General features: G+C 32.6%; 2 protein-coding genes and 1 pseudogene across 2 annotated transcripts; 1 reads left to right on the top strand and 2 right to left on the bottom strand.

The window, feature by feature from the left end:
- Positions 1 to 120,728: 120,728 nt before the first annotated feature.
- LOC114330803 (protein kintoun) lies at positions 120,729 to 222,831 on the bottom strand. Its single transcript, XM_028280209.2, has 4 exons — positions 222,137 to 222,831; positions 171,808 to 173,071; positions 151,789 to 152,134; positions 120,729 to 146,589 (listed from the first exon to the last, which is right to left on the bottom strand). Exons 1-4 carry the CDS (start codon positions 222,539 to 222,541, stop codon positions 146,406 to 146,408), a joined length of 2,199 nt encoding a protein of 732 aa, XP_028136010.2. The 5' UTR covers positions 222,542 to 222,831; the 3' UTR covers positions 120,729 to 146,405.
- LOC114330798 (spectrin beta chain-like) lies at positions 140,424 to 145,990 on the top strand (annotated as a pseudogene).
- Positions 222,832 to 223,247: 416 nt separating the features above from the next.
- Positions 223,248 to 226,601, bottom strand: LOC126882358 (uncharacterized). The gene is made up of 2 exons (XM_050647250.1): positions 226,433 to 226,601; positions 223,248 to 225,747 (listed from the first exon to the last, which is right to left on the bottom strand). The coding sequence occupies exon 2, from the start codon at positions 225,726 to 225,728 to the stop codon at positions 223,335 to 223,337; it is 2,394 nt and encodes a 797-aa protein (XP_050503207.1). The 5' UTR covers positions 225,729 to 225,747; positions 226,433 to 226,601; the 3' UTR covers positions 223,248 to 223,334.
- Between the last annotated feature and the right edge of the window lie 61,757 nt (positions 226,602 to 288,358).

Here is a 288,358-nt window from a genome sequence, read left to right as displayed (position 1 = left end):
TTTCCCTTTTTTTTTCAAATCAATGGAAAACAGTGAAACTTAAGGTTTTCTTAGTACACATATCTTTGAGATTATGGAAAAAGCTTTAGAATGACGTATTACAAAGTTCGATATACTCATTTATTGTTAATATAATTGCGAAAAAAGGTCGGAATTGCAAAAAAAAATTATTTTCGCAATAACTGTTGTAAAAATTACTGTACAGGTTTGAAATTTTTGTTAAATGAGGGTTCTTTGGTGCTTAATATATGATAAAAATTTCAAAGCGATTCATTCCATTGTTTAAATTTTATTCGAATTGTTTATCTCAGAGAGCATTTTTTTGCAATAACATAAGTCAGAAAAAAAATGACGGTAGAACCATTCCATAGGTGTCAAATGGAAGAACATGAGCTATATTTTCAACTTGGTTTAAAAAAAGCAAATAAAAAATGCATTTATTAGTAATAAATAATTATGCAAAAGTATCGTAAATCTTTCCTTATAAACTTTTTGGATAACTTTTTCCAAAAAAATTAACTTTTTTACCCTGTTTTAAGTGCACAACTACCAAGTAATGTTATTTATATCATAACTGATAAAAAATTGTAATAAATATAAATCATTTCTTATATAACAAAATAAAAAGTTTATAAGGAAAGATTTATGATACTTTTGCATAATTATTTATTACTAATAAATACATTTTTTATTCGCTTATTTTAAACCAAGTTGAAAATATAGCTCATGCTCTTTCATTTGACACCTGTGGAATGGTTCTAAAGTCATTTTTTTCTGACTTATGTTATTGCGAAAAAAATGCTCTCTGGGAAAAACAATTTGAATAAAATTTAAACAATTGAATGAATCGCTTTGAAATTTTTATCACATATTAAGCACCAAAGAACCCTTATATGACAAGAATTTCAAATATGTACGCTAATTTTTACAATAGATATTGCGAAATTAATTTTTTTTGCAATTCCGACCTTTTTCCGCAATTATATTTACAATAAATGAGTATATCAAACTTTGCAATACGTCATTTTAAAGCTTTTTCCATAATCTCAAAGATATTTGTACTAAGAAAACCATAAGTATCACTGTTTTCCATTGATTTGAAAAAAGAGAGAAAAATGCCATTTTTTGATACTTAATTGTTTATAAATAAAAATGGCCGCCAGATCCTACTCAGGAAATAGTTACAATTTGTTCTTATAGGTATTACCTGTCGAAAAAACGCTTCAGTACCCTGGCTGCTCGAGTGACATGGGAAAAACCTTATTACCCTGGATTAATAGACTCCCAATGTCTCTGCATTCATCGATCTTTTTCCTTGCAAATTTTAGAAGAGTAGGGAAAAGGTATAAGAGAGAATTTGTTTCCTACTTAAGAAATCCATAGATTTTATTTTTAAATATTTATTTGTTTAAAGATGGAGTCGCTTGGGTTTCGCCTTTCCGGAAAAATAATAATTTTTAATAACACGACAATGATTCGTTGTTAAAACTACTGCACAATGGGTAAAAAAAGGGGGTATGTGAGATTCTCTAAAATTCTGAGTTGCTTAGTGAATAAAGGTGATATGTGAAGTATCTATCATATTATGAAACTCACAATGTACCTCTAACAACATTGTTATTGAACTTTTTAGAGGCACAGTGTAAGTTTCATATGATAGAAAAGTTATATATCGCCTTCATTTACTAGGCAACACAAAATATTTGAGAATATCACATATCTCCTTCTTCCACTTAGGTTTTCAATTATGTTATAAGAAATAATCAGGGTTTTTATTTATAAAGTAATAATTGTAGCTCAATTATAAAAATGACTTTAAATTACTGCAATAGTATATTACGCAACCAGCATTTTGATGGTCATTATGAAGCGAGTATGAGGGATACAAAACGAGCCACCTAGCGGCGAGTTTCATATAGAGTACGAGTTTTATAATGATAATTAAATTCAAGTTGTATACACGATTTTTTCTATGATCATTCACAACAAAAAATTTCAAATTTATTAATTTTGTAACGCAAACAAATTAAGTAGTTTGTCAGTTTGACAGTTTGTTTAACCTACATATATGAGAACTGGCAAAGCGTATGTATTTCACACGCCATTGCTCACTGCGCGTGTGCCACCTTTATCGCGAATGCCATATCGCGATTCTATTGGCGAAAAATCTGTATCGTAATGAAAATCTATATCATAATGAAATTCATTATGGTACAGGTAGTGACATCATAACTGATATATTATAGTATGAGAATGGAAAATAGTTATTTTTCTACGACCGTTAATAATATGCTCATTATTCGATATTTTTTAATAGATAATAGCACACATTACTCTTACCCGTGAGTAACAGTTCATTACTCACGGGCTGAAGTATACACGGATCAGTACTCACGGGCTGAAGTTAGAGTCAAGCGCATGCCACTTTTAATAATATGTATTAAATAATCGTATATAAACTGCAAATAAAATTACTTAAGCTTGTTTTTTTAATACAATAATAAATATTGTAATTTTATGTCAATAATTAAATTCGAAAAACTTTTAAAGGAATTTTAACTGTAACAATGTCAGTATATTTTTTACGTTTAGGTAGTATATATCTTGTTTACTAAAAATTTTGACGGTTATCATTTATTTTAGTGACAGTGACATTAGTGCATTTTGTTTGTGTAAATTGAAATTTATAACTAATTGCTAATATTGTGTTTATTTTTTAAGTTATATTGTGGTAAATGTGTTATAACAATTATTTCATATAGTTATATTACTATAGGTATATAGTTAAATGTAAATGTACATTATAATTTTATGAAATACGTCCACCGATAATAGCCACCTCCGATTTTTATTAGATTCATTGACAGTAGGTACAAATTTATGCTTATAATTTTTCGGAAAGGAACTTGAATTGACTATTTCTCGTTGTATTTTTACAAAATGTAAGAATGTGGTAATAGTAGGCAACCAATTATTATAAGTACTAGGGGTAAACAGCATTTAGGTATTTTTGTAAATTATTATAATTTAAACCTCGAGTAGTTGATAATAATATTTTGCTACTAATTAAAATAAAAAAAGGTCGTAGAAAAAGTATAGTATTCTACTCGCATGTAATGACTATTACTCACTCTGATGAATTACGACACTAGCCTACGGCTCGTGTCGCAAACTTCACCATCGTGAGTAATAGCCATCATTACATGCTCGTTGAATAATATACTATTATGAAACAGTTCGTAAAGTATACTTTTTGCGAACGCACGCGATGTTTAGAGCACGAGTGACAGCGGTGCGAGTGCTTACATCGCGTAAGTTCGCAAAAAGTACTTCACGCACAGTTTCATACAATATTTTATCTACGATAAACAAATAAAAAAACTGTAACTCTTGACATCTAAAAATTTTAACTTGACTTAATATAATGACGACGCGAAAGGATATTTGATTATATAAGAGTGTGCCAAAAAACAGTGCGAAAAATTAAATCCCATTTAAAATACATTGTTACTTCACGCACACTTTAAATCCTTCACGCACTGCTATCTATAGTAACAGTTTTCACAAACTAAAAACTTACACACAATATGAGATAGAGTAGATAATAGTTATTTATGAAACAGTTAGTGAAGTATGCTTTTGCGTACGCACTATACATCGCGTAAGTTCGCAAAAAGTACTTCACGCACAGTTTCATACAATATTTTATCTACGGTAAACAAATAAAATAACTGTAACTCTTCGTCACTGGAATTATGTAATTTCTATTTTACAATTTTTAGAACTATAATATTTAAAAATTCTAACTTCTTTCAAACCACAAAACTGTCAAAACTTTTGTAGTAATTTATTGCTCATATATGTCATCACCATGACAACGCGAAAATTAAGAATATTTGATTGTATGAAAGTGTGCCAAAAAATAGTGCAAAAAAATAAAGCCCATTTAAAATACATTGTTACTTCACGCATCGCCATCTATAATGACAGTTTTCACGAACTAAAAACTTAGACATAATATGAGATAGACTAAATAAAATTACTTTTAAAACGTCGAATTCTTATCTAAAAAAATTAAAAAATTATAAGACACCTTAATACTCCATAAAGTGAAATAAAATATTAAGTAAGTAAAGTAAAACCCAGAATATAGTTTCTGAAGTACACCGAGATTGGTGCCGATTTTGTAAAATCCTTTTTATCTGAAGAATAACTGATGTTTATAACATCACATTTGCCTTTGTCAACATCTGAAATAGGTACTTATGTATAGTCAAATTATCTCCAATGTTGGCTGATAGATGAGACTTGTTAGAAGTCGCTTTCATTTTGTTAGCCTGTTTCACACGATTTACTGTTATTACACTACTTCTATATTATTGAATGTCATTGTTCGCTAAAGAAACTTCTTCTTGGTTACTAACTCCTTCAATAATTTAACTAAACCTATTTTAGGTGTTGACAAAGGCAGAGGTGATCCAGAAACAGCATTGGAGTTATTCTCCTGCCAAAAAGGACTTCACAAAGTTGGCACCAATCTTCAGGTACTTGAGGATACTATATTTTGTGTTTCATTTTTTCTTACTTAATAATTTATCTATCTTTTTGGGGTATTAAGTCTGTAATATGTTTTTAATTTTTCTCAGATCAGAATTCGACATATTTGCCATAAACCTTTTTAGAGATAGCAGATATATACTAAGGCTCTAACATACTGTTAAGAGTGAGATATTTAGTTGGATCAGAACCAGGTTTTGTCAAATCCAGCTGCAACAAAAACCATTCCACAAACAGATGCAAGTGCAAGAAGGCAATGGTACTTCGCAGTTTTAAGTGCCTATGGAAAGCCATGGAATAATAAATAATAGTTTTTATGATTGAGGTATAATTATTGCTTTTGTTTTCACCCAATTTTGAAAAAATGTGAACACTTTGAATTATGCACGTCTATCTGTCCGTCCGTCTGTCTGTCTGTCTGTGAACACAACTCCTCCGTCATTATATCAGCTAGAATGACAAATGAGGTGTTAAATGAAAGCTTACAATCCAAGAATGGAACTAAAGGTGAGAAATTTGACCTAGACTGTCGACAACGAATATAACTCCTCCGTAATTATACCAGGTAGAATAACAAATAAGGTGTCAAATGAAAGCTTGTAATCCAAGGATGGTACTAAAGGTGAGAAATTTGAGTTAGGATGTCTGTCAGTCTGTCAGCCCGACCGTGAATATAACTAATACGTCATTATACCAGGTAGAATAACAAATGAAGTGTCAAATGAAAGCTTATAATCCCAGGATAGTAACAAAGGTAAGAAATTTGACCTAGGCTGTCTGTCCGTCCGACCGCGAATATAACTCCTCCGTTATTATACCAGGTAGAATGACAAATGAGGTGTCAAATGAAAGCTTATAATCCAAGGATGGTATATAATACTTATAATACAAGGTACTTATAATACAAGGTGATAAATTTGGCCTAGGTTGTCTGTCCGTCCGATTGCGAGTATCACTCCTCCGTCATTATAGCAGGTAGAATGACAAATTAGGTGTCAAATGAAAAGGTATAATTTAAGGATCGTAATAAAGGTCAGAAATTTGGCCTAGGCTGTCTGTCCGTCTGTCCGTCCGACCGAGAATATAAGTCCTTCGTGACTATACAAGGTAGAGTGACAATTGAGGTGTCGAATGAAAGCTTATAATCCAAGGATGGTACCTACTAAACGTGAGATATTTAACCTAGGACTTACGGTTTTAGAAACGTGACCTGAAGTACCGTTTTAAAGTCACTGGAATATTACAAGCGATATATTATTCGACGCGCCTTCGCAAGACGAGAACAAATACATACTTCCGGTTTTATGACTAGCTGTCCGTCTGTCTTATCGATCGCGAATACAACTCTTCCGTTATTAATACAGATAGAATTACAAATATGTGGTGTCGAATGAAAGCTAACCCAAGGATGGTATTAAAGATAAGAAATTTGCCATCTGATTTCCGGTTTTATAGTTGCAACCGTAAGTACTATTTGAAACTCATCGAAATAGTATAAGCGATATATCATTCGACGTGCCTTAGCAATATGAGAACAAATGTAAAATTTTGGTTTTTATATCATTCCCGGTTAACAAGTTCTAACCAGAAGTGCCATTATAGTCGCAGAAATAGTACATGTAACACATCAATCGAAGTGTATTGAAAAGTTGGGTTTGAATCTTTAGTTCCGGTTTTGAAGTCATTTCTGTTTAAACAAAATTAGTAAAATCGTATATCAATGGACACAAAATTACACGAAAATTTCAAATATCGACTTCCAGTTTTACTTCCAATCGTGTTGGAAAACATAGGACTTAGGAAGTCCAATTACTTGTTATAAAATACACTTATAGACCTGGATCCAACGTAACAAAATAAAGTTGATTAATAGCAAGCTGAAAATTTGTTAATAGCTTAAGAGGATCGGTACGTATTTTCGGCTGCAATGCTATTCAAATGGGGATTCATTTTTTTCGAATCCTGAGAAAACTAACAAGTATTTTTGAAAAATTTAAACGCAGAATGAAAGATTACGTTATTAGCGAGGGCCGAAAGTCCCTGAGAACTGCTATAATGTTTATTTTAATAAGTTACAGGGGTGAAAATCTAAGAGAAAATTTAGTGTGATTTTTAATTTCAAATATATCATTCAAAATAAAATTTTTATTTATTCTAAGGGACTTTCTGCCCTCGGTAATAATTTAATCTTTCATTCTGCCTTTAAATTTTTCAAAAATATTTATTGGTTTTTTCAGGATTCGAAAAAAATGAACACAATGCCGTGGTAATATTTTCCAAATCTATCTTTGTCTTACAACCCACTCAGCCGAATATAATATTGTCAGCATATATTGTCAGTCAGACACTGACAATCAGTGACAATTTTTGTTTGTAATACACAACATTTGTATTTGTTGACAACATTTGTAATATGTTGAGTTATTGATTAAATATTATTGATATATCGTGTATTTGATAAATAATTGATTTAAGACGTGAACTTAATAAAAAGTTATTTATTGTGTATTATTTGTAAAAGATCCAAGCAGAGAATACATCAGGATAATATATTCTGTGATCAAAGTATTTTGTTGTTAAAGATGTTCAAAATTGTAAGCGTTCCATAACAATATATTATTAAAAAATCACTTTAACACTTTTCCTCTTTTCTTGATTGAGTATTAGTCTTTGTTGTACAAATAAATTATTACAATCACTGAATACATAGTTAGTGAAAAAAAGATCACATTTATTAACTGAATTAATAATTTGCAATTATAAAAATAACAGTTATACAAGAACATTCAAAACCCATCTCTTTAAGTTAATGATGACATTTTCATGTAGAATGACATTCTAGTAATGTTTACATATCCATACCGGTGTGAATTTTACTACACGTAATTTGCCGTGTAAAGACAGAAAAAGTAGGGATACACGTAAAATATTTGCGAATTATGTACCCATAGCCTTTGGAACGTCATACTACGAAAACGTTCTATGTATTTTGTTGTACAGAACTTCCAATTGATTTGTTACCATTTCATTAAACTCTCATGCAAATATCAGACTTATGTTTATCACCAACTGGACATTTTAATAAGTGGAACACGAAGAACATGTCAAATGACAGGAATCATGTTGGTTAGTAATAGCAGTTTGATTTTTACATGAGAGTTTAATGAAAGTGTAACAAATCAATTGGATGTTCTGTCCGACAAAATACATGGGACGTTTCCGTAATCTGACTTTCCAAATTTTAAAACTGTTCCACAATTAAATCTTCCCCTGTTCCAGTTTTCCCATACATCAAAGTTTGTCCGACTAGACACCTTTAACCTATTAACAAATTTTCAGCTTGGTATTAATCAACTTTTTTTGGTAAGCGGGATCCAGGCCTATTATAATAATATGCTTGTATTACCAATTGTCAATTAGTTTTAACGACGCATCATTGCAGCTTTAATAAAAATTATTATTTTTCAAATTAAAAAGTATTTTATTTAGTTTATCTAGTAATAAACGGTATTAAGAGTAAACAGTAGCGATCAACAGGTAGCAACAAAACATAACTTCGGGAGATAGTATCATAAACTTTGGCAACAGTTGTAATCTTTGACATTATTTAAGATTAATATTTTGACAATATCATAGTCGCGCTAAATGGAAGTATTATAAAACGATTGTATTATTAATAAATAGATATTTATAAAAAATAAACCAAAATGAGAGAAAATTTTATGTTAAGGTAGGTATTTAGAAAGGTATTTGCATGAAATATCTAATAATAAAAAAATAATAAATAACCATTTTTTGTTGTGAAGCGAAACAAATTTCGATTTTCGCATGATTTTGGCAAGGTTTTTAATGGATTTTTCTTGGAAGATTTCACTTTATTTTCGTTTGATTTACTTTTTCCATTTTGTTAAACTATTGATAATATTTTTAGAATAAAAAACCTCCTAAAACTATATATACTCGCATTAGAATTCGAAATATTTTTACGTAAAATATACTTACCTACCTACATATAAGTAAAACTCACAATTAACAACAATCTATTCTTTCAAAGAGGCCAACAACTTATACAACAACAACAAATATATAATAAATTAACTATCAATAAACACTACTTTCCTATGAAACAACAAAAACGAATTCTTAAATTAACACACTACTGCACTGAACAGATATCGATAAAGATGACAGAACAGATTAGAAAAAATCTGACGCAGGTTTGTCAAAATGACAGTGATTATTTCATTCATAGGAGATTCTGACCAATAGAAGCTACAGAAATCTGAATTAAATCGATAATTTTTGATAATCTCCCGTCGTTAAGTATACTACGTCAGATGCCCTTCGTTGCTACGAAAAAATACATTCAGTGACATTAATGACAATTAATGTTTTAAAAATTATAAAAGTGATGACTTTCAATCGTCAAATATTTATAAAAACTGTGTGTTTAATGGTACTTACATAAATAAATTACAATAAAATTTTGGTTTTGAACAGTTTTATTCATAAAATAATCGCAACAAATTGCACTCGACCTCTGAAATGAATAAAGAATTTTTGCTCTCGTGACACTTTGACATAATTTCACTCGCTTTCGGCTCGTGAAATTAAAACTGTCAAAGTGTCACTCGGGAAAAATTCAATAATTTCAGAGCTCTTGTGCAATTACTACTGATAATTTCTCTATGTTGCCTAATTAGTTATTTAATTATAATATGTTCGATTTCTTGTTAGAAATAAAAAATTTTAATAGTTCCAAGATTACACAAAATCTAGGCATGGGATAAAAAAGTTTATTTGAAGAAAGTTTGTTTTGTTTTTCTTCTTAATGGCGATGCAGACTTCTTTTTTCAATATTTTATTTAGTTATAGAGTAATTTTCACGTACTAACATATTTCTGAAATTGGGTTTTGTACCTCCATTCTTTATTATATTACGAATATGTGTGCCAAATATCTCGACAAAATATTTAAAATTAGAGCCGCAATCTTGGAACGCGTTTGCTGCTACCTGTTGATCGCTATTGTAGCCTCTTAAAAAAGGATTAACGATCAAATTAAAAATTTGACAGAAAAACTATATGAGTCGTGTCATGTCAAAATTAACAATCTCCAATTTTTAATAAAATTGAGATTTTCGTTCTCCCTTGCACTCTAGCTATTTCTTTATAGGATAAGTCGGAGTATTTTTGTCAAAGTAGACAAAATCCCTGACAAATTTATATAATAAAACTGGCATTTGCTGCAAAGTTAACAATCTCCTTGGGGTATTCACAGCATAGTTGACAATATCCAATTCAACCAATGAACATCAAGATATCCATCACGTGACTTAACCACACTTCATGTTAATAATGTCATTTTAGTGTGCTTGTAAACATACAAATGGTGGTTGTTTCGTGAAAATCACAATTAGAAAATTTGGTTTATTACAAAAAGTATTCAGTTTTGAGGAGTGGTATAATGTATTTTTAATTATGGAACAATATCCTACTGAACCAAATTAAGAAAATTCCAGACAAAGACCTTCAAATTTGAAGAATTGGAAAAGAACATTGAAGAAAGAATCAAGGTATGTAGCCTACAATTTTGTTGTATATCTACACTATACAATATGTCGTTTAAGTTTAATTCCTAAATAATTTGTTTACTTTAAATAACAATAAATTATAATTTAAGTTGAATGTTAATCATTAATCCCCATCTTCACTCATAAACGAATATTTTAAATTATCTGGTGCATAGTCAACAATCGCCATATGCTATCACAACAAAATAAACAATCTCCAACGGTTCTTATCAAAGTCAGCAATATCCATTATATTAATGCGATTTTCTTTTATATTAATGAGACTATAAGTTACTTACTCTTTTTATTATAGTTATGAATGTAACAACTTTGTACCTGTAGAAATAAATGTTTTAAAATTTCAGATTTTTATGTCTAAATCGTTTTTATAAATTTGCTCAGAATGGTCTAGGTGGGAGATTATCACTTTTGATATGATACGCCTCATATATGACTTACCTGTGTGGTAAATTTTGTTAGGATCGGTTTAATAGATCTTGCACAATTTTGCAAATTCAGTGTATGTAAAAAAACAGCAAATTTACAAAATTATACTGGGCCCCCAATAAGTATGTACTTAAGTAGTCGAAAACAGCATAGGGATTTTTTTTAATTTATGGTGGTAACGGTGGCCCCACCGCGCGCCCAGCAAAAAGTGAAACAGTTTGTCGCGCCGCGCCGTGGGTTTACCCCCACCACCACAACTTTAAATATGTCCCTAGGCTCTCCTAGTTAACCGATTTTAATTTTTAAAATGAGTTTGAAAGCTTGACGTAAAACACATAAAAAATGTTGACTGTTTAAATTGCTTACTTGGGTCCCTGAATAATTTAGCCAATTTAAAATTTTTTGCGGACCCTGGATTATAAAATTATTATGCAAAAACTATTCAACCGATCCTAAAGAAATTTAGTACGCGTTTCTGTCGTACTAGATAGTTTTTCTAGGCGTAATGTAAAGAATGTAAATTATGTTTAAAGGGTCGGAATAATTTAAAGGAGATAATCAATTTTTGCACTTTTTCCACAATTGTTATATTTTTTAAACTTCTTTTTTTAAACAATAAGCATTAAAGGTTTACTTTCTAGATAATCAAATTATAATGTAAAATTCAAAAACCAAACTTTTATCGTCTATCATTTGTTTTTTTTTTGCAATATTTCTCGAGTTGTAGGCGTAAATAGGCGGGCAAAAAGCAAAAAAATTTCAATTTTCTTCAGATATAGGGCTTTTCATTCGCAGTCATTTGTTTCGAGCTTCTGTCATTTGTTGTATAATCCGTATATATTAATATTATACACAGATTATACAACATATGACTGAAGCTCGAAACAAATGACAATCGATGAAAAGTCCTATTCTTAAAACAAGGTTTGCAACTGACGCATATGGTGATTATAAGGAATATAACATACACTAAAAGGAAAGTCAAAGTTTTCAACCTAATAAAAATATTGAAAAATATTAAAATTATTCCTGAAAGATATTTAATTGAAAACTTATTGGATCATTTTCTTGGTAACACCTCCATGGCTTCTAAAAATTGCAAGCCTGATGGATGCTATGTTACTCAAAGGAGTAAAACTAATATAAAATAAAATTAAAAAAGAATGTGTGTGTACTTTGTACGCACGTAAGAAGTTATACTTCTATTATTATGATTTCAACGAAATCAATATACTTAACCGGTTATTTGTATTTTATTTCAATATTAAACTAACTTTCTTTACCTACCACTTCTAAAAAATTTTTATTATCACGATACCAGAAATATTAAAAAAGAGAACATGTATCGTCCGGGATTTGAACCCGGGACCTCTTAATCTCCGGTCACACGCTGTACCACTGAGCTATATCCTTTTGCTTTGACAGGTTACAAGATTTCTCATACATACTGACAAATTTAATAGACCAAGTGGTATACAAAAATACTTTAAATATACTTACTATTATTAGACAAATCCACAAACACAAAAATTATAATAAATAATACATTTACCAAGAACACTAATATATCCTTTTATATGATATAATATGACTTATTTGCGCTGACAGCGCTAATACATACATATCTTGAAAGATTAGCAACTAAATACATACTGTATGTGTGCGCAAGCGCCCGGTATTATAAAATTTCACTCTCGATCGTAAAGAAGTATAACTTCAAAAACAGTAAAAATATTATACATTTTTATTTTATAACATACACTGTGTATTCTGAAGTGATTCCTGAGAAAAAATAGACTCCTATGGAAATTGTCCAATTAAAAAAAGGTGTTCAAAAAGTAACGTAATGTCACTTGAACTATAACATCTTATATAAACATTTATAGGTCTGGATCTCGCCTACCAAAAAAAAGTTGATTAATAGCAAGCTGAAAATTTGTTAATATCTTAACGGTGTCTAGTCGGACAAACTTTGATGTACGGGAAGACTGGAACAGGGGAAGTTTTAATTATGAAAGAGTTTAAAAATTTAGAACGTCAGATTACGAAAACGCCCCATGTATTTTGTCGGACAGAACTTCCAATTGATTTGTTACCGTTTCATTAAACTCTCATGCAAAAATCAGACTGCTATTTATCACCAATATAATTCCTGTCATTTGACATGTTCTTCGTGTTCCACTCATTAAAATGCCCAGTTGGTGATAAACACCAGTCTGATTTTTGCATGAGAGTTTGATGAATTGGTAACAAATTAATTGGAAATTCTGTCCGACAAAATACATGGAACGTTTTCGTAGTCTGATGTTCCAAATTTTTAACCTGTTCCACAATTAAAGCTTCCACTGTTCCAGTGTTCCCATACATCAAAGTTTGTCCGACTAGACACCGTTAAGCTATCAACAAATTTTCAGCTTGCTATTAATCAAGTTTTTTTGGTACGCGGGATCCAGGTCTATTATTATCTAAATCTAAAATAACTTACATTATTCTTAGTTTTTATCTACACGGTATTGCATAAACCAATACAATTTTGTTCAAATATCAATTTTCATCAATTTATTCGCGTGTAAAGAAATTTTAATTAAATTGGCATTGAAAAGTAGAATATCTATTGATGTAAACCTCAAAATCCCGAAAAATGGCTTTCAGACCTAAATATCAGGACCATTGAAGCGTGCTTATCGCACCTATGACGTTAGCAACTTCGGTCTGGATCATGATTCATTTGTATAGTACGCAGCAAAAATCAAAAAAAATAAAAGTGGTTGTAGCGATGAAAAGCTTTATAAAGATAATATATTTTTATCAGATATGTTTTTTAAATCCCACAATTTGTACAAAAAATATATCTTTTATTATTCTTTATTTAATGTTGCCAACCATTGAATTTTTTCCGTTTTCATAAGAAGATGGGTATTTACGTAATTTCTGCTCCAATGCTATTCAAGTGGGATTCTTTTTTTTGGAATTCTGAGAAAACTAATAAGTATTTTTGAAAAGTTTAAACGCAGAATGAAAGATTACGTTATTAGCGAGGGCCGAGAGTCCCTAAAAACTTCTATGATGTTTATTTTAATAAGTTGCAGGGGTGAAAACTAAGAGAAAATTTGGTGTGATTTTTAATTTCAAATAGCTCATTCAAAATAAACTTTTTATTTATTCTAAGGGACTTTCGGCTCTCGATAATAATTTAGTCTTTCATTATGCGTTTAAATTGTTCAAAAATATTTATTGGTTTTTTCATGATTCGAAGAAAATGAACACAATGTCCATGGTAATATTTTCCAAATCTATCTTTGTCATACAACACACTCGGTCGAATAGAATATTAGCATATGTATTGATACTATTGATAGTCAGACAGTGACAATCAGTGACAATTTTAAATATTTGACATGACATCGGGAATATTTTGAGTTGTTGATTTAGACAAGCCGAAAACGGCGGGTCTGTTGGGAAAAATATTCCCATGAGATTTTTTTGCATGATCACATTCGTGAGTCATCCCAGAATAAGGTTCAAGAAGTCGCCAACGTGAAAAGTGGTTCAATGTTTTTTTAACAATTCAATTTTTTTTAATCAAATTGCAAAAATCAATATTTTTTGGCTCGGATATTTTTTTGTAGGTTTTTGGACCATTCTGGATAAAAAAGGTCTCGTATAATTTTTCTCTAATGTTGATCGTTTTCGAGTTAAAAGCAATTGAAAATGAAAAAAAACGAAAAATGGCTATTTTCAAGGCTTAATAACTCGGTTAAAAGTTATTATGATGAAAGTCAGAAAGTGACTAAATTAAAATTTAATGCCCCCTCTACAAGATCCTGAAGAAATTTTTGTCATTATTTTATTACTAAGCTGTTATTTTTAAGTAACAATAATGAGCGCCATGCACGAGGTAGGCGGCCGTAAATGTTAGTGCAAGTAAGATGCACAATTGGACTGCCGGAGTGGCATCTCTCTCGCACTCAGCGTTTACGGCCGGCTACCACGTGCACGGCGCTCAATATTATTACTTAAAAATAACAGCTTAGTAATAAAATAATGAACATTTCTTCAGGATCTTGTAGGGGGGGCATTAAGCTTTGATTTAATCACTTTCTGACTTTCATAGTAATAACTTTTAACCGAGTTATTAAGCCTTGAAAATCGCCATTTTTCGTTTTTTTCAATTTTAAATTGCTTATAACTCGAAAACAATCAACTTTAGAGAAAAAGTATAAGAGACCTTTTTTATCCAGAATGGTCCAGAAAACCTATAAAAAAATTGTGCGGGCCAAAAATATTGATTTTTGCAACTTGATTAAAAAAAATTATTAAAAAAAATTTGGCCCACTTTTCAGGTGGGCGACTTCTTGAACCTTATTCTGGGATGTCTCACGAATGTAATTATGCAAAAAAAGCTCATGGGATTATTTTTCCCAACGAACCCGCCGTTTTCGCCTTGTCTAATTAAACTGACATTTCTCCATTTTACTACATAACGTCAAATAAGACTTATTTTATTTTATAAATACTTACTCTTCGAGTAAATTGCCAAGTTAATCTGGCTGCAAATATTTTTAGAAGAAAGTAAATTCGCGTGTTTAACTTTAAATTATCAAAATTATATTGAAACGAAATATAGACTTAAACGTCTAATAAATTTCATTCGACGCAAAAATAGATTTATTCATTAATTTATTCGTTGTTGGTGAAACTGGAACTTACTCAACTATTTTCAATGGAAATAAGCCACAATTTTATAATTGTGGATTGATAATAAAGAATTGAAAATAGTTGATTAAAAAATGCCACAAGGAAATAGCTTCAGAACAACATGAATTGATTTAAGACGTGAACTTAATAAAAAGTTATTTATTGTTTATTATTTATGGAAGATCCAAAGCAGAGAATACACCAGGATATATTCAGTGATCCAAGTATTTTGTTGTTAAAGATGTTCAAAATTGTAAGCGTTTCATGGTAACAATATATTATTAAAAAGTCACTTTACCACTTTTCCTCTTTTCTCGATTATTAGTTTTTGTTGTACAGTAGATACATTATTACAATCACTGAATACTCAGTTAGTGAAAAAATATCAGTAGTAATTGCACAAGAGCTCTAAAATTCTATATTAATTTTAGAGATCGAGTGCAATTTGTTGCGATTATTTCATGAATAAAACTGTTCAAAACCAAAGTTTTATTGCAATTTATTTATGTAAGTACAAATTAGTACAATTAAACACACAGTTGTTATAAATATTTGACGGTTGAAAGTCATCACTTTTATAATTTTGAAAACATTAATTGTCATTAATGTCACTGAATGTATTTTTTCATAGCAACGAAGGGCATCTGACGTAATATACTTGACGACGAGAAATTATCAAAAATTATCGGGTATAATATCACAAGAGAGTGAGAATAAATTGAAAATAATGCGACAGTTTTTCGAAAATTTGTTGTCTGGCAATAGACACGAGAGCCGGCAGGGCTCGAGTGGCTATTGCCAATGACAACAAATTTGAGTAAAAATGAAGCATTATTTTCTTATTTATTTTTACTGCCTTGTGATATTCGTAAGATTATTTTTTACTGCGCATATTATGGATTTTTTTTTAAATGTGACAGTTGTCAAAACTAGGAAACCGGTTGCCATTAAACAGAAACACTCTACTTAAAAAAATTCTATCGGTAATTTTCTACAGTAGATAATTCTCAGTATAATTTTAATCTCATTGGACAGAATTAAACACGTGATCAAATATCTTACTATACGATTGGAAGTTAAAATCATTACAAAATAATCAGTTTAATAGAAATTTTCTCAAAAATTAGAAGAAATTTTCTCAAAACCAATTAATACTTTTAGTTTAACAATTTTCTCAAAACAAATTAAAACTAATTAGAAGAAATTTTCTCAAAACAAATTAATACTTTTTTATGGATATTAATTTAAATCCAGCCGTTTTTCAATCATTTATACTTCATAAATGGCCACATTATCAGTTTTACTATACAGATGGATCCAAAGTACAAAACAAAGTGGATTTAAGAAATTATTCAAATTGCCTTGTGAATCATCGATACACACCGCTGAAGCGATACTTTTTGCTTTAAGACACATATTTAGTAACGTACCCTATAGCTGCATAATATTTACAGACAGTAAGAGTGTCGTTGATAGACTAACTAACGTACATAAGTCCCAACAACTCAATCATATAGAACTGGAAATTATGACTCTTTATAATAAAATTGCAAATTTAGGAAAAAACATCATTATATCATGGATAAAGGGACACGCAGGCATTAGGGGTAACGAAATAGTAGACGGGCTAGCCAAATCCGCCCTAGAAATAGGCGAAGAACTTCTCATGAACTTACTACCCATTTCGGATATTGATATTAATAGTAGACGACACCAAAAAGAAAATTGGCAAAGGTATTATCGAAACACGAGAACTGGTAGTAATTACAAACAGCTGCCTGAAATTCCCATTAAAACATGGTTTCATTCTGTATCAAATCGCCATTTCATAAGAGTTATAAATAGATTGAGATGTAATCATGCTCTCACCCCCCTTCATATGTACACTTTGGGTCTCACAGAGTCAGCTAACTGTGAGTGTGGAAAAGAAGGTGATCTACTACATATTCTCCTCGAATGTTCACATCAATCAGTAAATATAAACAAATTTTATGATAATCTTAATATATTAAAAATTCCACTTCCCGTCTACCTGAACAATTTGATATTTTCTGAAGATATTAATATATTAAAAACAATTTACGAACATATCAAAAATTGTAAATATAGATTGTAGCAATAAAATTTACCCTGTATTTAAGACAAAGCAGGCATGTTTGTTAAAACAAAACAAACATGTTTGTTTTGTTCTTATTTTTTTTAAACCCTGTAGATTTAAGTAATTATTGTATATTATAATTGAAAAAAGAAAAGAACAAAAAAAAAAGAGAAAAAAAAGCAAAAAAAAAGAAAAAAAAAGCAAAAAAGCAAAAAAAAAACTAAGAAGATGTAATCCTCCGCGAGGTTGAATCGAGTTTACGTCTTAGCGTAGTAAAAAAAACAATTTATAAAAAATAACAATAAAAAAAACAAAAAAAAACAAATTAACAATATAAAAAAAATACAACAAAAATACAAAAAAATAAAAATTTACAAAAAAAATTAACAACCAAAACAGAGTATTATTTAGATAATAATTGTAGATAATAACGTTAGTTTGTTATATATTTAGAATTAGAAATACAGAAAAAATTCCTCTGATTGAAAAATCAAATTTGTTTGTTTTTAAAATAACAAAATGTCTGGCTAATTGGCTCGGCCAAGGCCATCAAATTCACACAAAAAAAACTATAATCCTTCTGTTATGAGATTTTAGTTTATACACAGGGTGGCTGGAAGAAAGTGAAAGTAAGACAATATAAGGAACTAAGATATTATTTAAGAAAAACCCAGCGACATGTCAATTTTTTATTAAATGGGACACATATGTTCGGTATTTTCGATTATTTTATTTTGACCCCCAAGGCAAGTAAAGGCAAGAATTACTCCAGCGTTATTTAATGGCAATGGGAATTCATTAAAATATCTTTTTAAAGCCCTTGCAATTCCCTGTACATCAGATTTTAAATTTTTAAATTTGGTTCAGTACGTTATTTTATATTTAAAAAAATTTAAATTGTATTTACCTGCTTACTTAGTTGATTTGGTACGCCAATGGCCAATGGCTTATATTCTAATTTCTTTTTTCGCTCAACTTCTATTTTTTTTTTCTGTTTTTGTGAAGCTAAGAATGTAGGTTTGAAAAAAGAGAAACTGAGGGGCATGCAATTAATGAACCTAGTGAAGTTACGGTAATGGGACGTGTTTACCAAGTAGCAGCTGTATCTGGAATCAACCGAACTAACGTAAAAGCCATTTTAAAGCAAACGCAAAAAGTTAAATGTATGGGCTAGTATCATATTTTTGGTAATTAAATGGTGTGACCATCATTTGACTTTTCAACAGTACGTTGCTCTTCCGCATTAGGTTTTACTTATTTGTCAATATTTAGACCAAAATTTTCCACAATATTGGATTGGAAGGTGAAGCAGCATATAATGACGTCCTGGATTGCCAGATTTGTCTTCTCTGGATTTTTTTGGGGACACCTAAAAAGTAAAATCTATAAAGTACCACCCGTATCGTTAGAAGATTTGCATCAACAAATTGTCAACGAATGCCCAAGAATCACTCCACAAATGGTTCTGAATGTAGAAGAACTTTTCGAGCAAACCTTTATCATTTTACGGAGCTGGAAGTGATCAGTTTCAACATTTGATCAACTAAGAAATAAGACACCAGCTTAAAAAATTAGTTTTAAAAGGTGCTTTTTTGTAATAATTTAAATAAAGTATTGGACCTATTTCCAAAATTTAAAGACTTATGTATAGGGAATTTCAACGACTGTCAAAATATATCTTATTTTATCCACATTGCCATTAAAAAATATATTCTGGCTTACCTTGGCATAGGTGTGGAAGTAAAATAATGTAAAATTCGGAAACATGTGTCCCCCTTTGATCAAAAATTGACCTCTCGCTGGGTTTTTCAAAAATGTCCTATTTTCTGCTAATGCCTCTTAGTAGGGGAGGAAAGTGTGCTAAATTTGCAGTTACTCGAGCGTTATGGCGACCTATTGGATTGTGAAGATTATAGGCGAGCGGCACACTCCTAATTTGAGGCTTAGAAATCGAAAAAGCGACCATGATAGGTAAATGGAAAATTTTGGTCATTCTTTATATTTTGACCTCGGTGAATCCGAATATGAAGTTTATTTTTATCTAGAATTGGTGGAACATGTTCAAAAATCAAATTTTATGCAAAAAGGCGAAAAATCATTTTTGGTGATTTTTCATATTTACCACGCTGTATCTTTGGTCGCTGTAAATATTTCCTTTTGAAAATTTTACTGTGTCATGTACTGTGTCAATTTTACTGAGTGTTTAAACAAATTAAAAGAGAAGTTGTTAATTTTTAAACAATTTGTCGTCAGACTTCGTTAGTTTCATGTTTATTTAGAAAACTTGGGTGACAAACTTTTTAGTTTATAATTTTAATCAACACAGCATTAAAACATGTCATGAAGAAGTTTTCTGGAACATTTCAAGTCAAAATATGCAATAGGAAAAAAGTTATGACTTTATAGACTTCCCCAAAAAAATGCTTATATCTCGAGATACTGACTACGGTGTGGTGAATGGTTAATTTTGATCATACTTTATGTTTTTGATGGTGCCGAAACGAAAATGAGGTTTATTTTGAATTTTAGATGGGGGAACATGGTCAAAATCTCAATTTTACCCTAAAGATAAAAAAAATAAAATCACATTTTTCTTAAAATTAAAAGTTGCACCATTTTTTTTTTCTATGAAACATGTTGTTCTTCGTACTCTATATTTTAACGCAAACTTGATTAAAAAGCTACATTTTAAATTTTGTCACTCAACTTTTGCGATTAAACTTTTCAATTCAAGAATCTGCATCTTTTACTTTAGACAATTCATAACTTTTATTTTAATACGATAGAAAGAATGAAACTGTTCCCATTATCTTGATAAAGGTAAGACATATATACTATAAAAATTTCAGAAAAAAAAATATTAAAATGGAACAGAGTTGTAGCGGGTTAAACGCAAAAAAACGTGACTTCGTTTTTTTTTTATTTTTCGTTTAAAATAAACTAATTTTCGTTTTAAGTACCATCAAAAACATAAAGTATAATAAAATTAGCCATTCACCACACCGTGGTCAGTATCTCGAGAAATAAACGATTTTTGGAATGTGCCGCTCGTCTATAAAGTCACATACCTTTTTTCGTATTGCATATTTTGACTTAAAATTTTCCAGAAAACTTCTTTATGAACCATGTTTTATTGCAGTATTAGTTAAAATTATAAACTAAGACGCTTGTCACTCAATTTTTTTAAGTAAACAGGAAACTAACGAAATCTGACGACAAAATGTTTAAAAATTAAAAACTCCTCTTTTAATTTGTCTAGACATTTTGGGAAAATCTCATTGTTATCTAAATACTTCAAAGATAACACAGTAAAATTTTCAAAAGTAAATATTTACAGAGACCAAAGATATAGTAAGGTAAAATTTAAAAATCATCAAAATTGATTTTTTGCATTTTTGCATAAAATTTTATTTTTGAACATGTTCCACCAATAATACTAGATAAAAATAAACTTTATATTTGGATTCAGCTACCTCAAAGACATACAGAATGGCTAACATTGGTTATTCACTTTAAAGTTAATTTTCGTGGTCGGTATAACGTAATTTTAAGGGTTGCTGCCTCTCGCATATTAGGCCCTAAAACCAAAAAAAGTTAAAGAAAGTTTTCCAGTGGGGACTTTTTATTTTTTAATTTAATATTCCATTTTCAACAAATGTTTTTTCCTATTATAGCGCCATCTATCCATAATTCGAAAAAATGTCTCAGATAAAAGTTACTTGTTGAATACGTGTATTTTGTAGTTTTTCGATATTATGTTCATTTAGCGAAATATTGCGGGGTTCCCATTTAAAATTTTAAATTGGCCTCCCACCCCTCTCCGTGGGGATCGTGTTTGGTATCATATGATATCATATTTTTTAGTTTTTCGATCTGACGTTTTTTTCTCGAAATATTCGCTCTTTTCTTCGGAAAATTTTGACTAACCCATTTCCTTACACCCCGCTCAAACCGTCAGATTTTTGAAATATACATTGTTTTGCGTGTACTTAACTTACCTTATCTTAATGTGACGATTTCGAGTTTTTCTAGTGATAGAATTTTTTTCGGACCACCCTTAACGAACTCCCCTGTATTAAGATCCAATATATGGAAGGGGTACATTTACAGGGTACAAGGTCTCTCCCCATGTTATTTTCTGACGCGCTCGAGTAACTGCAAAAATCCCCGCTTGGGCTCCCCTTCCATCGGTTTCGTTTTCGGTCAGCCACCCTGTATAATGAATTTTGCGACTAGAAGTTCGTTTATGATGTGTATATTTGGAAAAGTGTTAAGGATTTTATGGGTAGATAGAGTCAGACTAATTAGTCTCATGAGCGACTCTCTCAAGCTACTTCTTAAGATAATTCTTAATAGAATCAAGCAGAAATGTGAAGAGACAATGGGAAACAAACAATTCGGTTTCAGAGAAGGATTGGGAACAAGGGAAGCTTTGTTGTCAATGTTAACATTACTTCAACGATCATGGGAAGTACAGAAACCAATTTACGCCTGCTTTAGAAATTATAGAAGGCTTTTGATAGAGTTTAACATGATAGGTTGTTTGAATATCTAGAAATGATTAGGCTAGATGATACAGATCTGAAACTTTTACAACATCTATATCGGAATCAAAAAGCTTCTATTCTGGTGAACGGCAAAGAAACAGACAAAATTTGCATTCAAAAAGGTATCACACAGGGTTGTGTGTTATCTCCAACTTTGTTTAACGTATACTCAGCAATAATTTTTAATAAAGCCTTGGAAGGACAATGTGGAGTTCGAATCGGGGGAGAAACTATTAACAACATCAGATATGCAGACGACACCGCAATCATGGCTGAAAATATCGAAGATCTTCAATTCCTTATAGATCGAGTTACTAGAGAATGCTCCAATAACGGACTTAATATAAATGCAACAAAGGCAAAGTTACTTGTGGTTAGTAAACAAGACGTCGGCCCTATGCAACTAATTGTCAGTGATAAACCAATAACAAAAACTAACCATTTTAAATACCTAGGATGTTGGATAAACGAGACACTAAATCCGGATCAAGAAATGAAAGCTCGTATAGAAATTGCAAGAGGAGCATTTATGAAACTTTGATCTATTCTGAGCAACTCTCAGCTAAACTTACAACTAAGAATAAAGTTCCTAAAATGTTATGTGTATCTTGTATTACTACATATAGGGATGTGAAACCTGGATCATTAAGGTTAACATGATGAACAAATTAGAAGCCTTTGAGATGTGGTCGTATCGTAGAATGCTCAGAATATCTTGGGTTCAACGCATTTCAAACAGAGAAGTCTTAAACAAAGTAGGTCAAGGAGAAGGTGTTTTAAGCAAGATGATAAAAAAGAGAAAACTTGAATAACTGGGGCATATAATGAGAGCTAGCAGATACAGGGTGCTGCAGTTAATACTCAATGGAAAGATTGACTGAAAAAGTGGAATTGGTCGGAAGAAATATTCATGGCTCCGAAACCTTCGTCAATGGACTGGCTTATCATCAGATCAATTGTTACATGCCGCACAAGATCGAGAACCATATCGGCAAATTGGGCACGGTACTTAAAAAAGAAGAAGAGTCACGAATATAGTGTTATACTTGTGTTAACAAGTGTTACGGAGAATCGGAAGAGAGAAGGAAATAAAAAACACAATAAAAGAAAAAAAATTACAATATCTCGGATATGTGATGACATGCAATATATACAACATCTTAAGACTCGTAATTCAAGGAAAAATAGAAGGTAGGAGAAGCGTAGCAAGGCTATTCGTTTCCTGGTTGAAGAACCTGAGAGAATGATTTGGTTGCAGCTTAAGGCAACTGTTTAGAGCAGTTGCCTCGAAGGTCAGAATAGCCATGATGATTGCCAACCTTCCTCGCGGAAATGGCACTTAAAGAAAAAAAATAAGTTCGTTAAAAAATAAATTTTTATTGGGAGAATTAATTTATTGGACACAATTAGGTAATATATTTGATCAATTCCTAATATGTACTATTATACTCATATTATAAGTCCTTTTCATGAGCATTTTTTAGTGCGTAACAAATGATAGGAAAAAGGGTAAGTCCGTGATAATACACATTTATGACATTTATTCTAACATGACATTTTAGTTAAATCTGACAGTTGTCACATTTTATTTTCGATTTGGAATAAAAACAAATCAAATGTGTGTCTTGCATTTATAAAATGGTATTTTCTTTGATTTGTATAGTCTTATAAATTGTACAGATTATAGTCGTATATATAATATGCCCCAAAATAAAGTATACCGAACTGAAAACTATTGATCACAGTTGCCATGGAGAGATTAAAGTATAAATTATACAGATTATATTTGTAATATTATTATCTAATTAAAATGAAATTATTTTTTTATTATGGCGCCATCTATCGACAACTAGAATAACTAGAATAAAAGTTATAAAAATGTCACCGACGAAATGTAATCACCGATGTGTCTTTTTTTCTGTCACATACAATTTAATGCGTTAGAAAGAAATCGAAAAACTGTGACGCACTGAAAGATGATCATGAGAAATACTGTACATATGTATTGACTTGAAATTAGCATAATAGGGCTTTTCATTCACAGTCATTTGTTTCGAGCTTCTGTCATGTGTCATATAATATTAACATATCTACGACATACGTATTGGTATATACATTAATACAAACGAAAGACGTATGACGTAGATATATTAATATTATGTGACACATGACAGAAGCTCGAAACAAATGACAATCGATGAAAAGCCCTATAAGGGCTTTTCATTCACAGTCATTTGTTTCGAGCTTCTGTCATGTGTCACATAATATTAATATATCTACGACATAAGGGAAAGTGGGGGAATGGTGCGCGGCGGGTAATCGTGCGCTGCATTGTATTTCAAATTCCGTGGAAGATTTTACGAACTCAATCAGTCCTACACTTTTCAACCGATCTCATGAACGGTTTACGCCATTATCTTCAGTCGACCATTGCACGTGGACTAAGTCAGATCCGATTATTGAAAATTGCAAGAATTCTTCTAGTCTTTCTGCTCCAAAAAATAGGAAGGTAAATCCTTAGGCTTTATTCAATTGCTTTGGACTTATTATTGATTTAAATCATGTTGTTTAACGTGTATTTTGGTACATCTGTTGGTTGATATGGTTCAGTAGTTTTTCGTTTGTGATGATGATTATTATTTAGGGCACAAAGAGGTAATATTGCGCAGGAGTGCGCACGATTACCCCACAAACAATGAAATGGTAAATATAAAAATTACCATTTTTATTGCCAGATGCCACGAACCTACTCTAGAAAATCTACGATTCTTAAAAATATATTGACGAAGATTTAAAAATGAATGTAATCAGAAATGATGGCAGAAAATACAAGAAACAAAAGGGGTTTCAATATTCCCGAATCGATTTAAAAAAGATTAACAGGTTTGCACACGCCACCCCGTTTAGGCCGCACAGCTGTACAGCTGTGTTTCAGGTGAAGTAGAAAAATAATCAAGAGAATGTTGTGTTAACGCTTGCTAAATTATTCTATGGCTTAACATAAAGAACTTAGATGATTGGTATTCAGGTATGCTGAAGAAAATAATATGCTAAATAATTTTAATAAAGAGAAGAAGTTGGCTAGCAAAGATTCGCTTTATGGGTTTACACAAAGGAGTCATGATACATATAACATTAATACAACAATTACAAGCACACCAATGAAGACAAAATTGGAGGAAGCCCATGAAAAGAGATGATTAATGGACGAGAATCTTAAGAGAAAGGAGGAACAGAAAGCAGCAAGAAAGGCAACTGCTGAAGATGTTTTGATAAAGAATCGCCAGATATCTCGCCAGACAGAGAAAAGAAAAAAACAAAAAAAGGGCAAACAAAAAAGAAGACAGTGCAGAAAGAGCTAACACCTGAGTCGTCTGATGTAACAGACGGATATTTGTCAGATATTATTGATGAAGTCCATTAGAAAAACCAGCTGTACGTAACGAGACATGCTCTATTTGTGGGGAGAGAGGGAAAAAAAGGATTATGATATACATGTATGTTACGTGCCTCTGGGAATCACGCAGAATATACAGCTGTAAATACCCCAGAAAATTATAAATGCAACTTTTGTTTACGTTAAAAATATGACATTTAAGTTTACCATACAATTCTTATTTCTTCATAATATTTTTATACTTTTGAAAGAAGTGTTTTTATTACATTAATTTTAAATTAATGTTTTTTTTTCTAACAATAATTTAGTGCGCACCATTTCCCAATCTGTGCGCATGATTACCCTCATGGGTGGGCAATCGTGCGCAAAGGCACTTCTTTTGTTTTTTTAATATTATGCTTTTGTATTTCTCTAAAACTTATTTTACATATGCAAAGTAGAATAGTTAAGGTTTACTCTAACGTACTGGATGTTATGATAGGTTGAAAGAATTTACAACAGAATCGATTTCTGCTTAAGTGCGCACCATTCCCCCACTTTCCCTTACGTATTGGTATATACATTAATACAAACGAAAGACGTATGACGTAGATATATTAATATTATGTGACACATGACAGAAGCTCGAAACAAATGACAATCGATGAAAAGCCCTATAGACAACTAACGAATAGTACTGGATTATTAATCAGTTGTGGAATGTATCATCCTGACTAGTTAATGATTGCGAAAACTAGCAGATTGTTTTTAAGATGATTCTATATAGGCGAGCGGCAGCAACTTCTAAAATTACGTTATACCGACCTCAAAAATCAAATTTAATAAGGTGAATGACCAATTTTGGTGGTTCTTTATGTTTTCGAGGTCGCTGAATCTGAATATGAAGTTTATTTTTACCTAGAATTGGTGAAACATGTTCAAAAAGAAAATTTTATGGAAAAATGCGAAAAATCAATTTTGATGATTTTTCAACTTTACCTCGCTGTATCTTTGACAGCTGTAAACATTTCCTCTTGAAGATTTTACTGTATTATCTTTGAAGTATTTAGATAACAACGAGCTTTAAACAAAATGTTTATACAAATTAAAAGAGGAGTTGTTAATTTTTAAACATTTTGTTGTCAGATTTCGTTAGTTTCATGTTTACTGAAAAAAGTTAAGTGACAAACTTTTTTCCTAATAATTTTAACCAACACATCAATAAAACATAATTGATGAAGACGTTTTCTGGAAAATTTTAAGGCAGCATATAAAATAGAAAAAAAGTTATGTGTATATTATGTAGACGAGCGGCACACCACAGAAAACGCTTATTTCTCAAGATAATGTGTGATGTGATGACCACGGTGTGGTGCATGGCTAATTTTGGTCATACTTTATGTTTTTGATGGGGCTGAAAACGAAAATTAGGTTTATTTTGAATTTTACGTGGGGGAACATTGGCAAAATCGCCATTTTACAATAAAAATAAAAAAAATGAAATCACATATTTTCTTACCGTTCTGAAGACAATGGTACCTGTTTCAATCTTTCTGTCTCATTATAATAAAAGTTATGAATTGTTTAAAGTGAAAGGTGAAGATTCCTGAATTTCAAAGTTTAATCGCAAAAGTTGAGTGACAAAATTTGAAATTTAAATTTTAATCAAATTTCTGTTCAAAAAGAGGATACAAGGAATAAAATGTTTTATGGAAAGAAATAATGCAACTTTTAATTTTAAGAAAAACGTGATTTCATTTTTTTTTATTTTTATGGTAAAATTGTGATTTTGACAATGTTCCTCCATCTAAAATTCAAAATAAACATCATTTTTGTTCTCAGTGCCATCAAAAACATAAAGTAAGACCAAAATTAGCCATTCACCACACCAGTCAGTATCTCGAGAATTAAACGTTTTTTTGGAAGAGTGTCACTGGTGTATAAAGTCAGATAACGTTTTTCTTATTGTATATTTTGACTTGATATTTTCCAGAATACTTCTTCATGAATTATATTTTATTGCTGTGTTGGTTAAAATTATACACTAGAAATTTTGTCACTCCACTTTTTTAAGTAAACATGAAACTAACGAAATCTGACGACAAAATGTTTAAAAATTAACAACTCATCTTTTAATTTGTTTAAACATTTTGGACAAATCTAGTTGTCATTTAAATACTAAAAAGATGATACAGTAAAATTTTCAAAAGGAAATATGTAAAGCGACCAAAGATACAGTGAGGTAAATATGAAAAATCTAATAAATCATTTTTGCATAAAATTTAATTTTTAAACATATTCCACCAATTCTAGATGAAAATTAACTTCATATTCGGATTCAACAACGACCTCGATAATATAAAGAATGACCAAAATTTGCCACTCACTTGTCATGGTCGCTTTTTCGATTTCTAAGCCTCAAATTAGGGGTGTGCCGCTCGCCTAATAGCAAACTTTATATGAAAAAAATGTTTGGCAGACAGATATGTTGGGCATTTTAAGTCCGACACCTAGAACATGTCAAATGCCAGGGATTATGTTGGTGGTAAATAATAGCAGTCTGATTCTTGCATGAGAGTTCAATTTAACGGTAACAAATCAATTGGAAGTTCTGTCCGACAAAATACATGGGACGTTTTCGTAGTCGGACGTTCGAAAGCTGTAACCTGTTCCACAATTAAAACTCCCCCTGTTCCAGTGTTCCCGTACATCAAAGTTTGTCCGATTAGACACCGCTAAGCTATGAATAAATTTTTAGCTTGCTATTAATAAACTTTTTTTGGTACGCGGGATCCAGGCCTATATCCCACAATATATAAATCATATATGTCACTTGCTTTCCTGGGTGGACAACCTCAAAGGACATAACTTATTTGTTTGACGGATAGTTGTTTATTTATCTTGCGCTGAAATTATAACTAGGAGAGTACATGTACACACTTACTGTGTTTATGCAGATTCTGTTTAAAATCAATAATTCCCTAGAGAGTAGCTCAAAACCAATCGTATGTTCATTTATACATGTTATACCTTGGAAATTAATTCACTGAACAGTAGCTGAAAGTCAGAATTGAAGAGGTCTTTTGCAAGTAATAGTGGAGAGTGCATCGATCGGATATTGGTGCTTTTTGATGTATTTCCTGGTAAATTTATTCATACAGCATGTAAAGTTAATAAAGATGCTAAAAATATAGGAACATATGAGAAATATATTCGCGTCATTAAAAATTTGTACTGTAATCAAACTTCTATCGTAAAAAATTGGAGATAACTTCTTCTTGTGCTGCTTTCTCCTTTAGTGGAGGTTAGCGACTACACTGGCAAATCTGTCTCTGTCCAATGCAGCTCTAAACAAAGATGTTGAATCAAGGCCCGTCCAGTCTCTGATATTTCTAAGCCATGAAATCTGGCGCCTACCGGGAGCCCGTTTTCCTTCAATGTTACCCTGGATGACCACCTATAAATTTTTATAAAAATCAACTATTTCACTAAGTACATTTTGTTTAAAAATTATTTTTAAATTTAATTTTGTTATGTGATGTTAATAAGATACAATAATTATAATATATTTAATAATAAACAGCAATAAACTATTTGAAAATATTACATATTTATATAGGGTGAGGCAGATAAAGGGCCTATTAGAAATATCTCGAGAACTAAAGTAAAGAAAATTATGAAAATTGGAATATGGGGGTTTTGAGGTGTGAACTATTTAATGAAAATATTTTGGTCTCTTTGCTACTTCCGGTTATACCGGAAGTTGATTGTAACTTTGTTTTTTTAAATAGGACACCCTATATATTTTTACGTTTTTGGATTCTCCTCGATTTCTTATTTCCTAAAATATAAGGTTTTGTTATATTATACGGGGTAGATTAAAAGATAATTACGTTTTTTTATTAATTTCATAGCAAAATTCACACCCTGTAGAACTGTAGTAGTTTTACATCAAAATCCCTTTATATGTTCAAATGATTTTTAATATGGTCTACTATTGTTACCAATTATTAGTATAGCTAAATTTTGAATTTTAGTACACATGGTGGGTCGAAACTCGAAATGTGTATTTTCTGAGTTTTCTTAAATGGAACACACTATATTTTAGTATTGTAATGAAATGGTATTTTATGGTGCTTTTTAATTTCTTAAGCAGTCCCTATACCCAACTGCTTTAATTTGTGCTTAATTGTTAATCGCACCAACAATCTTAACCACGTAGATATTTTGATAGCTCAACCATTATTGGCAATTTTAAGTATCAGTCTCGATTAGTATGTATTTATTTCCGAAAAATTATTTGTGATTGAATATTTTACGGCCAACCTAATAAAATTTCAGGTATTTTGTGTTGCAATTAATGTTTGGCTTGAATCACCAGTAACTCACAAATTGAAGCAGTTAGGTATAGGGATTGCTTAAGAAATTAAAAAGTATCCTAAAATAACATTTCATTACAATACTAAAATACAGGGTGTTCCATTTAAGAAAACTCAGAAAATACTCATTCTCAGTTTCGACCAACCCTGTATACAAAAAAGGAAAAATTTAACTATACCAATAATTCTTAACATAGTAGACTATATTTAAAATCATTTGAACATAAACAGAGTTTATTATGTCAAACTACTACAATTCTACAGGGTGTGAATTTTGCTACGAAATTAATAAAAAAAACGTAATTATCTTTTAACCTACCCTGTATAATATTACAAAAACTTATATTTTAAGAAAAAAGAAATCAAGGAGAATCAAAAAATGTAAAAATATACAGGGTGTCCCATTTAAGAAAACGAAGTTACAACCAACTTCCAGTATACCCGGAAGTAGCAAAGGGACCAAAGTATTTTCATTAAATAGTTCACACCTCAAAACCCCTGTATTCCGATTTCCATAATTTTCTTAGTTTGAGTTCTCGAGATATTTCTAATAGGCCCTTTATCTGCCTCACCCTGTATATTTTTGAATATTTTATTGAATTCCTGACCTTAATTCCATAGAAAATATTTGGGAGCTTTTAAAATGAGAAATTTCCAGTGAAAAGGTCACCAACAAATTTGTTTTGATTAAACAACTAATAATTATTAGAACCACAATGAAAAAGTGTAGCAAAGTAAATTTAACTGCATTTAAAGTATACCAAGACGCGTACTAGCGGTAATCATAGTTAGAGGAGGCTTAACAAAATATTAACAAACTATAAATATGTGATATTTTCAAAAGTTTTATTGCTGTTTTTTATTAAATATATTATGTATAACAATAAAAGATTTGAAAATTCAACATGTTTATATATTTTTTTAAATTTTGTTGAGCCCCCTTTAACTTTGACTACCGCTAGTTAGTACCGGTCTGGCATGTTTCGAATGCAGTTAAATTCACTTTGCTTCAATTTGTCATTGTGGTTCCAATTAATTATTAGTTCTTCAATCAAAACAATTTTAGTTGTGATCTTTTCACTTCAAATTTCTGGTTTTAAAAGCTCCCAAATTTTTTTATGTGATTAAGGTCAGGAATTTAACAAAATATTAAAAAATTTATAAATATGTAACATTTTCAAATATATTATTGCTGTTTATTATTAATAGTTATTTATGATAGTGTTAAAACTACACGTTTAAGGTACGCATGTGAAAGTTTGCAGAATGAGCGAAAGCGAGTTCTGCAATTCACATGAGTGCCTTAAAAATGTACTTTTTAACACGCATATCATACAATATTTTTTCTACAAACGTAATTACAGACAGGACAATATCTACAAAAACTTTTACTTGAACTTGACTGACATTCCAATTTTTATTTTTTTGACATTACATCAAAATTGCATATACGGTCAATACGAACTGCAGTGCCTTAAAAAAAATTTAAAGCACTAGTGCCTTAAAGTAGCATTTTTAACGCTCGTATAGAGTGCTAAAAATTGCATTTTTAACACGGTTGTAGAAAAATATATATTACAGTTAATGTATAACATTATTATTACATAACAATATTAAATTTAAAAATAATTTTTAAAAATGTATTTAGTGAAATAGTTGATTTTTATAAAAATTCATAGGTGGTCATAATAATATGGAGGGGGACTGTATGTGTCCTAGGTAACTAACTTTTCTGACTTTAATGATTTTTAGCAGTTCCCTATCTGTACCTATTCTCCTCAGAACATCTTCGTTGGTGGTGTGGGTTGTCCAAGGTATTTTCAAGATTCTTCTATAAAGCCAAAGTTCAAAGGCTTCTAACTTGTTCATCAGTGTTGTGTTGAGTGTCCAGGCCTCCGTTCCATGCAAAAGTATTGACCACACATAGCAATGCAGAAAACGACATCTAAGGCTGATATTAATGCTACTGTTACAAAATAACATTTTCATTTTGGTAAACCCCTGTCGGGCTACCTCTATTCTCGCTCTTACTTCTTGTTTATAATCAAGTTGATTGCTGAACTAGCAAGCAAGTTATTTGTATTGGCTTACGTATTCAAGTTGTTGGTGTTTCATATATATTGGAAGAGGTAAATTTTTGTTCCTTGATATTTTCATAACTTTGGTTTTCGCAGTATTGATCTTCATCCCCATATTTTCACAACTCTCAGTAACCCTACCAACAGTATCTGCAGACTATGGTCCGAATCAGTCTTTAATACCGTGTCATCTGCATAGCGGATGTTATTTACTCTCTGGACGTTTATCCTGATTCCTTCTAAAGAGTAGATACGATAAAGCGTTCGCAAATATTACCTCAGAGTAGACGTTAAACAGTATGGGTGATAGCACACAACCCTGTCTAACACCTCGTTGTATTTTAATTGGCCTTGATGTGTTACCATTGGTCTTTATGATTGCTGTCTGATTCCAATAAATAGACTCTATAATTTTAGAATCTCTTTTGTCGACTCCGATGTCGTTCAGTCTTTCTATCAAGGTCTTGTGCTTCACCGTATCGAACGCTTTCTCAAAATCTATAAAACAGACAAAAATGTCTGCTTGCTGATCTTTGCATCTTTGTGCCAGAGTTTGAAGACAGAATATTGCTTCTCGTGTCCCCATACCTTTCCTGAAGCCAAATTGTTATTGACCAGTGACCTCGTCACATCTTTTATATATTCTGTTCTGTATGATTCGCAAGAAAAGCTTCAGAATGTTATTTAATAGACTTATAAGGCGAAAGTCCTGGCATAATTTGGCGTTCTTCTTTTTAGGCAGCGGTATGAAGACGGATTCAAGCCATGTTTTAGGGATCGCCCCTGTATTGTAAACATTATTAAATAGTCCAAGAAGAAGGTCTAAGTTTTCCTCGTTGATTAACTTCAATAGCTCAGCTGGTATTTTATCTTTTCCTACAGATTTGTTGTTTTTTAGTTGATGTAGAGCATACTCCAGTTCGGACTTCAGTATTGGAGGACCTTCGTCGTTTTCTTTATTTAATATAGGAGGTTCTCTGATGTCATAGAAGAGTTCCTTTATATAGTCTTCCCACATGTTTATTTGTTCTTCAGGGCTTGAAATCAGTTTGCCTTCTGCGTTGATTAGATTATTTGGTCCTTGTGAGTATGTCGTGCTTGTGAATTCCTTGAGTTTCTTATGAAGATGGTAGTCATCACGTTTGTTATATAAGTTTTCGATCTCTTCACATTGTTTTGTTATCCATTTTTCTTTTGCAATTTTTATTTTTTATTTAATGGTTCTATTTATTGCTTTGTACATTGCTTTGTGCTGTTTGCATTTTCTTCTTTCATCAATTAAATCCAATATTTCTTCTGTTATTCATATTTGCTTCCGTGGTTGTTGTTCTGTGATCATTTCGGTTGCCGTTGCAAGGGCGTGTCTGATTTCCTCCCAGTTTTGTTCTATATCTTGTGCTCTGTCTTCTTTGTTGGTAATTTCTTTAAGTTTGATGTTCAGCTGCTCTTCTGTTTCTTTTTGGTTTTTCATTTTTGAGTTGTTCGGATATGCGTCTAATAGTTTTCTTTTGTGGTGGTTTACATATTTTTAATCGCACTTTCATCTGTGCGTCGATAACTACTTCGACGAAATCTCCATATAACGAGGAATCGAACAAGGTTGAATTTTGTTTCCAACATTGTTTAATGTTTACTCGTACCAGTTATTGTAAAAGGCACTTGAGAGACAGCCATGTGGAATGAAAAGAGGGTTGGTATCCGCCTTTCAAAGGAAGTTTGGTCGAGTTGCAGAACTTCAATGCCAACTGCTAGCTCCAGGCAAAGCTTTGAAACTCCAAAACGGATCACATACCTTTTCTATTTGCCAACAAAAGACACTGCCCATGACCAACCAACCTACCAAGATGTATGGGAAGCATTAATTCAGTTGAGAGAGTCCGACGTGCAAAAGTTAGCCATGCCAAATTTAGAATGAGGCCAATTAGATCGGATGGTTGTCTGAAATATGGTGGAAGAAATATTTACAACGCCGAGTTCCAGGTATTAATCTGTTGCAATCTCCGTGCCGAACGAAAACCGTCCTTTGCTCTTATACAACTGGGAGTTGTAAAAGTAGGAGACAGAACTGTCATGGAATGAGTTTAGTTGTAATTTTGAAGTCGTCGTAATTCGATGTTCAGGGGCAGAATGTAAAATAACTAATACTTAGATAATTAGATAAATTATTATGTGTTAGATTTTAGAAAAGAAATATGCTTTATTGTCACTGAAAATTTTTATGGACAAAGCTTACATAGAGTCAAAAAATATCAATAACAAAAATAACAAATACAATTTACTAAAATTAGATAAATCGTCAATAATCAGTATATAAGATAATTAAAGTAAAGCAAAAACAAACACAGTTTATTGCAAAATTTATATAAATTGCCAATTGAACATACAACAAATAAAATACAACATTAGGAACTAATAAGTTTAAGCTGCTGCTGCTTATAAAAAAAGTAGCACACTATCTGCGGACTTTGCATACCTATATTATTAATATATACAATCATAAGATTCGATTCCAGCAATAAAATTGCTGGTACTAAATAACTTTTCCTTGTATTTTGCTAATTAGCCCAGAGTATAATGCTAATAAATTAGTAGGTGTTTGTGATATATTCACGTGCAGCGAATGTGAACTTAAAAATCAATCACGGGCACATATTTTAAATGTGTGAAAGTAAGTTATGAACCTATGTATTTTATTTTTTTTCTTTATTTTAGTATTTTTGAAGTTCTTTACAATCAAGAGTGAAATTTTATAATACCGGGCGCATGCGCACACAGACAGTATGTAGTTCGTTGCTAATCTTTCAAGATATGATTGTATCAGCGCTGTCAGCGCAAATAAGTCATTAAACGGATATATTAGTGTTTTTAGTAAATGTATTATTTATTATAATTTTTGTGTCTTTGGATTTGTCTTCCTCGGAAATAAGATATTTTGTAATAATAGTAAGTACCTAGATTTAAAGTATTTTTGTTTACTTCACTTGGTCTATTAAATTTGTCAGTATGTATGAGAAATCTTGTAACCTGTCAAAGCGAAGGGAATATAGCTCAGTGATAGAGCGTGTGACCGGAGATCGAGAGGTCCTGGGTTCAAATCCCGGACGATTCATATTCTTTTTTTTTAATTTTTGGTATCGTTTTAATAAAAAAAATTTAAAAGTGGTAGGTAAGAAAGTTAGTTTAATATTAAAATAAAATACAAATAACCTGTTAAGTAGGTATATTTATTTCTTTGAAATTATATAATAGGAGTATAACTTCTTACGTGCGTAAAAAGTATACACACATTCTTTTTTTTACTTTATCGTACTACATACGCAGTATGAGCATAATAGATAAAGTTATAGCATCGTGCAAAAAATTTTTTTTCAGATTTCACTTTTTTTCGACGTTTTGAGTCCCCTGAGTCTAAAAAGCAAATAAAAAAACATGTCGGAAGTATGTACGTATGTACGTACGTATGTACGTGCGTATGTCGCCACCGCCCAGCAAAAACTACTGGACCGATTTCGATGAAATTCGGTATGAGTAAGTTTAAGAGAATTTGGGGCCCATTAATGGTATGGGGGTTATTTGGGGCCCATTTTTGCAAATTTTGACCGAAACGAATGAAATTTAACTTAAAGTTAGCTCATCGATAGGTAAATAGAAATACGGAATTTGACATTTCCAAATCCAAAATGGCGGCCGGCATGGCCGACCGCCCACCCGATACATTTCCCTACCAATCTAAAAACTTGTTTAAGATAAATTTAATTTGAAAAAACATTTATATAGCCTAAAGATGGGGCTATAACAAGAATATTATCGTTTTTCAGAAAAATTTATGGGTTGCCTATATTTAAGGGTCAAAATTTGACATAAATTTGAACTAAATTTTCTCAAAAATGACTTCAAGGAATTTGTTTATTTTTTAATATACTTTTGATATCCTATCGGTAAATTGAATAACATTGGTCAGATTTCTTAACTCCTCATAGGAGGGGAGTTATGAATTTTTTATAAAAAAATATTCGAGTGCCCGTAACTACCTCTGTAATAGAAACTAAAATTTGAAATTTGGCAGACATATATAGTACTTTGTTATCTATTAGCACAATAAATTTTACCCACAATATGGCTTCCGGTTTAACCAGAAATGAAAAAAAAATTTTAATTTTTTACATACGCCCTATATACTTTTACATATTTTGAAAGAATGTAAAAATTATCTTTCCAATGACATAAAACTCGTTGCTGTAGCTCAAAAACTCGAAAAGTTACAGAAAATTGAAATTTTGCTAGAATCTTGTGTGTGTCCCCTCTCACGCGATCATAGCAGAGCATTATTATAGGGCAGTCAATGAGGGTATTTGGCTCCGAATTCCATCCTACTACATCGATGTACTTGATATTTTCACAGTAAGTAGGGAATAGCTCAAGAAACAAAATCTACCCTATATACTATGGAGCTTTTATCTTGGGGTAATTCCCACCCCTTCAAGGGGGTGGAAAATTTATTAGTCAAAATAAGCATGGAAGTGGCTAGAGAACCTATTTTTAAGCAAAAACTGATCTATACTTTTTTTTTTGAGAACTCAATATTTTTGAGTTATGCGTAGTTGAAAATTGGCCATTTTCATTTAAAAATGACACGTTTTCGGACGGTTTTTGTGAATACCTTAAATACTATGCATCAAACTAAAAACACTATATAAAATTTTTTTTAAATTATAAATAACAAAGAGATTCGTTCCTTCGTAAATTTTCTATTTATAATACAAAAAGAGATATGGTAGGTAAAAAGAGTTTGTTTTTTGGTGCATGCTCAAAGTGCTCATGCTTTTGTAGTGTTTGAAAAGGCCTTTAAAACGAGCACCGTTAAATGTCGGTTACATTCAAACTAAGCGAGATATTGTGCAAAAAAATATATGACTAATGTACTTTAAGGAAAAATGAGAAGTACATACATTTAACCCCTCATTAACCAGAATTTAAATGTATTGTTTTTCTTTTGCAATACCTCTTAATATAGTGTTATTTCTACTTTCAAAAAGTTGGACGGGTGAAAAAAATAATATCAAATTATAGAGCGCATTTTTAAATTTTCTTAAAATTCTTCCTTTTGCTCCATGCAATTCGAAAATAAAAATGTTCTATCCTCGAGAAGTGGTGAGAACCGCCCCCATGATACAAGCGCCATAGTATATAGGATAGACTTTGAATTAGGAGATTGGGCTTTGGGCTACTCCCAAAATTTCATTACAATCCATGCAGTAAAATACAAATATTGTAAACTATTAATTTCTCAGAAAAATGGACTAATTTGAAATGAAAGTATGACTAATATTCTATTGATTTATGCAATAATCTATAGTGTGTCCCCGAACATTTTCTCAAATGCGGGAATTAATGATGCGTAGAACCATAAAATATTTTCAAGTATACAAGGTGTTTCTAAAATATCAATATAACGAGTAACTTTGTTACTCGTTTTTATAGAATGCCAGTATCTAGTACGATAATGATAATAGATCGGTACGATAAAGTTCTCGGGCGGCCCTTCCGTCCAGCGTTTTTTATTTTTCTTTACATTAGTATCTTTATTCGTATGTGCTATTATAAAAATCATTCTAAAATTTGCTCTGTAGCTGTTGGGCAATAAACGCTATTATTATTATTACTAATTAATTATTAAGAGGATGGGTACGTATTTTCGGCTGCAATGCTATTCAAATGGGGATTTATTTTTTTCGAATCCTAAGAAAACTAATAAGTATTTTTGAAAAATTTAAACGCAGAATGAAAGATTACGTTATTGGCGAGGGCCAAAAGTCCCTGAGAACTTCTATATTTCTATAATGTTTATTTTAATAAGTTAAGAGGTGAAAAACTAAGAGAAAATTTAGTGTGATATTTAATTTAAAATATCTCATTCAAAATAAACTTTTTATGTATTCTAAGGGACTTTCGGCCCTCGGTAATAATATAGACTTTCATTCTGCGTTTAAATTTTTCAAAAATATTTATTGGCTTTTTCAGGATTCGAAAAAAATGAACACAATGTCCGTGGTAATATTTCGAAATCTATCTTTGTCATACAACGCACTCAGTCGAATAGAATATTGTCAGCATACTGTCAGTCAGACAGTGACAATCAGAGACAATTTTAAACATTTGACATGGCATCGGGAATATTTTGAGTTGTTGATTAAATAATATTGACATATTATAGTGTATTTGATAAATAATTGATTTAAGACGTGAACTTAATAAAAAGTTATTTATTGTGTATTATTTGTGGAAGATCCAAGCAGAGAATACATCAGGATAATATATTCTGTGATCCAAGTATTTTGTTGTTAAAGATGTTCAAAATTGTAAGCGTTTCATAACAATATATTATTAAAAAATCACTTTTCCTCTTTTCTAGATTGCGTAGAGTGTACATATAAATTGTGAGTGTATACCCTTAAAATATTTGCGAATTATGTACCGGTGGCCTTAATAGAAATAACTAAAGTTTTCAAAACAACATAAAAAGTGCGTCCATGTGTCATGCAAAATGTGTGGAATATTTACCTTTCAGGCACAGATAATATATTCTAGCATCTTCTGTTTAAAGCAACAAAATAATGGAAGAAGAAATTACATAATAGCTACATTCGCCACGTTTCTTTTCATAGCATTTCTCAAAATTCGGTTGTTGCTTTTGTGTAAAGGTAAAGCTCATACATTTTCCGAAGTTGGATGAAGCCGATAATGGACTTTTTAAGCATTTTTTGTCAAACGCAACTCCCTTGCTTTTGTTTTCCTAAATAATAAAGGCTTTACGTTGGCAAATTGAATAAAAATACTACTAAATGTTGAGAAACGAACAAAAAGTTGTTAAAAGAAAACGGGGGAAGCGTCATTAAAACTTCTTGTATGCGAAAAGAGTAGAATGAAATACGACGGACTTTTTGGAGCTTCTTAAATCGATAACCATTTAACTGGCGTTCACCATAAAAGAAATACAAAAGCTTTTGTAGCATTATCGAATAAATTATTAAATAACCTTTTAAGTTTATTTCATTATAAATATTTAATATGGTATTAAGGGATTTAATAAGGAATTACAATTAATTGTAATGAATTGAAGAGTCTCCTTGTTAGTTTAGGGTAGCTATCGGCAAGTTTAGCTTTATCTTGAAGAATAAATATATACCACAACGTAGAGTTTATGACAAATGTATCTTGCCTGTAACTACATATAGTCTGGGCTGATTATCGGAGAATAGGCCATTTTTGGGAAAAGTTATTTACCAGCAATTTTATTGCTGGAATCGAAGTTTATGATTATATATATTAATAATATACGTATGCAAAGTCCGCAGATAGTGTCCTACTTTTTTTATTAACAAAATGGCGCCACCAAATCGTGTTTTTTTTTTCAATTTTTGCTCCATAACTCCTAACATTTTAACTTTACACCAAAAGCACCATAATAAAAATTCACCGAAATTAAATTCTGCATAAAGACGTGTTCTTCCCGATTTGCTCCGACGAAAATTTTCCTCGGAAAATGCGGGTTTTCCCAACAAAATCATTAAATTTCAAATAAAGTTTTAGATAAGTAATTATCTACCAATAATTAAATAACTCGATGACATAAAAGCTTTCTTGGCTTAGATTATAGTTTCAGAAGCCGGTGAAAATTAAACGAATATTTTAGCAACAATTCAATTGTTAATTAATAATTTACGGTCGTAATAATAACCAAAATAATTATGATACACAGATCAAACTTTGAAATCTTATAAAGATGAGATGCCCATTTAATATTTTGTCGACAAAATATAAATTTTTAATTTTTTTGAATAATCTTTAAATGTTTAAAAAAATAGTTATAAACAAATTAACGTTTCTCAGAAAGTTTTTACTATATTCTAATTTTAAAAAATATGTAAAATGCGTATTTCAAAGATCTTTAAAATGAATGCTTTAGAACTTTTTACAGCCATTTGCAAAAAAGTTATGAAAAAGCAAAGTAAACATACGATACTACGTTGTTTATAATTTTTAATTCTTTCAAAGCGTAAAAGTGAGTTTAAAGTACAAGCTAATTACTTACAAAAAATATTGATTATTAGTTTAATGGTTATATTTGAATTAAAGGTTATAAATATATTTTTTTTGTATATACAGTAATATTTTGTATTTTGACAACGGCACCCGATTTGGGCGTCGAAACGTTAATAAAATTATTTTTTTCATTTTAATTGTGGCTTATTTCCCATATAAATAATTAATTATTTTTTTGTAATTTACACGCGCGAAAGTAGACTAATACAGTACCGTAGGTACCCGTCCACATACACAACTCGCGCGCGTTTAAAGCGTGTCAGTCGCTTCGAGTGAACATTTTATCTCCGGCTCTGTATCAAGTCTACTTTCGAGCTAAAAATTACAAAAAAAAACATTTTTAATCTTTGATTATATTATAACCATTGAACTAATATTTGATATTTTTTGAGGGTAATTAGTTTGTACCATAAACTCACTTTTAAGCTTTGAAACAATTAAAACAAATTATAAACAACGGAATAATCGTATGTTTACTTTGCTGTTTCATAACTTTTTTGCAAATAGTTAGAAAAAAATTTTAAAGCATTCATTTTCAAGACCTTTGAAATGTGCATTTTAAGTATTTTTTAAAATTATAATATAATAAACAATTTCTGATCAATGTTAATTTGTTTATAACTATCTTTTTAACATTTAAAGATTATGCAAAAAAATGAAAAATGTATATTTTGTCCACAAAATGTTAAATAGGCGTAACATCTTTATAATCTTTCTAAGTTTGATCAATGTCTCATGATTATTTTGGTTGTTATTGCGACTTTAAATTGTTAATTAACAATTGAATTGTTGCTAAAATATTTGTTTAATTTTCACCGGCTTCTCAAGTTATAATCTATACCAAGAAAGCTTTTATTTCACCGAGTTATTTAGTTATTGATAAATAATTACTTGCCCAAAAAATGTATTTGAAAATTAAAGATTTTGTTGGGAAAACCCGCATTTTGCGAGGAAAATTTTCATCGGAGCAAATTGGGAAAGACATGCCTCTATGTAGAATTAAATTCGGGAGAATTTATATGTGAGTGTTTTTGGTGTAAAGTTAAAATCTTCGGAGTTATAGACCAATAATTGAAAAAAAACACCATTTGGGGGCGCCATTTTGTTAATAAAAAAAGTAGCACATTATCTGCGGACTTTGCATACCTATGTTATTAATATATAGGATCATAATATTCGATTCCAGCAATAAAATTGCTGGTAAATAACCTTTCTTTGTACTTTACTAATTAGACCAGCGTATTGTAACTATTTTTTTTCACAATTTAAATATAGTGCAAAAAAACGAAAAATTTTTATGTTGTCGATAAAATATTAAATAAGCATCTCATGTTCATAATCTTTATAAGTTTGATCAATGTATCATGATTATTTTGGTTATTATTGCGATCGTAAATTGTTAATTAACAATTGAATTGTTGCTAAAATATTCGTTTAATTTTCACCGGCTTCTGGAATTACAATCTATACCAAGAAAGCTTTGATGTCACTAAGTTATTTAATTATTGATTAATAATTACTTACCTAAAACTTTATTTGAAAATTAGAGATTTTGTTGGGAAAACCCGCATTTTCCGAGGAAAATTATCGTCGGAGCAAACCGGAAAAACATATCTCTATGCAGAATTTAATTGCGGTGAATTTTTATTTGGGTGTTTTTGTTGTAAAGTTAAAATCTTCGGAGTTATAGAGCAATAATTGAAAAAAATACGATTTGTCGGCGCCATTTTGTTTATAAAAAAGTAGCACACTATCTGCGGACTTTGCGTACCTATATTATTAATATATAGGATCTTATAATTCGATTCCAGCAATAAAATTGCTGGTAAATAACTTTTCCATGAATTTTGCTAATTAGCCCAGATTAATATGGACTGACATTAGAGCAGCTCAGTACAACCCAAAGAGCGACGGAGAGGGCCATGCTAGGGATTAGTTTGAGAGACAGACTTCGAAATATCGACATTCTTGAAAGAACAAAGATTACTGATGTCGCAGAACGTATAGCAGGACTCAAGTGGCAATGGGTCGGACATGTTGCCCGAGATAATCCCGAAAAATGGACACAGAGACTAACAAACTGGAGACCAAGAGAGAACAGGCGAGGGGTAGGCAGACCGCAGAAGAGGTGGCAGATGATATCAAACAAGTCGCGGGCAAGCAGTGGATGAGAATTGCCAAAAGTAGAAAACGATAGAAGCAAATGGAAGAGGCCTCTGTCCAGCAGCGGACGAACACAGGCTGAAGAAGAAGAAAAATTGTAATGAATATTACATTCTTAATTGTTTCTTTGACGTTTCGGTTTCCACTACGGAAATCGTTTTTAAAAAGATTATTTCAAAAAATAGGTGTGTTTTGTGTTATGTTTTTTTTCAAACTTTATGGGAGTCTTACTTTGGCCTCGATCTTGTAGGCCAGAGGTTCTCAAAGTGGGTGACGTGGCACCCTGGGGTGCCTCAAGCATTTGCCAAGGGTGACGTGGAACATTTAAGAAAAGTCGAACAACCTTCCACTGCGCCACTGTCCAATCGAAACATGTTGATTATTTGTACTTGTGTATTTTCGATGGCGACCAAGAAACACACAGCCGAATTCGACCGACGCGACTGCTACCTGAATTAATTCCACAGTTTAATTCTTGCAGCCGATAAGTGAGTTTTGTAAAAATTAGAGTTATATTTCAAAGTGGAAGTTTTAGATATAACTGCAGAAGAAAAGTGATGACGTAAGTAATTATATTCATTGGAAGTAATATGTATAATATTATGTACTTTTTTGCACGACTGATCATTTTTGACTGTTTACCGTGACAGATTTTACGTCAGTAGGTGACATTTACTAGCAACTCGACGGTAAGTAATCCAACTCGACGGTAAGTACTCCAACTCGACGGTAAGTAAGTCACTTACCGTCGAGTTAAAAAATCTCTTAATTTTAATTTATTTTTTGAAAGAATAAAGAAAACTAACGAATTATGTATTAATATTGAAACTAATGGTACAATTTGTTAAATTATTTAATGAAATCCCACTTGTTTGGGCTGTGGTTTCACTTCTAACAGAAACTCCTGCAGAATCGCATACATTAGTAGTATCCAACATTTTTTCTCTTCAAACTCGCGATCAAAGTTAAAAACTTGGAAATATCAATGCCATCATAAAGAAAAACGGTGGATTTAATCATTGAATATTCTGCCCAGATGCTTCCAGGAGCTTTCAACTGCATATGTCTTTGAACGAAATATGCCAATAGAGTCTTTTCTTCGATTCTTAAATTCTTGCCTTCGCACCATTTTTTAAAACTTTGGTAGGTATTTTGATAACGGATTTTGGATTTTTCGGGAATAATTGCGGAACACCCTTCTTCCCAAGCCCGTTCAATTTCTTCAAATTCACTTTCGCTCATATTTTAATTTATAATAATCAAAATTGTACTTAAAATTATTGACAACTAAATAAAAACTCAATTCTCCACTGTTGTTATGCACCCTATTTACTACCTAACAACCAAAGTATCTATGTTGATAAAATGAATGAAACTAGTCAATATGACGAAAATGTTTAATTTTATAATTTATAATGGTATCAATCGTGCAAAAAACGTTATAAGCATGTCGAACGAATTATGAATGTTCTTTGGAAAAACACTTTTTTAAAAAACTAAACTTCACAATTAAAACTTTTATTTCGACAAACAAAGATTTTAGATACAACTCAATAATTTAAAATCAGACTTTACTTTAACATTTAATTTAGACTTTTATTTAGAGATTTTAATCAGACTGAAGAATATTGATTTTTACATGGTGTTTTATAATTTTATAATTGCTGATCTTGCTATCCAATACGTCGCAATTAGGTCCAGAATGTTCAACGCTGCGACGCGGCGTAGCCTCGTGTTGATTCCACGTGGTAGAATATACTGGATGGTAGCGGTCGTTGTACTATAACTACTCCATCCCCTGAAGAAGTTTTGTAAGGGATGAACAAAACTTTTGGATTGGCATCTCTTGGAATTTCGTTGCTAGAATTTGTTTTTTGTATCTGTAACATATTACAAGGCAAATAATTTTAATAAAAATCTATACAGGAGTTAACCAAAAAATGGCTATGGCTATGGTTCCATAATTTTGGGTTATTTTTTCTGGATGTTCTTCTTCCTTCGGAGAGTTTATGGAATTTTTCTAAAGGGATGTGGTCTATCATGAATGGTTGAATTTCTGTAGTCCTAATTTTTGGGAAGTATTCGAGATTTATCTGGAACGTTTGCTCTTGAATTTAATAACACTGGGATTTATCTGGAACGTTTGCTCTTGAATTTAATAACACTGGATATTTTGAAAAGTTAAATTTATTTTTTTCTTTATCATTTTTTTTTTGTCTGTTAGTAATCTAAATCCTTGCTTGTCCCAGGTTGAGGGGAATTATTTCTGGTTTGTTTTTCAGTTTCTTTATCCTTAATTTCTTTCCTATCGTCTGGCTGATCTTGTGGGGAAGGTTCCGAATTAGTTTTTGATTTAGGTTGATGTTTTATGTTCTTCTTATGTACTGTAGCTTTTGATGTTTTTACAGTAACTTCGTTATTTTTCTTTATAAGTTTTGCAGAATATCGTGGAAGTAATTTATTCCTAGTGACTGTTTTTCGGGTATAAATTTTTGTACTTGGTTTATACGTGATAGGGTCTTGTCTCGATTTGTTTCTATTTTCGATGACTTTATTTTTATTTTCTTGTATATGCTGATTTACTTCCTTGTATAATTCCTTTGTTATCTCTCTATGATTTTGAATATAATTATTCAGTATTACTTTCTGTATGTCAACGTCAAAGGGATCTTTTGCGTCGATGTGGCCGTTTAATATGTCAATGGGTCGTAACTTCGTTGCGGAATGTATGGAATTATTGTACCCAATTATAACGTATAGCATTTGTTCTTTTATCGGGAGCTTTGCCTTGGTGTTCCTTAGGATTCGAAGATGTTCGATTAATGTAGAATGAAATCTCTCAATCATCCCGTTGGATTGCGGATTCTCTGGTGTCGTATAGTGGATTGAGATTTTATGAGAGTCTACAAATTCTTGTATTATTCCATTTTTGAATTCTGTACCATTATCAGCTACTATCATTGTTGGGAGTCCATGATGGGTTATAAAAATTAGTAGGGCGTTGAGTACATTGATTGCGTTTCCTCCATTTATTGGATAGGCTTGTCCATACTTCGAAAATGCGTCTATTATGGTTAAAAACTTCTGTCCATCAGCCTGGAATAAATCGATGTGAACTATTTCCAGTGGTTTAGTGGGAGTTGGTGTAACCATAAATTTTGGTTTGGGAGGAAGTCTGTCATATTTATTTTCTTGACATATATCGCAGAAGTTTATGATATCTTCTATGTCTTTCTTCATATTAGGCCAGTAATATTTTCTTCTTATTTGGCTTTCTGTTTCAGCTATTCCTCTATGGTTCGTTTTACCTTCATGATAGTTTTTTATAATTTCCTTTTGTTGTTCTTCTAGATTAACATCTTCCAATAAAAGATTACATTTTACTAAGTCATATGCGTTGTTTTTGAAAGTTTTTCTGATAATTTCGCAAATTTCTGCAAAAATTTCTTCTTCTGCTTCAAATAAAATTGCATACTTCTTTTTCGGGTTGAGGTGTTCCTTAAAAATCTTTATGGTATCAGCTTTTAACTGATCTTTCGATAGCTGGATATGATAACGTCTTTTGTTCGGAAAGGTTTGTATAATTGCTGGAGGTCGTGGATTGTAGTTGACGATTTTGACTATAATTTGGTTATTGTAGAAGTTAAGTGGTTTTTCCGAAATAGGTATACCAAGAATTGGGTTTTCTACTGCTGTATGTATTGTTTCATTTCCGTCTTCATCCATGTTTTGATCTTCGTTTTCAACATTGTCTTCTTGGATGTTTTGATCTTCGTTTTCAACAGTGTCTTCTGGGATGTTTTTTTGGATTAATTCTGTTGCTTTTTCTTCTACAATCTCGTCGATTATTCGATCTGCATCTGGATTATTAGTCGTTGACCATCCATCGTCTTCCATGTCTACTAAGTCGTCAAAGACTTCCTTAATTTGTGAATCGATGTCCTTAGTTTCCTTTGTGTGAATTTCGATTCGAGACAGTGCGTCGGCATTGGTATTAGCTTTTCCTTTTTTGTAAATTACCTCGTAGTCAAATTCTTCTAATTTTAATCTCCAACGTACTAGTTTGGAGTTGGGTTCCTTTAGGGAAAATAGATATTGCAAGGGACGGTGGTCTGAAAGTATTTTAAATTTCCTTCCAAATAGGTAGGGTCGGAAATACTTAGTTGCCCACACCATTGCTAGCATTTCCTTTTCTATTGTTGAGTATTTGGTCTCAGTTTCATTTAGTGTCCTGGAAGCGAAGGCAATTGGTTTATCACTGCCAACTGGTCCTTGAGAAAGTACTGCTCCGATAGCAAAATTGCTGGTATCTGTTGTGAGGTTAAACGGTTTGGAAAAATCTGGATATTGCAATAAAGGCTCATTCATTAATAATTTCCTGCATGTTTCAAAGCATTCTACGAATTCGGGTGTATGTTCGATCTTTGCGTCCTTTTTCAAGCATCTTGTTAGAGGTTTTGTGATTTTTGCGAAGTCTCGAATAAACTTTCTGTAATATCCCAAGAGTCCAAGGAATCCTCTAATTTCTTTTGCTGTTTTCGGTATTGGATATTTTTCTATTGCTTCAATTTTCGCTGGATTCGGTTTTATTCCTTGTTGTGTGACTACGTGTCCCAGAAAATTAACTTGCTTTTTTAAAAATTCGCATTTGTCAACTTGGATTTTTAGTCGGGCTTCTCTTAATCGTTGGAATACTTTTGTGAGATTTACTATATGTTCCTGTAGTGATGTTGAGTATACTATTACGTCATCCATATAGACGAGACATATTTCTCCTTGAAGTCCCTTCAATACGTTGTCCATCATACGTTGGAACGTGGACGGAGCGTTCTTAAGTCCAAATGGCATTCTTAAATATTCATAGTGTCCATTTTCCACATTAAATGCTGTTTTGGGAATGTCTTCTTCAGCCATCTCGATTTGATGAAATCCGCTCGCTAAGTCGAGGGTCGTAAAATATTGACATCTTCCCAATTTGTCCAAAATATCGCTAATGTGAGGAATTCTGTATCGGTCGTCAATTGTCTTCTCGTTGACCTTTCTATAATCTACCACTATCCTCCACTTTATTTTACCGGATGAATCTGGTTTCTTTGCCACAATCCAAATGGGCGAGGACCATGGCGATTGGCTTGGTCGAATGATCCCTTGCTCTAACATTGAAGAGATTTGTTTCTTTACTTCTTCTTTGTGCACATACGGATACCGGTATGATTTCGTATATACAGGCTCTTCATCCTTGGTTTTGATGTGGTGTTTAACTTCGTTAGTAAAGCTGAGAGGAGTGTCTGGTTGATGAAATATATCGGAGAATTTTCGGCATAGTTGACGAACTTGATCCTCTTCTTCTTCGTTAAGATGTTCGGTTTTAATTAAGTCGTCGATATCTTGTCTGTAGTCTGGTCCGGAGGTTGTTTCCATGGAATATATATGGAAATCCTGAATGTCTATTTCCTGGCTTTCGAGTGGTTCCATAAGAGAAAGGTGAATGGGTTCTGGCGTGAAGTTGGCAATTTCGGTCCAGGCGAGGTGGTTCTCGGCGTTAGTAAGGGCTTCTCGTACTACGACGCCTTTTTGAGTTGGAATAATGATGGTTCCTTTTTCTTCTTTGACTGGAATTTTGACTTGGCTAATTGAATTTGGTTCCAAATGGATGGAATAAAATTGTGTTTTGTTTGTTTCATAATATTTGATAGGGATTGTAGAATCTTTTGTAACTAGAAGTGATTTAGGAAAGTTTAATTGGGCTTCGAAGAGTTTTAGATTATCGAGGCCAATAAGACCATCGAAAGTTTTGTGAAACTTGAAGAGATAAAATTTCATTTTGCTGTCAGAATTAAATTCTGAAAATGAAGGAATTTCAGCACAATATTTTTGGGAATAATTTTGAAAAATTGATGTGACGACGAAGGGCTCGTGTTTTATATAATTTGGAAAATATGAAGAAGCTATTTCTGGATTAAGAAATGACTTTGTGGATCCTGTATCGATTAAAAGTCGTAAAGAAGGCTCAGAAATTTCAATGTAAGGTAGCTCCTTCTTGTCGGGAAATGAATGAAGTTCAATTACGTTTCGGCTGCTTCTGGTGGGTCCTCTCGAAAATTTACGTTTTCTTCGTATTCGGTTGGTTGATTTTCGTATGTATCTTGTAGAAAATTGTCGTATTTGGGTTCATAGTAATCATTGTAGTCGGCATTCTCTTCTTGCTCATCTCCGTAGCATTGTATATTGTAAAGTTCTTCTACGGTGAATTTTGGTTGTGCTCGGTAATTTGGTGTAAATTTTTGACGGCCTCCGGTTGTGGTTTCTGATATTCCACTCATAGGTGTTGGTCTAGGCTGCTTTGGCTGTCCGGGTTTGGGTGCCCATACATTTGACTGGTTCTGGGCCCTGAATGCTGGAGGGTTTGAATTTTGTCTAAATTGGTTGAAGTTTTGTTGTCGATGTGGTTGTTGAAACTGATTCTGTGGGTAGAATTGCCTGATTGGTTGCTGCCATTGCGGAGGTGCAAAATTTTGCTGTTGATAAAATGGTTTTTGGGCAGGTAAAGGCATTTGCTGTCTCTGAGGTCGGCGTTCTTGATAATTTTCGCTTCTTCCTGATGTTGAAGGTTGACTTATTTGATTTTTTTGAAGATATCTAACATTATTTTCTTCCTGTACGTATTGTATCGCCGTAGCTAAACTTCCTGGTCTCATTGCTCTGATAACAGAGCCCATTGGTTCTCGTAGGCCTGCTAAAAATGTTGTAAGAGCTTGTTGACGGAAAAATTCCTGTTTGCTTCTTTTAATGTCGGCATTTACAGTATGTAATTCTAAGTAATTGTTGATACAGCTTAAAAGTCCCATTATTTTTTCGTAAAAATGCATGATAGATTCTGTTGCTCCTTGTCTTAAATTTACTAAGTCTCTTGTAAGCGAATTTTCGTCTCTTTGGTCTCCAAAATTTTGAATTAATGCATTTTTTATTTCGTCAAAAGTTTCGCATCCATATACAGATATAACTTCTTTGGCTCTACCTGTTAATTTACTTATAATACCATGAAGCAAAAATTTATTTTGGATATTAGCTGCATTTAGTCTATCATAATAATGGTTTAGAAGTATTGTAGAAACTTTAATAAATTCATGTAATTCATTTGGGTTTCCGTCGAAATTTGGAAGAATGCATAAATTTTTCACGTCAAATTGTGGAACTGCCATATTTAAACAAAATTTCAATATATATATATATATATAGTCAATAGTCAAATACGTATAGTAATTTCAAATATATCAATCTTAAACTGCTTATTATTTATCTATTAATCTCTAGTGTTTATTAATATGTAGTATTTATTAAGCTATTCAAATTTTTCTTTAAATAAATTTCTAAATCTGGCTCTAAAGTCAATCTAAGGACTTAGAGGAGATATTTCTAAATTATTTTAATCTTTCTATTAATTTATTCAAATCTTTGTTTTTATCTTCTTAATCTAGCTCTGATTCAATCTAAGGACTCAGAGGAGTCTGATTTAATAATATCTCTTTCAAAAAATTTAATCTTCTTAATTCTAAGTAATAATAAAAATCGCTTACAGGATAAAGACGATGCCGATGTGCATTCCTTTGCTCCTGAAGGCTCCTAACTTCTATTTCTAACTGCTAATTCCCTTGGGTGAACTCTGCAACGGTTTCCCTGGGGCTGGTTCTTGGAACAGTGGACAAACACTTAAAAGTGACGAGGATCTGTAAAGACTCTTCCACTTCCGTACTGACTCTGCGCCAATTATGAATGTTCTTTGGAAAAACACTTTTTTAAAAAACTAAACTTCACAATTAAAACTTTTATTTCGACAAACAAAGATTTTAGATACAACTCAATAATTTAAAATCAGACTTTACTTTAACATTTAATTTAGACTTTTATTTAGAGATTTTAATCAGACTGAAGAATATTGATTTTTACATGGTATTTTATAATTTTATAATTGCTGATCTTGCTATCCAATACGTCGCAATTAGGTCCAGAATGTTCAACGCTGCGACGCGGCGTAGCCTCGTGTTGATTCCACGTGGTAGAATATACTGGATGGTAGCGGTCGTTGTACTATAACTAACGTTAAGGGTAACCGATCTCAGACAATAATTGGACCGTAAACAATTGTCTTCGATCGGTATAAAACCCTTACCGTTCTCCATACTTAATATACTATTGTTGCTATTTTTGCCATAAAATATGTCTTGCACTATTACGGTTGGAAAATACCGTTAATTGTTGAAGCATCTAAATCAACTGATTCAGTGACAACTAGCAGAGATAGAGAAGATGCAAATGTCCACGAGATCCATTCGAGTCCAGCTCATCCAAGCTGTTCTCCCTTAATTCGTTGAAATGAGGTTCCTTACCAAAAAGAAATTCGGGGAAAAATAAATAGGTATGATCCTAGGTATATGGCTTTATTCAAGTTGGCAACGAACAGGCACCAGAAGGCCAATGCGTTAATTGTCACAAAATTTTTGCTAATGGGTGCTTGGTTCCATATAAATTTTAAAGAAATTTGGACAGTAATCATCCTGGTTTAGCCGATTAGGCCGAAGAAACCTTAAAACGTCGTGCTTCATCTCTTCAGGCAGGGTCATGCATGATGGAAAGAGTCTGCAAAAATGAAAACGAAAACGCCACTGAAGCATCATTTATTGTTGGTTTGCACATTGCAAAAGCTGGAATACCCCATACCATTGCCGAGGAACTGATTAAACCTTGCGTGAAGGATGTCGTACAATGCATGTTAGGTCCAGATATGACGAATAAGATTGATAATGTTCAGATGTCAAACAGCACTATAAGCAAGAGAATTCACACTATTTCAGACTTTGTAGAGAGAGATCTTATAAGTAGATTAAAAACTTGTGAATTCTTCAGTTTACAGCTTGATGACAGTACCGACGTTGCTGGACTTGCTGTTCTGCTTGTGAGGTTTCCATTCGGGATGAAAATAGAAGAACTCCTTATGTGAGAAAAGCTTAAAATTTATGCCACTGGTGAAGAAATTTTCAAGGCTATCCACGACTATGTAAGAAAAAATGATATAAAGTGGAATAAATGTGTGGATATTTGCAGTGATGGAGCGGCTGCAATGGTTGGTAAAATTAGAGGGGCGGTATCTAGAATAAAGGTGTAGTGGCAGAAAACGCCTCCAGCAGTCATATCTTACATCGCCATTCTTTGGCAACTAAAAAGATGTGTTTTCGGAACTCGAGGAAGAAACAATCAGTCTGGGCCTGCAATTAAATGAAGAGAAGACGAAATGCATGCTAGTAACCAAAAATCCTACACTAAAGGTTAGGAGAGCATAACTATTAATGACCACAACTTCGGAGTGATAAAAGAGTTTAAATATCTGGGGGCAGTAATCACAGACGACAACCACATGGAGAAAGAGGGAGGTCTTAGCAAGGATAGCTGCAGGGAATAGAGCATTATACTCCTTATCGTCATTATTAAAATCTAAGTTACTGAAAATAAAATCTAAACTAAAACTGCACATGTCAATTATTCGCCCCGTTATTAAGCGAAACAGGGCTTTACATCAGCGGGAAATCAATAGGTTGCTGGTATTTGAAAGGAAGGTTCTCAGAATGATATTTGGCCCTCAAATGGATAAAGTGATAGAAGAGTGGAGAAGCCACCGTAATGCTGAATTGGTGACTCTGAATGGTACTGAAAACATTGTCAGACATATAAAAGCTAACCGGATAAGATGGGCATGTGGTAAAATCAGAGAAAGACTGAGTGTCTTGATCTGAGAGACTGATCTGATGGAGGAGTATTTTTAAATAAACAGTTTTAAAAATGCAATGAAAAATAGTTTATTGAAACTTCCTCCAAATACAATATTTACAGAAAATGACCCTTAAATAATATTTACTGAAACCTTACATGGCCCTTCTTTTTCTTTCGGTGCTGAATTAGGCCCCATTGACGTTATTAATTACATTGGCGATATGTTCTCAGTCTTCAGCTACTTACTTACTTTCCGTGCCCGGAAGAACAATAGCTTTAAATTCTATATTTCCAATGGTTGGCCACATAGATGGCCCTGTTATTTGCTAAAACTAAGTGTTCTTCTGTTCAGGTATCTCTGTGCATGATAGTAGATGCTGGCTGGTCTGAACCGCGCCACAGTCGCAGGTATCGTCCTCCTGGTATCCCCATTTTTTCGGGTTACTAGCACAACGAGAAACGCCGGTTCTTAATATGTTTAGCGCTTTCTGACGTGACCTTCCTCCTGATAGGTGGTGGAGCAATCCCAGCTATGGGGTATACCTCTTCGATAGGTGTCAGTTTCAGGCAACCCGATATTATACGAGATCGTTTCATTTAAACCCACGTCGAAGTTTTTGCGTGAGCAGAGTTTGCCCATACTGGTGCTCCAAACTCCGCGGCCGGAGAGCATAATGCTAAGGCCGAAGTGCGGAGAGTGTGTGGTTGAGCTCCCCATTTTGTATTAGTTAGCTTGCAGATGATATTATTTCTGGCACTTACTTATTTCTTGACATTTTGACAGTGGTATCGGTAAGACAGAGTTCTATCCAGACGTATGCCGAGGTATTTTGGCGTCTCGTTGTGTTCCAGCATCTGACCACGCCATTTCACCTCCAGCGGTCTTCGAGCATGATTGTTTCTATGGTGGAAACCACATACCTGGGTTTTTGTGGGATTGGGTTTCAGATGGTTTTCATCGTAGTATAAAGCGAAGTCCCCCAGGGCATCTGTCAGTTTCACTTCGACTTCTTTGACGGTTCTTCCCTGAGCTGCCACAGCTGTATCATCAGCGTAAATAAATTGCCTTGTTTGTTGGTGTATGGGTTGATCGTTTGTGTATATGTTGTATAGAATCAACGCGAGGACACTTCCCTGTGGGAGCTTATTTTTTGGTCCCTCCACCGACTGTTCTTGGACCGGAGCGTTACGTAGAAGCGTCTATTCTGGAGGAGACATTTCACTAACTCAGTTAGTCGGAAATCCTTTGTAGTTTCGTAGAGTTTTGCGAGTAGCCGTTGATGGTTAACTGTGTCATAGGCGGCAGTTAGGTCTATGACCGCTACTCCTGTTATTTCTCTCCGCTCAAAATCATCTTCAATATGTTGGTTGAGATTAAGAATTTGACTGCAGCAGCAATTTCCTGCTCTGAATCCTGCTTGTTCTGGAATAATTTTAGTTTCCACAGATTCAGCAATCCGGTTCAGTATCATTCTTTCAAATGCCTTGAAAAGGTGGCACAAAAGAGGGACAGGTCTAAAACTCTTTGTATCCGCCGGACCCTTCCCTGGTTTTAAGAGGGCAACCACTCTAGCTTTCCTCCAGATTTTCAAGATTTGTAATGTACAGATGCAGCAATTCATCATTTCTACGAGCCACTCTACGGTTTTTAGTCCAAAGTTCTTTATTTGTTCTGTTCGTGTATCGTCCAGACCATCCGCTTTATTATCTTTCATTTGGTGGATTGCGTCTCTCATCTCCTCTAGACAAAAAGAGGTACATAGAACATCTCTTTCTTCGTCGATATTCCGTTGATCTCTCACTTTGTTCTTTCTTGATGTGTCTTACCGTTCATTAGAAGATGATGGGCTATCTGATCGGGTGTGACTTCTGTCAGGTTGACTGCCGGGGCAGCGGGACTGTTGCCAAGAATCCGGATCAGCTTCCAGGCACGTCTGCGGTTTTGTTTCATATCCAGACTCATGACCAGCTTGTACGACATTTCCGTTGTGTTGGCTGATATCGCATGTAATATTTCCTCCCCAGCCTGTATTGTTGCATACAACGTATAATATATCTTTTAAGTAGGGGTTTAGATTCTTCATTGAGCCCCGCTATGTACTCAGTTCGACAACCTCTAGGGCAGTGGTTCTCAACCGGTGTTCCGCGGAACACTAGTGTTCCGCGAATTCCTTCCAAGTGTTCCGCGAAATACTCGCAGTCCTACATACCATTTTGCTCAATTACTCTTTTCAAATTTTAAAATAGCCACTTACGTACATTTTAATTTAATAAAATTCTGCAGCGTAAATGTTCATTTGCCGAACGTGACAACACCGCGTCGGCACAGTGCACATGTTGCATTTTATAAGCGCCGAGCGCCGAGTGAGCTCCGCACTGGCCACAGCCAATCTGAATCACCCACGACGGTATGCCTCGTATGCCTATTGAACATTGAACGATGCGCGATGGTTTTGGCTCTAAAGACGCGCGCAACCCAATAAGCATACCGTGTATTTGTGTATCGTGGAATCACCTAACAGTCTGCAACTGAATGTTAAATTTGTTACATCGCACAAACGTAATACGTGAAAATCGCTGTGTGAGTTTTTTTATGGTAACGTGTACGTACGGCTTATCTATCAAAGGTAAGTAATTGCATATTTTATACAAAATGTGAAGCATTCATCCGCATTATTTTGTTTAGAGACGAATAAATTAAAATGGATAAGTTCCTCAAACTTAAAAGAAAAACTACTGTGGAACAACTCATAATTAATGATGATGAAGCGAGCACCAGCGGAGATACTTGAACTTTCCGAAGTGGGGTTGATGACAAATCGAAGCGCAGCAAAAAAATGTTGAACCGGCAATATTTGGATGAATATTTGGATTATGGCTTCATTTGGACTGGGGAAGAAGACTGTCCAATTCCAAAGTGTATTGTTTGTGGGCAGACACTCGCTAATAGCGCAATGGCTCCGGCTAAATTAAAACGCCATTTTACTACCAAACACGCTAGTGCAGCTTCAAAAAATAAAGATTACTTCAAGCGACTTTTAGAGACACAAGCTAAACAAGCGAAACAATTTGAAAGGTCGCTAACAATTTCCGACAAAGCACAAATAGCTTCATATAAGGTCGCCGAATTAATTGCTTTGAAACAGAAACCACACACTGTTGCAGAATCTCTTATATTACCAGCATGTTGTGAGATGGTCAAAATTATGTTTGGCAACGATGCACAAAACGAAATACGGAAAATTCCTATGTCGGATGATACAATAAGAAGGAGGATTGTTGATTTATCTGCAGATATTGAGGAAAAAGTTACAAATAAACTTTACAAAAAAAACTTCACGTTGCAGGTGGACGAATCCACTGATATTAGTGGCAAAGCTCATTTATTAGGATTTATTCGATTTGTCGACGAAGGTGAAATAGTCAATCAGTTTTTATGCTGCAGAGAACTTACAGCACGTACAACAGATCAGGATGTATTTGATTCCATAACGTCATATTTAGAGAAAAAAAATATATCATGGGACTTTTGCGTAGGAATTTGTACGGATGGTGCACCTTCCATGGTAGGCTCCATAAAAGGTTTGTTTTTGTACCCTTGCAAAAAAGCGAAATGAAAATATCATATCTACGCACTGTTTCTTGCATAGAGAATCTCTAATTTCAAAAACGCTACCAGCTCCTTTGAAATCTGTATTAGACCAAGTGGTTAATGTCGTGAATTACATCAAATCAAAACCACTAAAAACCCGTCTTTTTAAACAACTCTGCATCTCAATGGAATCAAAGTATGAATGTTTGTTGCTGCACACCGAAGTTAGATGGTTGTCAATGGGCAAAGTATTATGTCGAATTTATGAACTTAAAACGTAGCTGTTAATTTTTTCCAAGAAGAAGGTAATGACACATTTACCACATATTTTGAAAATGATGCATGGTGCACTAAAGTGGCATATTTGGCCGATATTTTTAATTATTTAAATGGCGTTAACTCAAGTATGCAAGGCAAAAATGAAAATATTTTAACATCCACGGACAAGCTGTCAGCTTTCCAGAAAAAATTGTCATTTTGGAGAAGCGCATTTTAGAGACAAATACAATGGATATGTTTCCATTGCTTCAGATTGACGGTGATGAAGATAAAGAACAAGAAATCACGCATATAGTTGCAGAACACTTATCACTATTAGAGGAGACAATTGCCAGGTATTTTCCATCTCTGAACGTAGAAAAATATGACTGGATAAGAAGTCCTTTTAGCACAGGTAATACAGCCAATTTCCAGTTTTCTCTGAACCAAGAAGAAGAATTTATTTCGTTGTCATCTGATCGTACTCTGAAAATTAAGTTTTCAGAAGTGAATGTTCAGGAATTTTGGATCTTGGTCCAAGAGGAATATCCACTTCTTGCCAAAAAAGCGATTAGTATTTTAATACAGTTTTCAACGTCCTATTTATGTGAATTTGGGTTCTCATCTTTAACAAACATTAAAAATAAGAAACGATAAAGGCTGCTAAACTTAGAACAAGAAATGAGAGTAGCTCTTCCCCACATCAGGCCTGATATTGAGCAAATTTGCAAACGACACCAGGCACAAGTGTCTCACTAATTTGAAGTATTTACTCATATGATGTATTTTGAGAATTACGCTTTTGTTAATTTTAAAAATGTTTTTTGTTTTCATATTTTAAGTAAAATTTTACAAATTTGAGTACGTATAACGAAGTTTATTACAGAATTTATGTGCTAATCCTAATCTGTTTATCAATATATGCATGTTATTGCTTTGGTGTTCCGCAATTTCTTTCGGTAATTAAAAGTGTTCCGTCGCCACAAAAAGGTTGAGAACCACTGCTCTAGGGATATGTTTCCGTGATACTTGCTTTACGATTTCTACAATTTTATCGTATGAATCAGGGCAAGGTTCTAGCTGGGAAACTTCTTGATCCAATGATTCAGAGAATTTTTCCCATTTTGCTTTAGTAAAGTTGAACCTTCTTTTGAAAGGAACAATTTCGTATCTGATTGCCGCGTTGGAAAGACAAATTATTGGTCTGTGCTGTGTCTTTGGGAGGGCGCTTCCAACGATTTTTGTCACCTGGCCTCCAATTCTGTCGCTGACAAATATATTGTCTGGTCTTCAGCTAATTTGAATAGTTATTCAGCACTACGTATTCCTATCCAACCGTGAATGTGCTTGAGCCATGACCTCTGCTTCCCTCCAACTCCTGTGGGGTCCTTGATTATACCTTTCATGATAAGCTGAAGGATCCTGTACCGGTCTCCTCTAATAACGTGCACTAAGTATGAAATTTTTCTTATTTTACCTTAAAAATGAAGCCTCGAAATGAAGAAAAAATAATCGATTGCAATTTACAGAATACCTCTAGGGTGACTGGGCAAGTATAGTTTTTTAAAGAATCACTTTCAAAGATAAATAAATTGAATAGAACTAAGTGGTCAATCTGTTTAAGGTATAGCATACTTAAGTAACTTATAAGCTGCATTTTTGAGTAGTTATATTACATGTCGTATCAAAAATAACCCAGTAACAGAACGGAAAATACGGCGATACCGTGTAATTTTCAGGCTCAACTCCGAATTGCATGAAAATTTGGATTTAGGTTCTACTTACCCTCCACTTCAAAGTTGAACTTGTGCGTTGGTTGCTTTTACTTGGGGGGGACACTCACTCCTTCTCGGTGGCGACAAAACATACGTTCAAGATAAGCCCGAAAATGAATAAATTTACTAATTCTAACCAACTTTCGTTCTTTAGGGTTTTTTAAGTAAGTCAATACTTTTCGAGTTACCTATTTGCAATTGAAAATGTTTAATTTTCGGGCGGTTTTTCGCAAATAACTCAAAAACTAAGTATTTTATCGAAAAAAATAGGGTTAACAAAAATATAGCATAGAAATAAACGAAAAATTTAGTGTATTTGTGAAGTCTATAGACTCAGCCAAAATAAAGTTGTAGCTCATGGAAAATACGTGCTTATTCGTCAAATTCCAAATAGAATATTTCTACGTGAAATGACCAAAAAATAAGCACTTTCCGGGAAAACCCATTAAAACTTTTTTAAAGTGTATAAAAAAAGCTTTATATTTATTTTTAAAAAAGGTACTAGCGTTAAAACTAAGCGAGTTAAACTCAAAATAAAGTTGGCCCCGGTTTTTTGTAAAAAAATCGTCTCTTCGTGTTTAGCACCCCAAATGAAATTAATCGTTACCGCTTTACAAACAATTTACTTTACTTATGTATTTTTTATAATGATCTGTAAGTTTCACCGATTTAAAATATTTATTTTTGAAAGGGTTATAGTTGATATGACCTACTTCGGATCATACTTCAAGGTAAAGTGCATGGGAGAATAGGTCCAGAACGAAGAAGAATATCCTGGCTGCACAACCTGCGAAAATGGTTTAACTTAACCACTACTGGACTTTTCAGGGCAGCAGTCAACAAAGTCAGAATAGCCATGTCAGTGTCCAACATCCGTAACGGATAGGCACCATAAGAAGAGAAGATAGTTGAAAGGGGTTGAACGAGTCATTAATCACGAGTGTATGCAAACTTTGAACAGCCATATCTTAATCAATTATTGTCTTACAGAAAAACGAAATGAAATTGGGATATTTATAAAATCAAAACCTACATGTTTTACTGTTTGAGATTTTTCGTATCACTAATACTTTTTAAGTTATTTTTAAAAAATAGCATTTTTCCAAAATGTTAAGAAATTTTTTTACTATGAAACCAAATTATTTTAAAAATAAGCACTTCGAACCGGTCAAACTTACAGACCGTATAAACAATAAACATGCATATAAAGTAAATGGTAAAGCGATAACGACTAATTTCATTTAGGGTGCTAAATTGGGGGAGATTTTAGCGATTTTTTTTACTCAAAGAAAAGTGGCCAACTTTATTTTGAGCGTAACTCGTTTAGTTTTGATAATAGAAACTTTTATAGAAATAAAGTAAAGCTTTTTTTAAACACTTTAAAAACTTTTTCCCGAAAATTGCTTCAGTTTGTGGTTATTTCACGTTGAAATGTTCGATTTGGAATTTGACAAATAAGAACGTATTTTTATTTCGTTTTTTTATAAGCCACTGTTTTGCTAAGACTATTTTTTTCAATAAAATATCTACTTTTTGAGTTATTTGCGAAAAACCGCCTCAAAACGTGTTTTTTTGTCGAAAAATAAACATTTGCAATCGTAAATAACTCGAAAATTATTGACTTAGGTATTAAAAAACTCTATAGAACGAAAGTTGCTTGAAATGTGGTGCTATAGAAGAAATTTAAAAGTTTTCTGGGTGTAGAAGATTCGAAACTCCACAATACTAGAACGTCTCAGCAAGAGTACTGAGATTATAAAAAGCATCAAGCAGAGAATGCTGGAGTATTTCGGACATGTATGTAATGTCCAAAATTGCTACAAAATATTATGCAAGGAGAAATAGCGGACAAACGCAGTTCAGGACGGAGAAGCACCTCATGGTTGAAGAACTTGCGAGATTGGTATGGTTTTAATACAAGCATCCTATGCTTCTGAAATGACATGGTACATAAAGAAGCAGAAGATCCATTTCTGGACTTAATTTACATAAACCCGGGATTTTTCACCCCCCAAGTAAAAGCAATCAACGGCACAAGTTCAACTTTGAAGTGAAGGATAAGTAGAACCGAAATCCAAATTTTCATGCAATTCGGAGTTGACCCAGAAAATTTCACTCCAAACGGTCATTTACTGGGCTAAAATATATTTTTCACTTTTTAAGATGGTTTAAAAAACAACATCAGCTGTACGTCTTCTCGGATTTTTTATTAGCTACCACTCATATACCTTTTGGAAACTTCAAATATTTGTACAGTGGAACCCCGATAAGTCGGCCTCCGATAACCGGGAAGTCCGGCTAACCCGGACTGATTTTCATCAGACAAAACAAACATTTTTTCAGTTTGACCAAGAAATTTTGTACCAATTTTGTACCAAAAAATGAACAATACTGTATACAACTGTACGTAATTTAGATGCACTGTGCATATGTATTTCATGTTTTTCAACTATAATGGAGTTTATCTGTAAGTATACCCTATTTTATTAATTTTTACCATATTCTCCGGCTAATCCGGATTTTCGATAACCCGAATCGGCCTCCGTCCCGATTAATCCGACTTATCGAGGTTCCACTGTATAAGGTTTTTCCGTCTAATAATCTAAAATCTTATCAACAGGTTGAGGATCTTTAAACGACTCCCTATTAGGTAGTATTCAGTAATAAAATTTGTGTTTTAAACTACAAACATAAATAAAAAAATATTAAATTGATATGGTTTTTAAGTATCCATTAAACTTTTCTTGACAGCAGTATTTATAAAAAAAACTAATGAAAACTGTGTAAACATAACACTATAACACTGAATAGGTAATACAGTTTTATTTATAAAGTTAGATGAGTACATTTCATAAAGGTGCTTATTCCATGTAATGCATAACGATGTTAAATTTCTTAATTACACTATAACTAAGTGCACTTTATGAGTTCGTTTATTACGGTACAGTGGAAGTGGTTGTAATTTGTAAATGTTTATTAAAAAACAACAAACACGCAAAACAGACAAAAGCTTGGAATAAATTATGATGGTAAAGTATTCACGATTTGTAATTTAACTCAAACTCTAACCGTTTGTAATTCAACTCTAAACGTAAATTTTTATAAAATAAGTTTTACCAGAGAACGGCAGTTCTCGTCAGTGGCGCACAATTCCCCTTACATGCGACACTATATATACACGAAATTTTCGATTTTCTAAATCTGACTGAATTGAAAATTGGGCCAAATCCCATTTTAAAGTTTAGGAAAAGACTCGCCCATCCATATGTCAACTCTCCATTTTGGTCCAACGGTGTGGATTTTACGGCCCTTTCCATTTAGGGTCTGTTTTTGGTTCTCGTCCCCAAACTCCCAAAACTTTCAAAAATTTAAGTCCGACTTTGCGGGTTCTGATAGTACTGATCATTAGCTTTTCAACGAATGTCTAATTTTGAAAATCGGTTATACCATTAAAAAGTTAGCGAGCTCAGAAGTATGACTCAATTTTTATTTAAAAAGGGAAAAATATTTGTGGATATGTATGTATGTATGTATGTATGTGTGTGGAAAAGTTATACCGATCTGAATTTTTTTCTGTGTTTCAAGAGGGGGTTAGGGCCGATTCAGAACCGGTGTAGTTTGTGACTTTTGACCACACATAAGCCAGCTATAGGGCTTGGTTTATACAAAATGGCATATTTTTTGGGCGTATATATCTTAGGTTTAAGGAGAGACAGGAAAACCGCAAATACACCTAATCAATAGCGTTGAGTTAAGCTTTCAAACGGTGCCTAAGCGGTCAAGATTATACCTACACACGGCTCGGTATAGCCAAAAAACTGAAAAATTAAACTTTGAAAATTTTGGTTTTTCGACAATTACTCAAAATTTCAACCTACGAATTGAGCCAATAACTGAGCGTTTGTAGGAGTGTATATCTCATATCTGGGAAAATTAGAATTTTTAAGTTATAGGCTGCATAAGTATGATCAAATCTATTTCTTATGGGGAAAACGGATTTTCAAACTCAGTAATTCCTGTAATACCTTTAGTTATCATACTTGACCTTGGATGCATGAGATACTACTTGTCAGTACGTTTCAAACTCATGTTTAATGATCAAAATCGGTTAAGCCGTTCAGAAGATATCGAGCTCAAAAAGTATAATATATTTAGCAATTAACGCCGAAATGGTTTATGTAGTTGTAGTGGCTACGACGTGACGCTAAGATTGATCGTGCAATCCGAGTTTATTTGTCGGTCATAATTATTAGGATGGCTGGGATATGAACTCGGATTGTCTTATCACAAGTCTGGTGTCGTAACTACTAGATTATTTAAGAGAGAATGCGACCATTTACAACGCTTAACGTGTAATCGAGAAGCATTACATTCAACTTCATACATTTAATTTATAAAAACCTTTAAAAAACTCTTGATACAAGAATAAAAAAACCGCTAAACGCCGTAAAAATGAGTGGCGCATACAATATTTCAGCTACAAAAGAGCTGATATGAATATTACGTGGCGCGAAACTGTATTTTCGTTTGGATGGAAAATAAAATTCTAGTGTTATTTTGAAAGATTTTTTCCATAATATTTGCTAAATTTGAAGTAAAACGCACCACAAAAAAGCCTCAAAATGCAAATTGTATCAAAGTTGCTCTTTTGTGGCGCGTTTTATTTCAAATTTAGCAAATATTATGTAAAAATCTTTCAACATAAAACTAGAATTTTATTTTCCATCAAAATAAAAATACATTTTTTTTATTTAGCTAATGCCTCGACAACTAATGGTCATTGGCATGGTAGGTACGGTAAATTTTTACAGTTAGGTACCTAGTGTAATGTGTAGTGTGTGTGTTGAGTAAGTGTCTTGTTACTTTGCAAAGTGAAAATACATTTTTGCGCCACGTAATATTCATTAAAATATACAAAAATAAATAAGTATATCATTTTTGGAATCTTTAACTACATTTATTTTCTATGTAGGGTAGGTAATATGTGCTCACATCAGCAACCATTTCAATATATTTATTTTCATTTTATCAATTTAAAAATGACATTCTTTTTAATAATATCTTGTGTCTTCTAATATATTTCCAAATTAAATATTATTACCGTTAACAAAAAATTGAATAGAGAGGATTAGATGCTAAGGGGAACAAGTGACAAATTATTGTAAAATGAGTTAAGTGCACAAAATAATACTAGCTAGTACTAAAAATTTAGCGGCAAGTGGCAAAGAGATACAGATGAATTAAACTACTGTTGGCCATATATCACAATAGAGTTTGACTAGGTACTTACATAATATTTAAAAAGAGTTTGCGGCAAATAGGTTTAACTGCACTTGTATCCCTTTGCTTGTAAGGTATTGGATACAATTATCAGTAAATCCTTTAGCATCTTTGCAAATCGAGTTATTAAAAAATTATTCAAAATGAGAGGGAAATAATAACACAAAATATACAAAGAAAGTAACAACATTTTAAATGATTTCTTGGTAAACAAAATGGATGTAAATAATTTTAAAAGTATAGCTCTCTTAACCGAGATAACGAATGACAAAGTGGAGGACTTATGAAGAATGCAATGGTTTCATTTTGAAAAGCAGACACCTTGCTCATTGTTTTATAAGGATACATTGACAGAAAAGTTTCCTTTGGCACTATTGAAACACTATTGATTTAAGAAAAAACGAGTGGGACGACCAGCAAAAACTCCATCGGTCTTGTAATTAGTTTTTCTTTAATAACTCCAGAACGCTTTTATTTAGAAAAATCAAAATTGGTACGCATATTTACCTTCTAGAGATAGATTGATTACATTTATTGTGAATTTCTAGTACCGGTCATAGGCATCCGTTTTGAGTAGGGCAACGGTTATTTTATTGCATAACTTTTATGTCTTTAAGTTTCAAGCATTTTTGACACTTGATTATTAAATTATGAGGTATGCTAGTACTAACAGCTACTCTTGCTTTTTAAGTCGGTAGAACACAACGTTTTCTAGAAAAATCGATTTAAAATTTTTTCGTTTACTGAATTTCCAAAAAAAAAATAAAAAAAAACATTTAGAAAAACGAAAACTGGCACGTTTATTTATATGCCAGAGATGAATCGATTTAATTAATTGCTGATTTCTAGTACTGGTCATATGCGTCCGTTTTGGACGAGAATTTTTGACTTTAGATATTATGAGGGATTCTAGTACTAAAAATTATTCTTGCTATAAGTTGGTTAAATACACCGTTTATTTTTTTAATTTTTCAATTTTTTTTAAATTCAAAAAACGAAAAATTTTCAAATCGATTTTTCTAGAAAACGGTGTGTCCAACCGACTTAAATCAAGAGTACTTTTTAGTACTAGAATATATCACAATATAATAATCAAATAATTTCAAAAAGGCTGAAAAGTTAAAGACAAAAAAGTTATGCGATAAAATAACCGTTGCCCTACCCAAAACGGACGCCTATGACCGGTACTAGAAATTCACAATGGATGAAATCCACGCATATTTATCTCTGGAAAATAAATATGCGTACCAATTTTTGTTTTTCTAAATAGAAGCGTTCTGGAGGTATTCAAGAAAAACTAATTACAAGACGCCATCTTCAAAGAGCTCTAACTTCCTTAGGAAGCATTTTCGGACTACATGAATTGAGTTAAAATATCTTAAAATTATATGAGGAATCTCCTGTCTTCGTTTGTCGGTAGAGTTTCTGGACACCCTGTATAATAAAGAAATGAAAGAAATTCCCAAGAATTGCCCTGGAATTCCCACTGAACTGGACCTGGCCTGAATAAATGTTTTTTTAAGAATAAAATGTTTTAACGTAATTTTTCTTTTATTTTACTTTAAGAAATTCGTAAGGTACTTAAATGATAAAGAGAAACAAATGCAATATTTGAAGCAGATGGGTACAAGTGCAAACTTCTTTTCAAAATTTCAAATATTTTGAATGATAATGAATACTAACTTGAAGACTTTCACAATTAAATACATGAAATGAATTAAGTTAATTCAAAATAAGTCCATAAGTGCTTAATCTGCTGTAGAATTTACTATATAAAATTAAAGGTAGACGAAGTGGAAATAGTTGTTTTGTTCTATGTTCTTGTCGAAGTTTTTCCATATTTTCCATCTCTACAATAGCGCCTTTTGGCTTATTTCAGATGCCCCTGATGATGCTCTGTGAGCGAATGCACTTTTAGTCCGGGAGGCACCGTCAAATTTGACCGGAGCATTTTCGCATGGCTGTTTATATACAGGGTGTTTGGTAAATAATGGGCCATAGCTTAACTTTAGATTCCTGTGGTTAAAATAGGTCGATTTAAGCTAACCCACTTTAGTACGAAAGTTGATAATAACTGAAATATAAGGTGTCAAAATTAAACTCTTATTTTATTTATTCTTAAATACCGGGTGTCCACTTATATTTTCCCCCATTTTAACTGCCTATAACTTCTAAACGGCTCAAGATAGAAATATGCGGTTTTCGCTGAAATGTTTTATTTTAGTAAAAGTTTTGTCTGAATGGATTGAACTTTTTATATCGCTTTCAAATACGAAAACAAAAAGGGCGGATTTTTGAAAAAAACTTTGTTGATTTTTTTTTAATGGAACACCCAGTATATTTTTTTGTAAATTGAAAGAAAGGTCCTTCACCTATCCAGCGATATAAAGTTTTTCAAAATCGGTTGTCAAATCACTGAGTAATTAATTTTTAAAATGAGAGGTGCAACATGGATATCACATAACATAATATCAATTTATGTGATTTCCACATTGCATTTCTCATTTTAAAAATTAATTGCTCAGTCATTTGACAACCGATTTTAAAAAATTTTATATCGCTGGATAGGTAAATAAACGTTTTTTCAAGTTTTTAGGTAAATAGCCATTTTTTTATAACGCTTTTAAATAAAAAATGGCGGATTTTTGAAAAAAAAACGTTGTTGACTTTTTTTATTAAAACACCCAGTATACTTTTTGTAACTTGAAAAAATGGTCATTTACCTATCCAGCGATATAAAAAAATTTAAAATCGGTTGTCAAATGACTGAGCAATTAATTTTTAAAATGAGAGATGCAATGTGGAAATCACATAACATAATATCAATTTGCTTAGTCATGTTATTTAGGTATGTGATATCCACGTTGCACCTCTCATTTTAAGAATTAATTACTCAGTGAGTTGACAACCGATTTTGAAAAACTTTATATCGCTGGATAGGTGAATGACCTTTCTTTCAATTTACAGAAAAATATACTGGGTGTTCCATTAAAAAAAATCAACAAAGTTTTTTTTCAAAAATCCGCCATTTTTGTTTTCGTATTTGAAAGCGATATAAAAAGTTCAATCCATTCAGACAAAACTTTTACAAAAACTTTTACATAAAACATTTCAGCGAAAACCGCATATTTCTATCTTGAGCCGTTTAGAAGTTATAGGCAGTTAAAATGGGGAAAAATATAAGTGGACACCCGGTATTTCCTGACAGGCATGGGATAATAACACGAAATTTTGGAAACGGGGGATTTTGCGACGAGAAATCTAAGTTCGCCACCAAAAATGATGTATTATCCAGAGGACGCCACATACGCCTTTCAGCGCTTATGTAATATGTTCAATTTTTTTTATTTTCCACTCTACAAATTTTTTGAATCAAAACTTTTATTCTATTAATATTTTTACTTAAAAAAGGTATACTACATTCATCTCGCTAAACTTAACCGTTTTCGAAATAAACGCATTTTAAATCTGCGAGGTAACACAATTTTTTGCATATTATTGTAGTTACGCCCTAAAAATAACTTTTTCTATTCTCATACTATTACTATAATATATCAATTATGTATCATAATGAACTTCATTATGATACAGATTTTCATTAAGATACAGATTTTTAACCAATAGAATCGCGTTATGGCATTCGCGATAAAGGTGGTACACGCGCAGTGACCAATGGCGAGTCAAATACATACGCTTTGACAGTTCTCAATATATAAACAAACCGTCAAACTGACAAACTACTGAATTTATTTGTGTTACAAAATTAATAAATTTGAATATATATTTTGTTGTGAATGATCATAGAAAAACTAGTGTATAGAACTTGCATTTAATTATCATTATGAAGCTCGTACTCTATAGGAAACTCGCCGCATACGGCTCATTTCGTAACCCTCATACTCGCTTCATAATGACCATCATTAAATGCTCGTTGCATAATATACTATTTTCTACAACCGTGTTAAAAATGCAATTTTTAGCACTCCATACGGGCGTTAAAAATTCTACTTTAAGGCACTAGTGCTTTAAAAATTTTATGGCACTGCAATTTGTATTGACCGAATAGGCAATTTTGATGTAATGTCAAAAAAATATAAAAATCGAATGTCAGTCAAGTTCAAGTAAAAGTTTTTGTAGATATTGTCCTGTAATTACGTTTGTAGAAAAAATATTGTATGATATGCGTGTTAAAAAGTACATTTTAAGGCACTCATGTGAATTGCAGAACTCGCTGTCGCTCATTCTGCAAACTTTCACATGCGTGCCTTAAACGTGTGCTTTTAACACTTATATCATAAATAAATATTTTCTATTCTCCTACTAAAATATATCAATTATGATGTCACTACCTGTATCATAATGAACTTCATTATGATACAGATTTTCATTAAGATACAGATTTTTAGCCAATATAATCGCGATATGGCATTCGCGATAAAGGTGGTACACACGCAGTGACCAATGGTGAGTCAAATAGGGCTTTTCATTCACAGTCATTTGTTTCGAGCTTCTGTCATGTGTCACATAATATTAATATATCTACGTCATACGTTATTGGCATATACCAATGATAGAAACCAAAGACGTATGTCGTAGATGTATTAATATTATGTGACACATGACAGAAGCTCGAAACAAATGACAATCGATGAAAAGCCCTATACACGGTTCTTAGACATTACTACGGTTGCCTAAATCGACTAACCAATGGACATTAAGGGTGAGATTACGTCACGAGAGTTTACTGTCATTTGAATCGTAATATGATTTTTTTCGAATCCTGAGAAAACCAAGTATTTTAGAAAAATTTAAACGCAGAATTCAAGATTACATTATTACCGAGGGCGGAAAGCCCCTTAGAATAAATAAAAAGTTTCTTTTGAATGAAATATTTGAAATTAAATATCACACTTCTCTTTTATTTTCAGCCCTGTAACTTATTAAAATAAACATTATAGAAGTTTTCAGGGACTTTCAGCCCTCGGTAATAATGTAGTCTTTCATTCTGAGTTTAAATGTTTTAAAAATATTTATTAGTTTTCTCAGGATTCGAAAAAAATGAATAAAATTAAAACACATTGAGAATTTTGACATGCGTCAAAATTTTGCATTAACTCAATGTAAAATTCTGAACTGTTGAATTCCAGCTTCCCTAATAATTATTGTACATCAAAAGACATTAGAAACTATTTGTAGAGGATTGAAATCTGTATTGGAAATAACTGTTAAAATTGGTCTACTTAATTAAACATATTCCAAAATTTTGTTAAAATGTAATACATTTTAGTTTTCAGCCCAAATTTAGGCCACACACAATGCAATAATGTTCACATTTTTGAACTGTCAATATTTTTATTTTATCATCTATTGTTTAAAAACAATACAGTTGATAAGATACCCTCAGTTGCGGAGAAAGAATTAATAACAAAGATTTTTTTATTCAGTCAATGGTGTGAGCACTGTCAGTTAAATAGTAACGTGTGGCCTTACTTTTACACGCATACCTATTGTGGCAAATGTATCATATTTTTCAAAATTTTGGAATGCATTTAAATCGTAGAACAATTTTAACTTTTGATTTTAATACAGATTTTAATTCTCTACAAGTATCCTCTCATGACTTTTTATGTAAAATAATTAGGGAAGCAGGAATTCAACAATTCAGAATGTTACATTGAGTTTCCTATGGCCCTTTTTACGATTCACCACCCGGTATAAGATAAAATGTGTACTATTTGTCTAATTATTTCATAATATCACAAATAATACACATATATACACAATAACACACATTCAATGATTCAAAATCATTTAAAAATATGGGAATGTAAACTCTTGTGACGTAAAGTCAAAAATATAAGTCTCCCCACCACCGTCGGACAAGACAACCGTAATAAAGTCTAATAACCGTGAGTCAAATACATACACTTTGACAGTTCTCAATATGTTAACCAACCGTCAAACTGTCAAACTAATGAATGTATTTTTGTTACAAAATTAATAAATTTGAATATATTTTTGTTGTGAATGATCATGGAAAAAATAGTGTATACAACTTGCATTTAATTATCATTATGAATCTCGTATTCTATACTCGAAACTCGCCGCATACGGCTCGTTTCGTAACCCTCATACGCGCTTCATAATGACTAATGACCATCATTAAATGCTCGTTGCATAATATACTAATAAAACCATAAAAATTTCCAAAAATGTATCGCAAATTTCTTCAAATGGAATTTGCGATGCAATGACATAAATATGAGAACTGGCACAATTATTATGGTTCTAAGTTATTTTTCAGGTGTAACTACAATAATATTATGCAAAAAAATATGTTGTATCGCAGACTTAAAATGCGTTTATCTCGAAAACAGTTGAGTTTAGCGAGATGAATGTAGTATAAGTAAAAAAATTAAGAAAATAAAAGTTTTGATTGAAAAGGTATGTAGAGTGGGGGATAAAAAAATTGAACGTATTAAATGGGCGCTGAAATACGTATGTGACGCCCTCTGGGTAATACATCATGGCGAATTTAAATTTCTCGTCCCAAAAAACTCCAGCTTACCAAATTTCGTGTTGTTATCCCATGCCGGTCAGGATATATTCAAAAATAAATAAAAAAAAAGTTTAACTTTGACACACTGTTTACCAAAATTAACTAAGGTTAAGCTATGGCCCATTGTTTACCAAACACCCTGTATATAATCAGTTGTTCCAAAGCATATTAACAAATGATGTGTCAGCTGGCCCAAATCCGGGGCATAAATTGAAAAACAAGAGGAAAGTTAATAATAAAAAAATTACATTTTTATAAAAAAGACCTTTTTATAATACCACATTTTTATTATTTATATGACACAATATTAAAAAGTATTATAAAAATAATTATTTTTCAAATCAAAATCTCAATTTTAAAAACAAAAAGGATTCCCGATGCGGGGAATCGAACCCGAGCCTCCTGGGTGAAAGCCAGGTGTCCTAGCCACTTGACACTAGCACTACACCATATGCCAGGAAGAGGCCTGTAGGGCATGGAAATAAATATTTGATATATAAGTTTTAGGGTTTTTCCATCTACTTTTATATTATTTCTTCTTACCTAAAAGTCCAGGAGTCGCGGCAGCTGACAGTCATTTTCGTTATCAAACAAGTACTAACCACCAAAATAAATTCGTAGAATCTGTGTCAAAATCATCGTAAAAATTTGACACTACCTCCCAGACTATTGGCAAGATTTAATCAATAACTGTGTCCGATATCTACCTTTTAATTGTAATATTCTTATTGTTTATGGGTGTCTTACCTATCTGAAAATATATTTGTCTTCTTCTTCTTCTTCTTCTTCTTCTTCTTCTTCTTCTTCTTCTTCTTCTTCGGGTATCCTATCTGCTGCAAACTTTGGCTATAAGATGACAATTCTGATCTTGATTATGTCACTTCTGAATAGTTCGACCGATGTGAACCAAAATACTTTGGAACCACGAGGTTCTTCTCCTGCTTGGCCCACCGTTTGTTATTTTATTTTTAAAGTAGACGATACTTCCCATTTGAAACCCATTATGTGAGGTTGTATCCTCTGGACATTGCAACCAGTGTGGGGAGAGTCGTGTGATGCCTGAAGTTAACTCCAGGAATATTTTAAACATCACATAACTTTTAACAACATTGTAACGTTACAAACGTCGCATCTTTGCTATTTTATTTTTAAATAATTATTTTCTTTAATATTTCATTAGTAATAATCTTCTTCTATTTGTTTTACCTGTTTTCTCCGTTAAAAACTCTTTTGTTACCCTTTATTAACTATATCTCTTTTGTTATCCTTTATTTACTATATCTCTTTTCATCTAACATCTAAGTCATCATACTGAACATACGTCATATATCTTCTTACTCTGTAAGTATCTGTCTTAATACGGAACATGCCTGCCATCTCCTACGTTGCGCTGTCATGACAGTGACACTTCATCCCCGCTCGCTGACACAAACTGAAAGTGGAAGGGAAGACTTATTCCTTAAAAAGGCATGAAATTCGAATATTAGCTTTATTTTATTCCATAACTTCACTTCTCTTGGGGTAAGAATATATATTGTATTTTCTGGTGTTCATTATTGTCCGTTACATATAACAGTTTTTATAATATTTTTTTCTCTAATCTTCAAATGTCCAACCATGTGCTTGGTTTCTATATTTTATTTCACCTATTAATATGCATGTAGTGATCAAATAGTTTAACTATTAATAATTCCATTAAATTTATTTTTGTCATCTGCTACTTATTCTGACTATTTCTTAAAAGAATGGCAGACTTAAGCCACTTTGGTTTCCCTACTTCTTAATTTCTGATATGTATTTTATCTTCTAGTTTTTGGATAAAAATCGCTTATCTCCCTTCGGGAGCCACCAGCTTCCATCAGTGGTGATGCCAATTTAAAGCCAAGACAACAGGATGCATCAAACAGACAGCAGCACCCAACATCTCTAGTTGCAGCGACCTAGGACCACAACATCTGCCTAGGTATACAAGTCTCCAGCTGTACCATCCGACATCAAGAAGATCTACCATTAAATACCACAAGCCATACATAAGTATAATCTATGAATTGTTAGTTTTTGGCAAGAATTTGAATATATTTGTTAACGCATTTAAAAATTCATATTTTTATTATATACCTTTATTGAACAATAAACATGATTAGTTAAAGTATTGTTTTGTTTGGTTCCATTCTGAATTTTCATAGTTCATATTTACTAGGGCAGTCCGATAAGTACTTAGCCTCTCCGCCCGATGGCGCCACTAACGCAAATGAAGTGTACTGTCATTTAATGCGTTCTCGTAGACGGCTAATGTCAAAATTTCAACCAAATTAAAATTATAGTATTGTTGTGATTGCATGTGAAAGTCAGCGTGTCCGCGGATTTTAATAAAATGGAAAAAGAGCAATATCGGTCGGTGACTCGATTCTTGTTTTTGGAAGGGAAATCACGCAGCGAAATCAAAGAGCGCTTGGATGCTGTGTACGGTGACTCTTCTACTTCGATGGCATTTGTCAAAAATTGGTTTAATGAGTTTCAACGTGGACGAACGTAGGTTTTTGATGAGCCACGAGTAGGTGCCCCGAAAATGGCTACCACAGAGAATAACGTGACAAAACTCCACGATCTTGTATTGGCAGACCGCCGACTGAAGGTGCGCGAGATAGCTGACACAGTAGGCAACTCAAAAGACCGGATAGGTCATATCCTGCATGAAATTTTGGGCATGAGAAAGCTGTCGGCGCGATGGGTGCCGCGTTTGCTCACTTCAGACAATAAGCGCAACCGTGAGACCACTTCAGAGCAGTGTTTGACGCTATTTAAGCGTGATCCAAAGGACTTTTTACGTCGTTTCATCACCGTCGACGAAACGTGGATTCACTGGTATACACCAGAAACCAAGGAGAAGTCGAAAGAGTAGACAGCACCCGACGAACGTGCTCCGAAGAAGGCGAAGACTGTCCAATCGGCCGGATAGGTGATGGCACTGATGGCCAGCATTTTCTGGGATTCACAAGGTGTGATCTACATCGACTACTTAGAGAAGGGAAAAACGATCACAGGGCCCTATTATGCCGAATTATTGGGCCGACTCGACGCCGAATTGAAGAAAAAACGACCCCATTTGGCAAATAAAAAAGTGCTCTTCCACCATGACAACGCACCGGCTCACACATCCGCCGTCGCCATGGTCAAATTGGCCGAATTGGGCTACGAACTGTTGCCCCATCCACCGTATTCTCCAGATTTGGCCCCGTGTGACTACTATTTGTTTCTAAACTTGAAAAAGACACACGGTGGGCAGAAATTTAAGTCGAATGACGAGGTCATCGCCGCCACGGAAACCTATTTTGTAGACCTCGAGAAAAGCTATTTTTCAGACGGGTTAAAGAAGTTGGAGCATCGCTGGGTCAAGTGTATCGAGCTAAAAGGAGACTATGTAGAAAAATAAATTGCCACTTTTCGAAAATTTTCCTTTTTCTTTTGTAGGCTAAGTACTTATCGGACTGCCCACGTAAGATTAGGACAACGCGAACACACACCTTGGGAGACTGAGCTAGGCCAGGGTGAACGGTAGCTATCGTAGTTGGTTGAAGTATTATTTTTTGATATAATTTCCATTATCTGGGGTAGTTTGTCGTTTTTCGTTTCAACATAATGTAAACAATTTAAAACTTTATAACATTTAACCCTACGTTAGGCGCGTGGTTATTGCTGATAAGCTTAGTCGCGTGGTCTACGATTGTAGACCAATAGTTTTTTGTTGTAAAATACCGGATTTTGACAAAATTAACAAATTAATAATTAATAACATGTTTATTTATGTCAGTACTTTAATATTAGATATGTTTTGTTCCTTGTCTTTTCTCATTTTGATAGTGGTAAAATTAAAAACGAGGTCATGATTTTTTGGGTCTTTATTCGCAAGTAAATAAAAATGGTCACAAAAATAAACTCAATTTAGTAAAAAACACAAATATTTTTTATCTTTGAACTTATAGAATGGCCAATAGGGATGAATAATAAAGAATAGAACTAAAAAGTAAAAAAAGAATAAAACTATTAAATGGTCAAAGTGGCACAATTTTAGTCCGTCAAACATTCAGTGCAAATATCCCCAAAGTGATCCTTGAATGCAAATTTGTCACATCTTTGCATGGCATACATGGCATGGCATTAGCATACAACATCGTCCTACGTAATTTGTTGGAATATTAGGGGGAGGGGGTACGACTTCTTGAACTCCGAGCAGTACGCGAGCTCGTCGTCTAAGTTCTCTTAACATGGAAGGTATAGTTGATCCATATTCAATTTGCGGTTTGATTAGTTCCCATCCTAAGTTTTCAATGAAGTCGCTTCTTGAAACTTTTTCATTTATGTTATTAGCTTTATATACACAGCAGGCTACATATTAGCTTTACATATACAACTAAAAACTGGAACGCGCTTAGTCGCGCGGTCTACGGTTGTAGACCAGTGCCAGAATAATGGTAAAAAAATAAAGCAAGCAGATCGGCGGCGATTAGCAAACTGAAGAGTAAGTTGGAAGTATTAGTGACAGCTACTAAGCGGGATGGGGCGTATGTGCAGTTTTCTGCAATTGGCGACCACTTAAAGGAGAGTGGTCTACGATTGTAGACCGCGCGACTAACGGAGGGTTAAAGGGTTTTTACCCAAATATCTTGGTAGTATAAGAATCTAGGAAGTCCGTAGACCAACCGGAGTGGAAGATATTATCGATGGAATTACAAAGCAAAAATGGAACATGTTACAAGAATGAAAGACGGCAGATGGACAAAATAATTGTGACCAATTAGATAGCAAGAGGCACAGAACAAAGGAAAATGGAAATATCTGGAGGACGCACATGTTTAACAATGGACAAATCAGGGCTAATTGATGATCTTGGTGGCTTAAGCATTTACTTTTACCTGTAGTAGGCAATCATGATGGAATCATACGTTCTGTGATATAGCCCTTTTGGGGGATTTTTTATAAGTATATCTTTTAAAAAGGATGTTGTTCTGAAGCTATTTCCTTGTGGCATTTTTATAATTAACTATTTAGATGGGAAATAAGCCACAATTAAATTGAAAAAAATATAATTTTATTAACGTTTCGACGCCCAAATCGGGTGTCGCTGTCAAAATACAAAATACTACTAAATTAAACAAAAATGTTGTTGCTTAGTAAAAAATTCTTCTAATAATTTATTTAATCTGACTTAATTTATATCGACAATTCAGACATATACACGGTGAGGCAGATAAAGGGCCTATTAGAAATATCTCGAGAACTAAAGACAACAGAATCATGAAAATTGGCATGAAGGGGTTTTGAAGAGTGATCTATTTAATAAAAATATTTTCATCTATTTGCTACATCCGGTTATACCGGAAGTTACTTATAACTTCGTTTTTTTAAATAGGACACCCTGTATATTTTTACATTTTTGGATTCTCCTCGATGTCTTCTTTCTTAAAATATGAGGTTTTATATTGTTGTACAGGGTAGCTTAAAAGATAATTACGTTTTTTTTATTAATTTCGTAGCAACTTTCCCACCCTGTAGAATTGTCGTAGTTTGACATCAAAAATTCTATTTATATTCAAATGAATTTTAGTATAGTCTAATATTGTTAAAAATTATTAGTAAAGCTAAATGTTGAATTTTAGTATACAGGATGGGTCAAAACTCGGAATGAGTATTTTCTGAGTTTTCTTAAATGGAACACCCTATATTTTAGTATTGTAATGAAATTATATTTTATGTTATTTTTTTATTTCTTAAGCATTCCCTATACCTAACTGTTTTAGTTTGTGCTTAATTGTTAATAACACCAATAATCTTAACTACGTATCCATTTTGATAGCTCAACCATTATTGGTAATTTTAAGGATCAGTCTAGATTAATATGTATTTATTTCCGAAAAATTATTTGTGATTGAATATTTTCACGACCAACCTAATTAAATTTCACGTATTTTTTGTCGCAATTATTGTTTGGCTTTAATCACCAATAACTCACAAATTAAAGCAGTTAGGTATAGGGAACGCTTAAGAAATAACAAAGTACCATAAAATATTGTTTCAATACAATACTAAAATATAGGGTGTTCCATTTAAGAAAACTCAGAAAATACTCATTCCGAGTTTTGGCCCACCCTGTATACTAAAATTCAACATTTTGCTTTACTAATAATGTTTAACAATAGTAGACTATACTAAAATTTATTTAAACACAAACAGAGTTTTTCGTGTCAAACTACTACAATTCTACAGGGTGGGAAATTTGCTACGAAATTATTAAAAAAACGTAATTATCTTTTAAATGTCCCTGTATAACAATACAAAACCTTATATTTTAAGAAATAAGACATCGAGAAGAATTCAAAAATGTAAAAATATATAGGGTGTCCCATTAAAAAAAACGAAGTTATAAGAAACTTCCGGTATAACCGGAAGTAGCAAATAGATGAAAATATTTTCATTAAATAGATCGCTCTTCAAAACCAATTCATGCCAATTTTCGTGATTCTGTTACCTCTAGTTCTGGAGATATTTCTAATAGGCCCTTTATCTGCCTCACCCTATATACAGGGTGTCCACTTATATTTTCCCCCATTTTAACTGCTTATAACTTCTAAACGGCTCAAGATAGAAATATGCGTTTTTCGCTTAAATGTTTTATTTTAGTAAAAGTTTTGTCTGAATGGACTGAATTTTTTATATCGCTTTCAAATACGAAAAGAAAAATGGCGGATTTTTGAAAAAAACGTTGTTGACTTTTTTTTAATGGAACACCCAGTATATTTTTTTATAAATTGAAAGAAAGGTCATTCACCTATCCAGCGGTATAAAGTTTTTCAAAATCGGCTGTCAAATCACTGAGTAATTAATTTTTAAAATGAGAGGTGCAACGTGGATATCACATACCTAAATAACATAATATGTGATTTCCACATTGCATCTCTCATTTTAAAAATTAATTGCTCAGTCATTTGACCACCGATTTTAAAAAATTTTATATCGTTGGATAGGGAAATGACCGTTTTTTAAGTTTTTCGGTAAGTGACCATTTTTTATGTCGTTTTTAAATAAAAAATGGCGGATTTTTAGAAAAAAAAAGTACGTTGTTGACTTTTTTTATTGAAACACCCAGTATATTTTATATATATATAGATCTCACTCACTTCATTAACCGTTTCCATTATCTGTTGATGGAAAGGGTTATATCTATGCTACTGGCAAGGATAACCGTGTCGTTGGTATATCTGATATTATACAGGGTGATTGATTAGTAGGGTAAAGCTCAATAGCTCCGCTATAGTAATAGATAGCAACAAAAGTTAATAACATAAATATTTTAGCCACCTTTGAGCTTCACATTACAAAATTAGTTAGAATGTTACAGGGTGTTCGATAACAGAGTGGCAGACCTAACTTATGTTTTTTTTAAATGGAACACCCTATATTTTATTTTATATTCGAAATCCTGTTAACTTCGCCATCACAAAAATATAAAGGTTTGTAATGTTATACAGGGTATTTACAAAGTTATAACCAATTTTGTATGAAAATCGTAACAAGTTCAACTCCCTGTATAAATAAAAATAAGCACAACAGCAATCGTTTATTAATGCCATATTTTTTTATTTATTTTCAAAATTTTTAAGAATTATTGATATTGCTAATTTTCTTTATATCAAATACAGGGTGAGTCAAAACGCAAGTACATTATTTTCTCAGTAATGTTAAATGGAACACCCTGTATTTTATATCATTATTGAGAAGTAACATTAACGTACTTTAATTTTTATATAACATTCCCTATGCCCAAATTTATTAGTTTTCGAGATATTTTCATTTTTCAGAGCAAATTATTTTAGGTGTTTAAATTTATCTAAATTTTAAGTAAGCCATGACTGAATTGACAATTGAAGATTACCGATTATCAATCCGGTAATCAATATAACACTGTAGCAGATAAAGAAATAAAAATAATTTATTAGTAATACATTTTACAAACAAAAACACAACCACTACATGCAACATCTTTGAAACAATTAAAAACTATCTTTTTATATAAATGCAACAAATAAACACAGAAACATAATTTATCAGTAATACATTTTGCAAAACAACATGTTTGAAAATATTAGAAGCTACTTTTAATAAAATATTTTTAATATTTAATTACATAAGGTGTTCAAAATTATCTCCTAACACATTTATGTACGCCTAAACGATCATTGAATGAGCTACTTACTCTACGGAGCATTTGTAAATTAACACATCGAAATACACTTTGTATTCTATTTTTCATCTCATCCCTTGTTGTTGGAGGTATTTTATAAACTTCATTATTAACGTAACCCCAAAAAAATCAGTCCAGTTTATTAAATTCTGCTGATTTGGGTGGTCACGCTACTGGTCCATTGAAAAATGAAAATATCTCGAAAACTAATAAATTTAGACATAGGGAATGTCATCTAAAAATTAAAGAACGATAATGGTACTTTTCAATAGTGATATAAAATACAGGGTGTTCCATTTAAAATTACTGAGAAAATAATGTATTTGCGTTTTAACTCACCCTGTATTTGATATAAAGAAAATTAGCAACATCGACCATTCTTGAAAATTTTGACAATATGTTAAAAAATATGGCATTAATAAACCATTGTTGTTTTGCTTATTTTTATTTATACAGGGAGTTGAACTTGTTACGATTTTGATATAAAATTGGTTATACCTTTGTAAATACCCTGTATAACATAACAAACCTTTATATTTTTGTGATGGAGAAGTTAACAGGATTTCGAATTTAAAAAAAATATAGGGTGTTCCATTTAAAAAAACATAAGTTTGGTCTGCCACTGTGTTATCGAACATCCTGTAACATTCTAACTAATTTTGTAATGTGAAGCTCAAAGGTGGCTAAAATTTTTGTTATTAACTTTTATTGCTATCTATTACTATAGCGGAGCTATTGAGCTTTACCCTACTAATCAATCACCCTGTAGAAGTCGGGATATGATGCATCCCTGTCTGGTACCTTTTTTATCTTCAGTCGTTTAGTCAGTTCATTGGTTATTTTTACTCTTGCTGTTTGACTCCAGCATAAGATTGCACCAGTCCGAATAGTCTTGTCGTCAATACCTGTTTTTCGTAGAATATACAGGGTGTAACAAAAATGCAGGTTATAAATTAAATCACATATTCTGGGATCAAAAATAGTTCGATTGGACCTAACTTACCTTCGTACAAATGTGCAGATAAAAAAAGTTACAGTCCTTTGAAGTTACAAAAAGAAAATCGATTTTTTTCAATATATCGAAAACTATTAGAGATTTTTTATTGAAAATGGATATATGGCATTCTTATGGCAGAAACATCTTAAAAAAAAATAACAGTGAAATTTGTACACCCCATAAAAATTTTATGCGGTTTTGTTCCCTTAACCCCCCCCCAAACTTTTGTGTAAGTTCCAATTATATTATTATTGTGGACCATTAGTTAAACACAATATTTTTAAAACTTTTTTGCCTCTTAGTATTTTTTCGATAAGCCAGTTTTTATCGAGATACGGCTTCTTTTTTAATATGTTTACATAAAAATTTTATGGGGGTTTTGTTCCTTTAAACCTGCCAATGTTTGTGTACGTTCCAATTAAACTATTATTGTGGTACCATTAGTTACACTCAGTGTTTTTAAAACTTTTTTGCCTCCTAGTATTTTTTCAGTAAACCACCTTTTATTTAAAATAAATAAATTTTCAGAGTAATAATGTCTCTATAATCGTAAACCATATATAAATATGTGGTGGATTCGACAAATATTCAAAATATCTTGATAAACAGTGGCTTATCAAAAAACTACGAGGAGGCAAAAACGTTTTAAAAACATTGTGTTAATGGTACCACAATAATAATTTAATTAAAACATACACAAAAGTTTGGGAGGTTTAAGAGAACAAAACCCCCAAAAAAATTTTATGGGGTGCACACACGCGGTGCACAAATTTCACTATAATTTATTTTTAAGATAATTCTGCTATAAGAATGCCACATGTCCATTTTCAATAAAAAATCTTTAATAATTTTCGATATATTGGAAACAATCGATTTTCATTTTGTAATTTCAAAGGGCTGTAACTTTTTTTGTGTGCACATTTGTACTAAGGTAAGTTAGGTTCAATCGAACTATTTTTGGTCCCAGAATATATGATTTAATTTATAACCTGCATTTTTGTTACACCCTGTATATTAGTTGTTTATAATTTTGATTGTCAAATGCTTTTCTAAAATCCATAAAGCATAAATCCACATTCTTGTTAACCTGATTTAAGGATATGATATCCTGTTTCTCCTTCTTCATATAGTAATCATCAGTCCTGTCAGATGCAAATATTTTTTCTGCAAATAAATACAAATAGATTTGTTTTCTACGTAGCAGTAGTAAAAAACATACTAAAACGATTTTAGTGATAAAGGGCTAAACTCATGTACCTATACTGTCTCATTTAAATACTATTTTCTACTTTTCGATAATAGCTTACAAGTTTTGTCGACTTTTATACCAAAAAATATCCAACTGCTCCAAAACCTATTAAATTGATATTAAAGTAGGTCTTATTACACGAAAAGTTTGTACCACAACAATGCTAAAAAGTTGAAAACCAAATACAATAATCCACTTACGAATTTAATAAAATTTTTAGAGTTTCGACAATACGACCGGCAATACGACCAGCAGAAGTGGATTTAATTCCTTTAAAGCGAGATCTAAAAACAAAAATAAATAAAAGCTTTTGAAAAATAAGTAGAAATCTTATTTATCCATGACTGATTTAAAATAAACCCATTTAGTACGTTCGTTGACAGTAAAATAAAGCAAAACCTCTAAAGTTTAAAGAACAGCTTGGATTGACATGAAATTTGGCATACTCATAGCTAACAAGTCAAAGAAATAAAAAAAAGATATTGTGCCGATGTGTGCTTTTGCCCTGGGGATGAGTTTCACCCCTTCTTGGGGGTGAAAAAATATACGTCCAAAATAAGTCCGGAAATGGATAACCTGACTAATTTTAAGCAACTTTTGTTCTATAGAGTTTTTTCACCAAGTGAACACTTTTCGAGTTATTTGCGAGTGAATATGTTCATCTTTCAACAAAATAACCACGTTTTTCGACGGTTTTTCACCGTAAGTATTTTGTGGAAAAAATATTCAAAAATATAGCCTGTAAAAAAGTGAAAAAAATGGTGTATATACCTAGTATCTCTAAGATCTCTAAACCTAGTAGAAGCAGAGTTATAGCTAATGAAAAAGAGGTTCATATTCGTCAAATTCCAAATCGAATATTGTAACGTAAAATAACCAAAAAATGAAGCACTTTTTGGGTAAAACTCATTACAACTTATTTAAAGTGTTTAAGTTTAAAAGAAGCTTTATTTTTGGGATATAAAAAAAATCTAGCATCAAAAGTGCACAAGTTACGCTCAATATAAAGTTGGTCCCTGTTTTTTTGGTGAAAAAATCGGGAAAATCACCCACTAATTAGCATCTCAAATGAACTTAATTGTTACCACTTCACAAGTTGTTTTGCTGGTGTATGTATTGTTTATATTATGATCTGTCAGTTACATCGGTTCAACGTCCTTATTTTTGAAAGGGCTCTAGTTGAAAGGGTTTCAATGAGTCACTAATCACGAGTATATGCAAACTTAAAAACACCAAATCTTAACTAATCTTTGTCTTACAGAAAAACAAAAAAATACAAGATACTCAGAAAAGCAAAACCGTTATTTTTTACTGTTTGGGGCTTTTGGTACCTCTAATAATTTTTAAGTTATTTTAAAAAAAAAAGCATTTTTTTCAAAAATAAAATTTTTAAAAATTTTTCTTTAAATTCAAATTTTTTCAAAAATAAGCACGTTGAATCGATTAAACTTACAGATCATATAAACACAACATAAGTAAAGCAACTTGTGAAGCGGTAACGATTAATTTCATTTAAGTTGCTAATTAGGGGGTGATTTTCCCGTATTATTATTTTTGTCAAAATAAAAGGGACCGACTGTATTTTGACCGTAACTTGCTTACATTTGATGCTACAATATTTTTTATATAATAAAATAAATAAAAAAAGAATGTGTGTGTACTTTGTACGCACGTAAGAAGTTATATATATACTTCCATTATATGATTTAAACGAAATTAATATACTTTTTAGTTATATTTTGTTTAAATATTAAACTAATTTATACTTACTACTTCTCAAACATTTTTATTAGAACAGTGCCAAAAATTAAAATAATAAAAGAATAAAACACACACAAACACATTAAACAAGCCACAAATGATGTCTGAACATTAATTGTCGAAAATTTTTTAACTAAATACGTATTTTCTGAAAATACAATTATATAATAAATATACTTACAATCATAAAATGTATTAAAAAAAACAAAAAAGAAAGTTTCTATTGGAACTCGAACCAGCGCTGATAAGAGCGGTTGGTATTGGAATTCATTCGCCTTCTCCGCTTAGCCACGGACACTATGTGTCATTATTTACGAAGATCGACTAACTAAACGGATTAAACTTGTGATATTTTGATATTTTGAAAATTGATCAAATTATTTTAATTTTGAATTGAAATGATTTAGAATTGAAAAAATACAACAAAACATAGAATAAAAAAACAATATATTAGGTGAATATTGATAGAAATTTTGATGGTAATCAAATTATATAAATAAAAGTATTACATACTATGTATTTTGGCAGATCAAATAGGTAGGTTTATACCCATGATACATTAACAATTATTACGTACCTGTTGCTTTTAAAAACTATTTAAAAGTCACTACAATATTATAAACTTTTTTGTTTCTGTCCTCACAACAATAAAACTAATATATTATACATTTGTTTACCTTTACCTTTACCTTTACCTCCAAACCACAGCTGCCATATCGGATAATTTTTGACATGTCATTTGAACATCCAATCAGAACAAAGTTATAATGCGCATGCGCCGGGCTGATAGGTTTTAACATATAAAAAAATCACCCTCTATCGCCGGTAAAGAAGTATAACTTCAAAAAAAATTGTTAAGATTAGATGTTTCTAGCATATACTCGTGATTAGTGACTCATTCAAACCCTTTCAACTAGAAGCCCTTCAAAAATAAGAACTTTGAACCGATGAAACTTACAGATCACATAAACAATACATACACCAGTAAAGCAACTTGTGAAGTGGTAACGATTAAGTTCATTTGAGATGCTAATTAGGGGGTGATTTTCCCGATTTTTTACCAAAAAAAAGGTACCAACTTTATTTTTAGCGTAATTTGTTTTCTTTTGATGCTAGAAATTTTTTTATATAACAAAAATAAACTTCTTTTAAACAGTTTAAAAAAGTTGTTATGAGTATTGTCTAAAAAGTGCTTCATTTTTTGGTTATTTCACGTTGAAATATTCTATTTGGAATTTGGCGAATATGAACCTATTTAGAACTCTGCTTCTACTACGTCTAGGTACTTCATACACACATCTTTTTTTTTACTTTTTCACATGCTATATTTTTTCTAAGCATGTGTTTTTCGATAAAATACTTATTTTTTGAATTATTTGCGAAAAATCGTCTAAAAACGTGTTTTTTTTTTTGTTGAAAAATAAACATATTCAATCGAAAATAACTTGAAAAGTATCGACTTAGTAAAAAAACTCTATAGAATAAAAGTTGCTTAGAATTAGTCAGTTTATCGAATTCCTGACTTATTTTGAACGTATGTTTTTCACCCCTAAGAAGGGGTGAAAATCACCCCCAGGGCAAAAGCACACATCGGCACAATATCATTTTTTTTCTTTGACATGTTAGCTATGTGCATGCCAAAATTCATGTCAATCCAAGAGGTTCTTTAAAATTTACAGCAAAAACCGTCAAAGAATGTACTAATTTTGAATTCGTTTTGCAATAATTAAAATAATACCTATTATAATGCCATTATCTTATGAATTATGAATAATCATTATCCACCACATTTTAATCAGACGATAAATCCGAAATCGATTGAAGAATTACTTGCTTAAAAATCGGGTTTTGGGTGGTGTTTAGATGTGAAATAGAGTAAGGCTCCACTAGTGTTGAAGACGCCAAACTATCTGGTTAACCAAGAATTAGTGATGACAAAAAAATTGAGATATCTGCAGAAATTGTAGTTTACCCTACTTCTTCTACAGCCCAAGTTGCGTCTATCTGTGAAATCAGTCAAAAGACAGTACACCGAGTGTTGGCTAAAAACAAATCCCATCCATACAAATTAAAAATTGTGCACCAACTTTTAGATGATGATCCCTACCGAAGACTAGAATTCTATGGAAATATGCCCAATCAAATTAACCAACAGCAAGACCAGTGGCGTAGCGTGAGTGTCGGCCGCCCGGGGCGGAAGACAATTTTTCCGCCCTATTATTTAGGTATTTTAATTTATTGTATACTATACATTACATACATTAATTATAGAGAACTTTTCGGCGAGAACAGTCATCATTATTTTGCATTATACAGGTTGGAATAAATAAAAAAGTTTATCTAAGTTTTACAATCACGTTTATTAATACAAAAAATCTTTTACTTTAACCAATTAGATACATTGATATAACTTAGGTACCTATTACTTAAGATTAGGTATAACTTGACGATCGACAAAATTAAATAAAATCAATTTTTAATTAGAACTAGAACGATACTATAATGTTATATTTTTATTTTTATTGAAAAGTAATATGAGTATTTGTTAGAATTAAAAACAAAACTTCCGTCTTAAATTAAAAATTTATACGTCTACTTTTTTTAAGAGCAAATAAGTCTTTTATTGCACCGTCAATGTCTATCGCATCACACACCTCTTCCTCAATAGACAAAATAGCCAAATTAGTTAGTCTTATAGTAAATTAGTTTTATTGTCGATCTTAAATAATTTTTAATCAAATTCAATTTTGAAAAACTCATCTCAGAGCTGGCATTGCTTATAGCGACTGTGAAAAATATTCGGAACATTATTAAAATATTGGGCCGGGCATCTTCCAACATGGATTTAACAATAAATTTAAATAATTCAAGTGAGTCTGCATTAATCAATTTCGTTGCCTGTAGCAGCAACGAAAGTCCGCAGTCGCAGTCGAAGTTTTTCCAGCTGGAAACCCTGCTGGTCAATTTCGTCAGATGCGTAGTCTAGCTCTAGGTTACATTCAGTGTTGTCTGGATCTAATAATATAGCCGGCGTTAGATAAACAAACTTATCCGTTGAATTATGTAGCTGTTGAGAACGCTCACGGATTGCTACAATAACTCTATCTAACGAAGAAAACAGCTTTCGTCTCAACTCATTTTCACAAGACAAGTTAGCACCTCCAGTTCCGTCATCAAAAATATGCTTTCTTGTTATGCGCCTCCGAAGTTTTATGGAAATTCCAAGTTCTTCACACATATTTTTGCATAACCTACAGCGCCATTTGCTCATTCCTCTGTTTTCTCTGTCAGTATCATCTGCAAAGCATTTACTGTCTTAGCGCACAATCTTATGAAGTCCCCTTGTTTGTAATTATTTTTGTGCATCATTCACTTCATGTAGCACAGGTTGCCACAGGCCCAAAAAACAAAGAAAGAAAAATGACTGCATCGAAACTAGTAAAGCACCTGCATCTGTCCTAGTGTTTAAGCTTTTACCTGCCTCTCTCAGTTTTTCCAAAGTGACGAGAATGTCTTTGTAATGATGCTATGTCACATTCACAGCATCGCCTCTTGCACTCCACCGTGTGTCTTGAATCCTTATTTTGCCTGTAGCTGCTATCAGAACTTCCCAACGATGTGTCGATGAGGAAAAAAAGAATAGCAACGTTCTAAAGTGCCGAAAAGAGTTGTCTGATTGTTAGTCAAAAACGAGGAATTTCCACAAGTCAGTATAGACGTTGTTGCCAGTCGCTACAAAATATCAATCAAAGAAAAGGAAATCCCAGAATTCGTCACAAAATAAGTAATGAAAAATTCCGTGCTCCTTTCAATCGGTCCGAATTTGTAGAAGCGATAAAAATATAAAATGTTTCAAATATTTGCAAATTATTTTTATTATTTATTGTTAAATTTTGCCGCCCCCTAAAAAGTGCCGCCCCTACTACGCTACGCCACTGAGCAAGACTACATACAAACAATTTGTTTTAGTGACCAAAGCACTTTTTTCCTGAATGAAAATGTTAACACAAACAATATCAAGGTTAATAGATTAGGGCATAGGTTGTCTCGTAGCTGTAGAACAATTAAATGCTCGCTTTTTAAAGCCGGGAATACGTTATCCGTACGACAACTTTAAAATTGTCATAAGTTTCAATGCTAATAAAAGGTTCAAAACTTAGGTTTTGCAATATATTTTGGGATTTTCTTAGGTATTAGTAGGTATATTAAGTGGTTCTTATATTGGTAATTATAGCGAAGAACTGGAGTGGAAGACATCATAAAACGCATTACGAAGTTGAAGTGGAAATGGTCAGGACACGTCGCAAGACAGAGAGACAACAGATGGACAAAGAAGATTCTAGAGAGGCGGCCAAGGGCAGACAAGAGAAGTCGTGGAAGACTACCTACCAGATGGACCGACGACATTAAAAGAATAGCGACAAACTGGATTGCAGCTGCGCAGGACAGAGAAGGGTGGATACATCTTGAGGAGGCCTATGTCCGACAGTGGACAAATTTGGCTGTGTGATGATGATGATGATGATATTGGTAATTGTATCAATTTTTCCCTTAAAAATCATTTATTGTAGGAAACAAAGGTTGAACCTTGCAAAATGGACACAAGTCCGGTTTTATTTTTTTTTTCTGGTATATCAAGGGGTGCTTATTATAAGACAAACTTTTTCTGAAAAAATTTCGCCCCTAAACCCCCCTTTTTACCCCATTAAAGGGGGTAATTTGTGGTTTTTGCGGAACGTAGCCCTTCCTGTACCTTTTACAAAAAATTTCTTTTATAGAAATATAAAGAGGACTATATTTTCTACGATTTATTTCCCGACAGCATCTGTCTATCATCCACCGTTTAGTGGGAGTGGCGCCCCAAAGTTGACAAGTTTTTAAAAAAGATGTTTTTAAAAAATATATATTTTTCCCTAAATTGATGCCAAAATGAGAGAGCATAGGTTAAGATGGTTTGGTCATGTTCAACGTCGAGACGTTAACCACCCAATACGAAGAATAGCTGAAGTGCAGATTCCTGGAAGGAGTAGGAGAGGAAGACCAAAGAAGAGCTGGGGGGAGACGATAAGGCAGGACATGTTGGTAAAGGGGATTAACATTGATATGGCCCAAGATAGAATTGTGTGGAGAAATGCAATTAGGGAAGCCGACCCCGCATAGGGATAAGGCAAAGAGAATGATGATGATGATATATTTTTCCCTAACTGTAACGGAAATTAAGAAGAAATCTTGCGGCAATTATTCACAAATAATTGATTGATTTTTTGATATTAGCTTCACTTAAGGGTAATTGCTCTTTTTTTAATTACAGGGTGTTACATTTTAAAAAACCCCTTTTTATACCATCTGAACCGTTTATGCTAGAGTAGAAAGACTTTCAGCGATTACCCATGTACTGGTGCTATTTACAAATTTGTATAATGAACCCCCATTTTTTCCCCGGAACCACCCCAAAAAAAAGAAGAATTAATAAATAAAGTGATTTTCTTGGAATCCTTCACACACAATGCCCTTTATTATTATGAGTCATATATCATTTTGTGCAAGTTATTATTACCCATGCATGGACACCAAAAGCGATTTCCTAGTGTAACCCCTGTAGCCAAAAAAAATAAATAAAATGGGATGGTTAAATTTGTTTTTTGTTTTTTGCTTTTTGATTCATATGGGCATATGCTTCATCCACAGTGCTTTTTAAAAATATATATGGTTATTGCAACATCCCTGCGGAAACCACCCCTATCCTTGAAAATATACTACAGAAACTACCCCTATCCCTTGGCGAGCATGTTTTTACGACTTTCTCATTACCTATATCTTTTTAAACAAAACTTATACAAGGTTAAAGACCACTATTTACTCTAAAACTTAGGTCCTATTCATTTTTTTCGTTTAAGCAACCGTTACGGCACAGTGGCGCCGTAAACCTCATATATGCTTTGGCGGGCTCCAGTTTTATTGATAAAGTATTTATGTAAAATAAGACAACACAGTGTAACCTACAAATTATGACTTATGCACATTTTACAATCTTTGCGCCCCAAAGCCACAGTGGTGGCCGAAAATCAATTTTTGCTTATTTTCGCCACCTACACGCATTTTATTGCATTGATGCTACTTTAACAGCACAATATTTACCCTTAGGTGGTCGCTAAGCAGTGGTGGATCCAGGGAGGGGTGATGGGGGTGATCACCTCCCTCCCCCCCTCTCAAACCGAGTGATATTATATTCAAAGATAATAACAATATTCATTTATTTTTATAGAAATACTTATATTATATTATTATTTTTATAAGAATGACGTACTTTTTATGCTTTACCGACAGTGGAGGATTAAGCATCGTTAAGAGGGGGGTGCCAATTGGCTAAATTTCTATAAAAATAAAAGAATATTTTTATAATCTTTGAATATAATATCACTTGGTTTGAGAAGGGGGGAGGTGATCACCCCATCACCCCTCCCTGGATCCGCCACTGCTTAGCGACCAACTAAGGGTAAATATTGTGCTATTAAGGTAGCATTAATGCAATAAAATGCGTGTAGGTGGCGAAAATGTGCAAAAATTGATTTTGGGCCACCACCGTGGCTTTGGGGCGCAAAGATTGTAACATGTGCATAAGTCATAATTTGTAGGTTACACTGTGTTGTTTTATTTTACATAAGTACTTTATCGATAAAACGAACAGATGACGAAAAAAAAACAAAAACTGGAGCCCGCCAAAGCATATATGAGGTTTACGGCGCCACTGTGCCGTAACGGTTGCTTATACGAAAAAAATGGATAGGACCTAATTTTTAGAGTAAATAGTGGTCTTTAACCTTGTATAAGTTTTGTTTAAAAAGAATGCATAGGTAATGAGAAAATCGTAAAAACATGCTCGCCAAGGGATAGGGGTAGTTTCTGCAGTATATTTTCAAGGATAGGGGTGGTTTCCGCAGGGATGTTGCAATAACCATATATATTTTTGAAAAGCACTATTGATGAAGCATATGCCCACATGGATCAAAAAGCAAAAAACAAAAAAAAAATTTGAACCCCCCATTTTATTTACTGTTTTTGGCTACAGGGGTTGCACTAGGAAATCGCTTTTGGTGTCCATGCATGGGTAATAATAACGTGCACAAAATGATATATGAAGCATATTAATAAAGGGCATTGTGTGTAAAGGATTCCAAGAAAATCACTTTATTTATTAATTCCTCTTTTTTTGGGGTGGTTTCGGGGAAAAAATGGGGGTGCATTATACAAATTTGTAAATAGCAGTTAATCGCTGAAAGTCTTTTTACTCTAGCATAAACGGTTCAGATGGTATAAAAAGGAGTTTTTTAAAATGTAACACCTTGTAATTAAAAAAGGGCAATTACCCTTAAGTGAAACCTATACCAAAAAATCAATCAATTATTTGTGAATAATTGCCGCATGATTTCTTCCCTATTTCTGTTACAGTTAGGGAAAAATATATTTTTTTAAAAACATATTTTTTAAAAACTTGTCAACTTTGGGGCGCCACCCCTGCTAAACGGTGAATGATAGATAGATGCTGTTGGGAAATAAATCGTAGAAAATGTAGTCCTCTTCATATTTCTATAAAAGAAATTTTTTGTAAAAGATACAGGAAGGGCTACGTTCCGCAAAAACCACAAATAACCCCCTTTAAAGGGGTGAAAAGGGGGGTTCCGGGGCGAAATTTTTTCAGAAAAAGTTAGTCTTATAATAAGCACCCCTTGATATACCAGAAAAAAAATAAAACCGGACTTGTGTCCATTTTGCAAGGTTCAACCTTTGTTTCCACACTAAATAGTCCTGACAAAAAACTAAAATTTATTTAACACTTACTATGTGTGTTTTAAATGGAGAGACAGCTTAATTCACACAGAAACCCAAAAAATAGAAGAAAAAGTTTAAAAGCAAAAATACCAATATGTAGGTACTTATTATGTTTTTCGTGGAATGTGCAGCATTTTTATCATTTCTAGTGCTATGCAACAACAAAAGAACGAATAATACAAATAATGTATTATTAGGTTAAAATACAAAAAAACACATAACATAATGTTAACATATTCAGACACGAGGAAGTGTTTGCTACATATTTTCTTGTTTTGTGGCCCATTTATCTTTATAGCAACATTTTATTATCCATTGTTTGATAATGTTAAGGTATTTGAGAAATGTAAAAAACATTATTTTGTTTCTATCTGGTTCAAGAATTTTGTAGTTGCTTTTACATATAGCTATGCTACAAATGTCACCGACACTCATCTAAAAAATATTTCATTATTATAACATATAAAACTACATTATTATAATTGTTAAACTAACCTTTATATCACGGCTACGAAAACACACTTCACAAGTCATTACTGTCTTTGTACAGGACCCAAATAAGTATTTATACATAGTAATATTGTCCTTATATACTTAAAAACTCAACAAATATTAAACAAATAAACGATATTATAAGAAAATTCCACAAAAATATACGGAAATACAACCACAAACAACTGTTAAGTTTGACTGTGACCCCCTCTGTGGCTCAATGGTAAGAGCGCCTACCTTTGGATCGAAAGGTCCGAATGCTCGTGAGTTCGAATCTCACCAGGCTCAAGGATTTTTCGTTTGTGAGATCGGTACTCACCGGATGGACCGCAGACGTTCGGATACAATTAGCATCTCTTTGCAAAGACAATGACGTCAACTTTGCAAAGTAACAAGACACTTACTCAAAACACACACTACACATGACACTGGGTACCTAACTGCAAAAATTCACCGTACCTACCATGCCAATAGCCATTAGTTATCGAGGGATTAGCTAAGTAAAAAAACATTTGACTGTGTCGTACGAGTGACGTAGGCATTCCCCTCCCCTCGCTTCCGCCCACATAGTTACGAGACAACCTACACCCCCTATCTATGAACCTTGATACAATATAAGGTATTGGAGTGACACAAATCCTCACGTCTTTCGTGAAAAATATACTAAATTTACAGAAAAATAAATGTTTGGGCAGATATTTTGGGAAACCACATAGTTGTCCCGCAATTGAGCCGTTAATTTTTGAAAGTCTTGAATATAATCCAGATAAATTCGGCAACTTGAAAATATTGTTTCAATGATATGGTGCTGCTACACACTAGTATGGAGCAACAAAACGTTACTTAGGTGAGGAATAACGTGTTAGGTGGATTGGACGACGAAGTTCGATAGAATGGCCTGCTTGATCACCGGACCTCGCACCGTTAGATTTGTTCTGAGTATTTGAAATCTAAGATTTACGTTACGGCACCCGACAGCATCAACATTTTGAAACAACGAATTGTTGAATAATGTAGGGCAATTTCCTCCGACACACTTAAACGAATACAACAAGAGTTTAGCAAAAGAATGCATTATTACTGTCAGTAAGTAGATAGAGTGAATTTTGAACACTTAAATATAACAACTGTTTCTTAAATCTTTATTTTTTTTTATTTAAATTAAAGTGTCTCGGCAACTGATGGCCATTGACACTGGTACAAAATTTTACAATATTATTTACATACAATAATTACAGTTTGTTTTTGTACAAGTTACAACTTAATATTACAATTACACTAAATAGTAAAGGTGACAATCTTTTAGGAAACAAATTATGGCACTGTATGTAGTTGAGAAGTCTACGTTCGTATAGTTCCTCCCTCCAAACTTCACTATTATAAAGTATAACCGTTCAAAAGATACGAGGGAGAGGGGAATTTTTGCCTAGCACTGTATAAATGGATAGTATAGTATATAGCTTAACACCCTATGTGGAGTTTCGCCGCTTTTGCTTTCTAGATCCATTTTACGGGGTGGATCAGTCCCCAAGATCATTGTATGTATTTGTTCACTAATATGTCTCCATTTCTTCCGGTCTATTGCCTTCTCTTTCCATTTTGTAATTCCTGCCTCTCTTAGGTCCTCCTCAGTTAACCATTTGGATCTGAGTCGACCACGTCTCCTTTTTCCTCCTGGTTACCATAATATCATACCTTTTGATACTAATTCTGGTCATGTATAACACAGCCATTCTCCATGTATGACGCAGCCGATTTTTTTTGTACTTGTATTTTCTTTACATTGTCTTCACCATTTAATTCTTCTAAAATTTCTTTATTCGTTCTCCTTCTATACTCTTGTTCTTCGATTCTCACTGGCCCCAGTATTGTACTTATTATTATGTTTCTTTCATTTATCCGTAATTTCTCTTCTTCTTTTTTTGTCATCGTTTCTGCTGCATACATCGTTATTGGTCTTATTATTGTTTTATATACTGTTGTATAATTTTTATGGGAAAAATTTAGAAAATAAAATTTATACCAGAGACCACGAGATCATAGATTTTCATCGCCCTGTATAGGACCAAAAATTGTAAATATTATAATTTAGTTATTAAACAGTGTTTTCACGGAAAGTGAAATCGTTAAGGTGGTTTGTTAATGGGTCTCGGAACGGACTTAAACAATGGTGCGGGAAGATTAGAAAGTACATTTCATTTCGCTTTGGAATCGACAATAGGACATTTGTAAATGATTCGTAGAAGGAGTAAACAAATTTATTGAGTTTAGAATATAACGCTTTTTGTTTAGCATTTTGAAACAACGAAAAGTAATTTGGTATCTCCTAGAATTTAACAAAATGGAAAAGTTGTATACAAAATAAATGGGTTCTTAGGAAATGAAAATATGGATGTAGTGGGTAGAAAGGATGTTTGTGATTGGCGGGAAAGATAGATGGAAGGGATGAGAGTGTTGAGTCTGATTTTGAGGAGAGAAAAAATGGTCACTGTATAATGAATATCTGGAGAGTACAGTCCAGTTTTTAAAAAGTGAGAAGTCGGTGTAAAGTGGTGAAACTGGCCTTTGCGAGCAGAATGGTGGTGAAACGAAAGCGTTGACCGAGTTGAGAAGTCAATTTTCCTTGTGTCCGAGGAGATTCCTGTTTCTGTCTAGAACGAGTAGCCGGTGGGTATCAATTTGCACAAGATATCGAGCGGAGAGAAAATGAATAGAGATTTCGAGTGAGTCCCGTTGTTTGTTTGTTTGGTGAAGCAGTTTGGACGAGAAGGACCTTTCGCTACATCCTAGGAGTACGTATGGGAGAATCGAGGACTACGCAATCCAGGAAGAAGAAGTAAAGAAGAAACAAAAGGTTAGTCAGATTTTTTGTGAAACGGAGAGAGTTTGTTTTATATCCACACTTCTTCTTCTTCTTCAGCCTGTGTTCGTCCACTGCTGGACATAGGCCTCTTCCATTTGCTTCCATCGATTTCTACTCTTGGCAATTCTCATCCACTGTTTGCCCGCGACTTGTTTGATATCATCTGCCCACCTCTTCTGCGGTCTGCCAACTCCTCGCCTGTTCTCTCTTGGTCTCCAGTTTGTTAGTCTCTGTGTCCATTTTTCGGGATTATCTCGGGCAACATGTCCGACCCATTGCCACTTGAGCCTTGCTATACGTTCTGCGACATCAGTAATCTTTGTTCTTTCACGAATGTCGATATTTCGAATTTTGTCTCTCAAACTAATCCCTAGCATGGCCCTCTCCATCGCTCTTTGAGTTGTACTGAGCTGCTCTAAGGTTTTCTTTGTAAAGGCCATGGTCTCCAGTCCATATGTAGTTACAGACAAGATACATTTGTCATAAACTCTACGTTTTAGACACATTGGTATATCTCTATTCTTCAAGATAAAGCTTAACTTGCCGAAAGCTACCCAAGACAATTGTATGCATCTTTTTATTTCGGCTATTTGGTTTTCTTTGCCGATTTTAATGGTATGTCCAAGATATATCCAGATTTAGCCATACGGCTCACACTCCCTCTGAGGGGAAAATTGACTCATCCCAGATACCTACGGTATCAAAAGGATTGAGCTCTGGTGGGACTCTTTCCGTGTTATCGAGCCCTAGGTGACTTGGAATGCAGGTGTATCTCCCAAAAATTTTCTTACACTTCTGGCCGTCGCAAGTAGTACAGCTTTCTGCATGGTCTTATAAATATGTTCATTGAGACCCAGCTTTTTTATGCTTTCGAGGAGGGTCTTCGGAATGACTCCAGTAGTAGACATAACAATAGGTATCGTCTGCGTACTTTGCATTCTCCATTGTCTCCGTATTTGAATTTCCAGATCTCTATACTTGGCGATCTTTTCAGTAAATTTACTACGTAAATTATTGTTGTTAGGTATCGCCACATCAATTAGTGTTGTTTGTCTTGTTAATTTATTAACTAGTACGAGATCTGGTCTATTATGTGCCACTGTTTGGTCTGTGAGCACACTGCGGTCCCAGTATAGCTTGTAGTTGCCATCCTCAAGCATACTCTCAGGAACGTATTGATAATATGGGAGATGGTCCGTTTGGAGAAGTCCCAGCTTGTTAGCTATCTCTTGATGAAGGATTTTTCCCACTGCGTCATGCCGTTCCTTGTATTCAGTTGCAGCAAATGCCTGGCAGCCCCCTGTAATATGTTGGATGGTTTCTTGGGCTTGACATCCATATCGGCATCTGTCGTTTTGAACCTGAGGGTCTTTGACGATATATTTCAGGTAATTTCTGGTTGGTATAACCTGATCCTGAATGGCCAGTAATGAACCCTCCGTTTCAGGGAACATCTTTCCTGATGTCAACCAATAGTTCGATGCTATATTGTCGACATAGTCTTGGCTAACTTCATTGGGATGTCGCCCGTGCAGAGGTTTACCCATCCAGGTGCGCAGTTTTTCGTCCTTAGTAAGGTGGTTTATGCGCATTTCTGGTTCCCTCAATTTGACCGGTGTTGTGTCATCTACTGCGCAAATTGCGCGGTGTAGAGTAGATGTCTCAGCCTGCATCTGAAAATAAGTTCTTAAATTAGCAATCTGTTTATCTAATTGCTCACCTATATCCATAAGTCCTCTTCCTCCTAAATACCGGGGTAATGTCGTTCGTTCTACTGCACTTTTAGGGTGGTGTTTTTGTGCCTTTGTGAGGTGTGTTCGTACTTTTCGCTGAAGATTTTCTATATCCGTTTTTGTCCACTTAACAATACCAAATGAATAGCTAAGCGCGGAACAAGCGTAGGTGTTCAGTGCCTTAAACAAATTTTTACTGTTAAGCTGTGAACGAAGTAGCTGTTTTACCCTTCTTATAAACTCAGTAGTTACAAGATATATTATTATTATTATTATTATTATTATAAATCAAATAAGGGCAGAGGAGCGAGCTCCTATTATGCCCAAAAACAAAGAGAAATATCATTTTACAACTAATACAAATTAAGAATAAAGTTAAAAATTAACAAACATCAAATAAAAATATTGAAACAATAAAACAATGTCGCCCTAAAACAATTCAATCCTGTAAAGCTCCCATAATGTTCAAAACAAAGAAAAATATCGTTATAAAACTAATAAAAATTTTAAAGATTACAATTTCAAACAAAATTTTGAAACAATAAATAATCCCGTCCTAAAATTATTTAGTCTTGCAAAGAAAATAAAGAATTATCAAGTCTATTTTTAAAAATGTTAACACTAGTTGCCGATATGGTGTCTTCATCTAAGTTATTCCAGATGTTAAATATTCTGTTTGGTAAAAAGTTCATTCTGGATCTTGTTGTCGTCTGTTCCCTCTTTAATTTATATCGATGACCTCTTAATCGTTCGTCTAGATTTAGCGTAAATATTGTGTTAAGGTTTCCAAAATTATATTTTAAAATACGGAAGGATATAATTAGGTCACCTCGAAGACGTCGATGTTCAAATGTTGTTAGATGAGCCAAGGATAGTCTGTCTTCATAATTAGGTCTTACACGGCCAAATGCCAGTCTTGTGGCTTTACGTTGAACATTTTCAAGTAAGACTTTATCACGGTTAAGATCTGGACTCCACACTGGTCCTGCAAATTCAAGAATAGGTCTGACGTATATAGAGTAAAGTTTACTCATTGAGGTTAGAGATATTCGTGTAAAACATTTGCGGATTAGAAACAGTTTAGAATTTGCACGTTTACACACGGACACTATATGGTCAGACCAATTTAAGTTACTGTTAACTATCACTCCAAGATCTTTGTGGGAGGTTACTGACTCTATGGGATGCCCATTAATAAAGTACGGTAGTAATGGGTTATTTTTGCCAATATGTAGTATGACGCATTTTTCAATATTCAGTGGAAGTAACCACTCTGAGGACCATTTGAATATTGCGTCAAGGTCGGTTTGAAGAACATGTTGGTCAATAACTGGATTCACATATAATTTAGTATCATCTGCGTAAATGGAAACCTTACTGGATACAACAAGAGGAAGATCACTAGTGTATATACAAAATAGTAGTGGTCCAAGTACTGATCCTTGTGGAACTCCACTCTTGACTGGTTTGTCCAGTGAATAAGCTTCCCCAACACGAACTCGGAAGTACCTGTCTGATAGAAAATTTTGAATCCAAAAGTTTAACTTTCCGCGGATACCATAGTGATCCAATTTAGCTAGTAATCGACGTTTGGGAACACGATCGAAAGCTTTGGAGAAATCTAAATAGACTACATCAACAGGATGTCGATTGTTTAAAGATGAAGACCAGTCACTTATACAATGAAGTAAGTTTGTGATCGTTGAACGACCCTTGATAAAACCATGCTGCTGGTGAGGGATGACATTTTCTTGAAGGAGGAATTCAGACATAGCTTCAGAAATAATGGATTCCATGACCTTGCCGACAATAGGAACTAGGCTGATTGGACGATAATTATTGCAGTCAAGTTTATTTCCTTTCTTGAATATAGGAGTAACCGAAGCCAATTTCCATGACGAGGGAAGAGAACCCTGATTAAAAGAAGTATTCATTATAAAGGATATAGGTATGGCTACAGACTCTGCACACTGTTTAAGGAAAAAAGAAGTTAGTCCATCTAATCCAGGTGATGAATTATTGCGTAGTTTCGACAAATGTTGTTTAATAACATCTGGAGTGAAAGAGATATTATCAAGAGTTGTAAGGAGACGTGGACTCATTATTTGAGGAATGGTGTCATTTGGTTCGTCTGTAAAAACCTGAGAAAAAAATAAGGATAAACATTCCGAAGATTCATTATTAGAAGAACATATGGACCCATCATCTTTTTGAAGTAATGGTATGGAGACTTTAGAAGATAAAAATGTGCGAATGTACCGATAAATTTTTTTACTGTTACCACTAGATATGATAGATTCTTCATATTCTGTTCTTAGTTTTAGCAACGATTGTTTGACTCTGTTAGAAAAATTACGGTGAGCGAGAAAATCATACAGGGAACCAGTAAGTTTATACGTTCGCCAAAGCTTTCGTTTATGTCGAATTAAGCGGATAGCTGAGAGGTTAATCCAAGGTTTTAATCGATTTTTGTATATTTGTCGTTCAGTTGTATTATCAGAAATTGTTTTAATAGCAGTATGAAGAAAAGAGTCCCACATTGACGATGGATCTGGGTGATTAAGAAAAATAGATTGCCAGTCTATCTGGGATAAAACAAAATTAACAGTAAAGAAATCAGTAGTGGCATACGTTACGAGATTATTTTTGCAAAGTGGTGTTAGATTAAATTGAATGTGAGCAGTAATAAGTGAGTGGTCAGAAATACCCACAGGAGAGGACACATCAAGTGTAGAAACTAATTGATCATCATTTGTAAAAAATAAGTCTAAAATTGAAGGATGATTATTAACTCTAAACCTTGTAGGTTCAGTTATTAGTTGGATTAAGTTTGAGTTCATGACAAAGTTTTTAAACAAATTTTGGGAGTTAATAGTGTCAGTTTTGGAAATAATGGGCCAGCTAATCTCAGGAAAATTGAAATCTCCAACGACAATGAGATTTTCAAGGGATGATAATTCCTCAAGTTTGTCAATAAGCATATTGTCCTCAGTAAGTACTGTATCCGGAGGTCGGTATATGCAAACTATATTAAATGTAAAAGAATTGTTAGTAACAAGTAAATGGATAATTTCTATACCTGGCAAGTCTATTGTTTTATTAGTTATTGAAAAAATATTAGTAATTTCATTTGCTAAATAGATGCATACTCCTCCCCCCCGACGAGTACCTCTGTCTCTGCGAAATATAGTAAAATGATCAATGTTTACAATAGTATCGGGGATTGAAGAATTAAGCCATGTTTCTGTTAGGAGAATAATATGAGGATTTAAAAGTTGAACAGTACTTATAAATTCATTAAATTTGGATAAAAGAGAGTTTAGATTTGTATACATAAGAAGCCAATCTGTAAATTTTGGTGCAAGAGAATTATGAACGAAATGTCACGATCTTTGGACTGCCATTCATATATTTAATCGTAAGGTCATTTTCTCCATTACTTTTACGGGTTTCAAGTTCAGTTCGAAGTTCCTTTAATCGAAGTTGCTGCATAGGTGTCTTGTCATCAATAAAGGAATAAGTTTCGGTGGATTTGTTTTCTAAAAGTTTATTTTTGTTACGAAGAATTTGTCGAGTGTGGTGTTCAGAACCCATTATCACCTTTATCATGCGAGGATAACGTCCATTTTGACTGGGTTTACCTACTCTATAAAATGTTACAGGGCTTTCTAGACATCCAATAACGTTCAGGGCCAAATTAATTTTATTTTTATCATGATCTTTCTTACTCTGTGCGTCTCCTGTAGTTTCAGGAACGCCCCTAATCAAAAAATTTTTTGAACGTGACATGCGGTCAGTGGCTTCATTGACAATGCTGTCAGTAAATTCAGGTTTTGCAATGGAATCAAGTGTATTTAATTTATTATTTAGTTGAGATAATTTAGTATCGAAATCTTCAATTTTCTTGTTAATATTCGCTGTAAACTCCACTAGAAGACTCTTGATTTCAGCAATACTTCCAATGCTTGAACTACATGCATTACAAAGTATACATATACCACGTATTTTCTGTCTTGTTACTCGATCATCAATCGACAAATCTGTACAAGAGATATGTATTGGTTTCTTACAGCCATCACACTGGAGTTTTCCATCGGAGCTGGAAGTTAGTTTAGAACAATTTGCACAGAATGATGTATTGGGCATGTTTCACTTTGTGTTAGTTTTAGATATATTTTTATTATTAGGTTGATAATATAACAGTAAATCTACCGTTATCAATTACTTAAATGTTTCCAGTTAAATACAAACTTATTGAAAATTGATTTCTTTTGGGAGCACTTTGAAATATCTGATTCTTATTTGACGTTTATATATATATAGTGGTCTACATTTTCAAGACTAACGTTGTCAATAACAAGATTAGTTTGTACATTACTCATTATTTTTGTTTTCTGAAGATTCATTTTGAGACCTATTTTATTTGACTGCTGGTTTAGTTCCTTCATCATTTGCTCCAGTTCCTTGATATCTGTACTGAATAATACTATGTCGTCCGCAAACCTCAAATGACTCAAACGTACACCATCAATGTTTAGACCTTTTTCCTCCCAGTCGAGCTGTTTAAATACATTTTCCAATGCTAAGGTAAAAAGTTTTGGTGAAATAGTATCACCTTGCCTAATACCTTTACCAAGGCGTATTTTTTCGGTTTTTTGGTCTTCATTGATTTTGATGTGGAATGTGGCCTGTTCATAAATATTTTTAATGAGTGTAGTGTACCGTGAGTCTATTCGAGCATCCCTGAGGGCTGACAAAAAGGACCAGGTTTCAATGCTATCGAAAGCCTTGTGAAAGTCAATAAATGCCATATGTAAGGGTACATTATATTCTGTGGTTTTTTCTACCAGTGTTCTGATGGTTTGTAAGTGATCGTTAGTACCAAACCCTTTTCGAAGTCCCGCCTGTTCAACCGGTTGATATAAATCAAGTTTTTGTGTTATGCGGTTGGTTATTATTCTTGTTAGCAATTTGTATAAATGTGACAACAAACTTATAGGCCTGTAGTTTTCAATATTAGTAGTGTCTCCTTTCTTGTGTAAAAGTATTATTTCGGCGTTTTCCCACAGATTGGGTATTCTTTTCTCTATTAGACACCCATTCAGCAAAACTTCCACAACCTCTACAACGGTGTTGCCACCCATTTTTAACATTTCAGACGTTATATGATCCTCGCCAGGAGCTTTTTTATTCCTCATTTACTGTAAGGCATGTCTAATTTCCGAAGAAGTTATTTTAGGGAGAGTTTCCGAGCCGACGTTTAGAATTGTTCTATGGTCAGACCATATATCCACACCATATTTGTTTATTTTTGTATTGAGCAGTTCTATAGCATTATTTAGTCATTCCAAAATTTAAAGAAGAATTAAGTAATCAATTCCAAAGGAGAAAAGTAGATTTTAGTATTTTTTGTAAGAATAATCTAACGAATTATTTAAATAAAATTTTTGTTAAAACAAAGGAGATATCAGAATTAATTATTATTAGATGAGAAATAGTTGCAACAGAATTAAATTTTAGTATAATTTTTAAATCTTATATTTATGGTATATTGGATAAATAAAAAATATTTATAACTTATATGATATCGAGTGTGTTTAATTTCCCTGTTTTGTCCCTAGATGAAGTAAGCAACTAGAGATACTAGAAGCCACAAACCGAAGTTAAGGCATTAAAATTAAAATAGCCCGAAGAATAAAATTTATTAGAAAATTTAATTTAATTTTGGTTTTGTTTTACATAAGTAATAATTAAAATAATTAAGTAATTAATTAAAATAAGAATTTGCTGATCAATATCATAACAAGAGAGAAATACAGAGCATAACAATGCATATATATTCATTTTTGTTTTTTTGGTCAATATTTTACTCTTTAGTAGTTTTCTATTTGTTTGGTATACCCGGTTTGTCGCAGTTATTCTTTCTTCGATCTCCGTTTTTCTTTCCCCTTTGTTGTTTATCATAACGCCCAGGTATTTAAATTTCTGTACTTCCTCGAATTTTTTATTTCCTACCTTGACTCTCTATTTTGTTCTGCTTTTCCGAGCAGAGCCGGATTTAAGGCAGTGGGGCCCCTGGGCAGAATTGGTGTGGGGCCCTACCTCCTACCATTAAAACAATTCTTGTTATAACTATGGTAGGTATACACGTATACAGCGAACTACAGGGTTTTCCCGCTTAAAAAAATGTTGATCTATGTACTTTTATAAATATTTTTTTAAATAATAAAAAGTACAAGATCTGTATCTTGTTACAGTAAAATATTTATTTATTTATTTATTTATTTATTTAACGGGACGAACCCTTTTTCCTTACAAAAAATTACAATATATACATATAATTAACAAATAAACTGTAGTCGTACATTACATATTTCAAAAGTAGGTATTATTAAGTATTATATAAAAGTATTATTGAATGCGGATACAGATGGATTAAACAAATCAACACTATCTTGCAAATGATTGGCAGTTTTCATCATCCTTGTAATTGTCTCATTTTTACCATAATTAGTGTGATGAAACTTTATTCTAAATAAATCAGAAGAACGTGTTCTTCTAGAATTTACATTAAAAACAATTAATTCTAGCAGTTCCGGACAATCAACAAAACCATTAAGAATTTTATGCAAAAAACGCAATTCATTAAAAATAAACATTTTGGTGTATGGTTAAAGTCCGGGTACTTTTTGAGATTTTTTAATTGAAAATTCCTTGATTATGTCGGACATGTCTAGTTCATCTATAGGTTAAAACCAGGTTAAAACAAATTTTATATCAAAGTTTAGGTGGGTACAAAAGATATTTTCGAGAAAGTATCCAAATCATACAAGGGTATCATTGTTTAAATAATTAAAAAGGGGTCATTTTTGCAAAAAAATTACTTATTTAACTGCTGAGGTAATTCACTTAATAATGAAGGTCCATGGGAAATTTTTTTTTGCAAAGTTGAAGGGTAAATCTTTCACATAAGACTTATTAATTTAAATTTGACCCCCTATTTATTTAAATAATTGTATATAAAACTTTAAAAACAAATTTGAAAAAAATTATTTTTGGCGTTTTAAAGAAGCACTATAAAATATTCTATTTTACAAAATTAGTTGCGCTATATTACCAGTACTAAGCAGAAAAAAATTGGTCGAAAAATATTTAATATTTTATGAGATATTGAATTTGTTTATTAAATGTTACTATATTTTCAATTGCAAAAACGCGGTTGTTGCCAAAGAAATATTCACCTGCTTAAGATCTCATTATTTTTATTTTTATGTATATCTTCAATAAATTTTTTGATAAATTCAAATTTCAGTTAAACTCTCCCCTAAAATGGCATTTGAAAATTATTCAAATTTGTTTATAATTGGTTTTTTTAATAACGTCGCGGGGACTAAGTATTTTGAAATGCTGTTTCGATAATTGGGTTCCCGGGAATTTTTTACTAATTAACAAAATTTTTTTGTCGTTTTTTCTTCTTCTTTTTTTTTTCTTGGAGTTATACAGTATGTCCCTGTAAGTTATATCCATATGGAAAACTTTTTTATTATTAATTTTACGAAAAAAAGTTATTCTTTATAAAAAGCTCTGCATGGTCCAAAACCTAAGATTTAACCATCAAATATCAAATTTTTTGAATATTATACGAGGTATGTCAAAAAGTTTAAATTTCACTCAGGAGTAAAGTAGCTTTATTTTTCACAATATTGAAAATTGCTATTATGAAAAGTTGTTTGGAATTAAAAACTGTATTATAGTAATTATAGTATGCAACTACATCCTTCCAATTGAAAAATTTTTTTTTGAAAAATTATGGATAACTAACATTATTTTAATTTATTTTAATTCATATACCTCTTTTATTATTAATTTTACGAAAAAAAGTGATTCTTAATAAAAAGTTCTGCTTGTTCTAGAATCTAAAATACAACCATCTTATGTCAAATTTTATCAATTTTATACAAGGTATGTCCAAAAATATGAATTTCGCTCAAGAGTAAAATACGTTTATTTTTCACAATATCGAAAATTGTTATTATGAAAAGTTATTTAGAATTAAAAACTATGTTTTAGTATGTAATTACATCCTTCTAATTGAAATATTCTGAACTATAAAGGTACTTTACTCTTGATCCAAATTGATCTTTTTTGACATATCTCGTATAAATTTGATAAAATTTGATATAAGATGGTTGTATTTTAAGTTTTAGACTATCCAGAACTTTTTATTAAGAATCACTTTTTTTCGTAAAATTAATAATAAAAGTTATCAGCATTGAAATAACTGAAAAAATAATGAGTTGTCCATAATTTTTCAAAAAAACATTTTTTTCAATTAGGAGGATGTAATTGCAAATTAGAATATAGTTTTTAATTCCAAACAACTTTTCATAATAGCAATTTCCAATATTACGAAAAATAAAGCTACTTTACTCTTGAGTGAAATTCAATGTTTTTGACATACCTCGTATAATATTCAAAAAATTTGATATTTGATGGTTAAATTTTAGGTTTCGGACCATGCAGAGCTTTTTATAAAGAATAACTTTTTTTCGTAAAATTATTAATAAAAAAGTTTTCCATATGGATACAACTTACAGGGACATACTGTATTACTACGGGCCCTTTTAGGATTAAATTTTATCAAGAATGTCGAATCTCTGAGTTGTAGATTCTAGATCTAAAAATATTAAGATTTAACTAAAATCTCATGAATAAAATGTGGCTACTTACTGAGTTACAGGGTGTTTTATTTAAAAATTTAAAAATTATTGTTACCAAGTACTTTAAAACTATTTGACGTATCCTTATCATACTTGGCAGAAAGTGTGGCTATTATACACCCTACTAAGTTGTAATTAATAAACGTTTCTAGCTAGTGCCAGAGGCGTACGACAGGGGATAGTGTATGATTGATCCTTCCCAAATTCTACGCCACTGAGTGAATTACTATTTTAGAGAAATTTTTCGATTCCCCAATACTTTATATGTAAATAACTTTATTGGTATCGATAAAGTCATCAGTTTGAGAGATATTGGAAGTTTAAAATGAATGAATGAATGAATCAAAATAAATTTGCCGTTTCATTTTTAACGTCCAATATCTCGAAAACTAATGACTTAATCGTTACCAGTAAAGAGTATATTATTTACATAGAAAGTATTGGAAAATCGAAAAATTTCGCTAAAATAGTAATTCCCTTAGTGGCGTAGAATTTGGGAAGGGTCAATCATTAACTATCCCCTGTCGTACGCCTCTGGTAGTAGCTAGAAACTTTTATTTATCGCAGTTTAGTAGACTGTATAGTACCCACACTTTCTGCCAAGTATGATAAGGATACGTTAAATAGTGGGAAAGTACTTGGTAAAAGTAATTTTTAAATTTTTAAATAAAACACCCTGTAACTCAGCAAGTAGCCACATTTTATTTAAGTGATTTTAGTTAAATCTTAATATTTTTAGGTCTAGAATCTACAACTTAGAGATTCGACATTCTTAATGAAACTTAACCCTAAAAGGGCCCGTAGTAATATAACTCCAAGAAAAAAAAAGAAGAGGAAAAAAAGACAAAAAAATTTGTTAATTAGTGAAAAATTCCCAGGAACGCAATTATCGAAACGGCATTTTAAAATATTTAATCTCCGCGACGTTATTAAAAAAACAAATTATAAATAAATTTGAATAATTTTCAAATGCCATTTTAGGGGGAAGTTTAATTGAAATTTGAATTTATCAATACTTTTATCGAAAACATACATAAAAATGAAAATTATAGGATTTAATAGAGGTGAATATTTCTTTGGCAACAACCGCGATTTTGCAATTGAAAATAGAGTAACATTTAATAAACAAATTTAATATCTCAATAAATATTAAATATTTTTGGACTAATTTTTTTTTAGTTAATACTGATAACATAGCGCAACTTGTCCTGTAAAATAAGATATTTTATAGTGCTTATTTAAAACGCTAAAAATAATTTTTTGCAAATTTGTTTTTAAAGTTTTATGTATAATTATTTAAATAAATAGGGGGTCAAATTTAATTTAGTAAGTCTTATGTGAAAGATTTATCCTTCAACTTTGCAGAAAACAATCCTACAAAATTAGTCCTGCAGAAAACAATTAGTAATTGAATGACCTCAGCCGTTAAAAAAGTATTTTTTTGCAAAAATTACCCCTTTTTAATTATTTAAACAATGATCCCCTTGTATAATTTGGATACTTTCTTGAAAATACCTTTTTTACCCACCTAAACTTTGATATAAAATTTGTTTCAACCTGTACGAATTTACATTTTGATTTACATGTAGTGTAATTTTATTTTACTAGACTACTAAGGCTGTGTTCACAACGAGGCGCCGTCCCTCGCTCCCTAGTATTGCTCGTACTATATTATCGATTGCCAGATACATTATTTTAAATGCGAGCGTTCACGAAAATTAAGAGTACGATACTTTGCTCTAGGCTAGGATACGATGCGATGGTCTCTGATATGAACGCACCGTAAGACATCGTATTCAATGCTCATTATAGAGAGTTGACCCAAACGCTCTTAGCTCTGCAGTTAGTTAGCATCAGAACTAAAAACATAATAAACGAAGTGTTACGCAGTCGGTACATTTGAAGTTCTTTACTTATATTTGATGAGCCGATTTCCTCTTTAAATGAATTGAAAAATTCTACAAATTGTACCAGTTCGATACCTAGGTTTTCATCTAAATCATTGCTATAGAATATGTCGGTAAGTTTCAATGAGTGAGCTTCAATTTCATTAAATTTTCCAAATTATGTAAAAATCCAAAATTGGAATGAATAGATTCATATGCAGAAAGCCGCTGAGTTAAAGAGGAAATGAAGTGATCTATACCATAAAATTTAAAGTCTAAATTTCTACGATGTTGCCATTTCAGTCTCTGAAAATGTTCCATCATCCAGTGGAGTCAGTCGAATATTCCTTAAAAGAATACAAATTCTTTCAGTGCCGCGTGCCGCCACTCCTGAATTAAGGTCCATATTTGAATCTTGGAGAATATAACTTATGCTGTTTGTCCTCTCTAAGATTTTATTCTGAAATATTGCAAATACTCCTGCTTCCAGTAAACACATTCGATTATACAAACTATTTGCATCGCTCCGAGTTTTAAATTGTTGTTCATCGTCTTCTGAAATTTTGGATAATGCTTCTTTAATCTGATTATAACCTTTAACTATACCCCATTGGATTATCGCGACAACGAATATTTTGCTGTGCAAAATATGAAGAAAGAAAGTAAATTGCAAATTATATTGTTGTTTATTGGATTAATTATTAGAGCCAAATACTTTCGTACTTCCTATGTTGCACACTAAAATATTCGTTGTCGCGATAATCCAAAACAGTCGTATATTCGTGGAATACACCATAGTGCTTTTGCGGGATCACTTCTAGATGATCATCTAATAGTATTTACCTACTCTTTTATTCGGAACAATAATATTTCTGCCACAGTCGGCGTTGCTCTCGCTTAAAGACGCCTCTTTTAAACATTCGGTTTAACAAATTATACATACATAGATACAACCTCTGCATATACATACATAGATACAACTTGTTAAATCGAATGTTTAAAAGCTGCGTCTTTAAGTGAGAGCAACTATATTATAGTTCATATAGTTCTTCTAAGAAGTCAAAGAATGATATGCCAGCATGACAATACTCAGCTGCAGCTTTTGCAACTAAATAGGGAACTTGCACAATTTTTTTATTGCATAATAATGTTCAGTTTTGTTTAAAAATGAGATTTCCAAAATTTCACGCTTCAAAAACTCGTAATAACTTAGAAATACGTATTTAAAGTCTTCAGCGGTATAAAATAGTTCAAACGACCCGTGACGTCACATAGTTTTACATTAGTTATTATTATGGTTATATTTCGCTGTGTCTAGGTACACGCTAACGTGTACGCAAATAAAAAAGTTAGGTATGTACACGCGAATTAAACTTCATCCAGCCAGTGACGTTATTATTTAGCGTGCGCAGTGACTGTATATTTTGGTACATGCTATTTTGATATGTTTAGCGTGTGTTTGATAGAAAAATATTTGTTAAAGGAAGGGAAGCAGAACTATTCAGATGTTTCAAACTTAATTGTAATAAATCAATGTATATATTAAAGTATATATTTAGGTTAGCAAAATAAATATATGTATTTAGTTGACATAACACGTACAAAATATTGTTAAAATAATTTTTATACGTAAGTTAATTATTATAATCAACTATTCTAAATGGGAAATAAGCCACAATTTAACTAAAAAAATGATTTTATTAACGTTTCGACGTCCAAATCGGATGTCATTGTCAAAATACAAAAATTAGTCATATTAAATAAATTATTAGAAAAATTTTTTACTAAGCAACACCATTTTTGTTTAATTTAATAATATTTTGTATTTTGACAACGACGTCGAAACGTTAATAAAATTATTTTTTGGTTAAATTGTGGCTTAGTTCCCATTTGGAATAGTTGATTACAAAAATGCCACAAGGATAATAGCTTCAGAACAAGTTAATTATTATTGTGAAAGCTTTAGGTCTTCTTTTTATTTTAATCTTTTACGGTAATACATACTATTTCATTTATAACTAAAAAAATATATATTAATTTATAGTCTCTTATCTTTTTCGTACTGCTTTAAAATGTTCTTAAACTCATTAAAAGAACTAAATAATTGTCCACACTCCGTAGTTAATTTAAAAACAAACACTAAACAAATAAAAAATAAGAATTCACTGACACTCTAACTTTTTTATTTGCGTACACGGTAACGTATACCTAGACACAACCTTATATTTAGGTATATTCTTCTTCTCCTTCTTTAGTTTATTGGCCTCCACCTACTTGGGTATTTGGCAAGCTCATCGTCGTGGAATAAGTCAAAAATATTTATATTCTAATGACATTTATCGTATGTCATTGTAATAATAATATACCAGTTTGTTAAAATTGTAGTTTTATACTGTTTTTGAAGGAAAGGAACGAAGGTTTACTATTGAAAATAAAACCATTTTGTAAAAGTACGAATTTTTCTATGAATAGTTCAAACGATCAAAAACACTTGTAACCGTCACATAAATGTATTTTCTACTGACGTTTATAACGTCTAATTTAAAATTCTGTTTACTTTATTGGAAAAATGTAAATGTAAAACCAAGTGACGTCACGATGCGTTTTGAACCACCTGTTTTAATTTGAATTTTTAATCGTCTTTAGGGGCCAAACGAAAGACAAACAAAACTTTTTTTTCTTTGATACATGTTTTAAATTATGTTGTGTTGTGATTTATAACATTTTTTTCGAATTTAAAAATTTATGCAAGTTCCCTATTGAGAGAGTGGGCTGCACACGGAATCCAAAACGCCAAGATCTCTCTAATTTTAGCGTAAACACCATTGTATTTTCAACTCATTACTGACGCGTTATCGTAGGACTGTCCCCTGCAGTTTGTCAAATCGATATCAGGTTCTTACAAAAATGTCATTAGAGAATTAAATATCTGCTTTATGACCGTGAATTGGAAAAAAAATATGAGAAACCTTTCAAAAGGAGTGAAACCTTCCAAGGAAATATCACAGTTAATTGATTGACAAAAATTATTCCATGTCAATATTGTGCTGATTTCTCTTACGTTTGGGGCTTTGTGGGGGCCCCGAGTATGTGGGGGCCCAGGCAGCTGCCCAAACTGCCCCCTTAAATCCGGCCCTGACAACAAGCTAATGGTGCGGTAGTTTCTAAGGTCGCTGATTTCCAACCCTTAAATTAAAAAAACACATATTTTAGCGAAGTTTTCAGTTTCAATCTCATCGTATACCTACCTAAAACCGCAATAAAAAGAAACGGTTCAGAAATGTCTCTATTTTAATTTGAATTTTTTGTTATTTCAAATACGAGTAGCACAGAAATTATACGAGTATATCGCTTGCTTTTTTTATTACTCCACATTATCCAATATCCTTCCTAATGAAATACCTGAATCTAAAACTTCTGCAATAACGTTATCGTTTGTCTCGATAACGATATTTAATGACATCTCCAAAAGTTCTGTCAAACCGCAAAAGCTCGAAAACGCCGAAAACAATAAAGCATCTCTAGATATATATTATTGTCAGGTAGATGTCGAGGGAATATTAAAAGAAAGTAATAAAAAGTTTCGGAAGTTTTCAACTCAAGCTTTGACTGGAAACGGACGAAAGATTTTTAGGTTAAACTGTGGTGGTGGATGTACGGTCACTACCGCTGGGAAACGTGTAGAATGTTAAAACATCGTTTAACGTTTATAGTCTGGGCTGATTATCGGAGAATAGGCCATTTTTGGGAAAAGTTATTTACCAGCAATTTTATTGCTGGAATCGAATCTTATGATTGTATATATTAATAATATAGCTATGCAAAGTCCGCAGATAGTGTGCTACTTTTTTTATAAACAAAATGGCGCACGAAAATCGTGTTTTTTTCAATTTTTGCTCTATAACTCCAAAGATTTTAACTTTACACCAAAAACACTGTAATAAAAATACACCGCAATTAAATTCTGCATAGAGACGTGTTTTTTCCGATTTACTTTGACGAAAACTTTCCCCGGAAAAAGCGGGTTTTTCCAACAAAATCTTTAATTTTCAACTAAACTTTTAGATAGCTAATTGTTAATCAATAATTAAATAACTTGGTAATGTTAAAGCCCTTTTCATATAGATTATAATTCCAGAAGCCGATGGAAATTGAATGAACAGTTTAGTAACAATTGAATTGTTAATTAAAAATTTACGGTCACCATAATAACGACAATAATTACGGTGCATAAAAAAAGCTATGATTTTTTTATAAAAAGATACTATACCTGTCTAATGTACTTTACAGAATTGAAATTGGACTATTTAAGCGGCCTCAGGAATATTTTAAAATTATAAAGTATTTTTTGGCTTATAAACAAATAGAATATCTCGGGAAATATTAAACTAAATGAAATTGTGAAAACGGTATTCGAAAAACAGTGGCAGGACGCTTCTTTTAAAAGAAAAAACGTTTAATTATGATAGGTAGTTCCTGAGATACAACCGGTCAAAATTGACCGGAATTTACGGCAAAGATATAAACAATAGGATCATAATTTTCAAATCGTCACCTTTTTATTTTTGTCCTCTTTCTCCACACCAATTTTCATATCCTTAGAATACTCATAACATATATTATTATAATAAAAACTATCGATAATACGTGTGAAAATTGCTAAAAATAGCAAAATTCCAATCAGAAATTAGGTTGGAGAAAATGTAACCCTCAAAGTTCAAAATCGGTATACGTTAAAAAAATGCATTTTCTCGGCTTCCCATGGAGAAATTTTCTTCATTCTTTTTTTGTTCCCAAGTAACTCGAGTAGAGCCATCGAACTAACGCATTATTAAATGTCAAACTTGCTTTTGTTTTGTTATAATAAATTAATTTATTTATTATAACACAAAATTTTAATTTGCTTAAATAAAAATTGTTTAAATAATTATACAGCTTTCAGATGAGAATATTTATGTTTTAAACTTTAAAAGGTACACTTGTAGTAAGTTTATCTAAAAAAAAAGCCTACAACTGGAAAAAATATGTAGTTTTCTGTTCTTATAAATAAATTAATCTATTATAACAAAACAAAAGCAAGTTTCACATTTAATAATGCATTAGTTCGATGGCTCTACTCGAGTTATTGGGAACAAAAAAAGAATGAAGGAAATTGCTCCATGGGAAGCCGAGAAAATGCATTTTTTAACGTATACCGATTTTGAACTTTGAGGGTTACATTTTCTCCAACCTAATTTTTGAGTGGAATTTGGCTATTTTTGGCAATTTTCACACGTATTATCGATAGTTTTTATTATAATAATATATGTTATGAGTATTTTAAAGACATGAAAATTGGTGTGGTGAAAGAGGACAAAAATAAAAAGGTGATGGTTTGAAAATTATGATCCTATTGTTTATATCCTTGCCGTAAATTCCGGTCAACTTTGACCGATTGTATCTCACGAACCGCTCGTCATAATTAAACGTTTTTTCTTAAAAGAAGCGTCCTGCCACTGTTTTTCGAATACCGTTTTCACTATTTAATTTAGTTTAATATTTCCCGAGATTTATTTAATATTGTTTATAAGCCAAAAAATTGTTTATAATTTTAAAATATTCCTGAGGTCGCTTAAATATTCCAATTTCAATTCTGTCAAGTACATTAGATAGGTATAGTGTCTTTTTATGAAAAAATCATAGTTATTCTTATGCATCGCAATTATTGTCGTTATTATAGCGACCGTAAATTTTTAATTAACAATTCAATTGTTGCTAAACTGTTCATTCAATTTCTATCGGCTTCCGGAATTATAATTTATACGAAAAGGGCTTTTACATTACCAAGATATTTAATTATTGATTAACAATTACTTATCTAAAATTTTAGTTGAAAATTAAAGATTTTGCTGGAAAACCCGCTTTTTCCGGGGAAAGTTTTCGTCGAAGTGAATCGGGAAAAACACGTCTCTATGCACAATTTAATTGCGGTGAATTTTTATTTGAGTGTTTTTGGTGTAAAGATAAAATCTTCGGAGTTATAGAGCAAAAATTGAAAAAAACACGATTTTCGGGCGCCATTTTGTTTATAAAAAAAGTAGCACACTATCTGCGGACTTTGCATACCTATATTATTAATACATACAATAATTAGATTCGATAGTAAATAACTTTTTCTTGTATTTTGCTAATTAACCCAGAGTATTATAAGACTTTTATAAATTGTAATCGAAAAATTACAGCTTTTTACTCAAGTAAACCAGTGTATAGTCATTGTTCTATCCATTTATAATCTGACAGTAGATTTTGTGTTAAGAAAGATCCACAAGGGAAACCTAAGAGCATCAGGTTACCACACTAATCGCCTATGCAGATGATATAGCGATAGTAAAACAACACGAAAAATCATGAAAAAAACTATTATTGGAGATTGAAGAAGAGGGAAAGAAGATGGGACTAAGAATTAATGAAAAGAAAACAAAATTAATAAGACTCGGAAACAGGGCCGGATTTAAGGGAGGGCAGGCTGGGCAGCTGCCCGGGGCCCCCACATTCCGGAGGCTCCCACAAAATCCCAAACATAAAAAAGTCAGCACATTATTCACATAAAATAATTTTTGTTTTATGAAAACATAATCTATATATATAAAAGAAAGTCGAGTTATGTTAGTTAGACCGTTAATAACTCGAGAACGGCTCATCATATTTTTATGAAATTTTACACGTGTATTCTACCGGACTGGGAATAGGCATAACTCTGAATTCATGCCCGTACGTCATAAGGGGGCTTGCCCCCCCCTGATATATTTTTTTAATTTTTTGATATACCGTTTTTTCTTAATTTTGTATGATGTAGAAGCAAAAGATACATACAATCCTAAATTTTCACTTTTATATCTTCAACCGTTATTTTTTAATAGCCATTTAAATATTTTACATCTATATATACAGGGTGAGTTTTTAGTGCGGGATCGGTCGATAATTCCATTACGGTATAGAATATCGAAAAAAGTTATTTAGAAAAGATGTAGGCAATGATATTCTCCACGGTTAGAAAATATGTCCATTTCTACAGGGTGATCAATAACAGCGTGGTATATCAAACATATAATTTTTTAAATGGGACACCCTATATATTTTTTCATATTTATATTCCCCTTATAATTCCTGTTCATATAATATAGGGTTTTGCATTACTATACAGAGTATTTAACAAGTTATGACCATTTTTATTTCGAAATCCCTATGAGATTAACACCCTGTATATAAAGAAGTAATTTATAGACAATAATTTGTTTTATGTAGTAAGATAAACAATATGCTGTAGTTTTTAAATTAAGTCCAATTGAAATCATTGACGAATGTTTGTATACAGGGTGAACTACAAAACCCAATTACGATTTTCTCTATTTTTTTAAATGGATCACCCTATATTTTTTTTTCAAAAATATTGTATTTATTATACTCTTTCATTTTTATATAGCATTCCCTATATCTAAACTTATTATTTTCGGAGATATTTTTAGTTTTCTTCAACTTTCGGGAATACATTCAATTTTTCTAGTAGAAATAAGTTGGTATTGAATGATAATTAAACAAAATTATTTTTATTCAATAAATCACTAACACAAAATATAAACCATAGGAATATGCAATGAATGTATCAATAAATGTGATATTAAGGAATTATCATATGTCCCTAATATACAAGAATCATACAATTCCTACAAAAAAATATAGGTATGCTGTGTATAATAAAATTACAATATTATTTTTATCTAATAAACAACTCACACAAAACATAAATCAAAACAAATACAACTGATTTAATAGTTTTTAGATTATTTTATCAACAGCATTTTAAGCCAAGAAGTTTTTAGTAACACATTCCTAATAACAGATTGTGACCCGCAGTTATTAATAATATAATTTTCATATTAAATTTCATTAATATGCATCAATAAGAAATCCCTACTTTGTTAACACTCAAACTAGGTGATCTATAAATGTTTAAGGTGATATTGTTAGATATTATGTGATTGGTCCACATCTTTTGACGGTTGAGGTTTTTATACGACGGTGCCCCAGTTCTTCCAAAATTGATTTTTTTCAAGTGGGGCTATATAAAAAACCTTGTATACCAGAAGCATTCAACAACGCTTGATGATATGAAAAATAGAATAAAAGAAGCTTTTAATAATACAAAAATGTTAGAAATGTGGCTCGGTCATTTGAATATCGGCTACAAAATTGCATAGACGTTGAAAGTGGTCATTTTCAACATTTACTTTAGACTTATATCCTTAACATCACATTAATTGGTACATTCATTAAATTTTGTTATAGTTTATTATTTTTTTGTTAGTTATTTATTGAATGAGAATATTTGTTATATTATTACATAATACTTATTTGTTAAATTATTTATATTTATAAGAATAATTGAATGTATTCCCGGCAAACGAAGAAAACTAAAAATATCTCAGAAACTAATAAGTTTAGGTATAGGAGATGCTATATAAAAATGAAAGAGTATCATAAATACAATATTTCAAAAAAATAAAATATAGGGTGATCTATTGAAAAAAATGAGAAAATCGTAATTTTGTTTTGTAGTTTAAAAGTGCTTATAAAAATGAATGTTCTACTAAAAAATCCTTGGCTTAGAATGCTGTTGATATACCAATCTAAAAACTGTTACATCAGTTGTATATTGTTTTGATTTATGTTTCATGTAAGTTATTTATTGAATAAAAATAATCTTGTTATATTTTTATATACAATACAAAGTTTTTTTTTGTAGGAATTTTACGATTCTTGTATATTAGGGAAATATGATAATTTCTTAATATCACATTTATTGGTATATTCACTGCATATTGCTATGGTTTATATTTTGTGTTAGTTATTTATCTAATAAAAATAATTTTGTTTAATTATCACTCAATACTAACTTATTTCTACCAGAAAAATTGAATGTATTCCCGAAATTTGAAGAAAACTAAAAATATCTCGGAAAGTAATCAGTTTAGATATAGGGAATGCTATATACAAATGAAAGAGTATATTAAATACAATAATGTTGAAAAATAAAATATAGGGTGATTCATTTAAAAAAATCGAGAAAATCGTAATTTGGTTTTGTAGTTCACCCTGTATACAAATATTCGTCAATGATGTGAATTGGACTTAATTTAAAAACTACAGTATATTGTTTATCTTATTACATAAAACAAATTATTGTCTACGAATTACTTCTTTATATACAGGGTGTTAATCACATAGTGATTTCGAAATAAAAATGGTCATAACTTGTTAAATACTCTGTATAGTAATGCAAAACCATATATTATATGAACAAGAATTATGAGGGGAATATAAATATGAAAAAATATATAGGGTGTCCCATTTAAAAAATTATATGTTTGATATACCACGCAGTTACTGATCAACCTGTATAAATGGACATATTTTCCAAGCGTGGAGAGTATCATTGCCTACATTTTTTTTAAATAACTTTTCTCGATATTTTATACCATAATGGAGTTATCGACCGATCCCGCACTAAAAACTCACCCTGTATATAAAAGAAAGTCGAGTTATGTTAGTTAGACCATTAATAACTCGAGAATGGCTCATCATATTTTTATGAAATTTTACACGTGTATTCTACCGGACTGGGAATAGGCATAACTCTGAATTCATGCCCGTACGTCATAAGGGGGCTGCCCCCCCTGATATATTTTTTTAATTTTTTGATATACCGTTTTTTCTTAATTTTGTATGATGTAGAAGCAAAAGATACATACAATCCTAAATTTTCACTTTTTTATCTTCAGCCGTTATTTTTTAATAGCCATTTAAATATTTTACATCTTTGTTGCCATACTCCTCCGAAACGAATTGACCGATTTTCATGAAGCCAAATTCCGAACACAACACTGCCATTTTTCTTCTCTAGCGCAGTCCGTTTCCGAAATAGCGAACCGTAAGCCGTAGCAAAATTATGAGCACAGAAGAAGAACGAATGGGAAATTTCATAAAAGAAAAGTGCAACAGATTAACTTTTGGACTCAAATTGGATAAAATATGAATTTTTTAATTTTACGAATTTTCAAAAAACTTGCTTTTGCGTGGGCAAACCATCCAGTTTATTTATGTTTATTAGATGAACTAACGAAAAATATCATGTACACTATTGCATGTATTAAATGATTGATAAAATTTTTTGTTATTGTGATAATTAATTAATATTTAGAATTTTAACCTTTAACTACCCGCACATCAAAATATAACATAACTACACGCGTGGCATACTTTATACGCCACAAGAAAATATACTTAAAAACAGCGGATTTGTTTTTTTTTGTAAAATTACACTTATTTGTTTGTTATAAACCTTACTCGGCGTCAGCGGATACTTGGAGTTCCTTCTCAGTAAGCAAATTGGGATATATAACTGGAATCTGATTCCATGATAAATAAAATTGCTAATAATATTTTTTTGAAACGATATTTTTTACCTGAGAAAAAGTATTGTTTATAAAGAAAAATATATTTGTGCCATAACGACTAAAAAACATTTGAAATATGTACTTATATTACTAATTGTATTACTATAATTGTGGCGTATGTTATCCACCACCGGAAACAACAAATAATAAACTGTAAATTACGATCTTCCTAGAATGCCGATTATAACGAAACTAAATCCAGTGTAAAGCACATTCCAGTGATAGGTTAGATAAATAAACAAAGACAAAAATTAAATTTTTAAATACATTTGTAGTAGAATTCTTATATGTGGCGTACAAAAATACGCCAGCGCGTGTAGTTAAAGTTTAAGGTATGAATTAAAATAATAAAATTTATTTTACTTTAAAACCTAAACAGTTTTTCCATTCTCTTAGGCCAAAAATATTTAGCTACCTACTACATTCTCATATTTTGACGTTTATTTGTGTCAGTCGAAATGATTTGTAAATTTTGAGGTTAATGCCCCTTAATGCTAACAGCCATATTGTCATTGAGAAAACTCAGTTGCCTCAATTATCTCAATATAATACAATGTATGTATTTATGTATCTAAATCTATATATTGTACGTTCTCTATGTCCAGCTGAAAATAACAAAATCCAGTTTGGCAACTTTGTGTGAATGTTGATAGTACCATATCCCTTTTAAGATAAACAGAACTGTAATTTAGTCCAGACAAATTAATATATTTTTGGCCAGCAAAAATGAGATTTTTCAACCAAATACTGTTTCAAATATGATGTGCAAAATAATTTTTAATTGTTTTGTCATTAAAGTAGAAAAAAATTTAAATTCCACTCATTAAATAGTTATCGTCCAGTTATTGTCTTAATTATTTTAACTTTTAATAAGTGTCGACTAATTCTGAATGATTAATAAGTTGTTAAAACATTTTATCTGTAGCGGCTTCTGGAATGCCTTAAAAACTATAGAATTTCATTCGACCATACTTACAAATTTTGCATTATTGTGAAAAAATATTTGGACATATAATTTTCTTTTTTATTCGAGGAAATTGCATTTCGATCAATTTTCATGTCTAGCAATTCATTTTCGAGCAGTTGATTTTGAGTGATTGATTTTTAGCCATTGCGTTCAAGCAACTGATCTAGAATCAAAATTATGACAGATTATCTAATTATGACACACTATCTAAGGTGCAACGAAGTTCACCGGGTCAGCTAGTTATGTATATCCAAAATAATTTCTTATTTATCGTTACATATTTTGAGTTGGCACTACGCCACTGAGTATAATAACATTGATCAAAACATTGCTTACTCCACATTTACAAAGTTTGAACTTAAATATGAGCCAAACTTGCCTCCTACGCCTACAATAATTTATTTGTCTTCTAGATCATATTCTACATCATGCATATTTTTAAATACCCTTTTTGCATGGATTGCAAAATACTCAGAACATAATCAAGTGGAATTTAGTCTTTTTTGTTTAGTCATAATTTGGTTACGAGTTTTACCTTAAATTATCCCGTTGACAAAAAATGTGGCATAAGTAAATCTGAAAATCTGGCACTAAACCACTCATTTGCTTTGTGACTTTGTGCTACTTGCAGAAAGAATAATAATTGTCAGCTGTAATACTATTCACGATAATCTGGTAAAACAGCAATATTACTCACCACTCACCTGTTTGTATTATTTCGTACTGTTACCCCTGTTGAAAAAGGTAAGTTTTTACTTTATTTTTGTGATAGCCTAGAAGTTTCATATCTATAGTTTATTTTTTAACCAGGAGGAGTAAACTAAAAAGACACATTCACACCCAAGAAAGTCACTAGAATAATAACCAAAAACATCTTCTTTTTTGGTTGATCTAGTCGGCCCTCAACGGTAATACATAAATATTATTTAAATTAATACGTCGCTAAAGAGTTCCAAAAACAACTGATTTTTATATAAAAGCAGACTAACAATCTAAAAATTAAAGGAATAACACAAAAACACAAAAATCGCCGATATTAATTAACCTATGAAATGTCACTAGTGTCAAAAGTTGATAAATGTCATTAGTGTCAAAATTTTATAACAGTGGAGTAAACTTGCCTGCGTTTGGGCCAATTACAAACAAGCAATACAGCGCGGTAAATTTGAATCACTCCTCTTGGTTAAAAAAACAAACCATAGTATTTGGAGGGTTGGGGACTTTTAAAATATAAAAATTTAAATAAAGTCATGCTACTCATACAAATATGGTCAGGCCAGGCCGGAAAATATTTAAGTTGTACATTGGATTGTTAACTGTTAATTGGGATACAAGTTTAAATGCTAATTTCTAAAATCATTCAAAAGGTGCGTATTAAATAAAATTGTGCTGTGTGCTCTCATTGTTACTGGTACCTATAATAGTCCATTGACTCACGGTTTTTTCTGAAAATTTTAAAGAACCGCTTGAATTGACATGCAATTTGGCATACACATAAATAATAAGAACATGTCAAAGAAAAAAAGTGAATTTTGCCGATTTGTGCTTTTGCCCTGGAGGTGAGTTTTAGGAGGGGTACCCCACGAATTCTAAGCAACTTTTGTTCTATAGCATTTTTCCACTAAGTTAATACTTATGTAGTGTTATTATTTTAGTTATTCATCATCATCAGTAGCTCGACAATCATTTTCGGTCCTGGCTTGTTCTAGGATTTTCCGCCATTCTGTTTTGTTCCTTGCTTTGTTTTTTCAGTTGGTAATCTTAAGTGTTTTCAGATCTTGTTCCACTTGTTCCATGTATCTAAGTTTGGATCTTCCCTTTGACCTTCTCCCTACTGGTGTTTGCTTCATTATGTGTTTTAGTGTTTCGGTCTCCAACATTCATTCAACATGGCCCATCCAGTGCAGACGTCTGATCTTTATGGATGTTATGACGTCGGGTTCGTTGTATGCTGCGTAAGGGGGTTGTTTCTCTGGTATCCGTTTGATGAAGTATAATTCCATCATATAGTGGATCTCTGTTTTTTTTAACTTTTCTTTGAAGAAGTCTCTTCATTTTTCAACAAAAAAAAAACACGTTTTTAGACGGTTTTTTGCAAATGACTAAAAAAGTTTTTATCGAAAAAACATTCTTATCAAAAATATAAGTGTAGCTTATGAATAAGTGAAAAAAATGGTGTATGTATGAATTCTAGAGAGCAAGTCCAGCCTTGCTGTCTCTAACTACAGTGGAGAGTGATCATTCTCAAAACTAAAGTTAATTAAAAATCGCCTTCGGTCTGTGATGGGCCAAGAGCGTTTTATCTCTCTATAATGAGCATTAAACACGATGTCTTAAAGGAACTAAATAGATATATCAGACATAATTAAGGAATTTTCAATTCAAAAATCTAAAAAAATACCCAGACTTTAACCATACATTTTACAATATTTATTTTTAATATTTTACGGGAACAAGTTACACCTCTTGTATTTTTTATTATTTAAAAATATATTTAGAAATGAACATAGATCAACATTTTTTTTTAATTTTTAAAAGGGAAAACTCTATAGGTACTTGGCTGTACACCATAGTTCTAACAACAATTTTTTAATGGTAGGAGGTAGGGTCCCACACCAATTCTGCCCAGGAGCCCCCACTGCATTAGGCAGGAGCCATTAAATCCGGCTCTGGTCGCGTCTTTCGAAGATCTGACTTGTGTAGCAAGAAGATATTCTTAAACTCCCCACAAGAAACTTGACTTTTATCTAGACTACAGGTCTTCACGGTAAAGATGAATAAAAGAACAGGGTTTGGTATGCTTTCTTCTTCCATCAAATAATCAGACCTTCCTGAGGATATCTAAAACACTATATCCTCGAATCTACGAATCTTACCGAAATCCATAAGACAGTGTCGATCTAAAAACTACGTGAGGAGGATAAGCTCTAAACTGAGTAGGACCTCATGAAGGAGAGACTGGGCGGGGAAGTTCTTGTATGTTATCTAATAAATATATGCAATACACACGGGACGCACGGGAACAACAACCCCACCAAACGAGCTAGCACGAAAATAGTTCCGATATCAAATCGTCTGATATGAAAAGCATTGGCTGATTTATCTTACAACGGAACGGGGCGGCACCGGGAAGTGCGATTTCTATTGTTCTGCGCGCCGTGCCGTCCACGTCCCGGTATAACATAAATCAGCCTTTATTCTTTAAGTCTCGCTCCTATCGGAGATTGCAAAAATAATTTCTTCTTCTTCTTTTTCTTAAAGTGCCTATCCGTTCCGGATGTTGGCGATCATCATGGCTATCTTGACTTTGTTTACCGCAGCGCGGAACAGTTCAGTGGTAGTCGTGTTATACCACTTACGTAAATTTTGAAGCCAGGAAATGCGTCTTCTTCCCGGTCCTCTTTTACCATTTACCTTCCCTTGGAGAATCAGTTGGAGAAGGCCGTAACGTTCTTGATTTCTCATTACATGTCCTAGATATTCTAATATTTTTGTTTTTATAATTATGAGAATTTCACACTCTTTCCCCATTCTACGCAGGACTTCCACATTGGTAATTCGGTCAACCCAGGATATACGTAAGATGCGCCTATAACACCACATTTCGAAAGCCTCGAGCCGATTCATAGATGCAACAGTTAGTGTCCATGCTGTCCATTCCAACGGTATTTTGTTTTTAATGCTATGTCTCGACTGTTGAAAATGGGTCTCATTCTAACGTATGCTGCTTTCGCCCTTATTATTCGCTGTTTAATTTCTGTTGAGTGGTCCCATTGGCTATTTAAATTCGTACCCAGATATGTATATTACTCAACTCTTTCGATATTCTGTTGGTTGATTGTAAGTTGAGCGTTTAGTATTGGTTTGTTATTCAACCATTCACCATTTATTAATACTCCTTTGGCACAACCGTCATTCAGAGTAAATATTGAATAGTAGTGGAGATAAAATATAGCCCTGTCGTACTCCTCGTTCTATTGCAATTTTATCATTTAACTGATAGAATTGCAAATAATTTGGTTCTGGCAAATAATTTGGTTGGCGACGCGCCTGAATAGTTCTACTGAATTGCATCCAAACCATTCAAGGAGATTGTGTATCTTCCTACGCTTCTTCTGACTTTGATTTTGTCCTGAATTATATTCCTTAATGGTTCGTATTTTTCACCTACAAGTTAACCCACACAGGAATTACCCAAACACGACGCGGTCCAAGCCCCAAAGGAGAATAAGTGACGATTAAAAAATAACATTTGTTAACGTTTGAAACATTTTATTCGTCCTAAGAACATGTATAAAATTGAAATATTCTATAAAATCAGTGAGTAAAACTTAATAAAACACAATATAAAGCAAATTGTATATGTAAACTTATCACATTCATTTTTTTTTGTTTTTTTTTCTTGTACTATTTTACTAATCCAAAAAAAAACCATCCAATACAAATACTACAATTATCCTTCTTGACGTTACTGTTATTGATTCGTATATTGACCATCTAATTGATAATATTTAAGTGCTTAGATAATCTAAGTTTTCAATTATACATATTAAAGAATGTTTCTCAATTACGTTCCGGATTTTATTGTAATTTTATTTAAAAAAAAAATATTGTTGTTTATAAATAGTACGTACATGTGTATCACAGAAATGGGAAATAATTATTAAAACAGTAATAAAATAAAATTTAAACTAAAGAACAGCGAATTCTTCGAGAGCGTAGCAGAAGGTGGGTCAGTAGCCTATCTACTGTAATATAATGTAATGTAATAATACATAATGTTTTTATAGGAGACTATATCAATGATAACGTGCAATAAGCCACCACTCCTATGGAGCATAGTTTTGGATACCCTGGTTGACCAACTCAGCAAGAACGGTTTCTACACAATAGCCTATGCAAACGATATAACCGCCTTGCAAAACAGTAAGTTTGAGAACACACTATGTAGTCCAGGGCGCATTTGTTTTGAGATGGACCTTGAGAGGTGACTCAAATTTTTTTTGCAGAAATTGCTTGAAAATAACTCAAATAATAATATTTTACTTATCCTCCCACTCAAAATGGCCCGGCACATTGTTTAAATAATCAAAATGTCGAAATATGAAGGAAAAATTCGATTTTTTTTTGGTTTTTTGATTATAACTTTAAAACTATTCATTTCTGAGAAAAGTTGTACTGACATAAAAGTTGTGTAATTAAATTTCCTATAATACAGAATTGGTTGAAAATTTAAAAAATAGTCACCCCTAGAAAAACTTTATGATATAGTAAAACAACACTGTAAATTTCATTAAGATCGGTTTAATATATTTTGCAAAAGAAATTTTGCAATCCAGCTTTCGCAAAAAAAATTCCATTTTTTTTTAAATGTTGCAGGACTGAAAATAAAGTAGATAGCAAGTTGAATTTTTTTTTTGCTTATAGAAGTGTACTGTACCTTTCATTTGCAATTTGCAAAATTAAAATCGAATAATTATCACGGCGTCAGGAAATTTTTTAAATAAACATTAATTTTTGGTGCTACGCGCAGGACAGCGGTGATCGATTCACACAAGTTGATTTCCGCCAAAATTTCTTCCAATCTTTATCTAATATATTATTTTCTTACTCTATATTTTGTTGTATTTTAATATTTTAATTCCACAAAAATCAAACTAATTTTATTATTGTTTGTGAAATATTGTTTAAACAATTGCATATGTTTAAAAATAATAAACTTTTATTCTCTAAGTTAAAATATATGAACAAAGAAAGTCTTTGCTAAAAAAAGTGTTATTTCAAAAGATAGAGTATGTGTTTTTATTTTGTAACAAACAAATTTATTTATTTATATCGAAATGTAATAAAAATTAAAATGTATCAATCATTATCAAAGGTCGTTGGAATGCCCAGTCAGAGCAAACTATCCGCTGTCCTGCGCGTAGCACCAATAATTAATGTTTATTTAAAAAAATTCCTGACGCCGTGATAGTTAATCGATTTTAATTTTGCAAATTGCAAATGAAAAGTACAGTACACTCCTATACGCAAAAAAAATTCAACTTGCTACCTGCTTTATTTTCAGTCCTTTAACATTTTGAAAAAATGAATTTTTTTGCGAAAGCTGGATTGCAAAATTTATTTTGCAAAATCTATAGAACCGATATTAATGAAATTTACAGTACTGTTTTACTGTATCATAAAGTTTTTCTGGGTGAAATATGAAGGGTCTAAGTGTAGCATAAATGGTTGAAAAACGTAAAATGCGAATACTTGTTTTTGTATGGTTTTTTTCGCAATTATTGCTATTTTGCAACAAGGGTGACTATTTTTTAAATTATTAATCAATTCTATATTGTAGGAAATTTAATTACGCAACTTTCATGTCGGTACAACTATTCTCGGAAATGAATACTTTATAAGTTATAATCAAAAAACGAAGAAAAAAATCGAATTTTTCCTTCATTTTTTGACATTTTGATTATAATGTTCCGGACCTTTTTGAGAGGGAGGATAACTCAAATATTATTATTTGAGTTATTTTCAAGCAATTTCTGCAAAAAAATTTGAGTCACCTCTCAACGTCCAAATGTACTAATATTTTTACAGATGCGGCCTGGTCTAATGTGAGAGATTACAAGTTGCTCTCAGACTAATAGAAACATGGTGTAAGGAACACTTACTGTCTGTAAATCCAAAAAAGACAGAGATGGTTCTCTTCTCCAGAAAAAGAAGGATCACGGGCTTAATACCCCCTAGGATTATAAACTACAGTCTGAACTTTTGTGAAGAAGAGTTGAAATACATTGGTGTTACCCTTGACAGGAAGTTAACATGGAACTCTTACTTAGATAGTAAGGCTGTATGACACTATGCATTTTCTTGTATCATTTCTAATATCGTTTCTGATATCGTTTCTTGTATTCATTTTCTTGTATCATTTCTTGTACGTACATTTGTGCCCTGTATGACACTATGCAAGTTCTTGTATCGAAAACTGTATGAAATTCGGCACGTGATTGGTCGAAATTTTGTTTGTCACCCTGTCACGTTACATTGGTATGGTAGTACTGCGTCTACAGCTGATTTTAAGGATTTTATAAAATTTATAAACTTTTAAAAACAAATATTTTAATGTTATATTAACTAGAATTTTTACGTTGACTGTTGATTATTTGTGTTTTTTATTTTGTTTTGATATTTGTGCTAAAATATTTGCATTATAATTATCTTCAGTTTGATCCAAATTGGAACTATTGTATTTTCCTCTATTAAAAAATTATGCAATATGAAACCCAAAGTTATTCTAAATATATGGTTATTAGTAGAACAGTAGTCCATACCAAACGGTATATTAAGTATCAATAAAATATTTATAAATAATACCTACAAAACACAAATAAATTCATCAAGACATAAATCATATGATCTCATTTTCAGCCGCCATTATGACATTTAGAAGTTTTACCAGCAGGTTTTACGTTTTTGCTCTTTGCGCAGAAATTGGCGCAGTTATTGTACAAGAATCTGTGCCTGACACAAATTCTTGTATCGTTTCTTGTATCTGTGTATGACACTATACATTTTTTTTGACATATCAGAAACGATATTAGAAATGATACAAGAAAATGCATAGTGTCATACAGCCTGTAGAGCTAAAAGAGCAGCTTACCTATGAACAGTGTCGGCGAACGGTCGGACGCACTTGGGGCCTTTTGCCCAACGTGATCGAGTGGATCTACATTGCAGTCATTAGGTCAAAGCTAACTTACGGAGCTATTGCTTGGGTACCAAAAGTGCTACAGGCAACAGCGATCAACAAACTAAACCATATTCAGCGGATGGCTTGCATAAATATAACAGGTACCATGAAAACAACACCAATTGCAATGGAGTTGCTCATTGACATCACCCATTTAGACATATATGTCAAAGAGGTGGCGCTATGATGGCGGGATGAGCTGAAGGCACTGCCCCAGCTACATGCACGCCATGGATACGACTCAATTAAACCTACGTTTGTCTTCAAAAAACCCTACAAAATCGAAACAAGACAACATAGGGAGTCAAACGTGGCAAATGCATATTGCATCTTCACCGGATATATTCCAGATGTGAAACACGGGAAAATGCCAGCGTAGTTTAGGCTGAACTGGCTGGTATCTTCATAACCACAAAAGAGATAACCCTGAAAAGTATAGCCATAATAATCTGCACATACAACAGACAAGCACTACTAATCCTTGAACAGACCACGTGTCATATCAGGGCTAGTAATTTAGTGTCATGAGTCACTAGCCCAAGCTTCGGATGGTAACATCATCCTGAGCTGGGTTAACGGACACAACGGAAATAAAGTAAACTGCAATGCTGACCAGCTAGCTAGGAAGGCAGCATTGCTGACCAGCTAGATAGGAAGGCAGCAGGTCTAAGACTCTTAGGACCTGGTGACATTTTGGCTGATCAACTGCAACAATCGCGAAAATTGACAAATGCCTTCAAGATGGGAAGAAGGGTCAGGATGTACACTTGCCAAGGTAACACTAAGGAACCTTGCGAAGTCAGCATCAGAAAAGTACTTGGGAATGACCAGGAAAAACCTAAGCTTGACAGTTAGTTTTTTAACTAGCCATTGTCAACTAAGAAAACACCTCCACACACTGGGGCTAATAGACACACCTCTTTGCAGGAAGTGTGAACGAGATGACGAAACTGTCGAGCATGTCCTAGTCAATGCCCGGAGTTATCGTCAATACAAGAGTATGCGTTCGACGAGCCTTGGCCTACGCCTGCCGACATAATGGAGATGTCCCCTGGTGATTTGTATGCCTTCCTGGAAATGGCAGGATGGATAATGAACTAAGGACAACCCAATGGGTCAATTGTGGCCTAAGTACTGTGGGACTTGACCCGCCTTCCCTATTCTACAGATACAGAACGTGCAATAAGCTAATTGGCTAATAGACCAGTAAGGATCTGTTTTTAGGTGGATGTGAGAGGTGGCATTAAGATTTTTGCGGATAAAGTTAGGTGATAACTTCGTTAATAATAATTAATTTATGCTCCTTCTCAAATATGCCCGGAACATTAATAAAAAAAATAAAATATTTAAAAATTTCAAAAAATTTCGTTTTTTTCTACTTTTTTTGCTTATACCTTTAAAACGATTCATTTTGGAACAAAGTCGTATAGGAATAAAACAAAGATAATTAAATTTTCTATCAGACGCGATTGGTTAAAAATGTCTTAATTTATCACCCTTGCTGCAAAATAGCAATAAATATAAAATAAGCGGGCAAAACAAGCCTGTCCTTATTCAATGATTTTCCATCACTTAGGTTACACTTGGAACCTTCCTATTTTTGTAATGTGCTAAAACCGTACACCAAATTTCATTAAAATTGACTGACTAGATTTTGAATAATAATTTTGCAATCTAAACGTTTTTAAACAATTAAAATTTTTTAAAATCTTGCAGAACAAAAACTAGAACATACAAAGATTTGTCAATTTTTTTACATATAAAGAGGCACTCAACCTATCTAATGCACTTTACAGAATTGAAATCGGATTGTTTAAGCACCCTCAGCAATGTTTTAAAGTTATAAACAATTTTTTGGCTTATAAACAAATTAGTCCTGTGGCCAGAAGGGGGTGCTACGGGCTCCTTTATTTAGATGGACTTACCCAAGATTTTTATGTATTTTTTGACCCGTAGAACACGATTTTTTTGGGTAACAGTTGATCCGGATGTCGATAAGATTGTTATAAACAAAGAACTTGAGGAATTACATTACATCGATTTTTCGCAAAATAAAACATTTTTTTTGTATTTCTTGGGTAATTCTAAGCAAAAAAGGTTCTTACAAGTTTTTTCATAGGATGCATAGTTTTCGAGATAAACGCAGTGGAACTTTCAAAAATTCGACAAATTGCAATTTTTGAACGGGAATAACTTTTGATTAAAAAATAAAATAGCAATTCTGCTGACAGCATTTGAAAGTTTAAGTCAAATTATACCGGTTCTAATTATTTGCATTGCTAAAAATAAATTTTTTTATTATTAAACAAAGCTATTTGTTTATAAGCCAAAAAATTGTTTATAAGTTTAAAACATTGCTGAGGCCCCTTAAATAATCAGATTTTAATTCTGTAAAGTGTATTAGATAGGGAGAGCACCTCTTTATATGTAAAAAAATTAGACAACTTCTAAATGGTATACTTTTTGTTCAGAAAGATTTTAAAAAATTTGAACTTTTTTAAAAACATTTAGATTGCAAATTTATTATGCAAAATCTATTTAATCGATTTTAATGAAATTTGGTACACGGTTTAAGTATGTTACAAAGAATTTCCTAAGCGAATTACTAAGGTTCTAAGTGCTACCAAAGTGGTTAAAAACATTGAATAACAACAGGCGTATTTTGCTCCCTTATTTTGGATTTATTGCTATATTGCAGAAAACGTAATATGTAAGACATTTTTGACCAGTCGTATATCATACAAAATTCAATTATCTTTATTTTATTTCTGTATGACTTTGTTCCAAAACGAATCGTTTTAAAGTTATAAGCAAAGAAAGCAGAAAAAAATCGACATTTTTCGAAATTTTTAAATATTTTTATTTTTTTATTTACGTTCCGAGCATATTTGAGAAGGAGTATAAGTCAATTATTATTACTGAAGGTGTCACCTAACTTTATCTGCAAAAATCCGAATGCTACCTCTCACATCAAAAAATAGACGTTTTTTCACAGATCCTTACTGGTCTATAAGTAACGACCACTTTATAAGTGAGTAAAGACCTCCCAAAAAAATCCAAAATGATAGAAGATAATATCATATTATGTGAACGTGAGAATGTTACGCAGAAATATGTTTTAGGGCCCATTTTGCTTGCGGGTTACGCCCATGTGTTCCCAGATACCGGTCGTGGCCCTAGCTAGAATGGAATAGCAATGAATAATAAGGAAAAAAAACAAGTAAAATCCTATATAAAAGCTATATTTGTTAAAATTCCCTAAAAAGGGCTATATCACAGAACTAGTTTTCGATCGGATGACCGATCATCATCAGTGCCGACATACCACCAAAATACAAAAATATACGGGTAAAAACCCTTTAAAATTGATCAGTCATGTAAACATAAGGCTAGTTCCAAGTGACATGAAAACCGTCCTTCGTACTGCCCTCGTCATGCGCATTATAAAAAATGCGTTCCAAGCGAACATGAACGATGATTCGTATCGTACACTGTGTTGTTCCAAGCGATCCATGTAACCTTTCGAAATCGGTAACTGAACGGTCCTTTTGATACATGCCTTCAAGCAGAAACTATTTGTACTGACTTGCGCAGTTAGGATTGTTTTCATTTTTACTGGTCACTGATAAAATATGATTCAATAATAGAATAATCCACGATCCACGCTATTAGTACCTGCGAATCTTGATTTTCGTTTAAATAATTATTTCTTTTGTTTTCAAATTAATCTTAAAAATATGGATAATTTTTTTTTGTACTTGCACTGACAGTGATTTGTCAGATATCGATTTTGGGGAAGATTTTGAAGTTGAAGTGATGTTTAATGAACATGTTAGAAATAATAATTTCTAACCATCTAGCAAACTTCTAGTGGTACTCGTTCTGAAAATGGCTCAGGCGCAACTCGAACTTAAAATGGTACACAAATACGTTCCAAGAGGGTTACGTACCGGTAATCGGTTTGGGATCGAAAGAAAACCGTTCAAGCGCGATTTTGCGCATTAAAACAGTCCAATCGATTTCGTGACGGTTCAAGGGATCGTACAAATGTGTCGTCTTGAAACGAACCTATAGATTAGATTCGTGAACTTGAACATGGATGTACAAAATATCCCATGTATTCTGCTTGAGGTACCATTTGAGCCCAAATTGACTTGTTCACATGTTGAATTGATGATGGCAAGTTCACAAGTTGAGCAGATGATAGCCATCGTCTATTTAACATGTGAACAAGTCAATTTGGGCTCAAATGGTACCTCGAGCAGAATACATGGGATATTTTGTACATCCATGTTCAAGTTCACGAATCTAATCTATGTTTCCATGACGGATCAATTTTAAAGGGTTTTTACCCGTATATTTTTGTATTTTGGTGGTTAGCATGTCAGCATCGCGTCAGCACTGATGATGATCGGTCATCCGATCGAAAACTAGTTCTGTGATGTAGCCCTTTTTAGGAAATTTTAACAAATATACCTTTTATAAAGGATTTCACTTGTTTTTTGTAATATATGGTATACAGCCAACTACAGGAAAACTTTTTCTTCGTGGATTTTTGAAAAATAAGGGTGAATAGAGCGCTTATTGGGTAGATTGCGATATTGATCAATGGAAAGAGATTGTATCTGGCTCCACAAAAGATCAGTTGTTCCGCACCCTTAGTGAGTTAAGAAGGCAGGGCGCTATTGGACGTGGATAGCCAAGTGTGACAAGATTGTTACGATGGTTTTCACACTACATACTCTTGAATGGATTAGACATGGATGGATGCTTTTTTGTAGGTTTTGAAAACATTTTGCACTAATTAAGGGAATTTATAACCTCTTAATATAACCTCCAGAACTTTATGTAATTATGAATCGGAAACATTCTTTTTATTAATTATTCATAAACATATAGTGTTATATGAACGTTAAAATCAGGGGAAAGGCATCTTATATTGTTTATAATTATCATAATACGTCTAAATAACAAGAATTATTTTTGGTAAATATTTCCTAATTTGGATAACGATTTCCTATATTATATTAATTTAATATTTGAATTAGTTAAAACAACTAGTACTAGTACGAATAGTTTTTCATGTAAAAATAAATATTCAAAAGAGTAATATTAATAAATAAAAAATAATAATATAAAGAGTAAAAATAAAGTTAAAGGTTGTAGGTATACACTGGAAAAATGAGTTGTATACACTTAAATACACTATATTAAATCTTTCCGTTGGCTTACAAATGACACCGCACACATCTTATGGAAAATATAACGGCATTCAAATGAAATAAAATTTACATGAATAGATTAGTCTCAAAATTTCAATATTTTAATATCATTGCGCCAATAATGTATTTTAATTACACTCGCGATCACAAAAATCGGGTCACTCGATGAATTATACACGTTTGAGGTCTCGAATTTCCTAAACCTGTTGTCCGATTTGAGTGATTTTTTTAGTATGTTATAGCCTTATTATTTCAGAATATTAATGTAATAATATTGTTGCTAGACAGGCAAATGTCATTTTATACCGGGTGTAACAATCATACTGTGTTTTTTCCTTAAAGTTCAGAACATTCTGTGGAATATTATGGCATAGATAAAATATTGAAATTAAAACTTTGTAGCCTTAGGCTTTCTTAACATTTTCTTTTTTTAAATAATTTGCTTATGTTGTATCATAAAAAAGTTAGGTACTTTAACAACTAAACATGTTCTTCATCAATAAATTGTGTTTCTAAATAAGTGCGACAAACTTTAAGGGGTATTGTCCAAGTAAAACATATTGTGGAATAGCTTTAAGCCGGTGAAATATTATATTCTTCAAATAAAGATATTAGGTCAAACGTTTAAGAAGCGGCCCTTTGAACGCATCTGTGTTTTTACGCACAGACCTCCCACCTATTCACAAGTTTCGTGCAAAACGATAGTAGTTTTAGTTCGGTAGCTAGCAGTGTATTAGTACTGGAGTGTAAGTGTGTTAAGTGATTCGAGTGTTTTGTTTGCTGTAATTATTTTGAATATTGGTTTAGTATTTAGTATTTCGTTTGGAGAGTGTAAAGTGTTGATTATTGTAATTTAATTATTGTGAATAGTGATGTCGCGCCCGCAGGATAATGTAAATATCGCGTACGATAACGCTGATATTGTAGAAATTGCCAGTGCTAGTGTGAATGTAATTACTAAAAAAAAGTGCCCGTAAAGAAGATTCGAATGCATTTAAATGCTGAAACACAGCAAGTATGTTTGAATGTATACAAAAATCTACGTACGAAATTCGGCTTCGATGAAACACTATTGGCACAAGCCACCTCTGGTTTAACAGAAATTCGACTTTCTACTGTATATAAAATAGTTAAAAATGAACCCTATCATCGCAAGAAACGATGTGACTACAAATTTTCAAGACCTTTAAATCCTTCACTTGTAAAACTATTGAAAACCACAATATACGACTGCTACAAAAGCAATGAAATACCTACAATAGAAATAATAAGAAAGAAATTGGAAACAACCGGTCGAAATATGAACTGCTGTGAGAAAACTCTTCAAAACTGGATAAAAAAATGGGCTCTAAATTAAAAAAAAATAAACGTCAAGCAATAATTATGGAAAACCAAAGAATAGTCAACAGACGTAATATGTACCTAGAAGAAATTACTAAATATAGGCAAGAAAATAGGAGAATTTATTATTTAGATGAAACTTGGTATGATACCCACGATACAGTAAAGAAGGGATGGACAGATGGTTCAAGCATGTGCATACCAGAAATGCCTGCAAATGAAGGCTCGCGGCTAATTATTTTACATTGCGGAGGAAGTGAGGGATGGGTTCCGAATGCTTTAAAATTATGTGGGAAGAAAATGGAAGATTGTAACGTTGACTACCACAAGAATATGGAAGCTGACATTTTTGAAGATTGGTTTAAAAACTCGCTGATCCCAAACTTGAAGAAAAACAGAGTAATAATGCTTGACAACGCTTCCTATCATTCCCGACAGCTCACCAAAATACCAAATACATCTTCAAAGAAAGCTGACCTGCAAAATTTTTTAATGGAAAATGATTTGTATTTCGAAGATTTTTACACAAAAAAACAACTTATTGAAGTTCTACACACGAAGCAATTTAGAAAATTATACGCTCTAGAGAGTACTGCCGAAAAGCATGGACACACTATATTGAGACTTCCCCCCTACTTTTGTGTTTTCAATCCTATCGAGTTAATTTGGGGACAATTCAAACCAAGTATAAGGCGTTCAAATACATTTCCTAAATTTGACAAAAAGGTAATTGAGATAATTAAAAAAGAAGTAGCCAATATTACCAAAGTAGACTGGCAGAGAAGAATCGCCAAAGTGATCAAAGTGGAAGAATATTATAAGAAGATTGGGCACTTCCACATTAATGGTGGAAATAAATTTATTATTGAATTGGGCGATGATAGTGACGAAGAAAATAAGGAAGAAGGAGAAAATGAGTTAAGTGTATCAGTATTTTAATTGTTGTGTTGTGCAATTCATTTTCCAAGCATAAGTGTAGTAATAAAAAGACTCGGTTAAAAAAATATTTTTAGATTTTGTGTTTTTAATAAATAAAAAAAGAACGGGGACATGCTTGCATTTTGTGCTGAATTTTAAAAGTTTTGAACTGTATACCTAAAGTAATTTTAGATCTAACTGTGTTTTTATAAAGTTCTTTTAGTATCAATAATTCTAACAATAACAAGATTAATTATAAAAGCTATTCTATATCAGTTATTAATGCAAGCATGCGGTAAGAGGGAGGGTCCCTGTGAGGTTAAATGTAATTAAAAAATTGATAAAATTAATTTTAACATATACGATGTTATGTCCTGCTTTAACGGTATTTACGTAAGTATAAATAAATATTTTTAACTACATATTTAATTACCAGAAAAAACCAGCTGCCGGCCTAATAGCTTAAAGAAGAACTACCCAAAGCTACAAATCTTACACTATATAGATTGCTTGAACAATAATCCTGCATGAGAAAATAATGACCGTTTGCTTTATAAAGATATGCCCCAAATGCTTCGTTTCCGAGATACGGGATGTTGAATTTTTCTTACAAACTGATGATTTATTTGTTGTTCTAAAACTGGTTGAGATATGCAAATGAATATTGGTAGGTTTTAAGAGGTAGTTATTGCGCATTTTTTGACATACAAATAAGAATTTTATATTCACCATTGGCGTACATACGGATATAAACATTTTAGATACATCCCGTATGCACGCCAATGGTGAATATAAAATTAATATTTGTATGTCAAAAACTGCGCAATAATTACCTCTTAAATCTACCAAAGGACCCCGCACAAACCTTATGGAAAATAGGTCCCAGTGGATTTCGTTCATACTTTGGGAAAATACCCTTTGAAGCATCCTGATAAAAAGTTCTCATGGGCACAACTCAATCGTATGAAGGATTTTCAAGCTATAGAGGTCCAAACTGGGAAAATTATAAGATTTACGGGGTATTCCAATTCCGTGAGTTCCTGGTTATTTGGCAACATGTAGAAGTTTGGATCAAGGAAAAGTACTAGCAGTCTGGATTTTTTCCTGGCTATCCAATGGCGAACTTTACTTTGACCTTGACCTTCAACGAACGTCATCTTCTAGAGTTTCGAGGGTTTTAGGCAATAAATTGATATAAACAGATTACTCATGGGTTTTTGGGATCGCAAAACACGAATATGCCATCAGAATTACCCTCCGGCTGACGTGGTGGCCAGGGCCACTGCAAGGGACGTCATCTTCTAGAGTTTCGATGGTTTTCGGCATTTAATTGATGCAAATGAATTACTGAAGGGTTTTTTGAGGTCTCTAAACACGAATATGCCACCAGAACCGACTCCCGGAGCACCTGGTTCCCAAGGTCAACGAAAGGGGGCTTCTGGAGTTTCGAGGGTCTTTGGTACTACATTGATGCAAACGGATTAATTATAGGTTTTTGGGGTTGCTGAACACGAATAATCATATTGTGCCGTAGGCACAATGTGATTCGTGGGTCGGATCTGATAGTGTATGCATGTTCAGCAACCCCAAAAACCTAAGAGTAATCCATTTGATTCCTCCGAAACTCCAGACGATAACCTGTCTTAGGCACCAGGTGCTCCTGTGTCTGTGCTGATCACGTATTCGTGTTCAGCAACCCCAAAAACCTATAACTAATCCGTTTGCATTTATGTAGTACCAAAGACCCTCGAAACTCCAGGAGTCCCTTTCATTGACCTTGGAATTCAGGTGCTCCATGAGTTGGTTCTGGTGGCATATTCGTGTATAGCGACCTCAAAAAACCCTCCAGTAATTCATTTGCATCAATTAAATGCCGAAAACCATCGAAACTCTAGAAGATGACGTCTTTGCAGAGGCCCTGGCCACCACGTCATCCCGAGGGAAATTCTGATTGCATATTCGTGTTTAGCGATCCCAAAAACCCATGAGTAATCTGTTTATATCAATTGAATGCCGAAAACCCTCGAAACTCTAGAAGATGACGTCCGTTGAAAGTCAAGGTCAAAGTAAAGGTCGCCATTGGATAGCCAGGAAAAAATCATAGTCTACTAATACTTTTCCTTGATCCAAACTTCTACATGTTGCCAAATAACCAGTAACTCACGGAATTGGAAAACCCCGTAAATCCGAGTTTGGGCCTTTATATCTTGAAAATCCTTCATACGATTGACTTGTGCCCATGAGAAGTTTCTATCAGAATGCTTCAAAGAGTATTTTCCCAAAGTATGAACAAAATCCACTGGGACCTATTTTCCATAAGGTTTGTGCGGGGTCCTTTGCATATCTCAACCAGTTTTAGAGCAACAAATAAATCGTCAGTTTGTAAGAAAAAATTCAACATCCCGTATCTCGGAAACGAAGCATTTGAGGGCATATCTTTATAAAACAAACGGTCATTATTTTTTCATGCAGGATTACCCCTTAAAGTTTGTCGCACTTATTGAGAAACACCCTTTATTGATGAAGAACATGGTTAGTTGTTACGTACCTAACTTTTTTATTATACAACATAAGCAAATGAATCAAAAAAGAAAATGTTAAGAAAGCCTAAGGCTACAATTGAGTTTTAATTTCAATATTTTAGCTATGCCACAATATTCCACATAATGTTCCGAACTTTAAGGAAAAAACACAGTATGATTGTTACACCCGGTACAAAATGACATTTGCCTGTCTAGCAACAATATTATTACATTGATATTCTGAAATAATAAGGCTATAACATACTAAAAAAATCACTCAAATCGGACAACAGGTTTAGGAAATTCGAGACCTCAAACGTGTATAATCCATCGAGTGACGCGATTTTTGTGATCGCGAGTGTAATAACGGCGTTAATTGTAATTAAAGTTGATCGAAATCGCATTTTTGAAGTCTATAAAACTGTCATTCATAAACACCATTAGACCCACCGTATACATACAACTTTTTATCATAAGTCTGTAGGAATATATTAAAGTCCGCACACTGTCAACTCGATAGTAGCTCCACAAAAAAATCAAAAGCCCTGCTCGATTACTTTTTGACTGAAAAGTTGTTTGACCATCGTTCAGTTGCGAGTAGAGAATGGAATTCAAAATACAAAATAATTACAACGTCTATAGACGACACTTTTAAAATAATCAGTTGTGACAAAAAAATGTCACATTACATCTACAGATGCATATTAAATGTTATGAGATGTCCATAGTCGTCATGCACATGTTTACAAAAAATGCTAAAAAACTCAGTGTTTCCATCTACTTTTCAAAATACGTAAGTGTCACATCACTTGCTTATACGTTTGACGAACTGTCCGTCAACGTGTTAATAGCAAGCTGAAAATTTGTTAATATCTTAACGGTGTCTAGCCGGACAAACTTTGATGTATGGGAACACTGGCACAGGGAAGTTTTAATTGTGGAACGTGATTTTAATTGTGGAACGTGTCATCTTGACTAGTTTATGATTGTGAAAACTAGCAGGTTGTTTTTAAGTTTATTCAATAGCAAACTTTATACAGCGTGTCCCAAAAGTAGCGGAACTGTCGAATATTTCGCGAACTGAAATTTCGGTCTGAAAAACTGTAAAACACGTTTTCAATAATTTTTCAAAATCTATCCAATGACACCAAATGCGATCCCCCACTCCACCCCCTGGCGGTGAGGTGGGGGGTAACTTTAAAATCTTAAATAGGAACCCCCAGTTTTTATTGCAGATTTGGATTCCTTGTGTAAAAGTAAGCAACTTTTATTTGGGACATTTTTTCGAATTGTGGATAGATGGCGCTATGATCGGCAAAAACAATTTATTGTGCTACCATAGGTAAATTATAGAAACGCTCTAATATCTCAAGAAATACACTTTCAAATGAAACGCCAAAAAACACGTTTTTAATATTTTTCAAAAACCTATCAAATAACACCAAACATGACCCTCCACTAACTTTAAAACGTTAAATGGTAAACTATATTTTTTATTGCAGATTCGAATTAATTATAAAAAATTAAGAAACATTTATTTGAAACATTTTTTTAGAATTGTTGATAGATGGCGCTATAATTGGAAAAAGACGATTTATTAGCGCCATCTATCAACAAATCTGAAAATGGTTTCGAATAAATGTTGCTTAATTTTTCACGACGAATCCTAATCTGCAATAAAAAATTGGGTTGCTATTTAAGATTATAGAGTTACCCCCACCCCACCTCCAGATTGTGAAGTTTGGGTGGTGTTTGATGCCATTATATAGATTTTTGAAAAATATTAAACACGTATTTTTTTGTTTTTCATTTGCAAGTCCATTTCGCGAGATATTAGACCGTTTCTATTATTTACCTATGACATCAGGATAAATGATTTTTTTCGATTATAGCGCCATCTGTCCATAGTTCAAACAAATGTCTCGAATAAAAGTTGCTTACTTTTACGTAGGGAATCTAAATCTGAAATAAAAACTAGGGGTTTTCATTTAAGATTTCAAAGTTACCTCCCACCCCACCTCTAGGGGGTGGAGTGGGGGTCGTGTTTTTGTCATTCGATAGATTTTCGAAAATGATTGAAGACGTATTTTTCAGTTTTTCGATACTATGTTTATTTCGAGAAATATTCGACCGTTCCGCTACTTTTGGGACACCCTATATACTATATCAAAAATATTTGTCCGACAAGTTGGGCATTTTAATAAGTCATACTTTTAGTTGCAACTTACACCGATAGATTAGCATACACTTTAACGAAAATCGACTAAAATGATCCCTAAAAATGATTTTTTTTTCTACATAACTAACAACATATAAAGATGCCTTTTTTAGAATCGTTACACTTAAATCAATGCAATCCAAGTCATTATCATATTGCTGCGTATATCGTTAATAAACCTAATAGTCCAAGTAATGAAGCTTAAAAGAGGACAAAACCTTACAATTTTTACAAAATGGATCGATTTGCTTGAAAATTTGAGAATAAGTAGTGGATAGTCCCAAGGATCAAAATCTATATGATGTTAAAAGGCGCTTTTACCATGGGGGTGGTTGCCACCCCATCTCGAAGGTGGAAATTTTTTTATTATATTTTGACCGCAAAAGTTGGTAAAAACATTCATTCTGAGCAAAAAACGTTGTATACATTTTTTAATAAAACTAATAGTTTTCGATTTATTCGCTATCGAAAGTGTTAGTCGAAAAAAATCAATGTTTTTAATCAGTTTTCTGCTAATAACTCAAAAAGTTTTCGTTTTATCAACACAACTTTACTTAACAAAAATGAACATTTCGAAAAAATATTCTTTAATTACATTCGTCCACCACGATGTTTGTTTCTTAAAAAACTGTCGTGTATTTTACTCCTTGAATTTTTATATTTTAAACCCGAAATCGCTTTGTCTAGAATGGAGTGAAGCCATAAGAGATTGGAGAACGGCTCAAAGTCCTTCCAGTTGTTTCTGTTTCTCTACTGCATTAATCTGTAGATCTCGAATTAATAGTCATCTGCGGCAGTAAACAAACTGGATCCAATCCTAGATTGTTAAAGATTACAACTCCATCGTGTTCGATTCTCGACAGAGTGTAATCAATGATAACAACTTCAACACCATTTGTGGATACGTTATATGTTTTATTTTTAAGTCTATACGATACTATTTTTTTGGTTTCTACTGTAGATATTAAAACGTTTCTCCAAAGAAGATTACGGTGTTCGAATTGGAGCTCTTCTTCGGCTATGGACAAACCTCATGCAACCTGTAGAAACATGGGAGTAAGCCTGATAGGCGTTGTTGAAAATGAAAGATTCCACATTTTCTCCTCTGTAAGACATCTGAAAAACGATGTATAACATAACTGATCTTCCTTAAACATATTGGAACAATCGTTCTTAGATTTTCTGGTTTCGTGGAATAGTTTTTCGGGATATGTTCCTTCCAATACATAAGTGTCACACCACTTGCTTATACGTTTGACGCACTCAGTGGCGGCCGGTGAGGTAGTGCCATGGACCCATGGCACTACCTTATTTTTATGCAGAAACTAATTTTTTATCATTAAACCGTTTTAATGCCCGTTCATTTTTTGTGCGTATTTCTTTTCTCTTTATAAATTATATAAAATCTGGCAACTGTGCAGTGTAGTACAAGCCTTGCTACTCACAGCGGACGGGATGATCGCATCGAGCCAAAAGCTTAGATGGCTCAACTGAAAAGAGAAAGATTTTACGGGCATTCTATGTAAGTGACAGAGATAGAGCTATATTGCACTTTTAATACACGATTAAATGAGACTATTCGTGCCTGGCTCGACAAGGAAGATCTAATATTTTTTACTATGCTCATCATAGTGAATAGTGGATCGATCGTAGATCTAAATAGATTCTCGTACAGGGTAGTAATACATTATATTTTCGAGTTTTTTTACGCGCTCGCTCGCTCGTTTTTGTATTTATAATTATTACATTTTTAATAATTAAACTTTTTGTTATAAACTATTATATTTTTAAGTGATTTAAAATTTTTAAATTTTTAATAAAACCCGAGTTAAATTCAGCTTATCGTTATAGTCTAATTAAACACAATGAACAAGAAGTGGATAAAGAATCGATATGTTTTGAATCAAATTAAAAATTATATCTACATGGTTTTGTGGGGCTTTCGAGTTAGTTTTGAGAAATCACAACGAAAAGAAATATTCAGAAAATAGAGGCATCTTTATGGAACTGTTCAATGTTAGACGAATTAGATAACGACTTAGGTTCATATTCAAAGTTCCAAATCTTTAAAAGCATGTACCTCAAAACAATGCAAAATCTTAGTGCATCTTAGATCTTTATCACGAGAAAATAAGGAAAGACATTGAAAATTATCTTTGTGTTGCAGTGATTGCCGATGAAACGACAGACGTCGCGTCGCTGGTGAATTTCAGTTAGTTATAGTTTTCCGATATTTGTGTAAAGGGCGATAAGTTGAGAGATTTTGGAGATTTTACTTGATGGACGGACATGATGTCAAATCAATCACTGAATGCATTTTAAATGTTTAAATTTCTTGATACCCCAGAAATGGTATATACCTACATAATGTAAAAGTATCCGTACCTATATTTTTAAATTTCTATTTTATACCTTTTTTGACAATATCGTGAACCCGTCACTAAAAATTTAGACAGCTGCCCGAATTCTGGCACTACCTACTTAAAGTGATACGAGCCGCCACTGGACGCACTGTCCGTCACCGTGTTAATGGCAAGCTGAAAATTTGTTAATAGCTTAACGGTGTCTAGTCGGACAAACTTTTATATATTGGAACACTGGAACGGGACAAGTTTTAATTGTGGAACGTGTCATCTTGACTAGTTTATGATTGTGAAAACTAGCAGGTTGGTTTTAAGTTTATTCAATAGCAAACTTTATAATATATCAAAAAATATTTGTCCCACAAATATGTAGGGCATTTTAATAAGTCCGACACGTAGAACATGTCAAATGACACTAATTATATTGGTGGTAAATTAGCAGTTTGATTTTTGTATGCGAGTTTAATGAAAGGGTAACAAATAAATTGGAAGTTCTGTCCGAAAAAATACATGGGACGTTTTCGTAGTCTGACGTTCGAAACTTGTAACCTGTTCCACAATTAAAACTTCCCCTGTTCCAGTATTCCCGTACATCAAAGTTTGTCCGACTAGACACCGTTACGCTATTAACAAATTTTCAGCTTGCTATTACTCAACTTTTTTTTGGTACGCGTAAAAGTTACTTAATTTAGATTCATATTTAAAAATGTGATTTGTTTCAGTTTTGTTGTGGTAAGTGTTGTTCGTATGTGTAGTTGTTCCGACTAAAAAGTTGTATGTATGCGGGGGCCCTTAGTCTAGCGGCTATTGAAAACAGCCTACCCATCGCGAGCTAAGTCGATTAGAGGAAGTACGACTGACCAAATTATACCTACTTTATTATCAATAATAATAAGATAAGAGTAAGCCTCCGACTTAATCCTTCAGAAAGATTTATGGAGTGGCGAATTACATTTTTGTTTCCTTCTTTGACACACGTACATTTCCATTTGATTCTAGATTTATTTATATCAATCTACGCTCTTTTTATTTAAAATACAGGGTTGGCGCAGTGATATGAAATTAGTGTAATTTCGGGACGAATCTATGCATGTAATTTTATTTCATTTAAGTGACATTATATTTTCCATAACATGTGTGCCGTATCCTTTAGTCCAGTGACTGAACAATTTCTGTTACGAATTCTTTAAAACTGCATTTATTTACTTGAAATAAACAACTCAACAACAGAAGTGATATACATATTGTCAATATATGGGCGTGTAAATTTAAAAGGTCAAAACAACTTGCAAATTGGATAGATAATCAAAATCTCATGAAGTTTTTTTGTTAACTCAAGTGTTCTTCATAATTGAAAACGTCCAAAAAATATGACTTTTAACTGTTTTTCGTTTTAATTTTTTTTTAAATAGGGTTATAATTTGCGTTAATTATAATTAAAAGTGATCGCTTCATACGCCGCATGTATAGATATAAGTACAGACGTTAATAAATCCTCTTGCGCATGTTCATACTTTTAGTTGTAACTTACACCGATAGATTCACATACACTTTAACGAAAATCGACTAAAATGATCCCTAAAAATGATTTTTTCTACATAACTCACAACATATAAAGATGCCTTTCTCAGAATCGTTACACTTAAATCAATGCAATCCAAGTCATTATCATATTGCTGCGTATATCGTTAATAAACCTAATAGTCCAAGTAATGAAGCTTTAAACAGGACAAAACCTCACAATTTTTACAAAATGGATCGATTTGCTTGAAAATTTGAGAATAAGTAGTGGATAGTCCAAGGATCAAAATATATATGATGTTAAAAGGCGCTTTTACCATGGAGGTGGTTGCCACCCCATCTCGAAGGTGGAAATTTTTTATTATATTTTGACCGCAAAAGTTGGTAAAAACGTTCATTCTGAGCAAAAAACGTTTTATACATTTTTGAAGTTATACTTCTTTAGGCGCGATTGAGATTGAGGGTGAATTTATATTAATCTGCGCGCATGCGCACACCGACAGTATGGTATTAGTCGTTATACGGGCTCTGATTGGGTGTTCAAATGATCTGTCAATAATAAATAATTGTTCAATATGAAGGTAAACAAATGTATAATATATTAGTTTTATTGTTGTGAGGACAGAAACAAAAAAGTTTATAATTGTAGTGACTTTTAAATAGTTTTTAAAGCAACAGGTACGTAATAATTGTAAATGTATCATAGGTACCTACCTATTTGAACCTACCAAAATACATAGTATGTAATACTTTTATTTACATAATTTGATTACCATCAAAATTTCTATCAATATTCACCTAATATATTGTTTTCTTACTCTATGTTTTGTTGTATTTTTTCAATTCTAAATCATTTCAATTCAAAATCAAAATAATTTAATTCAAAAATGTCAAAAGTTTAATCCGTTTAGTTAGTCGATCTTCGCAAATAATGACACATTGTCTCCGTGGCGAAGCGTTTAATGCGAATGAACCCCAATACAACGCCAATACCAACCGCGCTGGTAAGTTGGTTCGAATCCCAATAGAAACTTTTATATTTTATTTTTTTTTATGCATTTTATGATTGTAAGTATATTTATTATATAATTTTATTTTCAGAAAATACGTATTTAGTTAAAAAATTTTCTGACAATTAATGTTTAGAAATCATTTGTGGCATTTTTAATGTGTTTGTGTGTGTTTTATTCTTTTATTATTTTAATTTTTGGCACTGTTTTAATAAAAATGTTTGAGAAGTAGTAAGTATAAATTAGTTTAATATTTAAATAAAATATAAATAAAAAGTATATTAATTTCGTTTATAATCATATAATCATATAATAGAAGTATAACTTCTTACGTGCGTACAAAGTACACACACATTCTTTTTGATAAAATTAATAGTTTTCAATTTATTCGCTATCGAAAGTGTTACGTTTTATATCGAAAAAATGATTGTTTTTAATCAGTTTTCTGATAATAACTCAAAAAGTTTTCGTCTTATCAAAACAACTTTACTTAACAAAAATGTACATTTTGAAAAAATAAACAAAACCGTTTTTTTTTTAATTTTCTTTAAGACCAATAGTAAATGCTAAATATTGTAGTTTCAAAGTCAAATGCCGGGAAAACTATGCATTTTTCGAGGATAACTTATTCAAACTATGTAATTTAAAGTATTTAAAAATATCTATATTCATAAATAATGATGCTGAAGACATTGATACTTCAAGACCTGATGAGAAGAGTATTATGACTTACGTTGCATCATATTATCACACTTTTGCACGCATGAAACAAGAAGAAAATTCTGAAAGACGAATAGCGAAAATTATTAAACAGAGGATCGACTCTGACAAACTGAAACTTACCTACGACAAATTGACCACGGATCTATTGGACTGGATTAAATTAAAAATTGTAGAATTAGAAGACCGATAATTTCCAAATTCTTTAGAAAGCATTCAAAATCTATTTATACAATTTGGCCACTACGTAATCAAGAGAAGCCTCCAAAATACATAGAACGAAGTGAAATAGAGGCTTTGTTCTTTAACATAAATACTCAATTAAAGGAACTTAGGCAACCAGCTGTTTACCCTTCTGACGGCAAGCTAGTTCAGGATATCGAAAGATCTTGGGATACTTTAGAGAAAGCTGAACACAGAAGAGAGGTAGCTCTTAGAGAGGAACTGATGAGGCAGCAAAGGTTAGATCAACTGATGTATAAATTCGAGAAAAAAACTATTTTCGTGAAGGATACCTGAAAGAGATGATTCAAGTTTTATCAAATCCACGCTACGGTTCCAATTTGGTGCAAGTGGATGCTACGTTGAAAAAGAACGAGGCTATCAGTGCTGATATATTAGCGAGAGAAGAGCGTATTCATGACTTATCTCATATAGCATAAGAACTTATTAATGAGAATTATCGAAATTCTGAAGGAGTCCAAAAACGGGAAAGTGAAATTATAAAACAGTGCGAAGAACTCAAAGCACTCTTAGAAAAACACAAACTAAACCTCAACAAAATGGGAAGCATTATGTCGATCATAAGGGAAATAGACTCGGTTCTGCCAGTACAGAACAACTGAGAATAGATCTCCCTTCTACAGATACGGGGCACATTCGGTAGCCGTTGAGTAATTACTGCATAAACATGTGTTACAAAATCGAATGGTTACGTCCTTAGAACCTAAGTGGGTTAAATAGAGTAGGTCATCAAACAGCTCAAGGAAATCAAGGAAATTGGTTAATTTTAGAAAGTAATAAATCAGCTGTATTTGAGTTACCTGAGATGATCAATAAACAATCATCAACATAACGATAATGGAGAATTTCAGGATTTTTCATGATTGTACGGATTCCAAATGATCCATAAAAATGTCAGCTAGAAGAGGAGATAGACAACTGCCCATGGCTAAACCATCAGGTTGTCTTTAATATTTATTGTTGAATACAAAGAAGTCTTGAGCTAGACAAAATTGTAATAATTGAATAATTGAATCAGTAGTAGAAGTAGTAATGGAACTTGCTCTTAGAAGAGAGTGTACCAGATTAATAGTTTCTTGTTTTAGGATTGATGTAAAAAGATTGCTAACATCAAATGAAAGCATGGTAATGTTAGGGCGAAGTTGGATTTGTTGTAGATTGTTGACAAGATGACTTGTGTTTTTGACAGAGAAACGAAGGGTGAAGTTCGTCATGGTGTTAATAAGATTGAGTATGAATTTTGAAAGAATGGAAACAGGAGTGTTTATGAGTGTCATTTGCTACCAGACTTTCACCATGTAATTAAGTCACACCACAGCTCAGATGTTACCTGGGGCATAATATTAAAATCGTTTCAACATCCATGCTTTAATTGGCATTTTTAACTGATGTTTCCTTAACGGACCACTTATACAGGGCTTTGACCCACATATTTTTGTTAAACTATATCTTGGTGGTTAGCATGTAAACTTCACGTAACCACTGATGATGAGACTGGTAACCCAGTCGAAAACTAGTTATGTGATTGTGATGTAGCCCTTTTTAGGTATTTTAAATATATACCTTTTTATAAAGGATTTACTTTTTTTTAGATCAAGAAGATGAAGAAGCTTGGTTAATTGAGAAACAACGAATATGCCAAGCTGGAATTATGGCAAAAGACTTACGAGGTGTCCTCTCCTTACAACAAAAACATAAGGTGCTTATGGATGAAATAAAAACAAGAAAGAACAAATTTGATCAATTAGGAGCAACCAGTAAGCAGTTAATATCAGATAATCATCCTAGATCTTTAGAAATTCAGCAACATGTGGATAAAAATAAAAAGAATTAGGGAACTACTGGATAAACTGGCAAAAGAACGGGCCAAGCAACTACAAGATGCAGCTGAAGCATACCAGTTTTATGCAGATGCAAACGAAGCCGAGTCTTGGTTGAATGAAAAATTAGCTCTTGTTAATTCGGATGATTATGGTACGGACGAACTCAGTGCCAAAGCTTTGTTGCAAAGACACGAAGTGTTGGATGAAGAAATCAATGCACATAATGGAGACATTTATAGTTTGAATGGTCAAGCTGATCGACTCATAGCCTCTGGAATATCCACGTTGGATTTAAATAATGAACCTGAAGTTAATGAATCTATAGAAGGCGTCCAATATGAAAACAGGATGGTGCCAACCGAGGTATGGGTGGACGAGCCTGTAGAAAAAAACGGAATATAAGATCGTAAAATCTGTTCAAAAAGTTAAAAAAACAAAATTAGTTAATACTGAAGTTCCAGTCAATGTTCTAAGAGAGCTACCTCGGACACAAAAAAGAAAAGGTGACGATAGTAACAGTGTACCTAAGAGACAGAAGACTATCAATGACTCTTATGCACAGGTTCAAGATTTGGCAGCTAAGAGGCAAGCTATATTAACAGATGCGGTAAAGTTATTTACCTTTTACAAAGAGTGTGATGATTTTGAAAAGTGGATTAAATACAAAGAACAACTTTTGGCTAACGATGATCCGAACGACAGTATTGAACAAGCAAAGAGAAAGTATGAGAAATTCCTCAGGGACTTATCTGCGAGTCAAAAGAGAATGGATGCTTTAGATGCCGATGTGAAAGTTTTTGTAAATCAAAACCGTTCTCAAATAAACAAAGTAAAAATTCGACATAGACAAATCCAGCTGCAAAGGCAGCTTGGCAGAAACTTAACACAATTAAAGCTCAAAAAGAAAAGAGTCTGGAAGGTGCTAGTAGTGTAGAACTATTCAATAAAATTTGCGAGGAAACGAAAGATGGGATGTTAGAAACGATGGAACAGCTAGATACTGCAGTTTTAGGTTAAGTACCAGATCAAATCCTCGAGGCGAGCTTGGAAGATAGTTTTAGATGTCTTTCGTTAAACCAAAACCAACAAAGGACCAGTTTAGTAGCTAAGAATCGACAATTGCGAGTACCCGTCACAGCCAGAGAAATCGTTTTGAGAAAATGTGGACAAACGGAGCCTATTCAGTTTTCACAATGTTTTACAGACTTCAGAATTATCAAAAAATTGGAAAAGAGCTTTACGGAGAGAGAGGTTTTCCTCTTAAACAAACCCGATGGACGCAGATCAGTACTGAAAATTATTAAAGTGGAGGGCGACCAAATCGTTAACGGAAAAAGACAGAAGAAAGAGGAAGTTTTATCAGAAATCATAATCACAATAGAACTGAGTAATCTCAGACACAAAATAAATGGAATATCTTCGTTTATCGAAGTTCAGAAAATCTTTAATTTTCAACAACGCATATCAGGCTTACTCAATGTTTCTACAGGTTGCATTAGGTTTGGCCATAGCCGAAGAAGAGCTCAAATTCGAACACCGTAATCTTCATTGGGGAAACTTTTGATATCTACACTAGAAACCAAAAAAAAAAATAGTATTGTATACACTTAAAAATAAAACATATAACATAGGTATCCACAAATGGTGCTAAAGTTGGTATCATTGATTACACTCTGTCGAGAATCGAACAAGATGGAGTTGTAATATTTAACGATCTAGGATTGGATCCAGATTTGTTTACTACCGGAGATGACTATCAATTCGAGATCTACAGATTTATGCAGGATAGAAACAGAAACAACTGGAAGGACTTTGAACCGTTCTCCAATCTCCTATGGCTTCACTCCATTCTAGACAAAGCGAAGTAGGTTATTTAATTCCCAAGAACTTTTCCCAAGAAAAATATTTTTTCTACGGCAAAAATTGAGTGAATCGTAGATGAGTATAGAATCGAAAAACATTTATATTTTAGATATAAATAGCGAATAAATCGAAAAATATTAATTTTATCAAAAAAATGTATAGATCGTTTTTTGCTTAGAATGAATATTTTTATCAACTTTTGCGGTCAAAATATAATAAAAAATTTCCACCTCCGAGATGGGGTGGCAAACACCCCCATGGTAAAAGCGCCTTTCGGCATCATATAGATTTTGATCCTTGGATTATCCGCTACTTATTCTCAAATTTTCAAGCAAATCGATCCATTCTGTAAAAATTGCGAGGTGAAAAGCTTCGGTTCCTGGACTATAAACAAACAATCAAAACCAAAAAATCAAGATTCTAGTTATCCACCTCCAAATGAAAAATGCTATCTTCTTTCTTGAAATTGCAGTCCCTTAAATCTCCCTCCTTCTTCTCATCGCCCGAGGCTTCGCTCTCGCTGTGCCGACGTTCCAGAGCACGTTTCTTATTTCTAGCTTTCCTCTGGTTTTTCTTTTTTTGTCCTAAAATACTTGAGTTGGACCTAAAATGAGTACAAAAAGTGTATTTTTTATATATGTTATAGTTAAAGCCCGAATTTCAGGCACTCCTAAGTTTGACTACGCAATCCTCAGGTCTGACTGACGGTCTTAGTTAAAGCCCGAAATAAATTACAGTTTCGGCCTTTGACTAGTCAAACCTTGGAGAGACTAAGTTGGTCAGGCAAAGGTCGAAATTTAATTTTATGAAATCGGTGTTTGACTAGTCGAATCAAAAAGTGTTTTGTTGTATAATCCCCTTCGTAATAATTATGTGATATATTTGATTTAAAATGGATTCAGGATTTTTTTTATATTTCGGCAACTATGTCAACTTAGATCTCTGACGTAGATAATGACGTTCAACGGTAAGTATATTAGACGGACTGTATACAAGTTTACGTTGATTAAAGGTTTTGCTTTCTTATTTCAATAATTAATAGTTGATTCTTTTCTTTACATGGATTTATTCCAAGAATTCATTTTAGTTGATTGTTATGCTCTTGTGACGAGACCCCTGTTGTACGATGTGATGTGTGTATTCTACAAATATTATCCTAGACGTTCATCTTAGAGTAAAAAAAGTATTAATTGAGTGAATCGAGTGATTGACCATTTTGTGACTGACTGATTTTGACTTTCTCTATCAAGTTTCTAGTTATGCTTCTTAACATTAACTTCGTAATTAGTATACCTACTAATTTATTAGTGATCTATATTCACTAATTCCGCCATGATCTGCATTTTAACAAGTTGTGTGTTCTGATGAGGCATTACGAATTTTAAACCTTTGTATTATGAGAAAGGTAACGTTACCAAAAAATCCAATTCTTCACAATGCGATGATGATCTAATATTAAGCTTGATGTTTCATGTCCTTAAAACTTTTCTCAGAATCATCCATACACGAATTTACAAGAAGTGTGAGTTCCAGATGAGTGATACTCAATTCGAATTTAGTTTACTTTTTTTAGGATTTATTATTTCTTATGACTTGTTTTTTAATCTCAAATATTCATCATTCATATCCAATATTAAACAGTATATATTTATCACCCCGTATATCACATGAACCAATTTGTTATTATATTTACATATGTGCGGGATACTAATTTTGTTTAATTATTTCAAATTATAAACAATATTTTTGGCTAGGGCACACTAAATGTGCTGACTAAATAAAATCCTTTGTTAATTAGATGCGTGGGCTGCCCCCAATACTAGGACAGCTAAGAAAGAGCATACATTTAGAATCATTCCTTTGAGTAACTTCGACGAGTCAAGATGTGCTTTTAAATAGATTCTCTCGAGTAAATTCAACCAGTCAACATGTAAGCTCAAAATGATTCTCAGTTTAAACTTTATACGAAGCCGTCAGTAAAGTAGCGTCATTAGGTCTGCCGAGAAGTTAGTGTCAGTTTACAGAAATAAATTATCATCTTGAATTTGGCGTTTTACTAAAGGCGATAGATCCTGCAGCTGAGCCCGAAGATTACAGACTTGTATAATACTCCTCACATTAAAAAAACAATAAACCTATACTCCAGGGTAATAAGCTAGAAATAGACCATGTTCGGGACACTCAAAGGTCCAGGTAGCTGACTACTTTTTTAGTTATTGTAGACCTATAGGAAGAAAACCCAGCTGTTTCCGGCCTAGAGTTCGCGTCCGTTTTTTAATTATTAACAATTTTTTGCACTCTATTCAAAAGCTAAATAGTTGACATAAAATTACAAAATTCAATTTTTTATAACATGGAAAAACCTTCAAAATGCCGATTTTTGAAAGTTAAAAAGTTAATTTGTTGCTACGCAAACTGCAAAATAAGTGAAAATCGTTATATAGGGTGTCCCAAAAGTAGTGGAACGGTCGAATATTCCGCGAACTAAACATCGGATCGAAAAACTGAAAAATACGTGTTCAATCATTTTCAAAAATCTATCCAATGTTTGGTGTCATTGGATAGATTTTTGAAAATGATTGAAAACGTATTTTTCAGTTTTTCGATCCGATGTTTAGTTCGCGAGATATGCGACCGTTCCACTACTTTTGGGACACTCTGTATGTTAATAACTTTTACTAAAACTACCTTAGAACTTTAGTGTTTTGTTTCACCCAAAGTTGGGTATTGGGATACATAACCCTCAAAATTTGAGACCGATCTATTAATTAGTTTAAGAGTTATTCTAATTGTTTATCCCAGAGACCTTTATTTTGCAATAACATAAGACAGAAAATAATGAAGATATGGCAATTCTGAGTATGCCAAATGAAAGTAGAAAACTAATGCTATCAAAATGTAATAAAAAAAGATAAAAAAAATTATCTAATATAGTCAAAAATCCTAATGCCAAATTTGTGAAATTTTGTAGTTTATAAACATTTAGAATAACTTTAAAAATATTGTCTGTAGAAAAAATAATTTTACATATTAGAAAAGCTGGTATTTTACACGAATTTTTAAAAATTTAGTTCAATTGGTGACTAGTCGTGGTAAGTGAAGGGGAAGCTGGGAGCCGACAAATGCACTGAGTTCAAAAACTAAAAAAGGCAACTTAAAACTACTATCATTTTCTATTTCTCGGGATCTATTGAATATATTTTGATCGTTCTTTTTTTAATTTGTATGTAATTTTTTTGTACATTGCAGATATGTAATTTCTCTAGACATTTATTAATTAATAAACAATTTGTTTAAACAATTTTTGAAAAAATAATTTTTTCCCAAAAATCCATGATTTTAATCATACTATCGTTATTAATCATATAAAAAGTTAAGGTTTTTATAAATTAATTATATTCAATAAATAATTCTCTAATAAAAATCCTTTATGTATTTATTAGTGTACTTTAACTTTTTCTATGATCATTAATGATACTATGATTAAGAAAATGGATTTTTGTAAAAAATATATTTTTTCAGGAGATACAGAAAATTATATTCGTTTGAAATTACTTTTTCGGTATTTTAACTCGGTGGATTAGTAGGTTCCCCCTAGTAATCGTTTGAACTACACTTTTGAAAAATCGTAGAGGGTGCTGTGAAGGTACAATGTTCGTGCAAATTTTTTAAGAAAAAATACAAATCCCATTCTTTAAAATGGCAATAATGAGATTCCTTAATTATTATAAACAAATTAGCTGCGAATTAAAAAAAACATATGGCTAACTTTGTCCCAAATGAACCCAGGCTAATTTTTTTTATTTGAAAATTCGTGTTAAAATACTTGCTTTTCGAAAGAAAAAGATTGTTTCTACGGACAATATTGTTAAGTTATTCTAAATGTTTATAAACTACAAAATTTCAAAAATTTGGCATTAGGATTTTTCCCTATACTAATTATTTTTTATCTTTTTTTAATGCATTTTGAGACTATCACTCTTCTACTTTCATTTGGCATACTCAGAATTTCTTTATCTTCATTATTTTCTGTCTTATCTTATTGCAAAATAAAGGTCTCTGGGATAAACAAATAGAATAACTTTTAAACTAATTAATGGATCGGTCTCAAATTTTGAAGGTTTATTAAATACGCCAATACCCAACTTTGGGTGAAACACTAAAGTTCTAAGGTAGTTTCAGTAAAAGTTATTACCAAATAACGATTTTCACTTATTTTGCAGTTTGCATAGCAACAAATTAACTTTTTAACTTTCCTGACCGCTTCGTATAAAGTTTAAACTGAGAATCATTTTGAGCTTACATGTTGACTGGTTGAATTGACTCGAGAGAATCTATTTAAAAGCACATCTTGACTTGATGAAGTTACTCGAAGGAGTGATTCTAAATGTATGCTCTTTCTTAGCTGTCCTAGTATTGGGGGCAGCCCACGCTTCTAATTAACAAATAATTTTATTTAGTCAGCACATTTAGAGTGCCTTAGCCAATAATATTGTTTATGATTTGCAATAATTAAACAAAATTAGTAACCCGCACATATGTAAATATAATAACAAATTGGTTCATGTGATATACGGAGTGATAAATATATTATACTGTTTAATATCGGATATGAATGATGAATATTTGAGATTAAACAAGTCATAAGAAATAATAAATGCCAAAAAAGTAAACTTTCTGTTGTTCTCATAGTCTTCTTCTTATTGCGCTCTTTCTTTTGTAAAGTCGGCGATCCAAATGGCTATTGTAGCTTTGGAAACTGCTGCCCGAAAAATTTCTGCGGCTCAGCGGCCAAACCATCTTCTCAGGTCTTTCAGCCACGAGGTCTGGCGTCTTCCTATTGATCTTTCGCCCTGTACTTCACCTTCCAATATGATTTGAAGTAGTCCATATCTTTTCCGTCGAAACACATGGCCCAAGTATGGCATTTTTCTTTCTTTGATTATTCTTAGGAATTAAAAGGTACAATGTCCGTGCAAATTTTTTAAGAAAAAATACAAATCCCATTCTTTAAAATGGCAATAATGAGATTCCTTAATTATTATAAACAAATTAGCTGTGAATTAAAAAAAACATATGGCTAACTTTGTCCCAAATGAACCCAGGCAAATTTTTTTTATTTGAAAATTCGTGTTAAACACTTGCTTTTCGAAAGAAAAAGATTGTTTCTACGGACAATATTGTTAAGTTATTCTAAATGTTTATAAACTACAAAATTTCAAACATTTGGCATTAGGATTTTTGACTATATTAATTATTTTTTATCTTTTTTTAATGCATTTTGAGACTATCACTCTTCTACTTTCATTTGGCATACTCAGAATTTCTTTATCTTCATTATTTTCTGTCTTATCTTATTGCAAAATAAAGGTCTCTGGGATAAACAAATAGAATAACTTTTAAACTAATTAATGGATCGGTCTCAAATTTTGAAGGTTTATTAAATACGCCAATACCCAACTTTGGGTGAAACACTTAAGTTCTAAGGTAGTTTCAGTAAAAGTTATTACCAAATAACGATTTTCACTTATTTTGCAGTTTGCATAGCAACAAATTAACTTTTTAACTTTCAAAAATCGGAATTTTGAAGGTTTTTCAAGGTTCTGAAAAACTGAATTTTGTAATTTTACATCGCGATTTTTGCATTAAATTGTTAATAATTAAAAAACGGACGCGAACTCTAGGCAGGATACAGGTAAGTTTTCTTCCTATAGGTCTACAATAACTAAAAAAGTAGTCAGCTACCTGGATCTTTGAGTGTCCCGAGAAAATCCTTATTACTCTGGACTACTAAGAAACTTACCTAAATAACTGGCTCATAACAACATCATTGAACCTCACAGTCTTCTTTTCACTAGACGACACTTCTCCATCTTCGGGTATAACTGAATCCAAACTGGTGTAGCAGTTTTCTACAGAAGAAAACACGAAATTGTCCAAACTGGATTCCGATATACTACGCCCGACGGTGAATCGTTTAGAAGACATTCCTTTAAGAATGCCTTTGTTTCTAGACGGACTAAAGCTGCAACAGCTTAATTCGTCACCGCTGGATTCGTATGACGTACCAACGATGTCAATAGCTTTGGAGTGTTTGCTGTCAACGGAAGTGGAATCGTCGAAGCTGGATGGTACATTTTCTTTGATTTCTAAACAGAAGAAATAGGTTTACATGAAAAGTATCAAGAGCATTACATTAAGATTATATCAGATTAATTAATGAAGATTTAAATACAGAATCAGATTTTAAAACGGACACCAGATGGTGCTATTGGAATTTTATCACCATATTCCTAGAATTTCGTTTTTAAACTACTTGGTCCATTTGTTATTCTTCTTATTAGGGCAGTCAATGAGGGTATTTGGCTCCGAATTCCGTCCTACTGCATTGATTTACTTGATATTCTCACAGTAAGTAGGAAATAGCTCAAGAAAGAAAGTCTACCCTATGCCGATGTGCGCTTTTATCTTTGGGGCACCTTCTCGGGAGTGAAAAATGTTTTGGTTAAAATAGCCACGGAAGAGGCTAGAGAACCTAATTCTAAGCAAAAACTGTTCTACAATTATTTTTTGAAAACTCAATACTTTTTGAGTTATTCGTGGTTGAAAATTGGCCATTTTCATTGAAAAATGACACCTTTTCGGACTAATTTTTGCGAATACCTTAAAAACTATGCATCTAACAAAAAAACTATAACAATTTTTTCTGTAAGTTATAAAAAAACAAAGAGATTCGTTTCTTAATAAATCTTCTAGTTAAAATACAAAGAGAGATACGGTAGGTAAGAAGAGTTTGTTTTTTTGCTGCATGCTCAAATCGGTGTATTCAACTTGAAATAACAGAGAAACTGTCGATTTTAGGTGTATAATGATACTAATAACTTTTGTAGTGCTTGAAGAGACCTTTAAAAAGAGCAATACTAAATGTCGATTACATTCAAACTAAGCGAGATATTCTGCAAAAAAGTTGACGACTAATGTATTTTAAGAAGAAATGAGAAGTATATTTAACCCCTCACCCATCAGAATTTAAATACATCGTTTTCCTTCTGCAATACTTTTTATTATAGTGTTATTTCTATGTTTAAAAAGTTGGACGGGTTTAAAAAGAATGGTTTTTGAAAAAAAAAATTAAATTACAGAGCGCATTTTTAAATTTTCTTAAAAATCTTCCTTTTCCTCCATGTAACTCGAAAAAGATAAGAGATACGAAACACAAAAGTTAGGGCTTTTTCAGATAAAAAATTTCCTTTTTATTTTGCATTACTGTATCTCTTATCATTTTCAAGTTACATGGAGAAAAAGGAAGATTTTTAAGAAAATTTAAAAATACTTTCTATAATTTGATCTTTTTTTTTCAAAAACCATTCATTTTAAACCCGTCCAACTTTTTGAACATAGAAATAACACTATAATAAAAGGTATTGTGGAAGGAAAACGATGCATTTACTTTTTGGTGGATGGGGGTTAAAATTACTTCTCATTTTTTCTTAAAATACATTAGTTATCAATTTTGTTTGCAGCATATGTCGCTTAGTTTTAATGTAATGGACCTTTAATATAGCTCATCTTAAAGGTCTTGTCAAGCACTACAAAAGGTATTAGTAGCATTATAACCTAAAATCGTCCGTTTCTCTGTTATTTCAAGTTGAATACACCAATTTGAGAATGTACCAAAAAACAAACTATTTTCACCTACCATATCTCTTTTTGAATTATAACTAGAAGATTTATGAAGGCAGGTGTCTTTGTTTTTTATAGACTACAAAAATGTTTAATATAGTTTTTTAGTTAGATGCATAGTTTTTAAGGTATTCGCAAAAAACCGTTCGAAAAGGTATTATAAAGCTAAATTAATTAAGCTATTATTTTTATAAAGCTAAAATTAATGAAACAAACGGTGACTATAAAAAAATGTGGTCTATTATAAATGAAATTTCAGGTTGCAAAAGTAAACAAAACAATCAACTTGAAAATATTCCGTTAATTAATACACAAGGAACTCAAATAACTAATAATATTGAGAAATCAAATATGTTTCATCAATTTTTTTGGAACCTGTAAATATAAATGAAATTATTTTACTAATATCTAATTTAAAAAATAATAGTGCGCCAGGACCAGACGGTCCTGGCGCACTACGAACTACGTGCTATTAACTTCTCCATTAGTTCATATCATTAATCTCTGTTATACAACAGGAAAAATCCCAACACAATGGAAAGAATCACTTGTAACACCTGTTTTCAAAGCCGGTAATCAAAAACAAGTCGACAATTACCGTCCTATATCAGTCATTAATAGTTTTTCGAAAATTTTTGAACAATCTCTCAAAAAGAGACTAATTACATTCTTTGATAAATATAAAATTATAACCGAAAGGCAATTTCGATTTGTGAAAAAAGCTAACACAGAGAAAGCTATAATTGATCTTGTTGATCAAACAGTACAATGTCTAGAAGAATCAAATAAATGTCTAGCAATTTTTCTGGATCTCGCTAAAGGTTTTGATACTATATCACATGAGATTCTTCTAAACAAATTATATAAAAATGTGGTAAGAGGTATAGCTTTAAATCTTATTAGTAATTATTTATCTCAAAGAACACAAAAAGTTAAAATAGGTAATTGTATTAGCTCAACTAAAGAGATTACTGTTGGGGTACCCCAAGGAACAGTACTAGGTCCGATTCTATATATATATATATATATATATATATATATATATATATATATATATATATATATATATATATATATATATATAATCGATAACCCTTCTACCCTAAGGTGTTGGACAGATTCTATTTATACTGTACATTAATAGTATAACCGAAATTCATGGGTTTTCAGGGCGAATTTTATGCTATGCTGATGACACAGTCTTAGTAATTAAAGATTCAACATGGGACCGCGTATGTAAAACAGCTGAATCTGGCATAAGTAAGATACAGTTATGGCTTAACCACAATCTGCTCAGTCTGAATATGAAAAAAACTAAATTTATTACTTTTTCTCCCACTATGTCTGATCAGCCAACTAATATTAGTTTAAAAATTCATAGTTCAGATTGCAACAGTGTGCAGGCGGTACACGACAATTAGACCGAAATCATTAGACCGAAAGCAGTAGACCGAACTCATTAGACCGAAAAGCACTTTACCGAAACCTCACTAGACCGAACAGCATTAGACCGAAATGGTAAAGAAATTTAAAAAGTTTGCAGTAAATTATGCTAAGATTTTGTATATCTGCCTTTTTGTTTATTGTATTTTTTTTGTATTATTTTATATATATACTGTGTAAATTGTTACTCTGTACAGTCTGATATGAAATCATTTTCATCCGTTACACAAATTAGTGAAAGTAAAAATAAATTAAGGGTATAGTGTCGTTCACACCATTTTAACTGTTTATAATAACCATACAAATAACATTTAGTTGTAATTACATTAGTCTTCTCTCTTTTACTGCGACTAGTAAAAAGAACTGCTTTTCGGTCTTCTGCTATTCGGTCTAGTGAGGTTTCGGTAAAGTGCTTTTCGGTCTAATGAGTTCGGTCTACTGCTTTCGGTCTAATGATTTCGGTCTCTTTACAGTAAACCGTGCAGGCATGTCCATGTCCCTCTTTAGAAAAAACTAAATCTATTAAATATTTAGGAGTTATAATTGATCAGCATCTGAGATGGCGTGAGCATGTGGCACACGTTGCAAAAAGAATTAGATCCTTAATGCCTAAATTTTACTTATTAAGAGACATTCTCTCAAAAAAACCTTGAGTATCCTATATAACTCTTGGATTGAATCTATAATACGATATTGTATTGTTGTTTGGGGTGGTACATTTAGTAATACCTTACATATTTTACAGACAGCTCAAAATACACTTCTTAAAATAATATTTAAAAAAAGTAAACTTTTTTCCACATCACTTTTATATAAAGAGCTAAAACAAATGAGTGTCCGATCTATTTATATACAGCAATCATTAATTTGGGTATTTTCCAATTCAGGTAAGTTAAAAATAAATCAACATCAAAAGTATACAAGGACAACTCAACAACTTTTGGTTAAAGTACCATTTTTCAGCAAGACAATTACAAAACGATCACTATTTTATTATGGTCCAACTCTATTTAATTTATTGCCAAAAAATATAAAAACAATAATAAATTATAAACAGTTTAAAAGAACCATAAAAAATATGATATTAACTAAAACAATTGAATTCAACATTTTCTAAAAATTAATTTTCTAGCCAAACTGTCTTCTAGTAAATATAGTTGCGCCATGCCGATTAGGTCTTCTCTCCTCTCACTTTCAATTGTATTTTGTCAATCATAGAGTATGTAAATTATACCAGCCACAAGTACTTACTGTTTAAAATTGTACAATTGGATTGTACACCTTCAGGGATTAAGGTTACAATACAGGTATTAAGTTGCCTAGTGTGCTTTTTCCCTGAAGTGGGTGCATTATATTAAATATAATATTATTGTTAATTACAATGTACAGCCGGTTCCTAAAAAAACTGATACGACTCTTAGTAAGATTTGATCATGTTGAGCAGTGTGTTTGATTGATCTGACATTATATTTATTATGACATACAAATAATAAAATAAACAAACAACAAACAACTGATTACATATTATGTTAATTCATAAATTGTACTAATTATTAAGGTCTAAATGTTTATATTATTTTAAATCTATCTAAACTTTTATATTAACTATCTAAATGATAGTTTTTACATCAAATAGATCACATAATTATTGTAAACGTGGATTATACAACAAAACAAATTAATATTCAATTCAGCCCTGTAACTTATTAAAATAAATATTATAGAAGTTTTCAGGGACTTTCAGCCCTCGGTAATAATGTAGTCTTTCATTCTGAGTTTAAATTTTTCAAAAATATTTATTAGTTTTCTCAGGATTCGAAGAAAATTAAAATACATTGAGAATTTTGACATGCGTCACAATTTTGCATTAACTCAATGTAAAATTCTAAACTGTTAAATTCCAGCTTCCCTAATTATTTGACATCAAAAGACATTAGAAACTATTTGTAGAGGATTGAAATCTGTATTGAAAACAACTGTTAAAATTGGTCTACGTAATTAAACATATTCCAAAATTTTGTAAAAATGTAATACATTTCAGTTTTCAGCCCAAACTTAGGCCACACACAATGCAATAATGTTCACATTTTTGAACTGCCAATATTTTTATTTTATCATCTATTGTTTAAAAACAATACAGTTGATAAGATACTCTCAGTTGCGGAGAAAGTATTAATAATAAAGATTAATAATAAAGTCTAATAACCGTGGAACAGAATAAGCTATCTGACAAATTTTAAGATTTGGCAGTGACATTGACAGTATGTAAATATTAAGTATTTATCCTTCAAAATACACTGCTCAATTTTCTACAAAATACGCTTCAAGAGTCGTATTAGTTTTTTTTGGAACCAGGTGTACAAAATTCTTCTTTGGAAATAAAATTGAATTGAATTGAATTGAATTATGTTTCAATGAAAATGGCCAATTTTCAACCACGAATATCTCAAGTATTGAGTTTTCAAAAAAAAATATAGAACAGTTTTTGCTTAGAATTAGGTTATCTATCGAATTCCGTAGTAATTTTAACAAAAAAATTTTCCACCCCTAAGAAGGGGTGGGAACCACCCCCCAAGATAAAAGAACACATCGGCATAGGGTAGACTTTGAATTAGGAGATAAGTCGAGGCTAGGCCCAAAATTTCATTAAAATTCATCCAGTAGGATAGAATTCGGAGGTATTTAATATTCTATTCTTGCTCCCATTGACTGGCCTATATGTATGGAAAACCGCTTTAAAACATGCATTCTTTTCACGAAAAATTAAAATGTTTGATCATTAATAACTCACAAGTTAATTTGTTCTAATAACTTGGTATAAATTTTGCTAAAAATTTGTCCGTCTATCCATTTATGGGGTTATTTTTAATAAAATAATTTTCCTTTTATTTAATACCTCCAAGAAGGGGTATCATCTACCGCAGAGTAAAAGCGCAAGTTAGCACCCGTGTCATTTTTGGTTCTTGAGGTATCCTCTATCAACTTACCAATTTTCATGAAAATCGATTGAGGTTCAACGAAATCGGAGGTAATAGCTCATATCCACCTTCAGTGAGTGCACTAAATAGGTTATTCAAAAAAGATGTGGTTCTGATCCTCGAGATGACCACATTCACAAAAAGGATTATCTTTTATATTCATTTTATACAGATGTTGTTTTGTTAAACAATGGCCTGTACGCATTCTAATGATGGTGGTTGTGTGTCTTCTGTATCTATATGGAAAATTTGAATACCAAGGTTTGGTTGGAAAGAAGTGTTATTTGTTTTGTATTGTGAAGTCTTCTTCTGGACTAAAGATTTCCATTTTTCTTTGTATTCATTTGCAATTTATACTCGAATGTCTGATAGGGCATCCTGGGAATCCAGGTGTACTTAATTTTAGATTTCTTTCGTTGAAAGAGAAGAATGATCATGAATAATGGGAGCGGCAACGTAGCAAAAAATTGTACTAAATTTAGTAGGCATTAGTAGAGAAGAACCAAAATTTTTTTGGAAATTTTTAAATAATAAAAAGTCTTCTAGAATTCCTGGACAAATGGTTTATAATGATGAAATATTTAATACTCCTCAGACAATAGTAAATGCATTCAGAACATTTTTTGAAAGTGTCTATTCTCTACCTGAGATACGTGAGGGAAATTTAGGTTTCAATTTTGATCCCAATACTTTTTTAGACATAAGTTGTGAACCTATTAGTGAAATTGAAATTTTAGCAGCTGGAAAAAAATTGAAGAATAAATTTACTTCAGGACCTGACAAAATACCTTAATTTCTATTGAAAGATTGCCTGCATGTACTAACTAGGCCACTTTCTACACTTTTCAACTTGATTCTAAAATCATCAGTTTTTCCAGATGTCTGGAAAACAGCTAAAGTTTGTCCTATATACAAGTCAGAAAATCGTACCAACATCGCTAATTATAGACCACTATCCATTTTAAATAATTTTGCTAAAATCTTTTGAGTCTGTTTTGCATTCCCGCGTATATCGGTCAGCTAAAAAATATAATATCTGTTCATCAACACGGATTTATGAACGCACGATCAACTGTCACCAACTTAACCGTGTTCAGTGTTCAGTCAGTATCTATGTGAAAATTTAGACGATAGAGGGCAGGTTGACGTGGTATACACGGATTTCTCGAAGGCTTTCGATAAAATTAACCATTCAATACTATGTACTTCAGAAACCTAAAAGTCTGGGTATCAATAATACATATTATAATTTATTACAATCCTACTTAACACAACGTAAACAGTATTATAATGGTTTTTGTTCAGACACTAATCTTGCGACAAGTGGAGTTCCCCAAGGGTCTAATCTAGGACCAATGTTATTTATAATCTTTATAAATGATCTATGTAATAGTCTAAAAGCTACTGAACCCTCCGACTAACGGTTTTCCTGTAGGGCTAGAAATTTGTATATTGATAATTCATAGCACACCAAGGCTAAAAACCATGACCTGGCAGGCATCAGCCCTGCATGTGTATCTACCAGGTGAATAGAGAAGTGCATAGTTTAGGGGTAAAATAAACTTTCTCCTGTAAGGTTTAAATTTAAGTATGTGTTTGAGTAAGTCATTTATAAGAAATGTGTACAATGACAGGCAATTCTGAACAGCATAAGACCTTGCCAGGCGAGGGGAAAGATTAGGGTTTTTCCTAAAATTATTTTTTTGCATCAAACAAAGTTTTTTTAGGTTTTTTGAATCATTCCAAACAGAAAAGGTCTTTAGTGACTTTTCTCTTAGGTTCATAGTTTTTGACATATAAGCGATTAAAAAGATTAAAAATTGGGAAATCGGCCATTTTTAACCCTGAATCGGGCATTTAACTGAAAATTTCAATGTTGTCAAGGTATGTAGATATTCTTTAAACATCGATTGATGAAATCCCGAAGAGTTTTTTGAAATACAATATCGAAAACCCCTTTGTTTTTTATTGCTAATCAAGCGGGCGCGACACTGTAGTATAAGTGAGGACGTTTGAGTTTGCATAAATTCATTATCTCGAGAATGGGCAAATTTGAAGATATCCTCAGACATGTCGATTTCTATTTTTAAATTAGGACTTTTTGGCATATATATAATACTAGTGACGTCATCCATCTGGGCGTGATGACGCAATCGATGATTTTTTTGAGTAGGAGTAGGGGTCGTGTGATAGCTCATTTGAAAGGTCATTTAATTATCTATTCAGTAATATAATCGTTAATATATTTATTTATACAGGGTGTGCAGAACATTTTTCTTTTATTGTGTAAATTAATTTAATCAAAAATTTTTTTTGTACACACTACAAATAATTATGTTAATGTTTATATTACTGAATAGAGAATTAAATAACCTTTCAAATGAACTATCACACAACCCCTACTCTCATTTAAAAAAATCATCGATTACGTCATCACGCCCAGATGGATGACGTCACTAGTATTATATATATGCCAAAAAGTCCTAATTTAAAAATAAAAATCGACCTATCTGAGGATTTCTCTTCGAATTCGCCCATTCTCGAGATAATGAATTTATGCAAACTCAAACGTCCTCACTTATACTACAGTGTCGCGCCCGCTTGATTAGCAATAAAAAAAACAAAGGGGTTTTCGATATTGTATTGCAAAAAACTCTTTGGGATTTCATCAATCGATGTTTAAAGAATATCTACCTACCTTGGCAACATTTAAATTTTCAGTTAAATGTCCGATTCAGGGTTAAAAATGGCCGATTTCGCAATTTTTAAATTTTTTAATCGCTTATATGTCAAAAACTATTAACCTAAGAGAAAAGTCACTAAAGGCTTTTTCCGTTTGGAATGATTCAAAAACCTAAAAAAACTTTGTTCGATGCAAAAAAAAATCGCCTGGCAAGGTCTTATGCTGTTCATAATCGCCTGTCATTGTACACATACACATACTTAAAATTAAACCTTTTTTTTGGAGGTCGTCTGACATATGTCTCCGATGGCACTGCAGCCTCATGAGCTTATTGTGCCAACCATCCTACCTTTCATGTCACCCAATCCACAAGCTTGGTTCCACGTACCAAATTGTACATCCCTAGCATGGGTTGGGTGGCATATTCTGCTGGACTTAATTTTGGTTGTCCATAAATAGCCTGCCTCTTGTGATCCAAAGCCTCACACTCGTACAGTACATGATATGCTGTTTCAGTTCCCCTATTGCACAGTCTGCAGTTAAGGTTCCCTTCGTACAGCCCAATTCTATTCAGGTGTCCTTTCAGGGCACAGTGACCCGTGAGAAGACCTGTAATTATGCGGAGATGACTCCTATGTAATTTTATTAGTTCCTCAGCTCTCCGTTTTGAGGGTTCCCTTATTAAGGGCCTCCCGTGTCGCTGACCAGGTACGTTCCCCCAGTATTCTTTGTGTTTGTTTTTGACCCATTCACTGACTTGTCCCCTAATTATTGTTTTAAGTACTCCTAGAGCAGGTTCTGGGCCAAAATATGAATTGTTAATTAAACTTATTACCGTTAATTAAACCTTACAGGAAAAAGTTTATTTTACCCCTAAACTATGCACTTTTCGATCCACCTGGTAGATACACGTGCAGGGCTGATGCCTGCCAGGTCATGGTTTTTAGCCTTGGTGTGCTATGAGTTATCACTATACAAATTTCTAGCCTTACAGGAAGACCGTTAGCCGGAGGGTTCACTAGCTCTTAGACTATAACGTACTTGAATATAACAAATTAATGTTTGCAGACGATCTGAAGTTATATATGTCCATTTCCTGTTTAAATGACTGTATTAGGTTGCAGGGGCAAGTTAACTTGTTGCAAGAGGCTACGCTAAACTCGGCTTTGGAAAAGAAAGATAGTCGAAATTAGCATCCAATTTGAAATAAAGAAAAGAAAGTATAGTCCGTTCTTTAACGGTAAAATATTGCAAAACCTCTAAATTTCAAAGAACCGCTTGGATTGACATGAAATTTGACATACACATAGCTAACAAGTCAAAGAAAAAAAGTGATATTGTGCCAATATGTGCTTTCGCCCTGGGGGTGGTTTTCACCCCCTTTTTGGGGTGAAAAAATATTCGTCCAAAGAAAGTCAGGAAATGGATAAACTGACTAATTTTAAGTAACTTTTGTTCTATAGAGTTTTTTCACTAAGTCACTACTTTTCGAGTTTTTGGCAGTGAATATGTTCATTTTTTCAACAAAATAACCACGCTTTTAGACGGTTTTTCGCAAATAACTCAAATAGTAAGAATTTTGTCGAAAAAAAATTCGTAACAAAAATATAGGCTGTAAAAAATTTTAAAAAATGGTGTATATATCACGTCTCTACACCTAGTAGAAGCAGAGTTATAGCTAATGAAAAATAGGTTCATATTCGTCAAATTCCAAATGGAACACTTTAACGTGAAATAACCAAAAATGAAGCACATTTCGGGGAAAACTCATTACAACTTATTTAAAATGTTTAAAAAAAGCTTCATTTTTGTTTTATAAAAAAAATTTCTAGCATCAAAATTAAACAAGTTACGCTCAAAATAAAGTTAGTCCCTTTTGGTTTTGGTAAAAAAATCGAGAAAATCACCCCCTAATTAGTATCTTAAATGACTTAATCGTTACGACTTCACGTTTCTTGTGTTCACTTCACAGTTTCTTGACTCGTGTATATATTGTTTATATGATCTGTAAGTTTCATCGGTTCAAAGTCCTTATTATTGAAAGGGCTGTAGTTAAAAGGGGTTGAACGAGTCACTAATCACAAATGTATGCAAATTTAGAAACACCAAATCTTAATCAATTTTTGTCTAACAGAAAAACAAAAAATACATGATATTCAGAAAAGCAAATCTGACTTTTTTTGTTTTTCGGGATTTTTGGCATCTCTAACAATTTTTAAGTTATTTTGAAAAAAAGCATATTTTTCAAAATTTAAATTTTTAAAAATTTTACTTTGAAACCAAATTTTTTCAAAAATAAGCACTTTGAATCGATGAAACTTACAGATCATATAAACACAACATAAGTAAAATAATTTGTGGAGCGGTAACGATTAATTTCATTTAAGTTGCTAATTAGGGGGTGGTCTTCCCGATTTTTATTTTGCAAAAACAAAAGGGACCAACTTTATTTTGAGCGTAACTTGCTTAAATTTAATGCTAGAAACTTTTTGTAAAAACAGAAATAAAGCTTTTTTTAAACACTTTAAAAAAGTTATAATGGGTTTTCCCCAAAAACTGCTTAATTTTTTGGATATTTCACGTCGAAATATTCTATTTGAAATTTGGTGAATATGAATCTATTTTTCATTGGCTATAACTCTGGTTCTACGAGATCCAGAGACCTAACGCGAACACCATTTTTTTTACTTTTTTATATGCTATATTTTTGCTAAGAACGTTTTTTTCGACAAAATACTTACTTTTTGAGTTATTTGCAAAAAACCGTCTAAAAATGTGGTTATTTTGTTGAAAAATGAACATATTCACTCGCAAATAACTCGAAAAGTGTTGACTTGGCGAAAAAGCTCTATAGAACAAAAGTTACTTAGAATTAGTCAGTTTACCCATTTCCGGACTTATTTTGGACATATATTTTTTCACCCCCAAAAGGGGGTGAAAGTCACCCCCAGGGCAAAAGCGCACATCAGCACAATATCACTTTTTTTCTTTGACATGTAAGCTATACGTATGCCAAATTTCATGTCAATCCAAGCGGTTCTTTAAAATTTAGAGCAAAAACCGTGAAAGAATGGACTAGTATAGAATAGAGAAGTAGGAAGGAAGAAGAATAGGATAGAGCACCGGCTAAGTAGCTCGAGAAACAAGAGACTAAAAGAAGGTGGGATTCGAGGGCCAGAAAAAGGAATAAAATTAAAACAGATTTCTTTCTGAAATAATTTGGGCGTGAAAGACGGAGAGCTGGAAGAATAAAACTGAAATTAAATAAATAAAAACAGACAGAGATCTTGAACAAACCAAACAAAATGGAGGGCGCCATCGGTCGTACTCTTCAGCAAATTAACAAATATATAAATAACTAAACTTTCCTGATATAAAATTTATGTTGCTTCGTCCTAAATCAACTACCTTTTGAAGTGAAACTGGAAAGAGATAATGTAATAAGGAAAAAACGAATTCTACCAAATTATTTATTACAATTTAAAAAAAAATATAGCACAATTTACAAAAGAAAATAAATACAATGTTACAATGTCATGCATATAGTTCGTAAAAAAAATGAAAATAAAAAGTTCTAAGTAGTGAGATTTTATGGTTTAAAAATAGAATAACCAATTAGGTTTTTTATGTTTGTACTGTTCATTGAAATTTAAATAAACCCCAAAAAATAAAATACCAGAATTTTTGAGATATATATTTTACCGCTTTTTCACCAGTAGCGGTAGAGGATCCTGGATAAAGTCTCCCTGAAGACTTTAGTTGGCTGATAATCACATCAGCGATCAGTACACCGTGTAGACCAGGGCGCATCTGTAAAAATATTAGTACATTTGGACGTTGAGAGGTGACTCAATTTTTTTTGCAGAAATTGCTTGAAAATAAATCAAATAATAATATTTGAGTTATCCTCCCTCTCAAAAAGGTCCGGAACATTGTTTAAATAATCAAAATGTCAAAAAATTAAGGAAAAATTCGATTTTTTTCTTGGTTTTTTGATTATAACTTTAAAAGTATTCATTTCCGAGAAAAGTTGTACTGACATAAAAGTTGCGGAATTAAATTTCCTACAATATAGAATTGGTTAAAAATTTAAAAAATAGTCACCCTTGTTGCAAAATAGCAATAATTGTGAAAAAACCATACAAAAACAAGTATTTGCATTTTACGTTTTTCAACCATTTATGCTACACTTAGGACCTTCATATTTCACCCTGAAAAACTTTATGATACAGTAAAACAATACTTTAAATTTCATTAAGATCGGTTCGACAGATTTTGCAAAATAAATTTTGCAATCCAGCTTTCGTAAAAAAAATTCATTTTTTCAAAATGTTACAGGACTGAAAAGAAAGCAGATAGCAAGTTGAAAATTTTTTTGCGTATAGAAGTGTACTGTACCTTTCATTTACAATTTTGCAAAATTAAAATCGATTAACACCACGGCGTCAGGAATTTTTTTAAATAAACATTAATTATTGGTGCTACGCGCAGGACAGCGGATAGTTTGCTCTGATTGGGCATTCCAATGACCTTTGACAATGATTGATACATTTTAATTTTTATTACATTTCGATATAAATAAATAAATTTGTTTATTGCAAAATAAAAACACATACTCTATCCTTTGAAATAACACTTTTATTAGCAAACACTTTCTTTGTTCATATATTTTAACTTAAATAATAAAAGTTTATTATTTTTAAACATATGCAATTGTTTAAACAATATTTCACAAACAATAATAAAATTAGTTTGATTTTTGTGGAATTAAAATATTAAAATACAACAAAATATAGAGTAAGATAATAATATATTAGATAATGATTGGAAGAAATTTTGGTAGAAATCAACTTGTGTGAATCGAACACCGCTGTCCTGCGCGTAGCACCAAAAATTATTGTTTATTTCAAAAATTTTGTGACGCCGTGGTAATTAGTCGATTTTAATTTTGAAAATTTCAAATGAAAGGTACAGTACACTTCTATAAGCAAAAAGAAATTTCAAGTTGCTATCTGCTTTATTTTCAGTCCTGTAACATTTTGAAAAAACGAATTTTTTTTGCGAAAGCTGGATTGCAAAATTTATTTTGCAAAATTTGTTGAACCGATCTTAATGAAATTTACAGTATTGTTTTACTGTATCATGAAGTTTTTCTGGGTGAAATATGAAGGTCCTAAGTGTAGCATAAATGGTTGAAAAACGTAAAATGCGAATTCTTGTTTTTGTATGGTTTTTTCGCAATTATTGCTATTTTGCAACTAGGGTGACTATTTTTTAAATTTCTAACCAATTCTATGTTGTAGGAAATTTAATTACGCAACTTTTATGTCAGTACAACTTTTCTCGGAAGTGAATACTTTTAAAGTTATAATCAAAAAACGAAGAAAAAAATCGAATTTTTCCTTAATTTTTTGACATTTTGATTATTTAAACAATGTTCCGGACCTTTTTGAGAGGGAGGATAACTCAAATATTATTATTTGATTTATTTTCAAGCAATTTCTGCAAAAAAATTTGAGTCACCTCTCAACGTCCATCTCAAAACAGATGCGCCCTGGACTAGTGGTAGAAATGAAGTTTAATGGAACGTGACCCATAAATTCACGTCCGATAGAAAGAAACCATTCGATTTTCGGAGACGTCTAACCATAAGCCATTCCAGACCGCCTCCAACCAGAAAGTAAACTTAGTTACTTTGACGAAACGGAAGGTTTCCAGTTACGGAAAATATGTAGAAAATCCAACAAGAACCAAAACCAAAAACCATACGACCAAACTTCAAAACTCCAACCAAAATCCAGACGAAAACCAAACCAAACCTCCAGACGAAAACCAAACCAAACCAAACCCCGAAACAATAGAATATTGTTTAGGATTTAGAAAACTAAAGTGACAATTTTTTACCGGAATAAAAAAAGCAATCAAGAATTATTACCTTGTACAATGGGTCTTCCCACAAACAACTGCTTACCACCACAGTAAAATGAAGACAAAGCAGATATTTTTGGTCTTTCAAAAACGAACTTTACAAAAAGTAACGACGTATAGAGGTGGGAACGGATATATTTTTATAGAGCCCTTGTAACTGTAACAAGTGGTATCTGAAGAATCACCTTTATTTAAATATTTATAAGTGTACAATTTTAACATCTAGTCGTAAAAATAATCCAGTCATATATCGTTATACGATTGACGATACAATACTAGAGAGAAGCAACACTATTAAAGATTTAACAGCTTACTTTTAACGAACACATCAATGTAATTGTCAATGTTGCATGTCGTACGTATGGATTTGTTATTCGTAATTGCAAAAATTTTCATAACCCATTTGTACTAACTTCATTGTATTATAGTTTGATAAGACCGAAATTAGAATATGGATCAATTATTTGGAACCCAATATACATTCAATATGCATCCACTATTGAGAAATTCCAAAAGAAATTTTTAAAACTTTTAAGCTTTAAATTGACGGGAGTTTATCCTCCTAGCGGTTGTAATTACTTGGACTTACTCAATCAGTTTGACTTTGTCTCGTTAAAAAAATGTAGAAATCAAGCTTGTGTCATATTTCTGCGTAAATTGTTAAACAATAAGGTAGATTGTGCTAAGTTACTTTCACAAATTAATATATGGGTTCCTAGATTAGCATCCAGACAACAAAATGATATCTTTTTATGTAAAAGAGCGCAAACTAATATTTTGTACAAATCACCATTAAATCTAATGTGCCGTAATGCTAATAAATTAGTAGGTGTTTGTGATATATTCACGTGCAGCGAATGTGAACTTAAAAATAAATCACGGGCACATATTTTGAATGTGTGAAAGTAAGTTACGAACCTATGTATTTCATTTTTTCTGTTTCTTTATTGAAGTTATACTTCTTTACGATTGAGAGTGAAATTTTATAATTCCCTGGCGCATGCGCACACAGACAGTATGTAGTTCGTTGCTAATCTTTCAAGATAGGTAAGTATATATTAGCGCAAATAAGTCACTAAAAGAATATATTAGTGTTTTTAGTAAATGTATTATTTATTATAATTTTTGTGTCTTTGGATTTGTCTTCCTCGGTAGTAAGATAATAAAATATCTAGGTATAACATTTTTATACTTCACTTGATCTATTTGTCACCGTTTTGTGTGATATCCGAGATGTCAGTTACAAGGGGCTCGATAGCTTGGTTAGTAGAGCATTGTACCAGAGATACCAGACCCGGGTTCCAATCCCAGATGATTCATTTTTTTTTAATTTTTGGTTGTTTTAATAAAAAATTTTGAAAGTGGTAGGTAAGAAAGTTAGTTTAATATTTAGATAAAATACAACTAACCTGTTAAGTATATTATTTATTTCGTTGAAATTATATAATAGAAGTATAACTTCTTACGTGCGTACAAAGTACACACACATTCTATTTTTAGTATTCTTTTATTTTTCTTTACATTAGTATCTTTATTCGTATGTGCTGTTATAAAAATCATTGTAAAATTTGCTTTGTAAATGGGTAACTGTTGGGCAATAAACGGTATTATTATTTGGGACTGGGATCAGCGAAACGGGTATGTATATACAGAGAGGGGTAAAATTGTGGAATAAATTCATTTTCTCTAAAATGGACGATTTTTATTAATAAAATTTTTATTTTTTGGCATATATAGCATACTGATACGTCATCCATCTGAGCGCGAGGGCTTAATCGATGATTTTTTTAATGGGAATAGGGGTCGCGTGGTAGCTTATTTGAAAGGTTGTTAAATTCTCTGTCCAGTAATATCAACATTACCATCATTATTTATACAGGGTGGCCAAGAAAAAGTTTTGAATTAAACTAATTGGCGCAAAAAGAAGAATGTATGTAATTTATTTAACTCAAAATACATTTTACTGCTGTCAGAAAATAGTAAAAAATGTTTATTTGCAAAATAAACTTGTTTTTCGCTTAAATTAAATGTTTAAACTGCCAAGAGGCAGGTGGGAGGCCGTTTGACATTTATATATATATATATATATATATATATATATATATATATATATATATATATATATATATATATATATATATATATATATATATATATATATATAACTGAAGGATGATCACAGCTGTCTAATTAATATCAAAGTCAAAGGTAAAATTCATTGGGTGTGCAGCTGGAAATGAAAGCCAAAGTGTACTCTTTTCAACGAGCTAGCAATATTTCGTTTAATTTCTTAAACATCATCAGGCCAGTTGTTGGATGAGCTTGTTAAGCCTCGATAGAAAAAAAGTTCCATGAAGAACGCCAAAGTGAAAAAAACCAACATTGGATTTAGTGTACAGTGAAAGGCATAATAACTCATACAACCAAGTGTATTAATTTCCGTGTGTGCCGGAGTAGTCAAAATTACTTAAATTAACATTTAGGACAAACAATTTTACGAATACATATACGAAACACTTAATAATTCAACATTTTGATGTTGCCATGTTGAGAGGAGGGCGTGAAAGCCTTTCATATATATATATATTATATATATATATATATATATATATATATATATATATATATATATATATATATATATATATATATATATAGAGGAAAGTAACCAAATATGGAATAGTGCCCTAATATGGAATTCCTTTATTTCTCCGAAAGTATAAGTTGGAACCGCACTACAAGACCATCCTCTATTTCAGTCGCTCTCTTTATTATCGTATTCACACCTCTGTGTCAGATGCGCGAACGATACGTGTCTGACAGGCGCGTTTGGTTTTATCGTCTTGCAGAAAATTTCAAAGGTAAATATATTCAACGAGTATTATTAATTATTATGCATGAATACAGACTTGTGATGTTATTGCGTATATCAATAGTACCTTTATTTTGATATTTTATGACTTTCTGTAATTAAAACATTACGACTTGAAAAAATGTTGATACTAGTTTGAACTAATGTACAAATCCAAATATGGACAGTCGTTGGTGCCTAATTATGGAATAGTGGATTAAGTGTAAGTGGGCTCATTATGATTGTGCTGGTCCAGAGTTTCATACATGGATCTGTGATGTCTGCAAGTGAATTAAGCTACTTCTTTCATTTTTCACAATTTTCTTATTTAAATTTATTTGATCTCAGATGTTTATGTCTATTTTTGTTATTAATATGTTGGTTTATGCCTATATTCCATATATGGGTACCTATTCCATATTTGGTTACTCATTTGGGATTTTGTTTTTTTGTTTGATTTTTTTTTTTTTGTTAACTAAGATATTTAATAGAAGGCTTTTAATTAATACATAAAAATGTAAGACTGATGTGTCATAACATTAAATTGTTTTCGTTTCTATAAAGGTAGTATTTTATATCCCCAAAACAAAATGGTAAAGTCGGGTCCATAGATATTTCGCCCGTCGGCAAATTCAAACAGATAACATTTGTATTGTTATGACCGATGTCCCTTTTGTTAAGGCACACGCCGGTATTTTTACAACCGGGTTACTCATTGTAAATCAATCAGTTTAACACTTGAAAATGTATACTTAGGCATTAGTACAGTTAAAATTTTTAGACGATTTTATTTAGATGAAATATTAAGCAATAGAATTGAAACTTTTTTTCTACTTTTAAGGACAAAAAAGCAAGTTCATTAGCGGAACGTGAATTCAAAATTATTCTGCAGATTATATTTGAAGCAATATTTGATTAAAACATCTCATTTTTGGTGGTAAAAATATATTAAATACATATATTAATTTGTCTGGACTAAAGGTGGTAAAAGATGGTCTGGAGTTATATTTTTGTTTGAATTTGCCGACGGGCGATAGATAGATGGTGTCAACTTTATTCCTTAATTGGCGACTATCCTCTAATGAAACACGATCGGTTAACTGGCCTAGCAACTTTGTGCATTGAGAATGATTTGATAAAATCATGCGATTTTTGGAAAATTATAGAAATCTTTGCCAATAATTAGAAACCTCGAAAAGCAACTGTATTATAAATATTTTCACTGTTCTAATAATTATAATCAAAATTTAATAAAATGTATATTTGAAATGTTTCTTATTATTTATTATTGATTTTATTTCTATAAAAATTAAATCCGATCATACGTCTCGGCGGCCATGCTTGGCCCTGCATGATATTACGCTTCCTGCGTTGTTTCATCATCTCTAATATTTCTCCTGGAATCCACTCATTCTTGGTAGTTGTTTTATTTTTTTGGAGAAGAAAAGAAAAAAGAAAAGAAGCCAAAGAAATAAAAAATAAAAGAAAAAGAGAAGAAAAAAGAATGTGTGTGTACTTTGTACGCACGTAAGAAGTTATACTTCTATTATTATGATTTCAACGAAATTAATATACTTAACAGGTTATTTGTATTTTATTTAAATATTAAACTAACTTTCTTTACCTACCACTTTTAAAAAAAATTTATTAAAACGATACCAAAAATATAAAAAAAAAAGAATATGAATCGTCCGGGATTTGAACCCGGGACCTCTTGATCTCCGGTCACACGCTCTACCACTGAGCTATATTCCTTTTGCTTTGACAGGTTACAAGATTTCTCATACATACTGACAAATTTAATAGACCAAGTGAAGTATACAAAAATACTTTAAATATACTTACTATTATTATAAAATATCGTATTCCCGAGGAAGACAAATCCAAAGACACAAAAATTATAATAAATAATACATTTACTAAGAACACTAATATATCCTTTTATATGATATAATATGACGTATTTGCGCTGACAGCGCTGATACATACATAATACATATCTTGAAAGATTAGCAACGAAATAGCACTGTGTGTGCGCATGCGCCCGGCATTATAAAATTTCACTCTCGATCGTAAAGAAGTATAACTTCAAAAAACGTAACTATCTGTCCGAGAATTTTTTTGTCAGTGTGATTATTTTACTATTACAGTACCAATAAGTAAATAAGACTTCCAATTTTTATACAATAGTACAATATATTATTCTCAACTTAGAAACATATAACATGACAACACAAGCATATTTTTAAATATTACCTGTTTTCCCTTTAACGATTTCTATTGTATGCTTAGGAACATTCACTTCTTCCTCTTCCTTCACCTCTCCAAGAACTTGATTAATAATCTCCGGGTCCTCCACATGTTTCTCTACCAGATCATTCTCACTAATACCATATAGATAAGAAACAATGGGTTTATCACAATTGACGGGTACTTGAAGTATAACATTGTTGTCCCAGGCTTCCACGGTTGTGCTTTCTTCATCAATCGTGCCTAGAGGAAATTTGACAAAGAAAGCATAATGACTTGGGTAAAAGCTACCTCCTATACTAGTAAATTTAATATGAACACATGAGTCTGAATTAAGAAATACTCTCTCGATTGATTTTTCTTCGACATTTTTAACATTCAATGTAAATGCAACAGTTTTTTCAAATACGTGACACGTGAATTCGGGTAAATTATAATGCAAACTGTTATCCAAAAACTTAGTCCGGAAATCAACGGATTTCTCTAGGTATAAATCACTGGTAGGTTCACTAGGTTTATGTTCAGTAACTAACTGTTTTTCACTAACGTCTTCTTCGGATTCAGGAGTTTCTGGTGAGCACTGATCACTTTCAACGCCACTATCACTGAAATCGACAAATGCTGCTGCACGCTGCTTCACTGGTAGGGTAATGACCAATTTTTTCTTATCTTTATCAAACTTAGCATTACCTGTGGATTCATTCACTTGATAAGGTAACGTTAGATTAAGTTTGTACTTTGCAGGTCTTTCACTAACAACCTGTACAGTTTTTTCTGTAACGTCTAAAGTTATATCTCCTGAAGATTTCAATAAAGGCAAACTGATTTCCACAATAAGTTCCTTAGGAACAGTAGAGTTCAGTTTAGCTCCTTTGTGTTCGGTAAATTGCTCCATCTCTATATGACTTCTGTGTTTAATGAAATATTTAGGAGTAGTGTACACTGATTTTTCATCCTCGAGAATATTTTTCTTGGGTTTTTTGTACTTTTTAGGACTGGATTGATTTTTGTCAACATCTTGAAATATTTTCTCATACAATTGTTTTTCTTCTATAGTACGTTCAGGCTTGTTTTCTAATGGCTTTCTAATAACACTTGCGTGGGTCTCTCCTTTGTATGACAGCTTGGGAAATTTCAGATTCTTTTTGTCGAGGGTTACACCAAAATTGTTTTCAACAGCTTCCAGCGCCGTTTTGTTGACCATATCGCGAAAAGCTCTGTTTCTGCTTGCCAAGTGTAGGGTGTCTGGATGGAAGATAACGTCAAAGACCTGAAAATAAATCAAATCAAATTAATAAATAAGGTTCTGAAACGGTTTTCTTGTGGCATGTTTAATTTAATATACATATTTATGTTTATATCAAATAGGGAATACTTAAGACTAAAGAACAAAGAGAGACTTAAGAATTAACTATGCATAATTATTAAAACGATTGAAAACATCTACCAGAATAACACAATAAGAGTAAAAGTAGAAGATGAACTAACTGATCCAATTGAAGCTGGCAATGAGATAAGAGAGGGGGGATTACTTGAGTCCTTTATTGTGTTCAACCTGATCATTGATGAAATAATAAAAAAAAGTAAGAACTAAAAAAAGGATACCAAATGGGAGAAAAACAACTTAAAATAATCTGCTATGAAGACGATGCAATACTAATCTCTCAAAGTGAAGATGATTTACAATGTATGCTGCACCAATTTAACAAAACCGCCAGAAATTTTAAGATGTTAATTTCCCCAAAAAAGACAAAATACATGGTTATAACAACAAATCCAATATTGTGAAAAGCAATAGTTTTAAGTACCTAGGATCGGTATTACAGAGTAATGGAGAAATAGATGGAGATGCATGCAGGAGAATTAGGGCTGGATAAATGAAGTGGAAAGAAGCGAAAAAATTCCAATGAAGCTGAAGGGAAAATTCTATAAAACAGCCATAAGACCGGCTATGATGTACGGAACTAAATGTTGGGTAGTGAAAAAGAAAGAGGAACAACGAATGCATGTGGCAGAAATGAGAATGCTTAGATGGATGAGTGGAGTGACAAAGAAGGATAAAATTAGAAATGAGTATATTAGGGGAAGTCTAGGTGTGGCACCAATTGATGCCAAGATGAGAGAGCATAGGTTAAGATGGTTTGTTCATGTTCAACGTGAGACGTTAATCACCCAATACGAAGAATAGCTGAAGTGCAGATTCCTGGAAGGAGTAGGAGAGGAAGACCAAAGAAGACCTGGGGTGAGACGATAAGGCAGGACATGTTGTAAAGGGGATTAACATTGATATGACCCAAGATTGAATTGTGTGGACAAATGCAATTAGGGAAGCCGTCCCCGCATAGGGATAAGGCAAAGAGAATGAGGGGGCTATTTATACATATACCTAAGACATTTCCTGGATGCGATTTTACAAAACATACCCGCTCTCACCGCAAGTTCCGCCTATTACGCATACGTCATTCAGAACTGTTGTATCCTTAACCGCTTATCAACACATTTTACTAAATTTACCCAGAGAGGAAATTTTGGGGGCAATAATAATGCAGTTTTATGGTTTGATAATTTTTTATTCTTTAACCTGCATTAAAACGTGCACTAAAACTTACAGATAAAAAATAATTTTAGTGGTTAGGCGTAAAATTTACTTGTACATATTACTTACTCTTTAAATGCATTAATTTTTTTCGAATCTAGAGAAGACTATCTGTTTCTGACAAAACTAATTAGTATTTTTGAAAAATTTAAACGCAGAATAAAATATTACATTATTACCGAGGGCCGAAACCCTGAAATCTGAAATCCCTGAAAGCTTCTAGAATGTTTATTTTAATAAGTTACAGGGGTAAAAAAAGAGAAAATTGAGTAATTTTTAATTTCAAATATCTTATTTATTCAAAAGAACATTGAATTACATTTTTCATAATAAATATGTATTTAGATGAAACGGTGACCATCACCAAAATGACGACCACTCAGGAATACTGCATAATAGTTTGCTATATAAAAGGTTCAAATGCCACCAAATGTGCTGGAATCGGGTAAATTTGCTACACGCAATAGCAAGTGACAGAAAGTGGGTATTATTCCGATCACGGGTTATAGTATAAAATTTGACGTTATCAAATAAAGGGAATGTCAAATTTAAGTTTTGCTTTAAAATTTTGGTGCATAAATACAGCTACATTTGAAGTAGCTTAATAAGTTATTTTATTATCATTGGTTAATAAATAAATAAACAATGTATAATAAAATTCAATAACATATTTTCTTTTTGTTATTTTATTCACTTTGACGGAACATTAAACACAAGCATTCCTTAACTGTGTCAACAATGAGGTTAGCTTTGTACGTTGTCAAAATTTATCGTAAAATAACATACACTTATCATAAAATTTCTAACTCAATATAAAATTAGTTGTGAAAACAACTGTTTGTATGCTATAAAAAACTTCAAAATGCAAAAATTCGACAAACTGACAGCCACAAAAGTAAACAATCCAAAACGTCAGAAATTGTACTTAAAATATGTGAAAACATTCCCAATCGTCTTTCTTTGTACATATATCTTTTCAATGCACTGAGTCTAGATCGTTCATAAAAATAGCATGTGTTTTTACTTAATAACAGGCGGCAGCTGGTTTGCCATTAGTTTCATGCGTGGAAGAGAATGGTTCTAGATAAAAAGTATGTGCTTTATCTCGCCAGGTATTAATGACGCACGGGTAAAGACTCGTGGACTCAACTGTACGTATGGTGCAAATGTTTGGAATAAATTCGATATTTCGTAAACCGGCGACTTTAAGGAAAAATCCCGAAACAGGTCGATTTTTATTTTTAAATAACAATATTTTAGCATATATTTCATATGAGTGACGTCATCCATTGGGACGTGATGACGTAATCGCTGATTTTTTTAAATGAGACTAGGGGTCGTCTGATAGCTCATTTGAAAGGGTATTCAATTCTGTATTCAGTAATATAAATAATAACTTGTTTACACACAGTGTCCAAAAAAAATTTAATTAAATCAATTGACAAAAAAGAAGAATATATGTAATTTAAATTCAAAATACATTTTACTATTGTCAGAAAACAGAAAAAAATGTTTATTTGGCAAATAAGCATTGTTTTTCGCTTAAATTCAATGTTCAAACCAGCTCCAGCCAACCACCTGCCTCTTGGAAGTTTTAACATTTAATCTAAGCGAAAAGCAATGCTTATTTGTCAAATAAATATTTTTTTCTGTTTTCTGACAGCAGTAAAATATATTTTAAATTAAATAAATTACATATTATATTCTTCTATTTTTGTCAATTAATTTAATTTAAAAAAAATTGGACACTGTGTATAAACAATTATGTTAATTTTTGTATTACTGAATACAGAATTGAATACCATTTCAAATGAGCTATAACACTACCCCTAGCCCCTTTTAAAAATCATCGATTACGTCATCACGTCCATAGGATGACGTCACTCGTATAAAATATATGCCAAAATGTTAAAAATAAAAATCGACCTGTTTCGGGATTTTTTCTTAAAGTCGCCGGTTTACGAAATATCGAATGTATTCCAGACATTTGCACCATACTCTAGATATATATAATAATTAAATATACAGTGCAAGTCTCTGATACATATTTTTCTTAACCTTAAACCATAAAATGTAAGATATTAAATTTCTGTGTAACTGAAAGTGTACATTGTTTTTAGAACGTTTCAATCACGCAATCATTAAAATTGGCGGACAGAAGTCATTCAGAAAGCTAATTTTAAATGAGTGCATTTTGTGAGTAATATATCATCTGAAAGCTCATTTTCAAGTTTTTTTTTATAGTGTTCTGAACTACACTACGCCAAGAAATTAACGCACCCCCTTAAAAATGGGTCATTGTTGATGTCTCGAATTTCCTAAACCTGTCGTCCGATTAAAGTGATTTTTTTAATATGTTATTACCTTATTCTTTATCAATATCGGTGTAATAATACTGTTACTAGACAGGTAAATTGTCACTGCATACCTGGTGTAGAAACTGTGTTTTTTCCCAAAGTTCACCACACCCTGTGGAGTATTCTAGCATTTATAAAATACTGAAATTAAAACCCAACTATAGCCTCAGATTTTATTAACATTCTGTTTTTTTATTCAATCGCTTTTGTTGGATAATAAAAAAGTTCGGTACTTTAAGAACTAGCCATGTTTTTCATTAATACAGGATGTGTGACAAACTTTAAAGGGTAATTCTACATGAAAAAGAAATGACAGTTTGCTTTATAAACTTATGTCCGCAAATGCTTCGTTTCCGATATACGGGGTGTTGAAATTTTTCTTGCAAACTGACGATTTATTTACTGCTCTAAAACCGGTTGAGATATGCAAATGAAATTTGGTGGATTTTAAGAGGTAGTTATTGCGCATTTTTTGGCATACAATTAAGAATTTTATATTCACCAATGGTGAATATAAAATTCTTAACTAAAAAATAACACTGCCAAATATAAGTTGAACTAAAATAAATTTATTTTTATTTTTGAGGCAACAGTTGACTTTACAAAGAAAAATTATAAGAAAGTATTCTTTTAAATGGTGCATTGCAGCCATACCCTTAAGGAACACACTATTTTCCGGGACACCCTGTATACTGGTAGATATTTAAAGTTTAAAACCGAAGCAGCTATTGCATGTACTTTAGGTGTATTAAAATGGTTTTATCAAAGCAACAATATGCATCTAAGAGCTTACTTAATTGTTTTGTTTGCATGCCGTTCTGTTGGAATTAAACTTTAATAAAGTAATTTTCAACAAATATTTATTCATATGTCTAATCTAACTTAAATAGATGAACTCAAAGTACACTTAAACAAATACAATAATAAACATGTCATCCTCCCAAATCAAACATAACAAGATGATTGTTGAATAACATTGTATCTGCTGGTACAAGATTAACGAAGTTGGGCAAGGTATGGGTAAGGAGCAAACATTGTAGATATACGAAATTAATTGCCAACATAATTTGGCATCAAAATTGTTTGTTGTACTACAGTCAATTTAACTTTATCTATATTAATCCCAATGTTGATTCTAGAAATATAACGGTGTAGTTAATATTTTAATGTGAGTATTGGTATCTAGTTCAGCTGTCAGAAACAAAAAATGTCACTGAAACTAAAAATCATAGGAACAAGCTGAATTTTGCTCAGAATATCAGTTTTGGGGCCCCAAAAAGATGCAAAAAAGTTTGCCACTCTACCATCGAGCTACCCCCTAAACCCTACCTCCTCACTATTGCATCTGATCATTCAGAGAAAGATCCAACTAAACTTAATAGAAAAACATAATGGCTGAAAAATCTAAGAAAATGGTACAGAAAATCGACTATATCATTATTTTTAGAGCTGCTGTCAATAAAATCATGATGGCAAATATGCTAGCCAACATGATATCCAACGATCCATAACAGTACATGTAGAACTAATATCCTTGTTAATTTCCCAATTATAAGATTAGGTAAAGTATTTCTCATGATCATCTTTCAGTGCGTCACAGTTTTTCGATTTCTTTCTAACGCATTAAATTGTATGTGACAGAAAAAAAGGCACGTCGGTGATTACATTTCGTCGGTGACATTTTTATAAAATTTATTCTAGTTATTCTAGTTGTCGATAGACGGCGCCATAATAAAAAAATAATTTTTTTTAATTAGATAATAATATTACAAATATAATCTGTATAATTTATAAGACTATACAAATCAAAGAAAATACCATTTTATAAATGCAAGAAACACATTTGATTGGTTTTTATTCCAAATTGAAAATAAAATGTGACAACTGTCAGATTTAACTAAAATGTCATGTTAGAATAAATGTCATAAATGTGTATTATCACGGACTTACCCTTTTTCCTATCATTTGTTACGCACTGAAAAATGATCATGAAAAAGACAATACCTATGTAATTTATTAAATAAAATCCATGCTAGGTATGACAAATTTTAATTCTTATCACATCATACACTAGCTTTTTGTAACATACCATAATTCTACATATACAGGGTGTTTGGTAAAGAACGGGGCATAGCCTAACTTCAGGTTCCTGAGGTTAAAATAGGCCGATTTAAGCTAACTTACCTTAGTACAAAGTTCATAATAACCGAGATATAGGGTGTCAAAGTTAACTTTTTTTTTATTTATTATTGAATATTTCCTGACATGTATGAGATAACAACATGAAATTGGTATGTGGGGGTTTTTTGGATCGAGAAAACTAAATTCCCTACCAAAAATTATGTATTGCCCAGAGGGCGCCACATACGCCTTTCAGCACTCATTTATTACGTTCAATTTTTTCATCCCTCACTCTGTATAATTTTGACATTAAAATTTTTATTCTCCTATTAGTTTTACTTAAAAAAGCTATACTTCTTTCATCTCCCTAAACTCAACCGTTTTCGAGATAAACGCATTTTAAATCTGCGATACACCATCATTTTTAGCATAATATAATTGTAGTTAAACCAGAAAAATAACTTAAAACCATAATAATTGTGCCAGTTCTCAAATTTATGTCATTGCATCTAAAATTCCATTTGAAGAAGTTTGCGATACATTTTTGGATAATTTTATGGTTTTAAGTTATTCTTCGGGTGTAACTACAATGATATGCTAAAAATGATGGTATATCGCAGATTTAAAATGCGTTTATCTCGAAAACGGTTGAGTCTAGGGAGATGAAAGAGGCAGTGGCGGCCGGCCAGGGTCGGCAGTGCCGACCCACACATTTATATAGATAGATTTTTTTAATATTTGTATCTGTGAAGTAAAAAAAATCTGTCAGATAATACAGACTAAATTTTATTCATGGGTTTTAAAAGGATTTGATCAATCCGAGCGTTAAGTGATCCCTGCGCATAACAGACTTCTCAAAAAATGAATGATCCGAGCCATTCATCTGACTTTTCGGCTAGCCGTACCCAACGCATACGTAGCTGACGATTTACACGTAAAACTCAACGAAATAACAAGTCGATGAGCAAGCGAACATAAATTCTCTCCGTGGGCAGGTACTGCATATTTAAATCTGCCGGTCAGTAGTGCATCGCCAGATCGCATCGGCAGAAATTGTCAAAAATAATCACACCGTTTTACGTCGTTTAATTGATATTGTAATTTTTTTAAGTTGTCAGGAATTATCATTTAGTGGACATGATGGATTGAAGCATTTGTTAAAAATCAAAGTAATTATAGAGAAAATAATAAAATTGTTTTAGAAATATTTACTTTCTGATTCGAAGTGTATTCGTAATACAGAATGAACTAAATCAAATAGTTACATTTTGAATAACGTTATTGAATCTGAGATTTAGAAAACCATTTGCTTTTCGCTGGAAGTAGATGAAACTTCTGATTATCATGGCATTCACAATTATCAATTATTGTTGTTCGATACGCGTTACGTCGTTACGTGGTAATATTTATGAGAGGTTTTTAGGTTTTAGAAACGTGAGTAAAAGCAATAAGGCAGAATATATTTTTGATGTTTTAAAGAATTTTCTTAAATTTTTTGATATCAAAAATAAATTGGTAGGGCAAACTGGGGCAATCTTATGACGGCGTTGCTGTGATGTGTGGTGAATTGCATGGTCTCCAGGCAAAAGTTAAAACTACATATTGCATCACAAGCTTTATTTACTCACTATTATGCGCATATAATGAATTTAGTTTTGTATACGTTATATAATACGTGTAAAAAGATAAAGAATATCGTCTTTTCTTGCCAGTTTAGCTCACCTAAACGGATTACTGCATTAGAACAAATTTGTTTCGAAAAAAAGCGAACAGTTTGTCAGACGCGATGAAATTTTAAATCTCGGTTAGTTTTATCTAAGCAGATCATCTCTGGTAGTTTTAGTATCTGTAGCAGATTTTCGTGAACAGCTTTTGGAAGTTTTTGGTTTTATTATCGGCGACGATTTTGAAATTGGCGATACCTCGATCTGTGAAGCAATCGATTTGAGAACTTTCTTTTAAAGTTAAATTCTTTTAAATATTTTTAAGACAGAGTTTGCCCAAGATATTCATTATTGTTCAAAATCAGTCAACTGACATTATTTATTCAGAAAATAGAATACGAAAGCTGGTGCAAAATCTCAGAGATTTTCGTAATTATAGTAGTTTCCAATATATACGCAGTGACATTTTGGACTCGCTTGATATTTCCGAACCATTCCAAAAAAGACAACAACATGATACATATCTCGAAAAACGAATAGGTATATCTTGAAATTTTGGATACCTACTAATAATAAATGCAAATAGATACTCGCTTTTCGAATTTTGAAGATTTTCAAATTTTTGACCTCTAAGACGATTCAAAATTTAAAAGTTACCTTCTCCAAAGAATTTCCAAGATATTTATTATAACAAGTTAGGTACTTAAAATTATGCCGATCCAAATATTTTCAGACAGTGGTATAAGTTACAAAATTTGTATGTATAATTCTATGTAGTAAGTACTGCAACTCATTATAACAAACTGTTAATCAATTAACTTATCACCACTGCCACCAATTTCTGCCTCAAATAAACGGGATTTATCTTGTCTCAAAAGAATCAACACGTATGGTCGAAACACCATGAAACAAGAGAGAATGTCAAGTACATCAAATAAAAAAAAAAACAAAAAACAACAAAATCTCCTATGATGATTTATTTAAGCATTTTAGTTTTATGGTATACCTATATGAGGAGACAAAAAAACCTTGCCGACCCTGTCTCCAAGGCCACGAGCCGCCACTGGAAAGAGGTATACCTTTTTTAAGTAAAACTAATAGGAGAATAAAAATTTGAATGTCAAAATTATACAGAGTAAGGGATAAAAAAAATTGAACGTAATAAATGAGTGCTGAAAGGCGTATGTGGTGCCCTCTGGGCAATACATAATTTTTGGTAGGGAATTTAGTTTTGTCGGCCCAAAAAAAACCCCACATACCAAATTTCATGTTGTTATCTCATACCTGTCAGGAAATATTTAATAATAAATAAAAAAAAAAGTTTAACTTTGACACCCTGTATCTCGGTTATTATAAACTTTGTACTACGGTAAGTTAGCTTAAATCGGCCTATTTTAACCTCAGGAACCTGAGGTTAAGCTATGGTCCATTCTTTACCAAGCACCGTGTATATGAAACATAATGTGTTGATTCTTATTTCTGTTTGTTATATTAGAAAATATCTATTTTGTTCAGTTGTGTGTGTGTGAGAGAGAGATCCTGGCATCAGACAAAATCTATTTGCCACAAAACATGTAAATTCTTAATTACATTAAATGTTTTCATGTTGTCTATTCTTTAAACTATACCGCTATTTTTGCATTTCTGATAAAATTAATGATGGAATCTAGTACCGATTTATCAGAAGGAAGAAAGGAGAGCTGTAATATTTAGCGGCAATGCACTTTCGTGATGAATTAGTTCTTAATACAGAATTGAAAAAGATTGAGAGTTCAGAGAACATTCTAGAAATATATTATTTAGATCACCAAGGGATACACAGTCACAACTACAGACAGGAGAGTTAAGAATTCCAATTTTATATAATAGTATGATACAATTGATCCAAAAGATGGCATAACCCAGACATCCAAAGTAAAAGTTTTCCTCCAAGACCAAATTGTTCTATATGGTCCACAAATGGTTCAGTAAAAAGTTACACCATTTTGAGCGTCCGGTTTGGGGGGAGATGGGGGAGAAGTCGGTAAATTAGTAGTTTTTTACGTTTTTCGTTAATATTTCTAAAACTATGCTTTAGCGTAAGCTTAAGCAATGTTCTATATAAAAATGTTCTACATAAAATTTAAAACAAAAAAGGTCATATACATAATTGAACGGCTCCAGAGTTACGGAGGGTGAAAAGTGGAGGTTTTCGGTACTTTTTATATTTTTTGGGCAATTGATGATGATTTTGTGTGGTGAGGTTGACGTTTCTTCAAGGGCTTATCACTAACATACCATCGGTCACTGGAATAGCAAATTTGATTTATAAAACACAATCCTGCTAAAGAAAATCTCTTTCATCAGTAGGAAATTGCCCAAGAAATATAAAAAGTATCTAAAACCTCCACTTTTCACCCTCCGTAACTCTGGAACTGTTATTTTATAACAATTATGTATAGGACCTTTTTTGTTTTAAATTTTATGTAGAACATTTCTTTATAGAACATTGTTTACGCTAAAGCATAATTTTAGAAATAACGAGAAACGTAAAAAAACTATTAATTTACCGATTTCTCCCTCATCTCCCCCTCAAACCGGACGCTCAAAATGGTGTAACTTTTTACTGAACAATATGTGGACCATATAGAACAATTTGGTGTTGAAGCAAAACTTTTACTTTGGATGTTTGGGTTAGGCCTTTTTTTGGACCAATTATACTCTACTACCTCCGTAACTTTGGAACCGTTCATTTTAGAAGGATTATGCATAGGACCTTTTTTTATTTCAAATTTAATGTAGAACATTTTTGTATAGAAGGTTGTTCATGCTAAGCCGCATAGTCTTAGAAATATTGACGAAAAACGTAAAAAAACTACGAATTTACCGATTTCTTCACCCCCCCCCCCCCCAAACCCGACGCTCAAAATGGTGTGACTTTTGCTGAACATTATGTGGTGGACCATATAGAACAATTTGGTGTTGGAGGATAACTTTCACTTTGGATGTCTGGGATTGGGGCTAGTTATACCATACTATTTATAAGTGAGATGGAAAGCGGCCGTGGTTCAATTTTAAACGAGTCAATACTGACAGAATTCAATTTGGTTCAGTTATTTTTTTTTTAATGGCATGGACTCTATGTCATTCAGCCAGTCACAACATGAGATACTTAGTGTCATGTGTAGTGTGTGTGTTGAGTAAGTGTCTTGTTACTTTGCAAAGAGACGCTAATTGTATCCGAACGTCTGCGGTCCCTCCGCAGTTATTATTTCAGTTATTATTAATAGTTATTTCTATGGTCGTGGTTAATTGTAAGCCAATCTTGTCCCCAATGAGCTAATATCATTGGGAACAAGAGACAAGGACATATTATGAGAAGTCGCCCATAAAACTTGTGGAAAACATGCGTATTTGGGTCACGAAATAAGGTTAACACGAGACAACAAAACATGCGAGCTGCTCAGAAGAATAAATTTAGGTTGGGCTGCAACCGGAAAAATGAGAGACGTGTTTAAAACAAAAAATATCCCAACCCATTTAAAAAGGAAAGCTTTTAAGCAGTGCATTCCACCCACCAGTCCTCACATAAGGAGTAGAAATCTCAGCTCTCACAAAAAAATCAGCAGAAAAATTGAGAAGGACAAAACGAAAGATACAGGGATCAACGCTTGGAATAAGCTTAAGAAATACAGCAAGAAACGAGGAACTTCATAGAGGAACCAGAATGGAAGATATTATTGAACATATTACAAGGCCAAAAAAGAATGCTAAGTATTGCAAGAATGAAAGACGACAAACAGGCAAAAAAATTGTTTGAGGACCACGGGCAGACAAGCAAAGACGAGGAAGACCCTCAACACAATGGACCAATGACCGCAAGAGGATTGTGACCAATTTGATAGCAGAGGCCCAGAACAGAAGAAGATGGAAATATATGGAGGAGGCCTATGTTCAACAATGGACAAATCAAGGCTGATTGATGATAATTATTGATGAAGTGTAAGCCTATTTGATATAAAGATATTCTTCTTCTTCTTCAGATTCAAATCCACAAATGGATGTTAGCGATCACATTTTCCATTAACTCTGTATTTCTTGCAATGTGTATCAGAGATTGAATGTAGTTAATCCCTGTCCATTGCCTTATGTTTAGGAGCCAGGACTTTTTCTTGCGTCCTATAAAGGCATTAGTATTTATAAGGGATGAGATGTTAAGTATATGCAGTGGACTCTCTCTATAACGAACATGGATATTACAAGGTTTTGTTTATAATGGGGTACACTAGATGTCCCATGAAATTCCTATTGAACTATAACACCTCTATAACGAGGCATACCTATTTGGTTATAATGAGGAAAAATGAAATTGAAGAATATGTTTCTTTACCTGTTTTTAGCACAGTAATGGCTATAAATAACTACCCCAACTGCCTGTATATAGAAATGCCCAACATCTGTGTTATTATCGAGGCCAGTGCTGTAATAAACTTCACCGCCTGTAATAAACTTCTTCTTTTATATCGACCGATATTGAATATTGTAGGAAATTTACAATTTACGATTTACGTCTCATTGTTCAGGTCGACCCTGAACACTTAATAAACTACGTAAGAAGCATCAAAACATTTCAATATTATTGTTGTTTGATATAACGAGATCCGCTTATAAGGAGGTACATAGTAAGGTCGTCATTTCAGTTCTCGTTATAGAGGGAGTCTACTGTATAATAATATGTAATAGTAGTTAAAAAATTTATAACTACAAAAAACATCTGAAAACACAAGATTATATGTTGTTCTGAAACTATTTCCTTGTGGCATTTTTATAATGAACTATTTTAAATGGGAAATAAGCCACAATGTTATCAAAAAAATGAATTTATTAACGTTTCGACGCCCAAGTCGGGTGTCGTTGTCAAAAGACAAAATAATACTAAATAAACAAAAATGTTGCTTAGTAAAAAATTCTTCTAATATGTAATTAATTTATTTAATCTGACTCATTTATATCGGCAATTCAGGCATGTATTATACATTTTAAAGTAGAAGACTTTAAAATGATATTACCAATATTGATGAGTTGCGTTCCTGGGACGACTTTACTAAAAGATAGTTCATTCGATTAGGTACATGAAATCAACCCCAACTCAAGAATATCCGCCACGAAAAATCATAGCATGTGATCTGTCTTTAAAAAGACAACCAAATGCAACGATGGCAGTAAAATTCTCGCGCTAGAGATTCCATAGTAAATCACGAGGGAAAACCAGGAAAAAACCTCGTGATACTATCCCGACATCGTAAGTATTTGGGCTTACATTTAGTTTACTCTCAAAACTAATACCAAATTCTGACTTTAATGTATACAGTCGACTCTCGTTAATTCGAAACTCGAGGGACTCTTAAAATATTACGAATTATTGAGTGTTTGAAATATCACATGGATCGAAATTTGTGAGAGAAAATAAATAAATCTTCGAATTATTAAGTGTTGATCAATTATTATTTATTACCTGCTATTCTATAACGATGACAAAAGTTTACGAGGTACATTCGTGTACATCATGTATGGAAAACCAGGAAAAAACCTCGTGATACTATCCCAACATCGTAAGTATTTGGGCTTACATTTAGTTTACTCTCAAAACTAATACCAAATTCTTACTTTAATGTATATATGATATTTTAAATTATAAATAATATTAATAATACATAGATATTATATAAAAAATACTAAAATATAAAATATATACTAACTCGATATGTTAATGACTTACCAATGTTAATGACTTACCGTGGTATTTTCTTTCTATTGACTTCCTCTTTTAGTATGGGTAACCACATCCTACTGCATTCTACTGAGGAATTTGCGACACAATTGTTTTCATTTAGCATAATTAGATTTCTTTGATTTTTCTCTTTTTACTATCTGTTTCTTTCAGGACTATACTTGAATCTCTCCATTGGACTCTATGTTCATTATCCCATGCGTGTTGACATATTTGAGATCTATCAAATTCTCTATTTTTAATGTAAGACTGATGTTCATTTATGAAAGAAACAGATAGTAAAAAGAGAAAAATCAAAGAAGCGGCTCTAATTATGCTAAATGAAAACAATTGTGTCGCAAATTCCTCGGTAGAATGCAGTAGGATGTGGTTACCCATACTAAAAGATGAAGTCAATAGAAAGAAAATACCGCGATTGGTAAGTCATTAACATATCGAGTTAGTACATATTTTGTATTTTAGTATTTTTTATATAATATCTATGTATTATTAATATTATTTATAATTTAAAATAGCATATACAGTCGACTCGCGTTAATTCAAACCTGCGATAATTCGAAACTCTCTATAATTCAAAGTTATCACGAGTTCCCTACAAAATCTCTTTATATTTCGAACTAAATCAATACATTTTTATGCACTTGGTAATTCGAACGAAAAAATCATTTCTATATAACAAAACGACGCGTTAATTCGAACTCATCGGCGTCCAGCACTCGACAATTCAAAGTTGCAGAGAGAAAGATGCGGAAAGATTGTAGTAAGTACAGTTTTCTGTACTATTTCTTCTGTACTTTCTTTTTCTGTACCTACTTCAAAAAATCCGGTTTCTTAAAAGAAGATCAGGAAAATCTTCCAATACTTATGGATTATGAAGAACCAGCAACTGAACCATTAGTTGACATCAGCGGTGTGAGTTTTTCTGACTTGTTCAAGTAGATGAAGATGTTGCTGTCTCAGGTTCACTAACCGATGGCGAAATTTTATCTGCGACAGATACGAATGAAAAAAGTAACGATGAAGATGAGTACGATACATAAGAACCTTTGGCAGAGGTGTCAGTTAAGGGAGCAAGATCCTCATTCGATACCTTACAAACCTTCTGTCTACAAAACGAAAGTGATGAAAAAGCATTTCAGGCACTTTTTTTCTCTTAAAAAAATTATTGAGCACTTGGAGCAGCAGCAATGTGCTTTGAAGCAAACCAGTATAATACAGTTCTTTCGAAAGATTGATTAATTCACATTATGAATACATACATGATGTACACGAATGTACCTCTAAACTTTTGCCATCGTTATAGAATAGCAGTTAATAAATAATAATTGATCAACACTTAATAATTCGAAGATTTATTTATTTTCTCTCACAAATTTCGATCCATGTGATATTTCAAACACTCAATAATTCGTAATATTTTAAGAGTCCCTCGAGTTTCGAATTAACGAGAGTCGACTGTATACATTAAAGTCAGAATTTGGTATTAGTTTTGAGAGTAAACTAAATGTAAGCCCAAATACTTACGATGTCGGGATAGTATCACGAGGTTTTTTCCTGGTTTTCCCTCGTGATTTACTATGGAATCTCTAGCGCGAGAATTTTACTGCCATCGTTGCATTTGGTTGTCTTTTTAAAGACAGATCACATACTATGATTTTTTGTGGCGGATATTCTTGAGTTGGGGTTGATTTCATGTAATCGAATGAACTATCTTTTAGTAAAGTCGTCCCAGGAACGCAACTCATCAATATTGGCAATATCATTTTAAAGTCTTCTACTTTAAAATGTATAATACATGTCTGAATTGCCGATATAAATGAGTCTAGATTAAATAAATTATTAGAAGAATTTTTTACTAAGTAACAACATTTTTGTTTATTTAGTATTATTTTGTATTTTGACAACGACACCCGACTTGGGCGTAGAAACGTTAATAAATTCATTTTTTGATAAAATTGTGGCTTATTTCCCATTTAAAATAGTTCATTACAAGATTATACTTCTTATATTAATTCAATCAAGACTTGGAAGTTATAAAAGGTTTGCGTCACTGATTTTTTGTCATAAGAGATACAGTAGAACCCCGATAAGTCGGCCCCCGATAGCCCGGAAGTCCGGCTAACCCGGATCGATTTTCATCAGGCAAAACAAAAATTTTTTCCAGTTTGATTAGTTTTTTACCATGAAATGAACAATGCTGTATACAACTGTACGTAAATTAGATGTACTGTGCATATGTATTTGGGTGATTCTCTGCAAAATGAGTCTCATAATACAGATTCTTGGCAAACAAAAAAGTTCAAATAAGATATCAAATTTTCATTTTATTAGATAAGGTTTTTTATTAGAAAGATGATTTTATCAAAAAACGTTCTGAATTAAGACCGGTTTTTGATTTTTTTACAATTTTCTAAAAAGGACAGACACGGGAATTTCGCTAAGTGCATGGGAATTACAATAAAACACTAGAGTGACTAGAGATTATAAAATGTGTGTTATAATGTAAAAAGTATACAAATCAAATGTCTTTCTTACTTAAACACAAATAAAAAGGATAACCTAAATATGTTTCTAAATCTTAAAAAACTAAAAAATCTTATTTTTCAAAAACGTCAAGTTCCGTTGGGTACGAATAGTAAATTCGATTGCCTTTGCAGACAAGAGTTGGATCCGGAAGAATACGTAAAATATTATTAAAATCTACATATGAGATGTCTGCTTCGTCCAAAGTAAATAACTTCGATTTACTTTCGCATATTTTGAGGAACATAACTTTAACTTCTCCATTTTCATCCATCTCGCTTTGGCATATAGCTGCATATTTGTATTTTTCATTGGAAACATTTTTCTTAGCGTCAATTTTAACTTCGACAAGAATGTGGCAAGCTGGTTTTATTTTTGAAGACATTACAACTCCATCTTCTTTGAAGTCTTGCTTGTACAAGGAATATCTTTAGAATCAAAATCTTTATACTTGAAACATCCAAGTCCATAATGATGGCATGTTTCTTCACACGTGAAACAAGACAAACTGCGAAACCAACATTTTGACGAAAATTTTGTTACTACCTGATGTACTTTCATAGTACCTTTAAAAATAAGGTTATTTGTTCCACGCATTTTGTTCCACTCGTTGCCTTATCTTATTAATTTCTTGTTCCGTGATGACATAAAACTTAATCTTTGCACAATTTTTCTCAAGCACGTCTATGAGTGTTCTTAGTGAATCAATATCAGATCCTTGTGCTACAATACGATCAGCAGTTCGTTTACATACCCCTCCAATACCATCAGGTGGTCCTTTTCCATGTTCAGCTTCGCAATAATTCCATGTCACCATTTTTATTTGACTAAAGTGTCGATTTAAATTTTTGACCAAAAAATTAAACATAAATTTATTGCGATATTGGGTCGCTGGGCTATCACTTAAAAAGTGAACTGTAGTGGCATCTCCTATTGAGTCCTTTAGCACCGGTAATAAGTGGGCCCAAATAGCAGGAACATCATGCTTAAGACATTCTGACATCGTACAGTAAGAGGTAGGTTTAACAATAGAATCTGCAGTTGTTTTGTAGACGACGTGTGTAGTGCACATACAAGTATCTCTACTGGAAACTTTCATTTGCTATATCCAAAACGGACGACATCTGCAAAAAAAGTGTAGCTCACCTTAATACCTGGATGAGTATTCAAAAATCTCTTGTGAAGGTTAATCATTGTATCTGTTAAATATCGTTTCTGTTTCGTTACTTTATTTCGAGTTATGTACTCTTTTTTTCCAGCACAAATTCTCGAATTTAAATCCTCGTTAAAATACTTATGTATCTGTCGTCGAACAGTATCCTTACCTACAGACCTTTTTTTTTCATGTACTAAGATAGACTTATTTTGATATTTTTTGGGGCTCAAATTCCTAAACCCAATCTTTCTTGAGCAGTATTTTTTCAATCCATATTTTCTTATAATATTTCAAGACATAAGTTTCTTTATAACTTGCTTTGTTCTATTGTGCACACACCCTTTGTATGAATGTCTTAGTTGTTCCTCCATAACTTGACCAAAAAGAATCTTTTTCTTAATTTCATCAACTTTAAATTTCTTTCTTGGAGTACACAGTGTTTTTTTTTTGTATTTTTCTAGTACAGCTTCTAGCTTTTTAATTTTCTCTCTTGTTTTTACTTTTTCTCTGTCTTTTAACTCTATTTTGAATAGCCCTTCTTCGCCCAATATCGGCTCTAATATTTTCTGGTACATTTTCTTCATCAGAAGAATTTGGGGGTGTATTGTTTTCCAAATGTTGTCCAGTCACCTTCAGAGCTTTTTGTCTTTGTCTGAATGCAGCTAAATTAGTTCTCCATTGTTTCCTCTTCAGTCTCAGTCTTTGTTGTCTTGGAGTCATCTCATTGATAGATTTTTTTATTTTACTTTTTCGTTGCCTCAGATACTTTTTTTTTCTTTTTGTTGTTGTTCAGATCTTTTGATTGGATCTTCTCTTATTTTTCTGCGTCTTTCTCTCTCCCTTTCTCGTTTTCTTCGTAAAAGCTCTTCTTTGGAAAGTTTAGCCATGATTCTGGAAAAAAATCAACATCAATAATAAAATAACAAGTGGTTGAAATTCCAGTGTCTTGCTTGTAATTCCCGTGTCACTAAAAAGACATGGGAATTACTGACCCGGGAATTACAAAATACGTGTTTTACATTCATTATAAGCTTTAAAATAAAAAATTGAAAAATATTATATTATAAAGCAGACTCTAAATAAGTTTAACATTGACTGATGCATAAAAAATTGCAAAATTTGTTATTTTTACCAAAAATAAACTTACCCCGGGAATTACACTGTTGAATATTACACACGTGGTTGCAGCGCTTTAAACAGTACTACATCCACTCTCGTTGCTTTCCAATGCTTAACTAATTAGGAGTCACAGCAGTGATTCGCCAGCTTCCGGCTGTCAGCGTCATTGAAAGTAGACATATATATGATTTTTACAAACAATTTTTGTTTGTAACACGGGAATTACTCATTTTGCCAGGGACAAAATATATAATTTTTTTTGTAGTTGAATTTTGACTTTATGTGACTTTGAGTTTCAAGATTTTAAATATTAAATTATTCTTTTAATCAAATTACAAACAGAGGTTGTTAAAAGTAGAAGGATAAAGAAACTGTGATGAACATATTTGTGATATGAGTTTCGGGACATGACACGGGAATTACAAATGAACATTCTTTACATGAAATTATTACTAAAAATAATTTTAATTGAAAAATTATTCGAATGCACTAATTTAGTACATGTTATGCATTTCAGTAATGATTTTAGTATTATAATTAAATTATTTTTGTTCAATTTCTGATACAAAGACATGGTGAGACTCACTTTTCAGATAATCACCCATTTCATGTTTTTTGCAATTACAATGGAGTTTATCTGTAAGTATACCGTATTTTATTTTTACCATATTCTCCGGCTAACCCGGATTTTCGATAACCCGGATCGGCCGTGGTCCCGATTAATCCGACTTATCGAGGTTCCACTTTATATGTAGTTTTCTTTCTTGAACAGAAATAATAACACACCTTCAAATTTTCCTTGATTTTCTCTGACAAAATTACTAGGTAATAACCTTTTATACAACGTAGAATGAAGTAAACACTTCTGTTGTATTTAGGTGTATGAATTTATTAAAAAAAAATTCCTTAAAATTTATCCACAAAGTAGTGGAAATTGCACAAAACGTTTTCGGTCAAAACTGACCATCATCAGTGTGAACGTCCAGTGTACCTACAAGTATTTGAAACTAGCCACTTCAATAGGTGTAAAAACCTCTAAATTACATTACGGATACATTAAACATTAATAGTGCAGTCACTGAAGGTGAGCTATGAAAAGCTGTGGAAAAAATGAGCTATTACCTCCGATTTCGTTGAACCTCCATCGATTAGCATGAAAATTGGTGAGTGGTTAGAGAATATCTCAAGGAACAAAGGTGACATGGTGCCAACTTGCGCTTTTATCCTGGAGGGTGGATGCCACCCCTTCCCGGGGGTGAAAATTATTTTCTTAAAAATAACCCCATACTTCGATAGAGGGATAAATTATAAGCAAAATTTGTGATATAAAGTTATTAAAATAAATCAAAACTTTTTAAGCTATTAAAGATCTTAATTTTTCGTGAGAAAAATGCATGTTTTTAATCGATTTTTGATATATAACTCAAAAACTATAAGTTTTAACAAAAAAGTTATTATTACCAAAATTGAAGCTAATAAAAAATCAAATAAACTACTTACTAGAAAAACCTTTTAGTATCTATTAACTAAAAGTGAGTTATAAGTAATTGAACGTTAAGGAAATCTAAGTATTCAAGCTTAAATAACGGGAAAATGATACATTTTATAACATAAACTTATTAAACATGTGCCAAAGTATGTACTTAGAAATATCTATTAACTGAGCCCCCGAATAATTTGATTGCATTAAATTTTATGCTCCAAAAATTTTTCAAAATTTATCTTTTTAAGAATTTTTCTAAAAAATGTTATTGTGTTTTTTTAAATAACTCCGTTAATTTTTACGATATCAGGTTCGCCTGAAAACCATTTGAAACTTAATTCCAGGGGCTATTAAACCGCGTTGAATTTAATCTTAAAAACCCTTTACTTTTTTTTAATAAAAGGTTAAATGGCCCCGGTTACATGGTTCTCGCAGCAAAATTTAAACTTTAAACGTTTCTATCTCGGTTATTTTTACCCTAGAGAAATATTAAGACTGGTAGTCATTCAATACAGAAAAAACTAAAATTTGGTTAAATATCATTTTTTACGTATATCGAGTATTTTTGGAGTTATGTACCTATTATCAAAAGAAATACTCTGGGCTAATTAGCAAAATTCATGGAAAAGTTATTTACCAGCAATTTTATTACTGGAATCGAATTATAAGATCCTATATATTAATAATATAGGTATGCAAAGTCCGCAGAGAGTGTGCTACTTTTTTTATAAACAAAATGGCGCCGACAAATCGTATTTTTTTCAATAATTGCTCTATAACTCCAAAGATTTTAACATTACAACAAAAATACCCAAATAAAAATTCACCGCAATTAAATTCTGCATAGAGATATGTTTTTCCCGATTTGCTCCGACGAAAATTTTCCTCGGAAAATGTGGGTTTTCCCAACAAAAACTCTAAATTTCAAATAAAGTTTTAGGTAAGTAAATATTAATCAATAATTAAATAACTTAGTGACATCAAAGCTTTCTTGATATAGATTGTAATGCCAAAAGCCGGTGAAAATTAAACGAATATTTTAGCAACAATTCAATTGTTAATTAACAATTTACGATCGCAATAATAACCAAAATAATCATGATACATTGATCAAACTTTTTTGTTTTTTTGCATAATTATTAAATTTTGAAAAAAAAATAGTTGGGTTATAACTGGTCTAATTAGTAAAGTACAAAAAAAGGTTATTTACCAGCAATTTCATTGCTGGAATCGAATATTATGATCCTATATATTAATAATATAGGTATGCAAAGTCCGCAGATAGTGTGCTACTTTTTTTATTAACAAAATGGCGCCCCCAAATCGTGTTTTTTTCAATTATTGGTCTATAACTCCTAAGATTTTAACTTTACACCAAAAACACTCAAATAAAAATTTACCCCAATTTAATTCTACATATAGGCATGTTTTCCCGATTTGTTCCGACGAAAATTTTCCTTGGAAAATGTGGGTTTTCCCAACAAAATCTCGAATTCTCAAATAAATTTTTTGGGCAAGTAATTATTTATCAATAATTAAATAACTTGGTGATATAAAAGCTTTCTTGGAATAGATTATAACTGCAGAAGTCGGTGAAAATTAAATGAATATTTTAGCAACAATTCAATTGTTAATTAACATTTACAGTCGCAATAAAAACCAAAATAATCATGAGACATTGATCAAACTTAGAAAGATTATATAAAGATGTGATGCCTATTTAATATTTTGTCGACAAAATATAAATTTTTTTATTTTTTGCATAATCTTTAAATGTTTAAAAAAATAGTTATAAACAAATTAACATTTCTCAGAAATTGTTTATTATGTTCTAATTTTAAAAAATACTTAAAATGCGTATTTCAAAGGTCTTGAAAATGAATTCTTCAAAAAAAAATTCCAACCATTTGCAAAAAAGTTATGAAACAGCAAAGTAAATATACGATTGTTCCGTTGTTTATAATTTGTTTTAATTGTTTTAAAGCTTAAAAGTAAGTCTGTGGTACAATCTAATTACTCACAAAAAATATCACATATTAGTTCAATGGTTCTATTTTAATCAAAGATTAAAAATACTTTTTTTTGTAATTTTTAGCGCGAAATTAGGCTTAATACAGAGCCGGAGATGTTCACTCAAAGCGACTGACACGCTTTAAACTCGCGCGAGTTGTGTATGTGGACGGGTATAATACATAATACATAGCTACGCTACTGTATTAGTCAACTTTCGCACGTGTAAATTACAAAAAAAATATTTATAATCTTTAATTAAAATATAACCATTAAACTAATAATCATTATTTTTTGTAAGCAATTAGCTTGTACTTTAAACTCACTTTTACGCTTTGAAAGAATTAAAAAAAATTATAAGCAACGCAGTAATCGTATGTTTAATTTGCTGTTTCATAACTTTTTTGCAAATGGTTGTAAAAAAGTTTTAAAACATTCATTTTCAAGATAGTTGAAATACGCATTTTAACTATTTTTAAAAATTAGAATATAATAAAAACTTTCTGATAAACGTTAATTTGTTTATAACTATTTTTTTTAACATTTAAAGATTATGCAAAAAAATAAAAAATTTATATTTTGTCGACAAAATGTTAAAAAGGCATCTCATCTTTATAAGATTTCAAAGTTTGATCAGTGTATCATAATTATTTTGGTTATTATTGCGACCGTAAATTATTAATTAACAATTGAATTGTTGCTAAAATATTCGTTCAATTTTCACCAGCTTCTGGAACTATAATCCAAACCAAGAAGGCTTTTATAAGTCACCAAATTATTTAATTATTGGTAGATAATTACTTATCTAAAACTTTATTTGAAAATTAAAGATTTTGTTGGGAAAACCCGGATTTTCCGAGGAAAATTTTCGTCGGAGCAGATCGGAAAAAACATATCTCTATGCAGAATTTAATTGCGGTGAATTTTTATTTGAGTGTTTTTGTTGTAAAGTTAAAATCTTCGGAGTTATAGGGCAATAATTGAAAAAAACACGATTTTCGGGCGCCATTTTGTTTATAAAAAAAGTAGCACACTATCTGCGGACTTTGCATACCTATATTATTAATATATATAATCATAAGCTTCGATTTCAGCAATAAAATTGCTGGTAAATAACTTTTCCCAAAAATGGCCTATTCTCCGATAATCAGCCCAGACTAAAAATGAAAATTACGGTAATTTTAAAAATTCTGATTTTTTTAATTTATAACTTTTTTTCAAAAATATGCATTCTAAACCGGTCAAAATTGTTGAAATCATTACTTATGCTAATATAAAGAAATTATAGTAAGGACTACTATAAATTTTAATTTTTGTGGAAATGCGTATGCTTTATTTTTCACTTTTTCCTAAATAATTCAAAAGGGTTCTCTTATTTTCATCATAGCTTGCGTAATTTTAATGCTTTTAACTTCTTCTGGAGCTGATTTGCTAGGTATTTCAAAGTACTTTGACAAGTGTTTAGCAGGTATATTTTATAAAACGCATAGTTTTCCCGATATTTACGATTGAATACTTAGATTTGAGTACTCGTCGAAAAAAATACATATGCATTAAAGTACCTATAACTCACTTTGAATTAACATTAGTTTAGTTCTTCAAGTGAGGAGTTTGTTAAATTTTTAATTAGGTATCTTCAATTTTGGCAATAATAACTTTTTTGTAAAAGCTTATAGTTTTTGAGTTATAAGTGCAAAACAGCTTTAAAGCATGCATTTTTTTACGAAAAAATAAAATCTTTGATCTTTAATAACTCAACAAGTATTGATTTATATTAATACCTTCATATAACAAATTTTGCTCATATTTTGTCCCTCTATCGATTAGTGGTATTATTTTTAACAAAATAATTTTCACCCCCCAGGGTAAAAGCGCAAGTTGGCATCATGCCACCTTTGTTTCTTGAGGTATCCTCTTACTACTTACTCACCAATTTTCATGAAAATCGATGAAGTTTCAACGAAATCGGAGGTGAAAACCATCAGTTTCTGCACTATAAAAAGTAGTTGACATGAAGTCAATGTATTAAGATTTGTGAAATACATGTGGATGTACATACTTCATCCTTGCTCGAAATTGCACATAGTGCACAAGTGAGAGGTTGACGACCAACTCTTGCAGTATTTTTGCAGTTGGTCGTCAACCTCTCACTTGTGCACTTTGTGCAATTTCGAGCAAGGATGAAGTACATCCACATGTTATTTAGCAAATCTTAATACATCGACTTAATGTCGACTACTTTTTAATGTTTAATGTATCAGTAATGTAATTTAGAGGTTTTTACAGCTATTGAAGTGGCTAGTTTCAAATACTTGTATGCTGGACGTTCACACTATGATGGTCAGTTTTGACCGAAAACGTTTTGTGCAATGTTCACTACCTTGTGGATAAATTTTAAGAATTTTTTTTTAATAAATTCATATACATTCCTAAATACAACAGAAGTGTTTACTTCATTATACAGTGTGTCAATTTGAAAAGTTACCACCCCCTATAATTTGGTCCCTATAGAAAATCTAAAAATATGCATAAACACTTCAAATTTATTCAGTTTTCAACTAAATTACATCAACCCTATAGTGGGGGCGGACACAACCCCCAAAATCTTTAATGGAAAGGGGGGTTGAGTGATACCTCATTTTGAAGGTCATTATATTACCTTTTCAAAAATACCACATGCCTTATATTTCTTTCAGTACTTTTGGAAAAATCTTGGACTCAATACTCTAAAAAATTTTGGAGTTCTGAACTCTATACTTAATATCTTTACGGTTTTACTTGATTTTTCCAAAAATACTTCAAAAAATACTCTAAATACTTCAACACCCCAAAAAAAAATTCAATTTGGAGTTCAATACTTCAAAAAAAATTTTGGAGTTCTGAACTCGTTATTTAATTATTAAAATTAATTAAAAAAAAATTAAAATTACTGAAAGGAAATATAATGTATGTGTTTTGAAAAGGTAGTCGAACGACCTTTAAAATGAGGTATCACTCAACCCCCCTTTCCATTAAAGATTTTGGGGGTTGTGTCCGCCCCCGCTAGAGGGTTAGTGTAATTTAGTTGAAAACTGGTCTATAAAATGTCCCCCTCACAAATAAATTTGACGTGTTTTTGTATATTTTTTTATTTTCTATAGGGACCAAATTATAGGGGCGGAAACTTTTTAAATTGACACCCTATATGTTGTCTTATCGAAGGTATACAGCCAACTACAGGGTTTACCATTTTTAAAGTTTTAACCTTTTATACCTTCAAATACTGGACTAAGTGGACACAATGTCATATATACAATTATGGAATTCCAAGAAATCTCTAGAAAAGCAGTCAGTCCTAAGTAGAAACATAAAACAATGTTTAGAGCTGGATAAAAATCAATAAAAAAAATCAAATTATACTAAACACACCGGCAAAATTACAGGAACGCCTTAAAAATGGGTCATGTTTGATGTCTCGTATTTCCTAAACCAGTTGTCTGATTTGAGTGATTTTTTAGTATGTTATAGCCTTATTATTTAAAAATATCGATGTAATAATATTGTTGCTAGACAGGTAAATGTCATTTTATACCGGGTGTATTGTTCATCCGCTACAACTTCTCCCATGCGTCACGATTCATTTTCAAACAAATTAAGTCAAAACATAAAGTGAAACGTACACCGATGTGTGTAGTATATACATAGTATACAGTATACAAAAGGTATATACACATCCACATTCGTTTCACTTTATGTTTTGACTTAATTTGTTTGAAAATGAATCGTGACGCATGGGAAAAATTATAGCGGACGAACAGTAACAATCACAATGTGTTTTTTCCTTAAAGTTTGGAACACCCTGTTTAACATTCCAGCGTACATAAAATTTTAAAATTAAAACTCAATTGTAGCCTTAGGCTTTCTTAATTTTTTGAAGTTATACTTCTTTACGGGCGTAATGACGGTGAAATTTTATATGGGAAAACCTAGCGACCGGGCGCATGCGCATTATAACTTTGTTCTGATTGGATGTTCAAATGACATGACAAAAATTATCCAATATGGCAGCTGTGGCACAGCTGTGGGACTGTGTTTGGTTATAATGTATGCTTGTTGCGTTTTAAAATTTGTAGGAAGAGAAACAACAAACAAAAAGTTAGTTAATGGTTATACTGCCTTTTTAAATAGTTTTCATATTATATTTTTGGACTTATTTACATAGAAGAGATGATTGTTGCATGCCAATGTGAAAGCTCATCAAACTGTGCCTAGTATGAGTGCCGCAGATCTCGCTTATTCAAAGCTAAAGAATCTTTCACTGGTAAGTGTTTTATAAATAGTTGATCAAATTTTGTTATGATATTTGAACATAGCCACTTTGCACGACGCAAGTGATTGCGAAATTTATTAGTCGTTATACGGGCTCCGATACCTACCTTGAACCTACCAAAATACATAAGTAGTATGTAATACTTTTTTTTTACATAATTTGATTACCATCAAAATTTCTATCAATATTCACCTAATATATTGTCTTCTTACCCTATGTTTTGTTGTATTTTTTCAATTCTAAATCATTTCAATTCAAAATCAAAATAATTTGATTTACATAAGTTAAAAATGTCAAAAGGTTAATCTGTTTAGTTAGACGATCTTCGCACATAATGACAAGCTGTCTCTGTGGTGCAGTTTTAATGCGGGTGAATCCCAATACAACGCAAATACCAGCCGCGTGGTAAGTTGGTTCGAATCCCAATAGAAACTTTTATTTTTTTATTTTTTTTTATACATTTTATGATTGTAAGTATATTTATTATATAATTTTATTTTCAGAAAATACGTATTTAGTTAAAAATTTTTCCGACAATTAATGTTCAGAAATCATTTGTGGCATTTTTAATGTGTTTGTGTGTGTTTTATTTTTTTATTATTTTAATTTTTGGCACTGTTTTAATAAAAATGTTTGAGAAGTATTAAGTATAAATTAATTTAATATTTAAATAAAATATAAATAAAAAGTATATTAATTTCGTTTATAATCATATAATCATATAATCATATAATAGAAGTATAACTTCTTACGTGCGTATAAAGTACACACACATTCTTTTTTTTTATTCATTTACCTACGTTGGATAATAAAAAAGTTACGTACACTAAAAAGTGCGACAAACTTTAAGGGCTAATTCTGCATGAAAAATTAATGACCGTTTGCTTTATTAACATATGTCCGCACATGCTTCGTTTCTGAGATACGGGATATTGAATTTTTTCTTACAAACTGACGATTTATTTATTGCTGTAAAACTGGTTGAGATAATAATATGCAAATGAAATGTGTTAGGTTTTAAGAGGTAGTCATTGCGCATTTTTTGACATACAATTGAGAATTTTAGATATATCCCGTATGCACGCCAATGGTGAATACAAAATTCTTAATTGTATGTCAAAAAATGCGCTAGAACTTCCTCTTAAAACCTACCAAATTTCATTTGCATATCTTAACCGGTTTTAGAGCAATAAATAAATCGTCAGTTTGTAAGAAAAAATTCAACATCCCGTATCTCGGAAACGAAGCATTTGCGGACATATGTTTATAAAGCAAACCGTCATTAATTTTTCATGCAGAATTACCCCTTTAAGTTTGTCGAACTTATTTAAAAAATACCCTGTATTGATGAAGAGCATGGCTAATTGTTAAAGTACCTAACTTGTTTTATGATCCAAGCGAATGAATCAAAAAAGAAAATGTTAAGAAAGCCTAAGGCTACAATTGAGTTGTAATTTCAATATTTTATATATGCCAGAATATTCCACAGGGTGTTCCAAACTTTAAGGAAAAAACACAGTATGATTGTTACACCCGGTATAAAATGACATTTACAAGTCTAGCAACAATATTATTACATCGATATTCTTAAATAATAAGGCTATAACATACTAAAAAAATCACTCAAATCAGACAACTGGTTGAGGAAATACGAGACATCAAACATGGCCCATTTTTAAGGTGTTCCTTTCATTTTGCTGGTGTGTGTATTAGGATACCAAGCATCTAGCATCCATCAAAGATAAGCCATAATGTTAACACATTGAACGCCACGTGAGTTGTATTTAACTCACGCCTTGTTTGGCCCAGGCGCTCTGTGAGTTAAATATAATTCACATTAACATTGAGATTGTGAACATGGAGCCTGAAGGCAAAAAGAATCATTTTAATGTGGCGGTTAATGTGGTTAAAAATACTACAAAAATTAAAAACAAATTTTTACATCTAGCTGATTAGTGTTCAACGAGATATGATAGGTATGTGGTAAGACAAATAAAAAAAAAATTAAAATAGACACATTAAAGACAAGATGTAAATCAAATTTAAATCATTTGGTGAATATATGATAAGGAATTTTTTTAAAATAAAAAAGAGATCTATGGTGCACATATGACAGACTAGCAAAAAGACTAGAGGCATGAATGTATGTTTGGAAATGGATAATTTTTTTCACCAGAAATGCAGATGAAGAACTATCACTATAAAAAAATCCAACAAAAATAGTATATAGACATTAACAACATTCAATGAACTAGAAACTTAAAAGTAACTGCAAGAAAGCACTTTTTAAAGAATTTAACAAGCATTCAATGAATCATCAACCAAAGTAACTGCAAGAAAGCACTAAAAAAGTAATAATAAGTGCTAAAGAGAGACAAAACAAGTAAGTTATTATTGTAGATTTCAAAGGGCTCATTTGGCATGGTAGAAAACTCCACACCACAGTGACCTGAAAACCAAAAGATCTTTTGTGGATATGTTGATGTTGATTTTAACTATTTATAATGGGAAATAAGCCACAATATTATTAAAAAATGATTTTTATTAACGTTTCGACGCCCAAATCGGGTGCCGTTGTCAAAATAATAAAAATTGTTAATAAAAATCATTTTTTAATAATATTGTGGCTTATTTCCCATTATAAATAGTTAAAATTGTAAAAATGCCACAAGAAAATAGCTTCAGAACAACGTTGATGTTGATGTTATTAAAAATGGAAAATCAAAGTAAACAAAAAACATTTGCCTAGAGAACAAAGACTAAGATTTCTTCTTCTTCTAAGATTAATACAGGGCAAGATTAGGCCACAATTTACCTAAAAAAGTTATTTTATTAACGTTTCAATGCCCAAATCGGATGTCGTTCTCAAAATACAAAATATTACTAAATTAAACAAAAATGTTAAAATAAAAAATTATTTTAATAATTCTAAGCAATAACATTTTTGTTTAATTTAGTAATATTTTGTATTTTGATAAAGACATCCGATTTGGGCATCAAAACGGTAATAAAATCATTTTTTTTAGTTAAATTGTGGCTTATTTCCCATTTAGAATAATTGATTGCAAAAATGCCACAAGGAAATAGCTTCAGAACAATACCTTATTACCCTACATTGGATTTATAATTACCTAATTTTCATATTATGTATTTTTTCGACAAAGACAAATAAAATCAACAAAATTTTAAGTTTTTCTTGAAACCTAACTCGTTTACTGCTAGAGTGTGTTGTATGGTTTTTTACGTTCAGGCCACGTGGTATATTGCAGATGGGAAAAATGTTCATTCTTTGGACCAAGCTGCACAGAAGTAGATTTCCACAGATAATGAAGTCTTATGAAAGAAATTTATGTCACCCATATTAAGAAATTCGTAGAAATGTGTCTCTGGCATGACAATGAAAAAAAAAATTCTCTGTCATATTGACCGAGACGGCAGTGAATGAGCTAACCTTCCAGAGCTCACGTGCAGACCCTCGCTTTGTAGAGAGTCTGCACGTGATTTTAAAAATTTACCCGTGTTACCTTAGCCATAAATTTCATCCATAAATTTTTTTTTCATATTTTCACAAAAATTTGGTATAAATTTATCAAAAATGAATAAAACAGATAATATTGACAAGAAAAATGTTATATATGTTATATATGTTTGGAAAAAAAAATTAAACGGGCGATGTATTGACGGTGAGTAGATAATGCCACTCAAATTCAAAAATCCTTTATGGATGGTACGTTAGTCAACTTTTTTTCTCAGTTTTTTGTTAAATTCTCAAAGTAAATATAATAAAGCATAACATATAAAAAAATCGTGATGGAGGTATTTTCCAAAACAAGCGAAAAAAATTCTGAAACTTAGATGTATTGCGCTCTATTCGTTAATACGTCTCAAATTCAAAAATCCTTTATGGATGGTACGTTAGTCAACTTTTTTTCTCAGTTTTTTGATAAATTCTCAAAGTAAATATAATAAAGCATAACATATCAAAAAACGTGATGGAGGTATTTTCCAAAACAAGAGAAAAAAATTCTGAAACTTAGATGTATTGCGCGGTATTCGTTAATACGTCTCAAATTCAAAAATCCTTTATGGATGGTACGTTAGTCAACTTTTTTTCTCAGTTTCTTGATAAATTCTCAAAGTAAATATAATAAAGCATAACATATAAACAAATCGTGATGGAGGTATTTTCCAAAACAAGCGAAAAAAATTCTGAAACTTAGATGTATTGCGCGCTATTGGTTAATACGTCTCAAATTCAAAAATCCTTTATGGATGGTACGTTAGTCAACTTTTTTTCTCAGTTTTTTGTTAAATTCTCAAAGTAAATATAATAAAGCATAACATCAAAAAAACGTGATGGAGGTACTTTCCAAAACAAGAGAAAAAAATTCTGAAACTTAGATGTATTGCGCGGTATTCGTTAATACGTCTCAAATTCAAAAATCCTTTATGGATGGTAAGTTAGTCAACTTTTTTTCTCAGTTTTTTGTTAAATTCTCAAAGTAAATATAATAAAGCATAACATATAAAAAAAACGTGATGGAGGTATTTTCCAAATAAGAGAAAAAAATTCTGAAACTTAGATGTATTGCGGGCTATTCGGTAATACGTCTCAAATTCAAAAATCCTTTATGGATGGTACGTTAGTCAATTTTTTTTCTCAGTTTCTTGTTAAATTCTCAAAGTAAATATAATAAAGCATAACATATAAAAAAATCGTGATGGAGGTATTTTTCAAAACAAGCGAACAAAATTCTGAAACTTGATGTATTCGCGGTATTTGTTAATACGTCTCAAATTCAAAAATCCTTTATGGAAGGTACGTTAGTCAACTTTTTTTCTCAGTTTTTTGTTAACTTCTCAAAGTAAATATAATAAAGCATAACATATAAAAAAATCGTGATGGAGGTATTTTTCAAAACAAGCGAAAAAAATTCTGAAACTTGATGTATTCGCGGTATTCGTTAATACGTCTCAAATTCAAAAATCCTTTATGGATGGTACGTTAGTCAACTTTTTTTCTCAGTTTTCTGTTAAATTCTTAAAGTAAATATAATAAAGCATAACATATAAAAAAATCGTGATGGAGGTATTTTCCAAAACAAGAGAAAAAAATTCTGAAACTTAGATGTATTGCGGGCTATTCGGTAATACGGCTCAAATTCAAAAATCCTTTATGGATGGCACGTTAGTCAACTTTTTGCTCAGTTTCTTGTTAAATTCTCAAAGTAAATATAATAAAGCATAACATATAAAAAAATCGTGATGGAGGTATTTTCCAAAACAAGAGAAAAAAATTCTGAAACTTAGATGTATTGCGCGGTATTCGTTAATACGTCTCAAATTCTAAAATCCTTTATGGATGGTACGTTAGTCAACTTTTTTTCTCAGTTTTTTGCTAAATTCTCAAAGTAAATATAATAAAGCATAACATATAAAAAAATCGTTATGGAGGTATTTTTCAAAACAACCGAAAAAAATTCTGAAACTTAGATGTATTGCGCGGTATTCGTTAATACGTCTCAAATTCTAAAATCCTTTATGGATGGTACGTTAGTCAACTTTTTTTCTCAGTTTCTTGTTAAATTCTTAAAGTAAATATAATAAAGCATAACATATAAAAAAATCGTTATGGAGGTATTTTTCAAAACAACCGAAAAAAATTCTGAAACTTAGATGTATTGCGCGGTATTCGTTAATACGTCTCAAATTCTAAAATCCTTTATGGATGGAACGTTAGTCAACTTTTTTCTCAGTTTTTTGTTAAATTCTCAAAGTAAATATAATAAAGCATAACATATAAAAAAATCGTGATGGAGGTATTTTCCAAAACAAGCGAAAAAAATTCTGAAACTTAGATGTATTGCGCGCTATTCGTTAATACGTCTCAAATTCAAAAATCGTTTATGGATGGTACGTTAGTCAACTTTTTTTCTCAGTTTTTTTGTTAAATTCTCAAAGTAAATATAATAAAGCATAACATATAAAAAAAAAGTGATGGAGGTATTTTCCAAAACAAGAGAAAAAAATTCTGAAACTTAGATGTATTGCGGGCTATTCGGTAATACGTCTCAAATTCAAAAATCCTTTATGGATGGTACGTTAGTCAACTTCTTTTCTCAGTTTCTTGTTAAATTCTCAAAGTAAATATAATAAAGCATAACATATAAAAAAACGTGATGGAGGTATTTTCCAAAACAAGCGAAAAAAATTCTGAAACTTAGATGTATTGCGCGCTATTCGTTAATACGTCTCAAATTCAAAAATCCTTTATGGATGGTACGTTAGTCAACTTTTTTTCTCAGTTTCTTGTTAAATTCTCAAAGTAAATATAATAAAGCATAACATATAAAAAAATCGTGATGGAGGTATTTTTCAAAACAAGCGAAAAAAATTCTGAAACTTGATGTATTCGCGGTATTTGTTAATACGTCTCAAATTCAAAAATCCTTTATGGATGGTACGTTAGTCAACTTTTTTTCTCAGTTTTTTGTTAAATTCTCAAAGTAAATATAATAAAGCATAACATATAAAAAAATCGTGATGAAGGTATTTTTCAAAACAACCGAAAAAATTCTGAAACTTAGATGTATTGCGCGGTATTCGTTAATACGTCTCAAATTCTAAAATCCTTTATGGATGGTACGTTAGTCAACTTTTTTTCTCAGTTTTTTGTTAAATTCTCAAAGTAAATATAATAAAGCATAACATATAAAAAAATCGTGATGGAGGTATTTTCCAAAACAAGCGAAAAAAATTCTGAAACTTAGATGTATTGCGCGCTATTCGTTAATACGTCTCAAATTCAAAAATCCTTTATGGATGGTACGTTAGTCAACTTTTTTTCTCAGTTTCTTGCTAAATTCTCAAAGTAAATATAATAAAGCATAACATATAAAAAAAATCGTGATGGAGGTATTTTTCAAAACAAGCGAAAACAATTCTGAAACTTGATGTATTCGCGGTATTTGTTAATACGTCTCAAATTCAAAAATCCTTTATGGATGGTACGTTAGTCAACTTTTTTTCTCAGTTTTTTGTTAAATTCTCAAAGTAAATATAATAAAGCATAACATATAAAAAAATCGTGATGGAGGTATTTTTCAAAACAACCGAAAAAAATTCTGAAACTTAGATGTATTGCGCGGTATTCGTTAATACGTCTCAAATTCTAAAATCCTTTATGGATGGTACGTTAGTCAACTTTTTTTCTCAGTTTCTTGCTAAATTCTCAAAGTAAATATAATAAAGCATAACATATAAAAAAAATCGTGATGGAGGTATTTTTCAAAACAAGCGAAAACAATTCTGAAACTTGATGTATTCGCGGTATTTGTTAATACGTCTCAAATTCAAAAATCCTTTATGGATGGTACGTTAGTCAACTTTTTTTCTCAGTTTTTTGTTAAATTCTTAAAGTAAATATAATAAAGCATAACATATAAAAAAATCGTGATGGAGGTATTTTTCAAAACAACCGAAAAAAATTCTGAAACTTAGATGTATTGCGCGGTATTCGTTAATACGTCTCAAATTCTAAAATCCTTTATGGATGGTACGTTAGTCAACTTTTTTTCTCAGTTTTTTGTTAAATTCTCAAAGTAAATATAATAAAGCATAACATATAAAAAAACGTGATGGAGGTATTTTCCAAAACAAGCGAAAAAAATTCTGAAACTTAGATGTATTGCGCGCTATTCGTTAATACGTCTCAAATCAAAAATCCTTTATGGATGGTACGTTAATCAACTTTTTTTCTCAGTTTCTTGTTAAATTCTCAAAGTAAATATAATAAAGCATAACATATAAAAAAAACGTGATGGAGGTATTTTCCAAATAAGAGAAAAAAATTCTGAAACTTAGATGTATTGCGCGGTATTCGTTAATACGTCTCAAATTCTAAAATCCTTTATGGATGGTACGTTAGTCAACTTTTTTTCTCAGTTTTTTGTTAAATTCTCAAAGTAAATATAATAAAGCATAACATATAAAAAAATCGTGATGGAGGTATTTTCCAAAACAAGAGAAAAAAATTCTGAAACTTAGATGTATTGCGCGGTATTCGTTAATACGTCTCAAATTCAAAAATCCTTTATGGATGGTACGTTAGTCAACTTTTTTTCTCAGTTTTTTGTTAAATTCGCAAAGTAAATATAATAAAGCATAACATATAAAAAAAACGTGATGGAGGTATTTTCCAAATAAGAGAAAAAAATTCTGAAACTTAGATGTATTGCGGGCTATTCGGTAATACGTCTCAAATTCAAAAATCCTTTATGGATGGTACGTTAGTCAACTTTTTTTCTCAGTTTCTTGTTAAATTCTCAAAGTAAATATAATAAAGCATAACATATAAAAAAATCGTGATGGAGGTATTTTTCAAAACAAGCGAACAAAATTCTGAAACTTGATGTATTCGCGGTATTTGTTAATACGTCTCAAATTCAAAAATCCTTTATGGATGGTACGTTAGTCAACTTTTTTTCTCAGTTTCTTGTTAAATTCTCAAAGTAAATATAATAAAGCATAACATATAAAAAAATCGTGATGGAGGTATTTTCCAAATAAGAGAAAAAAATTCTGAAACTTAGATGTATTGCGCGGTATTCGTTAATACGTCTCAAATTCAAAAATCCTTCTGGGATGGTACGTTAGTCAACTTTTTTTCTCAGTTTTTTGTTAACTTCTCAAAGTAAATATAATAAAGCATAACATATAAAAAAATCGTGATGGAGGTATTTTTCAAAACAAGCGAAAAAAATTCTGAAACTTGATGTATTCGCGGTATTTGTTAATACGTCTTAAATTCAAAAATCCTTTATGGATGGTACGTTAGTCAACTTTTTTTCTCAGTTTTTTGTTAACTTCTCAAAGTAAATATAATAAAGCATAACATATAAAAAAATCGTGATGGAGGTATTTTTCAAAACAAGCGAACAAAATTCTGAAACTTGATGTATTCGCGGTATTTGTTAATACGTCTCAAATTCAAAAATCCTTTATGGATGGTACGTTAGTCAACTTTTTTTCTCAGTTTCTTGTTAAATTCTCAAAGTAAATATAATAAAGCATAACATATAAAAAAATCGTGATGGAGGTATTTTCCAAATAAGAGAAAAAAATTCTGAAACTTAGATGTATTGCGCGCTATTCGTTAATACGTCTCAAATCAAAAATCCTTTATGGATGGTACGTTAGTCAACTTTTTTTCTCAGTTTCTTGTTAAATTCTCAAAGTAAATATAATAAAGCATAACATATAAACAAATCGTGATGGAGGTATTTTTCAAAACAAGCGAAAAAAATTCTGAAACTTGATGTATTCGCGGTATTTGTTAATACGTCTCAAATTCAAAAATCCTTTATGGATGGTACGTTAGTCAACTTTTTTTCTCAGTTTTTTGTTAAATTCTCAAAGTAAATATAATAAAGCATAACATATAAAAAAATCGTGATGGAGGTATTTTTCAAAACAACCGAAAAAAATTCTGAAACTTAGATGTATTGCGCGGTATTCGTTAATACGTCTCAAATTCTAAAATTCTTTATGGATGGTACGTTAGTCAACTTTTTTTCTCAGTTTTTTGTTAAATTCTCAAAGTAAATATAATAAAGCATAACATATAAAAAAATCGTGATGGAGGTATTTTCCAAAACAAGAGAAAAAAATTCTGAAACTTAGATGTATTGCGCGGTATTCGTTAATACGTCTCAAATTCAAAAATCCTTTATGGATGGTACGTTAGTCAACTTTTTTTCTCAGTTTTTTGTTAAATTCGCAAAGTAAATATAATAAAGCATAACATATAAAAAAATCGTGATGGAGGTATTTTCCAAATAAGAGAAAAAAATTCTGAAACTTAGATGTATTGCGCGGTATTCGTTAATACGTCTCAAATTCAAAAATCCTTCTGGGATGGTACGTTAGTCAACTTTTTTTCTCAGTTTTTTGTTAACTTCTCAAAGTAAATATAATAAAGCATAACATATAAAAAAATCGTGATGGAGGTATTTTTCAAAACAAGCGAACAAAATTCTGAAACTTGATGTATTCGCGGTATTTGTTAATACGTCTCAAATTCAAAAATCCTTTATGGATGGTACGTTAGTCAACTTTTTTTCTCAGTTTTTTGTTAAATTCTCAAAGTAAATATAATAAAGCATAACATATAAAAAAATCGTGATGGAGGTATTTTTCAAAACAAGCGAACAAAATTCTGAAACTTGATGTATTCGCGGTATTTGTTAATACGTCTCAAATTCAAAAATCCTTTATGGATGGTACGTTAGTCAACTTTTTTTCTCAGTTTTTTGTTAACTTCTCAAAGTAAATATAATAAAGCATAACATATAAAAAAAAGTGATGGAGGTATTTTCCAAAACAAGCGAACAAAATTCTGAAACTTGATGTATTCGCGGTATTTGTTAATACGTCTCAAATTCAAAAATCCTTTATGGATGGTACGTTAGTCAACTTTTTTTCTCAGTTTTTTGTTAACTTCTCAAAGTAAATATAATAAAGCATAACATATAAAAAAATCGTGATGGAGGTATTTTTCAAAACAAGCGAACAAAATTCTGAAACTTGATGTATTCGCGGTATTTGTTAATACGTCTCAAATTCAAAAATCCTTTATGGATGGTACGTTAGTCAACTTTTTTTCTCAGTTTTTTGTTAACTTCTCAAAGTAAATATAATAAAGCATAACATATAAAAAAATCGTGATGGAGGTATTTTTCAAAACAAGCGAACAAAATTCTGAAACTTGATGTATTCGCGGTATTTGTTAATACGTCTCAAATTCAAAAATCCTTTATGGATGGTACGTTAGTCAACTTTTTTTCTCAGTTTTTGGTTAAATTCTCAAAGTAAATATAATAAAGCATAACATATAAAAAAATCGTGATGGAGGTATTTTTCAAAACAAGCGAACAAAATTCTGAAACTTGATGTATTCGCGGTATTTGTTAATACGTCTCAAATTCAAAAATCCTTTATGGATGGTACGTTAGTCAACTTTTTTTCTCAGTTTTTTGTTAACTTCTCAAAGTAAATATAATAAAGCATAACATATAAAAAAATCGTGATGGAGGTATTTTCCAAAACAAGAGAAAAAAATTCTGAAACTTAGATGTATTGCGCGGTATTCGTTAATACGTCTCAAATTCAAAAATCCTTTATGAATGGTACGTTAGTCAACTTTTTTTCTCAGTTTTTTGTTAAATTCTCAAAGTAAATATAATAAAGCATAACATATAAAAAAATCGTGATGGAGGTATTTTTCAAAACAAGCGAACAAAATTCTGAAACTTGATGTATTCGCGGTATTTGTTAATACGTCTCAAATTCAAAAATCCTTTATGGATGGTACGTTAGTCAACTTTTTTTCTCAGTTTTTTGTTAACTTCTCAAAGTAAATATAATAAAGCATAACATATAAAAAAATCGTGATGGAGGTATTTTCCAAAACAAGAGAAAAAAATTCTGAAACTTAGATGTATTGCGCGGTATTCGTTAATACGTCTCAAATTCAAAAATCCTTTATGGATGGTACGTTAGTCAACTTTTTTTCTCAGTTTTTTGTTAACTTCTCAAAGTAAATATAATAAAGCATAACATATCAAAAAATCGTGATGGAGGTATTTTCCAAAACAAGAGAAAAAAATTCTGAAACTTAGATGTATTGCGGGCTATTCGTTAATACGTCTCAAATTCAAAAATCCTTTACGGATGGTACGTTAGTCAACTTTTTTTCTCAGTTTCTTGTTAAATTCTCAAAGTAAATATAATAAAGCATAACATATAAAAAATCGTGATGGAGGTATTTTTCAAAACAAGCGAAAAAAATTCTGAAACTAGATGTATTCGCGGCATTTGTTAATACGTCTCAAATTCAAAAATCCTTTATGGATGGTACGTTAGTCAACTTTTTTTCTCAGTTTTTTGATAAATTCTCAAAGTAAATATAATAAAGCATAACATATAAAAAAATCGTGATGGAGGTATTTTTCAAAACAAGCGAAAAAAATTCTGAAACTTGCGATGTATTGCGGGCTATTCGGGAATACGTCTCAAATTAAAAAATGCTTTGGGGATGGTACGTTAGTTAACATTTTTTTTTTAATTTTTAGTTAAATTCTGGAAGTACATATAATAAAATTTTATGGAAGTACGTGTAATAAAGCATGAGATATAAAATATCGTGATCAAGGTATATTCGAAAGCGAGGGAAAAATTTTTAAACGGCGTGTAGGTAATGCGTCTCATTTTCAAAAATTTCTTATGTGTGTGGGCTGTTGTTTGTGTGATCAGGGACTTCGTCAATTAGCCGAATTTGTATTAGAAAAATTGAAATTATTTGTTTTTTAATTTTGAGTTATTATAGAAGAATAAGTAGGAATACCAAATACATTCTTAACAATTGTTTTATAGACAGATCTAATATTCTTATGTTTTGTGTAAATTTTTGGAAAATACCATTCTTGAGGGATTAAGATAATATGATTTTATTACCTGGGATTGTGGTCATTAGTAACGACTAGTTTTTCATTTATAGTTATTTTAGTAGAGTTTTACCACTGAAAGTGAATATTAATTAGCCCTAATTATCGGGTAAGAGTTGTTTAGAGATTATGATAACGAGTTCTTTGTCCAGTTTTCAACGTGACTTTTGTAGAATGTCCTTTCAGAAAAATCAGTTAACTTTCTAGTTAATGGCTTTTATTCTTTAATAACTTATATATATTGTTATATTTCTATTTGATATGAAAATTAAATTTTAATAATTATAAGCAAAATTCAATTTAATATAAAATATTTTCAATTTTCTCAACCACGGGCATATAAATTTAGAACAACCTGTATACAACAAATTGTTATATTTAATTTTAAGAAGTGATTAGAAGAAGCTTACGAAACTCGGGACAATGCGCCTAGAATAAACAAAGTGAATGGCGCGTACCATTATCGTTGTTCGCGGAAGGTTCGATCATTAGCCTATGCTAAATAAGACTCAGTTGAAATAGATAATAGGTCATTATCGTTGTTCGCGGAAGGTTCGATCATTAGCCTGTGCTAAATAAGACTCAGTTGAAATAGATAATAGGTCATTAAATTTTGTAAGTAGTAGAAAGTAATTTTAGAATGGGAATTAACTATTTTTTTTTGAAATCCATTAAGCATATTTAGAAAGATTAAAAATTGGTTTTGAGGAATACTGCGAATGAGAGTTGGTGGTGGAAGGTTGATTTGTGAATCTGGAAGGGATATTTAGAAAGTAGGGGAATGAATGAAAAGATAGATCAGAATGTTTTGAGCTGTTGAGAGGTGAAGTCCAGTAGTAGACGGTAGTGTACGGAGAGTGAGAAAGCCGGTGTAGTTCCGTGAGTGTGGAGTATCTATCGTGGAACGAGAGGTAGGCCGGGTCGAGAGTAAAGAACCTCCTTGAGCCAAGAGTGTCCCGGTAGCTGATTGAAGTTTCGAAAAAGGTAGAACACGGCATCACGACAGAAGCAGGAACGAGAGCTATACGAGCTAGTTTTCAAAGGAGAACATTACTGAAAGCCAGGACGAGGTTTTGATCGCAGCCAAGGATAGCAGGAAACGGGTCTTGTGTGAAGACATTCTCAGTTCACCAGAAAAAGGTCAGTCTCATTTGTTTGGACATGAATGTATGGGTTTTTCGTATTAAATACCACATTAAAAATTGAAGAACATAATCAATAATATCAGAAAAGCTTCATCAAACTTAAATAGAATTGTTGCTAATAAATCCTAATAGTTAAATGTTAATAAAAACTGTCAATTGGAAACAAAAAGGAAATAAGATTCCCATTTGTAAATGTTATGTTTAAGAATAATAAGATCTAGCAAATATTAAGCAGTGATTGCCATTTAAATAAAATAAACAATATTTTGATTATAATTGTAACCCATATGTGTGTATTATTTTACTCTTTTCTTTCCTATCCCGATTAGGAACCATTGAGAAATATTTAGAAGCCACGAAAGTAAGTAATTAATTTTATAATTCGCCCTGAGATTGAAAACATATTGATATGTGATCTGGTTAATTAATTAGATTATTATTAATGCATTGATTAAATTAAATGACATACAGTACGTAAATCGTTCTGCTGGACATAGGGAATATACATTGAGATCATTGTGGCAACTGCGTTAACCTGTGTTAGTTGAAACTTCTGTTCGAATACGAGTTTCTGGTGCAATAGAGCTGTTACAACGAATAGAATGAATGATTTTGAATGCAAGGCAGTCCATAAATAAATAAAAAACAAAGATTATGACTTATGAATTAATAATTTTACTTTAATTTTTAAAATATCTTTTATTTAAAAATTAATTTCCAAATTAAACAGACACGGTTTTCCCATTAGGTCAAAAATAGTTCTAGAATATCATGTTTTGACGTTTATTTGTGTCAGATAAAATTAATTGTCCATTTTGAGGTTAATGCATCTTAATTCTAACAACTATATTGTCATTGAGAGAGCGGAGTTGCCACAATTATCTTAATATAATACAATGTACGTATTTATGTATCTAAATATATACAATGTATGTTCCCTATGTCCAGCTGAACGATTTACGCACTGTATAAGAATATTATCTCATATCAATAATCAAGATCACATCAACTGGCGCCCAACGTGGGGCATTGAAAAGTATTTCTAGTGGCAAATTTGAAGGATAGAAAGAGTAAAGCCGGTATTTGAAGATTTATATGCCTGTGGTAAAAAGTGAGATACTTACATTTGATAACATAAAATTTTAGATCTCTTTAGGTACAAATTTTACATAACTGATTTAATACTTTATTTTTACGATATTTACATTTGATAAGGTGTCATAAAGTAGCTATGGTCACTAAAAATTTAAAGCGTATTAAGAGCGAATGTGTATATCGCAGAATAAAGTCTGAAAGTGAGGCTTTTCGTGATAGATCCAACGACGATTTAAAGGACATGGTGGAGATGAGGACCGATAATAAAAATTATATTTATAGGGTATCTAGTCCATTTATTGTGACTATTTTTAGTAAAGAATAGTTGCATTTACTTAACTTTGCGAAATGTAAAACCGGTGAGTTACCGGATGTTCATATTGATGCAACAGGGAGAGTAGTCCGAAAACCAGGTCCTGCATCTAATAGGATTTTGTATTACACTGGTGTTATTCAGGTACAAATGGAAAGGGTGGTTCCAGTCTTTGAAATGGTAGCTGAAAAGCATGACACTGTTACCATATTAAATTGGTTACAGGAATTTAAATACTTTTGTGTGAGGAATAATCTAAGGTGGCCTGTATTTAGAACAGCGACAACGGATTTCAGTTTAGCTGTTATAAATTCCATTTGTGAGGCTTGGAATTTAATGACTTTGCAACGGTACTGCACTCTGTTTTTTGAATCTAGGTATTCTAATAAAATAGTGGATAGGTTAGTCGTGTTAAAATTGTGTTGTGCCCATTTGATGAAAATATTCGTTAGATGTGTGGATAAGTATTTTTGTTCGCAAGACAAGAACGTAAGGTCTTTTCTGAAGGAGGTTTTAGCGTCGCTGTTTGATATTTCTGACTTTGGATCTGTTGAGGAAGTTATCATATCGATGTTTCAGTTATTGCTATTAAAACATGAAAGCACTGAGAGTAATGAAATGAGGACAAATTTATTAAAAATAACATTAATCAATACTGATATAAACACAATAATTATTGATGATACGGAAGAAATGACAACAATTCCCGAATTTCATTTAACAGCTAAGCACACAGCTTTTTACAAAAATAACGATTTCTTTAAACATTTCGAACATATTTTAAAACATTCCATAATTGAAAAATGTGAACTTATTAACGAAACTAATAAACGTAAAAATATTCCGTTAAATCCTATGTATAATCAAGATTTCGTATATTATTTTTTAAAACATTTTGTTCCCTACATTCCGCTCTGGACGGGAATTTGTAATTACAAACGAAGCAGTAATGCACCGGTAGAAAATTTTTTCGGTTTGCTTAAAAACAATATATTAAACAATAAATTACACAGAAAATGCTCGCGCTTTATTAGAACTGTAAGAAAATATGTTATTAACAGATATAGAGAACAAAAGTATAGCATAAAAAAACGGGCTGCGCCACAAGAGTTAATAAAAAACAACCGCGTAATACAATAAAGATAAACGAAGAAAAATGGTGCAAACGGATAAAAAGAAATAATACATATTTTAAAAAACAACCCTTAAAAAAATACTTTAAGACTGAGTACGAATGTTCAACTATTAAAAAACATACTACAACCGAGTATTCTAATCCAACTTTCAAAAATAAATTTGAAAACGGTCTTCAAAACAAAATTGAATTTTACAATTCAATAAATTTAAATAAATACTTTGTAATTGCGAAATACAATTATATTTTAGGAGATCTAACATTATACAACGAAGGTTTTGAAACGTTAAATCCCATAAAATGGTTAAGTGACTCTGTAATAGACGCTGCTATTCTTAGCACAACAAATATAAAAAATTCAAAGGATGATTTATATATTTATGCAAGTTTAGGATATTGTATATTAAGCCATAGTAATAACAACGTAACCGAAAATTTCATTGTGAATAAAACAAATATTTCAAATTATAACAAAATTTTAATTCCCGTTAACCATAATCAAAACCATTGAATCTTGTGTGAAATAGACTTTATACATTATCAGTTTAATATATACGATTCATCTAGACTTGTAAACAAAACTCAAGCTGTCCGTTATAGAAATTTGTTTTCCTCTTACTTTTTAGACCGAGTTCATTTGTAGATACTTTGAAATGTAATATGCAAAATTTGAATGTTAATGTGCTAAGTCCCATTATTCAGAAAGACCAGCACAATTGTGGTGTTTGCGTAATTTATGTCAGCCAATGTATTATTGATAATAAATTAATCAACGATAAAATAAACTTGGATAACTTCAGAATAGATTTACAACGGGCAATTCTACAGGGTTCATTGCCCATGCAACATCGCTGTTTAGTTTGCGGTTGCGATATTATGTTCTCCCCTACATCTTCCAAGTCATTTCAATGTGTAACATGTGACAGGTTTATACACGACAACTGTGCGGATAACACATATTATGTAGTAGCTAAAAGCCAGTGCTTTTTATGTAAAGGTAGTAGTATAGGTACTACAAAATATAAAAACTAAAAACGTGGCTCTGGTCGATCCTATAAGATTGAATTAATATTAAGAGGGAAGAATATTATATTTTATTGTTCCGTATCTGTACACTCGTCTGAACAAGCCTCTAAATTGGGTTCAATTACGATCGGGTTGATAGGCGGCAAAGTTCGATATTCGTTTTCTTCTTTTATTACATGACCTACGCTATTTTTCCGGACTTGTAAATATTTTGGATAAATAAATATTTTCCGTATATTTTCAATGACCATGTTACTTAAGGATAGCGCACTATTAGTTTTTTTAATTTTTTGTTTTAAACAACCCCACACACACTCGATCGGGTTGAAAATACAGTAATAAGGAGGTAGGCGGAGTACCGTGCGACCTTCATCTTTCGCCATTTTATCAACCACGTAATTTATGTTTTTATAATTTCCAACAATCTTGTTTTTATCGTCATTTTTTGAGGAATTGGTATACTTTTATGTGTCATAAATGCTATTATATAATTATATCCGATTTTTTGGTATTTGAATTCGGTATTTTATTCATTTGACGCGAATGATACGACGCATTATCTAAAACAATAACATGGTCATAACGTGGTCATTGAAAATATACGGAAAGTATTTACTAATCCAAAATATTTACAAGTCTGGAAAAATAGCGTAGGTCATGTAATAAAAGAAGAAAATGAATATCGAACATTGCCGTCTATCAACCCGATCGTAATTGAACCCCATTTAGAGTCTTCTTCAGACGAGTGTACAGATACGGAACAATAAAATATAATATTCTGCCCTCTTAATATTAATTCAATCTTATAGGATCGAAAGCGTTTGATATTCATTTTTTCCCAAAAAAACCCACAAAAACCCAAAAAGGGAGGAGTCCGGGCACCGACTTCAATTGAAATTGGGGTCTGGACTTTTACCACCAAAAAAACCCCAGAAAAAACCACAAAAACCCCAGATAGCCGAGGCGCCGGTTCTCCGGGGCCTCGCCTACCTACCCAAAAAAAACCACGGTGAAAAATCCAACAAAACGGAGGAGTAACGTCTCCAGTCGGGTAACCGGTCGGAGTCTTTACTCCAACACCAAAAAAACCAAAAAACCAAAAAAACCGGAAGGGCCTAGTCACCGACTAGAACACTACTTGGGGACTAGGCTCTCCCACCCAAAAAAAAATATAAAAAACAAAAATAATGTTTTCTCTTTCAGGTTATTTTTTTCAGGTCGACAAAATTGCGCGTCGGAGCGAGTAGATGAAAGTGTGAATGCATGTACTGTTTGAATGACAGGCCGGTTAAGGTTCTTTGGATTGGATTCGTAACACCTGAACAAAGAACTTTGGCGACGAGGCCGGCACACAACTGACGACAACCCCCTCAGGGAAGTCCGAAGCATACACAGACGGTTTGCGTCAGCCCCTTCAGGGAAGTAAGGTAGTAATCAAATAAAGACATGAGGCCTCTGAGCGAATGGCTCAGGGGGGTGGTGGTTCGAAACTCTTTACTCTCCAAGTGCACAGGCCGGCCTGGGCATTGCAGATCCAGGGGATTCGATATGGGTTCATTTTGCGCGCGCGCGTGGGTGTGTGTGTGTGAGCGTGTGTGTGTGCGTGCGTGTGTGTGTGTGTGTGTGTGTGTGTGTGTGTGTGTGTGATTTTCATTTTTATTATCATTGTTGGTGAAATCTATATCTTAATTTGCTTTTTTGGAATTTTTTATTTTTTTTTCGGGTTACATAAGGCTGATGTCGTTATAAAGACTTTGGAAAATGCCTTTTAATACATCCTTTGACGTCGGGTTTATTACCTCAATACTTCTAAGTTTCAGAATTTTTTCTCTTGTTTTGGAAACTACCTCCATCACGTTTTTTTTATATATTATGCTTTAGTATATATACTTCGAGAATTTAGCAAAAAATTGAAAAAAAAAGTTGACTAACGTACCATCCATAAAGGATTTTTGAATTTGAGACGTATTAACGAATACCGCGCAATACAGCTAAGTTTCAGAATTTTTTTCGCTTGTTTTGAAAAATACCTCCATCACGATTTTTTATATGTTATGCTTTATTATATTTACTTTGAGAATTTAACAAGAAACTGAGAAAAAAAGTTGACTAACGTACCATCCATAAAGGATTTTTGAATTTGAGACGTATTACCGAATAGCCCGCAATACATCTAAGTTTCAGAATTTTTTTTTCTTGTTTTGGAAAATACCTCCATCACGTTTTTTTATATGTTATGCTCTATTATATTTACTTTGAGAATTTCACAAAAAACTGAGAAAAAAAGTTGACTAACGTACCATCCATAAAGGATTTTTGAATTTGAGACGTATTAACGAATACCGCGCAATACATCTAAGTTTCAGAATTTTTTTCGCTTGTTTTGAAAAATACCTCCATCACGATTTTTTTATATGTTATGCTTTATTATATTTACTTTGAGAATTTAACAAAAAACTGAGAAAAAAAGTTGACTAACGTACCATCCATAAAGGATTTTTGAATTTGAGACGTATTAACGAATACCGCGCAATACATCTAAATTTCAGAATTTTTTTCGCTTGTTTTGAAAAATACCTCCATCACGATTTTTTTATATGTTATGCTTTATTATATTTACTTTGAGAATTTAACAAGAAACTGAGAAAAAAAGTTGACTAACGTACCATCCATAAAGGATTTTTGAATTTGAGACGTATTAACGAATAGAGCGCAATACATCTAAGTTTCAGAATTTTTTTCGCTTGTTTTGGAAAATACCTCCATCACGATTTTTTTATATGTTATGCTTTATTATATTTACTTTGAGAATTTAACAAGAAACTGAGAAAAAAAGTTGACTAACGTACCATCCATAAAGGATTTTTGAATTTGAGACGTATTAACGAATAGAGCGCAATACATCTAAGTTTCAGAATTTTTTTCGCTTGTTTTGGAAAATACCTCCATAACGATTTTTTTTATATGTTATGCTTTATTATATTTACTTTGAGAATTTAACAAAAAACTGAGAAAAAAAGTTGACTAACGTACCATCCATAAAGGATTTTTGAATTTGAGACGTATTAACGAATACCGCGCAATACAGCTAAGTTTCAGAATTTTTTTCTCTTGTTTTGGAAAATACCTCGATCACGTTTTTTTTATATGTTATGCTCTATTATATTTACTTTGAGAATTTATCAAAAAACTGAGAAACAAAGTTGACTAACGTACCATCCATAAAGGATTTTTGAATTTGAGACGTATTAACGAATACCGCGCAATACATCTAAGTTTCAGAATTTTTTTCTCTTGTTTTGGAAAATACCTCCATCACGTTTTTTTGATATGTTATGCTTTATTATATTTACTTTGAGAATTTATCAAAAAACTGAGAAAAAAAGTTGACTAACGTACCATCCATAAAGGATTTTTGAATTTGAGACGTATTAACGAATACCGCGCAATACATCTAAGTTTCAGAATTTTTTTCGCTTGTTTTGAAAAATACCTCCATCACGATTTTTTTATATGTTATTCTTTATTATATTTACTTTGAGAATTTAACAAGAAACTGAGAAAAAAAGTTGACTAACGTACCATCCATAAAGGATTTTTGAATTTGAGACGTATTAACGAATAGAGCGCAATACATCTAAGTTTCAGAATTTTTTTCGCTTGTTTTGGAAAATACCTCCATCACGATTTTTTTATATGTTATGCTTTATTATATTTACTTTGAGAATTTAACAAAAAACTGAGAAAAAAAGTTGACTAACGTACCATCCATAAAGGATTTTTGAATTTGAGTGGCATTATCTACTCACCGTCAATACATCGCCCGTTTAAATTTTTTTTTCCAAATATATATAACATATATAACATTTTTCTTGTCAATATTATCTGTTTTATTCATTTTTGATAAATTTATACCAAATTTTTGTGAAAATATGAAAAAAAAATTTATGGATGAAATTTATGGCTAAGGTAACACGGGTAAAAATTTAGCCATAACTCCCTAATGCACAGTCAAACAACTAAGTGCGTGCTAGTAGTCTCCTAAATTGTGTTGAATTGCATTAATGTAAAGTTTGTACTTAAAACATTTGCTTGTTTGATCAGTATTCGTTCATGTGGACTGATGGTCTGCATATGAACATTTGTGTATCAAGCTTGTGAGGAGAAGATTACTTTTATATTCGGGTTTTATAATTTAAAAGGTAATTGTAGTATTTTTATTCAGAAATGGTTTATAAAAAAAATACTATGTGATCTTTGAAAAAGGAACAAGAATATTTAGAAAAGCTTATGCAGGAAGTCTTAGCTGAAGGTGATATTCAGGAACCAAATTATTGAATTCGATGATGAAGAAGAAGATTTGAATGAAGTTGATAAAGTTAGAAGTCGACATTTCCAATCATACAGAGCAGGAATTTCCTGAATTAGAAGAAAATAATATTAGCATTTAGTATTAGTATTTAGTATTAGCATGTAGTTTTTTTTTTGTCGATTTAATTATTTGTAAATTAATTTAAGTTGGTTAGGGCCATGAATGAGGAGTATACCTACTGGTCAATTAAATGTTTTCACTTCTACATATGTATGTATGTATGTGCGTGCATAAGTATTATATGTGCGCACATGTACCTAATGTATTATGTAATGCAATGTATTATATTTGGAATATTGTAGCAAACAGTAATTTATTATCTATCGTGGCTGAATGGATCAAGTAATCCAAAGCCAATAAGAAAAAAAAAAGAAAATAATAATATGCCTGAACTAATGTACTCCTATATTTATTGGCAAAGACAACACACTATGGGCCAAACATGCTATACCAAGGCATGGTAGAACTTAATAAAACATCTGCCTGGTGTGAAAATGTCACTAAGGAATTTGAAAACGGAGTTAGAAATCTGGAACTACTTTTTTTCTGATAATACTTATGTTGAATAGAATTGTCATTGTCAAGTGCATAAATAAACACATTCATAAATAAACACATAAACCAGGAAAACTATCAAAGTAAAAGAGATGCCAAAAACACGGATTTAATAGAAATCAAGGCTTTTATTGGGTTATTAAATATGGGACAAAGAAACAGGGTTTTTGTATGTGCAGACACTCAGTCCACAAGCAAGCAATTGTTTTAAAACTGGATGCAAGCACCGAAAGGTTGATATTATTAAATCTTATGAGACCAATAAAATCCTGTATGTTGAAGCAGCAAGGAAGTTTTGTTACTATCATGAAAAATTGTAGATTTTGACTTATGAGGTTTTGGTATTTAACCTTCGATATGTTCATTTTCAATATAAAATCTCAAAACATCTCAAATCTCTAAAAACAGTTTTCGGTATATTGGAAAAAATCGATTTTCATATTGTAACTTCAAAGAACTGTAACTTTTTTATGTGCACATTTGTAGGAAGATAAGTTAGGTTCAATTGAACTATTTTTGGTCCCAGAATATGGATTTAATTTAGGACTTGCCTTTTTGTTACACCCTGTATATTAGGCTCCTCATGTTAATAGGTAGGTACTACTCATATTTTTATTTATTGCATCAAACATGCTACATTCACAAAAACATCTAGAATGTTCTTTATTTGGATTATACATACATGAATAAAAACTGACCACTGCTAGTACCTTTGAATGATAAAAATGTAGAAAACCAGACAGATATTTTTTGCAATTTTTTTTTACTTGGCCACAAAAATTGAAAAAATAGGTTTTTTGACAATTTTGTTATGGAAACTAAAAAAAGTACAAAAGCATATTTTTCTAACAGAAATAATATACTGAAACGCGTAGGTATTAGAAATATAGAGAAACTCCTACAGGCCCTACACCTAATTTCATAATTTAGTTGCTCCTATAGGAGGAGGCCTGATAAATTTCCTTAAACTGTATATAAAGAAGGAAATAAAATCAGGATGTAATATTTATACCTAGATATCGATTTATATTTTATTAGTTTCTAGCCTTAAATAACAGAAAATAGTATAATAAAAGCGTGTACCTGGCACTGTTGTCTTTTATTATCGATGTCTTCCCTTGGGGGTGATAAAGAATGAGGTAACGACCAAGTCAACCCTTTTTCTCCTTCCTTGACAGTTGGTGTCGATGATGGTTTGCCGACTAATTCGTTGCTACAAATATTTATAAACCCTTTTTGACTGCCGTCGACACTAGTTTTGACAACGTAACACGGTTTAGGATGAATAAAAGTGATGTCGTTTCCTCGTTCCTTCTCGAGCTCTGTTATTTCCTTCTCGAAGATGGCCTTATTTTTAGGATCTTTTATTTCCTCGACGTATTCTGCCAATAACTTCCGAAACTCTGGTTTCTTTATTGCTTCTCCTATACGTTCTACTTCGCAACGAGACAGATTCAACTCCTTTAATCGCTCAAAGGTATCTGCCATCGTATTTTTATGTTATGCAATTCACTGATAAAATATGATAAGGTGTAAAAACACGTAGTAGCGCAACAACCAAAATAAACAAACTGCGTCTGGAATTTTCCGTAGCTCACGTGGACTCCTATTACAGGAACCACGAAAATCAGCCGGTTTCTGTTGACAGTTCGCAGTAATCGATAGGCCTTCTAGCGGTAAATTTAAATATTGGGTGCCTTTACACTTACTTAAAAAATTTAATTCACAATAACGGGGTAGAAACAGTTCTGATATACAACGTAATGTTATACTACGATTTTTACTGGCTGGGTTAACGACATTTCAGACAATAGCCTTGAGAGATAGAGATAACTAACGTAAGAGCACCGAATTCCGACCGGTTATAAGTGGTATATATAAAATTGTTTGAAAGATCAATTCCGAATCATTGAAATTTAAAGTAATTCTGTCTATAAGCTATTATGCATTATTAATTCTTACTAGAGCCAAATTTATAATAATAACAGTAGTCATTTCAACAAAATTGCTTATTTAAGAAACCAAATGCAAAAATTTCGCAAATAGCCGTTTTCCGTCCACATTAATGATTTTTTCCCAATTCCGTCCACAAGAGTACCGTTATCCGTCCTATTTATTTAGTTATGACAAAAAAAACCCATTATGAATAATTTTTAAATAAATTTGCAAAAAAATGGCCAAAAAACAAAACAAATAATTTAAAAATAAGTTTTATTTAAGTACAAAGTTTTGAAACGAACTTAATGACTGCAAATGAATTAAATAATAAAAAAAAAAGACTTCATTTTTTTAGGTTTTCAATTTCTGGAACTTCATAGGCGCCGCGTTTATTTATGAGTGAAGGTCTCGCAATCTTACAAACTACATCATCAAAGTCATAATTTAAAATGTCATCTCTATCTGGCCATTTCCAGTACTTTCCATTCATAGTCATACTTTTAACTCTCAAAGTATCATTGCTTCGTTCCAGAACTACACCAGGGAAATATTCACTGTCGTACTGAACCAACACAAAATCGTCCTTTGAATATATTTCTATATTCTTTTTATTTATGTTTTCCGTATTATTATTACCAGTATCTATGCCTGGTGTGTGTTTTGGAGGACACTTTTTCTTTTTTGCTTGTTGAATCTCTGTTTTTGCTTTCCTCTTTCGGATTCGTTCACATTTCTCATTTTCTTTTTCCTCTTTTTCTTTTTTGAGTCTTCGTTGATGTTCCATAAATTCATCACTTATAGCTACTGTAGGATAAATCTTTGGTTTTTTCCTTTCCTTGGTGTCTTCTGTGCTATTATTTTTTTTCTTTGCAGAACTTTCCGGCCAAAATAGTGCTTTTTTGAAAGGTGTTGGATATTTACTATTATTCTCTGATGTTGTTGTAATTTGCTTAAGTGGGGTTTTTTCTTGATTTTGTACTTGTCTTTTTTGATCAGAATAAACTATACCTATTGAATCATCTTTTAATGGGCTATTACAAGGAGTTGTGTTTACTATTTTGTTCTTAGGTGGTGTTTTTTCTTGGGGTGAACTTACTGCTAAATAATAGTCTATATTCTCACAATCATTGTTCTTGGATGCTGATGGACCAGGTTTTGGCGAACTAGAATTGCTATTCTGTGAAGGAATTAAGACCAATGCTCCATCTGCTTTGACTGTAGCTTCAATTGTATCATTATTGCAAAACCAAAAGTTTTCATCGAAGTGTATGTCAACAATGGTCTCGTTAGCAGCATTAATTGGCAAATTGTTTTCCAAAGTTTTATCATGATCGACATTTTGTGGATGAAGACTCTTCCAGAAATCATACAATGCTACATATTTTTCTTCTAGTTGGGCCGCTGATTCAGCAATCCTAAAACGGTTAACAACCTCTGGCTTTAAACGTATCTCTACCTCTCGAAGTAGTTTAGAATCATAAACATTAACAGTTGTAGTGGATGTTGATTCAGTTATTTTATCATCAGAATCTTTTTGTTCTATTGGTTTTATTAATTTTGAATAATCAATGCGATTTTCGTTAAACGGAAAGAGTCCACATGATTCAAATGCACTTTTTATTATCGATGTACAGACTGTAGCCTTCAAAGTTTTGTCTAAGAGTTTTGCAAACTCAGCCCGTTGAAGTTTTCTTCCGTTATTCTCCATACGCCAAGATCGAACATCTTTTCGCCAGTTATTTTTAATGGGATAAAAAACACCAACATCTAACGGCTGTAATCGGTGAGTTGCGTTGGGGTAAAATGCTGTTAAAATAATACCTTTTTCTTTGCAGAATTCAGTAATAGGCAGATTGATGTGGGAAGAGTGTCCATCCAGAAACAATATCACTGGGAGTGGAACACTGTTCTTTTCCAACCAGGGAAAAAATACATTTGTAACGTATTCATAAAATGTCTCACTTGTCATCCAACCAGATTCAGAGTGCCCAACTCCCCACTGGTTTGGCATGTTCGTTATTATTGCAGCTGACACATACCGTTTGTAGGGATACAAAACTAATGGCGGAGGTACAGAACCATCAGCTCCAACAGTTAGCAAAACTGTAAGACATTCTTTTTCGTCATTAGCTATGCGACTGTATACCTTTTTTGCACCTTTTCTAACCAACACTTGTTTTTCTTGAGGGGATAAATAGAAACCACTTTCATCACAATTGAATATTCTCTTGGGGTTTTCAAGAATGTGTAAAAAATTCATTTTTGTCATATAATCCCGAACTTGGGTAAACCAATTTCTTATATTTTGTTCCGTAACTGCGGCTCTACAAGAAGATAGTGATTGTGGAACACGTTTTGAAATTTCTGGATGACGAGCGAGAAAACCATTGTACCATTTTTTACCAGGTATGTAATTTTTAAATGGGGTTTTTCGTTTCAAATTTTGAATTAGTTTTGAAACAGAATCAACAAGTTGAGATCTTGTTACCGGGAATCCCACGTTACCCATTTCGATTATCCATTTTATAATCAAGTCTTCTTCGGAACTGGACAAAACTGTTGGCCCTCCAATATTGCCCGGAGTTTTGTACTTTTCTTTCATAGTATCTAACAAAGTACTTTTAGGCACATTGTATATTTTGGAGGCTTGTCGAATACTTAAACGTTTCAAATTAATATCTTCTATAGCTTTTTGGATATTCTCTCGGGGATACTTCATCCGCTTTTTGTATACCATAGTTGCAGATAATAAAAAACTGAAAAAAAAATATTTTATTAGTTTTTATTTTATGGGGTCGGTAACAGGAGTTTGAGGTAGCTCTGTCCGTCCACCATGGACGGATATAGGACAGAAGGTTCCTGTGTCCGTCCAATTCCTTTAAATGAGTTTTACTAATTAGATAGTCATTTTTATCATACTTGATAATACAAACTGAGAGGAAGAACTACCATAAACATTTTTTACAAATAAAAACTAAACCAAACTTACACATTAAATCTAGAATAGGTAATAAATGCATCATTCTTGGGTTAAATTTTAAATTGAATTTTCGAATTCACTTAATAGTTGACACTAATTTTCTTAAAATGAGTTGTACCTATAATAGGTCGTATTTAGGTTTTTAAACGGAGCAAAATATATATTATGGTTAAAATATGTCGGATTATATTATTTAACTAAGACTTATATTTACAAAGCGTTTGAAACTGAAGGAGTTAATCCCTAATACCGTCCGCTAGGACGGTATCAAGAACCCCTTGATATTCTGCATTACCCTATTCCGTCCACTTTAATTTCGGTAATAAAATCTATTGTTCGAAAAAAATTACAAAAATATATGTATATTTACAATAAATAAATATGAAAGATTCTAATAAATAAGTAAAAACATAACTGTTAAACGTAGTATCTATAAAATATGGAAAATAAGTATTCCTTACCTTTATGTTTTTTTGGAATCAGTATAGCTTAAAACAAGACATGCACTTGCAATGAACTGAATCGCACTGACAACAGTAAACGTAAAATGTCTGCGTGCTAAAAGTAGAATGAGTGGGGATATAACCTATCAAAAATTCTACTCGGCCGTCTGATTGCGACGAAACTCTGAGGTATAGAGCGCAGTGCCGGATTTACCAATTTTCCGCCCTACGCCAGTTAAAAAATGCCGCCCTTAGGTTAGCTAGGTAAAAACAGCAATAAAACCAGAATTTTAAATTTAAATATTTATTTTCACAACTATATGAACTATAATAATATTATATTAGTTTTCGCCGGGATTTCATAGCCGCAAACGAGTTTATAATATTATCAAAATCTAAGCTTGTTGTCAAATCAGATTCTATCGTCAAAATTGTCAATGCATTTAATCGCTCTTGTTCCATTGTTGATCTTAAATACGTCTTTAATCGTTTGAGGGTAGAAAATGAGCGCTCCGCCGAACAAACTGTGACAGCCATAGCAACAAATATACGTAGGGCGATTTCAACGTTGGGGAAAACTGCTTCCAAATTGTATTGTCGAATGTGCGAGAGCATATTTGATAAAGTGCATTTTTCGTATTTTATGTCTGTTTCTTTTAACAGTTCCGAGAAATGCAAACATTCTGTTGGAAACGCATCCTCCAGATCGTCCTTATAACATTCCTGTAGGTACCTGGCACTTTTGATTAACTGTTCTTGCGAACTTTCTTTTATAACGTAAAAGAATCCAAATTTTTTGAAAACACTTTCATATGCTTCATATCTTTTGTTCAGTTCCATTGAAACCCTATCAAGTATAGAAAAATATGTGTCCACTTTTAGCTGTTCCCTTCCTGTCAGAATTGTGTCACCATCCCTATTTTCATCTGGGAAAAGTTTACGTCTCCGATTTCTTTGATGGTCATCATCGTATCTTTCATCCATAATATTTTTGGCTTTGTCAATGTACGTTTCAAACATGGCAGTATTTCGCAAAGATTTGACAAAATTTATCAATGATAAAAAGAGTTTAGTTACGTCGCCAGTATCGATATCGACGCCCTGAAGAGTTTTGTTGGTTTTATGGAAACGCTCTAATATCACTTCCCAAAAAACCGACATGAAGGCACATTCGAAACGGTTTAAGCGACGTTTAATCCCAGCTGCCTCCGTTCGAACCGTTGGTTTTTCTGAAACGGCTTCTTCAATTGTTGTCAAAGCATTTAAATAATTGCTCCAGCTCCCGCGTAAGCTCATTAAAGCATCATGGCGTGCAGACCATCTTGTTCCGTCGACCCGTTTTGGAACTTTAGCGCCGGGTTTTAAATTGGAAAGTAGAATTTCCCAACGACGAGTAGACGCCGAGAAAAAAGTATATAGGCTCTGCAACGTTTCAAAAAACCTTACAGCCTCTCCGGCACATTCGGCAGCGCAGACGCCAACCAAATTCAATGAATGGGCGGCACATGGTAGGTAATCAGCGAGCGGGTTGCGTTTCAAAATCCTTGCTTGTAAACCACTGTAACAGCCGGACATATTACTAGCGTTGTCGTAGGACTGACCTCGACAATGTTTTAATTCCAAATTGTGCTTCTCCAATTTAGAAATTACAGCATTTTCCATATCTTCAGATTTATGTCCCACATTTGGCAAAAAGCCAACGAAGCGCTCTACTGGTTTTCCATTTTCTGTAACATATCTGATGATTACGGATAATTGATCAATATGTGCCATGTCGGGTGTTGAGTCAATTATAATTGAATAGTATTTTGACTTTCCAATTTCGGACATAATGTGATTCAGAACCTCAGTCGACATTAAGTCGATAAATTCTTCACATATTGTAGATGAGAGGTATGACGTTTTACCACTTCCCGGATTTCCGTGCTGAGATACATGCGTGGCTAAAAACGGATCAAATTCCGCTATGAGCTCCAGACACATCATGAAGTTTCCGTTGTTTAGATTGCCGAATTTTTCAACTGTTCCTCTAAACGGTAAACCTCTGGAAGCCAATTTTTTAGTCACTGCAACCACCCGCTTTAACACTTTTCGCCAGTAATCTTCTTCGAGTCTTATTTGCTGATACAGCAATGAATCAATTTGGTTTTGCTTTTGTTGACGCCGCAATAAGGTTACTTGGGATTTGGCGTGTTCGTGGGAGTTTTCATGTAAATTCAAAATTTTATTTACATTACTCCAATCATTTACGCCATCAGTGGCCATTTTTGAGGTTCCTCCGAAAAGACGACATGGAATGCAAAACAGGGATTTCTTTGATGGTGAATATATTAAATATCTACGAGGTTGTTCTTCCTCATTGGCAAGTTTCCGACGGAAAACGTTCTTAGTAAGATACCGTGTCTTATTGCCAATAACAGTTTTTGTTAGTGAAAAATCCTCATCTGTATTTTGGCATATTTCATTTGGTAAGGACAACAAATAATCGATAGTAGCATCGTTGGCCTTCCATTCGGCAGGGTCGTTACTGATAACTGCTTGTAAACATTGTGGATTTACTGAAGCTGATGCACATGCAGATGCTTCTATTTTAGATTCTGACCCTAGAACAATAAAATATGCGAATATGCGAATATGCCCCTAAACTAAAAATTTGCATTTTGATAATCGAAGATGGTATAATATTGTAAAACTTTCATAAATAAAATTTTACATCAAACATTTTTTTGTAACTCTACTAATTAAGGATTTATGAAGTCATTTCAAAATTGTAATTTTTTTATTTTCCCCCATATCATAAACGAGATGGTAATTTTAAAATTTGTGTTTACCGTTTTAAAGTTACCCCCAATGATTTTTTTTGATAGGACTAACAATTATTAACAGTTACGTACGAAGAAACGAAGATACCATATAAGTGTCGAAAATTGAGAAAATGATGTTTCATTTCAGCCCAAAATATACAGGGCAATCAGAATCAGGGCATTCCATTTAAATGAAAATTTAAAATATGCCAAAGAGCCAAAGAGATGCCCAAAGAGTCAAAGAGTAGCAATGTAGTTAAAAAACACATTTATTCACATAATGACATAATCGATACTCACTCTCACTTGGCTCCGTGTCCATCGCTTCCGCATTATCTGGTGGTATAGGTACAGCAGACACAGCAGTAACAGTCTCCGATTCCGAATCCGAATCATGTGTTTGCGCTTTGGAAGTTGTAGTTGTAGGTTTAATTAAAAAATAGTTGTTTAATTTTTTTGTTTTGTCTAAAACTGCATGAAGTTTTCTCCGCTTTTCCTCAGCAAGCGTCTTGTATTGCGCTCCACTTAATCGTTTTCGGCCGTCACTCATAGTGTTGAAAATTTTGCGACACTGGACTCGACACTTTAAACAGTTTAAACTAACTGACTGGGATGAACAATATTGAATATTGTTACGACTTTTACCCGTCGTATTTTCCGTGGGTTCTTCGTTCTTCAATAAATCAACAACTCACTTTAAAACTTTAAACTACCTACTACTTTATTTCAACAAGTCCACTTATAAGTATAACAATACTTGCACTATTTACCTACTAATATTTACAGATTTCTAATACTCAATACTCTTCACTCTTCTACTTCTTTACAAATATTAGGGAGTTTTTGTTGCTACGTAACGTACGCATCTCCGTATACGTAAAGCAACTAACGTGTCGTAGAGGATGAATGTTAAAATAGGTAGTTTTTGTAACTGCCTTAACGTAACGTAAAGCAAATCGTAAAGTCATTTTTAAATTCCGTTGACATTTAAAAAAATAAAACAATGTTCACACAATATACAATTAATATACAAATGTAAAAAAAGATAAATGAATGATGAAATTGTATGGTTTTAATTGCTTCTATTTAAATATAAAAATATTATTTTTCCTTAGGTTAAAATTGTTTTATTTTTGTTTATACCTACTTTTTAGTTGTAAATTATTGTATACCTACATCAGAATTCCAGTAGGTATAATGTAAATAGTGTGGTAATATTTATTTGAAAATTTTACTGAAACTAGGTCATTTGTTTATCTAGTTATTAATTGTGGTGATCACTGTATTTCTTAAATTAATACAAGATTTGTTTGTTTTGCTTTATTAATAGACAACTTAAAAACAATAAAATTTTAAATCTATTATGAAGCTCCAATTTCCAATTACAAACACAGAATAATTTTACTCAAATAGAGTAAACCAATAACCAATATAACCTTAAAATGTTTATAAACAGGTAGTACGCTGATGAAATGTTCATTTGGTAGGTAATCGGGCAAGATCCTCGTGTGCATTCGGTGACTTTCGGCTCGATAGGGATGCGTATGAACCTAACGTACCAGCCCGTAACCTTAGGTAATACGTATCGCGATACGGGAGTTCAACCATTAATGCGCAAGCGTATATGTCAAAAAGATGCGTTACGTTTACGTATTTGTGTGCACAAAAACTCCCTAATAACTAATAACACTTACTTAACACTATCTCACTACTAAAACCACTCTGTCTAGCCAATCTGTCTGCTAGTCACTCTCTCACTCATATCTTCAACTGTCTGGTGATAGCACACAGCACACAGCTAGCCAGCCACATTGTTTGATTTGCTTGTCTAGATAATGTTTAGAAGAAATGCGTTCAATGTGCTTCCCCGTTTAGGATTTTGTCCTCTTCAGGGTTTGAGGTGAATGTATTGTGTTGGCAGCAAAAGCAAACAGTCCGAAAAACACACTGGGGCAAGCGCCGTGTCCTGGTGTTCTTGGGTCCTGGGTTATGCCGGACGGTGGTGTCCAGAAGGCTAAGAAGTCAACAGAGAAGAAAGTTTGATGGATTGTTGTTGGTTCCATAGACATTTACGTGTACTGTCCGTGCTTTGCTCTCGACCAGTCTCCCTAGAAACCATTGTACAACGACAGGCGAACCTGCGTCCCTCGTCGGCGGTCAGGAGGTGGCTTTGAGCGCAGCGTGGACAGTGTGCGTTCGAGTGGAGAAAATAGTTGCGGCTATTTTCTTGGGACGAACAGGTATAATTGTGCGATGAAGTTGGGAAACCGCAAAAAACCAACTTCTCCCTGTTCGGGGTAGGGAAGAGGAAATGTTAGAGGTGGGTACGGTAGGCTAGCGGGGTAGCCTCAAGGATGTTTTCGTACTCCACCGGGAGTTCGTCAATGCATGTTTGCATTAGAGCGGACGGTACATGAATCTTTTTGCGTTTGGGCTTTCGGTGGAGTACGTGGCCGGAAGATGAACAGGAACATTTGAGAGATTCTTGTGTGTCGGAAGGGGGGCCGTTGATTACTTTGATTGTGAAGTTCCTGTTCAGACAGTTTATTCTCTCGGTGATTTTGGGGGTGTTCGAGATGTTATGGATTTCGTTTGAGGGATATCGCCAGTGCTCATAGTTGCATCTACGCAAGATTCTACGTTCTGTTCTCAACAACCTCTCTTGTTTTTGTCTTGAACAAAGAGAGTAGATACATGATTTGTACTCCATAACGGGTCGAATAAAGGTCTTGTAAGTGTGAATGAGAGTCTTCTTGTGTGTCTTGCCAATTTTTCCCGAGAGAGCGTTGAGAAGTCTGGCCCTGTTCCTTACCCTATCTAAAGTTGCCTTTAGATCTGCGTCCCAGTTGAGAGTCCTGGTGAACAGTACTCCCAAATAGTTCGCAGTCGGGCTAACAACAAGCCTTTCTCCCAACAGTCTCAGTGGATATTGGTCGTCTTCATTGCGTATGATTCTATTTGACACAGAAGGGGCGCGAAACACAATTGTTGTTGTTTTGTTCGCGTTCAGCGTGACTCTCCACTTACAACACCATTCGCCGACGCCGTCCAACAGAGCCTGGGCTCTTCTGAAGAGGAGTCTTGGGTTGTATCGAGAGGTTGTTGAAAGCAGAGTCGTGTCGTCTGCATAGAGAAACAGCCGAGTACCTGGGATATTTTGGTTAGTGATGTCGCTGTTGTAGATGATGTACAACAGCGGTGCTAGGACTGAACCCTGGGGAACTCCAGCTTGTGGAGTGAAGGGGGTGGACTTTTGATCGCCTATTTTAACTCTGACAGTACGGTTGTGGAGGTAGGAGTGTACAATTTTGGTAAATTGCAATGGTAGCCCGATGTCCAGAAGTTTCCGAACAAGCCCGTCGTGCCAGACCTGGTCGAAAGCCTTCTGCACATCCAGAAATGTGGCTATGGCGAATGAACCATCGTTGATGGTTTGAGTAACTTTGGTAGTGAAATCTATTAATGCATGTTTAGTAGATTTACCTGACTGGAATCCGTATTGGAATTTTGGTATGATATTGTGGTTTTCGAGAAAGTCATTGAGCCTCTCTTTTAGGATTAGCTCAAGAACTTTACCCAGAGTATTGATTAATGAAATTGGTCTATAGGATTCCACGTCGGTTGGGGGGTTTGCCTTTTTTCAAAAGCATGATGGTGTTGGCCACCTTCCAAGGAGTAGGAAAGTGGCTGTTTTTGAGACATGCATTGAATATTTTAGTTAGAAGAGGAATGATACTCTCTGGAAGTTTTTTGAGGCACCTTCGGTTGATGCCATCAGGTCCGGGAGCGCTGTTTTTGCCGATTTGGCAAAAGCTCTCCGTTTCCCTGTCTGTGAGGGGGTCCATGATAGGATCATAGACTGGAATGTAGTGGTTGAGAGTAACATTTACAATGTATTCTGTGTTGAATTTAAATATGCGATCAAAGTTCGGGTTATCTGGAGTTTGAAAATTGTTTTGAAGCGAATTTCTGAATGCTTCGGCTTTCCCTTCTGGGGAATTGACTATGTGATTGTTGGCCAACAGATGGGATGGTTGAGATAGTTTTTGTTTTGTTAGGACTTTGAATTTTTGCCAGAATTTACCTCCGTCTCTGTAGTCCAGTTTTGAGGTAGCATCTTCCCACCGGCGAGCCGTTAGGACAGATATCTCCCTCTTTATCCTGGCACAGATCCGGTTGTACTCTGTTTTGATTAGTGGGTTTCTGTTGGCCTTGTATTGACGTAGAAGACGTCGTTTTTGTTGGATTTTGGCAATGATGTATTGTGGAAGTGCCGGTGATGTATAGGTTATTTGTTTGAGTGGAATTGCGTGCGTGATCGCCTCAGTGATGAGGTTCTCGATTTCGGTTGCACTGGTGTCGATACTATCGTTAGTATCGAGTTCGCCTAACATAGGGAGATTTTGTGTGATGAAGTTTTGGAATTCAGTCCAGTTAGCGTGACGATAGTCTCTTATAGATCTTGGAGGGTTTGGTTGTTTTGGAATTAGTATGTCGGTGTCGACAAGAAGAGGTAAGTGGTCTAACGCTATTGAATCGCCCATGTGGCATCTATCCCCGAACCGATCCAGAATGTTACTAGTAACTAGGGTGTGGTCGACAATAGAGGCCCCATTGGCGTTCAAAAACGTGAATTCAGTGTTGGTGATTCTTGAAATGGGAAGGTCTAGTAGATAATCCGTGAGGCGGATGCCTTCTGGGTTTAAACAGTGATCACCAAACTGAGTGTGTCTACAATTTAGGTCACCCATCAGCACGGCCTTGCTGAGCGTTGAAAAATACTCAAGCAAGTGCCTGCTGAGTGGCTGACCCGGGTGTTTGTAGTAAGAGACTATCGTGAGGGTTTCGTTATTGGGGATATGCACGTCAATTGCCAGGAAGTCCACATCAGGTGGACGAAAATTTTGTGGGAATGTGTGTGTGTTGTGCGGTATTCCGTGTTTCACGAGAATACCATTCCCACGTGAAACCTGACAGCGGCTTCGATGGATGATCGAATATCCTGCGAAGTGTGGATCGTTTTTCGACAGAGTATCTGTGAGTGCGAGGATCTGGATGTTGTGCTTCGACAGGATATTCTTGATGAGGGGTCTCTTTTTGGAGAGACCCTGACAGTTGACTGTGCCTAGGGTGAAATCCATAAAGGGAGGGTTTTAGTGGTTGGAGCGGAATGTCACCGTGACATTGCTCCCGTACCCGTGGACCACTGTCGAGTGGTCGTAGACTTGGCTAATTAAATTAGCCGTGATTGCAGCGATATGTTCGCGAAGTTCGGGCAACAAGTTCAGCAACAGAGCAGTCTGAATCGACAAGATGTTCTTTGTTTCTGTTGGGAGTTCGAAAGGGGGGAATGATCTTTCGATCGTTAGTGGCTGTATTTCGTGTTGGGCGGAGGGGATGGTGTGTCTTTGTGGACACTTGTTGGAGTATGCGGGGTAGTCACCGCCGCAATTCGGGCATTTGGGTTCCTGCTGTTTGGTGCAGGCGCTGGATTTGTGGTTGCCGCCGCAGTGGGGGCAGACGAATGCTTTTTGAGGGCATTCGTCGATGGAGTGTCCGTTAATGCAGCATTTGCTGCAATATTTTGGGGTGGGGATTGTAGGGTCGGAGCCATGTGGAAGTTCGGCATTGTAGATTTCACCATCTAGAGTTATGCCTCGGCTCAATGCTGACGTGAATTTCTCCAAGGATTTGGTCACCACCTTGATCACTTTAGAGTCCTTGCCTGTTTTATAGGCTTTGACTCTCCACAGTCTTTCGACTGGGAATTGTTGTTCTGTGAGCAAGTCGGTGACCTCCTGCTCGGAGTAATCCACGTCGATACCAGTAATGCAGAGGAGGTAGGTGGGCTCTTTAGTGGAAGTGTTAGCATTTCTGCTACGTCTGTGAACCGTAACCATGGTTTGGCCAGTTGCTGTGTGGATAGCTTTTTCTATATCCCCTGCATTTATCGGATTGAAAAGTCGAAGGTGTGCGATGCCATGAGAGAGTACTTTACAAGAATGGATTTTGTTGGCTAAGAGAGTGGTGGCATTTATTTGCCGAAAGAAGGTGCGTTTGTTACACAGATCTTTTGGGAGATCTTTGATAAGATATTCGGACAGTGTAGGATCGTTTATGGCGTTTATGACATTTTGGTTTCTGACATTGGCGTAAGACATTTGTCTTAGTTGTCTTCTTTGGAAGACGAAATCGTTGGGTTCAGGATTGTTGGAAGCGCTGATGGATGCTTGTTGTTGAGAGGGTTGATGTTGCGTGGGTTGTTGTTGAGATTATTGGGGTGCTTGTTTAGACGGTTGGGTTGGAATTTTTGGTATAGCACCATGCCTATTCCGAGCGCTCTGACGCTGAGGACCAGCCTGTGCTGGTGTTAAAGGCGGAAAATCGTTTGCATATCGCTGCAGAAGGGGGTTGGAGGCGTCGTCCCGCTCGATGCGGAGGTAGGCCTCGCGATACTTATCGCGGACGATTTGCATCTCCGCGCTAAGCGTCTCGAGGTCCAGCTCCGCCGTGACACGGTTGTAGCCTCTGGATGGGGGTACAGTGCCTTCCTGTTGCAAGGAAGCAAACTGGTTGGCTGTAGTGGTGGTAGTGGTGGTGGCAACGCTTGTCGAGGTCGTCGTCCGAGGACGAAGCGACCGGGTGGAACTGACGGACCTTACTGATGAAGGCATGACAATTGGGAGGATGCAAGTCTAGCGATCGGAGGGCACCTCAGCCTCAAGGTGTTCTGGGGGGTAAACCCCAGGAATAAAGGTGGCTTGTCCACCCCTCCGTGCTTTTCCGGCGTTTAGACAGTGACTATATCTACCTGATGGGTGCAGTTTACCCTGCTGCTGGTGGGTCCCTCGTTGTAAGCCTTTTTTGCGGTTAGTTTGGCCCCCTTACTCGCACTTGTTCTTGGAGCCGTGTGTGAACACTAGGTAGAGTTCGGGGCGAGCGAACTCGCTCGAGCCCAGGGCCAGAGTATTCCTCTGAAACCCCGCAATCCGTCTACCTTTTTGGTTTACACGGCCAAGCGTCGTTGGTTTTTCACACTGAGTCCAAACTAATCGCTTAGGGCTAACCGTGCGCCGCTTCTTCAGCACTTGGTGCTCTCAGGCTTCTCGCTGTTCGTCGGTAAGAGTGGGGTGTGCTAGCAGTGACCTTACTCTTCGACGACCGGATCGAGGACTGAGCACACAGCTGTAACTGTTCGCTTTATATACCTACCGGCAGGGTTTCCTGAATGTTCTAGGAATTTCCAGTAGTTAAGTAGTTTACTAGAAAAATCGAGACGTTCACTTACGACTTCCTTTGACTACTATCAGTAGCGCGGCTCTTATCTAAAGCGGCTTCTTTGCGGCAATCGCGCGGCAGATAAGCGGTATCCTTTGTTACAGTCAGATAAAATAATCATTCCCAACAATTGTACTTCTGCCCGACCATGTTACGGCGGGGCGGAGACTTTAGATTTCATTGGAAACCTACCAAACATTCATTCATTTTTAGCTGTATTATACGTAAAATAGATTTTGGGTGATGGCCCCGTATATAATTTCAGTTTAAGAGTTTTCCTGATAATTGTTTGAAATTTTGCCGCCTCCCCAGTTTTGCCGCCTTACGCCTAGGCGTAATTTGCGTAATGGGAAATACGGCACTGATAGAGCGCAATTTCTTTGTCGGACGGAATTGGGAGACCGGACGGTATACGGTGCTTTTACGTTAACCTAATTTTATATAAATATAACTCTTGGCAACGATTTTAGGAAAACCAGATTAGCGAAGACGAAAGGCTAAGCTACTGGTTGAAAAACAAAACGTTAACTTTATACTATAGGGAAAAACTTAGCTTTAATATTATCTTTTTTAAATTATATTAATTAGTCCTATGTTGGTCAGCGGCGGATCCAGCATCGTTAAGAGGAGGAGCCGATTGTCTAAATTTCTATAATAATTATAACCTGAGGGAGTTTTTTGCCAGATCTTTTAATCATCAGGCGCGGCCTTTATACGAATATCTAACCATGTATTCGTTGGGCCAATACCCAGAAGGTAGCGGAGATACTTCGATACTTGGCGTGGAACAGAAACTGTAAACTGGCAGTAGGTTGGTATATAAATGCAGTCCCATGTGGGTCGTCCATGAGCTGCCTGGGGATCGCCAGGGCACGTCTGGAGCCGGCGCTGGACATGACAGCATACGGGGGACGTCGGTGGCAGGGTGTTTAGGAGGCGGGCCCATGTCAATTGTCATACAATCAGCTACAGCCCAACAACAACAACCACAAGCGAGCCAAACAACAACAAGAGCTCCACTCACCATAGGCGTAACCAGGGGGTGGTTTTGGGGGTTATAACCCCCCCTTTTGGAAGTACTTTGAGCTCTATACGCTTAACACCATTATTATTCCATACCCCCCAGAGACCTTCAAGTAGACGTAACCCCCCCCCTTTAGGATCATCCTGGTTACACATCTGCCACTCGCTGAAGGTATACTGCGCTATAACATAAGACGGCGCTCACCCAAGCGGGACGACCGAGGCAGCGCATGAAATATGGACTGTGTCCATTTATTAACGAAAATCTTTTGCGCTTCTACTACAAGTTGACAAACCTCGGCCAAGAAACGATCGGCTACCGACAACAGCTGTATTATGCCGAATTTTGCAGGACGTACCCAGATATTCAAGTATCGGAGCAACACGCGAGTATCAGATCAATGCCGGGTAATTAAAAGAAATAATCTTATCGGAGACTAAATTTTAGACGCAATACAATCAAAAGTGAAGTCGAAAGAGAGATTAATAACCAAGAACTTGTTGTGGATTAAATCCTTATAACGAACTACATGAGCAGATTCCTGAGCTTCCCATACAAGAAACTCAACCTGGCAAAGCACAGCAGGAAAACGAGTTATATGCGATAACCTGGTTAGCAAAACTGCACGTGCCGTACAAGAGTTTAGTGGAACAAACCCACTTGGCAGACCACAGCTACCACAAATTACTTCTTGTAAGAAACTAATAGATGCGCTGTTGCAAATTGTGAGCACTGAAGCCAATATTATTTCGTAGAAGCCCACACATTAGAATATTTGCATACTTATGCTATGTAATATACTGTACAGCAACAACTGAATTGCATCCTGGGAAAAAAGACTGCTCGTCACAGAATATATACGAGGAGTAACAAGTCAGGGCCGTAACTACCATTGGGGCAGTGCCCCGGGGACCCCGACCAAGGGGGGCCCCGTGCTTAGATTTTAACGAGGAAAATAAAAATATGTATTTTAAAAGCCGATCCCAAGGAAATATTTTCAAATGACACAATTTTGAAATGACCGCAACATAGTTTTAATCTTTCACTGGGGAAATTAGTCTTTTAGACTAAAATGCAATTGGAACAGAACAGGGCCCCTGGCCCTGAGGCCTGAGCTAAGCTGGGGCCCCGAGACCTTAACATAAAAATTTAAATTATTAGGTACTCAAGAATTAGTTATTTTGGCGAAATAAAAACTAAAACGCAACCGGAATAGGGACCCCAGGTCCTAGAACCTAGGACTCTTTGTCTTATCAATTTACCCCAGACCCCAGACCACATCTTGGTACGTGAAAGGGACCACATATTGAAAAGAAATGTATACATAAGATAAAATGAGCACATTAGGATCAGTCCCACCAGTACACTGACCAGCTTCACTGAGTGAGCTTGGCTCACACTGCAGTAGCTTAAGGCACCTTAAGGTGCTTTTAAATCAAAGTGAACAAGAACGAAGGAACGAATTCGTAGGTGTTCGCTTGGTTATTCGTTCGGTACAAAGTAAGACCATTTACATTGTAGCGAACGAACGCATTCGTTGATAATCCGTCCGCAATGTCAGATACAGATGAAGCTGTAATCATTAGCGCTGCTAATTTTATAGTTATTACTAGACTTAGGCAAATATGCAAATTGCATGTTTTGCATATATTGCATAAAAATGCAAAAATGTCAAATTTTGCATATTTTTATAAAAGTGAGCATAAAGTGCATTTAATTTGAAAATTTGATGTTAACTATATATTTTTATATTCAAATTTACAGATAGCATGAAAATGCCAATATTTAATTTTGTTTTATAATCACTTGGTATTCAAATTCTTGGTTATAGATAGTAACTAATAAAAGACATCGGCTTATAGTTTTGTCACGTTTTGACCTGGAATTAAGGGTTTGTGTTTGCCAGTTTATGTCTCTAGGTAAAAACTTTTATTTTAACGGTTAGTTTCACTTGGTTTCACTTTTGTTGTAAAATTGGAGGCGTAAACAACGTGTATTTCTAATTGTGAATAGTTATTGTGCTTTGAAAATGCCGAAAACAAGCAATGTTTCAACTTGGATAAAACCTTACAAAGAGCTATCTATGGATATGGATAAAGTTTATTGCTCATGTTGTTGCAATTCAGTAAGTACATACGTATTATTTTTTATTTTATTTTAAAAATTTACACGGTGGTACGAACAAAGATTTTAAAATAGGAGATTATGTTTAAGAAAAGTACTGACACAAGGCTAGTTCGCAATAAATCGATGTATTTTTTCTTTTTTCAAGCATTTTTTAAACTCCTTGCGATAAAAATTTGATACCTATTTAAAATTCAAATCATTCAATAGTCTACTGAAAGGTCGCTAACATTTTTTTTCTAACAATAGCATAGTTGGCTTTAATTTTGCTAAAAAACAAAAACATATCATATATATTGGCCTTAATTAATTAAGTGCTTTTAATTTATGCTTACAGTATTTTTTCTTTAAATGTAAACAGGAAAGACCAAGAGCCTCTTGTAAATATTTGGGGGTTCTTCCTTCTTGCACAGTAATTTCTTGACATTTTCAAGATTACCACACCGATTTTTATTTGATTTAATTTAAACATTTTAATTGTTATGCAAAAACGGTTCATTTTTAGTTTATTTCTACAATCTTAGATTTTAAAAATGGGAACAACTATAGAATATTTATATTCTTTAAATTTTACGTGAAAAAAAAATTCAAATAGATCAGCAGGTCAGAATCACGAAACATTTAGCTAAAAAAGTAAAAACCACATCCGGTGAAAAATATCAACCTTCAGTGTCCAAGTGTTTTCAGTCAAGTTTCAAAAAACAAACCGAACAAGAAACTTTTAACGAAGACTTGTGTCGTGCATTAGTATCTTCTAATATACCGCTTTCAAAATTATCTAATGAAATCTTTAGTTCTTTTGAAAAAAAATATTGCAAACAAAACATTCCAAGTGAACGAACTCTAAAGAGAAATAATGTCAATTTGTTATACTCCTCAGTTAGAGAGTACGCAGTTTTAATAAAAGAATTTGAGTCATTGTATCAAAACGTTAAAGGTACTATTGGAAAGGAAATTTTTCAAAAATATAAATTAACCATGGAAAAAAATAGTGGTTACCAGGTTCTTTCTGAAGTGATTCAAGTACTAGCTGGGACATTTTCCGAACCACTTAATTTAGATTTATCTATTATAGTAAATTTGAAAAATGCCCCAGTTACATCAGTTGATGTCGAAAGAAGTTTTTCTATTTACAAATATTATGTATTCATTTAGAAGCCATAAGTTTTTATTAGAAAATTTTGAACATCATTTGATAATCTATTGTTACCACAATTTAAAATAATTGTATAGTTATGTATTTATAATATTGTAAGTATTTTTGTAAATAAAAAATGTTGTAAAATTTTTTTATCACATGCATATTTTCTAGATAGATATGCATATTTTGCATAAAATACTGCATATTTTTGCATAAAATACTGCATATTTATGCTCATATTTCATACTTTTTATTTGCATATTTGCCTAAGTCTAGTTATTACAGGACATGCTGAAACAAAAATGTGTGTGTACTTTGTACGCACGTATGAAGTTAAATTATACTTCTATTATATGATTTCAACGAAATTAATATACTTTAAACAGTTTATTTATATTTTATTTAAATATTAAACTAATTTTAATACTTACTACTTTTCAAAAATTTTTATTAAAACAGTACCAAAAATTAAAAAAATGAAAGAATAAAACACACACAAACACGTTGAAAAATGCCACAAATGATTTCTGAACAATAATTGTCGGAAAAATTTTTAACTAAATACGTATTTTCTGAAAAAAAATTATATAATAAATATACTTAAAATCATAATATGTATAAAAAAAACAAAAAAATAAAAGTTTCTATTGGGGTTCGAACCCGCTTATGTTTGCGCAGTTAGTATTGGAATTCATTCATCTTACACTTCTACCCACGGAGACACCTGCATTATGTGGGAAGATCGACGAACTAAACGGTTTAAACTTTTGACAGTTCTGAATTTAACCAAATTATTTTGATTTTTGTAGAATATTGAAATATTGAAATATTAAAATACAACAAAACATAGTGTTGTTCTGAAGCTATTTCCTTGTGGCATTTTTATAATTACGTATTTTTTATGGGAAATAAGCCACAATTTTACTAAAAAATGAATTTATTAACGTTTCGAAGCCCAAATCGGGTTTCGTTGTCAAAATACAAAATACTATTAAAATAAACAAACATGTTGTTGCTAAGTAAAAAAATTCTTCTATAATTTATTTAATCTGACTCATTTATATTGGCAATTCAGACGTATATTATACATTTTAAAGTAGAAGACTTTAAAATGATATCGCCAATATTTATGAGTTGCGTTCCTGGGACGACTTTACTAAAAGATAGTTCATTCGATTACATGAAATCAATCCCAACTCAAGAATATCCGTCGCAAAAAAATCATAGCATGTGATCTGTCTTTAAAAAGACAACCAAATGCAACGATGACGGTAAAATTCTCGCGTTAGAGATTCCGTAGTAAATTAATAATAAACGTTAATAAATTCATTTTTTAGTAAAATTGTGGCTTATTTCCCATAAAAAATACGTAACAAAACATAGAGTAAGAAAACAATATATTAGGTGAATATTGACAGAAATTTTGATGGTAATCAAATTATGTAAATCAAAGCATTACATGCTATTTTGAAAGGTTCATTTTAAATTTTCCAAATAGGTACCTATGTAATTTTTATTAGGATACTGAAACATTTACTGAAAAGTCACTACAATTATAAACTTGCTTTTTTCTCTGCATCACAACAATAAAAACTAATATACACAACATTTCCATAATCTCCAACAATTATTGACAGATGATTTTAACACCCAATACGATCCCGTATAACGTTTCTTCTTCTTCTTAAGGTGCCTATCCGTTCCGGATGTTGGCGACCAGCATGGCTATCCTAACTTTGCTTGCTGCTATTCTGAATAGTCCGGTTGTCGATGTATTAAACCACTTTCTCAGGTTTTGAAGCCAAGATATTCTTCTTCTCCCTGGTCCTCTCTTTCCAAATACCTTGCCTTGAAGAATGAGTTGCAACAAGCCATATCTCTGTTCATTCCTCATAACATGGCCAAGATATTCTAGTTTGCGCTCTTTGATTATGTTAATAATCTCGCATTCCTTGCCTATTCTACGTAGAACCTCAATATTAGTCACACGATCCACCCACGAAATTCTCAAAATGCGCCTGTAACACCACATCTCAAATGCCTCGAGTTTTCTCAAAGAAGCCTCGGAAAGTGTCCAGGCCTCTACTCCGTATAATAACGTAGAAAATACATAGCATCGGATGATAGAGATTTTGGTAGCAAGAGGTAAATCGTGGCTTCTGAAAAGAGACTTCATCATTATGAACGCTGATCTCGCTTTTCCTATGCGTTGTTTTATTTCACTTGAGTGGTCCCACTGGCTGTTTATGTTGGTACCAAGGTATGCGTAGCTGTCGACCCTGTCAATTAGTTGTTGGTTAACCAAAAGCTGTGTATTTAATATTTCGCGCTTACTGACTACCATATACTTTGTTTTTTTCGTATTGAGATCAAGTCCGTATTCTCTACTTATATCTGATATGCGCGACATTATTCTTTGCAAACCATCTAGACTGTCTGCAAAAACTACAGCGTCGTCGGCATATCTAATGTTGTTCAGACGCACTCCGTTGACTAATACGCCTTCCTGTAGTTCTCCCAGCGCTTGCTCGAAGATACATTCAGAGTATATATTAAACAGCACCGGGGACAGGATGCATCCTTGCCTCACTCCTCTATCTATGGAGACTGCCTCTGTTAATTGGTCTTCCACTTTAATATTGGCAGTTTGGTTGTAATACAAATTATATATGATTCTCAAGTCTCTATCATCTACTCCCGCTTCTTTCAAGATGTTTATGAGTTTATCATGTTTTACTCTATCAAACGCCTTTTTGTAGTCGATAAAACAAATATACACTTCACAGTCAACATCCCTGCATCTTTGCATAAGCACTTGGACAGCGAATAGAGCCTCTCGGGTGCCTAAGGCATCGCGGAATCCAAACTGCGTCCATGATATCTGTTGTTCGCATTTTTTATATATTCTGCCATGTATCACCTTCAGAAACGTTTTGAGTAAGTGGCTCATTAGGCTAATTGTTCTGTAGTCTTCACATGTTTTGGCATTTACTTTTTTGGGTAAAGTTACGAAGGTCGACTTTAACCAGCTTTGGGGTATTTTTCCAGTTACGTATATTTTGTTGAATACGGTTGTTATCCATTTTATTCCTTGTTCATCCATAAGTTTTAGGAATTCTACATAAAACTGGTCAGGCCCTACAGCTTTACCATCTTTAGTTGTTTTAATAGCTGACGTGACTTCTTCAATGGTAATCGGGGGTCCTGTTTGGCATTCAATGTCTTCAATGGTATTCTGCCTTTCATCTGCAAAAGTTACTTCCACATATTTCTTCCACGTGTCTAGTTTTTCTTCCACACTTAACAGTGGTTTGCCTTGGTTATCTGCCAAACACCCAACTCTTCTAGGTTTGTATAAGCCTGCAGCTTCTTTAACTTTTTTGTGCATATTGAATGAATCGTGTTTATGTTGCAATTGCTGGATTTCCGCACACTGTTCTCTTAGTCGTGTATCCTTAGCTATTCTAATTGCTTTTTTGATATCTTTATCTATTCTTTTGTATAATGACATGTCCTGATCTTTGGACTTTCGCCTCTCTTCCATCATATCTAAAATCTCGTTTGTCATCCACGATTTCTTCTTTATTTTTGGTGGTTTGAGGAATTTCTCACGTATGTCTTGTGAAACTGTATGCAACTTTTCTATCTCCTGGTCCATTACATCCGATTGAATAACGGTATTCAAGTTGTTCTGTATATACCGTTTTACACTCTGTTCTGTGTTTTGGTCTTTTAATAGACTTATGTCGAATTTTGGATTGACACTACGTCTAACCTTCTTTAGCCTGAGCTTAATTTTGCCAATCAGTGGGTTATGGTCTGACTTGATATCAGCTCCTGGGTATGTCTTGACTGATGTTATGCTGTTACGGAATCTTTTATTAATCATGATGTAATCTATTTGATTTCTCACTATGCGGCCTGGAGTGTCTTGAGGTGATTTCCATGTATATAATCTTCTGTAAGGGAGTTTGAAGTAAGTGTTAGTAATCACAAACTCTTCTTCTGCCACAAATTCACCCAGTCGGTCTCCTCGCTCATTTCTTTCTCCAAGTCCAAATTGCCCTATGAATTCTCCCGATTGTCCCCTACCAATCTTAGCATTTAGATCACCCATAATCAAAGTTAAATCCTTTTTGGGGAGGCATTTTAAGGTGTTGGATAGTTCATTATAAAATGCTTCAATTATCTCGTCCGGTTTGTCAGCTGTAGGGGCATATACCTGGATAATGTTAGTTGTAATTGGGTAGGTATTAAGTTGAAGGAGGAGTATTCTTTCCGATATAGGTACAAAATTTTTAACATGTCTGGCAGTTTCTTGATTTAAGATTATACCTACCCCATTTTCGTGTCTTCCATTAGGGTTACCTGAATAATATATGTCTAATATATGTATAACGTTTGAGCGACTAAATATACTGTCATATACAGTGCTAGTCAAAAGTCCGTACCCCCCTCTTATCTTTTGAACGGTTATACGTACAAAAGTGAAATTTGGAGGGAGGAAATAAACGGACATAAGCTCCTTAACTAGTAATGACAGGTGACGTAATAGTGACAGATGACGTTACAGAGCCACTGTGACCGATAATTTTAAATGGGACCTTATGGCAAGTGATACCTCGTTTGAAAGGTATTTAAAATACCTATTCAGCCATACTAATTTTTTTGGGTGTAGGTGGATTTTTATTTTGGTGAATAAATTAAATAAATATAATATTGTAGTTTCTCATTTAATTAACAAAAATTCAAATGTCCGCCTATGGTTTCTTTGTCAAAAAATTTGACGTTTTTCAATTTTCTAGTAGTTTTTACGTAAACTTCAACCCTTTTGACAAGTAATCATAGGCAGAATTTTGAATTTTTATTAATTAAATGCGAAACTACAATTTTATACATACATACATAATCGGTTGCCTCTTTTACCATTAGGTGTCGAGGATTCCTCCTTTATATAATACTCTCTGCAAATTTACGCCACTTCTTCCTATCTGCTGCTAAAACTTTTGCTTCTTGCCACGATGTTCCTCTTTTCTTGAGTATTTCGTTTACACTAGTGTTCCAGCTTTTCCTTGGTCTGCCCCTCCTGCTTTTACCCACTGCTTTGGCCTCCCATGTCATTTTTACTTGTCTCTCACCACTCATTCTTATCATGTGTCCAGCCCATTTTAACTTCTTTTCTTCAACTTTTTCGTTGAGCGATTTTACCTGTAATTCATGTCTTATATCTTCGTTTCTTCTTTTGTCTAATCTTCTTGCTCCCACCACTTTTCTTAAGTATCTCATTTCTGTAGCTTGTAATCTTTTTCTTTGTCTGTCATTAAGTACCCAGTTTTCTGCCCCATATATTGTAATTGGCATATATACAGTTTTATATACTGTCATTTTGGTTTTCCTCGATATTTCTTTTTTGTTTAGGAAATTTTTATACAGTGAATAATAAGTTCTCGTTGCCAATTTTATTCTGTTTCCAATTTCATCTTCTTGTGTACCTTTGTTGTTTAACATTATTCCCAAATACTTAAAGAGGTGTACTTGCTCGATTTTTTGCCCTTCGATTTCAATATCTACAGTTGCTTCTTTGTTGGCTATTGTCATTACTTTAGTTTTCTCCATATTTATTATTAAGTTGTAGTTTTTTAGTTCTTCAGCCCAGATTCTAATGTTATCTGCGAGAGCCTTTTCAGTTCTTGCAACTAATACAATGTCATCAGCAAATGCACAGGCTTCAATTTTTATTTGTTGCAAATTTCTATACCCTATAGCGCATTTTTTAGTTTTTTTCCAACACTTTTTAATAACTTCATCCATAACGGAAATAAATAACAGTGGGCTCAACACTCCACCTTGTCTAACCCCGTCGTTATTAGAGAATTCGCCGGAGATTAAGTTACTTGTCCTGACCTGGTTTTTTGTGTTGACATACAAACTTTTTATTACACTTACAAGTTCTTCATCTACTTCCTTGTTTATCAGGCTTTGCCATATTCCTTCTCTATTGACCATGTCAAACGCCTTTTTCATATCTAAAAACGCCAGGTACAGTGTATCGTTTTTTAACAGTGTTTTTTCAGTAATTTGCTGTAGTGTGAATATATCGATACATTTTTGGCAAAGTAACGTAAGTGACATTTTTGGCGAAAATCATGTTTTTCCATTAAACTAACGCTATTAGTGTTTAGAAGGTACTGTCAAAGTGTAGTAAGCCTAGAATTGCTTTAAACCTTTTTTTTTAACTATTTTAAAAACGTATGTCCAGAATTTTTTTAATCATACCCGCAAAAGAAACGTAACTTTAGCACTATTTCCATAATAATAACGTAAGCAAACGTCGTTTACCGCCATAATAACGTAAGTACCGGTCGGTTTCTATTACTTACGTCAGATTTTCGCAGTCAGTGTTTGGCTTACGACAGTGACAGATTCATGCTACAATCAACTAAATGATTGATTTTAGGTAAGTTATAACGAAAAACATGTTTTTGTAGTTATATTTCAAAAAACTCGAAAACCTTAACCAACATTATGAACCTGTAAAACTCCTTTTCATATTTAATTTTGTTTATTTATTACAAATTATTTTGACATAGCCTAAGAAAAAATTTGGTTGAATTGTTTGTTAAAAAATCTTTGTAAATTTTGATATGAAAATGTAAAATGTTTTTGAAAAAATAAGTTAAAAATTGTAAAATTATCAATTTCAACTCTTGTATCAAGAAAACGGTTAGAAATAAAGAAATATTGCTTGCATGTTTCTATTCTGATTTGAATAGAATAGTGCAGTCACTGAAGCTTTCACCTTCGATTTCGTTGAACCTTCATCGATTTTCATGAAAATTGGTGAGTAATTAGAAGATACGTCAAGGAATAAAGGTGACAGGATGCAAACTTGCGCTTTTATCCTGGGGGTGGACCCCTTCTCGGGGGTGAAAATTATTTTATTAAAAACAATACCATAAGTCAGAGAGACAAATTCTAAGCCAATTTGATATATAACGTTATTAAAATAAATTTGCTTTTTGAGTTATTAAATATCAAAGATTTTATTTTTTTATAAAAAAATGCTCATTTTAAACTTATTTTTCACGTATAACTCAAAAACTATAAGCTTTTACAAAATAGTTATTATTGACGAAATTATCAATCGTTAGTATTGACGAAATCAAGATAATAAAAAAAATAAATACACCCCTTACTTAAAGAACTAAACTAATGTTAATTCAAAGTGAGTGATGGGTAATTGAGTGTATATTATTTTCGACGAATACTCAAATCTAAGTATTCAAGCTTAAATAACGGGAAAACGATACACTTTATCAAATATACCTGTTAAGCACTTGTCAAGGTACTTCAGAATATCTATCAAATGAGCTGGAGAAGAAGTTAATAGCTTCAAAATTAAGCAAGTTATGATGAAAATAAGAGAACTCTTTCGAATTTTTTAGGAAAAAGTGAAAAATAAAACATCCCATTTTCACAAAAATTAAAAATGTATAGTAATCCTTACAAGAATTTCTTTATATTAGTATAAGTAATTATTCCAACAAGTTTAACCGGTTTAGAATGCATATTTTTGAAAATAAAAAGTGTAATTTAAAAAAATCAGATTTTTAAAATAATCGTAAGTTTCATTTTCTTTTGATAATAATTCTAAAAATACTCAATATACGTAAACAATGATATATAACTAAATTTTAGTTTTTTCCGTTTTAGTTTAGATTGTTTGTAATTCTTTCCAAATTACTTTGAGTGCTACAATTTCCCGCCAAAGTAACGTATGTGTGTGCTTACGTTACATTTTTTATCAAGACTCAAGGTTTTAGAACCCGTAAAATAACTTAAGTATCAATTAACCGCTAAAACTATACAAAAACTTTAAAAAATATTGTTCTTTATTAAACTGTAGACCTCAAAAAACATCCTGGTAAATTTTGTATAATTTAAATAAGCTTAACCAGGTTAAATTAAAAACATGGTTTTTCTACAAAAACGTTTTTGGTGACTTAGGTTACTATGCCAAAAAGGTATCGATATGATCTTGTACGCTGTGTGATGGTCTAAATCCACTTTGTATATCCGCCAGTCGAGGCTCAACTATTTCTCGTAGTTTCTTTTCTAGGATAATTTCGTAGATTTTCAACGCTGAGCAGAGAAGTGATATACCCCTATAATTACTGCACTCTTTCGTGTCTCCCTTTTTGTGTATAGGCAGTATTATTGAAATGTTCCAATCCTCTGGGATTTTTTTGTTTGTCCACGCTAAATTTAATAGGTCATGTAATTCTTGTTTACCCTGTTGTCCAAGATATTTCAATAATTCAGCATCTATTCCGTCGATCCCTGCTGCTTTACCAACTTTTAGTTTTTCTAGTGCATCTTCAACTTCTTCCATCTTTATTTTAGTTTCATAAACGTCTTCTTGCCCTCTTTCAGGTGTTTCGTCTGTTATCTGTGTGCAATTCTCTGCTGTTGTATTTTCATTATTTAAAAGTTCCTTGAAATATTCTCTCCACCTTTCTATAATGGGCTCATCCTCAGTTATTATATTTCCGTTTCTATCTTTTATCTGCTGTAGTTTAATTTCCGTTTTACTTCTCATATTCTTTAATACTCTATAAAATAATTTTGTATTTTGGGTACTATTTTCTTCCATAGTTCTTCCAAATTCTTCCCAGGCGTTCTGCTTTTCTTGTTTTATCCTTGCTTTAACTTTGTTGCGCTGTTCCTTATATTTATCGTATGCCTCTTGATTTCTTTTTTGTATGTACATTTTCCATAGCCTTTTCTTTTCTCTGACTTCTTTTTTAATATCGTTGTTCCACCAGCTTGTCTGCTTTTTATGATTATTTCTTCTGGTATACCCGCAAACTTGCCCTGCTGTTTCTAATAGTATTGCCTTAAATCTGATCCACTTTTCTTCCACATTTCTACTTTGTCTTCTCTTTTCAATCCTTGCAAACTGTTTTTCTGTTTTTTCTATATACTCATTTCTTGTTTGCAAGTTTCTCAGCTTATAGGTTCTTATTCTTCCGCTATAGTTTTTGTTTTGTATCTGTTTTCGGTCCTCGACTTTGTTGTTATTCTTGAATACTCCTTCTAGTAGATAATGGTCACTACCTATATCATAGCTTCTTTTCACTCTGACATCTTTGACTTTACTCCTTTTTTCCCGAGGAACAATTATGAAGTCTATTATTGATTTTTCATTTCGCTGGGCATTGCTCTTGTTATCTTGTGTATTTCCTTGTGTTCAAAGAAAGTGTTGGCTATAACTAAATCATTATCTATACAAAACTCTAGCAATCTTTTCCTCAAGAGGCAAGTGATACCTCGTTTGAAAGGTATTTAAAATACCTATTCAGCCATACTAATTTTTTTGGGTGTAGGTGGATTTTTATTTTGGTGAATAAATTAAATAAATATAATATTGTAGTTTCTCATTTAATTAACAAAAATTCAAATGTCCGCCTATGGTTTCTTTGTCAAAAAATTTGACGTTTTTCAATTTTCTAGTAGTTTTTACGTAAACTTCAACCCTTTTGACAAGTAATCATAGGCAGAATTTTGAATTTTTATTAATTAAATGCGAAACTACAATTTTATATTTATTTCATTTTTTCATCAAAATTAGCTTAAACTCAAACAAAATTAGTATAAATGAATAGGTATTTTCAATACCTTTCAAACGAGGTATCACTTGCCGTGGCGCTGTAAAGTCATCTGTCACTATTACGTCATCTGTCATGACTAGTTAAGAAGCTTACGTCCGTTTATTTCCTCCCTCCAAATTTCACTATTATAGGTATAACCGTTCAAAAGATACGAGGGGGGTACGGACTTTTGACTAGCACTGTATAACGATAATTGACTAATATACTGTCGGTGTGCGCATGCGCCAGGGAATGTAAAAATTCACCCTCGCGTCTAAAGAAGTATAACTTCAAAAAGAAAGAAGAGAGTGTGGTGTTCACATAAAAGGGAAAATGCGCTTTCAAGGGGTTAAATATCAAACATTTTTTCCGGACCCCCCTTATTGCGCTGGGGTACATTCCCTAGACCTCCCGCAAGACTGAGCGGCGCTCGCGTGCTGGATATATTTTGGCGCCCTTTAAATCTACCTACATTGTCGAGTCATTATAAAATATGGCAGTGTCCGTGTTTAAAAGATATTTCAGCTTTATACATACGGCGAGCCATATGGTTTGTTTTTCGTTGTTTTAAGGTGAAGGGATGATGGGCGTACTAGCCAGCCCACTTGAGATTGAAACCTATGATAAGAATGTATTGCTGTTTTAAGGAATGTGTAGATATTGGATATTATGTTTTTAAGTCAGTCGAGTTTGTAACATTCTTCGGATAACATCCAAATAAAAACTTTATTTTAAGCTACACTTGCGTATTTTTAATAGGGGTAATTTTCTGTAAACGAAAGTTATTTTCTTTAATTTGATTTCGAACCAGGGATCTTTGCGTGAAGTAACTCGTGGACATCCCTACGTAACATTTTGGCGACCGCGATAAGGACTTAGATATATACGGGTGTGCTTAAAAGTTAGTTGTTTCCGCTTATTTGAGTGTAAACTTTTTTCCGGCGAATAAATTCGTTTGTCGTGAGGCTCGGCCGAAGTTGTTACCCTTGTAAGCGAGAAATATGGCATTGGAATTAGAAACAAAACGCCGAACAGTGCTTCGTACTGCTTTTACGACAGCTGCTAATGTTTTGGACAATTTGTTATCTGAAACGGTGGACACTCGACCCTGGCAACAAATTAGTGTACAGTGGGAACTGTTACAAGTTAAGTACAATGAGCTGTGTGTCGTGGAAAGTGCGGTGTTTGAAGCTATGGTCGAAAAGGCTTCCGAGGCAGAATTAATCAGTGAGATGGAGGCAAAGGATAGATACAGCACACGCTACTATGAACTGAAGTACAAATGCGAAGACAGACCCAGTTTAGTAAGTTCAGAGTCATCAATAAAAGGTAAGCGCAGTTTTAAATTACCTCCAATCGAATTCAAGAAATATTCTGGGGACTTGATAGATTGGCTTCCATTTTGGTCGCAGTTCAAAGTAGTGCATGATGATCCATCGATTGATTTAAACGACAAAATAGCTTATTTGAGACAAGCCACTGTAGACGGTAGTAAGGCCAGACGTTTAGTGGAGAGTTTTCCTGCAGTAGCCGATAATTACTCAAAAATTATAAAGAGTTTGAAGTCTAGGTTTGGCAGAGAGGATCTCCAGATTGAAGTATATATTAGGGAGCTCTTAAAGTTAATTTTGAGTCGAGTTTCTAGTAGTTCTTGTAATGTTTCTGCACTATATGATATGATAGAGAGTCAACTTCGTTCACTTGAGACCTTAGGCATAACTGCTGACAAATATGCGGCAACATTGTATCCCCTTATTGAGTCATGTTTACCGGAGGATATGATCAGACTATGGCATAGATCTTCACAGTTTTTAAGGCCTTCTGGTTCCGTATCCATGCACAATGTCGAAGAATATGCAGAAGTTTCAACTTTGGAGACAAGATTAAGTGGGCTAATGAGTTTTCTACAAAATGAAGTTCAAAATGAACAAAAAATTAATTTAGCAACGGAAGGTTTTGGTTTATCGACTGAAAATAAATGTAAATCTAATAACCTGGTTGAAAAGAAGAATATAAAATTACCAAAGCAAGGAACTGATCAGCCATCAGCGACCGCGGCTGGGTTGGTAAATTATGAGGTTGACAGGTGTATTTTTTGCGAAGGACAGCATGACAGTATCAATTGTTTTAAAGCACAAAAATTGTCTATGGAACAGAAACGACGAACATTGTCAGAGAAGAAAGCCTGTTTTCGATGTTTGAAGGTGCGACATTCTTCGAAGAACTGTAGAGCACGTTTGAATTGTATTTTGTGTTGTAAATCCCATGTTGTTTTGATGTGTCCTGATTTACCTGTTAACAAAATTGATACATCGACCTCAAGTATCAGCCGCTCGGAAGAAAATAGGACTGAGGATCAGACGCTTGCGAATTTGAATAATACACAGGTTTTTTTACAAACTCTGCGAGTAAACATAAGAAGTGCACATGGTACTAAACAAGTAAGGGCACTTATTGACACTGGATCGCAGAGAACATATATTTTACAGCGTACCGCACAAGAAATGGGTTTTTCTGCTAAAGGAACGGAAAATATCGTACATACGTTATTTGGCGGTAAAAGTACTTCTGAACAACGACATAAATTATACAAGGTAACTGCGAGTGAAGGAGCTTACTCTTGTTCATTTGATGCCTTAGATCAACCAAAAATTTGTGCAGATGTCTCTCCTGTTTATCACGGCCCTTGGGTTGAGGAACTTAGTGACATGAATATTTCGCTCAGCGATGTCGGACATATAGCACCAATTGAGATTTTGTTAGGAGCTGATGTTGTAGGCAAATTGTATACAGGAAGGAAATATCAGTTACAGTGTGGTCTTGTAGCAGTTGAAACTTTGTTAGGTTGGACTCTTATGGGCAAGGTGCCGGCAGTTGCTTCTAATTTCAGCACATCTATGATGTCGATTGCGTTGTTTGTTGATAGTTCTTCTGTGGCGAAACTCTGGGAGCTTGATATTATTGGGATAACCGATCCTGTAGAAAAATTGACACGAGAGGTGGCGGCCAAGGAGGCTAAGAATTTTTTCTATGAGACTATCCGATGTGACAACGAAGGTAGGTATGAGGTTATGTTACCTTGGTTGAACAAGCATCCTTTAATTTCAGATAATTTAGTTGTCGCTAGAAGAAGGTTAGATACTACTTTAAATAAGTTGAAAAAGTCAAATTTGTTTGAATCGTATAATTTAATATTCAATGAGTGGTTGAACGAGGGTGTGATCGAAATAGTAAATAATCCCGAAGAGAATAATTGTGTGCACTATTTGCCTCACAGGCCCGTTATTAAAAATACTAGCGAAACCACGAAAATTAGGCCAGTCTTTGATGCATCATCTCATGAACAGGGTCGTCCTTCTTTGAACCAGTGTTTAGAGGTAGGGCCTAATCTTATTGAACTTATTCCTTCTGTGTTATTACGGTTCAGACAACAAAAAATAGGTGTTGTGTCGGATATTCGAAAGGCTTTTCTTCAAATTTCTGTACATTCGAAGGACAGAGATTTTTTGAGGTTCCTATGGGTAAACAATGAAGGAAAGGAATTTGTATTTCGACATAGGAGAGTTGTTTTTGGAGTCAACTGTAGTCCATTTCTTCTGGGTGCTACTATAGAATTTCATTTGATAAAGGCGCTGGATAAGTGTTGTAATGATATGCCGTACTCTAAAAATACAATTGAAAGGCTTATGATTGGGTTCTATGTAGATAATTGTGTGACTAGTGTTACTGATGAGAATGAGTTGAGAAAGTTCGTATCAGAAGCAACTGCCATCATGGAGGAAGCTAAGATGGATTTGAGAGGGTGGGAGTCTTCTGGTAGTACAAAAACAGTTGTCCCTGTTCTTGGTCTTCTCTGGGACTCCTCAAGAGACACACTAAAAATCAATGGTGAAATTTTTCAGGGAGTGGTCGGAAAACAACCCATAACTAAGAGACTGATGCTTTCTGTAGCTCAGAGTATATTTGACCCTATTGGTTTTACCTGTCCAGTATCTCTGTTCCCTAAACTGTTGCTGCAGAAACTTTGGGAAAAGCGCCTGGGATGGGATGCACCAGTCGAGAATGACATGGCTGAGGAATTTTGTCAATGGGTTACTCATCTTCCTGAACTGTCGAGTATTGAGATTCCACGTTGGATCCAGGCTGGGCCCATTGAAGCTGACCATTGGAGTTTGCACACCTTTTCAGATGCAAGTAAGAAAGCTTATGCAGCCGTAGTGTTTTTGAGAGTTCTTCGGAATGATGGTGTTTCGATTTTTCTTATAGCAGCTAAGAGTCGTGTGGCTCCTTTGAAGAAGATTTCTATACCTAGATTGGAACTGTTGGCAGCCACTATTGGTGCTAGACTTTATCAGTCAGTCAAAAGACAATTTTCTCAGCATGTTGAGTCTTATTTTTGGAGTGATTCCACTACGGTTCTTTCTTGGATTCAACGTAAGGATGACTGGTCTGTTTTTGTTTTTAATAGAGTTCAGGAGATTAGAAATTTAGCCAATGCTGAGTGTTGGAAATATGTGCCTGGTTCTCTCAACCCTGCCGATCTTCCATCAAGAGGCTGTGGTGTTCGGCAATTGTTCGAATCTCGATGGTGGGAGGGCCCGGAATGGTTGTACAGAAACGAAAATTATTGGCCCCAACAAAAAGTAGAGGTCGATGAAGAAGAAGTCGGCACTGAGAAAAAGAAAAAAGCCATTTCGTCACTATTGAATATGACGTCCGACGATTGGCACCTGTGTTACTTTTCTCAGTACACAAAACTGTTAAGAATGATGGCTTGGACGCTACGATTTTGTTACAATACGAGAAATTCAAATGGAAAACTTACAGGCGAATTGGTCGCGGAGGAAATCGACAAAGCCGAAATGTTTGTGTTGAAGTTAGTGCAGAAAGAAGCGTTCGATTCAGATACGAAACGAATTTCCTCGCTAAACACGTTTGTCGATGAATTTGGACTTATACGTTTAAAAACTCGCGTTACCGAGAGAATTGACACGGAAGATTTTCGTCTGCCTATCTTACTTCCGGGTGAACATTTTATAGTGCGCAAGTTGATTTTGAGCTTACACAAAAACTCTTGTCACGTTGGTACACAGGGACTGCTTAGTTTGCTCCGCGAAAAATATTGGACTTTAGGGGGTAGACGGATTGTGCGGTCCATTTTAAAAGAATGTGGTGTGTGCAAGAGACAAGATGGGAAATCGTTCAAAGTACAAACGCCTTCATTGCCGGCCGATAGAGTTCGAGATGCTGCAGTGTTTGAGATTTCCGGGGTGGACTTAGCTGGGCCTCTTTACTTGAAATCGGGCGAGAAGGCATGGATTTGTTTGTTCACTTGTGCCGTTTATCGCGCAGTTCATCTGGAACACGTTACCTCCTTGTCAACAAATGCATTTATTCAAGCTTTCCGTCGCTTTGTTGCCAGGCGTGGACGCCCGAGAACGGTTTATAGTGACAATGGAACGAATTTTACGGGACTTGAGAACGCGCTTAAGCAATTGGACTGGAACACGATCGCGGAATATAGTTCTACACAACGTATTAAGTGGCGTTTCAACCCCCCTACAGCTGCATGGTGGGGTGGATTTTGGGAGCGATTAATAGGTATTGTGAAAGAACTTTTGCGAAAAGTTTTGGGTCGAGCGTCTCTCAATTATGAAGACTTATTGACATTGTTGTGTGATTGTGAGAGTATAGTCAACTCGCGGCCATTGACGTATATTTCGGATGATCCTACTGAGTTAGCCGCGTTGACGCCAGGTATGTTTTTACGTGAGCAAGTCAGTTACGAGTTGCCGGATTGTGATTTGCTAGAGCAGAATTCTCTCACACGCAAAATACGCCGTTTGCAAGAGTTGAGAAGTCATTTGCGAAAAAGATTTCGTGCTGAATATCTGGCTCAACTCAAAGCGGGAACGAAGAAGACGAAAGTGTCTAAAGTGTCTATCGGGGATGTCGTTTTAGTAGGCAACGAAAACATCAAGCGCCTTCAGTGGCCTTTAGGAAAAGTTATTGAACTTTTACCCGGTAGAGATAATCAGGTGCGATTAGTTCGTCTTGCGACGGCACAAGGCCAACTTCTGAGACCGTTGCAAAGGCTTTACCCAGTGGAAGTCGTGGAGGCAGTTACTGCTGGCGAGAATATCCAGGGTATTACCCTACGGGATGCGGCTCCAGAGACAGTGCCTCACGAGAACGGTTGTCAGCTCCAGGCTGAGGAAGAATCAAGTGAAATAAGTGCGGGAGTGACAAAAAGCAGAGCACCCGATTTAAATGAAAGATGTACGCGAAGTGGCCGGGTAGTTAAAACTCCTGTAAGATTCAAGTGACATTTTCTTGACTTGATTTTTTCATGACTCTGTTTGTTTTTGATATATTTTACTTTTCACTTTATTTGATATTTTATTGTAATTTTTCGTAACTCTCTGTATTTTTTGAGAAATTTTGTCAAATTCCCCAAGGTGGGAGAATGTCGAGTCATTATAAAATATGGCAGTGTCCGTGTTTAAAAGATATTTCAGCTTTATACATACGGCGAGCCATATGGTTTGTTTTTCGTTGTTTTAAGGTGAAGGGATGATGGGCGTACTAGCCAGCCCACTTGAGATTGAAACCTATGATAAGAATGTATTGCTGTTTTAAGGAATGTGTAGATATTGGATATTATGTTTTTAAGTCAGTCGAGTTTGTAACATTCTTCGGATAACATCCAAATAAAAACTTTATTTTAAGCTACACTTGCGTATTTTTAATAGGGGTAATTTTCTGTAAACGAAAGTTATTTTCTTTAATTTGATTTCGAACCAGGGATCTTTGCGTGAAGTAACTCGTGGACATCCCTACGTAACATACATAATATATCCAATTATGAAATAAATCTATAATTTTTTATTTTTTACTCCTTTTACAACAGAAATTGCAAGAACTCAAATTTTTTTTGTAACGAATTTACTAATGGCAAAAAAACAAATAAAACTTTAATATGTATATTAGTTAAGGGCGTAGGCGTAAAATTTCGGGTCAATGTGTTTTAAATGCATTCATTTTTTCGAATCCTGAGAAAATTAATATGTAAGAATTTTTGAAAAATTTTGACGGAGAATGAAAGATTACATTATTACCGAGGGCCGAAGTCCCTTAGAATGACCAAAAAGTTCTTTTGAATGAGATATTTGAAATTAAAAATTACGCTAAATTTTCTTTTTTTGTACCCCTGTAATTTATTAAAATGAACATTATAGAAGTTTTCAGGGACTTTCGGCCCTCGGTCATAATGCAATCTTTCATTCTGCGTTTAAATTTTTTAAAAATTCATAATTAGTTTTCTCAGCATTCGAAAAAAAAATGAATGCATTTAAAACACATTGGCGCCAAATTTTGCGCCTACTCCCTTAAATCTAGAAATCGATATCTTAAATCTAAATTGAATTAAATGATTGTTTTTCTAAATTTGACGGCAGCAAATTCGTTTATAATATCTTTAAAGTCAATTCTATTGACGAGCTCTTGCTCGATGGTTAATAATATTACCAAACCAGATAATCTTTCCTGTACCATAGTACAGCTCAAAAAATTTTTAATTAACTTTAATTTTGAAAATGATCGCTCACCAGAAGCAACAGACACCGGTAAAGTGAGGATGATTCTTCATGAAACAGTGATATTTGGTAAAGATGAAGTTAGATTATTTTCAAATATATATTGAAGAATATAAGTGGATCTGATGAGTTAGGTAATTGAAGTAAGTAATTATAAAGCTTTTATCTCGCTAAATAAATCAGTTGCATCAATCTTTACTTTTGCCTCTGTCTTTACTGGATCAGTTATCTTTTGTTGAAGAGCAAGACAATGTTTTAAAATATCATGGTCACTTAATGTAAAAATATCACTGAAAAAACCAAAAACATTATCATAATAAGACATCGTACCAAATCTACTATTCAATGAATTTGATCAATTATTCTAAAAAAAAATAATATTTTAAACGCGGTTTTTGGATCTTGAAATGTCTCGTTTCTATGTTCATAATCGAAAAATTTTAGTTATTATTTTCGTTTCACGATATTTAACGAAGGAAAACCTTGTTCATCAGCTGCCAATTTTCCCACTTGGGCAATTATTTTCTCAATAACATTTTCATATCTGTAATTTTTTTGGCCATTGGCATGATACAGTTGATTTCACATTCAGATTATAGTGTAGTGTGTGTGTTGAGTAAATGTCTTGTTATACATGGTGTTCCGAAAAGATTGGTCATAAATTATACCACATATTCTGAGGTCAAAAATAGTTCGGTTGAACCTAATTTACCTTAGTACAAATGTGCTCATAAAAAAAGTTATAGCCCTTTGAAGTTACAAAGTGAAAATTGTTTTTTTTTCAATAAATCGAAAACTATTAAAGATTTTTTATTGAAAATGGACATGTATCATTCTTATGCCAGGATCATCTTAAAACAAAATTATAGTAAAATTTGTCCTCCCCATAAAATTTTATGGGGGTTTTGTTCCCTTAAACCCCCCCAAAATTTGTGTACCTTCAAATTAATTCATTATTGTGGTACCGTTAGTTAAAGACAACGTTTTTAAAACTTTTTTTGTCTCTTAGTATTTTTTAGATAAGCCAGTTTTTATCGAGATGCGGCTTCTTTTTTAATATATTTACATAAAAATTTTATGGGGGTTTTGTTCCTTTAAACCCCCTAAATGTTTGTGTACGTTCCAATTAAACTATTATTGTGGTACCATTAGTTAAACAAAGTGTTTTTAAAACTTTTTTGCCTCTTAGTCCTTTTTTGATAAGTCACCTTTTATCGAGATGTGGCTTCTTTTTCAAAATATACGTAAAAATGTAAGTTATAAATAAATTTTCAGATTATTAACAGTTGTCTGTAATCATACTTAACCATATACAAATATGTGGTGGATTCGACAAATATTCAAAATATCTCGATAAATACTGGCTTATCAAAAACGTGCTAAGAGGCAAAAAAGTTTTAAAAAGATTGAGTTTAACTAACGGTGTCACAATAATAATTTAATTGGAACGTACACAAAAGTTTGGGGGGGCTTAAGGGAACAAAACCCCCATAAAATTTTTATGGGGTGCACAAATTTCACTTTAATTTTTTTTAAGATATTGCTGCCAATGCTGCCATAAAAATTCCACATGTCCATTTTCAATAAAAAATCTCGAAGAGTTTTCGATATATGAAAAAAAATCTATTTTCATTTTGTAACTTCAAAGGGCTGTAACTTTTTTTGTGTGCACTATTATATATAGATAAGTGAGGTTTAATCAACCTATTTTTGATCCCAGAATCTGTGGTATAATTTATGACCAATCTTTTCGGGACACTCTGTATAGTAAAGTCTATTTCATTGTCTTTGCAAAGAGACGCTAATTGTATCCAAACGTGTCCCTTCACCGATCTCACAAGGATAGAAATTATTTCTATTAACTGATTTTTAATAAAGAAACATTTTATACTCAGCTGGAATTCATAACTCACAACCCTTTGATCCAAAGATCGGCTCTCTTACCATTGAGCCACACAGGGCCGGCGATAACGGGCCTGCAAGTGATGCTGCACTGCAGGCGGGCGCCCCTATTTGGTGGGCGCCAAAATGAGCTTTTTACTGCTGGTGTTATACAAAATACATACTAATTTTAAAAACCTAAGGGGAATTATGCTAGTTTTGCAGGCGGGCACCTTATACCTTAGCGCCGGGAACCACAGAAGGGGAACTGTAATTTTTAAAATGATCAACTAGATTCTTTAAATAATTTTGACATACTTTAATTTAAATTATTGTATTATTTTGCTTATAATATTCATCTGGAATAAACATATCCAAATATTCATTATGATCTCTATAAATAAATCTAAATGATTGGATATTTAATAGTAAAGCACTTGCTTTATGTCTACTTGCTATCAGAATTTCAAAAACGGTAGTTTATAAATAAATATAATGGTACATATTATTTTTATATTACTATCTATGCCTTTTTATAGCATGTATTATTTATCAGATTGGGTGTTTCTATTAAATTATTAAAAAATCTATTTAACCCAAAACCCAAGCTATCCACCGTTAAAATTTATTTTTCAAAATTTGAATTTCTCATCTCAAAAAAACGCCAATGCCAAATTTTTATGAAATTATTTTAATTTCAAAAATCCACGAAAGTTTCAAATCTGGACAGAATATTACAACCCAACAAGCTTTGACCTCTAATAGGGGAGTGCATTTAGATTTTCACTTCGGAAAAAATCAAACAAGATAAAACTTTGTGGAATTTCATTAAGCAATGTTTAATAAACAACATATCAAAAAGTTCTACTCGAGAAGTGGATGCTTCATTTTTTATTAAACAAATGAACAGCGAAGTTCGATGTTTTTTTAAATAACTCCGAAAATATAATTTTTAGAAAAAAACTGACTTGACCATTGAAAAACTCAGAAAATTTTACAAAAAAACCTTATATAAAGATTTTTCTAAAATTAAATCTCTAGCTTCTGTAATTTTTTATTTATTACGCAAAAGTCACCCTTCTCACACACATTGGTGCACTGTAAACTAGCGTTGGAAGAAGTGCACGGTTGAGTTTTTTAAATGTAATTCTTTAACTAATGGATCAAAAGAAATTTTACAAATTGGACATGAAAGAAGATGAAATAAGCTATCTTATGGTTGTAATAAAAAGAAATAAAATGTATGGACATAAGTACGGTGTGGGCGGAAAATGAGCCTTACATGAATTTTGTTTAAAAATTATTTAAAAATGTGTAACTAATACAAATTTAATTATAAAACTCTCAAATTTGCAAAACTTAACTCTCAATCATCCTACTAAACGATGTTTTATTCAAAAAAAATCTCAAAAATTTAATTCAAATAATACGATGTCTCAAAAAATGTAATTTTTGAAAACTTCGTAGTTTTACAGAATTCCCACCACTTTAAGACGGTATTACTCAAGTTTGAATAAATCTAATACAATTTTTTTGCTATTTTTTTTAAGCTTGAGATGTATTCTTTAAAAAACACTGAATTATTTTAGTTTGAAATTGAAATAAATAATTTGTTTTTGAGAAAACTAAGAAAGATAACAAAAATGTAATACAAAAACCGAAAATTACCAGCTGAAAAAATGTATATACAGAGTGATCAAAACTTTTTTCTGTAAAGCTTACCTAAAATACATTTAATAATAAGCTTCAACAATAATAAATATTCAACAAAAAAACTTTTTTTAGCTCTTATACAGTATGTCTGCGTAACTTGGAACCTATTGATAACTTTTTTAATATCAGTTTTACGAAAAAAAGTTATTTTTTATAAAATACTCTGCATCGTATTTAACATAAGATGCAACCATCAAATATCAAATTTTGTTAATTTTGTACGAGGTATGTCAAAAAATATGAATTTCACTCAAGAGTAAAGTACCTTTATATTTCACAATATCGAAAATTTTTATAAAGAAAAGTTGTTTGGAATTAATAACTATGTTTTAATATGTAATTATATCCTTTTAATCGAAAATTTGTTTTTTTAATATTCTTTCTAATAGATACATTTTAATTTTTAATATTATTGTGAAAATTATTTGTTTATCTTTTTTTAAGAATGAAATTCCATATTTGTTTGATTGAATTCTACTTGTTTTTCATTTAAATATCCGCCATTTTGGATCCGCCATTATGAAATTTAAATTTTTAATATTTAATTCAGATTCAACCACCTGTTAAAAATAAAGACAATAAATAGTTTACAAAAATGTTCTTTTTTATGTTCTTTTTAGAAAAATAACTTTGGATCCGCCATTTTATAGTTTATAATGTTAACATTTAAGTTGAATTATCAAAGCACTCAAAAATAAATATATGTAGAAATAAATACATTTTGTAAAGTAATTATGATTTTACAACTATTTTTTAAGTTATCCGCCATTTTGAATCTGCCATTTTCTAATTAATTTAAATTATCAAAATTTGATTAAGGTTCAGCCACCTCTCAAAAATATCCACATATATGCAAACAAACACGTTTTATAAAAAAATCGGATTTTACTACAACTTTTTAAGGATTTTTAGGAAAAAGTCCGCCATTTTGAATCCGCCATTTTGAATTTGCAAATTGTAATGTCAGATTCGGGTTCAGCATAATCAAAACTAAAATACAAACATTTTTTATCAAAATAAAATGTTGAATTCACCCATATTCTTAACATTATTTATACAAAACAATTGTTATTGTTTAAACAATTAATAAACAATTAGCGGCAAAATTTGTGAGTAGAGCTTTTTACTTTAACATATTTATAAACTAACAAAAAAAGTTTTAGAAAAATATAACCTTGTTTGATTTTTTCCGAAACATTGTATCTTTTCGTTCTAATTGCACTCCCCTATAAACAAATTTTTACGATTTACGGATAAGTACTGCAAAATAGTTATTCCGATATTATACAGTTTTAAAAAAATACAAAAATATATAGTAGTAAATTATTAACACCAAATATAAAATAAAATCTTAATTATTTTTTCATTAATAAACAATTTTTTTTATTTTTGAAATTTCTCCAAATGTTCATTAAAAATGTAAAATTAAAATTGTATAAAAATGAATATCTCGTTAAAATAAATATTTCTTATTTGCCAAACCTTTGGTTTGGCGCCCTTTTCGGGCTGCGCCCGCGTGCGTCGCACGCGTTGCACGCCCGGTTACGGGGGCCCTGCCAGATCACATTTGCCCCGGGGCCCCCAACATCGTAGTTACGGCCCTGTAACAAGTATAAAAGTCATCAATAGAGCTGAAGAGGTAATGCTGAGTACTGCCAGACACTCAAGTTATATTCCAAAAAACAACACTGCCCATAACAGTGTCTGAATTCATTAAAACAAAAACTCCGTTTCCAGTAAGACTAATAAGGAGGCACAAAGTTAGTAACAACTGAAAATGTGACAATGCACTTTTGCACAATTCCACCGTAGTAAGTGTCAGTAAGTCTTACCAAGCCAAGAAGAAATTCACGAGTTTCGGGGAGGAAATCAACTTTCCACACCAGTGCTGGATGGATAGAAGATACGACGCAGAACTGTTACCACTATGTTACTACTCTGTACGAACCCTTCAACAAAATAAAGGCAAAGTACGAGTATGGCTACTCTGTTGAAAAACTGCATGCAGATAATGGTACTGAGTATACAAATAAGGCTGTCAAAGATTATTTAGAACAAGAAGGTATAGATCGAGTCAGAAACGACAGCACCATACACTCCAGCGCAAAATGGCAGGTCTGAGTGAGATAACAGATAATCTTAGAAATACATAGAGAGATTGCAATGAAATTTTTGCACCACCAATAAGATATGACTCGATAAGAATCTTGTTAGCTCTAGCCACAATAAATGATTATGAAATCATGCAGTTCGGTATAAAAACTGCATTTTTATATCGACATCTTGACGAAGACATTTTTATGTCACCACCTCACGCTTTAAAGTGTGAACCCGGACTAGTATAATAGTGTGCAAGTTAGTTAAGTGGTTGTAGGTAGGTACGGTTTAAAACATAGGCGTAACCAAGGGTGGTTTTGGTGGTTATAACCCCCCCAGGGGCGGCCCGTCGGGGTAGGCAAGGTAGGCGCCGCCTACCCTCTTCAAATGTAGTACAATAATATAAATTATTAATATAAATTACTTATTTCAAAATTGTAATTTATAAATTTTGACACAATACCTACAATAAAATAGCAAAAATTATCCAAATTATTTTTAAAAATATCCAAAAAATTTTCTCCGTAGTTATAATTATTGTACGCTCCTTGTAGTATCAGTAGTACTGTATAAGATTCTATATTCTTCCTTGGTCAGGCACTTGAAAACGTAGCCTGAAATAGAACGACGCCAACACCGAATTGACGTGCGATCTCTCTCTGTTTACGCGAGCAGGCCTGCTGCAGGTCTGCTGGTAGCGACCGTATTCTACGAATTTGAAAGGGCGGATAGGCACAGAGTCTTATAGCCGGACCTACAAAATTTTATCAGTTGCTTCTCTTGTGTCTTGTGAAACTGTTTTAAATAATTGTTTTTTGATTTTGGCTGTTATTAGTAGGTTAAGTATTGAATAAAACTAGGTAGGACAATTTAAATTTGTTTATGAAAACTGAATAATAAGCAGGTAAATTTGAGATCGGTCTATTGAAGGGCATTTTAATTTTTTATTAATTTAGTAATAATTCACTAACGACAAATAAATCTCTGAATAGTTATTTGTCAGTCGTCCATTATATTTTTATTGTCCTTCACATTACATTTCGAACATTTGTACTAATGGTAGTGGCATTTTCTGGCCGCTGATCACAGTTTAAAGAAGAAGAATAAGAAAAAAGAAGATATTAGGCTTCTTGACACGTGACGTGCGCACATCACTGTTTTTTTTCTGTGCGCGGCTGATCACACACGTGTTTGAAATAATTTTATGAAAATTGTTAAAAAAGCGTTTAAAATGCCAAAAAGGTCATCAAAGAGTGATTGTTTATTCCGAAAGCGGCGGAAATATGAAGAGTTGCAACAGAAATTGGTAAAGTTGAGAGAGGAAATGGATGAAAAGGACTCAGGTATTTATATGATATTTTTTTTTATTTTCTTAAGGTAGTTAAATTAAATGTAGCGTGAATAAATAGAGCTATATTTATTAATTATTTACAAAGTGACACTTTTAATCAAATTCAAACATGGAGTCTTTTATTTTGTTGTTATCAATATATTTTTCTGTTGCTATAGTACCTGTTTTTTCGCCATCTTCCTGTTTGAATATAAAACAGGCACTATGTTGCCGGACTGCACTGGTTTTCCTATTAATGTTTATTTCGTAGAAAATGGGTTAACATAAATGACATGCAAAAACGTCACATTTTGCAAAGAAAAATTATATTGTTTGTCTCAATAAGGGTGCCTTAAGGTAGTCCAAAGTAATACAGACTAAATAATTAAGGATATAACAATAAATCAGAGGGTACCTTTAAGTTGCCCAGAAAATCTTTATGATTATTTGACCTGCTTCTATTATTTCTCAGAGGCACTTTATAGTAGCCGAGAAGTATAGAATGGAATATATTTTTATTTAATTAATTTTACACATTTTACTTCGAATTTACATCACAAGAATAGCAAGTTACTTACACAAAATTTGTGTTTGGCTTGTCTTCAAACAATAATACTAGGGGAGCGGGTATTTTTTAATAGCCCAGAAAATCTTTATGATTTATTTGAGATGCTCCTATTTCTCAGAGGTATTTTATAATAGCCCAGAAATTTAAAATAGAATACATAATATTTATTTAAATATTTTTTTGTACATTTTACCTTGATTTCACTTTTCAAGCGTAGCAAGTTTACTTACACTAAATTTTTGTTTGGTTTTGTCAAAATATTAAAAATAATATTACAGAAACAATTGTGGAGGTGCATAGCCCGTCAGTTTCACTAAATAATACAGAAAATGAGATCCAATGCAATTTGAGTATAATTGAAGATTTTGCAACAACCAGCTACCAGCAACCTGCTACAACCAGCAGTATTGAGGAGTCGCAACAGCAGACAGAAAATGTTTTCATTGGAGAGGTACCTACACAAAAAGAATCTATTTCTCTAAATATGATTAACTTTGGGGAAGACCCATTAAAAACTAACCTTAATGCTTCTGAAATGTTGCCAGATATAGCAAAACGGCTAAACTATTCTCTTTCCAAAGGCTTAGACAAAAGTATTGTGGGTAAACTTACAGAAAAATTCTTACCTGTTTCAAACTGCGAAAGACTTTGCCCACCTCAGTTGAATTCTGAGATTTTATCTGCCATAAAAGATAAAAATAAAATTATGGAAGATAAATACTTGCAAACTATGCAAACAATTTTAGCTGCAAGTATTATGTCCCTTTATATAGAGCTCGAATTAGGATTAAACAAAAAAAAAGGAATATCGAAACAATTGTCAATTCCATAAACTTCAATATAGAAGTGTTTTATAAGATGTCCTTGCACAGAAGATTTTTGCTCAGTTCTTCATTAAATTTAAAATTTAAAAAATTATTAGACAAGCAACCTATAGAAAAATATTTATTTGGGGAGAATTTGATTGAAATGTTAAAAGAAAGCAAAGATACAAGATCAGCACCTTTTCAAGTCAGCTCTATAATGAAGCCCCAAAAAGCCACTTTTTATCCGAAGACCGCGCCACAACGCCAAGCTGTTTTTTTCCATTCAACATCCAACAAGAGTTCTTCCAGAATCTGACAACTTCAATCAGCAGAGTTTAAACTTCAATCCAGCCTCGAACAGACCAAGATTTCGACAAAGCCAGTACCCAAATCATCTTTAACCAACATCGAGATACAAACAGTCGAGCAGACAACAGCACCAAAACCCAACCAGAACAACCAGGAGGTCATACTAAAGGTAAATAAAAAATCAGCAGGAAATGTGGCTAATTATTTTAAAAACTGGAAAAAGATTACCCCAGACAACAAAGTTAAGTTGGGTCCAAGGTTTTAATATTTTATTTAAAACAACACCGTCTCAAGAGAGAGCACCAAAAGTTTTTCATAGACCCAAATGAGTTGTATGATTTAGCTATAAAGCAGTTACTTGATAAGGGAGCTATTTCTCCTTCTTCAGATAAAAGAGAGCAATTTCTTTCTTCATATTTTCTAGTGCCCAAAAAGAACGGAAGTCATAGATTTGTTTAAAATTTAAAAGAGTTAAATTGTTTTATAGAAGCCCCACATTTTAAGTTGGAAGACTATAAGTCAGTTCTCAAGCTCATTTTCAAGGGTTGTGTTATGGCAAAAGTAGATTTACAAGATGCCTATTTTGCTATTCCTCTTCATGAAAATTAAAAAAAAAATATTTAAAATTTGAGTGCAAAAATATTCTATATCATTTCAACAGCTTACCATTTGGTTTGAATATCTCGCCTTTTATATTTACGAAAACCTTAAAACCAGCCTTAAACAATCTAAGAACAAGAGGCTTTACTTCTGTCATTTCTTTTTAGATGACACTTTACTGATTTCAAAATCATATTTAGAATTTAAAGAAAATATTGTTGAAACTTGTTCTATGTTTTCCCGCCTGGGATTTACTATAAATAAAGAAAAAAGTATACTTTCACCCACACAAATTATAACTTTTCTTGGTTTTACGTTTGATTCTAATAAAATGATATATTTTGCACCTGCTGACAAAAAAGAAAAAATAATTAATAGTATCCAGACCATCAAAAATAAAAGTACATATATGATAAGATCATTTGCAGCTTTAATCGGTCAGTTAGTAGCAGTTTGTCCTTCAGTTAAATATGGAAAATTATACTTAAAAAATTTAGAAAAAGAAAAGTGGCTTGCTCTTTCTAAAACCAATAGTTTTAACAAAAAAATGACCATACCTAAATACTTGTAAAACGATTTCAATTGGTGGTTACATAACATACCATTTAGTGAACAAAATATAAAAGAATCTAATTATGTACTTGAAATATTTTGTGATGCATCTCTTTTAGCATGGGGAGCATGCTCTAATGATAATAAAACTCATGGTTTTTGGAGTTATGAACAGCGAGAACTACATATAAATGTACTTGAGTTATTGGCAGCATATAATGACTTGAAATACTTTTCCAAGGAATATAGGAATTGTAATATTTTGCTAAGAATAGATAACAGAACAGCTGTATCTTGTATTAACAAGATGGGGAGTGTGCAATACTCTAATCTTAACATCATTTGCAGAGAAATTTGGCAATACTGTAAAAATAGAAATTTAAAAATATTTGCATCTTATATCGGTACAAAAGAAAATATTATTGCTGATTCAGAGTCAAGATCTTTGAAAATAGGAACAGAGTATTCTTTAAGTGATAATTGTGTTAATATAATTTTTAAGCAGCTTCATATTCCAGAAATCGGTTTGTTTGCCACATATCTTAACAAAAAATGTGCAAGGTATGTATCTTGGAAACCTGACCCCGAATCGGAGAAAGTTGATGCCTTCACTGTAAATTGACATGGATTAAAATTTTATGCTTTTCCACTCCACCTTTTGCTATTATTCCAAGAGTTTTAGAAAAAATCGTATGTGACAAAGCAGTAGGAATTGTGGCAGTAGCAGAACGGCCAAATCAGCCTTGGTAACCAACCTTTAATAAACTGATATCAGGCAAAAAGATAATTTTAGGACCTGATAAAAATTTAATTTTGAACCCTTTTAGGCTTCCATATCCGGGACACCAACATCTTACCCTGACTATCGCATGTTTGTCAGGCAATCTTTTTTAAGAAAAGGTATTCCTGAGCATTCCATCGCAATTATGATTGCATCTATTACAACAAAAACACTAAATTTATACGATACAGTTTTCAAGAGATGGTGGAGGTATAGTATAGAAAAAATATGGAGCCTTTTGCTTATGAATTATCAAATATTATTAATTTTATTAAATATATCGTAGATCAGGATTCTACATATAGCTCTATAAACATTCAATAGATATACCAGAAAATCATAAAAACATGTTTAAAAAATTTTACAAAGGTATATATCTAGGGTGCTCGGTAAAAAGAGTATAAGTCAAAAATAGTCAAAATATTATTTTTGTAGAATAAGACTATAAAGGACTATGTCTTTACCTTGGTATCAATAGAACAAGTCAATATGCTAATATAAATTAAATAAAATTAATTGGTCTTGTTAGTACAACTACTTAAATGAACTTTTAATTTGGTAAAAACAGTTTATGTCAACTTATACTGTTTATACACTTCGAGTTTGTGAACTATTCTTGGCTCTAATAGTACATGTCGGACATGTTCTGTTTTGACCATTGATACTGAATAATATCCAAGTAAGGGGGTCGACTTATACTAAGACGATCGCTTTCAGATACGTGTGTTAAGCTTACTAAGCAAATATTACTCTTTTCTGTACGAGATTTTCAAGAAAGAACTGATAACTATTCGCGTTTGGCTGATAACTAAACCGTGGGAATTTTACCAATTAAAGATAACACTTAATAGGGACAGCGAGAATAAGTAATACCAACTTCTTACGTAGGTGTAATTTGAGAAAAATGGATTAGTAAGTGGTTTATTTTCTGGACCACTGTGCAATATGGGTGATCGTAACAAACGTGTTGCATATATTGTTAGCTTTATAGACTCCAAACAACCTAAAACCACTAGAAAAAGGACCTTGGATCCGGATAAAGAAAAAGTTCGCAAAGTGACTATTGTTTTTCATTTAAAGGTGAATGGCGCTAGAATTCAAGTTTGTAAAAAATGTTTTATGAACACATTTGACGAAACAAATAAGTTTATTACAATGGCTCTTGCAAATAGGGATTCAAATATTTCAGGGAGAATAGCTGATGACCAGCGTTGTCGTGATCCTTCTGCTAACAAGCATAATGAAGAAAAAATTAATGCAGTGAAGTCCCACATAAATTCTTTTCCCCTATATGAATCTCATACTCGACGAGAAAGTAGTAGATTCTATTTGCCATGCCATCTTAATCTTCAGATAATGTACAAATTATACTGTGAAGAAAATGAATCACCTGTCTCTAGACCTATCTATGAAAGACGCGAAGCTGGAGTTCGGCAAGCAGTCGAGTGCGGAAAAGAGACTTTCTGCATAAGTTAGGAACAATATTTTTTCTAAGAGTCTTTAAAAAATTACCAAATCTTAATTAATTAATTTAATTAATATGAAAATACACTTGAAAGAGAGTTCCATAAAATGAACATTTCATTTAAAAAACCTAAAGTAGATACGTGCCATAAATGTGATGTGCTGAGTAATAAACTCAAAGTTACTGAAAGCGAAGATGATTAAACTAAAATAAAAGATGAGATAAGTATTCATCACACTGCTGCAGACAATGCATATTATGTTATGAAGAGCAACGACACAGAAAAAGCAAAATGTGATAGTACTTTTAGATGCCTCATTTTTGACTTGCAAACTTGTCTCCCAACTCCGTATGTAAATTCCTCTGTTGCCTTTTACAAAAGACAGTTATGGACATAGAACTTAACTATTCATGAGAATGGAGAAGGAAATGTGGCATGATACATGTGGCATGAAAGTGAAGAAGACCGGGGGGGTAACAATATAGCTACATGTATTTTAAAGAATTAATATCATTACCACCACGTGTTTCCAAAGTAACCCTGTACTCGGATACATGCGGTGGTCGGAACAATAATTCACATGTTGGTGTGATGTTTTAGTAGCAATGCAAAATATCACTAATTTAGAAGTTATTGACCATAAATTCATGGTGAGTGGACACAGTCACATGGAGTGTGATATTGATCATGGATTGATCGAAGAGCAAAAAAAAACGGTTAAGTGTTCCAATAAGCCATCCGCACGACTGGTATAAGCTTGTGAGAACTACAGGAAAAAAGAAGAAATTCAATGTTGTAGAACTTTACCATGGTGATTTCTTAAATTTTTCAGATCTTTTGAAAAGTAACTGTCTCATGCGTAAAAAAGATACAAGAGGAATTCCTGTCAACTGGTTTGATGTGAAATGGTTTCTTTATACAAGAGAAAAGGGAATTATTCTTTATAAAACATCACTTGATGAAAAAGAGGAATTTATGACGCTAAGTGTACTACGTAGAGGACAAACTACTGCTAGGCTGGTACCCAGCAATTTGTATAAAAGCACTCTTGCTATATCAGTGCAGAAGAAAAAGGATATTTTGGATCTTCTTCCTCTGATAAGTCCAGTATTTCACGACTTTTATAAAAATTTAAAGACAACTGATGCTGCTAATGTGATTCCAGATGATGAAGATTCATCTGACGCACAGTAATACTTTTCTCCGTTACCATTATTCCTATGTTTTTATATTGTTTTTTTAATAAATATTACATAAATATATTTTTATTTATTTATTTTTTGATAAACAACAACTTTTTTGGGCTGAACAAAATAGTATAAGTCATCTGATGCATGTGGTCCAAATAATATAAGTCACATTTTTTTGTAATTTCCATTTATTTAAAAAAAAAGATATACCATCTTCAAGATTAATGTTTACAAAGTAAAATAAGTAAATATAACAATTCTGTGTACTACGATTTATGAGACATGACAATTAATTAGCTTCAGAACAAAATTATTTTTCGTTTTTTGCTTCTCCTGAAAAGTTGACTAAATTGACTTATACTTCTTTTACCGAGCACCCTAGATATAATCTCAAACCTTCATTGCCCAAATATCAATTTACTTGGGACCTTCAACCAGTATTATTTTATTTAGAAACATTATTTCCTCTCACAGGTCTTTCCTTGAAAGAACTTACTTACAAACTTGTAATGTTGATTGCTCTGACTACAGCTCACAGGTTGCAAACCCTATCCCTAATAAAAATTCAAAATATTTTCATGGATCAAGATAAAATTGCGATTTTGATACCAGATAGGATAAATACTTCTTCGAAAAATAAAAATGAACCTATTTTAAGATTTCTCTATTTTAAAGAAAAACCACAGTTGTGTGTAGCATCGACTTTATGTCACTATTTAGAGATTTCTAAAAACATTCGTCCTCAATCAGAGGACAAGTTGTTTATAACAATAAAAAACCATATATAGCAGCATCTACGCAGACTTTGAGTAGATGGCTAAAAGATGTTTTAACCCTTAAGTACTAACATCTTAAATCAATGGCGCAAACACTAACTAACCGCCTGACAGACGGGTTTCACATTTTACTGGTTATTTTTCTTTTGTTAAATATTATAATGCAAAAAAATATTTCGATGACTTACTGAAAGTATTACTTATCTAAAAAACACAGTAATTGATCTAGTTTTTCTGTATTTATTAAAATACAAAACATTATAACAAGAATGGAAGGAGTGTCTGTGCGACTTTTTATTCCTGAAAAAAAGTGTGATAAAAATGAAACAAATTAAAGAATCTTGATAAAAATTTATAATCGAGTTAAACAAAGAGTAATAAACATGAAAATAAAAAAAATTTTAAAAAATATTAAAACAAAAAAAAACTGACAGGCACTAAAATTTGTACAGTGTAGCAATGGTAGTCAGTGGCAACATTTTCATCACAAATTGATCCCACTTCGCTTACGTCGTCTTCTACCTCATCAAGTCATTTCAAAAGAGTTTCCTCATAGTCTTTATCCCCTTATTTGAACTTTTTGACGAACTGGGGCACATTATGTTTAATGACGAACTGGGCACAAACACTAACATCCCGTCTATTAGACGGAAATCACACTTTGAGTCTAAATATCTTTCGAATAAAAACCTGCAGCAAATTGCCGAATTCAATACTAGTAAATAACAACATAACTTGAAAAGTCATAAACGGATGACCTTCAAATTTTTCTAGGAATGGAAATATCCCACTTTCAACAAACGATGCCGTCTGAGAGACGGTGTGTTAGTACTTAAGGGTTAAAATTATGTAACATAGACACCAATATTTTTAAAGGGTATAGTGTTAGACAAGCATCTACGTCAGTAGGAGCTAGGGCTGGATTAAATATAGAAACTATTAGAGAGACGGCGGGCGGGATGGACAGAAAATTCTCAAGTATTTAATATTTTTTTATAATAAACCTCTAGCAAGAGATTACGGCCTCTTTGCAAAAACTATATTGTCTGTTTAGTCCATGTATGCTTCTGCGTTTGTTTATTGTTTGTTATACGTTTGTATTTATATGTTTATGTTATTATTATTACATAAGATCATTAATTTTCTTATTATTTACAAACATTACTCTTAATTGTTCTAATATATTCTTTCTTTTTTTTTGTAAAGTTCCTAATAAAAAAAAATGTAAAGTATCGATTTTTGGATTGCAATGTAGTTTTGTTTAATTATCGCACAATATTGCTTAATCTTTCAACAGCCTACCATTAGTACAAATGTTCGAAATGTAATGTGAAGGACAATTAATTGATTGGTTGACTTACCTGTTAAGGAAGGACAATCATAATTGTCCTATCTTACATTTCGAACATTTGTACGCTCCCTCCCTTTGATTCTTTCGAACCCACCCGTTTTTGTGCGATCAAAATATAAAAAAAAACAGTGATGTGCGCACGTCACGTGTCAAGAAGCCTAATATCTTCTTTTTTCTTATTCTTCTTCTTTAAACTGTGATCAGCGGCCAGAAAATGCCACTACCATTAGTACAAATGTTCGAAATGTAAGATAGGACAATTATGATTGTCCTTCCTTAACAGGTAAGTCAACCAATCAATTAATTGTGTTTCAATACAATTTGGATAATTTAAAGTTAAACTGACGAATTGTGTTATTAGATTATATAGATAATTAAAAATTTAAAGCGAGGTTAATTGTTAACTTATCAATTTACTCGAAGAGTAAATTATTATTTGATACATAAATAAAATAAGGAATATTTGACGTTGTTGAAACGTAGGTGTGTTAGTTTATTGGTGGAAAAACTTTAGTCATCGAATATGAATATTTTAAACGATGTAATATGCAATTTGATCGAAACGCCTTTTTCAAGGCGCCAAAATCTAGAAAGATCAGAAATTATTTCAATGGGCCGGCCTTTACCAAATTTAACAATTTTATCCACAGATAAGACAAAAGACAATCGACTATTTTCGAGATCGTTTAAAACAATATGGTATGAAAATCATAAATGGCTAAGTGAAAGTTATTTTAAAAATTCACTTTTCTGTTATCTATCTAATAAGATATATAATGAAGAAGTTGAAAAAGATTGAAGAAGTTGAAGAAATTGATGTTACAATTCTGTTAGTAAAACAAGAACTTGCATTTCGCGGTCGTGATGAGAGCCATAATTCTTCAAACATGGGTAATTTTAAAGAAATTTTTAATTTAGTAGTTAAACGCGATCAGGAAATCCAGGATCATGTTAAAAATTAGAAGGGGTGTTCACGGGTTTGTCAAAAACAATACAAAATAATTGCCTTGCCGATTACGTAAAAAATGAAATTTCAACAGAAATTAATGAAAGTCAATTTTTTTCTATACTAGCGGACGATACTACTGATATAACCGAAAAATCACAGTGTACTTTAACAATCCGTTTTGTTAACAAAGTTGGTCAGGTAACAGAAAGATTTTTAAGGTTTTTTGATGTTAGCGAGAATAGATCTGCACACGCTCTATATAGTTTAATTTCAAACGTGCTTGAGCCATATGATCAGTACCGGCGCTAGGATATAAGACGCCTGCCTGCAACACTAGCATAGGCGCCCTTCGGTTTTTTTTAATTAGAATTTTATATAGCACCAGCAGAAAAAAGCTTAGTTTGGCGCCCCCTCAAACAGGGGCGCCCGCCTGCAGTGCATCCCTTGCAGGCCCATTATCGCCGGCCCTGCATATGATTACAAAAATAAATTAATTGCTCAATTTTACGATGATGCAAGTGTAATGGCTAGCTCTTTAAACGGATTACAATCAAAAATCAAAGTAGATGCTCCAAAAGCAATTTTTACACATTGTTGCGCTCATAAATTACATTTAGTGTTGCAAGACGGCTCAAAATGTATTACAAATTGTAGGATATTTTTTGTCGCCTACCCGAAGTATATGTTTAGCCTACCCGCATACTGAGGTCACGAGCCGCCACTGCCCCCCCCCCCGTTGGGATGGACTTTGAGCTCTATACGCTTAACACCATACCCCTCAGAGACCTTCCAGTAGTTGTAACCCCCCTTTAGGATCATCCTGGTTACGCCTATGGGTTAAAACAACCACCACGCTGTTGGAATCAAAAATTCCACTTGTTCTTGGCTAACTACGGTTTTTAAAAATCATCAACTGATCACTGTGTCTATACTGGATATGTAGGCAATATTAATAAAGTGATCTTACTCATTTACGCTGATTACGGTTTGTTATTTTCTGAGAAAAAGTTATAGTTCTGTCGCCCAAGGGGTACAACGGCCTCCTTTATTAAGATGGACTTACCCAAGTTTTTTTCATGTATTTTGACCCCTAGCACACGAATTTTTTGGGTAACGGTTGATCCGGATATCGATAAGATTGTTATAAATGAAGAACTTGAGGAATTACATAACAGCGATTTCTCGCAAAGCAAAACATTTTTTTATATTTTTTGGGTCATCCTAAGCAAAAAATGTTCTTACAAGTTTTTTCGTAGGATGCATAGTTTTTGAGATAAACGCGGTTGAACTTTCAAAAAATCGGAAAATTGCAATTTTTGAACCCGAATAACTTTTGATTAAAAAATAAAATAGCACTTCTGCTTACCGCATTTGAAAGTTCATATAAAATGTTATCGGTTTTGATTATTTGCATTGCTAAAACTTTATTTTTTATTGTTAACAAAGCTATAAACACATAGTGTTTCCTGTGCCCAATACATGCGTTTTAACGCATGCTACGTAGAAATAGCCTTGCTTGCACTTGTACCTACTCTACCTACTCGTTCGATTTTAAATGGGAGATCATTGAAAACATCACTCAAGCACTTGTGTTTATAGCTGCGTTTAACAATAAAAAAAATAAATTTGTAGCAATGCAAATAATCAAAACCGATATAATTGAATTTGTCTTGAGCTTTCAAATGCGGTAAGCAGAATTGCTATTATTTTATTTTTTAATCAAAAGTTATTCGTGTTCAAAAATTGCAATTTTTTGATTTTTTGAAAGTTCAACCGCGTTTGTCTCGAAAACTATGTATCCTACGAAAAAACTTGTAAGAACATTTTTTGTTTAGAATGACCCAAAAAATACAAAAAAATGTTTTGTTTTGCGAGAAATCGCTGTTATGTAATTCCTCAAGTTCTTTGTTTATAACAGTCTTATCGACATCCGGATCAACTGTTACCCAAAAAATTCTTGTTCTACTGGTCAAAACACATAAAAAAAACTTTGGTAAGTCCATCTGAATAAAAGAGGCCGTTGTACAGGACTAAGCAATAGAGACAGTTTTGTGCGCGTTAAAAGACTGTTTTGAAGTGACCGTGACGGTTGGGAACTATTTTGTCGGACTAGAAATTACAAGAAGCTTAAGAGGCTGGTACAATGTTTCTAAGTCAAGCAAGTTATACAGTGCGTCCATAAAGTAACGCATAAATTCATTATTTCGTAAACCGGCGACTTTAAGGAAAAATTCCAAAACAGGTCGATTTTTATTTTTAAATTACAATTTTTTGGCATATATATCACATTAGTGACGTCATCCATCTGGGCTTGATGACGTAATCGATGAATTTTTTAAATGAGAATAGGGGTCATGTGATAGCTCATTTGCAAGGGTATGTAATTATCTATTTACTAATACAAACAATAACATAATTATTTATACAGGGTGTCCAAAAAGACTTTTTTAGTTAAATTAATTGAGACAAAGAGAAGAATGTAATGTAACTTATTTAATTTAAAATTCGTTTTACTTTTGTCAGAAAACAGGAATACATGTACATGTTTATTTGACAAATAATAAATATTGTTTTTCGCTTAAATTCAATGTTAGAGCTGCCACCCACCTGCCTCTTGGAAGTTTAACATTACGCTTAAGCGAAAATCAATGTTTATTTTTTAAATAAAACATTTTTATGTTTTCTGGCACGAATAAAATATATTTAGAATTAAACAAATTACATACATTCATCTTTTTGTACCAATTAATTTAATTAAAAAAACTTTTTGGACACCCTGTATAAATAATTATATTAATGTTTATATTATTGAATAGAGAATTACATACCTTTTCAAATGAGCTATTACATGACCCCTATTCTTATTTAAAAACATCATCGATTACGTCATCACGCCCAGATGGATGACGTCACTAGTATGATATGTATGCCAAAAAATCGTAATTTAAAAATAAAAATCAACCTTTTTCGGAATTTTTCCTTAAAGTCTCCGGTTTACGAAATAATGAGTTTATGCGTTACTTTATGGACGCACTGTATAAAACAAATAATAGATAGATTTGGTCAACAAAATGCAAATCCTGTAAGTACATTAGAAGATATAAGTGCTGACTTAACAGGTGAGTCAAATATATAAGAGCATGTTAGAAAATGAAATGCCATATATACAGGCTGTAGGTTCATTAATGTTTTTAGCCGTAGTGTCAAGACCTGACATTGCACATGCGGTGGGAGTAGTCAGCCACTATTCGCGGAGTGCAAGTACTTGGGGCGATACGAGAAACGATCGTGCGAGAATAGCGGAGAAATATTGTAACTTTCTTAAATAATTCATTGTCAATTGAAATTGTCAAATTGACGTATATTTCATATCTACTGTCAATGAAGAAGAAAAATTATATATTGCTCCACAATATTGATATGATATGCAATTATTATATAAAGGTAAATGTAATTAAGTGTATTTTGCTTGCATTACTGCATTTTAATAACTAATTTTATTTACTACATACAATTGTTTACGTTTTAATAACATAACCTGAATCTTATTTTTTCTTCTTATTATTATTTTGGACTATGGCCTTGACAATTATCCAGCAACCAGGACCATATGATTGGCCAATATAATTAAAAGTGCGAATAAAAGTGCAGAGCGAAGAAACCAATAAAAGTGCAGAGCGAAGAAACCAGGTGTCGCTTTTCCGAACGTGCACGGTCCCAATACAAACAATTATTACAATGAGCACAGTGGATTGCCGTCAAAAGAATCATCAGGTAGGTACTTAAAAGGCACAATAAATTATGGCATTTGTTATGACAAATACAATCAAGTTAACATGCATGGATACAGTGACGCAGATTATGTGGGTGATAAAGAAACTCGTCGTTCCACCACTGGCTGCGTTCTGGACACTGGACAAGCAAGAGACAGACCTCGGTATCTTTATCAACAACCGAATCTGAGTTTGTAGCTGCATCACAAGCAACAAAAGAATTGGTGTGGCTTCAAAACTTTTTATCAGATCTTGAAGAATATGCAAGATTGCCTATGACTCCACATACCTATAGACAATCAGAGTGAGAGAGACATTTGAATTTATTTAGTGGAAATTTGTTATAATTTTTAATTTAAACGGTTTGTTTATGGGTTGAACAACTTAAGGTGGGAGTATTGAAATATATTTTGTAATGTTGTTCGTCTAATCTTTCATCATCATCATGCAACCTCTTCCGTCCACTGCTGAACATAAGTCTCTCTAATTTTTCGCCATTCTCCACGGTTCTGTGCGTCTTGTTGCCATTTCTTAAATATTCGTTTAATGTCGTCCATCCAGCTCCAGCGTGTTGGTGGTCGTCCTCTGCTGCGTTTGTCTTCTCTTTTTGCGAATTGTCTGCGTTTGGGCGCCAATTAGTTTTCTGGTCCATCTTGAGTCTCTTAGTCTCGCTATCAGTGCTGGATTTAGGTTACTTGCGGCCCTCGGCCAAATTACCCCGAGCGGCCTCCGGTGGGGGTAATTTGGCATTTTTTTTTACCAAAAAAAGTGTTTTTTTTTTTACAAAACTAGTGGTAAATCCGGCACTGCTCGCTATGTGACCTGCCCAATTCCATTTCAGCTTGGCTATACGTTCGACGAGATCACTGATACCTGTTCTTTTCCTTAGGTCTTGGTTCCTTATTTTGTCTTTTTTTGTTACGCCTAGAATCGATCTTTCCATGCGCCTTTGTGCTTGTGCCACACGCATTTTTAGTGCTGTTGTTTTGTGAGCGTGAGAGTTTCTGCTCCGTATGTCATAATAGAAAGAACGCATTGGTCAAATGTCTTTCGTTTCATAGCTATCGGGATGTTTCTAAAGGCCGCGTCCCACCATCAAATAATTTGATCAAACTGGTTTGAGCAAACTGAAAGTGACAGTTAGTGACGTCACATCCTGAGTGTTCATTGTGGATAATAATAAAAAAATTTAATTTTAAATAAAGTTCAAACAAGTTAGACAACTCAATACAAAAAATTTGATCAAACTAGACTGATAGTGAAAGCACAGATTTTTAGAATTTCAAAAAAACTGCATTTGTGACGTCACTTTGACGTACTTCCGGAGTTTGCTCAAACTGTTTGATCAAGTTATTTGATGGTGAGACGCGGCGTTAATAGGCCCGGTCTTTTTACCCCCCGAATAAAAGTTATTCGGAGGTTTATTTGACAGATTTACATGTAATCTGCCGGATAAACTTCCCAATAGGTAAATAGTTATTCGGAGGTGAAAAGACCGGGCCTTAAAGATATATCTCTTATGCTGGGGCCACAGTAACGTCTAATGCCGTTAATTAACGCATTATTTGCCATCTCTGTAATGCAAATAATGCGTTAATTAACGGCATTAGACGTTACTGTGGCCCCAGCATTAGTGAACCATACGCCGCCCCAGCGCTCCCGCAAGGCTGAGCGGCGCCCGCTTGCTGGATATATTTTGGCGCCCTTTAAATCTACCTATATCCAATTATGAAATAAATATATAATTTTTTATTTTTTACTCAAACAACAGAAATTGCAAGAACTCAAATTTTATTTTTCTTATAGCTAATTTACTGATAATGGCAAAAAACAAATAAAACGTTAATATTTATATGAGTTAAGGGCGTAGGCGTAAAACTTCGGGCCATTGTGTTTTAAATGCCTTCATTTTTTTTCGAATCTTGAGAAAACTAATAAGTATTTTTGAAAAATTTAAACGCAGAATGAAAGATTACATATAAGGGCCGAAAGTCCCTTAAAATGACCAAAAAGTTCTTTTGAATGAGTTATTTGAAATTAAAAATTACACTAAATGTTCTCTTTTTTTTTCACTCCTGTAATTAAAATAAACATAATAGAAGTTTTCAGGGACTTTCGGCCCTCGGTAATAATACAATCTTTCATTCTGCGTTTAAATTTTTCAAAAATTCTTTCATATTAGTTTCCTCAGAACTCGAAAAAAATTAATGCATTTAAAACACATGACGCCCTTAAATCTGGAAATCGATATCTTAAATGTAAATTGAATTAAATGGGTGTTTTTCTAAATTTGACCGCTGCAAATTCTTTTATATCTTTAAAGTCAATTTTATTGACGCGCTCTTGCTCGATTGTTAATATTACCAAACCAGATAATCTTTCGTGTACCATAGTACAGCTCAAACAATTTTTAATTAACTTTAATTTTGAAAATAAATGATCTCTCATCAGAAGCAACAGACACCGGTAAAGTGAGGATGATTCTTCATGAAACAGTGATATTTGGTAAAGATGAAGTTAGATTATTTTCAAACATATTTTGAAGAATATCAAGTGGATCTGATGAGTTAGGTAATTAAAGTACCTAATTATAAATCTTTTATTTCGCTAAATAAATTAGTTGCAACTTTTGCCTCCGTCTTTACTGGATCAGTTATCTTTTGTGAAGAGCAAGACAATATTTTAAAATATCATGGTCACTTAATGTAAAAATATCATTGAAAAACCAAAAACATTATCATAATAAGACAGCGTATCAAATCTACTATTTAATGAATTTGACCAATTATTCAAAAAAAAAATAATATTTTTAACGCGGTTTTTGGATCTTGAAATGTCTTTTTTCTATGTTCATAATCGAAAAATGTTGGTTTATATTTTCGTCTCAAGATATTTAACGAATTAAAACCTTGTTCATCAGCTGCCAATTTTCCCGCTTGGGCAATTATTCCTTCAACGACATTTTCATCTCCGTATTTTCTCCATTGCCACGGTACATTTGATTTCACATTCAGATTATAGTGTAATGTGTGTGTGTTGAGTAAATGTGTTGTTATATAGTAAAGTCTATTTCATTGTCTTTACAAAAAGACGCTAATTGTATCCGAACGTCTGCACTCCCTTCACCGATCCCACAAGGGTAGAAATTATTTATATTAATTAATTTTTAATAAAGAAAAATTTGATACTTAGCTGGGATTCACAACTCACAACCCTTGGATCCCGGTAAGGTCGGCTCTCTTACCATTGAGCCACACAGGGTCGGCGATAACGGGCCTGCAAGTGATGCACTGCAGGCGGCCGTCCCTATTTGGTGGGCGCCAAAATGAGCTTTTTGCTGCTGGTGTTATACAAAATACATACATACTAATTTTAAAAAGCTAAGGGGGCCTATGCTACTTTTGCAGTCGGGCACCTTATACCTTAACACCGAGAACCACAGAAGGGGAGACTGTAATTTTTAAAATGGTCAACTAGATTCTTTAGTTTTGACATACTTTAATAAATGTCAGTTATTGTTACACTTTGTACCATTTTGCTTATAATAATAATCTGTAATAGGTATTAATATTTAATAGTAAAGAACTTGCATTATGTCTACTTGCTCCCATAATTTCAAAAATGGTAGATAGTTTAGAAATAAATATAAAGGTACATATTTATTATTTTTATATTACTATCTATGCCTTTTTATAACATGTATTATTTATCAAATTGGGTTTTTCTCTTAAATTATTAAAAAATATATTTAACCGAATTTGAATTCCTTGTCTCGAAAAAACCACAATGCCAAATTTTTATGAAATTATTTTAATTTCAAAAATCCACGAAAGTTTCAAATCTGGACAGAATATTACAACCCAACAAGTTTTGACCTGTAAACAAATTTTTACGAATTAAGAAAAAGGACTGCAAAATAAGTATTCCGATATTATACTTAAAAAAAAATAAAATAATAGTAGTAAATTATTAACACCAAATATAAAATAAGATTTTAATTATTTTTTCACTAATAACACGATATGTTTTTTATTTTTGAAATTTCTCCAGATGTTAGTTAGAAATGTAAAATTAAAACTGTATAAAAAATGAATTTGCAGATATTTCTTATTTGCCAAACCTTCGGTTTGGCGCCCGCGTGCGTCGCACGCCCGGTTACGGGTGTCCTGCGCCGCCCAAACAAGTGTTAAGGCAAGCGTTCACAGAAACGCATCGTACGCAACGGATTTTAGTTTGCCTTGTACAAAAACTTATGTAACTGCGTCCACTGATCCGCATCGTACGGATCGCATCATCGGGAATGCCGAAGGGTTGCTTCGGGAGGCAACTTTTGAGATGCGTGCCGATGAATCATTCGGAATGCCGATCAGTGGACGCACCCCACACGCTCTGTTCGGAATTTCGCTTGGTCCAGTGGCCGCTAGTCTATGACTATTTGCATTTGACGATCGTCTTCTTCGTAATGAAACAAGTAAACTCAGTTTTAACTTTTATTTTATATATAGGTATATTCAGAAAAAATATTACAGTCCATGATAAGTTGATTATGGGGATTAAAATAGCATAAATTACTCATTTTTCATGTTTGTTGGTCTTTTTTAAGATATCTTGAGTATCCAACTATGAAAATTGAAGAGCTTATTTCCAAAGTGTCTTAAATCCAAAATTTCGATTTTTAATTTTTTTTTTAATCTTTATAGATTTCTTCAGGTCTAGAATAAAGTTTTATGTACCAAAACGACTTATTTACCATTTAAAAGTGCATATGAAAATTGTAAAATTGTATAATTTGTTATGAAAATCTGTAATTTCTGAGTTTTACTATTACATAAATTTTAGACACTTTGAAAATAAGCTCTTCAATTATTCCCGTTAAAAAAACATTTTTCTATCAATTTTCTATCAATTTAAAACAAATTTTTCTATCTTAATGCAATGAACTTTTTAAAAAATATTAGACTTGTTAATGATGTTCCTGAGATAAGTGTAAAATTGATCCAAGACATTTCATTGTCCCTCACAAATGATGAAAAAGCAAGCAAAGTGTGTTCTTCTTTTTCTTAAGGTGCCGAGACCGCTTGTCGATCGTTGGCTCTCATGTTGCCCAGTTGAGTATATTAACAATCACTGTCTTATTTACAGCCGCACGAAATATTTCAGTGCTAGTTTTCCCAAACCATTGGCGTAGGTTTTTAAGCCAAGAAGTTGTACGGCGGCCCACACTTCTTTTTCCCATTATTTTACCTCAGTATTTATCAATCAACGATATCACCTTCAACATTTTCTCTTGGTGGTATATTAATAGGTTTTTCTGGTCCAAATTTAATTGGAAACATTGGAGGGAAATTTGATATTTGAATGGGAGAATTGGGTTTTTGCTTCTTGTTAACTGTTTCGATCTGAGTTGAAGCATTGCGATTTCGAGCTGTTTGTAAAGTAACAGGATTAGTTGACTGAGATGAAACTGGTTGTCTATGATTTTTGATATTATATCTTCGTGTAGGCAAAGGGGAACTCTTCCTCTGATAAATAAGATAGAGCTTGAAATTTATTGTTAACTTTTAATGTACAAGCGTATGATGATTTATTTAAATTTTTTGCTTCCGTAAAAGTTAAATTCTCTTCAGCCATTTTTTTCTTTATTTCACTTTGTTTTATATGTGTTGGACAAGATTTAGAGATTGATTTATATGAATTCGTTTTACAATAAATACAACAATTGAGGCCATTAGAATCAATATCTGCTAAATCCATTTTTTTAAATTTTGTCATAGTCCATGTGGTGAGATCGCTCCCGTCTGAAAAACATTTCTAATTCGGTTTCTCTGCGGATTCATATTCAAAAATGTCCCCTTTAAACAAATCTGAAGGGTGACAGGCGGAATTTTTGGGTAGAAATTGTTTAAACAATTTTTTTAAACAAATACATAAGATTACCTTTTATTGCTCCAAAAGATATATTTTTAGATTTTTTGGGTCATTCTAAACAAGAAAGGTATCTTGTGATTTTTCTCAAAAATTGACATTTTCGAGTTACAGGCGATTTAAAATCTAAAAAATGCGAAAATACGCATTTTCGAGGCTTAAAAACTCATATTTAGATTAGTATTTTTAAGGGTGTCAATTACTTGGATTAAATTTTAAACATTCCCTTTCAAGATTCCGAAGAGTGATCGGGTCTAACTTCAATTTAGACTGTAGTTTTTTAAATGCTAATTATGCGTGTCCATCCGGTTTTTTTGCCGGTGCGGCCCGCACTATTTTCAAAAATCTCCTATTTTCCTCCGAAAAATATTTTTTCTAGATTCTTTGGGACATTCTAAATAAAATAAGTTTCTTGACATTTTTCTCAAAAGTTACTAGTTTTAAAGTTATAAGCGATTTAAAATGCGAAAATGAGTTTTTTTGTCATTTTTCGGATTTTAAATCGCTTATAACTTTAAAACTAGTAACTTTTGAGAAAAATGTCAAGAAACTTATTTTATTTAGAATGTCCCAAAGAATCTAGAAAAAATATTTTTCGGAGGAAAATAGATTTTTGAAAATAGTGCGCGGCGCACCGGCAAAAAGACCGGATAGACACGCATAATTAACAATTAAAAAACTACGGTCTAAATTGAAGTTAGACCCGATCACTCTTCGGAATCTTGAAAAGGAATGTTTAAACTTTAATCCAAGTTATTTGCATCCTTAAAAATACTAATTTAAATATGAGTTTTAAGCCTCGAAAATGCGTATTTTCGCATTTTTTAGATTTTAAATCGCTTATAACGCGAAAACTGTCAATTTTTGAGAAAAATCACAAGATACCTTGTTTAGAATGATCCAAAAAATCTAAAAATATATTTTTTGGAGCAATAAAAGGTGATCTTATGTATTTGTTTAAAAAATTGTTCAAACAATTTCTGCCCAAAAATTCCGTCCGGCACCCTTCAGATTTGTTTAAAAGGGACTTTTTCAATATGAATCCGCAGAGAAACCGAATTAGAAATGTTTTTCAGACGGGAGCGGTCTCACCACATGGACTATCAGGAGGTTAAAAAAACATTAAAAATGTCAATTTTCCAAAAAGTATCCGGCATTTCTCAATCAAAGAGTCATCAATAAATGTCATAAAATTGCACGCGAATTTGTCATTTTTCTGTATGCCCCTTACATCTTCAGAAATTTGTACTTTAATTTGGATTTAGCAGAACGAAAAATTTTGGATTTAGCAGGTTTCGATTCTCATTGGCTCATTATCCTGTGGATTCCGACATGAATGAGTTCCATCTATTGTTTTACCACAGTTTATGCAAAGAGCCACTGTATTACGACACTGCTTCGCTACATGACCATATTTAAGACACCGGTAGCCTTGGGTACCACTGTGAATATAAGGTTCAACAGGGCAAGATACCGAATTAATGAGAGGGTAACATGTTACCCTCGAAGGTGACTATGACTGTTTGTCGAGGGACAAATATTGTTTCTCCATCAGAAATGACCTTTCGCTTGATTCTCCGAATTTCGGTAATACACTGGGTGCAAAATTAACCGGACACCTTAAAAGTGGATCATTTTTTATGTCTCGAATTTCCTAAACTTGTTGACAGATTTAAGTGATTTTTTAATATGTTATAGCCTTATTCTTTAACAATATCGCTGTAATAGTATTGTTGCTAAACAGTTAAATTTTCATTGTATACCGGGTGTACCAATCAAACTGTGTTTTTTTCCTAAAGTTCGCAACACCCTGTGGAATATTCTAGCATATATAAAATACTGGAATTAAAATCTAACTATAGCCTCATTTTTTCTCAACATTTTGTTTTTGATTCATTCGCGTACATTGGACCATAAAAAAGTTAGGTAATTTAACAACTAGCCATATTTTTCATCAATACAGGGTGTTCTTAAATAAGTATGGCAAACTTTAAAGGGTAATTCTACATGAAAAAATAATGACAGTTTGCTTTATAAACGGTATGTCCGCAAATGCTTCGGTTCTGAGATAGGGGGTGTTGAAATTTTTCTTATAAACTGACGATTTATTTATTCCTTTAAAACCGGTTGAGATATGCAAATGCAATTTGGTGGGTTTTAAGACGTAGTTATTGCACATTTTTTGACATACAATCAAGAATTTAATATTCACCATTGGCGCGCATACGGGTAATATGACGGCTCATATTACCCGTATGCGCGCCAATGGTGAATATTAAATTCTAACCTGTATGTCAAAAACCCAACAAATTTCATTTGCCTATCTCAACCGGTTTTAATGCAATAAATAAATCGTCAGTTTGTAAGAAAAATTTCAACACCCTCAGTCTCAGAAACTAAGCAATTGCTGACATAGGTTTATAAAGCAAACTGTCATTATTTTTTCATGTAGAATTACTCCTTATAGTTTGCCATGCTTATTGAAAAACACACTGTATTGATGAAAAACATGGCTAATTGTTAAAGTAACTAACTTTTTAACGGTCCAATATAAGCGAATGACTCAAAAAACAGAATGTTGAGAAAACATGAGACTATAGTTGCGTATAAATTTGAGTATTTTGTAAATGCTAGAATATTCCACAGGGTGATGCGAAGTTTGAGAAAAAAACACAGTTTCATAGGTACACCCGATATACAATGAAAATTTTAATACCTGTTTAGCAACAATATTAATACAACGATATTGTTAAAGAACAAGGCTATAACATATTAAAAAATCACTTAAATCGGAAAACAGGTTTAGGAAATGCGAGACCTCAAAAATGTCCCATTTTTAAGGTGTCCGGTTAATTTTGCACCCGAGTGTAGTTACTGCAGATAGAAAATTTGTAAAAAGATATTGCTCATCAAATGAAGTATCAACATTTTTAACAACCCCCTTCCTCGATAATAAATTATTTGGTATATAAGCAATTAGATTTTCGTTTTTTAACTGTTCATTAGCTACTAGTTTATTGGCATCTTTAATTGTTTTTAATTAAACCCTGATTCTGTTTTTGCCTACTCTATCAATTCTTACAATATTTTGAACATTTAATTTTTTATGGAGCACATGGCCAACTGCCATAAGATGCAATTTTTGATATTGCAAGATCATTATTGGTACTTTCAATAAAAACATAGATAAAAACTGAATACAGGTTCGTTTTTTGTAGATTGAAAACCTTACTTTTTTGCTTAGTATCTGAAATTGTCTCCTTATCAGCTGCGTTTTTATCATCTTGATTGCTGGTTGTCGTAGCGTGGTCCATAACCATATCTACATTTTCTCCTCCATTGTCCACTGTTCCCCCTTTGTCAAGGTGTGGTTCATCGGCCATTTTTACACTTTATTCACCGCACTATTTATTTATTTATTAAACGTAAATATTATTATATTATGTTTTATAAAGTTTAAAAAGTTTTAATTAAGATAATTTAACCAAAATATCACATTTATTCGTATCACCTAGAATACTTTTTAAGCGATAATTAGCTTCTAATGTGAATTTGATAACAGTAATTATTTTAGCGAAAAGATATACCATTTAAGGGGGGGGGGTATGGTTTGAAATATTTTTTTTATTATTTCAAATAAAAGTGATTACTTTCAAGAATACTCTCCAAAAATTTCAGATTTATCTGAGTAAAATTACCAGAGATACAGGGTGTTGAATATTCCTACCTTCGACTCGCTTTGCCGCGGTTTCGCGCCAGCACGCTTGAGCATAGTGAGAAACGTTAATCAACTGTTCGCCTTCTCTATTGTAGATTACTTCGCGATTCAAAAAACATATTACAATGTGTATTAGGGTACGATTTGGCAGAAAAATAAGAATATGAAGATGCAGTTGTCAAAACTTTAAACGCATTTTTCTCAAAACTGTTTTTTCAAATGCGGTGGACATCATAACTGAAAAACTACTTCACCGATCTACCTGAAATTTTGTATATATTTTCATTGGACATTTCATGAGGTAACAACGTCGAGATATTTTTCGTTTTGTGCTTATAATAAATAAATAAAATAATATAATTAACAATAAAAAATCTGTTGATTTTCACAAAATTTTTACCAAAAATTTCGTATTTTTGACTTCCGAGTTACACCAAAAATTCAAAAATCGATCAAAATAAAAAACTCGGCGTTGTTACCTCGTGAAACTCATAGGCTAATTAAATCTTTTTGAATTTTTTATTTCGTATGATCCAGTGACGG

The sequence above is a fragment of the Diabrotica virgifera genome, chromosome 3 (assembly GCF_917563875.1).
Source record: "Diabrotica virgifera virgifera chromosome 3, PGI_DIABVI_V3a".
In the NCBI taxonomy this organism is placed as follows: Eukaryota; Metazoa; Arthropoda; class Insecta; order Coleoptera; family Chrysomelidae; genus Diabrotica; species Diabrotica virgifera.
This window is presented reverse-complemented; position numbering and strand designations above follow the sequence as displayed.

What these genes read in the sequence shown, in the direction of transcription:
- LOC114330803 (XM_028280209.2), bottom strand. Translation starts at nt 222,541, where the DNA reads ATGGCAGATACCTTTGAGCGATTAAAGGAGTTGAATCTGTCTCGTTGC. An exon ending in ATAAAAGACAACAGTGCCAG is followed by an intron (nt 173,072 to 222,136) that starts GTACACGCTTTT and finishes ATTTATTTTCAG; the next exon opens with GTCTTTGACGTTATCTTCCA. An exon ending in GTTATGAGCCAGTTATTTAG is followed by an intron (nt 146,590 to 151,788) that starts GTAAGTTTCTTA and finishes TACTCATTTTAG; the next exon opens with GTCCAACTCAAGTATTTTAG.
- LOC126882358 (XM_050647250.1), bottom strand. Translation starts at nt 225,728, where the DNA reads ATGGTATACAAAAAGCGGATGAAGTATCCCCGAGAGAATATCCAAAAA.